The 231,684-nt window shown below is 42.2% G+C and overlaps 3 protein-coding genes across 15 annotated transcripts in view; 2 read left to right on the forward strand and 1 right to left on the reverse strand.

Moving 5' to 3' along the window:
* ppargc1a (peroxisome proliferator-activated receptor gamma, coactivator 1 alpha) overlaps positions 1-74,889 on the forward strand; it is a 256,071-nt gene extending 181,182 nt beyond the window's left edge. The window contains exons 1-13 of one of the 10 annotated variants that reach the window (XM_027275097.1): positions 38,487-38,856; positions 41,712-41,891; positions 55,281-55,472; positions 56,480-56,605; positions 57,727-59,083; positions 59,995-60,040; positions 60,247-60,320; positions 63,884-65,117; positions 66,852-66,944; positions 67,930-68,050; positions 69,913-70,034; positions 70,348-70,499; positions 72,675-74,889. In XM_027275097.1, the coding sequence (XP_027130898.1) occupies positions 38,809-38,856; positions 41,712-41,891; positions 55,281-55,472; positions 56,480-56,605; positions 57,727-59,083; positions 59,995-60,040; positions 60,247-60,320; positions 63,884-65,117; positions 66,852-66,944; positions 67,930-68,050; positions 69,913-70,034; positions 70,348-70,499; positions 72,675-72,778 (3,849 nt within the window). In that variant the 5' untranslated portion in view covers positions 38,487-38,808 and the 3' untranslated portion in view covers positions 72,779-74,889. Of the gene's footprint in view, positions 1-38,486; positions 38,857-38,879; positions 39,306-41,711; positions 41,892-55,280; positions 55,473-56,479; positions 56,606-57,726; positions 59,084-59,994; positions 60,041-60,246; positions 60,321-63,883; positions 65,118-66,851; positions 66,945-67,929; positions 68,051-69,912; positions 70,035-70,347; positions 70,500-72,674 lie in introns of those variants that run through there. The other 9 variants (XM_027275100.1, XM_019276327.2, XM_019276326.2 and 6 more) reach the window with 9 other exon arrangements.
* Positions 74,890-83,185: 8,296 nt separating this feature from the next.
* Positions 83,186-207,760, forward strand: adgra3 (adhesion G protein-coupled receptor A3). 4 transcript variants are annotated; one of them, XM_027277600.1, is made up of 20 exons: positions 83,186-83,314; positions 83,816-84,031; positions 189,211-189,282; positions 194,394-194,465; positions 198,930-199,001; positions 199,121-199,192; positions 199,394-199,554; positions 200,115-200,328; positions 200,429-200,593; positions 201,082-201,283; positions 201,393-201,542; positions 202,017-202,175; positions 202,307-202,474; positions 202,631-202,838; positions 202,943-203,151; positions 203,323-203,447; positions 204,021-204,144; positions 204,644-204,789; positions 205,398-205,493; positions 206,214-207,760. In XM_027277600.1, the coding sequence occupies exons 2-20, from the start codon at positions 83,862-83,864 to the stop codon at positions 207,661-207,663; spliced, it is 4,035 nt and encodes a 1,344-aa protein (XP_027133401.1). In that variant the 5' UTR covers positions 83,186-83,314; positions 83,816-83,861; the 3' UTR covers positions 207,664-207,760. The 4 variants fall into 4 exon arrangements, with proteins under 4 accessions (XP_027133401.1, XP_027133402.1, XP_027133398.1 ...); XM_027277601.1 differs by lacking the exon at positions 83,186-83,314 and adding an exon at positions 172,920-172,971 and having other exon boundaries at positions 83,908-84,031; XM_027277597.1 differs by lacking the exons at positions 83,186-83,314; positions 83,816-84,031 and adding exons at positions 179,954-180,647; positions 180,753-180,987 and having other exon boundaries at positions 206,214-207,663.
* Positions 173,132-178,788, reverse strand: gba3 (glucosidase, beta, acid 3). The gene is made up of 5 exons (XM_010733803.3): positions 178,597-178,788; positions 177,214-177,438; positions 176,286-177,088; positions 175,674-175,797; positions 173,132-174,708 (listed from the first exon to the last, which is right to left on the reverse strand). Exons 1-5 carry the CDS (start codon positions 178,649-178,651, stop codon positions 174,503-174,505), a joined length of 1,413 nt encoding a protein of 470 aa, XP_010732105.3. The 5' UTR covers positions 178,652-178,788; the 3' UTR covers positions 173,132-174,502.
* Positions 207,761-231,684: the final 23,924 nt, after the last annotated feature.

A 231,684-nucleotide genomic window follows, 5' to 3' on the forward strand; every position in this document is an offset into this window, starting at 1 on the left:
GCTGGGTCCCTTGGTATCAAAGGAAGACTATATTTGTCCCCTTGGGCTGTTTTTCTGTGCTGTGCAGCAATCAAGGGCCAGAGAACTGGGTGTTAGTCCAGGATTAAAGCTAGCCCTCTCCACATCCATCAGGGGATAAGGCTACACAGCCCTGCTACTCAGGGGAAGACTGACTCTAGCTCCATCTTCGGACCCAGATTGATCCTCCCTAGCAATTTTATAGATTGTAGGCAGTGGAGAACCGTCTTTTTGAAGGAATGCTACCATTGCTACTCAGTTAGCCACTGACAGATTCCCTGACAGAAGCGCAGGCCATTTGCAAGTCCAGAGGGGTTTTGGGGCATGATAACTTGTTGTTTCTGAGGGTTTCAATAGTTGTTTTATTAGAGTATCACATGAATTTGAGATTTACATAGATGCCTTAATATAGTTCCTGCAAATGAGATGTTCACCAAGTTAATTTGACCCTTTTGCCTCTTTAACAAGAAGTTTTTGTTTGAAATGCATCCCCTCAACTCAGATATTCATGAGGAAAATATTGCTTGCACCTGGTCAGCCCACATATCTGCTGCTGTCTTTCTTTGGCAGACTTTTTTTTTGCTTCTTTTACCAGCTTTCTTCACGCTATCGCTCTGTCCCCTCCAGGCCTGGAAAAGAGGGATTACCGCTTGTTGTCACTGAGCGCCCTTCGCTAACCTGAAACAAGCTTCCTTTATGATAGACCTCCCCTTTTTCCCTTCCTTCTCTGCATACTGCCACATTGCCCCTTTCAAATGGAGGGCAAGCCAAGCAGATAGCCTGGCCTTATCCTCATTCCCTCTCTCCATCTGACAAGATGAAAAAAAAGAACAAGGGGTTGTGGTGGGGGAGGGAAAGGGGGAGTGTCTGATGCCTTAACACTGTCCTATAGTAGCTGAGGCTCAAAGCATGGACCGGTTGCGTGTAAGCACTGCTAATTGCACACTGGGTTGAATGTCCGATGCATTATGCATTGTGTGCATAGATTGCTGGAGTCCTTAAATATAGGAACCGTATATACAAACTTGCACGCGCGTGGCGCATCATGACCATTCCATGTAACATCTCTCCCACATGCAAGAATGTGCTCCAATTGAGGGATCTACGCCTCAGGGTGCTCAAAGCTGAGAAGACCTCGCTTCCCCCCTCTGCTCCTCTTTCTGTTATCCCACTCTTCCCCTGACTTTCTTGTGATACATGATTGATCTATGTGCTGCTGGACTCAGGTGGGCTGTTTTTATGCGAAGCATTTCTCAGAGAAGACTTGAGCTTTAAATGATTTATGGCTGCGTGCTCTTTGAGTGTGGGTATGGCTGTGTGCATTTGTGTGTCTTGGCATGGCTGCATGCGTGTTAACTTGCATGTTTGCAGCACTTTTGCATCATGAAACATCTGAAATATATAACAAAGACCAACACGAACACACCAAGCTTGAGGGGCAAAGATTGTTTTTGGAAACAAATATGCAAACAATGTGGACCAAGGTAACAATGGAGACTAGTTTGGATTTCAAATTGCAAGTAAAAGGTCTCTAGTTCAAGAGAAGGGCTTGAAAAAGAGACATAATATATGGAGTTCCCCAAGGCTCAATTCTAGGCCCAATCACAACCACACGGATCCAATCTCAGAATAATAATAGAAATTTCCTTCATCTTGACAAGCAATGTCCGCCAAGTTAAAGGTTCAGAGAGCTGCTTCAATATAGTGCAAAGGTCCCGATCCACATAGAACACTCCTATCCATTAAAGGCCTTGTCAAAAGACCACTTGGTTCCCAACAGAGCTCGCCAAAGTAGGGCATGATTCTCACTTATACTGACCACCCGCTTTTTGACAATCTGCCAGGGAGAGAGTGAGAGACCCTTTAATGTAGCCCCTCAAGCCCTGTGAATGAGGTCAGTCCATTTCCTAGGTGTGTATTCTGTGTGTGATCATGTGAGGAGTGATGGAGGGAGGAGTATATGTGGGAGGGTTTCCCCATAAGTGCCAATTAGTGGCTAAAGGTATAAGCATCTGTCACCGGAGAACAGGTGGAGGGTTTTTTTTTGAGATGCCTCTGTGAGATTTGTGATTCATATCTTCAGCATTTCAGTGAATTCTGAGCTTATGAGGATCCATAACTATTTGATGATCTTTTTTAAGATTATTTTTATGACATGTCAGCTTTATTGGGCAGTAGCGTAAAGGAGTAGCAAATAGGGGTGAGCCTGGGAATGACTTACTGCAGAGAGTGATAGCTAGGCTTTAACTTAAGATGCCAAACTCAGACTCATAACTACACTATATTAGCATTATTATCCATTGCGGCATGAAGCTCTCCTTGTGTGCTGATGTTTTCCTTGAACCTTCAGTACCTCAATGCTTTTTTTCGAACTCCATCATCTCAGCGACTCCCTTCTCTTTCTGTCTGTTCACGTCTGTCTATACATGCTATGTGGAACATGGAGTCTCGCTGAGCATTCAATCCTTCATGACACCGCTACACTTCAGTCTTGTTTTGACACTCCACTCACTCAGCATGAGAGAATAGCCACTCCCTCTCACTCTGTCATTCTTTCTTTGTTCTTTATTTCCTTTGCTTCCTCTCGTTCTGTTCCCCCCATCTCTCCCTGTCACTGCGAATCTAACACCTGCAAACACAGGCAGCTCAAAATGCACCACAAATAGGTGTGTTGGTGCTGTGTTTGTTGGTGTGTTAAAGGAAAGAGGGAGAGGAAGAAACAGGAGTGAAAAAATAGAGAACACTATGATCAACTAGACACTAAAGACACACACACACGCACACAACTACATTCCAAGTAAATGTCAGCCTCTTTGATATTCTGATGGTTCACCCTGATTTCTCTAAGCAGATGATGCGTGGCCACTGCAAATGAGAATATGTAGCGAAAACCTACTGTTTTTTTTTCTTGTGTGTCCTGCTATGAGGGAATACAGAGTCAGTTGGACCACTTAGCAGGCAGACTTGTGGGACCTGCATGAAGTTTAAAGAGAAACACAACGCAATACATCATCCACATAACCGTGGGAAGTGCAGATGTAAGGTGCAAGGTACACAGTGTATGTGAGAAACTTGTACGCATGATAATTTAATGCCGCCTTCTTTCACGTTTTCATCAGTTGATTTTTATTGTTTTTTGCTCGGAGCATATTGATATTCGCATTGTACATAAATAATTCAAATTGTGTCATGACAGTCTTTGGTTTCACACACTTTTTTTTTGGATTATAACATGATGACACTTTATGTTTTCTCATTAATAGTTAATAATCAGAGTTAATATTCTGTGGTCATCAATTTTTAAGTGTTTTGGTTCAGATTTTATGTCAACTTATTCATTTGTTTTTGTTGCTTTCTTTTTTTTGTCTTAAACATACAGAAAACACTGATGGGCTCCTTGCTTTATTTGTTTGTATGTTTGTTGAGTAATATCATTTTGGATCACAACATTATATGCGGAGACGTGTCCACATCCATTTCCAGAAGAAAATTACAAGTAATTAGAGGCTCATACATTGGATCAACATTATTTACCAGGCATTTTATCAAGATTTATATCTTGATAAAATGTCGCTCTTTTAAGAAGGTTGGACTCAAGTTAGTTAAAATTCCGATGAAATCCCAATGACCATCTTAAGAAAAATATTATTTTATGAGTAAAAACAGAAGAATCACAGCAGGCAGCTGATAATGCCATTGAACCACTGCTTCCCTTGGCCTTGGTAGACGCTGCCAGACTGCTCTCTGTACCCCCCGTATGCCTGTCCCCTGCCAAAGTGTCACATCACTCATTCCGTATGTTGCCAAATATTTGTGTGCGCGTGTGTGAGTGCATGGGGAGGGGTATCGGGGTATTAATTCCACCACTGTGAGACAGTCCTTTCGCTGCCTTTTTCTTTCTCCCTCTCTCCCCACCTCTCATCTCTGTCTGGCCCGGCTCAAGTGAGCCAAAGTTCAGCTGAAGGGCAAACTGACTTTACAGTAGTAGGCAAGAGAGTCATGTGTCTCACTGGGGCTGGTCGGGCTACACTCCTAATTGACCCCCCCCCCTCTTCTTGCACACACACATACGCACTCAGTGATTTTTTTTTTTTTTTTTTTTTTTTTATCTGATTCCATTCCACCAAAGCTGGTGTTGACAGCACAGAGCGGTTTATGGGAACAGCACGTCCATTCTTTCTAACGCCTCCTAATCACTGGCACTCCTCCTCTCTGCTAAACCTGAGAGGGGGAGAAATGAAGAGAGACAGAGGGAGAGAATCAAGGAGTATGGAATGAGATAAAAAAAGGGGAAGAAAAAAAATCGAGGGCTGAGTGGCAGGGAGTACCTGCGAAGGAGAGACAGGAGATTGCTAGAGACAGAGGAGATAAAGAGGAAAGGAAATGAACTATTTGTTTTTGGTTTTATTTTGGGGCGGAGTGGGAGTGGAGTAATATGTAAGTGGGGGATAGAGTGGGTGATCAGGACCCTGACTGTTTCTGTTATCTACCCCCTTCTCTGCTACCCCATTCCCCATTCTGAAGCCAAGAGGTAAAGCCAAACCACCAGTCAATCTAAACAGATACAATAGCTGCAGGCCAAAACAATGCACAGAGGGGAAAAAAAGAAAAAGAAAAAAAAAAAGAGCAGTGTAAGTAGGCAGAGATTGGGACAATGCGCGAGGGAGGCTGCTGTGAATTGCAAATGTGGTTTGGATGCTGATACGCACGTGCATCTCTCAAACACACAGGCACACACACATACACGACAGTGATGATAGGCCTGAGCTACACATGTCGATGCCAAGCTGTGTGTGTGTGTGTGTGTTTGTGTACGTGTTCAGGCACATGTGAATATGCTTCCTGTCACTCAACACATAGATAAAGACTTGCTCTTCACGTTCACATGTTTTCCACATCTTTGCATATAAATGTATTTTTAGTGCTGAAAAAATAGTTGTCAAGTCAATAGACGGACTTGTTTTTAACAGTTTTGATAAATGAAGTTATCGTTTACAGGAATAGTTTTGCATTTTAGGAAAATACCGGCAATACGTGAGAAGACTGATACCACTCTCATGTATGTAAATACTGCATGAAGCTGCAGCCAGCAGCCAATTAGCTTCGATCTGCAAGTGCAATATGACAAGTTGTAGTTTCAGTGACTTTGTCATCACCGGGTCAAGACATAGTCCAGTACAACCTGACCCAGCCTATAGATTAAACAGGGTGTCTGTAGTAAGGCTTTTTTCATGTATGATGGATCGATGGATACTTTATTGATTACCTATCTTTATTATAAGCTAATCAGCTGCTGGCTGTAGCTTTATATTTGTTCTTTTGAGTCATTTACATCCTGAAATTTCAAATGTGAGCAATCACATTTAAATATCTTAAGCAGCATGAAGATGTCATCTTCTAGGAATTTATGATTTTCACTTTTTGACATTTGTTGTCTGAAGAAATTAGTCAATGTAATATCTTATATAAAATATGTATATTGAAAATAGTCATTAGTTGCAGTGCTAACCACTGTGCTTCCTAGTTCTATAACCAGTTTGGAACTCATTTATTCATTTATCCTCAGTCGATCCCCATGGAACATCATCTGAAAAACAGATGGGAGAATGGTGTCTGCAGCTGGTAGCATTACGAGCAGTTTTGAAATCACGATTCAAACATTTGACCCAGTCTATGAGCATACAATATATTCTTTCCAATCTAAACAGTGTGCCTTTAGGGTGAACATATGTGATCTCATATTGCATTGCACTGTGTAGATTATTATATCTTGAATCTTATATAGTACATAAATGCAAAGTGGCATATGACCTTAAATACAGACTCGTGATTTCATTTCCAGAACATTCCCACCCACTTCAAACTTAGTGACAGATTCATTAGGCTGTATACATGCACACTGATCTCATGCTGATGCCGTGGCTCACAATACAATGGTTTGCCATCACTAAGCTGGCATTAGAAGCCAGGCAGCATATTTTGCAGTCCTGCAACGCAGCTTATGTTCTCTCAACAGGGAGTCATGGGGTTCTGGCTGTGTTTCCTCTCTCTCTCTCTCCTTTTCTGTATCTTTCTGTCCCTCTCTCTCCTCTCGTCTCTCTCTGTCTGTCTCTCCTACTCTCTGAATCACACCAAAACAAACCAAGGCCAAAAATACTGCAGTCTTGCATTGTTCCTCCAACTAATTACAAGGCAATGCATGCTCAACCTTCATTTATTAGCAGGCAAAAAATAACACCAAGATCGAGAATCACAGCACTCATTTGGAAAACATGGCGAGACAAAAGGGAGTTAATTAGGACATGAGGAAAAAGGAAAAAAAAAGAAGTGGGGAAAAAAGTGAATGAAACAAAAGACACTCATCAAAACTATCCCTTCTCTTGACTGTGCAGCATGAAAAGGGCATGTCAACGAATGAAGGGTTGTGGAGAAAAAACGGACTGATTTCAACATTTTGACAGTTTTGACTGGCTGATCATCCTTTGCTAAATAGGAAAGTTGTTTTTTTTTTTGTATTTTTTTTTTCCATGGCTTATGATTTTCAAAGAGTGACAGTATGAAAAGTGAGCTATTAATGAAGCCTGTATTAACAAGAAAACGGCAGACAAGAATCTCATCTTCTCCTCCCTAACAAGCAGCAGTTAATTTGACTGGCTATCTCCTCAATTTAATCTCCATTTGCTTGTATCTTTACTCATTTCTATACGTCTCATAATTGATTAGTTGGGACTAATGGTACATGGGTCTGTGTTTTTTTTTTTTTAGATGTTAATCTGAATGAAACTGAATACATAATTCATAACATCGCGTGGAATCACACATGAAAATGATGTCCGTAGAGCTGGGAAAAAAAAAAAAAAAAAAGCCTGCATATAAATGTGAGCTAAAGAGCCAGTGTGTTTGCTGGTGTGACCATTCCCTGTATCAATTATTCAAACTGACAAATGGCCACAGGCCGCCTGGTGTTTTGGCCAATTACAAACGGGCATACTGCGGGGCTAAACAGGGCCAGTTTTTGCCTTGGGCTTTTCTCCTGACGCCTCTCACAGTGTGACAAGTCAGGACCCAAAGCAGAGTCATCGCCACAGGTGGGGTTGCCGCCTGAAGTCGACCAAAACAAACAATCCCCAAATGTCAAAAGTAGTGTGTGTGTGTGTGTGTGTGTGTGTGTGTGTGTGTCTGTGTGTGTGTCACACGTATGAACAAAAAGCCTCAGTTTCTCTGTTTGTGCGTGACTCTGCATGAGTGTCTGCGTGAGATTGTGAGTCACGCTACGGTGCTAAGAAAACTATGGGCCATTTCCAGGCGATTTAGTTTGTGCGCGCGTGTGCGCGTCTACCATGCTGGTGTTTTGCGACAGACAGAAGCGCTGCTTTTCTTCTTTTCTTTCATAACTGATATTTTCGCCATATCATGACATTTTCGCCAGCAATACCTCAAGGCCTGTATTTATGTTACAGAGCAGCTGCTTTGTATGGGTAACAAGACATAGGCACATTGACATTCTAATACAAATAACAAAACACAACTGGGCAAACAGTTCAAGTTTCATCCAGGGGAAGGGAGGAAATATGCCTTTTCTTGAGCGGATAGTCCCAATCTAATCTCATTGGCTGGTCACGTTTGAAGCTGTTGTAAAAATGTCGAATAAATGCACACCTTTGACCGCATAATAGTTGATTTAAATATTAATGCACTAACCAGAAATGATCTCTTATGCCAGTACTATATTGCTCTGTGGGGTAATAATAGTTCATCCAAATATTGCAGATCAAAAATAAAAGATTATGTTCTTTTTATATTACATCACATTACCTTTGTTACTTTTGTTTTATAGAAGCTGTAAGCCGCAAGAGGCCATGCCATTTATTTTAGGACTGTTTCTCGTGGCTTATTGCTTCATTTTGATGTAAACTCTTTACCAAGCTGGGGAAAAAAAAAACTCTCGGAGTGTCTTCACTCCGTCTGAATTAAGCACCTCTTTCCAGCCCACCAGCTCTGGTCAGGTATCGCAGTTGGTCCCGTCTATCCATAACGCATGGATTTGCAAATGAGCGGGGGATGCGGGAGGGGGATCGCTGATCTCATTTACATAAAGACCCCTTCTGTGCAGTGTCATTCTCATCACCTCGGAGAGGAAGAGGGGTAGACAGAGACAGAGACAGAGAGAGAGAGAGGGGATGGAGGGAGTGGGGAAGGGGAGGGGTGTGTGAGGAATGGAGGGATGGGAAGAAGAAGGAGAGGAATCCATCAGTCGTTCTGTGAGGCGTGGGAGTGGGGAAAGCGTGGCCTGTCATGAATCACCTCACATTCGGCATCACAATGGAGTGATAGGTCCAAAACAGCTGGCCCTATGATCAGTATTGATTTTTCTGTCCTCCTCACAGTATGTGTGTGTGTTTGTGTGTGTGTGTCAAAGGTTTGTGCAAGATGAAATTTCTGGTGTGTGTGTGTGTGTAGAGAGAGAGAGACGGTTAAGTGAGAGAGTAGGCGGGGAGGAGCGAGTGTGAATGATTTTCTTCCCTCTCACGTCTAGTGCTGTGTGATTGTGTAATTGGCTAGTATTACTCCACCTCCGTGTATGAGTGCACTGTACGTATGTGTGTTCATCACTCCACTATAATGTTTGCATAAGCCGGGGACCGGTGACGTCTGTGGGAGGTTAGTCCTTAGAGCCAAACAGCCGGTTAGCCAATAATTCAGATGGACTAAGGCCACTGTGGACTTTTACCACAGAGACGCTCAACCCCTGACCATCCACTGGCTCGCACACATGACTGTGCATAAATAAGGGTAACGACTCCCAAACTTCAACTGCACTGCATAGAGCTTCTTCTTTTTTCCCCCCTCTCTCTCTCTCTGTCATTTGTCTATTTTCTTTTGGATTTGATTAGAGTGTGGAGAATTATCTTGGGATTTTAAAAAAAATAAATAGTATCACCTATTTTGGGTTTGTGAATATTCAAGCTTTTTATGTCCTGCAGTGCCTCAAACTGCTACAAACTCCTCCAAATCAGCTTCAATTATATGTATTTTATAGTCTCAAGCTTTCATTAACTTTCTTTTTTTAGCTGAAGCTGATATAATTTAACATTGCATGGGTGCACACTATGGGTAAATGTGCGTAAATGATAAATGACTAATTGCTAATTCTCTTCTCGGTCCACTCAATGGCTTTCAATGGAGCTGATGGACTCGACTAGTTTCAGTCTGCTGGCTGGTGGAGAGACATTCCCTTCCTGACGCACGCACACACACACAAACACACACACACACACATATGTGGTAATGAATAACTCCTGGTGGTCAAGGGGTCAAGAACCTTGTGTGTGGAAGATAAACTCAACATGAGGGTTAATGACTGTTGGAAAGACAGGAGACGAGAGGACAGACGTGCATATGCCACTGACAAAAACAAACTCAGGCAGGAGAATGTGTGTGTGTGTGTTTGAAGTGTCAAAATAGTTGCCTTCACAGCTGTTTAAGAAAACAGCTCTGCTTGTCTTTCGGCTCATGATAAATTAATAAAACAGACTAATTTATCATGATCTTCTGCGAGTGAGACTAGCACAAATAGAGTTTAGTTTTTTTTTTTGCAAGCCACACACACACACACACACACACACATAAACAAACCTTTTGGCAGGTCCCTGGGACACAGCAGGCCTGGCGTAAAGAATAGCTGTCTTAATTATGGCCGAGGTGGGATGTGAAGTGTGTGTTTTGGCCAGAACAGATCAGAGCTGACTGTGTTTTTTCAGGAAGCAGAGAGAGAGAGAGGGAGACAGAGAGAGAGAGACGAGGGGGAAGGGAGGGACCAGGTGAAGTGAACATCAGTACAGAGCCCGGAAATAAGGCTGAGACCACCTGCCCTCCCTCAGGCGACAGATGAACCAACATTGCAAAGAAAATGTCTCCACTGCGCTCAGAAAACAGTCCCAGATTCCGGCGGCAGCCCTTTTTGCTTTTCCTCGGCGTTGCAGAATTATCAGTGTGATGCTGATGCGAAATTCTGCCCTTAAAAGTTCAAACATATAAACCATATATAATAGGATTACACCGTGTAGGTTCTTAAATCATTCTCCATGCCCAAGCATGAGGGTATACTGTACATTCCCTTAATACATCAAACAGAGGAATATGTATTCTTTGGGACTACAAAGAGAACAAAGCTATCCCTGCCACATCTAATAATAGCTCAATTACCATATCCTTCAGGGCTGTATCTATGGGGAGATGTGTGCTGGCGTGTGCAGTGAGATATAGCATGAAGTATTGCTTAGCGTCATTTTGAAAAGCAGTCATCTAAATAGCACCAGTACAAACAGACCTATGATACTTAAGCAGTCCCAGCACAAACACCAGTGGAACATTCCCTTCCCAGCCTCCTCACAGGGGTTGCGTGCACTTTCTGTTACAATGGATGTGCTGTTAACCCGAAGCGCCTGACTAAAGGTTGTAGCCAACGCAGTCAAGAAAGAAGAAAAAAAAAAAAAAAGCCATTGATGTGGCCGGCACCATGTTGGAGTACAGACTGGTTTGAGACAGAAAGCACAGAAAGAACACCACTGTTTGTGAGTCTTGTCAACTCGGGTTTGATGAGTTTGTCTTTGTTTTGCTCTCTCGGAGCAAACTGTGCAGCGTTTATCGGATAAAATGGGCTCAATCTGAGCTTATCTCCACAGCCGCTGAACAGCTTTGTCACATTTCAAGATGCCCCGTCCTGATGGAGTACTTTTCTCACCCGCTCCACCATTTTTTTTCCCCCTTCTTCAAACAAATCAATAGCCCCATAGTTTAGCCTTTCATAGGAAAGATTACAGAGAAATGGCTATTAAGGGCTTAGCCTCTATCACTTCTACCATCTCAAAGCCACTTAAAGACTCTGACAGTCTTGGGTTGGGATCCGGTACCCAGTGCCCCATCACACTACAAGGGTAGTGAGAGAACCCGTGAGGATCGCACTGACTTGAGAGATGCATTTCATCCTGTGGGTGTACGACCAACTTCCCCTCAGGCAAAGAACTCTGATGGGACAAGGACAGACAAAACAGACAAAGGCAGGAAAAGAAAAGAAATATGACAGAAATTGGCTTTTTACTGTTATTGAAGTTTTTTTTTTTTTCCTGAGTCACCACACACTTTTCATTCCCCTGAGATTGACCACTCCTTCAAAATGGCTTCCTGCTCTCTGGATGAGTGTGTGTGACCGGAATAAACAGTAGGTTGTCTGTGCCTAAGCAACCAAGGAATCAAAATAGCCACAACAATCAGTGCAAATATGAAAGGCAGGTCACTGCTGGCCTTTTTAAAAGGAAGGGTCCCAGGAGATTTAAACAAACAGGCACCCTATGCATATAGATACTGAAGTGCTACAGAGCAACCCGCTGAAAAGCCACAGAGGCACTAATGCTAAATGTCGTCCGGGCCTTCTCAGACCTTGTGCTGAGTTTTTATTTTTATTTTTTCGACACGCAGCAATAGCCTCTGAGAGTTACTCATGCATTGGCAGCGAACGCTGTTGCTCACACAATTAGCTCTCCGCAAAACAGCTACATCAGCTCTCGTTTTCTTGCAAAGTGATGAGAGAGAACATGAATAGCATATAATTAGGGATGTTGGCATTGCTTCCTTGTCTTCTAAACTGTGTTTGTTCTATAGCCCCTTTTTCACGAGCCTGAAAACCACAACGTTCATTTGAACAAAAAGAACAAGATTTGTGTTGTTTTGGAATAAATTGCTGTGGCTTATTTGCTCAGTATTTCTGGCACTTGTGATTGGAATAGTATTGTGCGCTCTCTCTCTCTTTCTCTCTCTCTCTCTCTGTCTCTGTCTTACTCTCTCACTCACTTACACACTTAATCCTCATGATTTAAAGTGCAGCAAATAGGTTTTTCTCCCTCTTTTTCTCATTTTCTCACATAGAAAATGTGTTGTCAGAAATGAAGCATAAATGATCACCACCAGAAAGCAGCGAGGGGTAAAATGAAGCTACTGAACCACACTCATGGGCGGTATTAGCATGCAGTCAATCATTCACTGATATAGTCCAATGAGCACTCCTCAATCAATAAATGGCCCCGCTCCCACCAGGTGAAAACTTTTAGGGCTACTGCCTTCAGTGACCTCAGCACCCATTTAAACGACTAACCTTCTCTGAAACCAGCACGTTTGAAACTTAATGCAGGATTATTTATGCTCAAAAGAAGGTTCAAGTGGTCCAGCACAGGCCTCACAGATACATGTGCCAATGAGATTTAGCTTGTACTCTTATTTTGAAATTCTAAGAAATAAATCCACAGATATTTTATCGAATGACCCTTGTCGTTCTGCTTATTCTGTCTGTGAATACACAACAGTATGTGAGTGTGAATCTACCAAATATGTGTGCACACTGTGTTTTACAGCAGCCTGGGGTGACCAAAATGCCAATAAAAAAAGTGATGTGAATATTCTCGATGAAGGTTGGCTGGATGGACCGCTATTGATTTGTGTACCACCTTTAAGTGACGCACGGGTGAGATGTTCTTGTTGATGCATCTGATTGTCCCTTTGAATTCTGTTATCTTATCAAGCTTGATTGATTTGATCAACAGTATTCTACGTGCTCGTACACAGCACCAAAAAAAAAAGTGTTATTGTAGATTTAAAGGAATAGTTTAACATTTTGACTGATTGACTTTTTTGCTGAGTTAGATGAAAAGAATAGTACCCCTCTTGTGGCTGTATGTTAAACATTAGCTTAGCTTAGCACAAAGACTGTAAACAGGGGGAAACAGCTAGCCTGGCTCTGTCCAAAGGTAACTTTTAAAGCTCAGTAAATGTTAATTAGTTATATCTTACAGTATATGGTAATTGGTGGAGTCGTGCATCAACATGAAGATTTGGTATGGACCAATTTTTGTGCTAATCTAAGCTATTGGATTCCTCGTGGCAACTTCACATTTAGGCATCGGATGCAACAGCAGCATTTATCTTCTCATTGAACTTGTGACGAGGAATCGAAAAAACACATTTCCCCAAATTTTAATCCATCCCCTCAAGCCTTAAAAGTAAAATTAAACAGATTTTTTTTTTTAATGTTTCCTCATTGATAGATTTCTGCCTTCTGTAGGCATATTTTTGAAAGCATTAACACACAAATTCCCCAACAATCTTGAAGGATATGCATTTTGAAAATGATACTCTTGCATGCAGCACTGTATCTCAATTGAAATAACAGCTTGGTTAGTGACCTTTTTTTGGTAATCACATGCTAATCAGCTCATTGTCTTTCCAATCTTGTCAGTGGCATTTTAGATATAAGAAAGTGGCTGCAGATGTGTGAGATTTAAAGGTATAAATGTACCAACACTGTGACATGAATACAATAGCTGGCTGAAGCTCCTGCTATGATTGTTTCTACAATAATATTCCAACTTCCCAGCTGAAACCATACCATTTTGATCCAGCTCTCTCAGATGGCAATATAGAGCAAATCTATGGAAAATTGTGCCCTAGAGCAGTACACCACACTAGTGTTATGGCACCCGCATTTAAGATTGGTGTTTGGGTGAGGGTGGGGGAGAGCTTTATGGGCAGTTTCACAGAGAAAGTGAAAGGATATCTTACTTTGGACAGTTTTCTGAGTGAGGGCAATATCACCAGAGTTGCAAGCTGGGCCTGAATTGTTGTGATCCATGATATTGCCAGATTTAACGCTATTTCCAGGATGCTTAGGTCACTGTTTCTCCGGCAATTTTGCAGTCCTGGCTCATCTCGACTTGTGTGTCGATGTAAGGGAGAGGGCAAGCAAGAGAGTCTGATTTTCATGACTCAGTGAGGTGACTTGGCTGCAATTTTTTTGCGTGCACATATGTAAACGTTACAAATATCCACATAGTTTCAGAGAGGTTTTGTTGTACCAGGCAACATCCAGTTGGTTAGCTCTTTTCACTCTTTTTTTTCTCTTGGCTCTACCTCTTCGTCTTTTTCTCTCTCACTTCATATCCCCCTCTCTGGCTGCCTGTGGCTCTCTCTGGCCGGGGGTAGCCAGGAACACGGGTGCTGTGATATGGACAGCTGGTCGCTCCATCTCTCAGGGCCCCAGAAGGTGTGAAATCTGGGATACCTTTCATAGCACATTACCCTCATTTTGGCAAAAAGAGAGAGACAGCACAAAGCCAGGAGAGCAAAACAGAAGGGAGGCAGTTATTTATACTGGAGTGAAATCTCTGACTTCTTTAAAGGAACCTGGATCATGGATCCTGTCATCGATAGTCCCTCATTGACTAGTTTTCTTAATTGATTGAGGGAAAGGAGAGCTAATATTTGTCATTTTGACACATCCATTATGGCGGTGGAGCCTTGTCCACTGGAGCTTCAGATGTGTCAATAAGATGAGAACGAATTGCAAGTGATAGTGAGCTTTGGGCTGACAAGCATCTGAGGACTCAGTGTAATAGGGTCATTTGGAAATACAAACACAATACTGCTCTCTGCAATTGCGGTTGATGTTGAAATTACATGGCTGATTTTGAATTCACAGCTTTGAAATTGTTATGTGAGTTGTACACAGCGATATAAACTGTAATCTCTTTTTTTCGCAGCTTTTTTTGTTCCTGTTTTTATTTTTGACCTTCTGGACGTTAAAGTTGAAAACAGTCACTCACCTCATGTCAAAGATGATAGAAAGGTGAAGATATTTATTGGGCCGCCACCCTTTGAAGGCCGGTTGAGAATGGCATTTGTATGAGCTCAACAAGTGCCCAGGTCATGTTCTATTTCAAATGTTCAAATTCTGAACTTTACTGGCTGTCATAGTTTAGTTGCACTGACAAATCTGGACAATGAAAGATGCAGTAGCTCGTGCCGTTTTTCGAAAACATGATATCTCTTTGCGTGTGTTCACACTTCACTTTTTTATAATGAAGGAATTTGCTTCTTGTATTTGCAAACCCAGATCAAATCTTTATTTCAACATATCTGGCACCACAAGTGTGTCAGCTTCCCTGCTGGGAAAGAGAAATATACGGTCTCACACACCAGAGCCAGTGGAGAGGAAAAATGCAATCCCATTGTGAGCAAATAGATGAAGATGACTTATTCCTCAACCCTAAGCCCTCAGAGCTCACTCATTACAAAAAAAAGATATCTGAGACAATGTCAGTAGCAGAGAATGCCAAAAGGGGAAAGAAAAAAGGGCCAAAGTTTGCTGATGTGTGAAAGCAGATAAAGTCAGGAGTCGCGTTGCAACTTTCTCTTATCTGATCGGACCTTTCTAAATGTATCGGGAGCCTCCTCGGCTCAGTGGTCGTCCGGCTTGAGAGAAACCGCACAAAGATTCTCACGTCGATACGGTCAGTCCTCATTCGATTAGCGCACCCCTCATCCTCCTTCTGTATTCGGATTAGTGGCCGGACCGAAGCGGGTGTCACACATGTAACAGGGCTTCTCCGTGTTCCATCTGCAGCTTGTCAGTATGCGCAGGACACCGTGGATCAGTGTTTATTGAATCATTTTCCAAATAGGGGAAACGATAATTACAAGAAGTGGCGGCTCTGCACATTATGCAAGTGCTGTGCCATGACTTTGGAGCCAAACGGGCCTTCTTATTAAAGGCGGCTGGGCCAGCGAAGCTCCTAATCTATTTCCAGGATTTCCGAAGCTTCAGCAATCCAGGGATTAGACGTTTTCTCACAGATTTAGACCCCTCCCCTCCACCCCACCTCTTCCTCCACCCTTTCTGCTCAGGGCCCCCCACTCTCTCTCTCTCTCTCTCTCTCTCTTGCTCTCTCACTTCTCGTAGTGTTGGCGTCTGCAGTTTGTCAACTTGAACCCTTTCTATTCTAACACATTCACACACACACGCAGACATATCCTGTAAATATGGAACACACACACACACACTCTCACATGCCTGCCTCGGTTTGTGTGTGGAGTCATGTGGGCCAACGAATATGGACTTTGCGATAGCGGTATCAAAGTCACAGAATGCTAACCCGCCTCATGACATGGATGCATGTTGATAGTCAAACACAGCACGTGATCACTGGAAAAAAAAGCTTCTGTGGTTAGTGTAGTGTTAACCTGCCGCACAGTCACACAGTATTTTCTTTACATCCCACCAACGTATGCAGTCACAAATCTGGAGGAAGCCACAGCAGCAAGCCAAGAACAACATAACCTTTCATAAAATGACACTTTGGTAGATTAAATAAATGAGATATCATGTGTTATAGTGGTATTGATTTTCTCGTCTAACCTCAGCAAAATGTCAAATTATTTCTTTAACACAGTCAAGCTCACAATTCAGCTGATCTACTTTACATAATTTTTGTTTCTGTTGTCAGACAACTGAACAACCAGTCAAACAGCACTTTTGAGTTTTCGATCAAATCAGTATTTTATGCCGGACATAATAGAGGTGAAGAGACTGAAGGGGAAAGAAAAGAGAGAAATGTCAAAGTCATCTAACCTCAGTTCCATCCAGCCATTCAAATAAATACATTTATCTCAAATTAAAAGGAGTGTCTTGCGTCAAGTAAGCCTTGAAAGTTAGCAACCATGTGAACCTATCTCAGCTGACTTGTAATAAATGACACTCTCCAATGTGTATTATGTGCAATTTAGCTTCTACCATGTCGCCAACAACATATTTTGTTCAATGACAACACCGGCAGCAAAAAGTGCATGCAGGATTTAGTGGCATCTAGTGGTATAGTTGTGGATTGCAACCCACTTGTTTGACCCTCTTCCTAGCTTTCAGGAAAAACCTATTGTGGGCTACTGTAGAAACATGGTGGGCTCGAAAAGGACTGTGTCCCTCTTAAAGTAAATGTAAATAGAAGCCCTTAATTCTGACACGCAGGACCTTTTAAGGGGGTCTTGAGGTCTTTTGTTTTCAAATGACTCTCTTGAATGTTTCTCTACATCTAAAGCTATCGCCATCATCTGTGTTTTAATATCAAACACTAAAAAAGAAAAAAGAAAAAAAGGAATGTGAAAATGTATCTGGAAATATGGAAGGAAATAAAAACAAATTTACACTGTAAAGGTTAGAAAACAAATGATTCAAAAGCCCTGTACTGTTGTTTAGAGATAGTGAATAAATTTGATTATTATGTTATCACGCTAACACTTAAATTCCTTTTTATGGTGACATTTTATTGGTCTTTATGGCCACCATTTTGCTGACTGAGCATTGCTGTTTGTTAGACAATGCATTCAGAAGTTGGTTTGGGTTTTGTTTTTTTAAAAATAAGTTTCCCAAAAGAAAGATCACTCCGCAACAACAGCGCTGCTCTGGAAAAATAGTTTATGAAGCAGACAGCTGTACACAGAGCACAGAGGTCAAACCAGAGGGGTCACGGAATGCGTGAGGGACAACCAGCCTTGTGTTGGTTACTAAGGTGGGATAGAGGTTTAGCACCGGCTGTAATAATTTGCACTCAAGCTGTGGTCCGGATGTCACAGTGAGAGACGCGAATATAAATACGAACAAAGACGTAAATATGAGCACATGTGCTGACATGTAGGCGCACACATGCACGTAGAGGTCTGACAAAGATAGATACATGTACACTGACAGGCATGCCTGCTGGTACACATGTGATACATGTTCGTCAGAGGCGATGTAAAGCAATGCAAATCAGAGTGATGGCTGTCACATTCACATGCATGAATCGTCACACCACAGACTTATCTTTGCTCTCTCTCTCTTTAATAGGATGCAGCTTCACCCACTCCTCTTGTCTTTTGTTCCCCTCCCTGTGACTATCTTACAAACGCACAGACAAAAACTCCTCAACTTGCAGACAGCAAGTTGCAATGCCGAGCAGATTTCCTTTTTTTCACTTGGGGGTCTTGAGTCATTACTGTCAGCATGGTCGGGGTGTTCAAAGCGCTCTCACGCCTCACAAGCTTGGGGGATGTGGGGTTGCAGAGATGGACATTTCCACCACCTACTGCTCTCAGAGCTAATCATGGAACAGCCAACCCATGCGGCTTCCCTGCTTGAATCACAGACACGGCTTCAGTGGATGTTGGAGGACTCAAGCAAATGAGATATTGGCTGTCTTAAAGGTTCTGCTTAAGTTAACATATTCACATTCTAGGCTATAAAGAGGTTGGATGTTTCTAAATGGGGAAGGTACACAGTTTATTAAATGGAGAGTGGAGAACAGAAAAAAAAAAGTTGAATAAAGATGAGAAAATGTGGCAATAGGAGGAATACGGGAAATTGAGCTGCAGCTGTAAGCCCTCAGGGTGATAAGCTTATCTTAGTTTGAACCATTTTAATTTAGCAGTCAAAGCAAACAAAAAGAATGTTTGATAAAATATTGCAGAGGTAGGCTGACCACTTAAAAAAGAAGGCTTCGGCACAGTCAGACTATATAACAAGCTACTCCAGGGATGCAAACTGAATGTGACCAGATGAGACAGTTATACACACTCTTCCCCTTCGCAGAGTCAACCCCCTGCACGGCGCTCAGGTGGGACATGGCCTCAGACGAGACATGTCATGACTCGCCTGATGGGATCCACGGAGCGGAATAACCAGGTCCGACAAACCGTCCCCCACCTCCGCCTGCCAGTTTTTCCTGTTCCCCCTCTGTTCTCCCGAGCAGCCCAGACTTGACCAGAAATGGGACGTTGGTGAGGGCCCAGGGAGGGGGAAGTTTGGATTAGACCTGATCCCTTCAAGCTTTCAGCACGAGCTGTAGGAAGGATGGAAAAAGAGGCATTCTATCAGCGAATTAAACTAAGATTCATCCAGGGCTTATGTGATTAAAAGGGGAAGAGGACAGCATCAATTAACAAAATCCCTCCCCAACATTTTCGCCAATATTTGTTTGAGGACGTGCTGTCTGCGATGTAAGCCCCTTTGATGCCATGTGCAAATATTTGGAGTTTATTTCACTGGGGCTTCTCATAGAAAATGAGCCTGTGGCTTTTAATGAGCTATGAATTTAAAAGAACAAATTACTTCTGCATGTTGAGAAACTGACATGTTTACGCCTAGATTATACTAGACTGGAAATAGCAACATAACGGACATATTGTGTCAGTAGACTTGACAATGTTATTTTCCTGTCTGGGTAACATTCAGAATTCCGTCTGTAGCGTTTGCTTCAAAAGAGAATCCTGTCTTACATTCTTCAGGAGGCAGGTTAACTCAAAAAACCTTGTCTTTGTGTGTCACCTCAATATGACCCCTGCTGAAATGTCACAGCGAGCAGGCTGAGCCATCACAGAGAGAGGATTTTACAACACCTTTGTGTACAGTGTGTCGCCATCTCATTAGCCCTACAATATGGTGATCTGACGTCCCCAAGGGCTCTTGCCGCTCCGCGAGACGTTTGTAATCTTGGCTGACACCGCTCCCCCGTTCATTGTTTCTGGCACCATTGTTCACCCGCCACATCATCGACTAGATAAACCACGGACATGTCAGTTACAATTGGCTCCTCTTGATTAGCTGAGCCGACAAACGTACAAATAATAACCGAGCTTGCACACAAGCATTAATAAAGAAACACATTCAGAAGTCACATGCAAACAAGTGGCAGCTCATAATTGTGCCCTTATTGCTGTACAAGTGCATCCTTAAAAGTTGCTTCTTCGACTATTAAGCCTAATTAATGGGCCTGGTGTAGAGGGGCGATAACCGCTAAACAGCGATTATCGGCCAGCGTGACACTCAATAAAGAGCCACTCTGCACACAAAAGCCTTGGCCACAGTCAACGGCTAGTGGCACAGAGGAAAAGAAGAATAGAAATGAGAAGAGGAGGAGGAGCAGTAAAGGAAGGAGTTAAAAATGAGTGATGGAGGCAGGCAGTTGTTAAAACAGACGTGGCTGGGGTGATGCTGGGAAGGGAAGAGAGGAGAGGAAAAAGCAAGGTTGAGAAGAGAAAAAGGTCCTTTATCCGTGATCCCCAGAGTGTGGACTAGAGTGAGAGCAACCAGATCAGAGGGCTCTGCCAGCCATCAGGGGGTTCACGCTAGTGTGGCTGCAAAGCACAGCCTTCTAAGACACATGGAAGTGGCCCCTGGGTACATGCTGGAAATAAGATGTTACAAACAGGTTTGGGGTATGGCTGTGAAAGCCCTGAGCTTCAGCCAGTGACCACTTTGTCAATCCATCTTGTTTGCTGACCCGCCCCCAGCCTCTGTTTCTTCCACTGTGTATTAAAGTACAGACAGTTTCTATTTAATGGTTCTGTTTTTATCACTTTTTGTCTCCTGTACACGTTCGCCCCTCATAACTGGGCTAGATTTTCAAAGACAAATCCCGCTGCGGCTGCAGCAATTCCAAATTCATTTGGGTTCGATCAGTCTGTCCATTTGTTGCAGTGGAGGAGGTGTCAATATTGTCTGTTTTTAGTAACGCCTTTGTGAGGGTGTTTGCCATGATAGAGGATAACAAAGCAACAAGAAATCACTGTAAGAATTTAATTTTCACCTATAGGTTACTGTTTTTCTCGTACCGTCTGTACTGTCTGATTCATTCTGTTGAATCAAGTAATAATACACAAGCTTTTTTAATAGTGCTAAATTATACCACTGATTGAGACCCCACAACAGAAACTCAATTTCAAAACAGTTTATGAATATATAAATGTTTCTCTACTCCTCAGGAAGGAGTTTATTTTTTTATTTTTTTGTGATCAATTGTTTATTTAGGTAATGAAAACACAATTATAGATTACCAAGCAGAGAGGGAACTCTGCTCTAGGTCAATCAACATGAGAGAAAAATGAATTAGTTGAAACAATTAAAACCAAAATAAAAAATGCAAATAAGGGAAAGGATGAAATAAAGATGAAATGATAATTCACAGACAGAAAAATGGCCAAATGGATTAGAGCACAATCAAACAAAACACCCTAGACACAGTACAGTACAGCGCACAACAGTAAATCCATGGTGACAAGCAGCCACAACAATGACAGAGACAACAAGCGATATGCTAATCATACAATAATTAGCATTACTTACTCAAATAAACATGCACAGACATGTAAATGGACCATAGCACAACATAAAGAGGATTAAGTCAAAGGATATGAGGTCAAGGGAAGGCTAAAGGTTGGGTTTAATTATCCCCCCAGCCGATATGAATAGATTTTGACCAGTTCATCACACTATCAACTCTAGCCCTGTTCAATCTGGCAGTGGACCTTTTTAAAGTAAGTAAACATTAGAAGACGGTTAAAGTCTGTGTAAAGGCAATTCTGAGATTTCTTTCAAAATACATTAAATATGTTGTATATACTAGCTGAAAACATGTGAAAAGACTTTAAACAATATATAACTGAACTCTGGAGTTAGAGGTTAAAACAGTTTTTCACCAGTTTCCAGTCCAGGATTTTGTGGGCGGTCCTTAAAGGGTGGCTCGATGACACGCTGAGGGCACCCTGAGCATACCCCTGCACCCCAAGCAGAGAGACAGAGATGAATTCATCTCGTTTAGTGTTTCAAAGTTAGTCATGTTGTTTTCTGAACTCATTTGACACGTTTCAGTCACTTCAAAATGGCTACTTGACTGCTCCCACAAATGGCCGTGGCCTCTGCACATTCAGTGGACACGCCCCCACGGCCCTGGAGCTGAGAATACTGCTTTTTATTTTTAGACTTTATGGTGGATTTTTTCCAACAATCTTATTAATGAATTCCCCAAAAGGTTTTATAGAGAGCAATACCAGAAAATATGTAAGTAGTCTCCTCTAACACAGCCAGGACATTTTGGTGCATAAGTCATCAGTTTTAGTTATTTATAGTGGATTATGATATGAGCAAAATTTTTAAGTGAGGAGAAGAGTTACACATTTATGACAGCATAGATTAGCATGGATTACCCGTAGACATTAAGACCAAAAATAATGTAAGGGATTGTGTTAGCCGGATGTATTTCTACTGATACTAGCAAGAAGATGAAATACGATATGGGAAGTCCAGTATGAGTAACATATCCGTTAATATTACAGCACATCAGATGGAAAAACAGCAAGCCTTTCATATTACTTGCAGTGATGTCATTGAAATGAATGGGTAAGCCACATTTTCTTTTCATGCAGTGCAAATGTCAATTTGAACACAGCATTATACAGGCAACTAACAATGCAGACATGGCTCTGTATTTTGAGGGCAGTGTTATGATTATTATGATCTATGTTAAGTCTTTATTATTATATTACATTACCTGACTGATTTTCAATTCAGCAAATATTAGGAAAACTGATTTCCATGTGCCACTGGTAATTCTAATAGTTTTTGTTTAATGATAGCTTCGTTAGCTTTTTATTTCTATTCTATTTTTTAATTAGATCCCTAGCAGTCACCATGATTGCAAAAGCAATAGCTAAGGCTATTGATAGGACCCCAGAGGGTTAAGTACAAACATAGATCCAATTCCTACCATTGTTACTGGAAGCAGTCTGACATTCCTGTTGTTATCAGCTGAGTAGTTGTTCCCCTGTATTTTCAGAAACAATGTAACTCCACAGTTATAACATAATTAAAAATAAACCCACGTCTGATCTATTTATACAGCGTTGATATACACAGTTACTTTTGACACGGTCACTCATAGGCACCAAAAGAAAGCCTGTTGTTTTGTCATTCGTGGTCGATTCACAAGTCTCAGCAGATCATCACCCGGCTTGTTTGTGGAGGATGTGGGAGTTGCTGTCAGTTCATTGATGTCAAAGAACTGGCAACACTGTTATAAAGTAATCACTGGCAGATGCCGTGCTCAACACAGTGGCAATAGCTGCTCATTACCAAGGGTGTTACTGGAAAACAAGTCTCATGGATTATCATTAACTGCAACAACATACTATACACATAACAGATCATCCTCTGTGTATATCACTGTATATACACACAGTAGATCTCAACATACTGTGTGAGCTATCTGATTTATACAGTGGAATGTTGAATGTTGAATGAGTTTGAGTGACAAATGTAAGGCTGCTTATGTTGTTTTCGGAAACTTCTCTTCCTCTGCTCCACCTGTCCATGAAAACACAGCTGAATGTGAACCACCAAAAGCAAACTCTTTTGAAGCATATAGATTTAGAAGTGTCAGGCTTGTGTGGTAGTGTGAATAGGGAAAACCGAGCTTTTCTCAAAAATGCTGATGCATAGTTGTCATGTGATCTAGCGTGAAGCTGCTAACTCAAGTGGCCAATGCCTCCAGATATCAACACCTTTCAATTGTTTTGGCATCTCAAGATAGCAAACTTTTGGGAAACAATCAGTAGATGCCTGTGTGGACAAGAACTTTGCATGTATCGGCATTACTGTGGACGCGGCATTAAGCTACCTAATGTGTGAAAACTGAGGGCAGTGGGTGATCCTGCAAATGAGCTTGATGATACAGACTAGTTTGCATATGAGAGGGTCATTAGGAAAAAAGGAGGTTCATTCCGTGCAGGATGTCACACTCCATCAACAAGCTGAGGTGTTGCCTGGCCAAGGCATTCATTTTTAACAGGAGCTTCTCAAACCACATTCATCCCGTGAAGGTGTTTGCCTGAGACATATGGACCTTTCATCACCCTCATTCCCCCTGTTTTAGAGGGTTTTCCACAGCTCAGTGTGAGACCACCTTGAAATCTGATTCAGGAAGGGTGAAGCTGTTACTTTGAGGTACTCTGTTCCTTTCTATGTTGCTTTAATTTAATAAACAGAGCCTGGGACATGCAGGATAGACTGGCTGCATGGTTGTGTGTGTGTGTGTGTGTTTAACCATATTTCCAATGGTTGAACCCACGCACACAGACATGCAGCCATGTTTGATCAGTGAACTGAGAGGAGTGAGATGGATTATTATGAATGAAAGAAAACGTGTTCTTTCATGTCAAGTGAAGCCAGCATATAATGCTAACTAAATAGAGCCATAACAAAAAGACTTGCTCATCTATTATTTAAAAAGAACATCAAGATGACATTTTCTGGTTATGGGTCTGTGGCTCCGTGCGCTTTGAGTGTATGTGTGTGTGAGTATTTGCTGTTGGGTTGTGGGGGTTGTTGGGATGATGTTGAACAAGCCCAGTGGTTCATAACCCCAAGAATCATGTCCCAGTTTGTGATAGCATGTTCATCACAGTCCAAAGCAACGCTTACTTGCACGTGATGTGCTCTTTGACTCCCGGTTGCCAGTTGGGCAGATACCTCCAGCCTTCCCGCGCCAAACGAAGCCAGTTTCCTCAGGCTTCATATTTATTAGCCTTGATGTGTGTGAGCTGGCGTGCAGCACGAGCAGCCGAGCGAAAGCGCAGCGGACGCAAACCATGCTTGACGTGGCCATCTCATGTGGAAGGCGAGAGTAAATAAGATTCCAGCAGGGAGGAAAATGCACAATCATTGCCTGGGAACTGGGGCCTCCTATCATGAGGTTCATGCAAATCTAAGCAGGTTCCTGCGTAGACTCTTCACTGAGACTGAGTTAAAGTTCTCACCCAGTTAACCATTCTTCAGTGGTTAAGAATTGACTTGAGGAATGTGCCTGCTGCCCTGCAGCAGCATGCATAGGTTAGTCCTACATAAGTTAGCTTACACCACCGTAGGTTGTGCTTGAGAAATCCAGCACTTTCCTCCCCCTCCATTTCTAAATGTCAATCTCTACAATATACCCCATACAGAAATGCTGCCCTTCAGCATGACTGAATTCTCTCAGGGAGATATGTGAAAAGACACAAGGAAATTCATTGCTATCAATAGAAAAGTGTCCTGTGTTATTACAACACTGTGTGCACTCAAGTACAGGCTATAACTTAATCTTCGTGAGGAAATGGTGTTTGGGGCCTGGGAAAGAAGGGTAATTTGCAAGTCAGAATAGTCGCTTTAATAGAGGACTTGAAACGAGGTTACTTGATATCGAACAAGTCTGAAAATCTGGTTTCCCAGCTATCTTGTATGAAGACCACGCATTACTTAAAATAGCTACCAGAAGGGCCAATCATAATACTTTATTTTGAGAATGTAATTTTCTCATGCTTTGCCAGTAATTAACCTCTACACAATAAGGTATTGGAAGCACCACAGACACAATTCCAGCCCTACAGTTTGTTTAAAAGCCTAGGCTATATGATAGGCTGTGTGTGACAGGGGAATGGAGGAAGGAAGGAAAAAAGGAGCCAAGATTCGACTTTATCTTCTGCAGGGAGCCTTTTCTTTTGCATTCTCTGCCTGGTTTTATTCAAAACTGCTGTTTCTTCACTTCTGCTGAATTGGGTTTTGTTCCTGGCTAATTCCAGCCCATCTCAGTCCAGGGCTCGTGGGAACTGCCGCGATCGCTTACAATCACTTCAGTCAAACACCTGGGAGATAATTGACTGGGCTTCGGTCAAACTTGTTTTTTTTTCCCCGTCTCTCTCTCTCTCTCTCTCTCTCTTTCCCTGAGTCTTCACAATGGAGACAAAGAGCATAGGCACAAAAAAAAGATCAGAATCACTAAATCCATTCCCAGACAAGGCACTGTATAGATGGTCCGAGAGCCAAATTGCCTTGCCCCAGTCTGGGCCAACTGAATGTGAAAATGGTTGAGGAACGGTTGTGGTTGGAACTTGGCAGTCCCAAAGGAGATGTAGTGTTGGAGAACATAACAGTGAAAAACACATAGACAAATGTATTATCTTTTTCATACCTCAACAAATGCTTACAGACCTCAATTCCCAAACCCAGAACCTGTAACAGAACAGAATCGTGTCCAATAATTTCTCATTTGTGCGAAATTTTGCAAACTGGCAGGATGATGCTACAGCTGGCCAAGATGAGAACATTTAAGGGTTGCCCTCTTTGTTATCGACTGTGGCTTATAATACGGTGGGTGCTAGTCAATTTATGTTGGATGACGACCAACTCTCTGCCTGCATCTTGCACTGAAAAGCTGTTGAAGTGCAATTGCTGAAAGTGTTTGAAAGTTCGAATCCGCTAGCTTCAAGTTTAAGCCCTGTAGGCAGTTAAATTGTCCAGTTTTATGAGAGCACTTAAAGTAGTTTAAGAGCTGAAAGCAGATGAACTGTCAGTTGATAATAAGTTGGCGGCTGTATGAGTATCAACAGTATCTTCTCGAATATCTCTAACATCGGTGCTAGTCAGCCACTTCAATTATCCCACAGTACTATCACGCTCACTGCCCCCAGATTTGATGGCACACATTTCTATTCAAGAAAGAAAGGGAACTAACTAATCATTTTTGAATTAGTGCATGGCAGCAGCGGGAGCAGCCATTAAAATCATGCTGCTATTAGTCATTATACAGTATCTAGACTTTACACTTTCACTGTTAAACATAATCATGTCCTAGTTTCATTATCCATGGGAAGTATTTATTATGAAACAATATTGCAGTGTGTTCTTATCGGTGAATGCAACTTAGTGAATGTGTTATTGACTTGCTAATCTTATTCAAGGTCATGATCCACTATAAATAAAATCCATAAAAGGGAACATGTAAACAACAGTGGACTTGAGTTGACTTCTTATCTTCCACTTGGCAGTCTCATACATATAGAAAATGATTTATCTTCCATACCATGTGGCCACGTCCTGATGAGAAATCACATTTTAGCATGGAGGTGGTTATATGTTTGGCCTGTTTACTCCAGCTGCCTGTGGGGCAGAGGGTAAATTGAGGCTAATTATTATTAGGGTATGGTAATGTTAACAGCGTTACATAGCCGAGCCTGCCTTACTTGCAAAATGACGCGCAAAGAACACACAGTGACACAGTAACTCACACCTGTTTATATGGTAGACACTCCGGCATGGAATGAAGTCTCTGGAGTGATCTCACTTTGTTTGGGGGATCTGTCTTCCTGATACATCTGTTCCTTCTCATCGTTGGACTCTAATGCTGCTTTGTGGACGGTGTATCCTTTTATTATAAGCGTGGCCTCATTATCCATTTATGTTGTTATCCCTTGTGGCTTGGCATGCACATGAAAAAAATAATTGCACATAAGTGATTCTGAGATGACCACTGCTACCGCTATAACAATGCTCTGCCAGTATTGATTCCCACCCACATGGATCACTGCTTTAGGAAAGTATTCCTAGGAAAGGTGTGTGTACCAAAAAACGTGTGTTTTGTCCTCAAAAACAATCATATCTTTGTCATATATGTTTTCTTGAGTAATTCTGTATACAATGAGCATTTATACGTTTGTGCCAGCTTTAGATCTGAGTAGAAAAAATAAAAAAGTTGTTGCTATGGGATGATGTGAGCTATTTAGTCCATCCCTTTGAGCAACCATCAAAGTCTTAAAGAGTGCCGCTCATGTGATCTCTCCATGTTGTAACCTACTCAGGTTGCATTTGAAAGCATGCATCAATGGCTCGCATCTTAGCACTTCTCCTTGAACCCCCCGCTGTAAGAAGTTCATACAGCAATAATGATGTCATGACAGACGCGGTTATCAAATGTCCCGCACTTTGCACTACACCAACAATGCAACATAAATAATCTGCATCTCATGTTCGGGTCATGCATGTGGAATTTATATTATCTCAGTGGCAAGTGTCCCCACATATTAGTATGACATTTGGTTTCTATCATGATTTCCTCGCACCTCATTTTCTAGTCTATATAAGATGTCTTGAAATAAGAATTGATACCTCAACGATGATTATCTGAAACACTGTAGATGGAACATTAGCAGATTTTCTTTCCGTTATCAGCCAGGAGCAAGATTAAATCATGCATCTTCCAGTTCTATATCTATCTTAGTGCTATGGACCACATCCTGGCTGTTCTCACATAGGGCTTTGGCTGCTGGAGGAATTTTTCACATTTCTGGCCCATTACGCTCGGGTGGGCCTTGATGAAGCCAAAAGTACCTGCTTTAATTGCTGTGTTTTATAGACTGTACACAAGGCTACCCTCGCTAAATACAGCATGCTTAGATTAATGGGAGCGTTCAGCGTTAGTGCATTTTTAATGAGGACTGGAGGCTGCCAGACTACTTTTCTATATGATGAGGCACACTTTCCCCTTCGTTTGTGACACTGGCACGATACGTTGTGGCGCCCCAGTGCCCGCCAGCTGGTATCCAGTGTGAAGCCAGGAGAAAGCTGGTGTGCCTGGTAAACTACATCCCACCCAGCAATGACAAGCAAACAAACAAGGCTCTCTGTTTGGTACATTTTTTTAGGCAAGCAGAGCAGCTTGAAATGCGCTGTCTGAGATGTAAATACCCACATTCACCGACACACCCACCCACACAAATACACACACACACACAAAAAAGGCTATGCACACGGACGGTTTGGTATTTTTCCACGTGCACCTGTTGTCGCTGCAAACACACACACACACACACACACACACATAGAGCTTATCAAAGAAAAGCAAGAGTTTACAGCCTGATATGTTACAGGATACAGGGTGCGACCCTGATTTACATTTGCATGTGGAGTGCAATGAAGTACAGAGAGTAGAAACAGCAGTCAGCAGAGAAGATAACCCCAAACATTCACTCTAAATTTATGCCAGGATCCTATTCCCTCTCACTGAATTAATGCTTTAATCTCTCCCTCTTTGTTGCATGTGTACTTGGGCTCAGAGAGTGTGTGTGTGTGTGCGTGCACGCACATGTGTGTGTTGGGCATTGGGTAGGTCGGGGGTGGGGGATTATATTTCTCAGCAGCCACTGTTTTAGTAGTTCTTTTGGAATGAAAGAATTTACCACCGAAGTCCGGAGCCTAAAAAATTGCACCTTTTGCCTTTTCAGTCTTTCCTCTATTCAAAGTCACACCAACAGTCACCATCAGTTCTGCTGTCTTTGCATTTCTCCTCCACAAAGAAATAGCAAGTATTCTTGAATGGAAGATTACCTTCAAATGCAAGCTTAAAAGATTATGCGCTTTCATATATGTCTTTGAGGTCCATTATTCGATGTCGTTTCTTGAACATTCAGTGTTCTCCCGCACTTTCCCATCTCCCCTTCTCTTTTGGTTGTTCTTTCATTTATCTGCGTATCTTTAATTCACCACTTAATCTATTCAAATAATACTCAACTGATCATATTATGCACTAAAACTTTCTCTCTTTCTTTGTCTTTTTTTTTTTTAAACCAGGCACCTGTATCAAATCTGTGACTTAACGTATTGCATGTTTGAATCCACGGCTCACTCTGCATGCGGTACCACCAACATGTCTGCTGACAGACCATATTCATAATTTATTCCATTCTAAAATGAAAAATCAAACGTATGCTGGGGAATATTCATTTTTCCCACCGCCTTCCTGCCACCTGACTCCTTGGTTTATGAATTATTTTGACTATTGGTAATGATGTCCTGTGTTGGTAGGCCATTACAGGAGAGGATCTTAATTCGCCCATTGTTAATTAATTGCTTCATTCTTAGCGGGAGTAATAAAAATGCTATTAAGTAAAATACCTCTATCATTAACCTAACTTTGTTAATATGGGTATCAGTGGGGCTCAATAAACAAAAGCTGTAGTGCCTACCGCCACACAGGGGTAATTAAAAATGCACTATCATTAATTATATTGGATGGAAGATTGTCCAATGAGTTGGAGTCTTGTTGACTATTCCCTTCCCAAGCAAGAGCTCCATCAGGCGCTCGGTGAGAACAATGAGTTTTTATCAGGCCTGGGCTTCCTGCTGTTTATCTGCAGTGTAAGAGTCTATACATAAAAACTAAATATATCCTGCCGTTTCATAAACTTAAGTACATTCTGTGCTTTTTGAGCTGTTTTTTCACTGCTCTACCGCATTTGTTTGTATAATTATACAACCCACACTTGGATGCTTCACTCCTGAGTCATAACACTGCTTAGCACATAGTTTGTCGCAAATTCTAATAGATGAAAGACGGCAATTATGCAAACTGCTATAAAATGTGTCAAGAAACCATAAAGCAATTGTCCGGTTAAATATCAGCTATCTAAGTCCGTGTAAACAGACATGATTGCACCATAGATAAAAACCCAGTGATAAGGTAAAGACCTTTCAGAGTTTAGTGGAAGTTTTCCTTCGTGGATTGGGTACTTTTCCTCAGAGATGCATACACAGTAGTCTCAAGAGTGTTCCCGTAGAGGTACAAGCAACTGATTCACAGCGGAAAAATATCTTCATCAGTAAAAATTCCAACAGTTATTACATTAATTATGTGTAGACTGTAATAGAGCTCACCGGTGACATACAAAACCATGACCGGAAGCTGCAGTAAAAGGATAAGTAAGGTCAACTTGACATTTGTTCATTCATACTTCTTGCAAATGACTTCCTTTAAGTTTCTGCAAACATGCCAGAAAGAGTGAACTGAATTGCCGGAAGAACTTCTGTGTTGCGTCAGTGAATTAACAAGTGGGTGTGCAATTTCGGCAGTGAAGATATTAGCTTTGTAGATATTCCTATTTGTTTGTTCACAAGACGGCTATGACCGCAATCACTCGCTGCGGGAACAAGCCTTGAGATTAACATTGCCAGTTTCATGTATATCCAAGCTCGTTGTTGTTGTCTTCCTCTTCACTATCTCCGCCATCCCCTTACTTTTTCTTTTTTTTCCCCCTCTCGGTCTCCATCTTGTCATATTTCTGAAAAACTGGTGGCACAGGCGTGAAATTGATGTGATGAAAAACAACTGGGATATCTCTATGAGCCCATTTGCTTTGCCGTTATGGCCTCCCTCGCTCTCCTCAGCATGGCTCTAGGCTTTCTGTTGCGATTGGGGGCATACTGCAAATTAGCCAGCAGCTATCTGAGGTTACCAGCCAAGTGCATCGCTGACCTCACTCCCTGCCAAGCTCACCCCTCCTGGAACCAGCTCCACGCTCAGCTTCAGCCCAGACTTTGTGTCAGTGATGCTGGGCTTTCTTTAGTTTGTTTGGCATGTTTAAAATCCTATGCCTATGCTACGTGCTCACAGAGAGAGCATCATTCTAAAGCCCGGTGGTGAATTTCTTTCATATTACTGACTTCCCTAACAACCGAGACAATATAAGGTGTAAGGGCAAAGAAGAAAACTCTCCCCTCGGTTATATTCATCCTAACATCTCCCACATGAGCCATGAAATCAGGCTCTGACTTATCCCGGAGCTTCACGTTTACAAGGAGAGATAAGGGCAGTTCAGACCTATTGTTGCAGCCGGCATGACCCTAAACATGAAAGAGCATCTTGGCCATCTCCCATTGTGTGCAGCTACAGTATATATTGAGCTGCATAAACCCGTCCTATTGTGTGAAGTGAAAAGAGAGGGGCCCTCTTAATTAAGCGAGCAAGAACGTAAGTGACTTCCTACGTGCATAAATGAATACTCAAGAAACTAACTGTGTCATCCCGGATGTAGATAAATGAATAAGTTGCTGAATGCAAGCGGCAGTAAGTGGGTTAGCATGTAAATAAATGAATAAGTTAGCAAATTAGTGTTTAAGTGTGTTAGCATGTAAATAAATGAATAAGCGCGTGAATTGCAATGTGGGGGGGGTTTGCGGGGTGAGTAAAGACGTTAAGGAAGTGAGAGTGTCAGCAGTGCAAAGGAAGTTATCTCTGGAAAAAAAAACAAAAAAAAAGCCTTTGAGGACACAGTTGTTCTTGTTGCGAGCCGGCACAGCGACTGCATCTGGCTTGTGCATGTCATATTTCCTCATGTACAGATGACATGCCAATTACTTCTTAATTACATGCGTCATCTGGACCAAAGAGCCCAATGCCAGCACTGATTAATCCTGTTTATTGTGGCCGTGATGACAGTCCCGGTGGACACAGAGCGAGCACCACAAAACACAACAACAAGGGATTATAGGATGGACTTTGAGAAGGCTGCAGGGGACAGGATAGGCAGGGCAAGGGTTGACTGATTGAATGACTGCCCTGACAGTTCCTCTTGCTCCTGATTTCCACCACTGATGATCGGATATTGTGAAAAAGAAATGTGATGGGAAACCATTTTGTTTCCAGAAAGTGGAAACAGCTTGAGGCATAACAGCATTTGACTGGAAAAAACGAAACACGCAAAAAAAAGCTGATGTTGCCTACTCCCAAGGAAAAGCCAACATTATTGCTCAGCACAATGTGCAATATGCTTACACACATTTTCTCGTTGATGGATGGCTGCCAAGTCATTTGAATATCATGTCCAGTTAAAATCATGATTTTACACACATCAAGACCAATTACTTTCTGTCATCTTCACATCGGCATCTTGTTATTTCTTCCAATTTAATATTTGTTAACAAGGGAGAGAGTGCATCCGCGACACAGTTTTATTTCCAAAACGTGATAGTCATGAGGGGGCAATGAGGTCATGTTAGCAGTGGAAGAATCTGGGTGCGCGTGCGTGCGTGTGTGTGAAAATCTAGACCTTCCTGTAAATGAATACGTAGCACATGTGAGCCAGATACCCATCGTAAGCAGGAAGATTTCAGACCGTGACCGGAAAATGCGGGGGGGGGGAGGGGAAGGTGGTAACCATTAGATTAACACACAGATAGTGGACGTGGTAGGACCAGCACTGGGAGGCCAGCGGAGACGGGGGGTCAACCCCAAGCGAAGGGGGCAGCGGTGGTTTATCTTCAGATGAGAGATGGAACGGCTCCGGAGCATAGTGAGGTGGTTACCAGCCGCCCGTTGGTCTGACCCTTTGTTAAAGTCCACGCTTCCTGTCCCCAATCACTCCTCCTTGTACATAGCTTCCATCTTCCTTCCCCTCCTTCCATATCTTCCTCTAATTCATGCCCCGTCTTTGTCCAAATCTTTCTATCATTCACAGCGGCTCACTCCCTCTTGCTTTTGTTACTCCCTGTCACACTCTCTTTCACCATTAGCTCCATCTCCATCCATCTGCTCCTTTTGTCTCTTTGCTCTTTTTCACTAGGATGCCTTGGCAAAAATGGGTATTGACTGTGTCTTCTCTTTCCTCACATCCCTGCTCCGCTTTCCTTTCTTTTCTCTCCTTTTTTTTTTTTTTTGCTCCCATCACAGTGTACTCCAGCAGTACATGCTCCTTTTAGGAGGTGGTGTGAAGAGTAGTAGAAATGCACCCTGTAAGGGGAAAAAAAAAAAGGTGATGATACAATCAGTTTTATTGTGCCGTAAGGATTTTTTCAGGCTTGTGGTTATACACCCCGTATGCAGGCTGTATGAAAGAATTGCGATTCGCATGCATTTTTCTCTCTCTCATTCCCCCTTTTACTTCTTTTTTTCATTGCTCAAAATAATTAGACTGCAGTCCGGACTCAGGGGTGTTACGTTTGTGCTCACGTTTCCATGATACAAGAGTAAAAGAAAAAAGAAAAGAAAAAAAAAAAAACTGGTTGTGCTGCTCCAGAAATTTCTACCTGTGTGTCACCAACTCCCCCCCCCCTCCACACCTCCACCCTCTCCTCTTCTCCCCTGGTGCTGTTTTAACGTGGAGTTCCACAAGGCACAATGCACTTCAGCTGACCTAATTCTTCCCTGGCGCTCTTCCAGTGCTAAGAGTACATAAGGACTGCGCTGTCAAGGTATTCAGCTCAGCCTCTCTATTATTTTAGAAATCAAGCAACATCTGTTGTGCTCTGGGCCCTCCTCGTGATTCACAGGAGGTTTTTTCTTTTTTGCAGTTTGCAGAAAGATGCACCTAAATTCGCCCGTAGCCAGTGATGAGATCTCATTAATGTATTTTTCACATTGCAGAGTTCATTTTGACTCCTGCTGCTGTTTGGTTTTTTTAAATTTATTTTTTTTAGTCCAAACATGATTTTTGTTTTAGATATTTAAACATGCAGTACACAATCCAAAAAGGATCCAGTAAGAGGTAATTCCTTTAATGCCTGTCTATTACCTAAATTACAGTAGCGATGGTGTTTGACTCACTTAAGTTTAAGGTTTATATTAAACTTCCAAAACTGGCCCACTGGATATTCAGCATAACGAACAAGCACTGTGCACTTTCAGTAGAAAAAGATTTAACTGCATCTCCTCCACATAAGCATGTCTCATTTCCTCTAGTTACATTTCCGGGCATGTGGCATCTGTTGGAATTTTACAGCAATTTCAAAGTTTGGGTTCGTAGCATTTTAAGCACACAGGGAGTGTGCAAGTCTTGTTTATGTATGTATATTTGCAACCCAAACCCTCATGGTCCATAAATTTTAATATTCCTTGTGAGTGCTATACCCAAGCAAAACACAAAGTGCCTCACAAAGAAGTCCCTGCCCAGAGCACTGGTTTAGCACAGTTCTCCACCAAGACGCATTACACACCAGGCTTGTGCTCACAGCTTCACCCTCTTTCTGCCACCACTTTCCACATGCATCTTGCATGACTCGCTGGTGATTTTAAACAAGCCCAGTAACAGCCCTACAACACACAGCTCTGACGGGGAGACTCGCATCGCCATGTGACCGTGATATTATTCATCTGCTGTGGCGGGGGAGGGAAGGGGGGTGGAACTGTCCTGTGTTGCGCCCCAGGCTCCTTTTTGTGTTTACCTGCCCCTGCATGGGACTGATGCTATTTTCAGTTTCTAAGGCTCAGCTCTGGCTAACTGGCCTTAGCCTCTTGATGCCATTTGCCTTTAATAACGTGGGCTGGACTCTCCGTGGGGAAAGTAGCCGCCATCCTGAGAGTGTCTAAATGACACAGTGGAGTTCATTGATGGAAAGGATTACACGCTTGCACGCGGCGACGGGTTCTCTGAAGGGCGCTACAAAGAGAGGCGATGTAAAATCTTCACAGGGGGAGAATGCACGGGCTTTACTGTATGTCAGAGGGCGAGCGTTGGCTTAATTTGTGGCGTCACACTGTTTATCTTGTTGTTGTAATGCATGAGTTAGGACGCTATGGAGGCCTAGTAAACGTATGGACACTGCGAGAGCTCTTCATGTGGCACTGAAATGCAATGGATGGAAATGATAAAGATAAATATTTCAAATATATGAACCAGTTTTATGATGTTATCTTAGTTTACGAAAGGATACTTTTAACGCTGACCTGTGTGACCATTTGACACCATACTAGAACCTTATATTTGCACTGTGTATCCATTTACATTTCCTGTAGCCACTTTTGTATGGTATTACATCCTATGTTATTGTAGAGCATTTGACTGTTGTGAAATGCGACCGCTTCCTCCACTGTCCCTTAATAAGGAGAAAACAATATGACTCGTCAAGGGGAAAAATCACCCAAGCACCCAAGATCTGAAGGCACATCAAATGACAAGCGGGCGAACAAAGCATCGTCTGTCTTTTAACAGTCCCAAACAATAAATGAATAGATGTAGCACTCTGTTTTACCTCTGCCCTCAATTAATTCCTATGAATCCAGCCGCCATGTATTAAAATGGCCAGATGCTAGGATAGATTCTGTTGGGAGCAATGACATGCAACAAAGTGATATGAATCATCCCCCCACACTGTGCAGCAGCACACTCTCAGAGGGCCAGTGACACAATTTATGGAAAAAGGAAAACAAGACACAGCCACTTGAGTATGGATGGGCTGTCAAAAACGACACTGTTTAAAAAAAAAAAAAAAGACTGTCAGACTGTATTAGAATTAAACACGGAGGCGTAATTTCCACTGCAGGATCGATACACGTTCAGCTCTCTAACGGAAATGTTAATATCAGATACAGTCTGAGGGCCAGAAATGCAAATAGTAGACTCTGTACCATTAGTCAGGCCACGTTGAATATTCAAACAAAGATAATTATCTGAGGATTAGCCTCATTTTGGCTTCGAGAGCTCCACTTGTCAGCTGACTCTGAGGAGAAATAGTTTAATCATTAAGACATTTTGCTTTCTGAGAATTACCAGCAGCACAAACCCGATTCAAATAAATCTGACTGTAGTCTCCACACGTGGAACTGGACACGTTGTCCGTGCGTTCAGGAAAGTTGTCACATTGGATTATTTTTGACTCGTGAGCCATTTAGCAATTAACCAACAGTCGCTTTCAATTAATTTTGGTTTTAATGGTTCCTTATGAAGCATATTTGTCCGCGAGGTTATGCTCCGCATGTCGCAATATTCAAAAACCTTTAGAGAGGTTCTCAAGAAGTCAGGTGCATCTTATGACAACATGCTATGCATCAGTGGGTGTGAACAACTTTTCACACCCCGTCCTATAGATTCAGTCCCCCTTGAGCTGTGATATCTATAAGAGCTGTTAAATGCGAGGGCAGTGTGAAAGCAAGACCCAAGGTCATTCTTGGGAAGCAGAATGATCGAACGCGCTAGTGATGTTGGCCCACGTAGCTGGCCCAAATATCTCCTCTGATGTGGGCGACTAAACATTGCCTTTTTTCTCATTCTGCACCAGTCTGTGACAATCTCCCAATACTTACTCATGCATTAGCAAGCCCTCTGTTATTGAAACAAAAGCTGTGGCATTTCAAAGATTACCTGTGTTTGAGTTGGGCTGTAGAACCACCCCACCACCCCCACCTCCCTGTTTTATTCCTCTTTTGAAATGATTCCCATTCCCATATCTACAAATCTCTGCCACCGCATGCATAAATATCCAGCCCTTAGCAAGAATGTGTTTTGTAGGGGGGGGGTAAAAAAAAAAAAAGAATCAAAGGCCATTCAAGAAAGGAAATCATAACATTATATCTATATTTAGCTCCGTTGTCTTAATTGGCATGAAGAGTACAATCAGATAAGCCTTTTGACTGTGACTCACATGCTGCTTCAGGAGAGGGAGAAATATCATTTACCAGCATATATCTGCTGCCAAGATATTTTTTTCTTTCTTTCTTCTTTTTTTTTTCCATGTTTATTATGGTGCCACAGCCCAAGTTGTAATCTACCTCAGAAGTGTGCCTACATCTGTTGGACATCATGTAGAGACCGATGATTTGAAATCCACTTTTTCCTCCCTTAAATCCCTCTCGCATGAGCGTTTTTATCTATCTACCACAAAAAAAACAAAAAAAAGCCAGCAACCATCGAGCTCCATGTCACTCCCGTGTTGCCCCTATATTATGGTCTCTGTGGTACTGGTCCATCTGGGCTCTGTGAGGTCACTGCACACACCACCTGCTCCGATCTGGGGTTTTTTCGCCGTGGCTTCTGGGTAGTATTGCTGGGCACGCGTGGTGAGGCAGATGTATAGATTTAGTGGTACAAATGCCCTCAGATACCCATAAGCCTAACACGGACACACGTATATAACGTCTTACGACACACACAGGGCGTTCGCTGGCACGCTCGCACACAATCTGCACGATTTACATTTCCAGCCGCGGAACCTTTTTACAGGTTTCTGTGCAATTTTGTGCTTAATGAGACTTAATATATGTGCTTCACTCATTTAGGGAGACAATTGCTCCTTGCATGCTCAGGTGGACTTAATAGGCTTACAAGACTAAAAATCGGATTGGGGTTAGCATGTTCCATGGAGTGAGTTTCTTATTACAGAAATGTATTGTCAGACGGTAACTTCAGAAACACAGTCTGTAGCATCTTCCTGTTTTATACAAGCACTATTTAAAGATCTCATGATCCCTCTTGATCATTTACATACAGACTGATGTTTTCCACAATCAGAGGAAGACAATAACGCCGAGGACTAAAGAGAGAATTCCTTCAGCCTCTCTGCTGGCCAACAGAAAACCCACTTTGTTTGAAATGTCCACAAAGCTATTGTTTTTATTTAACCGAGGTCGTGTTGCCTATACACGTCCTGTTGACACTGTATACACGGTTGATACTGCCACCTGTCCTTTTTATTGCCTCTGAATGGACAAAGAAATACTTTCCAAAAGACTGAATTACCTTCTTTGATACTCTACACGCCAGACACACACATTTTAGGTTACACTCCTGTCTCTCACTCTTGTTTATTCAGGAATGGAGCAATGTAAACTACATTTCTTGTGAACCGAATTAAACATAAATATGGGATATTTATATTTTCTTTGCTGTGTGACTATTGCGCGATTCTTGCAGAGGAATCCTGGTAGGTGCAGGGATATTTTTACAGGAGCAGCTTTGTAAAACATTTACTGTCACCTCTTTTTTTTTCTTTTCTTTTTTTTTGGGGGGGGGTGAACTAGATAAGACGTCAGTTCACTGAACTCCTCGATGTGCTGCAAAGTCCCGTCTGCTTCCACAAGATCCAAACCGAAGAGGGTACAAGAAGGGGGAGCTCACCAACATTGATGTTGAGTGTTTATAAAGAATCCTGACACGGATTCAGTCTGCATTTGCGTCCACACTGAAAAAAAAAAAAGAAAAAAAGTTGAACATGTTTTATTTTGTTTCTTTATTATTTGAACGAGCTCGAGTTAAATAATTTAATTTAGAATATATTTAAGTTAAATATAAACCATAAATCATTTTCTTGTTGTGTCAAATTCCAGGAACATATACAAAGTGGACTGACTATCTATCTATCTATCTATCTATCTATCTATCTATCTATCTATCTATCTATTATTATATTTATATATATATATATATATATATATACACATATACACACTTTGTGTATGGCTATAGATAGATCATGATATGGTTTGGAGATGGACATTTTTTGCAGTGCACGGAGAGATTTTACTATGTGCGCAGCCAGACCCCGCCTGCACTGCGCGTCACTGGCGAGTAGTGTGGACGCGGAGTCACTCCCCTGCCTACTTTTAATAGCTTTGTCATGTGATGGAAAGCAGTTGTAAGACAGGTGCCCTCGGTTCATTCTCGGCGAGGGGCAGCAGTTGCCTGTGTGAGAGCGAGTGGGAAGCGTGTGTGGATTTCTTTTTTACTTGATTTCTTTCTTTTTTTTTTCTTTTTTTTTTCTTTTTTTTCTTTTTTTTTAATTCTCCGGGACCGTCATTCAGTGGCTGGATGGCGTGGGACAGGTGTAACCAGGACTCGGTGTGGAGAGAATTAGAGGTGAGCGCATCTAAAAAAAAAAAAAAAATCGACTTCTTTCATCTTTCTAGCCCCTCTGGACTTTTTTTTTTCCTGGGACCGATGGACAACACTGACTATCCGTGGCAGTGATTTGCACATAAGTCTCTTCTCCTCTGCTGGTGCTGGTGCTGGTGGTGGCATGCCGGTGTAGTGCGCGTCTGGACACAGTTGAGGATGCGGGGGATATACAACACGGGAATATATGACAAGTGGAGGGAATGTGCGGAATCTCCCTTTTCGCCTCAGTTAAAGATGTAGTTTGTTGTAATGCGTGCACAGGCTCGGGACCATTCCTTTCCACATAGGATCTCTGCTCAATCGGAGCGAGTGCTTGCGAGCTGGTGGATATCTTTCCAACCTCGGACTGCACGCGTTCCGGTGCCCGAGAAGGTTTTCATGGCGAAATGACTGAAATGTCTCAAAGTCAGGTATTTCGCTGACGCATGAAATCCCTTTTCTTTTCTTGTTTTGATGTGCTGTGTCGGGGTAGCGCTTGTTCTTTTTCAAAAAGAAAAAAAAAAAAGGCAAGAGCAAAGGTTGTCCACACTGACGGACCCGCTATCTGGCATTGCGCAGGAGCATCATAATAATACAAACGGTAACGTTACCGGGCACGTCTGGAGGAGCGTTGCACTGGCTTGAAGAGCTGCGTCGCATCCAGACAGACTTGATCATTCTACGTTTGGGCGCATTTCATTTCATCTTCTGCGTATATATTTTTATTTCTTTACGCAAATAACTAGCTCCCATTCTGCCCCTTCGTCTTTTAATGCAGTTTACTGTCATCATTAAAGTGCACACAGATTATAAAGAATACTTATTACCGAGTCCGTCCTGCTTGTTTTTGGACATTTGGCTCTACCTGCTTATACTTCGTTTACTTGTCTGTATGCAGGAGCTCAGAGATGCTTCAGAGAAGGTTTCACAGCAACTACATGATGTGACTGCAGCCTGGCTGCATATTTGTGGTGATCTGTGAGAATAATGAGAGAGAAACATTTACTTAGTAAAAGTAAAGATCTGTCTTTTTCAGACCGATGTAGAGAGTGCTTTTCATTCTGTGCACTTTAATCCCCCGGAGCATACACGCACTCTTGTCACATTTGGTCAGGTAGGCTCCAGGAGAGCGTCTTCCTCATCTTTTAGACTGCGATTGCGTTTAGTTATCTGTCCAAAGCTCCCTCATCGACTCATTTTTCTGAAATGTATGCACATGGACTCAGTAAAAACGTTGATCTTTCAATAGAAGAACTGTCATTCAGGACCCTCCTGTAATAATCTTCCCCTCGCAGGTGCGTTTATGTGCGATGCGTGCGTAAATCACCGGAGCGCTGTGGTGATTGTCTGTCTGGCGGCGCTATTTCATTAGTTCACCAAGAAGTCCAAAAGATAATTGAGCAGAGGATGTCCAGTTAGAATATCCGAACATCTTTGTTGCTGTTTTTATTATTATTATTATTATTATTATTATTATTATTATTATTATTATTATTCCGTGTGTTGTCACACTGAATGATCTCAGCCTTTACGCAGTCAATCCCTGTTGCGGTTGTATCATAACGGATTTGTCTCATCACAGTCATCGTGTATTCATGCTGGTGCGAATCCGACGACAAATGAACTGTGACACCGGTGTCTGGACGGTTTTTCCTACTTGGCACAAGCACCCGTCTCTCAGCTTTGCCTTGTGCCGAACCTGACTCCAATCCTTCCACACTCTGCGGGCCAAATACCTCTCGGCTCCGCCCGGGGGGTGGGGGGGTGAAATCTATCATATATCTGTCTTAAGGCCACCGTGTAACGTTCATCCAACGGGTGACGTGGTGTCAACAAAATTAAGAATGCGTGGAGCCTGTTAGAGAGTTAGACATTCAGCTGTTTTCTCAGGCTTGGATTTGCATGTGCATAGCCACAGAGTGTAAACACACCTCCACTCTGCTGTGTGTTTTTTTGGTCTTTTAATGATCTCTGACTGGAGGTCTCACAAGTTTGCATGGAGCACAGACAAAGCTTTGCTTTATGGTTGCTCATTTTCAGCTGTTGGTTTCCTGCCTGGGGGGGGGATGCATATTGTAATGAGTACATTATCTGTAATGATGAGTGTAATTCTGCTGGGCAAAAGCAATTAATATTGAGCAACATCAGGAAATAGGTATTCTGCATATGGTTAATATCTTCATTTAAAATGAAATTGCAAAATCAGCTTGTAAACTAAACTGCCTCCGCCTTCCTCTCCACTAAAACACTTTTTTTTTTTCTCCACGTCACAAAATCGCTGTTTATTTCCAGTCACTTGCAGCCAGAACAGAGGTGATGATCTGTGTGGGGAGGAAGCGGGAACAGCTGCCACATGCGGTACACATTCGCTAGATTACATAAAAGTGGCTGGCGAATAACAAAATGTCAACAGGCAGCGTTTAGTAAGCACGGACGCCAGCACCAGTCTCAGAGCTCGGGGATGGTGGAGGTGACGGTGGGAGGACACGGTGTACTGCAGGTTGGGTAGAAGCGGAGTGGTAACAGGTTGCAGGTTTGCGCGCTGACCTGGAGCCTGCCAAAAAGAGCTGCTCTGAAGATAATCAGTGACATGAAAGTAGCAGACGTATTCAATATAATCAAATGAGTGTGTTTAGAACTTAACCACTTTGTATGTTTCACAAACGCACAGATTTCCTTTGTTTAGGATTCAACAGCAGGTTTTAACGTTTGACTCCCGTCCAGATTCGTATCCTGCCGTTGTTGTTGAACTTGGCACGACAAATTTAGTGATTTGCATATGAAAGCAATTTTCTTTTTTCTTTGGTCTGACTAATCTTTGTTCTTTTTTTCTCCAGTGTGCTGCCTTGGTTGGTGAAGACCAGCCCCTCTGCCCAGACCTCCCTGAACTCGACCTCTCAGAGCTGGATGTCAGTGACTTAGATGCAGACAGCTTCCTGGGCGGCCTCAAATGGTACAGTGACCAATCAGAGATCATTTCTGCTCAGTATGGCAACGAGGCATCCAATCTCTTTGAGGTAAGTAAGCTTTTTTCTTTTCCACCTGCTGTCATCTTTGTGTTTTCGTGTTCATCAATAACTGTTCTTTAGTAGTATCTGTTTCTAAGCATTATGCTGCTATGGAACAATTTTGCATCCACTGTGATTTCATTATATGCTCTCCCAGGGGTCAGGAAGGAGCTGGAATAATAACATGCCCTCACAAACACAACGCGTTATCACACCCTTGAAAGCGAGCCAAACAAAATGTACAACTGTTCCCAGTTTACAAACATGCTTTTACATTGCTCCCAAGTACAAAAGCTGAGATAACGTGAAGAACGATAAGCCCAGGAAGACCTTTGTCTCCTTGTTTGGATCCTGGCCATGACGGTAGGCTCCCTTATCAAAACTCTGAGTATTTATTTCTGCTCAGAGTCAGTAATGCGGCACACATCTAAAAGAAGGCTCCGGTAGTAAACTCTGGACATGGAGGCTGTATTGCAAAACCCTTCTCAAAGGTTGCGGTGTAAAACTTTAATCTTTGCTTCCCCCTCTCTCTCTCTCTCCCCTTTTCTCTCCGTCTGACTCTCTCTTTCTCTTCTCACCCGGTGACAAACGAAGTCCACAGAGGGTGATGATCTGGCCAGGGCCATAAAGCCATCGGTCTTGGGACCGACTTCCAGTCCCCAGTTCATTATAAGCCTTTATCAGTGCCAGAGATAGACAAGAAAGACTGAGATTGGATGCTTTAGCCTTGCCTCAGGAGGAAAAACCCTGTCTGAGGGTGTGTGTTTGTGTGTTTGTGTGCCTATGGCCCTGTCATGTAGTCACGTTTTCAGGGTGTCTGTTGTGTATTCTATGTGTTGTTTGTGTTGTTTGTGTGTGCCTCCTCAGTTGTCTTGGAGGAAAAATTGATAACAGACTAAATTCTTTCCACGTTTGACCTCCTCCCCACCACCACCTTTTTCTTTATATCACCACACATTCTACCTCCGTGGACCACCCCAACACACACACACACACACACACACAAACAGGAAAGGGGGGCCTTAAGTACTAGCCGGTGCGACCGTGGCTCCTCTGTCGTCTGAGAGTGATATGGCTTGCAGCCACCAAGTGGCTCAGGGGATGGATAAAAATACCAATGAGAGTGTATGCATGTGCTTGTGTGTGTGTGTGTGTGTGTGTGTGTGTGTGTCATTTTAAAAGACAATGGAACTTAGCACCCACTAAGGAACCTGACGAGGGAGCGAGCCCTGAGCAAGAAGCCGTACGTGACTTCCAGTGTTGGAAAGAGCTTGTTTTCTCGTGCTCACGGGTGCACGTGTTTGCATCCACATAAATACTGTGCTTTGCACTAAGCGGGTGATGTTTTCACACGCTCAACAAGCCAGCAGCTATTGTATTGTGCTAAGCATATGCTCCTAATCAAGCAGTGAAAACTGGCGTTGTGAAAGCAAGTAATACATTTCCCACCCGACCAACATGATTTTTTTTTTTTTTTCCCCCTTCTTTGGAAAGTTTCAAGTCACCATATGAAGTGCTCAGTTCATCATACAGCAGGACCCAGCTAATCCTACTTAATCTGACAGGGGAAAGTTTGCCGCTCGGCAAGGATCAGAAAGTTAGGGCTGCGGCTGTACTTCCTGTGGGCCCCTCTGATTGGCCTCAACACAGGGCAGAGAAGTGTCCAACCAAAGCTGGAGATTAAAGGACATGTTAATTAATGTTAACTGGACAGATTAAAAAAAAAAAAAAACCCTGCAAGTGGATTCTTTGTTTTCTTGCACATCCGCATTGTAAATCAGCACGAAGAAAAAAAGCAGGTAGCGGATTATCAAGGCTGCCTTGAGGAACATGTGTAACAGCTGCGTGCAGCTGTCACACAGAGGCCCCTCTTTTAAAAGACTCCATCAAAGAACATGCTCCCTGGAAGTCTAAACCAGATTTCATTAGTTCAAGTAAGTCAACTGTTGAAATGATTTCCAGTGCCGACACACAAAGACAAACATCTACTGCTTTTCTTGCACTGGGGCTTTTTATTCAGGTTACAGACAGTAGCAAATGAGTAATCAAACATGAGTTTGGCTTGGTTTTACAGTGCAGCTGGGACCAGAAACATTTGTCAGTTGTCACATCAGAGAAAGTCTAAATTATATAATTAAAAGGACAGTGGAAAGTGTTTACACCCCCTGTATAAGCAGTGTAAATGTGTGTATGAATACAAATAAGCCCATGTTGCTATCCGTGTATGTGTGTGTTCTGTTCCGTAAGCAGCATACGGTCACAAGCTGTCCCCTGGCTGGCCTTTTGCTCCATTCCCTGCCACTGTCCCAACTGTCCCTGACACGAAATGTGGAGAATGATACACCACAACACACACACACTCACATAACAGCTATCGGTCCTGGCACAGCGTGTTTGACACCTCTTCAAAACGGGCCGACCGTGAAAGTCCACAGTCTATTTTGGGCTGCAGTTGTTAAGGGGTGGCTACTCCAATAAGTTCCCAATGTACTGCCAAAGATAACAGCATAGATGCGTGACTCAATGTCTTTTTAACTGCAGGTCTCCACTTATATTTCATGTCAAGCTTCGGCCGTTTGATCGATGGGAAATGCGTCTCGCTGAGTTTTGGTTTGATTCGCATTCCGATGTTGTTCGCAGCGAGGATGCAGCGAGGCCTCATCACACCTATACAGATCAGGGAATTAACAGTTGTTGTCGGTCTACGTGACCACAGAATAAAAAATTGACACCGAATTTACCTTCCAGCATGTCGCTGCTGCCGTTTCTGTCCCGTTGTGAGATGCACCGATGATAGATGGACAGGTGTGACAAAGGGACAAGGGCAGATAGAGAAAAGTGAAACAAAGGGACGTGCGGAGATAGACTGAAAAGGCCAATAGATGACAAGATAGACAGATGTGGTGACAGATGGGGCGAGAAAGAGGAAAACTTATAGATCAACTGAAGCTTCAACCTGTCCCAGTCCAAATCAAACACAACGGATTAGATGTTTAAAGGCTGTTGGCTTTGCAGGTTGTAAAATAAGATGCCAAGGCTTTAGAGCATTACTCGGATATCGTATAGGGAAATGCTGCGAGTGAGTGCACATATGTGGGCCGTGCCACTCCTGCAAACTCTTTATGTCACTCCAGCAGGATGCAGCGTGCGATGGCATGGGTCTTTGCAAAGCATTATTGTGCTTTGGCTTGCTTTGTTTCTCCATTGTTGGACAGATGCTCAGGCGCTTATTCTTAAGTAAAGGCAGATTAGATTGATTGGGTCATCTTTAGCCGGCTTTGAGAAAACATGCTGTGGTGAAATGTTTTCCTCAAGCAGCCCCTTCCTTCGCTGCAAACACGCGTAAGCACAGATTAGCTCATACACTTGTTGGCGCTCCTGTGAGCTGAAACAGGAGTGCGCACAGTCATAGACCCTCTGAGAGGAATTGTCACGCCCACACACACACACGCACGCACACACACACACACAAATACACACAGCAGAGACCCTTATTGTCACTGTTCCTACTCCCTGCTGAATGCCGGTTGCGTTTATTTTGCAAATTTATGCTGACATTTCAGAGTACACCACCCGCACCAGTTCACCGCTCCAGCAAAGGGTGTATGAATTATCATATTTCCGCTGTATAATATGATTTTCTCAAGTGAGTCTTATTAGAATACACCATACTTACCTCATCTCGAGTTCCCTTCAGTTTTTACTGTGCTGATACATTGTTTGCACTGTCTGATGGAGGAAAAAAAAAAAACCCTCCATCACTGTCGAACTGAAGGCAAACCACGCTTTCAGACCCGCGGCTATGCTGTTTCAAGATTCTCAAATGAGACGGAGCGCAGACGTATAGTAGAGAGATGCAGACTTAGGCTGTCCAAGCCTGTGTCATCTTGGAGCGTCTGTCAAATCCACTCCACAACAAGAGCTCTCAACCCGCCGCCCCGCAACACTGTGGGCTCTGCCATCCCTTCTCTCCCTCTCTCTTTCCTCCCTCTGTCTTTTTTTTTTTTCACTCCCAAGGCAAAGAATTTGTTCCTGGCTGATGGGAAGTTGAAGCTGCAGTGGCTAAACAAATATATTCTGGCCTCCAACAACCGCTTCTGGAAAGTAAGGCTGGAGTAAGGAGAAAGAGAGCGAGGTGGAAAAAAAAAATAAAGGGATAGGGAACAGGAGAGGTGGATATGGCCAAAGAAAAAAAAAAGTCCCTTCAGGGAATGTTTGGAAAAAGAGCAAGGGAACATCCTTTAGTCTGGTGGTAGCTGCTTGGCTGCCTGTCTACCTCTCTCTCTCACACACACACACACACACAACTCATGTTCCCAGTGGGCCGCTGCTGCTGATTGAGGCATGGTTTGGTGTTCCTGCCCCAGCTGATCCCCAGCCCCCAGTGGATACCCATCTCTCTCATCACACAGGAGCCAACGATGTGTACGTGTGCATGTGTGTGTGTGTGTGTCTCTGTGTAATTGAGACACCCTATACAAAGATCAGATAGTGGTCTTTTCTGGCTAGACACAACACTTTCATTGCTTTCTGTTTTGTGAGTTTGTGTGTGTGTATATTGGGTGGGAAGGACTATTTTTAGTACCTGGGGTAATCTCCACTAAGAGCCTTTCAGGGCTGTTTCACTTAAACCTGGCCAAAACACTAAGCCAATAACCCTCCACCCCATTCAACTCTCACACACACACAATGCAACATGTTGCAATGATGCCACGATAAGACCAACCTTCCTTGTATTATTTAATAGTATACACTTTAAAGTGGGAGGAAGGTTCAAAACAGTAGATTCCTAGAATGCTTTTACACTCGTCACCTTATGCAACGGAAAGAAACAGGATGTGCAAGACGATGTTTGCATAGAGCTGAAATGAATTGATCAAAAAGAGGTGCCAGGCAGCAGGGCGGGTATAAAGAAAAAGAGTGAAAGCGATAGCCGGTAGTGAGAAAACGGTATGAATAACAGACGAAAAGGGGAAACCTCGACAGAGACAGAGGGGGGGAAGAGGATGGAGGCCTTCAATCAGTAAGTGCCGTGATTCATGGTGAAGTCTTGGGCGATAGGCTGCTTCCACTCTCCAGGAAAGGCCAATCGATCCCAGGTGTGTGTGTGTGTGTGTGTGTGTGTGTTCAGTGCCAGAGTGCCCAGCAGTAGCAGTAGCCTTGGCCAGCCAGTCTGCTCTGGTAGTTTGCCATATTCTAGTCATTTTTTTGTGTGTGTTTATAACACAGCTTCCAGAGAAGCTTTATTGATTCTCGACAATAATTTGTTCGACTTTAGCAATGAATTAAAAAAATAAAATGCAGTTATGGGAGGAGATGGGAAGAGTTTCACTGCCCTCTCTGGTTGACAGTGGAGTTGAAGTGATGGTGCCGGAGTTGAACAACTAGAAGCCAGTGAAAACAAGATGAGCTGGCGTAAACTAATCAGAAACCATGTTAGTCTGGAACAGGCAAGTTGAGAAAGTCGTGACTCTTCTCTCGGATGAGTATGTTATTTGTTTCATTTTCAGATTTTTCATAATTTCATAAATTGATTCAAACACATCTTTGGCCGTGTGCACCACTACCATCTTTTACTGTACATGTAAAGGACCGTTTTTCCCCGGTCCTCTTTTTTTAAGAGCTTTGTCATCCATGCAGAAAAAACCCTTCCCGTTCTAACTAAGCTTTATGATGTGCACTGCATGCTTATAGCTTCAGCTTATTTCCCCTCTGAAGCATTTAAGTCTCTGCACAGGCCTCAAATAGTTCAAGAGGCTCTCCGAAGCTCTGCTGATGCATGAGTGACTGGATGCTTGGATGACTCACTTGCTGCCCAATCAGTAGCTCCCGAGTCTAAACTGAAAGCAGAAGCGTTTACAGACATTTGGTCAGTGCAGATAGAAAACATTCCCTCCAGTCTACATTTGCAAAACAAAAACTTGTATAAATATATATTATTTAGCCTGAAATATGACTTGAATAAAAGTACATCTCAAGGGAATTACTTTTGCAAGTACTTACTCTTATAAATCTGAAGTACTAACACACAAACATGGTCATGTGGCGTAGGAACATCTAAACCGAGCATGTTTTTATCAGGTGAATTGTCAAAAATGTTGTGAAATTGTGAATTGGTGTATCTGGGCTGTATCTGCTGCATTTATCTGCCATGACTGAGCCGTTGACCCCAGGAAGTCAACAGCTCTAAAATTGTCTGCTCGGTAATCAGCTCTTTCCAGCACACCATTTTCAGGCTGTTCTGTGGCCAGCCAAACCTCTTTTCATACCGCTGCGGGCTGTGTTGTATAATAACTTGATGGGCAGATCGTGGAAGGGATTTTCGAGTGTTGGACGCTTGTCATCAAGTGGTCAGTGACCATTGATCATGAGATCATGATGGTGCGTGCAGGTGTGGTGGGTCTGCTCGAGAAATGTAAGCTGTGAAGGCGAGCATATCCAAACTAAAGCAAACATGATCGGTATTCCACAGGGAATAGATCCTAGATTAAGATAAAACACAGCTCGATGTTGACGCTACAGAGAAAGACTCTGAGAGCTTTCATGCCCCCCTCATCTTTTCTCATAGTATCCCTGAATCACATCACCAGTTGGATTGCATTGACTTAAGCGTACAAATCCTTTGATGTGTTTTCGCTTCTCTACTTGTAAAGATAGGTGCATCCCGACATCGCTGCAACATGCAAAGGCTTGTGAGGTCCACTGTGTTTGACCACGGCTGCTACACGTGCAGCCCATACACATACGGCACTTGAAAGCGCGCGAGAAAGAAAGAAAAAAAAAAAAACGCTCAGATAACATGCTCACAAAGTCACGGCACGGATAAGAGGCATGCATACCGCAGCGGCAGCCTCCTACCTGGATCCAGGAGCGACAAGGCACACACTCGCACAGAAGTCAAGGTAAAAGATAATGCGTTTATTTAGTAATCAGCAAATAGCTTTTATGCAGCGGGTAAGTGGTGAAGCCTGTGAGGCCCCGATAAGATCGTTTGCTTTCAGGTGTTTCCCTGTCGCAGCTCGTATGGCATTGAGTGCAAATTGAATAGGGTGACCTTTTTTGTCGCAGAATCAAATTGACTGCATTTCCCCCCAAAAGATTCTGCCATTTCAATTACCATAAATTTGTGATATTGCACTCGCCCGTCATGCGCACAAACACATGCACGCAGAGGTGTAGGATAGGACAATAAACACACAAACACACCTTTTGTAGACCACTACATCTTGGCCACTGTACCCTTGCTCTCCTTGCGCTGGCATGTTTCCGAGGAAGACATTACTGTGACAAATGAAACACCACGAACCCTCGATGGGCTTGGCAGGACCTGAAAGGTCAGGTGCTGCATTGGTGTGCAGGTGTATGCATGCATGCACGCGTGTGTGTGTGTGTGTGTGTGGTTGTGTAAGTGCGTAAAGGCGGTGTCAGCAGCGGATAATAACACTGAGTCCTCTGTGCAAAAAACAAGAAGTTCTGGTCCATTCTGCTCCCCTCGCAAATCTATGTAAATGTCAAAACCAAAGTGACCAGCCGTCTTTGTTTTATGGATAGCCACGCTTGACTGCTGATGGCAGACTTACATTCCAGCCAGGAAATGTGGCAGCATCCATTTAGCAAGATGGACACTAGAAACAGTCCCTATGCAACTTTTTTTTCTTTTTTTTTCTGTCTGTCTCTGCACTCGCTCTGTTCCTCTCCCTGTGTTCCTCCACATTATCAACAGTGTAACAGTATGTTCAAAGGCCCCTTGCTTAGTGGTGCACATTCAGAGCTGCCGACTTAAGCAAATAGCTATTTGCATGCCATTAAGTGGGGGGGGAGAAAAAAAAGGGAAGCACCATCCTTCATCCCATCTCTGCATCTAGCTGAATATTCCTTATTCCAGGCTCCAAATGTCTGTTTTGTCTCCCCCCCCTCCCGCTGTGACCGTCAAAGCAAGTCAAAGTCAGAGCAATCACGGCAATCAGTGCTTCCTCGTGCCAAGCCGATTGGGAAGTAGCTGCCAAAACAAAAGAGTGAGTGTCCAATCATTATGATGGTGTGTGATTCCGTGGTGTTAGCAAACGGTTGCTTGGACCATCTGTTGGACGGCTGGAGTAGGAAAACAACAGCAGCTTGGGGCAGGAGTGTAGATGGGGAGGCTCCACCAGGACTCGCCGAACCCCCCCCGCCCATGCGATCCTATCGGTTGTTTGGATAGCTGTGTGAGAATGCGTGCGAGTTGATATGAACACAAGTATTTCATGCTGTGTTTGGATGGAAGTTGTGTTTTTTTTTTTCATAGATCTGGCATAAATCTAAGGATGCTGTTTCTTTGGTGGTTAAGGTTGTCTCCCCGGCTGTTTGATCTCTGGGGGTGCGTTGCTTTTGCGGAAAGGTACACAGCTCAACTGCGTGATTTTTGACCCCGATGTTAGACAGAAAGGACCTGGCAAAGGCATGTGACAGCCTCAGCTGATCTCAGCAGATGTGTGACAGAGTTCAGGTGGTTAGTTTTAGCAGCAGCAGCAGCAGCAGCAGGGTTACCGGTCAAAGGATTTTTCCACAGAGAACTAAAAAGAACAGCGCTGCTAATATTCCCTTGGGTATCTGTCTCAATCGGATCTGGCCTGTGTCAGGATGTATAACAACAGTTCTCTTTCTCTCTTTGGCTCACTCCCTCTCTAACACACATACACACAGATATCTCGTCTTCTCACTTTCTCTTTTCCTCTCTCTTTCCCCCCCATCAGCTCATCTGATAGTGCTCTAACAGTCTCAAATGGTTCCCAGGAGATGCATCATCTCTGCGCACACACACACACACACATTTCCTGGCCATCATTGATGGGTCCAACCGTTTCCTCATTGATGTAAAACTCACGTAGCCTTCTGAACTGAGACAGACATCTGGTATGTAAACAGTCAGCTTCCGCAAGAGCACTTCTTTTTTTTTTTAATGCAGAGAGCTGCCATTTTTTGTTTCAATAGAGGCACAAAATAGTGAATTCCTGCCAGAGCGAAGGGATTGTCGCAAGGGCAGTGGTGGCATTATAGCTAAGCAGGATGGAGAAGTCTAAAATCAGCCGCATGGTACTTGGAATGGACAATCTGCATTTAGAGGGTACAAGATTTAGTAACTTACACCTCAAAACATCATGAGCGAGAATACATAGTAGTGTCAGTAGAATACAGAAACATACTGCGGACCACCTCGATGTCTAGTCCATAAGATTTGCTTGGGGAATTCAGTTTTGAGGATAACAAGTCGCTCTGGAGACTCTGCAGACAGGAGCCTTCAGTTGGCTGCTGTGTGTTAGAGAGCCAATCACAGCCCCTGACCACAATAGTGGTTTAACATTTAGTTTTATGATTTGGAACACCGTCAGACTGTGTCACCGCCGCCTCACACACACACAGACACACACAGAGGGACTTAACAGTGTTATGTATGGTTTCATTGCTCCGTATAGGCCATAATCACCCTCTCTCCATCTCAGTAAGCTCATGCTAAATGACCAGACGTCTCCGGCGCCTGCCATGATTTGTCTCTCCGCCGCGCCTCGTGCCTTACCTTACCCTCCCTGCCTCTCTTTTCCTCCCTCCTTCCCTGCTCCCATATGTTGTGCCTGTGTGACCGGCCGACGTGTCAGGCCTGACTAACGCCTTAACGGCGAGGCTGACGTTGATTTATTTCCTCTGAAATCTGGGGGCCGGGGGTAATAACACAGAATGACATTATTTGTTTATCAAATCCAAGGCTGCTTTTCTTGGCAGAGTCTAGATGTGATGACTTGATACAAACCCCCCTCACACTCTCTCGACACACACACACACACACGCACACATACCCCCCACAATTTCTGATTGTGCCATGATTAGAAGGTCTGGCTAGTCGCTTAACCTCATCCAAGGGAATGTTTTTGAAATCTGACAGAGCAGAGAGCAGAGGGAGAAAAAAATAAAGATTGAGATGAAGCAATGCAATTAAATTGTCAAGGCACAGATTTAACCCCGCCACACAATTTAGGGACCAATTTATTAAGAACGTTTTTTTCTGTCTGAACCGACTGGATGCCATTCCTCTATCTGCAGAAAGTGAGAAGGAAAGAGTGAGCAGTGAAAGAGACAGTGAGAATAAACAGTACTTTAAATACCAGATGACCCATTTAATGGGAGATATTTTATCTTCCCACATCCAGAGTGTCTGCCACATGTTCTGCCTCTCATTTGAAGATAACGGCGGGCCTGTTTTTAAAACTGCATCTCGCTGTTATTCAGTGATCAGTTCTGTCATTCTGGCGCTTTCACAACACATTTGGTTCCTTTTTAACATGTAAATGATGCATTGCCCTCCCCCCGAAAAAAGCTCGTTAAAATTTGATCCCTGGCATATTTGCTCAGGAGTTTGGAAATCCTCAAGAAGCAATTAACAGATTTAATTTGGCTATTTGCCCCAGTGTTCAGAAGTAAGTGTTTGTTTAAAACAGCACCTTCACCTTCCGTTATCAGCTGTGTGAATAGTATCTCCTGGAACACAATGCTGTGCTGTGGAACTCAATAAAAGAGTTAAAGGCAAGGACAACCTCAAAGACAGTCTGCCTGATAACAAAAGGGCCTCACCTAATAATGAACAACTGGAGTTGGCTTTCTTTTCACCGACGTGGGGAAGCTGGGGTGAAGGAGGGGGGGGAGAAGAGCTCTGCCAGCACTTGCCAGCATGTTTTATGGCTAATTGAAGCATTTGGAATAAAACAGCCACAAAATGGCACCCTTTAGAATTGGAGCGGGGTTAATATATTGTGATCCCACAATTAGCCCAGGATTGTTAAGATCTCTTTAATTCGGTGAGGTCCATTAAGCGGGATGGGCGAGGAAGTGCTCCCGCAGAGACAATTTCTCTCTTCTCTCTTTGTTCTTGCTGCCCTCTTTTCCTCTCAGCAGCTGCTGTTGTAATCAATATAAGTGGACATGGCCGTCAGCAGGTTGCCAGGTTAGCCTGGCGTCACCCCCCCTTTGGGTGCCGTAGCGCTCGAAGTCCACCCACGCAGAGATTCTGTTTATAAATATACAAGGGGCAAGTGAGCCTTCGGTACAAGATTGACTTTGGTGCGGAAACTCTGCAAAGGTGTGGTCCTTAAGCTGGCACTGAACAGCTCGTCGTCCTGGACAGGGGAATTAGATCATGCTCTCTCCAGGGTAGAAATGATCACTGAGGTTTGCTCTTTACCCCAGTTTCTCAAATCCCCACTTGTCCTGTGAGTGCCTCCACTAGAGCCGCAGCAGTGGCTGCAGTATGATCGTCACGACTCAGGGTTTTACAAGTGTCTCTTTCAGAATATGAGAGTCCCTTCTGGGTTATCTTCGGGGATACAGTGTGCCTGTGGGAGCTTGCCAATTGGTTGGAGTTTTTTTTTTTAAACGGGATTGAAATCGCTACATTTGAGCCTGCCACAGCTTCAGAAATTCTCCAATCCTTTCCATACCATGACATAATGAAGCTTGCACAGCCCTCTCAACTTTTAATGTAACTAGTATCACAGAGTGGCATAGACCGCAATTTCTACAGGACGTATAGTTTTGAGCTTAGTCTGGAGAGGAGAATACAGCCCCACGTAAATACAGCATTGCTCGGATAGTTGGTGAGGTTGGACCTAAACAGATGGCTGACTCATTAAAGGCTCATTTGTGATAATCTAAAATGATCCTGCTTTCAATTTCTCATGCAAGGAGGTATGTTTGGGCTAAGAAAAGGCTCCGGATTTATCAGCGGTAAATACCCACCCCGCTTAGTGCTCAGGTAATAACTTGGGATGCTGGAAAAATGGTGAACATTTCAGGAGTGGAGGGTTTCCAGCACAGTGGATTTGAAGCTCCTTGCAAGTAATTAAACAGCATGCCACCTCATACAGAGCAATTTCCTGCAAGGCATTTGCTTGCCTATGCTGTATGGCCCCCAGTCTACGTCGTGTTATCTCTGTGAAATATGTCCCCTTTATCATTTTTTAATAATGACTGAGCGCTCGTGTTGTTAGGAGAAAATCTACTCAATGAACATCAGATTAACGTTTCTCTCACTGTTATTTAGCTAACTGAATGTCCAAGATATCAGTGTCATGAGGAGGAGGGGGGGCTGCTATCTCGTTGGTAAATCTCAACCGGCTTCAAAAGTGCCATCCGTGGTGCGTGTGTAATTGTGTAAAATCAGCGGGGTAGACAGAAACAAGTGGGTGGGTAAAATTTGCTCATCTTCTGAGGTATAGTGCTGGTATCTGAGAGGTTGGTGGCCCCCTTGGCATAATGATGGCCACACACCGTCGCCAAGCGATGATAATCCTGCCATGTGCATAAAGGGATTTGTTCTTGTTGGGATGGCCACAGAACATCCCGGGGTGACGACGCTGTTCATCTTTCCGCTGTCTTAAATTCCCCTGAGCTTTCATGGCCCTGGAACTTACAGTTCCTGTTGTCACTCGTCACAGCACAAAGGCACAGCCGTGCACACACACACACACACACACACAAACACAAACACACCACCTCTTTGTCAAGCGAGCTGCATTCTCACTCTTATATACACGTATATACATCCTCTCTATTCGTGTTTTTTCTCTACATGCATAGTTATTAAGCACAGCGAATCTCCCTCGTTGATAGTTGGCAGCTCTTTTCCCCCCTCACTATCGATCTCTGTATTCGTCTCTTTGTCTCTTTACTTCTCACACACACAGTTATAATCTCTACTAGAACAGCCAGCTGCAGAAAACACACAACTCCTCTGCTACATCAAAGAGGAGCTGAGTGGCAAGAACAAGCTTTATTTTGCATGAAACGTTGATGGTAACTTCCCGCCCCAAGCGAACATCAGCTGTCGTACCAACATTTTAAATATATCACATTTATTTAGCGTTAGCGGGTGGTGAGGATTGGTTTGCGGACATTCTGTCGGCAAGCTGATCGTCTCTCAATTCTGCGGGCGAAGATTGAGGAGAGTCAGCTTCTACTTATTGTTTCCTTTACCCCCACAAACCCCCCCCATACCACAACACACCCCGACCCAATCCTGTCCTCCCTAGATACTTTCTACTTGTCAGCCCTGGTAATGGGTTTCTTGGGAGAGATATTAATTTGGTCCAGTAAGCTGCGTGCTTAAAATATGAGTGACAGGCTTGACTCACTTGCACAGGGAGGGAATTTTGTTTTTAAAAAGCCTGCCAGAATAGAGCCAGCTCTGCTGCAAAAAGAAAAAAAATCTTCCCACTCTATTAACAATGAAAGCCTGCATGCAACCACCCACCACCTTTACTTCCCTGGAAGAAAAAAAAAAGAGAGATGCAACTTCTCCTGACTAAAATGTCCTATTTTTCCCATCTCTCTGTTTTTTTCTGTCTCTGTCTTCCCTCCTTTCCCTCTCCTAAGAAGATAGATGAAGAAAATGAGGCCAACTTGCTGGCAGTGCTTACAGAGACCCTGGACAGCATCCCGGTGGATGAGGACGGATTGCCTTCGTTTGAGGCCCTGGCAGATGGGGACGTGACCAATGCCAGTGACCGGAGCTGTCCCTCCTCCCCTGACGGCTCGCCACGCACCCCAGAGCCTGAGGAGTCCTTGGTAAGACCAACAGCACGTCCTTTTGCAAGATTCTCCCATCATCACCACGACTCCAGGGTCAAAACATATGTTATCTCTGAGACATGACCTCCAACCTCGCGCACACTGCCGCTTTTCTGCCAGTCCATGGCAGACAGCAGATAAGACTCTTCAACGAGACTGGGCACCAAAAGTGGCCATTTGTCTGTGAGATTTCTGTATTTGGCAGTGCCCAACTCACTCTGTGCCACGTTTGCCACAATGTGTTCACTGTATGCGTCGTGAGAGCGTTCAGAGATGCAGATGCGGGGATGAGGGGAGTACATGCAACGGATCAGTGTATTTGCCGCTCAGTGCTAATTACATAACAGTGCTATTGTGGCGCCAATTCAATGATAGGAACACTGTGGTGGGGCCAACTACGTTTGACACGGTGCCACGGGCCCTGAAATCAAGCCGGCACACAATGAAAGTAACGGGAAAAAAGAAATCCATCTCATCTCGTCTGCTCTCAGTGGGTCTCAACTAATCTCCCTGTGCCCAAGTCATCTTTTTTGGCACAAAGACCTGCCTCTCGATGAGAAGTCAGCTTACCTTTGTGCTGTTATTTTTTACACGTAACCATACCATCTGGGCATTTCTCTAGCCTAAAGGCTTTGACCTAAAATGTTATGTTTTGTTCGGTTATAGTCCATTTTATTCCATGCCGGTCTCTTCCAAATGACCTTTAGCCACATGCCTCAGAGTGTTTATTCAATCACATTAGAAAAGCCTGACTCTGTGTACACAAAAACACCTGCACAGGGAGAAAGACTTGCCCTGTCACATACGATAAACTGCTTAAAAAATCTCTTATCTTTTAAATATGTCAGTGATTTCATCTTTTCTAACCGCAGTATTGGCCTCTTTTGGTTCTACATTTGCAAAGCACAGGCTGTCTAATTGAAATAAAACGTTCATTTGCATAACCCACATTCACTTTCCCCTCCTTCACCACTTCCTCTTGTTCTGTTTGGGTCCATTCGCAGCTGAAGAAGCTCCTTCTGGCACCCGCAAACTCCCAGCTCAGCTATAATCAATACACAGGTGGCAAGGCACAGAACCATGCAGCCAGCAGCAACCACCGGATCAGACCACCACCTGCCGTCGTCAAGGTAGGGACACGCGCACATACACACACACACACACACAAATGCACACACTGCCTTTCTGCTTATTTCAGTCCTGTACACACATTTTTTTTTTTGTTAGTGTTTGTTTATCTCTCTCACTCTGCTCTCGCTCTGTCTTGTTTCTTACTCTTTCTCCCTCCCGCTCACATTTTTCTTGTTTTGGTGGCCGCCTTTAGAAGATGTTAGACTACTGCTCTAGTCTACTATCCCAGGGGGCCATCTCGTAATGAAAACAGGCTGATTGCTGTTGGGCTTTCCAGGCGAGGCATCGGCACCGTTGTCTCATTAGCTCCACCACTTATCCGCCTTGGTATGGTGCCTGTTGAGAGGGGGGAAAAAAACAAAAAAAAACAAAACAGAGACAGGCACTCTTGCGGCGAGATTGATGCCTTGAGACAACAAGATCAAAATATCAGACTTGATGTTCTCATTAGATGGCTATCAAAAGGACCATTTTAGTCAGTGTAAGAATCATATGTTTATGAACGTGATTTCAGTTTGCATTTCATGTCAGAATGTTCAGTCTCACATATAACTCACAGCATCTGATCAAAATGTCTGCAATCTCTTATTATGCTTTCCCTACCCGCTTAAAATCTACTAAATAAAAAAATATGCGTGTGTGATCATATTGTGCGGTAAACAACACACACACACACACTCAGATTTATGTGTTCTGTGCGTACTATGTTTGCACATGGTGTGCGTCAACCTTCCTCACAGATTCTATTTTCATACTGTGCCTTTGAGTCATCCATTTCTGGAGCACAGCGAATGAGGACTCCCGGAGGACATGGTGTGCATACAGAGTGGCGCGGTGGTGCTCGGAGGGCCACGCAATTAAGATGATGGGCGGACCGCACTTCCACCATTGCCTCCCAGACAGTTGGGCAACCACTGTGCTCAGGCTGTCTGAGTCGCTCTTTCAGTTTCTCTATGGCTCTGTCTCCTTCTACTTTTATTTCTGTACCAAATAAAGCACTTAAGATTTCTCACAACTGGTTCAACTGCACTATACTAACAACAGTGAGCAAAACTTTTTATTGAAGCAAACTAAATAATGTTTCTCTCTCTCTCGCTCTCTATTTTACTGTGTTGCACAGACGGAGAGCCCCTGGAATGGCAAAGCAAGAGGGGGCTCCAGCCAACAGAACCGCCCGGTGAGGCGGCCTTGCACTGAGCTGCTGAAGTACCTAACGGCCACTGATGACATTCTGCTCCACACCAAAGCCAGTGAAGCCAAGAGCACCTGGGGGGGTGCTGGTAGCAGGGACAAGAGTGGCTTGGGTCTTGGCGCGTCTTCCTCCTCCTCTTCGCCATCCTCGTCATCCACGTCCTCGTTCTCCTCCCTCTCCTCCACCTCTTCTTCCTCTTCCTCCACCACCTCCAAGAAGAAGTCAGCTGTACCATCTCAACAACATCAACAACAACAACAACAACAGCAGCAGCAGCAGCAGCAGCCGCCGCAGCAGCATCACCAGCGAGGTGAGAGCCGGGCTGCAGGCGAGTGTAGTGTGGCTGGTGTTGGGGCTGGGAAGTGGCAGCGTTGCAGTCACGATGACGGGGTTGAGGAGTCGGAGGGTGCTTCTATCCCTGCCGGCCACAGAACCTCCAGCTGCGGTCATGCCCGCCCCAAACTGGAGCACGGGCCGCCCAGTGAAGAAGGAAGGCCGCCAGGCGATGTGGGCCGCCTGGCTGCCGCTAGGTTTATTAGGTATATGCATTCTTATTCCCTCCCTCCCCGAGAGGTGAGTCACAGCTGTGAGCATTGCCGAGAGGCTGCGGGCGCCACTCAGGCTAGTGAGGGCTTTGGCAGGCAAGGCCGTAGAAGTAGTAATGGTGCCAGCCGTGCACCACGTAGGCACATCACAGTGACTATTAGGAAAAGAGATGAGAAGCCGGGGCACCCCTTACTAAGCCAGCTGCTCACCTCCAAACAGAGGCCTGCTCAGTATCGAGCTGACTTACTCCCACATAAGATCACCCCTTTACCCAGCACTCTGAGCAAATCAGCAGGTAAGAGGTCTGAGAGCCCAGCCCAGGCTGTTTCAAAGCTGGAGGAGGAAAAGTTGGAAGGGACCACTGATTGTAGAAACCGGGCAGTACGTCAGGTTGAAGCGCCTGACTCAGGGTCCCTGTTGTCACCTCTTGCCTTTGACCTCGAGAGCTGGGTTAGCCAGCCAGACTCGGGGCTAGACTTGGGCTTTGGACTAGAGCTGGGGTGGCTAAACCATGGGGAGGATGTTGACCATGATGATGATGATGATGGTGTTGATGATGATGATGATGACCATGTCACGGGCAGCCCTGCAGCGGTGCTCTCACAGGGCCCACCGAGCCCACTCTTCCCAGATACTAGAATTGCAGAGCCCGCCCCTCCCTGCATCATACAAGGGCATGGGCACCCACACAGGCAGGCACTCAGCGAGCACCCCGACGACCAGGGCCACCCGTTGTTAGGTAATCATGACTGCATCCCCCCCACTGGCCTTATCTCTGCTCTCTCTTCTCCCTCTCCTGCTCTAACCACTTCCCAGTTTGACTTCACAACTAACCCCTATTCTAATACGAACCTAACAGTCATTCTGAGGGCATAAACAACAATGACAACAACAGCCTGCTAGCCAATGCTTTTTGCTAGACCCGGAGGCATTCTTTTACATTTGAATAGAATGAAATTTAAAAAAAAATAAAAAAAGGAGGGGTGGAAAAAAGGGGTGAGCCTTGTCTTGCTACTGTACGTCTTGTATTCATTAAGTCGACCCTTGAACCATCTTTGGCTGATTGAGCTGAGTGTGCTGAACATGTACATTTAGACTCAGAGTCCGGGTGTTGCTCTTTAGCGTCATGCTACTAAAGCCACGTTCCCTTAGCTGGAGCACAAGTCGACCAGAGCCTCGGGCAACTGCACAAGCTTCCTTGACTCTCCTTTCTTCCTCCTTTTTTTCCCCTCCTCTGCTGTTGGTGCATGCGATTATGACCTTGTTGTCCAGGGAGGGGCTCACCCACTGTCATGTGTCTTGTTTGTGGCATCGTCTCTGTATGTCTTGATTCCATTCTCAATCTGTTTGTTGTCTTGAGCAGGGTATGTCTGTGTCTAGACACCTGTGAAATACGCACCATCACTTCATCCTGCCTCACAGAGTGAACAGTCTATCCTAAGAGAATAAATTGTTAAAACGGGGTCAATCTAAAAAGCTATGCTTTGTACAATAGTGTCCATAGAAAAAAAACTTTCTAATGGGTGTTTTTGTAGTAATAATTGCATTTAATAAGCCAATTTGAGATTAATTGTTGCAGAATGTGGACCTGTTCTGCCATGAGTGTTATACCTAGATCAATAATTACCCATGCTCCTTTGTGTTCTGCAGCCAAACCAACCACCTTGCCACTTCCTTTGACCCCAGAGTCTCCAAAGTAAGTGTGAGAAGTTTTTCCACATTATTCCAGGCAAAAAGCAACAACAAACTACAGAAAAAAAAAAGCCAAAGCCAAAGAAAACTATATAGACTAGAATCCAAATTGAGGCATTTTTGTGACTCATTTCCATTTCTTAAGTCACATCCAAAGACTTATTTTTCACCGGAGAAGTCAAATGTGCAATGTTTGTTTTTGTCTTCCAGTGACCACAAGGGATCACCGTTTGAGAACAAAACCATTGAACGCACATTAAGTGTGGAGATTGCTGGAACCCCAGGTAGGCTCACGTTTCTGATTATTTCAAAGTTATTATAAAAAAAAATGCAAGCCAGTGGAAATTCCCACCTCTCTGTTGTAGCTAGTAATGGGTTAACTCTGACTGATGGTCTGATAGTTCCATCACAGTTCAGAGTTCAAGGTGAAGGCATAGGAGAACATTTTTATGTGCCTGGGTATTGATTAGGCTTTCCAATCTCTCCAACGTTTATTAGCAAACCCCTCCCGTCCTCAGCCACCTCCCCCCCATTACGGAAGAGTTAATATGCTTTTCCCTCATCCTCTATCAGATCCTAATGCTCTCTGACTGACAGCTTACTTAGCCTACACATCATAAGAAAATTGAAATGGCAGTGTTATTGTTTTAATTGGTTTTGCAGTGTAATCCAGTTTTGCCCATATGATCTGGGCCTTCCTTTTCCTTAGGTCCCTATACATACAGGCAATTAGATCAGCTGACATCAGCATAATTTTCCAACGTTGAGACTTCTGTGTAAAAAGGTTTTGTAAAAGGAGTCAGTGTGTGGGCTTTTCCGTATCATTATTGACATTACCCTTTTGTGTTTTTGTGTTATAATTAACTGTATCAGATGAATGCTTTATAGGCAAAAGTTAATTATTAGACAGAAATGAAGAGGATGTCAGTGAGAACTGCAGCATTGGGGGTTATATCTCTCTTTCTCTCTCTCTCTGTGCAAATGAAGTCAGTAATTACCCCCCCTAGATTAATCATCTAAGGTCAATAAAAACAAAATGGCTGCCCTTTAGCCCCTTGCACTGTGCACCAGCCCCTTTGGGTATTCATTTACAGGCAAGGGAAATGGTCCTGATACATACCTTCTACTTAGCTCTCATGGGGGATGGAAATTTGTGGAAGATCAGACTGCATGAGGTCTCCCTCTGTCCCTCTGACCTTGGTCGAAGTGCTGTTTAACCCTTTTTGTGTAGATAAGCTTTCGGGGTCAAAGGGGATGCCTGTTGAGACCAAAAGAAGGGAAAGAAGTAGAGCTGCTTAAGCTCTCAGGCAATCAAGCACAGTTAATATTTCTTCCTGTTTTACTGCACGTGGGTGAGCCTTTTGACCCGCGGCCAAATCTGTGCGTCCGTTCTGTTCCACCGCATCCATTTTCGCTAGTCCTTCACCTGACTTCTGACGTCTTGTGAAAATTTAGGACTGAATATTAGCAGGAAAGTCATTAGCCCAGAAAGCTCCTGGTTACTGAGCCCATTTCCCACTTAGGGATTAGCTTCAGAGTCTCGTGCTGTATTAAACAGATGGATATACAGTAGATCCTAGTAAGCCGTGGTGAAAGCTTTAGGTCCGGAGTTACATGTCCTTTGCAGATTTGGAGTAACATTCCACTACAGGAAAGATTATGCTGGTGTTACTGATGGAAGTTATCCCAATGGGCAGCTCCAACCTGTACCTTGAAGGCAGGTCAACAACTCCGTGATGAAACTTTCCATGAACTGCTGCCAGCAACAAATTATTTTATGCCTTTATGATGAGTTGTAGTAGTAGTGGTGGTCACATTTAATTATGGTTTGAACATTGACCCATACTTATTGTACTGATCCAAATGATGTTTAATGATAAATGATAGCAACTTTCGTGGCTGCATGTTTTCTTGACACTGCTCAGTGAGGTACAGTAAGAGCTACAACAGGCAGTGCGTCCCCCTGGGATCTGACTGTTCTGGCCTAATCTCTGCCAAGCTAATAGATTTACCCTGTGCTGCCGTGTTGTCTTTAATTACTGTATCTCATGACACTGGGGTGGTCTGTGTGTTGCTATTTGCATGGCTTACCGCCGGATCAACTCTTTAAGCACTGAGTTGTTATTCGCTTCGAGGTCTCCTCTCAATTTACAGCTGTACGAGGAGGAAAAAAAAAAAAAAAGATTATAAAACCCTCCTCTTTCTTTCTGTCTTGCTCCATCGTTTTCTCTCCGGTGGTCACATGATTGGTGTTTGTGTCTGCGGATCATCTATCACTCGCAAGTTTGACTGAGAGGCACAAATTTATCTAATTCTGATTTATTTCACCCCCATCGCTAATGGCTCCTAGTTTATGACCCCACGCGCACATTGTTTTCTCTCTCCTCTTCTCCCTTTGGTTACTCACGTCATTGGTATAATGCGTGCATATATCTGTCTATACTGCATCACTATCGGAACTGAGAAAAAGGGGGACCAGAGGGGGAGCGGGGGCCCGCAGACCTACTTACAGGCACATCCAGATAATAAGTAGGATCATAAGCCGTTGGATCAGTTATTCCAAAAACAGCAAGTGATTTCAGAAACTTGCATATTTATGTATCAGGCTCCCACACTTTCTTTGCCAAGCTGTCTTCCCCATGCATACTCCAACACTGGATTTGATACTAATAGCTGTCATTTGGTGCAATTCAACAGCAAGGGAAGAATGATGTGCATTATAAGAAAGGCAAAGAAGAGGGGAGAGCGTAGGTGTTTCAAAGTGCCTGAGTTTGACTCCAGTGAGAGACTGTTAGTGACGAGTGTGTGTGTGTGTGTGTGTGTGTGTGTGTGTGTGTGTGGGCATATTTGTTCTGTGCGAGACAGAAACAGGATAGGATGCCTAGAGATGGAAAGAGAGAAATAGAGATTGATCCAGGGAAGATGGCAGACAGGAAGAGATAGAGAGAGAAGGGGAGAATACAAGACTAAAGGAGAGGAGGAAAGCGAGAATGAGAGTAATGGTGGCGGCTGTTTGTGTGAGTGCATTAACAATGCTATAAAGTGGGCTCATCTCAGGACTTCCCATATAACTGCCATCTGTCTGGTTGTAAATCTGTAGGAGGCGGGGGTGTGGTGGGGGGGGACATGCATTGGGGACATGCCATCTGAGAAGAATGACAACCCATTCGCCAGTACTTCCTGTGCTTCTATGACATAGCAGACATCTCGCCAGGGCAACATCACCCGGCATAATAATATGTATATTAAGAGTAGTGACATATCTTGCGACATTATTCCACAGAAAAGGGGCGATGGTGCCGGATAATCTTGAAACATGCATGGCGTCATGTCAGTGATTTTTTTTCTTCTTTCAGACCGCTAAAAAAAGGTCTTCTGTTTTATTCAGATAAATTGGCTGCCGTCCAGCGCAGACATTTATGTGAGGTAGGCAGAGATATGATACATGTACTTTAATTTTTTTCATCGGATGCATTACGTTTGTCCTCTACGAGGTTTTGTGTTGTGGTTTTTTTCTTTTTCCTTTTTTTCATGAAAAGGGATCTTTCCAAGGTCAGAGAGGAAGGGGATGGCAAGTCATCCATATTACAGCACCACCATATTAAGTTACACCAAGCATTACATTAATCTGTCAAGATCGCAATAAAATAGAGATCAGGATTAGGCCAAGTGAAAGTGAATATTTTAATCAGGCATGTATCTGTGTCCATTGTCCATAAACTGACCTGGAAGTTTATAGATGAGTGAGGGGAGGAGGGAGAGGGGGATATTTGGGAGGGGTTTGCATTATGATTCCATTTTCATTTTATTGCCCCCCACCAACCTCTGGTTTCTCCTCCCTCTGCAGGTCTGACACCACCTACCACGCCCCCACACAAAGCCAGTCAAGAGAATCCTTTCAAAGCATCGCTCAAAACCAAGTTGTCTTCATGTTCCTCCTCAGTCTTGGCATGCAAAAGAGCCAGGCTGAGCGAGTTGGGCCCCGGCGCTCTGGCCCCGGCCCCAGGTGCCTCAGGCGGGGGCCCCACAAGGAAGGGTCCCGAACAGACTGAGCTCTATGCCCAGCTGAGCAAAGCGTCCACCGCCCTCCCTTACTCCGTCACCCAACACACTGTGGGGGGTGGCCCTGAGGAGCATCGCAGCACTAGCAACAATAAACGGGTGGCGCCCCGTGGCTTCAGTGACCATGACTATTGCCAGGCATCGGCTAGCACTAAGACGGATGGCGGCACAGCCACTGTTACCATGACTACAGCAGTGATGACAGTCACCTCAGGTGCCACTGCTGCTCCCATGCCTACTGCAGGCAAAGTGGAGGACAGGCATGTCGAATGTAAGGACTCAGCCATGCCACGGTCCTCTTCATCATCTTCATCTTCTTGTTCTCCATTATCAGCTTCATCTGGTCCTTTAGCTAAGCAGCAGCATTTTGCCTCTGTGGATGGAGAAGCAGCCTGGGTCCAGGGGTTAGGGAAGCAAACCCTGACACAAACCACCCAGATCGCATTGCAAGAGGCCAGTACTGACGGGGACCAACAGCACCCTTCTGCCACCAGCCGGAAGCTCCTGTGTGACAAGGAAATCAGAGCAGAACTCAACAAGCACTTTGGCCACCCCATAAAAGCCCTTTATAGCCAGGGTGGCCAGGAGAGAGAACCAGTCAGCAAACCGAATAAGGCTGCAGTCCCTCAGTCCCTTGAAGAGGGAAAGGATGGCTGCTACTCCCAAAGGCCACCTGGTTCCAGTTACCTGCACCCTGGGTTCCTGCCTTTCCATGAAGAGCTAGAGCTGGGTGAGGGCCGTGAAAGTCGCTTCCTCTATCCGTGGGAGGGCACCCCTCTGGATCTGCTCTTTGACTGCCCCCCATGCTCTCCCTCCTGTTCCCCACCATCCAGTTGCTCCCCTTCGCGAGGCTCTGTCTCCCCACCTTCCTCCCTCCTCCTTTCTCCCAGCAGGCCTTTCTGCTGGACCAGCAGCGGGTCCCGCTCCCGTTCTCGTTCCCACTCCGGCTCCCGCAGCTCCTCCTCACACTACAGGAGGCGATCCCTCTCCAGCTCACCTGACAGACGCCCCTCCTCTTGGTAAGTATATCTCTCACACCCACCCACCCACACACAGACCCACACACACATCTCCCACCTTTTTTGTCTGAGCCTTGGTTGCTCCCCACCCATGCAGTTTAAACAGGGCTTGGGGCTGGCAGGGGATCTGGCTTATGGGTGTAAAACAGGCCTGATCAGTCGTCAGAGCTGGTGTCAGACAGGATAGACCCTGGAGACGCTTACCATGGGTTCTCGAATTCCTTCTAGTCTTTTCCTTGCCTGGACTAAATGCAGGATAAATGTGGCAAGTCTTTCACAAAGAGATTTAACAGGTGTAGGAGAGGTGCGATGAATTTTCATCATGGCTAAATTCTGCATATTAAACCAGGTGGCACTTCATTTCTTTTTTAATTTACAAAGAGTAAAAAAAGATCGGTTGACTGGTGCGATCTTTTTAAAACAATAAAAACGACAGGACATGAAACGTGGCGCTGGACTTTTGAACAGTACGAGTCTTTATTCTCTAGACGGGGGGTTTCATGTGCGAGTCTTCCGCTCACCCCCCCTCTCCTCACTCGCTCCCTTGCATGCTCCTGTTTCTTGTTTGATGCCGGGGCTATTGTTTTAAGCGGCAGCTGTTGTTTTTTTTTTTTTTAACAGAGTGGCAAACCCTCTTCTTTTCTACATCCCCAGAGATGAAAGCCAAATCCAGACTGTGGGAATGTAGTCTCAAAACCCCTTCTCTCAAAAGAGACTCATATCATAGCTCTGTGCGAGAACTACATTTCCCATGCTTCCCCTTTGATCAGAGCTGAGGGGTTCTCTGTTGTTTCTTTTTTTGGAGAAGAACAGAGGAAGCATAGTGACTGAGAGAGGATGTGAGGAAATTCAGTTTGTCAGTGTTGAGTGCCTCGCAGTGCTGGACTCCACTGCAGAGACTCAGTTTGTTTGCCTGATTACTTAAAGGTCAGTTTACTCCACAGAGCCAATAGAATCACTTCATTCAGTTTGGGTTCTTGTTCTTTACTCTACCTCAACTCGCTCACAAATTATACAGTAATAGTCTTAAGGCATTCCATCAGGCTCTGACACTGACAAGTTTTCTGAAAACACTGCCTAGGGATTGGAGTTTTGAAAGCAGCAGAACAAGAAGCTTGATATTTTCATGCGGGGAAAAGAGAAATCGAATTTCAGAGAAATAATTCACAAAATCCCTCCTCTCTGTTTCAAGGTTTGCGGCATAAGATCCGGATCTCTCCAAACTGGCATTCTTTTGCTTCTCTGAGCTTCCCAAACTTCTCTCCCCTCCATTATTCAGGCCCTCCTCCTTCAGCAACACGTCAATAATTAAGCATTAGAAGTTTAAGGTGCGCAGGGTTACAAGCTCTGCAGTCAGGCCACTAGGACATACAGTATTGACCATTTCCTCATGCAACATAGATAGGCAGGCGCATGTGTATGCCGGCTCGGGTCGGTGCAAAAGTTCTGCAGAAAAATCATGCACACTTTCTGTGGTTGTGGGTTGGACGAGGGAAATAGATTCCTTTTATCTGAAATTAACCCAGTTTCTATCATTTAAATGGGTCTTTAAATATCAAAGAAGTTAATTTGGTTCTCAAAGTCAAGAACAAATTAACCAGGGGGTCACAAGTTTGCAGGAGACAACAGTATGTCTTAAAAATAAAACGTGAAACGAACAGCATTCCTGTGTGTTACTAAAAATAATCTTTTCATATTTAACATTTTTTTTCCCCTGCATTTGTTTCCCCACAGGTCTCGTCACAACACAGATTCAAGCACTTTTCGTTCCAGGACTCACAAGAGCCCCCACCCTCAGTCTCGATCTCCTCTCAGCCGCAGGCCAAGGTGATTATATTAAATGAATTATTTAACCTCCAATTTTATATGTCATTAACCTTTGTTTAGTCGCATACTTCAGGTTAGGACAAATGTTTATTCTTAGCAACTGACCTTATTATGGTATGCAAGGAAGGATGGCTGAAATAAAATTTTTTAAAAAAGTCACATGCAGCGAGAGTAACTTTTCACTGTCACCACTCACAGAAATACTGATTTCTGTCTGAGACTAAAGCTGTCCCATCTACAGGGGAGCCCTGTGACAAACATTCAGGGCAAATATGTTTAATTGATCATGTTTTATTGGACGAGAGACAAAAGAATCACAAATCAGAGTGCTGCACACTCGTATTTTACTCATGAGTTGACGCTCCCAGCTGTATAATGATGCTTCAACTTAGTGCCTCTGTAGTTTTCCATGAGGCACTGCAGAGGGGACCATTTCATATGCAGAGAAGTACTGACACAGTGCAGAGAGGGATCGAGAGAGAGAGACAGAGAGAGAGAGAGGGAGACTGACACCATCTCAGCGCTCCGAGCTGATTTGGCACCCACGGGCCTAATGACACCCGACAAGCCCAAGAGTCGCTCATCAGTCGAAAACTTAACGGACACGTCTTGTGCTAGTCTGGGGTGCGGGAGAAAGTTGCACTTTCCTTCTTGATGAAGCCCTAACTAAGCAGAAAGTAATGACATGTGAAGTTGTGCTGACAGTTGCAGCTGCCTGGCTCCCCAACCGCGCCGCTCGCCGGCACTCCCGCGGGTCTTTCCTGCGGGCTCCGTAATCATAGCGACGGCGAAGAGACATCTTATTAACATGTTCCTTTCCTTTACAACAACCCCACCCCCCCTCCTCAAGCATCAGTGCTGAGAAAACAGTGGTCCTGGTCCTTGGTGAATACTCGCAGTTGTTCTTCTTCAGACATGGACAGGAAGGGTAAATTTTAAAGGACGAGCTAGGACAGTGATGTCATACATATCCTTTCCTCTGCAGGTATGACAGCTACGAGGAGTACCAGCACGAGAGGCTGAAGAGGGAGGAGTACCGCCGGGACTACGAGAAGCGGGAGTTTGAAAGGGCCGAGCAGAGAGAGAGGCAAAGGCAAAAAGCAATAGTGAGTCAACCGACACATGCCATCTAATTGCCTCTGTCCTCTTTTTTTTTTTTCTATGCTTCAATCTACGTCTCTCCTGCCGGCGCTGATAAAAGACCACATGCAAACCACTGCTGTGGCACATGTACCAAATCCTGCAAACACACAGAAGCCTCCCTCATACATACACACACACACATTACTGAGGATAAGACAGCCTCCAGCCCAGTGCCATGTGCCACAGTGTCTCCCTACCCAAAGAATACACACACATAAAGTGAGTTCGTGAATGATTCAGGCGACAGGCCCTTCCTCTTCTATCTCCGGGTTGTGTATTTTTAACGTCTCTGTCGTCTGGAAACACTGTCGACTCTTATTAATCACACCACAGGGGTAAAATGCTAAAATAGTGGAAAACAGAAACTAGGAGAGCAAGACCGGGAAAAGGAAAAAAAAAAAAAAAAAAAAAAGGGAATGGTCACTGATTCTCTTGAGCTCTTTTCCTTTTTCAGTATCTGTTTTCAAAAATTCAGCCTGATGCAGTGAAACATTTCAGATCACATTTCTCCCATATCTCCGCTCTCCATGTCTCAGTGTGAAATTACTCAGGTTTCCAGCGGGGTAGCGCTACTACCGCCCGTTGATAAAGCACACATTAAATGATGCAGTAATGCAAACCCGGCTTGGCATGCAGATATTTTCAGAGGTGGAAAGACAAACAATTACGAGTAGTATAGCTCAAGCTGTCAAACCAGGTTTGGGAGTCCAGGGATGTGAAAGTGTCTCCTTCTGTCTGTCTGTCTGTCTGTCTGTCTGTCTCACTCTGCTTTTGTCTCAGTCTTTCACCCACCCACACACACACACACACACACACACACACACACAGTCAGCCCTCAGGGTGCCATCAAGAAAAGGCCGCCTATTTATCAGTTGTCAGCAACTAAACCTCTAATTCAGCAGATACTTTTTTTTTTTGGTCTCAAAGAGTGTGTGAGCATTAAAGAGAGGGGAAAAGGCATAAAAACACTCATCTGTAGTTAATTTGTATTTTTCTCGGCTACTTTATACAAGCCCTGACGGGGCAAAGGTGAACTTTGAGTTTAGCACCAGGCAACTGATTTACATACGTGTTACTACTACCCTCCAGACACCATTCAACATTTCAACAGGCCTCAATGGACTTGCCCCAGTAATGGCAAGTAAATGAATGAATAAATAAATAATACTAGTGATACACTATAGCCCCAGGCTTGTGCTGTATTATATGATTAGCAGATGCAATTAAATTAGTCAAAAGCTGTAATTGCAGCCTGGTGCAGTTTGTTCCTAAATTATTCTACTATGACCCCCACGTCCTCTGAGGTTCAAGAAAATCCATGTTTTTTTGCCCTGTGGCTCACCGCTGCTGCTCTTAATGCTCCCTCTCTCTTACAAGTGAATATCTTTACAATATAAACAGGCCTCTCATTTAGCAGCCATGCCTACTTTGCTGTGTGTTCTGAGTTTGACTCCCCCAAGTTTAGATTCCACAAAAGAAGAAGCAGCCCCCCAAAACATCATTTGATAAAAATCACTCTGCCTCCGGTTGATGAGTTGCAGAGAGAAAAAAAGAAATTGTAGTGCCAAGGCAGACTGAGGGCACTCTATCTGCAACTCTATCAGATAACAGGAAGCAAGCTGAACCAATCACAGAAGGAACACAACAGACAGACAGAGGAGAGGGACAGAAAAACGGAGGGGCTTAAAGTCAGCTCAAGTATCCACAGGAGTGATCAAGACCAATTCATTAGGGCCTCGGTGAAGATGGAGAGGGGGGGAGAGGAAAAAACAGACTCCCCCTTTTAATCTCCTTTCTCCACTCTGTCTTTCCCCATAACGAGCAGGAGGAGAGACGGGTGGTGTACGTGGGGCGACTGAGGTCCGACTGCACCCGGACAGAGTTGAAGCGCCGCTTTGAAGTCTTTGGCGAAATTGAAGAATGTGCAGTGAACTTGAGGGACGATGGGTAAGACCCCCAGGACGTTCTGTGCATGCGTGTGCATCTATATGTCACCCTGGCGTTAGTGTAGCTGGATATGAAACAGGCTGAACTTCAAGCAAAGGCAAGTGTTGAAGGTCTAAGACAAAGACAGAGCTTTTGCAGTCTGGGAGCATCTCCGATCCATCTAGTTCTAGCCCTATGGAGCCCCAAAGATACACTTTTATTGATTCTCTTTTGCATATAAATAGCATGATCGTCATCTTAGACAAGGCCCCCTGTTCAGTTATTATTGCCCCACAGCACCACTCTGACGTATTATTTTTCTATTCTTGACCAGGGACAATTTTGGCTTCATCACGTACCGCTACACTTGTGACGCCTTTGCCGCCCTTGAGAACGGACACACCTTACGCGGGTCAAACGAGCCTCAGTTCGAGCTGTGCTTTGGCGGGCAAAAGCAGTTCTGCAAATCACATTACACAGACTTGGGTAAGTGCAGCTTTGTTGTTCTCTCCGTCAGCTCCCTGCAGTCATGCAGTATATTTGTGTAGCTGGGAAGACTGTCAGTGAAAAGAGAGGGGAGGGAGGGGTGTGGGGGCGAGGGATCAGACAGCAAATCAGGCGGCTGCGAGTGATGCTTCCGGATCAAAAGAGAACCATATCTGTGCTCGAAACAATTCCTATGGCACTGAATGTGTCCACCAGGCATTTGTGGCTCAAAAGGGCAAAGACAGTTCAGAGGTCAACCTGTGAACATAACACAAATAGAGCCCTATTCCCTCCCTGCTAGTAGCTGTATCTTAAGGAAAACAAGGGGGACTCCATTACTCATGTGGGCGTGTGATGCTCGTTTCTACTTTGTTCAAATGAAATGCAGGACGGTAGGCAGAAAGATAGCGCTTCAAAGCGTGCGCGCAGCTGTACACGAGATGAGTTTTCATCTGCCGTCGCGTGGGTGCGAGAATCACTTTTTAAGGGCGCGCGGTTAAGGAGGTACAGATGAAATCACGAGGAGAAAGACGCGGTCGGAGAAAGACAAGAAAAGAGAAGAGGTGGGGAAGAGGAAGGTGGGAGCAAGGTTAAGTCCCAGCATCCCCTCCTCCCTCTAGAGTGAGGTTCCATCTGTTGCCAGCTGTTGCAGCGCCGAAAGGAGGTAGAGACTCGATGTGGCACGTAGGGAACAGTCATTTACATAGAAGGAGGGGCCACTCTGGGGGCTATACCTACTTATGTCTACTTATGCACACTTAGAGCCTTTGTTAGGAGTCAGGAGGCCGCTCTGTCAAAGTGATTCCTCGGACTAAACATGCTCGTATGGAGCCGATGTAAGTACATAGCTTCTACATTGATCAGATACATAAATCTTAGATAGAAATCTTGGATCCAGCTGGATGACGCATTTGATAAATAATGCAAGATATCAATGAAAAGCAAGCTCCCCTCTTTTTTTTGACATGTGATGGGGAAAAAAAATCTCCTACTCCGTCAGTTGCAGTTGTTAGGCAGCAGTAATTCAGCAGCCGTATTGAAGCTGAAGTGCATCAAGCGTTGTGGACACCCACAAAAAGATCACCTGTTCCATTTGATGATGGCACATAAGATAGTTATTGACTCTTGCGTCTGCAGTCAGTTTCCCTCCTGATGTTTATTTACCAGCACAACGTGAGGTCAGGGATGTATAATGCGCTGCTGCAAGAGGGTCATCGGGTCACCGTGGAGAAAAAGAGCACTTCCCTCAGTAAATGCAGTGGTTACTATACATTTTCAAAGCATGTGCTCGAAGCCATCAGCTTTCAAAGAGAGGACATGATGAGAAATTGACACACAGAGAAACAGTTGCTAATCCCAAAGCCTTGAGGATAGACATTATGCCGAGATTGACTAATCAGTCTACTGAAATGGAAAGGCCTTCATTCGACCGCCTCTTTGTCAGGAACAGGCTATTTTGGTCGTCCCCATACTGATAGCACAGGATAAAGAGATTGAGAGGAAGGGAGAATCTTATAATAGTGTGGTATCCAAACCTCTCCCCGTCTTCTCAATCTTTTTTTTGGAGACACTGTCCATTAGTTTTAAGTAGAGCACCGGGGTATTTTTCATGCCTCAAGGTGCGCAGCGTGACACAATCCAGCCCTTGGCCATTGCATTAGATCACAACTGGCGTCTTCTAGCTGCCACGGCCATTCCCATTTCTCAAAGCTCTCGGAGTATGCCGCTGAGCCCTTTGGGGGCCCCATTTGTGAAGCTGTCTGTTGGCAGAGATAAGATACTCTTTATGTATTATCGGGTTGATCAGGAAAAATAGGACGTATGAGACATGGACAGACAGAAGGATATGCTTTCACATCTGTTGCCTCTGTATATAAAAAAAAGGGTATATTTTTACTCTCACTATTTGACTTCTTTGGTGGTAGTTAATATGTAAGCATGCAGTTATAGATTGAACATTTTTTTTGGAAGACTGGGAACAAACTTCTTCTTCAGGGATATGCAGATCAGATTAACACCGAGCTACACATGATTGAGCAATGACGGTTTAAAGGCAGAACATTCTGTGAACGTTTCCAGAGAGGACCAAAGTGAACCTCTTGTTTTATGTGCATTTTTTCAAAGAAACCCTGCCCTGCTCACAACTGACCCGCGATCCTTTCTCGTTGTTTTCAGACTCCCATTCGGATGACTTTGATCCAGCCTCCACAAAAAGCAAGTATGACTCCATGGATTTTGACAGCTTGCTGAGGGAGGCCCAGCGCAGCCTGAGAAGGTAACCAGTTCAGTGGCACCTGCTGTCTGTCACAAAGAGGGACTTCTGATACCTCACTGTTGTTTCTCGCTCCTTTGATGACGAGACTACCAGAAGTTTTACACTCTATGTCATAGAGTATATAAGAATAAGTCTATAGACCTATATCAATATAAATGAATATATCAAAAATAAAGTTTACATGAACATAGCTGCTGAAGAGCTGGGAAGAGACAATGCATTCTGGGAAAGCCAGTGAACCCTCAGAACCTGGTGCACAGGTTTGGTGCACTCTACTGCTGTACAACCATCAGTGAAAGAAGAAAAGAAAAAACTTTCATGATTTTTTTTTTCTCTCCAAGCACTACAATGCCCACAATTCTTTGGGAGTGAAAACATGCAGCTTGTTCAGCCAGATTTGTTTCCTTTTGCTGTTGATTTTTCTTTCTTTTCCTCTTTTGAATCTGATGTTTGGAACTAGTGTTACATTACAAACAAGAGTATAAGGAATTGTATCTTGGAGGTAAAATTCTCAAGGTAACATTGTTGTCTACATTTTAAGGAGGAATGTAGCCGTGTATTTACAAATACTATAAAAAGGAATATTTTTATTTTATGTACATATCGGATAAAGTTCTTTATTTGTTACAGCTATGCACTGTAAAATGCAGCCTTTTTTAAAAATGAGGAGAAAATTTCTTAATTCAGAATGTCGATCTGTAGTAATTACAATACTGTAAAACATATTGTACACCTACATGATGTTTAGAAGACATGATATGATTGTAAAAAAAAAAACAAGAAAAAAAGATGTGTCCGATTGCTCATTTTGAGGGAGCATGTGAACAAACGTCCTTTTTTAAGTTATTTTGTTGGGGGAAAAACAGTCAACCATGTATAGTTTTATCTGTTTATAAAGTTTCTCAATCAGTGTTTTTGCTTATACAACCAGTGTAAAATGCATTTTTAACGTGTTTTTCATGATTGTAAAAACAGGTACCCCATTTTTTATTAATTATTTCTGAAGAAATCAGTATATATACATATATATACTGGATATATATATATAACTTGGTTTGATTTCATTGCTTTATATGGTTCTCGTTTTGATTACCTTCAGTGAAAGAGAATACTGCATTCAAATCTTTTCAATCACCACAAACCATATTTATCTATTTATTTTAATATTTGAATCAAGAAATATTTATGGGCTCCATTTTACATGGCGTACCTCATGAAATTTATTTACTGTTTATGTTGTCCTATGATTTGTGTTATTTAACTTACAATCACTAGACAGGGTGTACAATAAATGGTTTGGTGGGGATAATATTACCTTCTATGCCTTTCCAAAACAATCAGAACATTCAGCTAATCACTCCTGCAGTCAGCCCCTCATCATTTCAGTGATTTCCTTCTCCACTACCAGTCAGATCTGCAGCACGTCGCTGGTTTTTCTTTCCACACAGACGCAGAACATGAAGCAATAAAAATGATTTTGCAGGAATTTTGTTGTACCACTGTAAACACTTGTTGTCATCGCTCCACTCACGCTTGATTATGTGAATGCCAAACAAAAGTTTACAATTTTCCTTTTCCTGAATTTTTTAAAGATCTTGTATTTGATGTACAATATACATATATATATGTATGTATATATATGTATATATGTATGTATATATATACATACACATATATATGAAATGATGATACTACTAATATTATTCACAATAATTACAAGATGATTAATAATAATAATGATAATATAAATGAAAGAAAAAACTATATAAAAAGCAATAAATTATTTTTCAGAGTTGTATTTTAGCTCCTACTGTTGTGTGATTTTTGGACGTGACCCATTACCCAGTCGCTGGTAGCTAGGATGACTCCATTCCAGTATCTTGGCATTTCATCACCGTGACATCACCCTGTGCGGTAAACACTTAATTGTCCCCCACGCCCACCGTCCTGCTCTTCCCTTTAAGATGTAATTGAGTCTATGTGATTGTAATGCACGCATTACCTTGTGACATCTGTGCAAACGTGACTGACTCTTAACTCCACCCTGTGTGTAAAAAAATGTGTCGAGTTGAAACTGTTTGTTGTGTAGTGCATGGCTATTACAGGATGACAGTTGGATATCTGCCTCTCAGCTGTCTCTAACTGGCAGATTTTAAATGACATTCTATAAGCCTAGAGAAAACTACTCAACAATGTATCGCATGCCGCACCACTCTCCCTCACCACCCCCAACACCACACCACCCCCACCACCCCTTCCCCCCCCACCACCCCGCCCCCCCCGCCCTACACTCACAGTCCAGATATCACAGCGCCGTCGTCGACATGACATAAAAGGTAACCTTGCGGTTTCTGGTTCAATTAATATCCCGTTTCGAGCGCGAGCCAAGTAATGAGAGAACCGGCTTCCATCACAGGAAGGGAAAATCTTTTGTATGAAAGCTTTGCTGATCACAGGCTTCCTTTCATGGAGTTTGACTGTGGAGACAAGAAACGGCTAATTTTTCTGATGCAAAGAAGCAAAAATTGGCCGAGGGAAGGATCAAAAAAACCCCTTTACCTGTGTTTTAACATAGTTTTACGTTTTTTGCTGTCTGTATAGCGTTTGGGTAATGGTGTCGTGTCCCATTTGATAGATGTGGCTTTAATCATTGTAATAAAAAAAATGCTTTGTAAATTGCCTAGAGTAGCAATATATTATAATACCTTATGGTTCAAATTTCAACTGTGGCAGACTTTTTAATAATGTGACCTACTGAGGACTTTGCCACTGCTTAAACGTTTGTTGGGTAATCATGTTTCTTTTGGAAGGACAATATGTGTATGAGCAAATGTATGTATGTATGTGTGAATTTGTGATTTTAGGCAGGTATGTGTGTGTGTTTCTGGAGGTGTATGTGTGTGTGTGTTTCTGGGAGGGGGGGGGAGTGTCGCTGTGGGTTGTTACCTGTTTGTGTCCTATCCACGTTGCCTTCTGCCAAGTCCTTACCAATGCCTTTGTGGTTCTACCTATTGTACGACTTTCTTGTGAATTTCATTTTTTATGTGCAATTCTCATCAGCCTCACCATGCCAATAAAGGGAAATGTGTTTGAAAAAAAAAACAAAAACAAAAAAACCTTTGCTTTCTTGTGGCGGCTTCCCTATTATCTTCCTTTCCCTGTGATGAATGTCCCTTCATCAAGCACTGTTGTACCACTTTCACTCATGATTATGATTTGTGTTCTCCCTGATTACTATCAAGGAGACATCTTTGAAGTTTTTAAAGAGGGAGATATTTAAGAGTCGAGAAAACAATGCATGCCGCAAATGTGGATTCACAATAAATTCATCAGCCCTCCCCTCCTGCGCTTATATATCAAAGTGTTGAATGAAAGCTGACTGACGCAGGAGAAATGACACAAGCCCATCCTCAGCACATCTGTCTCCCTCTGAAGTTTCTCCCCTAATAAAGAAACTCGGCTTAATTCAGAGCAACTTCCCTCTTTGATATTCATATCACCTGGGAGAGAACACTGTAGTCTTTGTCTGTGTCCACAACTTGACTCCACACCATGAGTCTGCAAGTTAATTAAAAAGTTGGGGGGAACAATTTCATTAACACGATGGAGAGCTATAGTGAGTTGATGGTGTGCTTGATATTCAATGGGGGCTTCATTATGATTAAAATAGCCCCCTCCTTTTTCTTTAACACGCACACATCTTAGCCTGGGAGGTGGGATCACACTGGGAGCTTCCACCATGTCCTTTTTTTAAACTGGTGCAAAGAGAAATATGGGAAGAATGTGCATTAAACTTTAAGGTTGGGGGTCTGATTGTGTTTTTTATTAAGGCCGCTGTTTAGCCCCGGAGAAGAGAGCGGCTGGCTTTCATTTCGGCTTGGCTGCCGCATTACAGCGGGAGGTCTCCTTCTGCTTGCCCTTTCTACAGAATGAAACTGTCCCTGGAAATCTCTCTGCTCCCTGTCGGCTTTTTCTCTCCCACCTCTCTCTTTTCTATCACGATAGGATGGCTTTTTTTTTTTTTTTTTTTTATCTGTTATGTGTCTTTTTTATTATTAACCAGTAGATAAGCAGCTATCTCTACTCCAGTTGGAAGTAAGTGGTAGCCTTGGAGATAATGGGGTTTGATGGGCCCGGGCTCTCTGTGGGACAAACACTGAGATGTTGCCGCTGAGTTGTGTAGCTCTGTATTTTATTTGGCATCTAGCTGTGGCTGCCGTGTCGGATGCTGTTGAAATCCTGCAAATGGCACTCACCATTCAGCCTTTGTTTCCAGCTATGTGACGAGAATGTGTAAATGGTTAGTGTTTTTGTGGCCAAAGCGGTAGAGAGCAACTTGAAAATGAAAAGCCTGCACAATTTTGGCAGCTCTTTTATGAGGATATCATCCTTCGATTGCCTGTCTCTGTATCATGTAAGCAGGTTAGAGTGTGGAGAAAAAAAAGCAGTCTTCGATAATAAGATTAGACTACCTGAGACTAGTTAATTAAAGCCTGTGGGGTGGAACATGAGCAGTCCTACCGGTAATTTACCGTCAAGAACTCTTTCTTAATTCTCAGCCTAGCACAAGATACACCAGGAGTACAAATTTCCTTTCTGTATCAATAGAGAATAACTGACATTGAAGCAACAACATTTATCTTAAATTCTATCACAATAATTAAAGTTAGTTGACACTGATTATCTCTGACTGCCAAAGAGAATAAAAACAAGATTATAGGGTGCCGGGTGGTGATGACAAAATAACATCAAAGATGCTGCTGAGCCTCTAGTGTCTGTTCAGGGTTTGCTTTGCTAAGTCCCTGTCTCCTTTTTACTTTCCGTCTCCCTCCAGCCCTCTGTCTCTCCGTCCCTCTTGCCTTTTTATTTTTAGAAAAATTTCATATAAGATGAGCGCGTGATGCTAATCTGTTGCCAGGCAGAATAATTCTGCGCTCGCTGACCGCTCAAGTGACACAAACCCAACAGGACTTTCCAAGAACTGTTGGAAGAAGCGAAATCTCGAAACATCATGATATCATGTCTGCCGTAGCTGCAGGCGAGAGGCTGCTGTTTCAATCATGTTGCATGTACAAAATGAGGATGGCTGCTTCAGTCACATGCAGTGGTCACGTGACATGCTGATGCTCATTTGATCATAAGGAGAATAAACATTTCCTGCAGGGGTTTCTGGACCAATCATCCCTCCATCTTGAATGAAACTGTGCCCATCATCTTTGAAAGTGGTCTTTGATGAATCAGAATAAACCACGAGATGTTGCTTGGCATCAATTTATTGAAACACTTCTTTGTTAGCGCCATTTTTCCTCCGACAAGCCTTCCATCGTATGCCACCTTATGGGAGGAGATAATGACTGTGCTATTAAAATCGCAATCTCCCTATTCGGCATTCTAGTTTCAGCAGTTTCTGCTGTTAAAGAGTAATGAGGAACAGAAGGACAGTATTCTTCTTCCCCCCAAACTATCAACTTTGGGGACTGAATGTATTCTTCGCTAGATAATTAATGGCTACAGACAAATGGTGGTTGATTGAGCGACTCATCCCTCTATTTTCAATCACCATCTGCTGTGTGTTGCTGGCAAAAAACAATGTTAATTACCTCAAGTGTGCCCAAGACGTGGCGTATTAATTAGAACAACAAAAAAGGGAAACCTAAAAGATTCCAGTGTTTTAGTAAGTGTAATGTTATGTGTGTGTGTGTGCATGTTCATTTAGATTTTGTTGATGGATTAGCATAGGAATTAGATCCAGAAGGCAATCATTTGGTGAGTTGGTCTTTTGATCATTTGCTAACAGATCAGTGTTTCCTTGACGTGCATTTACCTGCATCCTGTGCCTCGAGGCCACTGCAGGCCTTTAAGAATGCTGGGGCTGGCAACTCTGTGCCACACAGAAGGGACATCAGCAGAAAGACGAATCTCCACTGTGACCGCAGGGACAGCCAGCTGACAGAGAGCGTTAGGGCTCCGGATGCAGACGGCCGGGACTTTTTCTGTACGCACATCACCTGACCGAAAAAGGAAGACTTTGAGAGGAAAGAGACGAAGTGCGACTGACTCGACGTGACAAGGCTGTGACGGAGCTCTTTGGGCCAAAGCAGTGATGGCACCCTGAAGACCCTCTGTCCCCTCGCTTCCTAGACTTCCAAGTGTGCAGGTGGTGAGAGTGGATCCAGATCGTCCCCGGCATCATGGCGCCGTCGCTAACGAGCTGATGTGGAGAGCAACATGTAAATGTGATGATGAGAGCAGCATATCATCGGTTATTATTTAGCAATCAAGGGGTAGCATCAATAACAATTAGCATAATTTCCATGACTTCAGTACTTAATGGCTTCATTGAAAATACTGACAAATCAAATATGCTTATTTCCTTCATACAAATGGGTCATTTACAGTCTGTTAGAGACTGGATTAAGAACATCAAGTACTGCAAATACAAAGTAGCACGAGACCTGAATTACAAAGTGACTTCAGCTCCAGTCTACACAGGCTTAAACACCTCTTAAACAGATCAGTAGGCCTACATCTCTTTTTATTTAGTTTTTGGATTGTGGCCTCTTTAAATAAAGCAATGTCTGAGTTGTGAGCAGATTAATCAAAGTGCTATTCCTTCTTCTTGGACACATATTTTTATAGGCCAGAGGAAGTACCACCATACAGTATTTCACTTGGAAAAAGCAAAAGATTATAGAAAAGTCTAAAAATCATGTTGGGTCCCAACCACCAGTTTGAAAACCACTGCCTCAAAAAGCATAATGCTAGCTGTCTAGTTTCAATTCTTGTTATTTAAACTGTCCCATACCAGTTGGATCTAGGCTTCATAATGGCTCCATTCAAGCATTCTTGACAAGATGGCTTGGAAAGAAAGAAAAGCTGAGTGCTCTCTCCCTCTCTGTGTTCTCTACTACAGTCTCTCTCCGTCTCTCTTATCTGCTCCTTGTATTTTTTGCAGAGTGGTCCTGGCGGATCATGGAGTTGTGTCTAAATCCAGTTCCCAGCTACTTAGCCCCCACCCACCCCTCTCACTCCCACACAAGGCCCCAGCACAAGCATCTCTCCCTCTCTCTCAGACCCCAGCTTGAACCCATGTATCACACAGCAAGCCATCACAATACAGTAGAATGGGGAGCACGGACAGTTATTGTTTGTTTGCACTATTTATGTCAATGTACAGTCTGTGGTAAATGGCTCCGTAATGCAATCATTCATTCTTGCCATCCTGTGCTCCCGTCCATTAGGCTAATGATATTCTGTAACAGTCCTGGGTTCCCTGGCTGTTGAAATCATGAATGTGAGAAGTACAAGGAAGCAGGGAGACCACTGCTTAATTGGGGGACGGTGATCAAATTCTAGTGGAAACATCTGCCCTTCAGCAATGGGCAGTTTTCCCAGCAGCTCTAGTGAGGCTGTTGTTCTTGTGTTCTGACCAACATATGGAGTGCAGAAAGTGGATAGCAACAGGAGATCAATAAAGTATCAAAAGAAGGTTTGATGCTGTCTGTGCTCCTTATCATTTCAAAGCACAGATACAGCTTCGGTGAAATTAACTCTCCATTTAAGGGCCTCAGCTTCTCTGAAAACAGTCCATATAAAAATAATAACCATTCTTCACCAGTCACGACGACGGCAAAAGGTTCATTTGTTCAGCCACAGAAATAAGGCAGAAAGGTGATTTTGTCAGTGAACAACAGTTTAAAGCTGTTATAGTGGCTCTGTAAGGCTGTACTTTTGTTCTTCAGGTATTAAGTACTAGAAAGCATGGACAGAGCATGAGTGAGGTCACCCATAGCTGTGCTGGTTCTTCTACCTCCTGGCTAAGGTTGGCTGAATGGTGCCTAGTTGCTCTAATTAGCCATTTGTAATGGCACTTACCTGTCAATCAAAGTGGCCACATTGTTAATAATGCACAACCTTAATATCATTTAGTTTTACTGTTTTCATGAAGGGGTTAATTACCTAGAAGAAAACCAAAACCCCTTTTTGTGAAGTTACAAAGATTGATTCATTTCTGCAGCCTGCCTCAAGTGGCCGCTTGAGGAATTACAGATTGTAGCGCCTCCACATTGGCTTCATTTCCTTGCCACAGTGGTTGCTGTTTGTATAATGTTTACTATATTTACCATCAAGCATGTTAGCATGCTAACATTTGCTAATTAGTGACTGTTTCTTGTTGTTTAGTATTATATCAGAACTGGAGAATATTCATTAAAAGAACTGCAATGGCATTGAAGACTCATTATTTCTTCCACTAAAACTGGTGAAATAAATACGAAAAAGAGTTTGATTACATTCTATGGTGTTCATCCATGATGGACAGTTATAGACAAATGATTCATCCAATTACCAGCCAGGTTTTCTTTGAAACCGTTTCCAATGACAGCTTCCCAGATGGTTACCACTAGCATGGCTCATCTTATAACCTATATTTGGCTGCTGAGGACTGGATGAAGATTTAAATACATTTAGAGGTGGCGTGATAATAAGATGTAAATGTTGCAAAAGTATCCATGGCTGACTAATGACCACAGTAGGCTATATTCAGTCTGTTTGATTTGGAATCCTCTGATACATAAATAACATCAAATCAAGGCGATGTTTTGTCAAATTAATTAGTCATTATCACCATATATCCTTTTAATCCTTATTTTGTTGGCACCATTACAACTGAAAATCCCAGTGTTATCCCAAAGCATTACAGACACATTTTGTAATGGAACGTTCCTATGTTTGGATTGTCAAAAATCTCAGCCCAAATCATCCTGACTAAAAGTGCATTAAAATGCATGGACAGTCAAGCTATAATTACTGGGCAAAAATACCCCATGCCTTAATCCACATGGTAATAACTCAATTAAAGTGGTGTTTCTTGGACTTGGTAATCTTCTGTGACAAGGCTTACAATTCAATTAACCCTGTTTTAACACTTTGTTTCAACTTCCTGTGAGGCTAATTTGCTTTAAACTTACTTCACTTGCTATAATTATGCCTTAAGAAATGTCCAATTTCTGAAATATCAGCTGTTTATGTCAGTGAAGCACTGATTTTCCTTGGATGGGATCTGCTCTTATCCGGCAGGATGCCGAAAAGCGTCTAGAGTCTGGCTCCGAACAGAATGATAGTTTTATGTCTATTATTATAATGTTAGGCTGGCTTTGTTGAGCTTTACTGGTGTGTTAGACTTGTTGCGCTCATACAAATTAAACTGAACTCCAGAGCTGAATACAGAAAATAATGCTCAATCAGTGCTAAAATCTGGAGGGAAATATTTTTGGAATTAGAAATAGTCTGTTATTCTTTTTTCTCCTTTGTAAAGTTGGATGCATCCATGATGAGAGAGAGAGTCTGATACAATTTCCGATAATCTCATAGTACAACCAGAGCTGCACTCCACCTGACATCTACCAAAGCCAGCCACAGATCTAACCCATTTAATCACTCCTTTTCTTGTTCTCTTTCTAAGCTCATGCCGGCTGTGACATATTGAGCCAGCAAACTTTCTATGTTCTCTCAGAGAAGGTCATTGGGCCAGGCCCAATCTAGCCTCTGAAACTGAGCCAAGATTTCCAATGCTGTCGTTCAGATTAGTATTAGACGTGAGCGCCTTTCCTAAGCAAATCAGACAGTGTGAAGGACAGAACCATTCTTCCATTCAAGCACGCCTGCTTCTTGTTAAAGAGAGACAGGGCAATAAGTTGTAGGACAAAGGGAAGTTTGTGGGAAGTCTTCACATTTCATGAATGCTTATTTTTAAATGTGACAAGCCGGTTTGTAATCATACTTGAGAAGCAATTACATTACACTGGCTCGAACTATGGATATAATGTTTGTCAGTATGTGAAAAGTATCAATACAGATACACTAGATCATTCTTCTAGTTGTAATTTGTCTTGTGACTGTGTTAAAGAACCTGTTAATGTTTAATCAATTCAAAAAACGTCTGATGACGTCTTCCAAGAAATGCTTAAGATTTGCTGATTTTTACTTTTAGGACAATTTCATTTCATAAGACTCGCCGGTTCCAGGAAGCATAATCGCATGCAGGGTCACACTGGTGCAGCCAAGCACACACTCTATTGAATGCCGACACATGATACAAGGACAACAAGATCTAACATTCACTGCTAAAGGACAACGCAGGACACACAGTGTACGGTGCAGATATGTGAGCGCAGCACACGATGTCTGCATTGTGAATTTGACACCATTTGAATATAAAACGCGCTATAACTGTAATCCAAGTGAGCTTTTTTGTTGCGAGCGTGAAACAAATTTGGTCGGTGAATTGGTATCGATTCAGCTCAGTCGCACTTGGAAGGACAAACTTGCACCTGGACTCAATCAACGTTGATTGGGGAGTGGCAACATGCCCACATGCACACAACACAGCTGATAGGACACACTATCCAGTTCTTCACAGGAGAAGTTAATAATCAAAATTAACTCTTCCAGTCTTGGAACTAACATGTCCCCTTCATAATTTCATATGTCGCTTGCAAATATCCAGAAGCACGAAGCATCTTATCTCACACATCACATGGTGAGGACCTTTAAGTGAGCTACGTTTATGTGATTTTCCCACAGTGGGTAGCCTCACACAGAGAGAGATACTGTTTAGCAGATTTGTGTGGCTTAATTGGAAGTCTTGTGTCAGTTCTTCAAGTCCCGCTATTGTTTGTTTGGTCCCGAATTACTGCTTACTGTGATTTCACTGAGGGGTTCTATTCAAAATGTTGCTTTTTATTTTTGTTCAGAGTCCTCCTTGTGTGTTTTCTCTTGCATTATTATGAGTCTAAAAATGCTACGGAGTACAGAGACAAACATTTGGGTTGCAGTGTTGGTTTTAGCCCTGTTGGGTAAACACAAGTCAAGATTTATATACTGTCACTACAAAAGTACAAGAAGATCAAGTTTGGAGCAGTCTGGTTATTTAGCATAAATGTTTTTGCATACTTTTCCCACAATGTGAAGGCTCGCTGAACTAACAGCCTTTAGCCAATAATGATCTTTCTTTCTTTGCTTGTTTGTATTCTCAATTTAGATCACTTGTCTGTTGGCATGCGACCAGGTGGCTCAGTTTTGGGATTATGTCAACGCTTTCAGCAGATGTTATTGCATTATATAAAGAGAGATGCCATGCTGGAGAGCCTCCACTCACTCCTAATGTGTGCATTCTGGCCACGGGCAACAACTTCACATCCAGTCCTCGCTGGATTCTTGGAGCATTCCCAAAGCTGCGTTTCATCACTTGTCAAAGGTAAATTCTGACTGAGTTACTTGAAGTTTGTATTCAGTAATCTGTGACAACTGGGGGCAGAAAAACAAACTCAAGAGAACAAGCTTTGATAGACATCACCTTATCAGGTGCTTGGAGCTAGCATGTTAACAAGAAGATATCGTGAATGTTATTATTACCCGTCACATTTTGTGAAGTTTCTTCTTCTAAGTTAAAGCTCCGTTATCCATTATGCATGCTCTTACTGCAGATCCCACTGACAATCTGACTGTGAACTCACAGTTCTGCAGCTTTGTAAACTTTCGACTTGCTGTGTCCCAACAACCCCCTAAAATAACTTGGAGGGCCAGTTTCTGACTTATTGAGTGGATATCAATATCAGAGCGGGATGTTTAACTGTGCATTGTGCCTGTATTAAGGGATAGATTTGTATTTTTTTTTAAGTCTATAGCAATTCAATACTCAATATTCTCTTCCTCGTGTGATTTCAGTTCTTGTTCTGTGCAAAAACACATTCTACAGTACATGTGCATTAATTAAACTCAAACTTCCTCTTTGTATTTCCCTGGAATCTGAGTTACATTGTAGGAATAGTAGCAAAAAGGGAGAATTTTATTCTACAAAGACCATAACTTTGAAAGATGCCCACTTAATTTGACCAGTTCAGACTGTTGAAGCTTCACATTAGCCCTGCATGAACTCTGGAAAGCATTTGCATTGACCAATAACTCTTTCAAAATGCATGTGAGAATTGTTCTTAGACAGAACTGAACAGAATGTGAACCTAGAGAATAAGAACAAAAGCTATAGTGAGCTGAAATGTTGTGTATTTGCAGTTGTAGTTTCACCTGGCTATCACAAAAGTATGCATAGCATAGATCTACCATAAACTACATTGTAGAGTTGAAGTCCTGTTCATTTGCAACAAGGTAACATTATTATGAGGCAGTAGCATTTTACAAAGTTAACAAACAGCCTTACCTTTTGTCCTTTTCCATGGTTTTGAATCCAAAATGCTACCTGGTGTTATGATTATCTGCGCAGCACGGCTCGCTTGCTTCCTCCATTTGGGGTTGGCAAAGACAACCGTGGCCTTGTAGGTGAAATAAGGCACATACACACTGAGTTATGAATTCTAACAGTTCATTATAAATTGAATATTTTCTTTCTCCCGTGTTTGAACAGTATATTTGTAATAAAAAAGTGACAGTTCTAATGTATGCACAGTCCTAAAACAAAATCCTCTAGTGCGTTGTATTTTATGACACATGCTCTCTCAATAAAAATCAATTTCGCCCAGGACTGATATCCCAGTGGAGGCACAGCAGGTTGTGTGACGGCAGAGAGGAACAGGGTGGAGCGGCTATTTTTACCTGAAGCCCAGGAGTGAGCTCAACACAGAAGGTGAAGCGGGAGGAGAGTGGAATTTGGGCAACGTTTGGGAATGTGAATCGGGTAACGTTAATCATCTGGACAGCAGAGACATTAACTGTGCATGAAGCACGGTCTCTGGACATTGCATGTACTGTTCAAATACTGACAGAGGGCGTGTGTGTGTGTGTGTGTGTGTGTGTGTGTGTGTGAGGAAAATTGGAGGCAAAGAGAGGAAGGGCATGGTGTATTTCTCTGTGAATCAGGGAGTGAGAGAGGACATGGTGTAGTGTGTTTGTGTGTAAGGACAGTGTGCCTGTGCTGAGGTGATATACAGTGCCCTGACTTACTCTTGTAGATGAAGTGCACTTTGCTCAAAGCTACACCCCCCCCCCCAAAGGAATAGACTGTGTTTTCCAACTCACTTTTCGGGTTGGGAAAACACACTGATGAAAAAGGATGAGGCCACAGCGGCACACTCAGTCTTCGCGGCAGCCCCCTCCCCCCCCGTCACACACTAACATCATTACAATTTCAACTCCAGTGCCTTCTAACAAAACTCTGCATATTTACAATGTGTGTGTGTGTTTGTAGCCACTATTGTCTTGTTAAAATTTTTACAATGGCCGCTGAGCGTCTTTTGCATACCGAATGCAATATTGTGCCTCAGTATGCCCCAGTATAATGCCTACAGATTTGGAGAGCGCTGATACGGCACATTTTGCAGTGGAAGCATCTGAGTCGCACGCAAAAGCAAGCGCGTTCACCCCTGAGAGAGCGAGGGGGCTCACCTTTTGTTATTATTTTCAGAGGCGACGATTCGTGCTGACCTACTTTGGGTGAGGGGATTGTTGAGGCGCAGGAACACCAATGCAAATGAAATCTGTTGCTTTCTGCCTGTTGGATTTTCAAGGGTTTCCAAACACATGATGCAATTGGGGAAATGACTAGATGTCATATTCTTACTGCAGGTTCATGGATACTGTCGTCTTTTTATTTGCTGTTCAGAAGCTTATCTGGATTGGAATGATTCTCCATCTTCTGCGACTGGAAAATCTTTTTTTTCTTTTTTTTTTTTTGAAAGATTATTGAATCGGCGGACTTACATCAGTTTGAATTCCTGACAGCAGCCTGCTCGGTTTACCTACAAGACTTGCATAAACCTGTTCAGCATTGCAAATGACAGTGATCACACTGTGACTCGAGTGTGACACTGCACCTGTTTGACAGGTAGCTGTCAAAAATACCTGTCATTCTGTCAGCCTAGCCACTGCCATATTTTATTATTTTTTTTGTTTGTTTCTGTAAAGCATTTGGTTTTGCTGGATAGGGGTAGTGTTGCTCATCAAAATTTTAAGAGAAAGTGCCATCATGTACTACTAAACAGACTGTGACCAAAACTATCAATATGATTCCAAACATAAAATTGGAAAGACCCTGTACTTGGATGGCTGTGTTCAGTTTTTATTCAACTCTATACGGTGCATTTTATGATTTCACACTAAAGTATAGTGTTTCTGCAAAGGGAAAAGTAGGTAAAACTCGAAGTTCAAGTGGGTTTGTCCCTGCAGTGTGTATAACATGGACTATTCAGACTTTAAAACCTTTTTTATCATCTTTTATACACATGCAAATGCACTTCCTTTTTGAACCAGTGACAGCACCCACATTCAAAACTAGCTGTAGCTTGACAATGTCTTTTATTACACACTGTAAATGTAGACACACGGTTAGCAACTGGTCATTTTTTTTTTTTGGTAGGAAGGAGAATCAGAATCCAGAGTGCCGTTGCCGTCCCTGCAGGGGATGGACAGCTCTAAATGTGGTGTGGCCTTTGTAGCCACGTGTGAAATATGATTTGGTGAAGGATGTCATTTGAAGGGGCCCAGTTCTGCAGTTATGACAGCCCCCGAGCACTCTCTCACATAGTCTCACTGTCTTTTCCGCTGCCTCTGTATCGCTGCATCTCTCTCCGCTATCTTATCTATCCTTCACACATTCTCTCACACCTTTTCTCTCGCTCCCTCCTCGCCTCCCAGTGGCTTTTTTTTTTTTTATTGGGCTGCTTTAAAGCCAGATGTTCCTGCGTGGCGAGGGCGAGGAGGGAGACGGGAGACGGCGGCGAAGGGGAGGGGCAACAAAATGACTTGTAGCTTCAGAGTAGCTCATTCCCTCCACAATAGACTCGCTTTCTCTCCAACCTCTCTCCCTTTTTTTTTTTTCATATCTCCATTTTTCATATCCTCGTTTTATTTTCCTATTTCTTTCCCCCGCAAACTAACTTTCTCTACCTTTCCTCTGCCTGTCACGTAATGCAAGCGACCTAGTTCTAAGTTGAACCAACCATTTGATTTGAATTGGGGAAAAAAGGCTGTAGCTGTGAATCAGGCTGTCTTCAATACCGCCGCGCCGCACGCAGGAGATAAGAGGTGTGATCTCAGTGGCCTGGCCCTGTTTTCAAACCCAGATAATACTCTCTCAAAATCAGATTCCCACAACGGCACACTGGCCCCTGTAATTGTCTGCACTTGAGCTGCAGTGGATTTCTCCAGTACTGAACTTTTGCACAGTGTAAGGGAATGAATAATTCTATTCTTATAACTGAGAACTGTCTCAGGCGCAATGTGCTTTCTTATTCAACAGAATTTCTAAGTTGGAAATGTCAATTTGCCCAGTCCTTTCTCTCTCCTCGGCTATAATCAACGACAGCTCCTATTTTTGCAGATTATACAGACATCGGTATAAAGAGAGGAATAAAAATTGCCGCCATGCTGAGTTTACGCCTGACAAACAACATCCACGCGGGGATCTGACACTGCAATTTGCACTTACACACAGAGGCAAATCCTAGCCTTATTCAGATACATTTCCAGTACAGGCCTATTTTGCAAATCAATCATGCAGCACAAAATAGTGGCACAGAGACTTATATTTTCCAACTGCCCAGAGTCGGAAAGCAGAAAAAAAAAAAAAGCTGAGATGTGGCAGGGTGTTTATGGAGAATATGAATGAAGGTAGCATGCAGCTTTTATGCCTCCTAATAAGCCCCCAAGGCTGAGGAACATTACGACTCTACAGTTTTACAACCACTGATGGTCTGCTCAGAGATGTACATTGTGCCTCTCTTGGGTGTGTGTGCGTGCATGTGTGGGTTGGGTGGTGGATCAGACCCATAGCTGTCTACTAAAACGATCCCCATGAATATCTGGCCATGAATCAGGCTGCCAGACTTCCTATCACATGATACTCCTCACAAATGATATGCTTGATAAATACAGGAGAGTGTGTGTGTGTGTGTGTGTGTGTGTGTGTGTGTGTGCACGCATTTGGGGTTCATCACTGCAAATGGATTGGGATCTGACAGGCATTCCAATGAGCTGCTACGATGGCGTGATGAAATCATTACCTCTCACTAAAATTGTGTTCACATTAAGAAGATGTCTTGCAGTTGAGGTGTGTGTGTGTGTGTGTGTGTTTGTGCGAGAGAGGTTCCATGCGAATGTGCGCCTTAATCGCGTCACGTCCAACAATCGCATGACGTTTTTGTTGTGGGTGTGTTTCTGCAAATGTGTGCGTGCCTGGCATGGTGAAGGCGCAGTCCATCAGCAAACCAACGACGGAGAACTGACGCGAGCGCATGAGAAAAGGTGGAGAAGTGATTTCTCCGACGCAGATCCTGAGATGAGGTTTGCAGCAATAACCAGGCGGCACTGTAGGAGCTAATTCAAAGTTATTGACGTATGCTCGGCCTTATCTTGTGCTGCGTCTTCATATGCAGTGCTCAGCTTCCAGATTTTTATATCTGTTTATTTTTCTGCCTTCCTTGAATTGCAGCTCAAACTGCTGGGTTTGTTTGTATATTGTATTGAACCTACATGAAATTAAATTAATTCAGACCCTAGCCAGGGAATTTGTGTTTTTTTGCCAGGTCGCACCACAAAGTGCTACAGAAAATTCCGTTTGTCATCTGTGTGAAACAGGTAGTGCTGGTAGCTTGGTGACATAGTGACTACCTGTGGGTCCTGCAGTGGCTACTGTTGTTTGTGGATTTGTTTTTCACAAGATGGATATGAAATGCACTGAGCAAGCTGCAACCTCTGCAACTGCAGTTCTTCGAATGGCCAATTGACTCTGGCTACAGAGCAAGTCAATCACCATAAGGCACCACTTCACAGCAGAAATAAACATGTTTACAGCCTGGTATAAAAACAGTTTTGGCCTCTATATCTAATTTTCCCATTTATGACAACTGTACTGGGGCAGAATTTCTATTAAAGTCACCTGTTCAAATTATATTAAGCTTTAAAGTTATGTATAATTAACAGCCAGGCCACTTTGATTGACAGTTTGGTGCCATTACAGGTGACCTGTTTGAGTACCTAGGATTCATTCAGCCCCCCTCAGGTGCACTGACGATCCACATCTTTGTCTATTTTAAGATTAGCCGGAAGGCAGCAAAGGCAGGACTGCCAAGATGGCGGCGGCCAGAGCCACTGCATTCTGAGCTTCGAAACGTCTCTTCAGAAACGTAATGGGTGACGTCACGGACACGCAATGTTTTATGCTGTCTTTGGTACTCGCGTCCCCATTGGGTTCAGTTTAAAGATTTGTTTGTGCATGTACTGAACATTAATTGTAATGCTCCAAATCTCTCCAAGCCTTCAAGGATCAGTGCTGTAAAGACATGACAGTCACATGACAGTTGAACTTTGCAGCTCCACTCAAATGAACTGGTTTGGCCATTATAAATAACAGCGTGGATTAGCCATTATAGAGTTATCGTCTGTATGAGGCCAGCCAGCTAAGCCCATAAATTAAAAAAGGAAACTCATCTCCTTAACAGATCATCACCCTGGCTTCGTCATATTCATCCAAAACCATGCTTGGGAATATATCAGACCCCAGACTATTTGGTATGCACAACATTTTAAAATGGTCTGGGATGACTAATTGTAATTTTTCATCCCTCTCTTGTTTTTGTTGTGTTGTGTATCGTCATCAGTCTCCAAAGTCTCATGCAGCTCTTGTTCAAGAAATGCTGAAGCCATGGGCTTTTTTCACCAAGACGAGGCTAAATAGTCTGAGTGCACTGTCAAACCATTTTATGCTGGCTACATTTTTTTTTTTACATTTTTGTGAGGACAGAAGTGTAAGGACAGCATTATCTTTGGTATATTGATGAAGTAAGCAGACAGAGGAGAAGAAGCAACAAAGCAGGCATTAGAAATACTTCGGAAAAATCCTTATCTAAACAGCTTTGTATAGCTAGCACACTTCAAAGATGCTGAATACATTAGTTTTAGGGGGTGTTATTCAAATTTGTTGATCCCTTTTGGCCCTTCATAAGCATATTAATAGTATTTTGTCACACAAATGGCTTCTGGTCATTGACGCATAATCAAACAATGAGTTGCAGTGTGCCACCATAAATGGTTTAAAGCCAGGACAAAACAATGTAATATTTATGTTTTAGAGCCATTGTTCTGTATTGCATTATACGACATGCCCAGTTTTTACTGTGTTGAGCTTATAAATGCATAACTGTGGCTGTTAATGACAGTTCTAAGGCTTTAATTTGTGAGATATATGCAATCTGTATCACAAAATGGAAAATATAAAAGTTTGTATTAACAATTGTCCCATTTGCTTCACATAAGAGCTTTTTTTATCCTTCAAAGTAAATACTTTGATGTTTTTAAAAACATACAGAATATGAACCACTTTGATTTTACGTACTAAACTCTAAGTAAGTGCCTGCAGTATACGCTTAGCCGTGGCAATGCATATCTCCAAGGATATCTGCCAAATCGGCACCCAGCAATTTTCCAGAAAGATTACACACAACAACACATGCTATGCTATCAGTTAAATCTGTGTAATTAGAACCTGAGCATTGCCTCTTTTGGTGGATTCCAGAAGTGAATCCATTATTTCTGCATTTTAATGTTGGGTAGTGCTAATTTGCAATAGTTTCATTAAAAAAGCAACAATAGATTAACTGCGCAGAGAGATCAATTTTTAAAGCATCCATTTGCACACTGCAGAAAAACTGGAGGGTGTTGTTAATTCTCTTTGTGTGTGTGTGTGTGTGTGTGTATTCACATTTGTCTGCATGGTTTCATGTGTACAGTGTGAAAAAGACCTACTATCTGAGTGTATTCTGTCTGATAATGGGCAGTTCTTGCGGGGTCTACAAATATGGACTCGGTGTGTGCTGGCTTAGCTGCTGTGACACCACCTAAAGGACCAGTAGGCCACCACCATAGAAACCAATGGCCAATCAGAGAATGATGTAACCTTGCAAAATACACAGGTACTGGTATATTTTGAAGGATTCAATAAGAATGCATGTACAGGGGGCAGATCAATACAGGGTCACGACAATGCTCTATATATTTAGCTTTGTTGAGAGCTATGATCTGATTTATTCAACTGTCACTGTTTATCCACATACTGCAGTCTGACACACAGACATTTATTGTATATTTTCACTAATGTATAAACACTCAGACAGTCACATTTCACTGTTAATGCTTCCCAGAACAAAGCGGCCAATATAATCGATAGCTTTCTAAAAATATTTAGACTAGAGAGGATCAATGTGAGAGATCATTCCCATTCTACTCCGATATGTATACACAAATAGACCATTGATGGTATTGAGTGCCCTTAGGGCTCTATAGTTATGTTGCCTTGCTGTCGAGGTGATGCTGCTGCAAGCATCCGAACGTGTAGCCACTACTACTATATCTGGCCTCTCCTCTTCCCTCGCGCACACGGAGCTTTTTACATTTCATAATGCAAGGTTGAGCTTGTCTCACAGAATATAAAACCTCAGGCTTAGAATAATGCCTGTGAAAGGCTGCGCGTGCCCTGTCAGAGACGCTTTACTTTGCAATGTGATTATGTTGCTAGATTTTTCTCCGCTGCAACTTTCGTCAGAGGATGTGTTTTTCTTTTTTCTATCTATACACTCTCATGCCAAACTTTCTAACCCAGCTGTTGTCAAGTCGTTTGCGTTAGGCTTTCTCTATTTGCTTTTTCTCTACTTGTCATTTGATCACTATCTGACTATCGCTGCACACGGGGACATCAAAGCAGTCTGGAAGTGTCAGATGGAGTAGAATGGCAGAACAGTAAATCACCCGATTTTCAACTTGTAATAGATTGCTCTTCTCCCTTTTTCATAGGCCCTGTTGCTCAACATTATCAGTGTTTTTTGTTATTAAGTTTCAGTTTATCTAATAAATTCTCAATCAGTTTATATAAATAACACAAGCTTGTTTCATTTGTTTTGGTTTCACAGGGTTATGATCGGTTGAAAGGGGTATACCCTGCCATGTGTGTGGTGTGTTTTTGTTTGTTTTTCTTTTTCCTGTTGTTGTTGTTGTTGTTGTTGTGTTGGGGTAGATCAGCTGCTCAGTCAGGGATAGTGAAAACAGATTTGCATCATTATGTCCTGTTAGCAGCGAGGGACTGGGCACTGTTGAGATGTAGGAGGATAAATAACTGACATTTAAATTTGGTGCGCTCATCAGTATTTGTGCATGTGTGTGTGCCCATCAATAAATCCTTGTCAGCAGTAACTAAGAAATGTTACGTTCATGTTTTGTGAATGATTTTGTATGATTTCTAATGCTCGATCATTGTTTAGCTCACCCTATACTACCTGGGCAGGTGGTAGGTTCCAATTAGGGGAGGATAAGAAGGTAAAATGCCATTGACTGGAGTAAGGGGAGTGAGGAGGCAGCAGCTTGGTGTGAGGCTGCAGCTTCCATTAGTGTTTTTCTTTGTTTTCGCTTCAGCTTAAGTTATTTTTGTAAATTTACAAGGGTTCATTTTTGCTAATAAACTGCCCATGAATCAGGCCGTGACTGACCAGGCTCAGTAAAGGTCAGCCTTTACATTTATTGCACTAACCAAACTTAAGCCTGGTCTCAGCAATAGATCCATGTGAATGTCTACATCACTATGGCTGTTGTCCAGCAGCATACGTTGCTAGGATGCATTTCTAATCTTCTGCTTTCTATCATGTTATTTTCTTGTCTTGTTTCCTGATTTATTTTGTAATTCTCCCTTTACCTTGGGGCTTTAACTTTACTTCCTGCCTTTGTTGCGTTTCCCAACAGTTTTGATTTGTTCCACCCTGATTAGTTTTTACCTGTGTCTGTCTTCACTTGTGTATTTAGTCTGTGAGCTCCTTTGTTTCAGTGTCAGTTCATCGTCTTACCAAAGCTGTTTTGTCCTTGTGCTTTGGAAACTTTGCCTTTTCTTTTTGGATTTCTTTTGGACCCTGATCTGCCTCGTCATGCTGTGGGTTTTGTGTTAATAAATCATTTTGGACGACACTAACTCTGCCTCCTGTGGCATCTGCATTTGGGCCTTTCCTCAAGTTACCTAGCTTGCCTGACTGTGACACGTCCTTGCTTATTTGTACCTAACCTTTATGCAGCAATGTTTTGGAGGATCAAAGGAATTTCACAGAGACTGAGATAAGGAAATTAATGGTTTTACAGCCAGCACAAGAGAGTGCTGAGTGCTAATGTAATAACAAATATAAAGCACACAACTTGGAGAGAAATGATAAAGGCCATTAATGATTTGACTTGAGCAGCCTTTAGTCAGAAAATCATGAATACCCCTTGAAACTAACCTCATTCTTGCTCACTGGGAACGACTGAATATCCCTCACCTCACCTTACCAAACGCCTCCAAGCTTTTAGAACAGATGGTGGCCTTACGCGGTACCTCAAGCCTATTCTGGCCTACTGCAGAAACATGGCTGTGTAACATAACAGACTCCATGGGAGATGACCTGCTCCCTCAGTCAATATAAAAGCCAAGAAACATAACAATTCTTATTTTCAGGTGACTGTACACTCTTGAAAACATAGTTATGAATAGTATACTCCATTTCTTCAGATTCTGCCAATAAATCCCACTAAATCTTACATATTGGACCTTAAAGCCTAGATAATGCAACCAGTGTAGATATTAGATCTTACTTAGAAGGCCCAGTTACAGCCAGCTTAGCCTAAGACCGGCTGTAAGCCCTGTTGCAACCATCCCCAGATTCTTAAATATCCGGCATTGAAGTTTTCCAGTGCAATGTCCAGAATCTTCCATGCTTTATATGTGGTTGAAACGTTTAGTTGTTTTTGTGGTTACAAGTCCTTCTGAGAAAAGTTAAGTATTTCTTAATAGGCTTAATAACATAATGGGAACTGCTGTTCCTTTCTACCACTATTTTTATGTTGGACTTTCCACTCACTCTGTCACGCGTACACACACTTGTGCGTCATTACTACCTGTGTGACATATCCACTAACCCACCAGGACTCATTATTCCATTAATGGTATATTAAATAATCGTGAAAAGACCAGTGTCTTTGTGAATGTTCAGTATGTGCTGAAATGGCTACCATGCATCCTTCAACAAAGATGAATGGACAAATGCAATTGGTAAATTTTACTAAATCTCTGAGATAGAAATGAAATGACAGCCAATCACCTGTTTTTACATTACCACCAACATTCACATTGACACAGTGTTGAAGTTCTTGCTAAATGACATTGGCACCATCTCATTGGTTATGTTGCTCCGCTCATGTAACAATTTGGATCAAATCTGAGCAAAGTTGGCCTCTCCTGTGCTCACGAACCCAACCCCCCGGCAGAGATACATTTGAAGGAATGGGAACAGATACTGGAAATAAACATTCTAAATTCACATAAATCTAAATACTGATGCAGGAGGAGGTGGATGAGGTAAAATCTTCAGAGGAAAGGAGTAAGGACGCATGCATTTGTGCATTTGTGTTTTGCACATGAAATGAGTGCCAAATTGTTTATATTCTATGGACCTCCTGGTTGTTTTGAGGGGTTACGGCCATATATGATTTAACAGTATATAGAACATGTGACCATAAAACTTCCATGCCTGCCTGAACTTGGACAGGGCTCCATTGATCTCCTTCATCTTCATCATTTCACTTTCATCCCATCACTCGTGTCCCTCTAAACGGGATTTATCCAGCAGGACATTGCAGTGTTACTCAAATGTGCTCTCATCAGCAGGTTGGGAACTTAAAGATCATGTCTGTTGACAGGGGATATATGGAGGGTATTACAGTGTGGAATTAACCAGCTCCACAACATTGCTTATGACTTGGCTTTCCATCAGGGTGCATTGGTCTGGCAGAGGCATCCTTCCTGTGAAGCTCCTTAAGCCAACTGGCAGTTTGGGCAGAGAGGCCCTTTTTATTCCTTGATGCCCTCCCGACCCCCTTCTTCCTCCCATTTTCCCTCCTAAAGGGAATGCTGCAGTTACTAGGCAACAAGAAGGGGAGGGGCTGGAGCCATTATAGAGGCCAGTTACAATGAAAAGCTATATACATGATGTAAATATGCTTAAGCCCGTAATGTCCCATCTACAGCTTTAGTCTAAGTCTAGGAATAATGTCATTCTGTAACTTCCATGTTAATATTTTTGTAATATCATTTATAGATAACACTAGTCAACCATTTCTTGAGTGGAGGGTTATCCCAAAGTGCATGTTGTTGTGAAAAAAGCATTAAATAAAAATTATGTTTTGGCACACCCCATTGCTCCATTTGCTTCCCCCATTAAATTCACTCAAATTCACTCATGTAGGACAAGATTTCTAATTGCCGTATTTAATGTGTTAATGATTTAATTATTCTTTTAATTAATTTGTTACGACTAAATGATTGACTTAATTCAAGGGCTCTTGGCTTGTCTTTGGGGAGGGTAGGGGGGCATAGGGCTCCGCAGATGACTTACTAATGCTTTTCTATATCAAATATCAGAAGGAAGAAAAAAAAAACAGGGGGAGTGAGAGAGTGATGCAACAAATGCACACATGCTTTTTCTCCAGCAACAAAATTAATTGGCCACATATTTTTCTTTGTAAGATGGAGTCTTTCGTAGTAAGTTTGCAAAACAACCCTGTTTATCACGAGACTGACAGAGAAAGCAACTCTATTTTTCCCTCCCCAGTGAGAAATGACTGTGGGCCTAATCTGAAGTGAACAGGCTCTCGTGGCCTCTTGGGGGGGGCGTTGTGGCTTCTCAAACACATCAACCACCCAGGCCTCAGCATCAAAGGGATCACCATTTTTTAATTGAAATGCCTTTTAATGTATAATGTAGTTCATTTATTTAATTTAGATTCGATAGCCACAGAAAAGCAATTGAGCTGGAAAGGTCAGACAAAATATAAGCATTCCAGAGCACACCAGCTCTATTAGTTTTTTCAAACAAATCTACCTTCGCAGACTATGAAAATGTGGCGTGAACTTTTTTTAGGCGGCTGCACATTGCCTCAAAGTTTTATTGATGAGAGAGTAAAAACCTCGGTTGATGGATAAAGAGACTGCTATTCAGTATGCGGGGGATACAGTGTACTGTTGAAGAGATGCTTTTATCTTTCCCTATGCAGCTCAGACCCTACATTTTCTTTATATGTGCCATGTGCAGCTTGTCAGCAGGTGTAAATCATTGTTTTACTGTCAATCCACAACACATCATGCCTCATCTTTTAGGATAACAGTGCATGTCATTTGCATGGTATTTGATGGACGTTGACTATGATCACCAGTGTCATTGTCTTTGTGGTAGTGTGATGGCTAGAAAGAAATTGTTTATATTTTGGGAAATATGCTTATTTGATTTCTTTCCAAGAGTGAAATGAGATGATTAGTCGTATGTTTGTAAGTATGGAGCTGGAGTTGGGTGGCGATTAGCTTAGCACAAAGACTGGAATCAGAGGGAACAGCTAGCTTGGCTTTCTCAAGGCAGGACTGCCTCATCTGTTTGATCCAAACACAAAAATATCTAAATAAATAATGCAAATGTTTTAGTGTTTAGGTTTAGTATTAGATAATGTAGCTATTTCTTGATGCATAACTGTTTATCTATCTAAGAATGGTTACAGTCATGTTTAAATCGCATCCTCTAATTGCCTGGATCAAACTGCTTCTAGTCTTTATGCTAAGCTAGGGTAATTGTCTCCCGTGATTGATAGGTGTTGATTTGTTTAGATGGCAATGTCTAGGAAGAATAGTTCTGTTGAGTTTTAGTGCTTTAGGGCTCAGCTAATTGGGATCCTAACAAATAAACAAATATCAATTTTCTTTGTCATTCAACCCTTGTAAACAGAGTACATAACTGTATTTCCATCAGCAATGATTAGTTAAAGGAACTCCTGCCTCTTGATTTAACGATGATTTAATTGTGAAGTTGTATTTTTCTGTGTTCTCAAAGTATTTGTGACTCTTGAGTTGTTTGTTACTTTGTTGTAGGATCCCTTACAGTTCATTACTTGCAAAACAATTACTTGTAAAACTTCCTTGCAACCCAGGACCACTCAAGTGTGCCCATACCGGCCTTCTATTTCTGCATTTGTCACAACCTAGTGAGCCTTGCTGCACACTGTAGCTAACTGGCTTGATGGAGAGGCACAGGATGTAATCTGGGATTAATTACTGGAATTCACTGCACGGCACTTCTCCTGGCGGCTCCGAGGCATCTGGTGGTGTCCAGGCTAATCTCGATGACAGTGGATTTGGATGGCAGCTGGAGGACGCAGGTATCGCTTAGTATATGCAGCACCACTCTGAACTGAAGAACGTGAAGCTTTGGAGCGTAATTGCAGAAGGTATTGTAAAAGTATATTAGAAATGTGCGCAGGTGTTTTTATGCATGTGTGGTTTTGTATTCATGCAAACATGTTTTTTGGGCATGCAAGAGAGTAGGTGAGTAAGTAGCAAGTGGAAAAGCCTGACAGGAGGCCCACGCAGGCTGTCGAGCCACGGGTGTTTACAGTTAAAATATTTGCCTGTCTCGGGGATCTGAGAGGTAAGAGATAAGGCAGAGACAGGCCCTGTCATGAACAGAACTGTCTGCCTCCCTCCCACCTAAGTCCTCTTTATTAAAAGAACATTGATTTCTCTTAGCCTTTGATAATCCCCCCCCCAACCGTAGTCTAATCAAAACACATCAAATGTTTGCCACCAAGGACAAGCATGTCAAAAAAATTCCTCGCTCACCGGCTGCCTTGTTTCGCAGCGTTGCTTTACTGCAGCGCGTGTCGATGCGATATGAGGAAGAGTGCGAGAAAGTAGTTTTTCAAACAGCCTAAAGTGACAGTCAGATCAGCAATCCTGTGTTTAAACTCGCCTATTTTATTTTATTTTTTAAGTAATTGCATTTCTACAAAAACTTTATCTTATAGCTGCCATCATTCCTGCACAAAACACTGCTGTATGGAGCTCCTCAACTTAAGATGTGTCTTTTACACTTTATGTCTGTGTATGAGCTTGTGCGTGCTCGTTCTCGCTTCCAACCTCCGCAGATTTTATTATTTTGTTGCGTTCCCATGGTGACAAGGTGGTCCACATCAGGGGTGCGAGGTGGGTTAGAGCTGTAGCCTAAGCAGACATCTGGGCTTGTCTCCCAGTTGCTGGGTTGGGCCCCTCCTGGGCCTGGCGATGAGCGAAATTATTTTTAATGGATCTTCATAAAACCATCTGTATGAGCGCACCTGCACACTGGAAGGCTATCGACAAAATGATTATGACCGCGGGACCCAGAAATTGCTCTAAAATGTGTAATCATTTTGTTTGCTGTATCCACAGCCTCCCTTCTCTTTCATGTATCTGTATTCTTTGGGCCCGGTTCAACAAAGCAAGGTTATTTGCTTCCTCTTAGGTCTATGGCCTGCACAATTTCCATTTAAATTTCAGGCGCTGTTTTTTAACGTATATAACAGGAACCCTGCTCAGCATGCAAGGATGCTTTATATTAAATGTCATGCAAATGGGTTGCCTGACCTGGCCAGAGGTGCATTGTCTGCAATAAATAAAGGTTAATTGTGGATGTTAATTTCCACAGATTGTGGATATAATGAAGCTGATTTGCCATCCAAGTTCCATAATGTCCCACTATCTTTCAAAACAGTGTTGACAGTGGTTGGCAGGCATTTTGGCAGCCTGACGAATTCTCCACTGCTAAGTGTGCATACTGTTGAACAAAGAAATATACTTTGCCCAGTTTATTGTTATATCTGGCACTGCTGGGATAGAGAAAAAAATGTTCATTAGCATGTCTTAGATTCAATCATGCATTTTTGAATATCTTTTTCATCTCCTATCCAAATCATAGATCAATCCTACCGCTGTGCCCTTTTTTTTTTTTACAGCATAATTTGAAATGCTGAAGGGACCCAACACAATCTTTGCTGACAGGTTCAACTGTTTCTACCACACAATCCCCTGTTACTTCTCATCAAATTTGATTTGTATGAAGATATAGCTGATGTTTTATTTATTCCTGCCCTCTGAGGCAACCCGCAGCTACCCTCTCGGTGTCATGATTTATACGTACTGAACAAAAACTTAAAGGAAAAAAAAAAACACAAAAAAAAAGAAAAAAGACAGCCACTGTCCTTGTACCTGCTGGCATATACTTTAATGAAATTCAATGAGATGAAATTTAGCCCAACCTCTATTGGGGTTGGCCATATCATTTTGAAGTGCTTCATTACAGCAGTGGTGGTGGCCTGTGGGACATCTTCATTTGGGACGTGCTACGCCTCATTCATCACTATAAGATAAAGAAGCAAAGGCCACGGTATCTGCGACAGCAGTGGCAACTTTTTTGTTTTATTTAGTTGCACTAGTTGCATTACTCCTTGAGCTCTGAACTCAACTCTACAAAGTGATTTGATTTGAAAGTATTGAACAAAATTAAATGTTGTGTCACAAGCTCATTTCAAACACCATCACTGATACTCAGTCAGTAAAGTCAGTAACTGCTGTGTTTGGAAAAAAAAACAATGCTTTGCCATTACAGCTGCGCACGCCTCTATGCACTGACTCCCATGGGTCCCTTTTAGATAACACATAGAGGTGTGTATGTGTGTGTGTGCTCATATGTGTGTCAGATCTATGAATGCCCCACCAGATTATTATTCTTTAGAGCCAGATGTTCCTCTGATTGGAGGATGAGGAAGGAGCAAAGCAGAGGAGAGACAACCAAATAATGAGGTTCGCTACATCAGTCGCCCCTTTCTACTGCTGTTTCACTAACTCTACAGAGCAGTTTGCCACTCTACTGAGGTTTTTTTTTCTGTTACTCTACTGTGTCTCTTATCTCCCTCCCAGATTTGTCCGTTTTCCCTCTTTTCTGTCTCCCTGCATACTCTCTCTGTCTCCATCTTCTTCCACTCAGTGTGTCTCACTCTTACTGATGTGGAGGCAGATGCTCCGGGCCCCCAGAAGGAGAGCGTCTCTGATATAAAAAGGCCTAATGAATGGGAGCCGCCTGTTTGTGTGCCTGCCGCCAAGTAGTGCAGCTGCACAGGCGCTGGATGGCACAAACAAAAGCCCCCCCCCCGACCACCACCACCACCACCCCGTACCCTTTTCTGCAGATCCACTGCAAAAGCCAGGATGTTGCACGTGTGCGGCGTAAGATTGAGGCAAATGAGTTAATCCATAACAAGACCTAACACAAAAACAAACAAGTGGGCTTTACTCATTTGTAACTCCAGTCCAAAGGGCTTTGTTCCAACATAAGGCGAATTTATTGATGAGGCAAGGCCACTAGATTATTTCCACAGCCTCGGTGACTGCGCGTTGTAACCTCACGCTGGGGTAGCGTCTCCGTGCTGAATTCTCTCACTATTTCCCGCCTGTGTTCGGTAGCTATTTTCGGTTAATTACTCCTAATGAATTTGTGTATCCTTATTGTCCTCTAGAGCAATGAAGAGTGGTCTCTTGTCAGAGAATGGAGGAAAAAAAAAATCCAAAAGGTGTTTTGTCAGTTTCTAATCAATCTCCCAGGTTTTGATTGATGTCTGTCTGGTCTCTCTTTTTTTGCATGTGGCAAGGGAAGTATTGTTTTTTTCCCCCTTTTGTTTATTCCATTATCTTAAAGCTTTGTTGGGGGTGTAATGGAAGCTTAGAGGAACAGGTGATGGGGCTAATTAGTCATTAGCGAAGAGATTAGGGTCCCAAATGACAAGTGCATGCTTTACAAGGTCATAATTTGATTAAAGTCACTGCCAGTTGATGGGAGAAGCTACTCTGAGATGATTAACTTGTCCCCCCATCCCTCTGCCTCTTCCTCTCCACATGCCACCAGGATGATCTCTAATTTTATCATACATATAGAAGCGGTACATGTTTGCCAGCTCATGTGTGACAGACTGATGTACCCCAGACCGGGCTCAGTCTATTTAGCTGGCTAAATATTCTAGGGCCCTTTTTTCATTTCAGATGATGAGTCTACACTATAAACACCAGTTGATCCATGTCTACGTGTTGGATTGTTTTCCTAAACATACTGTATCTAGCACAATAATGGCTTCCTCGAGGCTGTTGGACTTTTGTGTTGCCGTTCTTGTTGTATTTGTGCTTCTGAGATGATGGACTGAAAAGAATTTAATTCATTTTTCGCACAAAAAATAATAATTTAACAAATGTTGACCTACCTATTGCTACAGCAAGGGTCTCTGTTTACAGCTAAACAGAAGCTGCTTCTTTGCCTCAATTACTAGTTACCTCCAGGACTACAGGAAGCTGTAGCACCTGACCAAGAAATAGTTTGAGCATGTAGCTCCACATGAAACCACATTTTGAATCAGATAACATGTTTATTGGTTAGCTGTAGAACTGACATAGCTGGATGTTTCCCATCTTTATGTTAACCTAGGTTAATCACATCCTGTCCTAGATTCATACCTGATGGACAGAGATGAGTCTTGAAATCTAGTATGTTTAGCAGTTGTTTTTTTGTGTGTGTGATAAATGCTGATTACTCGAGTAAATACTTTCATATCAAACTTAATTTGGCTGGAGATCAGTCACCATCTCTTGCTCCTGTTATCTTTCTACTGTCTAATTAAGGGTGTAAAATTCGCCCCAAATTCCATTGCCACATAGTTGTGCGTCAGTGTTGGGGGGGGATAATAAATAAGATATACTGTAGAACAATAAACATGACCGCCTGCATCGAGACACACAGCTGTCCACAATGACATGGGTTTTGATGCAGTGGAGGATGAGGGTTTACACTGAAAACAATGGAGTGCTTTGACAGGCATTCCTTTGAAGACGTGTGTTTTTTGACATGTGGATGAAGTTAACTGCAACTAATATGGTAAGCCAGGGTACAATTTAATGCATTGAAGCAAATGGCTTTTGCATTTGCTCATAAAAAAAATGCAACATCACCAATTATACTTGGGCCATGGGGTCAGAGCAGCCCTGAGGCACTATACTCTCCTCGAGAGAGATGCCTTCAGTTGATGCCTTTCAAATAAAGCTCTCAGACAACAAGCAAACCACAATCCTGACTGAGCTGAAGACATGTTCAACATCTTTTTTGATTTTTCTTAAAAGGGCCCAAAAACAAGTCTGTGACACATGTCTGATCGATTTGCTGATGAACAGATGAGTTTGTATGAAAGGTTCTCTCTTCGGTGACCCCCTCTCATTTTTATTTCATGTCAACCAATACTGAGCTCTAAACTGTCAAAAGGTGGATCACGCTTGACTGGCATGCAGTGGAGGATCTAGCACAAAGATTTTCCAAGTGTGCAGTTCTTTAGGCTTCATTCCCGTGCCTTGCCCTTCACCTTTCCCCTGAATCACCTTCTTTCTCTCTCCATTGTTTACTAGTTGCTGTTCTCTGCAATCAAATATTGATAGAGGTCAGTAGCAGAGCAAAGTCACCCCATCTCAATTTTTAATGTATAATATAGTACCGCAAATGGTGTTCCCTTCACTTTAATGCTTTCGAAGGCAAATACTTCTCTACTGGTCCCATTGGTTCAAGATTCAGTTTATAAATATGTCCCCCTCAGGTCCATTGAAAGCCACACTGCAGCTTCATATGTAGTGAACCATGCCACCAGTGAATTAGAAATACACTCAAACCCCTTCAAAAATCGAAGAGAGTCAACACATTTCCACTGCGCATCCTAAGTGGCCTTTTGGAGAAAGTAATAACCTTGAATACTCTTTGAAAAGAATGGAGGGGGGAAAAAATGGAGTGGGGCTGAAATAGGCTACGGAGGCTCAGAAAGGCACGTTGTTGTGGTGGTGAAGTGAAGTGTCAAAGAAGCCATGAGTGAGATATTGAGTCCATCTCATTTATGTTTAATGCACACATGAATGAGGAGTCAAATTGGAGATGTGGGGTCAATTTAGGTGAGTCACTGAGCACTGGAGACTGAAAGAAAAACCATGAAAAGATAGGCAGTGTGTATGTATGTTTACTGTGTGTTTGCATACACGCGTGAGTAAAGGTTTATGGGTTCATCTGCCCTCTCCTGCAGTTGTACCCTGCATCTCCATATGCTGCTCACTGACCACAATTTCTCCATTTCCTCTTCTTCCATTATGACAGCAGTGTATTTTTAGGAATACACCAGTGAAAGGGGTCTGTATGTCTGCTTTTTTGCTGCTTCTCTCCATCCTCTGCCATGGCCTCATTTATTTTGCTGCCCCCTTGGTGAAGAAGCAATGGCTCCTTGAGGGTGTTAGTCGCCACAGCTTTAACAAATGAGTGTATATGGAATGAGCTATGGGGCCAGGGCCAATCCGACAGATGTGGCTTAAGTATTTTAATTCCCCAGCACCCCCCACACCCCTTGCTCATACTGTATGTAGACGCACATGTTCAAACATTCATACAATCTCGTCAGGCAAGCACACTGATATTGACCAGTTCTGCAAAACCCTGGATTACACCACCAATGTTATTTTTACACCCAATGCCAACATTTGATTAGAGAAAACGTCTTTATGGCAAACAGAGATATTTTTTTTTTAGGCTTGTCTTGCATTGTGCAAGCGGAGATACAGGGAACACAAGAGGAAGAGCCCAAATGTAGACACTAGAGGAGAAGAGTGTAGTGCAGGTCAGTGATTTATTAACAGAAAGCTTACAGGATCATGAGGTGGGCAAGGGTCAGTACCAAGAAGCAATTTAAAACAGGCAAACAAAACTAAAAGAGCAGACAGAATCCAAATATCAAGCAAAATCCAAGAAAACACAGGCAACCCCAAAAAACAGAGTAAAACACTGGGGATTGGCTGAAACGACAAACGAATTGACCCTGAAACAACTAAATATGTGGACTAAATACACAAGAGAGGGAAGGATAACAAGACATGAGACCAAAAAAAATCAGGGCGGAACAGAAAATCAAAACTGGCGCGAAACACAAAGGCGGGAAGTAAAGTTAGAGACTATGGTTATATCTGATAGTTTTTCCACAAAAATAGTCAATTATCTCATTCAATTCTTAAATATACAATATGTCTTATCAAAATGTTTTGAACTTCACTAAAAAGTCAGTTCTCAATTCTCCCTCAGTGAACTCTGTGATAGAGTATCAATGTGAAGAGATCACAAAGGGGGACTCAGGTCTCCTGTGGCTTTCTGAAGGCAGTACCACAATTGCTTATTTTAGATGCAGCTTGCCTCTAAAGCAACAACGCGGGGTCACTTTACATGCAGGACCAAGCCATGAAACTCTATCCAGCACTCATGAAATAAGAATGCAGTTAAGTGAATTGACAGTCTCTTGCCTCTTTTGCCTGAAAGTGGCCTTTCAAAGGGTTAGTGATTCTGCCCTCGGAGAAAGCACTTGACATGGTGTACTGTAGAGGGGAACGGTTAAACACAACACAAGCATTTAGAGTTTTTAGATAAGGGTCATAGCGCGGCGCCAAATGCAGCATGAACATCTCTTGGATCATGCATGCCTCAATGCATTTTTTTTTTCTTCATGTAAGTGTATTTTCTTTTTTTCTGACTTAACGTCATAGGAAAGACAATACTTTTCTTTTTCTAAAATTATTTTTTGGGCCTTTTATGCCTTTATTTGATAGTACAGCTGAAGATAGACAGGAAGCAGAGAGAGGGGGAGTGACACGCAGTAAATTAGCCGTCCGATGCGGGATTCGAACCGGGGCCAGCTGCAGCGAGGACTATAGCCTCCACACACGGGGCGGCCACTTAACCCACCACACTACCGACCACCCCAGGAAAGACAATACTTAACAAATAGATGTATTGCTATTGGCTCTAACATGTCTTGTACTCTATTTCATTGAAACATAAAAAAAAAAGGTGCTTTCAGAGCTTCCTTTGATACTTACATTAGATTTGGAAGAGGGCTAAATGTAGAAGGCATGTATATGCCAGTACAGCAATTGATAGTTAAAATGCCTTATTTTGTACCATGGTTAAGAAGTTACTTAATCTCTTAAATTGACACTTGATGAGCTCTTTTCTAATCGGCTGCTAAATGCTTCATTAAATGGAAAAGGCAGCACAATGCAAAACAAGCTGATGAGCATTACCAATGAAGTGAGAGAATCTGTTTTTGTTGTTTGTTACAAAAACAACATAATGTGATAAAAAAGGTTTAAGCCGACGGAACAAACCCCCCCTGGATTTGGAACTGCAGAGAAATCACGTAACGCTTTAAGATCTGGGTCCTCATGTTGAGAAATAAACAAAGAGCTGCATTGAAAGATGACAGGAAAATGAAGAAAGAACAACTGAAATAGTTAGACACTCCCAATTTCAACCATTTCTCGTGAGAAAATAGAATAGGAAAAAACAGCCTCTATTTCTATCTATTGGACCAGCCAAAGGCACATCAACTATTTTCTCTCCCCTCTCCCCATCGTCACTGAAAGCAATCATTTTAGAATTGATTTTCATGGCTCAGAGAGAAATAATGGGAATTCTTTCTAATGTAGAAATGTATGTGTTCCTTTTGGTTAACCAGAATAGACCATATTTCAAGCTTGTCAGTTAGAAGTAAAAATACCTCTCATATTTTGCTCAACTTTTTCTCTCCTCCTATTCCCACTGTCTAAAGTGACAACTCATCATCTCTAAAAATCAATCATATAATTCTATATTCTTCAGACTTCTGAAACGATGGAAGAAGTTTGGGTCTTTTTAACACCTCAGGTCCACATTTGTCTAGCTTTTGAAGAGATAAAATGGCACGCCAACCAGCAAATCATCACTGTGGAGAGACAGGGGGGGGTAACAATTGCCTTAACATGCCCCAGTTAGCACTCAACCAGTACATTCTCATTCATCCCCGTACACACTTGTGTCTCGTCGCTCTGCAGCTGAAGTGAAATCTACATGTCTGTCCACGGTGCCCACTGATGCCCTACTGTCCAATTTGAAAAGCTCTCTTCCACATGCCCTCTTTCATTCTCTAGGAATTGTACAGGGCCCCTTTCACCCACTACAGCTTACAAAAACAGAGTCAATCCGAAAGCAGCAGCTCCTCTCCCCTGGATGAGCCCAAATCCATTTACCTAGGGTTTATCCATCAGCAGCTGTCGAGTGCGTAACACCCTACCCAGGTGCCATTACTGTACCATTACATACCAGATTCCCCAGTTTATTACCACTATAGGAGCGTGTCAGCTATTATTAATGATAGCTCAACCCCTGCCGATGAAAGAGACTATTGATTGACAGAGGAGGTGTGTTGGTTGAGGATTGCCCAGACATTACCTGTATTTTTTTTGTTCTTGATTTTTAAGATACTGTAGCTCTTCAGCAGTGTTTTGCAAACTGGGACAAAGTGTGCTCTATAACTTACACAGCTGCTGCTATTTCAAAAGTAGATTTGCAGCTGAGATTCAGGTCAGCAACATCTGACGCAAGGCGCCTTGCATCTCTGAAAAATAAGACATTACAGATGTGGAAGCAGATTGTAAAACCTGATCTAGTGGAACCGTAAAAGTGGTGAATTTGATCAGATACGTACATAAACACAGAGCAGGCTGACAGTCATTTAATCTGTTGCTGCAACAGCGTACAATCAACTACTAATCTTCATTTCATTTTAAAGGGCCATTCCAGTGATTTAGTATTGATCCTCCATAAACTTGGCAGTCTTACAAGAGACAGATTTTTAAAAGAACTGCCAAAATCGAAGCAGCAGAAGAGAACACTGGATCCTACATTTCCCATGATGCAACTCAATAGTGTATTAAATCCTCTCTTCATAGGAAAAGCTCAATTCTTTCATTTCTTTTTCTCTTGGTAGGAAATAAACTTTCTGCTAATTTGTTTCTTTCACAGTCTGAATAATAATCTTGACTCATAAACTGTGTCCCTTTTTTAATTTTCCACTAGATGGCCCTTGCCAAGTTGTTATTTATTGTTGTTAACATGATTGTATACGTGTTTATGGTAATGCTACATTTTGATCAATGTCAATCTCAAAGCAAAGACGGAGATAAAGGGGGTTTGAACTGATACCAAGCATCCATGACACTTGCACAATAAACCAAGATGTCAAAAGCAATTAGTGTCGGACATGATCTGAGAGGAGGGCAGAAACTCATCCCAACTCATAAGCCTTTTCATCAGTGCCATGCTTTGTTAAATTATCATCAGCCAGTGTCAGGAGCAATCTGCAAGTGGCCACTCCCGAATCCTGATGGGGGGGAAAAAAAAGTCTATTGGTCCTCATGTTGACCAACAGAATATCAATGAGCATTTAACTACCCAAAGTGGATGAAAGAGAAACGGAGAGTAAATGGGGTACAGAGATGAGCAAAGAAAATGCTCAGGAGGTTTCTATAGAGCGTTTGCATTTCCTTTCCCTGACAGAGAAGAGAGATGAGTGAAAAAGTAAACAGACTTTGTCTCACAGCAGAGAGAGAAGTTTGGTGACAACCCTGGCCTTTATCTGACAAGCAACCCCTAAAAAGAAAAAAGGAAAAAAAAAATCCTTTTCGATAAGAAATAGAGGTAGTTATTAAATTGTAAGAGCAGGAGAAGGCATTGCGCTGAGGACAGCAAAGTGGAAAAAGTACCATTTCTCCATTAAAAGGACACAAGAGATGGAAACTGTGCTGTTTCTATCCCATTGTCTCCATTTTCCGTATTTGCTGTTGTGGTGGATCAATGATAGTGTACAGACGTAACCTGGCAAGGTTATTTCCTCAGTATTACTGTCTTATCAAACTGAGTGAAAACTTGTTGGTTCTGTCTGCAAGCTCAGCCAAGCACTGGGCTTATGAATGCTGACGACTGTGATTGCTCGTATGTCGAGGGGTCATCTTGCAACACAGGGAACATTTGGTCCGTGAATAGAAGACATCTCTTGCAGGCAATATTGTCGCCGACAACTTTAGCGGATACACAGAAATTTGAAAAAAAACCCATCAGCATTATGTTTATACCACTGCCGTAAAGAGCTTCTTTTAAAATCGGCAACACACAGTCATGAGCAGATTAGTGAGCAGCCCTCTCAGTCATTTTCGAAGTAATAAGTAACTATGGGCAAGTTTCAGTTTTTAAATTGAACGTGCAGACAATTTCTAAGATGTTTTTCATTTACATAAACAAATCCATCCAGTTAAAAAGATTCCGAAACAGAAATGGGAACTTGATCAAATTAGACTTTAAATGGAGCTTTGAGACACAAGAAATTCCAAAAACATAGCATCTAGATACAGTCGATGGATTGTGAGTGTACCCTTTTTATCACTGGATGGACTCTAGATACAATATGGAATGTATGGATAAGATGCATAGTTTAACCTTAATGGGTGTACATCATTAAGTTCAAAGTATTCATAATAAACATGAATACATTGTGCACTCTACCATTTTGTAAACTGAGTTTTGTATTGGTCTTGTACGTCGACCCTTGATTTATATTGTTATGAAAAGGAGTAGCTGCGTTTTTCTGCAGCACCGTTTTATAGAGACAGCTCCCATTGGTTTCCAAAGGCTAATCCTGATTGAATGAGCAAGTACGATGATAAATGTCTGCACTACATTGAACTCTGTTAGAGTGACGCCTGGGCAAAACAAGACTTCAGTTCTTTAAAAAGCATTTCTCGTTGATCATTGAAAACATTGCAGCAGCCTGCCAAAAGGTACAGGGTACTTGGCTGCTGTGCTGACATGGAGTGGTACTATATCGGTCTCTGCTGAGGTCGTGTTGAGGCTTCCTGTTGTGTTACTTAAACATACATCTTTGCCCTGACAGGCTTTCTGTTGTGCCAATGCCTCCAATTGGGAATATGCTGGCGGCCTGATCTGAATTACAAATCTGAATCAATTATTCATTTATGACTAATGCTGACTAATTATGGCCCTTTTTCTCCTTCATACTAAAAAAGTGTGAAAGGATGAGAAAGGCCAAAAACATTCAACTTCTGTATATATAAAGGTGCCACTTTAAACTGGCTCCATGTCGAACTTGATCATACTTTTCATTCTGTGAATCTGTGGATTATCCATTGCATTAGAAAATGATTTGCTTCACTGTCACACAGGTTTTGGCTTGTGGTGCTTTGTACCTGTCAGTGCACCCTAATTTGAATTGAGTCTTAACTTTCCTGTTCATCAGCTGATCTCAAATCTTGACATTTTCCACAGAAAGTAGAACAGGTGTTTTACTAATGGCCTGTCATTCCACAGTTGGCTTCTATGGCATCAGCTTCCCATTGAGTTAAATGCCACTCATTGTGCTCGGTATTTTCGGGCGCTTCTTGTCTTCAACACATCCAACTGTGGAACCTGCCAAATCTGGATGTAATAACAAGGAACACGATATAGGTATCTATTTAGACATTCACAAAAAGCCACCAGACATTATGCTTATCTATGATTCAAGATGTGACTATAATGGGCTTGAATGTGTTATTTTCATATAAATAGATTCAGTTAATTGGTAGTTCTGTCTGTGGCCATTAAGTTTCCAAATGTTCCCATGATTCAAATACTTCAAGCTGTTCAAGTCATTTTAAAGTGTGTGTCATTTAAAATGCTTGAGTCACATTTTGAACTGCATGACAGATGTTTGAACGGCATGCTCCTGCCCGAATGGAAGGATTAAAGCAGTTGTTTTTGGAGGAGTGCCATTCAAGACCCAGTTGGGATGCATTAACTGGAGGAAATCTGTAAAAGTATGTGAACTGAATGCAATTGGACAGAGTTAGTTGAAATCCAAGACTTCAAACTATGAAACTTTTGTCTGTCCTCTCAGTAAACATCTTTTGTGTGGTGACAGTCCTCATTGGTAAACAGATGGCTGAGGGAGATCCAGAGAGATGCCTGAGCGGGGGGAAGGTATTGGTGAGGGGCCACTTGTGTTGCACAGGGGGAACAGAGGGCAAGACTCTAAGGACCACAGCCATTACTTCATAGCTAATGAGGAAAGAGGTGGCCATCTCCCTGTGGCATGTGTGCCCCATGTGGATGGAAGCATGAGCTATGTAAGGTAATGACACAGTAGGACAGTGGCCTTAGGCAGTCCCATTGTGTTCTTGTGGTCACAGTCCAGGAAGCAAGTGTATCTGAGAGAAACATAAAAAGGGAGTAAGTTCCTAACTGCAACCTTGTGACTGCCAAGTTTCCAAGAAATGGATGACTTAGTAACTGGACAAAGTCTTTCAGCTGACAACTTCGGCCTGCCCTTCAGGATGCATGCTGACCCGAGTATACACATGCTGTATGTCTGGCAGTATAGGCTGTGTGTGTGCTTGTGTGTGTGGTTGCATGCCGCCTCCGTGCGTCAAACAGCTCTATTTGAGGTGGCAGGCACAGGTGCGCTAACGGCATGGCAGGCTCCAGCAGGTTATTGGCCGACAGATGGAGCGGAAGGCGAGGTGTGCTGGGGGGACAGGGGCGACTGTAGGGTGGAGGGGTGGGAGTTGGAGGAAGGCGGGAGGGGGAGTTGGAGGAAGGCGGGGGGGCATGGCCACTGTTGGGTGGGGATCTGCCAGGAGTGGCAACTGGCACCGTCTAAGCTTTTCATACAGTCTGCACGACCTGAGCTTTGTCACACCCAATAAGAAACAGATCTGTTTGTCAGAGATGGGCAGCAAACAAAGCTAAATACATTTCCACTGTCTGTAAAACTCAATGAAGCGTACCTGATAATAATTTTTACTTTTATTAATTCAGAATTGCAACATTACTTACTAAACACATGAAAAGAAGCCAGTCAGTACCTTGAACTTTAGAGTTTTTACACTTTTAAAAGCTGCAATAGTTTTACTGTCGGCAGAGGTGGAAAAGTTGGCATATCAGAAAAACAAAGACAGGTGAGAGACTGAAAGGAACTTTTTTATTTTTTTTCAAATACATCTTAATGTTGTGGGAGCAGCTTCTGCATCATCTAGAAAAAGTGTTAAGCATGTTACAGTACAGCCACAGAAAATCACACACACCATCGTTGGTTAGAGGTAGCAATTAAATAAGAGACTGGTGCTTTATTTCTTAGTTATTCATGTCACGTTAGCTGGAACATTGTCATGGAAACATAGTCAACGCGTTGGTTATTACCAATCATCATCGATATTAAGCAATTTGTATTGCATATAATCAAGCCATATTGTATTCATATACCCCACAGTTAAGATACTGTGGTGCTAGCTTTGTAAGATTTGTATTTCTGTAATAGAGCTGATTGCTAAGCCTTTCTTCAACACGTTCATGTAGTCTTGAACAATTTTTACTGGCACTGGAAACCTGCACGCTAAACTATAAAACCACCTTCACTGGGATACTGATTTTAATACAACATACCAACTCTACTACGCTTGTAGGAGATTAGCAGGAGAAACATCACTTTTAAGACGCTATCATGAAGCATCATCACCATTTAAGGATATTAAGTTGCATGATTACCATTTGCTTCACTGGCAGCGTTCTGCATGACTAGCAATGTTTGGTCCCCTGACTGACAATTAATCACATCTTTGCCAATCATAGCAGTGGCAGCTGGGTGAGTCACAAAACCCAGCAATCTGACAGCATTGCGCCTTCAAATGAAAAAAAAAAAAATATGATCATTAATATTAATACAGAAAAGAGTAGAAATAGGGTGTGGGAAAACAGGGATGTCGGAGGTTGGGCAAATCAGCTCTTATCGAGTTTAATACTATGGCCCCTCTGTAGGGCTCATATTTTCCATTAATCTGCACCGCATGAATACTAATAGCCCCGGTGGCTTAATGGCCCTGCCCAAATCCCTGTATTTGATTTCCACTCCTCAAAGTGACCTTTTCCCCATGCTAATGGGCTTACCTGTGCTACATCATGTTGGAGCATGAGAAGGGATGGGTCGACTTTGCCATTTCAGCTCATTCTGTTTAAAGGAGACGTCCACATTTTATGCCTGACACTCAAGTGATCAGACAGACAAACACACACACACACAGACACACAAACACAGGTCTGACACTGAGTCACTGAGCGCCCCACCTTTTCATCTCATTTAGCAGTATATTATGAAAAGCCAGGAAGCAGCCAAGCCATAATGACCTGCTATATTCCATTTCTGGCGAGCTGGCCAGGAAAGGCATTGGGTAGCTTTCACTCCCTTAGTTGGAAATTATCACCTTGTCAGGAAAGGTTTCAGTTCATTTCAAGTTTGAGTTTGTAAACACAACAAATATTTCAAAAAGACACTCCAAAACACATTATTAAACCTTAATTGTTCCATAGCCATAGAAATTTTTCAGAAACATTTGGTGTAATGATATCATAAATCCTCTTTTCCTATTTTTGTGAACCAGCTTTTCTTTATGGTCTTTTTGCAGACTGCTCTTAACACAGTACCAGTCAAAGGTTTGGACACACCTTTTCATTCAATGTCTTTTCTTTATTTTTTATTACTTTCTACATCGTAGATTAACACTGAAGACAACAACATTGAAATATCATATGGAAAGTGTTAATAAACCAACATTTTTTTTCCATTTTCATCTTCAAAGTAGCCAACCTTTGCTTTGATGACAGCTCTGCGCACTCTTTGCATTCTCTCAGTCTGTTTCATGAGGTAGTCACCAGGAATGCTTTTGCAATGGTCTTGAAGGATTTCCCAAATATACTGAGCACTCATTGGCTGTTTTTCCTGCACTCTGTGGTCCCACTCATCCCAAACCATCTTATTTGGGTTTTGGTCAGCTGATTGTGGAGACCAGATCATCACTCTTCTTCTTGGTCAAATAGCCTTTAGTCTTGAAAATGTGTTTGCCGTCATTGTCCTGTTGATGAAACAAATGATGGTTATACTTATTAAGTACGCCATGGGTTTTGAATAAATTTCCAATGCTGTCAGCAAAGAACCCCCACACCATCACACCTCCTACTGCATGCTTTATGGTGGGAACCATACATGCAGATGCCATCTGTTCTCAAATATGGACTCATCAGACCATAGTACAGATTTCCAATGGTTGAATAGCAATTGCCTTTTTCATGTTGATCACCATCAGTAGAGGTTTCTTTGTAATTATTTGACCCAACGGTCCTCATGAGAGCCAGTTTTGAGATTCATTGACCTACATGTATTGATGGACTGTCATTTATCTTAGTTGGGCGGTTCTTGACATAATATCAGTAGTGGGTATTGGAACAGGGCTACACTATGAAAGGATGCCAAGAGTATGCAAAGCTGTCATCAAAGGTAGGTCAAAGGTTTTAACTTTCTTTTGTTTGCCATTTAATTAGATTAGAATTATACTTTATTCATCACACAATGGGGAAAATTCAGTTATTACGGCAGCAGAGTGTAATATACACTACAGAATTAAAGTAGAAAGGGCAAAACACAACAGATAGAAGTATCTTACTGTATAACGTACACATTAAACAAACAAACAAAACAATGTGCAAAAAACAAGTACTGAAGGTAAAAGTGGTATGATATAAATAATATTGCAAGGTAAAGTAACGATATAAAAATATTGCAATGTAAAGTGACCATGATATAAATAATAATGCAAAAGTGAGTGAATATGTGTTAACCCATAGTTTTGAAGTTTAGTATTTAACTACAGTAGAGAGTGACAAAAAAAAGCATTGAATGAAAAGGTGTCTAAACTTTTGACAGGTACAGTACATATGTATGGCATGTTGGCTCAGTGCTTCCCACTGACATTGTTTATCGTCTGGTTTTAATAAATAGCTCACGATGCGTCCTACTTTGTTTCTTGTTGTGTTTGTTTGCCACTGATATACCGCTGTTCTTTGCATATTCAATTAGTGGATTTATTTGTGTAGCACACAGACATGCAATGCCTTACAAGGTTATGCGCAAACAAGCTTGAGATGCACTTTACAATGCTAATTAGCTTTTTCTCATCTAAAACTTAGACAATACATTGAGTTAACAGCTTGCACTTTTGACCCACATCATAATTGATACAGTATCTGCTAGAGTCTTCTGTCAATACATGGATCATGAGAAGAATTTATATTCTGGCTAAAAAAATAAGACCCATTGGCCATTGATCAATTTAAACGCAAAACAATTTGTGAAACATTGTCATCTTAAAACACATTCAATGTTGCCCAAAGACAGAACAAACAATAGCTCAACAGGAATAGTTGAGAATGCTCATTACTTTATCCTTTATTTCTTTATCTTATCTGACTATATACAGTCAGTCAGTTTACTGTATCATCTAAAACTTCAGAAACAAAACAACCTTCAAGCCATTACTAGTGTGGGCTAGATGGGATTATCCACAGATTAAGGTTGGCAGTTAGCAGATGATGGGAGGAGGTTGGGGGGAAAGGGGGCTGTTGGGGAAACCTCTGAGATGAAGGCAAACAGGGCTCTCGGGGTCCGGATAAGATTGGACAGGTCAGCTCCAGTTGGGTGCTGGAGTGAAAGCCCAGGGGAAGAGCCCTGTCGCCACTGATAGATGTTTGTTCAGAGCTAAGGCAACGTGGACTTTAGTGAGAGCTGAAGGGAATGGCAACATGCACAGGCACACAAACACGCTTGGATGTCTCAGCTAGACTGTCCTACTGGTTAAATGGCACAAAATAACTGTATTTAACTGTAACTGTTGTAAGAGATTTAAAGAGGGAGACAAACTGCAATTTTGGTATGCAATCAGTTTTGACAAGAATATATTAAGTTATACACCCACAAGTTATACTATTGTTTCTCCTTCATTAGTTGTTAGTTCAGCTTGTCTTGTTAATACAGAGAAAAAATATATCATCCGTAGTTTTAATCACTTTTGAGTATCTTAAAATGGTAATAGAATTTAATGTTCTCATCCTTGCTGAAAGTGTGCGTATGAAGTTTAATAAAGGACTACAGTTCTACACTGCTTGACAAATACATGTCCTAAACTAATTCTCTATCTGCTGAATTGTTTCAACCATTTTTGGCATTTCCTTACCTATTGTCAACCCTTTTCACCTGTCTTGGAGCTGTGAGACTCTGTGGAGGTTTGTCATCAGGAACCTACTCTTGGCCTCCTGTCTCTCGTTGTCACATCGCAGAACTGTGCAGGTGTCGGGACCCCAGGGCCCTGTCAGTGACAGAGCTATGCACGCCCCTGCAGTCCCCACAGGCTCAAGGCGGGTGAAAGAGGTCAAAAATCTTTCAGTGCACCACTCCCCTCCTCTCTAAATGGATCCCCTTTAGGGTCTCTCAAGGGATCTTTCATTTCCTTGCCTGGTAATAGAATGTAAGTAGGAGGTTGGATGGATGGGCTACGTCGTTGACGGGATGGGATGTGGCGTATTTATGATGCTAGTAGAAAATCATGGGCCTTTACAATTCGGCTATCATCTCAAGATCCCTGCATTTATGTGTAGAATGCAATGGGATGTAAAGATATATGGCTGAGTCAAACAGATTTGCTCATTCAATATTAAAGCATTCTTCTCAGTTATTGTGCGTTGTACAACTCCGATGATATCCTTTTATTCTGGATATCTCTAGTTGTTGGAGAAGCTCAGCCACACAAAGAAAGGTATATATGTGTCTTTCTGTACATGTTTCCTTTTTGTGCATTTCTGATTTTAATCCACATGTATGATGTAACATTTGATATTTTAATCAGATTTTTCTGTCCCAGACATAGTTTTTTTTTAGATTTGAGACACTGTGTTCACCATGATGGTTCACAATTATGTGGTCACAAGAGAAGGATTTACTTCATCCTGCGCTCTTTAATGATACTTGCCGCAATCAAAACGGCCATGCTATTAATTATGCATAAGCCTTAATATCATTTGAATGGGTGAGTAAAAAAAAAAAATCACCCTCTGTACAGTTGTCATGAATGGGGAAAATTAGCTATAGTAATATATGTATAATACATAATTTAGTAAAATAGAAACTAGGCTGTGAACATGTTTATTTCTGCTGTGAAGTGGGCATTTTAATATGGGTGCTTATGGAAATTGACTCACTTCTGCAGCCAGCCTCAAGTGGCCGTTTGAGGAATTACAGTTTTTAGCACTTACGCACTAGCTTTATTTCCCAGCCAAGGAGGCTGACGCTTGGAATACATCCATGAATGCAATCAATTAATAGGGCTCAGAATTATTGGTTCTTTAACTAAACAAAGATTAAAGAATAAAGAGTTTGTAATTTTTTTATGTTTCGAGTTTAAAATCTAGTAAACTAATTGGGAGAAAAGACAAAATGTAACTCCTGTGATGATTCTCATAATTGCATAATTTGTAATCAGTACACGTCTTCTAAAATTATGTGTAGATTGTTTAACTCATTATGCTGTCCTAGATAAAAAATTTAAAAAAGTATCTTTTGTAAAATCTTGTCGACTTGTAGAAGTCCACACAGCTTTGTCTTTGCAGGATATGTAGCCATCCCAATTCCATCTAACCTCATCACCTGGTGTTAGATCAGCCTAGGACTTGATCTAAGGCACAGCCCCAGGCACAGGGCAGGGTCAGTACACCAATCTAACCTTAACAGCAAAGCCCTCAGGCATACACCCGTCATCATCTTCATCCACTTCTCCTTCACTCATCATCCTATTATCTCCCGCTTTCTTTGTCTGCTCCACCTCTCACTGCTTTTCTCAGTCTCTGTCCTTCTTTCTGCATACCCTACTTTTCCCTTTATTTCATGTTGCCCCCCCACACACACACACACCTCTCACTCTCACTTTCTCCCTTCCAAGGCCAGTCTTCATCACGGCCCCTCTCACAACCCACTCATCCATAGGGCCCATCCATCATCATCATGCAGAAAGAAGAAAGAGGGGAGGGGAGTAGACATATGAGCAAAGACAAGAGAAGAAGGAAAAGAGATGCACAACAGCCACAAAGGTGAAAAGTCAGATGTTGGCATCAGACAGGAAGACGCTGTGAGTGGGGAAAACAAATGGAGAGATCATCGCAGAGGAGGAGAACAGAATATAGGAGATGACAGAGAGCATATATGAAACTGGGACACTGGGTGAAAAGGGTATAGAGAGGTAAAGATGCACTTTTGGCAAGACAAAAATGCAAATCAGAAGAATACCCAATAGAATCTGATGTATTAAACCGGCGATCTCAATCTTTGCAGGCTCCAAGAGCTTAAAAATAGCAAATAGTTTGGTCTAAAAAAAAAAAAAAAAAAAGAAATCACTGCCCAGTGTTGAAGATTTTGACTTGTATGTCTTGCTTTGTCTCCTTGTTTGTGCTCGGGGGTTGACCTTTTGACAGGGTGCTCCCTCTTTTGTCGAACACGCCATAGGCAAGGCAAGCAAAAATCTGCCTGACACCAAGAGTGATAAAGATGTTACACACACTGGCAGACACTTTATGAAAGACGTACGGTTATTTTTGAAGTACTCCTACCTTGAGACAAAAATGCAACAAAGTCGGTCGATGGGCAAAGGGAAAAAAAAGAAGAAAAAAACGCCTGGGAAGACAGAGCAAGTTGGTTGAGGTGGAATCAAAGCCAAGCAATGGGTCCCAGCACCATCTTCCAGCGATGCCTGGAGGCCTAAATGTCTAGCTGACAATGTCTATATCCGTCAGTCAGAAAATAATGGGCTTAAGAAATCGACCCCTGTGCCTTGAAACCTCAATCAGCAGAATAGGAATTTATGCAATCTGACAAAAATTGATCAGTAATAGAGGAGTCAGCCTTGGTTTTTGAGTCGGAGCATAGTATGTGCTGCATGTTATGCTATTTTATGTATTGCATATTTCATTATGCAACATGCATATTACAGGTCTCACTGTTTTTACATTCAGGTAGGATGATACCTTTTATACCTTTTTTGTAAAATGACAGTGATCACAGATTCATCTCCCTGTGCTCATAAAAATATGTCAATAACACAAAGCCATCTTGATCTTGTGATGAATTAGAGCGTAATCAGTATGTTTATTAAAAATGGCATACGCCTTTTGGTCTGTGGCCGCCTCTCTATCTCGTGTATCCCTCATTTTCTTTTCTTTTTTTTATCTCTCTGTTTTCAATCTCTTCTTCTTTTCAGCACCACAAATATAATTAATGGCAGAGCGCAAGGAAGCATGTTACTGGTTTATGGATTTTTGATGGTAATCTTCTGGATTAATTATGTGATATATGTGCCTTGTTAAGGTAATCGGGCTCGGGTAAATACAATGCATGAACTTTGATAGCGAACTGGCAGGCGTTTCTCCCCTGCCTCCCTAAATCAATTTGCGCCGTTCCCCGAGTCATTCCTGCATCGCTTCACACAGAGATACTGCCAGGTATGAAGGTTGCACGTTTACTGAAATGGCCAAAAGAGGGTCAAATGATTACGGTGATTACAATGATAATGGTGTGGTGAAACCCGTGCAATCACTCATCAGCTGTATTATAATAGGCACTTGGCACACCAGTATGTTTAGATGCATTTATACTGTAAATTCACAGTTTCATCAACATGGAAATTGGATCCAGGGGTAGGATAGATATCGTGGATGTGTGGAACAGCCAATTCATTTGGGTGAAAATGGGCTAGAGTGAGTGTATGTGTGTGTGTGGGCGCATGATTATTTGCATATGCGTATGTAAGCTCACAGATGAGTACACAAATGGCATCTGTGTGTTTCTGCCTGTGAGGTGAGCTGGTATGTAATGGGAGGCAAGCAAGCTGGCAGAGATAGTAAAGAATGCATGGACACCCGACCAGTGCCGGCAGACAGTCAATCTTCCTCGCTGCATCACTGAAAATGCCACTCAGCTACCAAGGTTGTTTAGCAAGTAAACAAGCCTCTGGCCACCATGCATCCAAAGGCGTATATTTCCCCAGGAATAATGGCCATGCAGAGGGAGAGAAGGTGAATCGGGCAGACTGCCGGTCTCCCACATAGCCATCTTTTCACACATTTCTCACACACGCGCAAACAGATATATGCACTCACACCAACTCGTCTCCACACACAGGTCATGGTGAGGAGGAAAAGCGAGGAGATATTTTTTGATTCCTCCCTTCCTCCAGGGTCCCTGTTGACAGCTTTGATTTGAGTGCTGTGGTGGCAGAGGTACTCCCAGGGCCTCATCTGTACTAGTAAATCACTAAACCACGTGGGTGTGTGAGTCGCTGTGTGTCTGGAAGCATACACGAGACAGGACATTTTAACTGTGTGCCTGTACGCGTGTTCATGGTTTAGAGTGTCACTTGTGGTTTAGTGTGTCAGTGGTCTGGCGTGTGTTGCTTTGCATAATTTCCGTGTGTATTCTAATATTATCTTCCAGGAAAAAAGAAACACAAAGCTTACATAAACTCACCAGTGACTGAGATTTTCACAATATGCAGATTTCACAGAATTTGCCCGGCCCATGTAATAAAAATGATTTACTCCCTTCCTTTTAACCAAATTAAGCAAGTACAAAAGTGACACAGTAACACGTTTCTGTCTAATAGCAACACAGTGATGTAAAAACACAAAATGGATTGAACTGACTGAGCTTATTTAGGTTAAAGCAAGCTCTTGCTGATGACTGAACATGGCTGCATGGTCTTTCTCAACTGGGTACGACAGGCCCATAAATAACACACACATACAAAGTTAAAAACGGCACGGACTCAGGAGATTAGTCATGTTTTGTGTTTTAAGGGTGCTCCTTTGAAAATGGCTTTAATTTTGTGGGTTATTTTTAATCTTAGTTCTTTTTTTTTTATATGAGTCAAGAGGAAAAGAGGAACAAAAACGTTGTGGTGCTTAAGCTGGTTTTGGGTGACAGCATTTTGATTTTAGTACCAAATGTACCTTTTGAAAATGTGTTTTTTAATTTAATTTCTAGTTTCAGTTTTTTGCTAGCCCGAAAAAAAAGCGAAAACACTTTTTGTATGTACCAGTAACAAACTGCGAATAGGTTCTCTGTTGCATGTCTTTCCAGTCATGTTCCAGCCAAGCGCATTGTTAGCGATGGACCTTGTTTCTCTCCCTTGTTCCTTCTCTCTCTTTGGTCTGCTAGTCACTTATTAGGACTTCTGTGGTTTGAAAACCATCCTTACCTCAGACACACACACAACGATGCACATGAACAAGAAGCATCCACTTCCCCAGTGGAGCTCAAGGCCATTCACACAGCCATTGGGCGTGCTAGAGACTCCGATATGGCCTAGTGGTGTGAGCCACACGTGGCCAACACCATTGTCCCATATTAATACACTATCGACCCGCCCAGACATGCTTTGTCAATGGAAGGTGCCGCCACACCAGATTTTCTCTGGGCCGTATTGATGCGGGGGCACCAGAGGAAAGCAGTAATGGATACATAGTCGGCAATAAGAACCCCAGCCAAGCTTGGAGAACAGACGAAGAGGGTATTTTTTTCTCATCTTGTAATCTTTGAGCAGCTCGAGGGTCCTATAGAAAGCATCCGTGCAGTCCTGTTCTTAGGCCAGAAGACACAGCCTGGAATGTCCACAGAGGTTTAGGGTTGCTATTTCAGTTTCTTGGCATGATGGATTATTTCTTGTGTCTCCTCCTGTCGCCAGCCATGCATCTCAGTCGCCAGCCATGCATCTTAGCATCCATACAGATTTGGCAAATATGAATGTATATGTTTATATTTATGGGTTCAGATATAAAAATGGGTAGGGGGGGTTGAGGAGAGGTTTATCTCAGCACTTTGCCGTCCCCTGACGACTTCTCTATCTGTAAATATCTCCAGACAGCCATGTCAGGGATTTATGTGAAGGTGACAATGCCACAGCTAGCTGTTCCAGTCATATTAGACCTGTGTTGGAAATAAATGGATATCACGCAAATTCCGAATTTAGAGAAATAGATGCTAACCATGTTAATCGAATAATGTATGTGCTTTATATTAAATCAGCGTGACATTATCGTCGTCATTAAAGCTCTGATCAATATTTCGTATGTCAGGGATGAATAGAATTATTGTGTATCATGGTATAATGTTGATTTTACTGAATATCACATTGTAAACACTCATTACTTAAGAACACAATTACATTACTGTAACAGGCTGCACAATAACCCCTTGATTCCACTGGGCACGGCTCTCTGATGTCAAGCTTAACACGGTTTTGGACCATTCCTTTTGCAGCTTCATATCCAACCATGAGTGATTTAGAAGCAGAACTTTTTGCCTGCCCGACTTTGCTAACTTGCTTAGGTTTTCCTTGTGTCTGTTTTTACGATTGGGAATTTGCATAAGGTGCTTTTATTTTGAAAATTGACCAGATTCTCTATGCCTTCCCTGTGTCTGACTTAAGGCTAGCTTGATCTCTGTGCTGCTTGACGTTGATGCATAACTATAAAAAGAGAATTATGCAGAGAATTATTCCTAAAATTCAAAACCCAAATTCAGCTCTACAGCCTTTTAGCCTCTTTAATCTTATTGTTTTGGTTTTACAGCCCATAGATTTAGCTCTCGTCAGCCATCAGCAGGCAGCTGTTTTAACTAAAAAGCTGAGGCCAACGCCAAATGATGAAAAAGTTTGTGATAAGATGAAGCTACAGATTACAGAGTATTGAGGATTCAGGAACAAAACAGAGCAAAAAGAGATGGAGATGGAGATAGAAACAGGTCTACAAATTAGTGGCAATTTCGCTTTATTTGTGCTGGATATGTAATGAGTACATTGTTTGCAAACACATTCACCATAATAACTCTGTTCCTCGTCTCCCATATGGCCAAAAATTCAATTAACCCATATTTAACCACAACTGTCTCAATATAAACTATTTGTTTTTGTTATCGTGCACACCATCTAATTAGAATAAAAGTGCCAATATGACTCATTTGCCAACAGCTTGCCTGGTGTTTTGTAGCATTTTCATTTTTACAACCATTTGTTACTTCCTCAGTCACCCATAATGTCTATTTTATTGACCCCGAGCAAAACACAGGAGGAGAAATGAGAACAACAGCTTTACCAGGTTAGCATGCAGCTCTGAGAGACAAGCACCCATGTTTCTCCACAGTTACAAGTATCAGAGGGTTGCTTAATGCATACACAAGCAGAGACATGGCTGTCCAGCGTATGACAAACCCTCGGTGTTGCACTGTGCGCAGCACGCTGACAGAGAGAGGTCAGCGGTTCTGCCGCTGGTTGGGACTGGAGTCACAGTCTTCGGGGATGCAGGGTGAAGTCCCATGAGAGCTGACCTAAAAGCTTCAGGTGGCTTGCATTTCCAGCCGGGCCTTTTCTGCTGCTGGAGGATAGATCACTAGATGGATGGATCGTTGAACAGATAGAGGGACACAGCAGAAAGAGCTCGACAATTTCATTTCCCATCTGCCATGTTAGTGCAGCATCAGCAAGCGTTTCATTCCCTAACCTATTTTGGTCTGTATTAAAACTTTTTTTTTTCCACTGGGTGTCTCCCATATCAGCATGTTTCAATCAGTGTAAACTGAGGTTAGGTAGGTTTTCAGATCGGGCAGTTGGCATTTAGCCCCCATGTGGCGTCACCCAACAGACCTTTCTCTTAATCTGAAAGGCCGAGTGATGACTCAGCGTGAGTAGTGTGAGGTGCTGGAGTGAGAGGTCTGGCTTATCAGGGTGTCAGCCAGCAGCTGGAGCCTCCATGCTGAGAGAGGCCCTCACTGGCATCGGGGAAAAAGGATTGGCTTCATTAAAACATCCTAGGATTGGGTGACATCACTGGTTTGGCTGATAAACCAGCTGAGGCCAACTGTGGAGATGTGATAAATGTCCCATATAACAACTCTAGAGTAAAGAGGGACTCTTTTAAAGATTGTAGGTGAGGGGGTGGTATGCAGGAAATGTGAAATTTTGTCTTCGCCGTGCAAAACAGTTGAGAGGAAAACGGTCTGTGTGCGGTTTATTCCAGAGAGAATTGAATAGTTCTGGTCGTACACTTACACAGTGCCCAGAAGAACTCTCGTTTTTCACAACCAAAATGAATCCAATCACTTTTAATGCAATAATTTCCACCACTGAAGCATCATTACCGTAAAGGCAGATTGATACACTGTCCAGGCAAAATGGTGGAGATACAAGGGGAATAAAGTCACACAAACAGACAGCTCATTAATTTCCCCCGCCTGTGCTCGGGCCTAGCGACCTGAGTTTTTCACGCGGTGCAGGGAAATTTACTGCTTTGACAGACTAACCAAGCGCGCTCCTCCTAATTTGTATCAGCTCAGATTTGTTTTTGTTTTGGCGTCATCTTTATTTTTTATTGCAAATTACAGAGTGCCCCGAGTAATCTGGTGTGTCCGCTGAATGCTAATGAGCTCCGCATAGGACTTTTTGTTCTGGGAATACAAGCCGGATGTTTATGATTATTGGAACTTTTCTTCTTCGTCAATGTTTTCTTCTTCTTCTTTTTTTTCTGCCTCTCCCCCTTCCCCATCTCTTCCTCTGATGAGCTTCCTGATGATCATAAATCTTGAGAAGGTAGTGTCCCCCGAGCGGAGTTACTGATCTTGTAATCTACTATACCTCCCATGCAACCGGTTTTTAGTGTAAAAGGGGGAATGCTTCTGTGGAGAGTGTCAGAGAAAGGTCAGGATATTTTCAGCAGAAATAAATCTGCCACAAAAATAGCAAAGGGAAATTAAATATATTTTGCTGCACAATATAGTTGACTGGAGCTAAATAATAACTACGGCGTCCTTCCAATGCTGTCAGGTTGTGATGAAATGGTATTGGCTGGTTGTACAAGCTTTGAAAATCTACCTTATCTGGGATTTGTTGTATAAACTAACTTCCCTGAAGCCTGTACAGTTAGTCTAACAGTCCCTCCTTAAGCACTTATCCTCCTACATATGCGTGATCACACAGGCAATAGTGTAGGTAAGGCTGTTTCTTAAAAACGAACACTAATGTCATTAAATCAGTAGACCAATTTTAAGTGGCAGGGTCTAATCCAATGATTCCAAAAACTTGTCAAGGTTACGCGGACAGATGCAACGCTAAATTAAATTTCACACTGTGGTTGCTTAAAGCAAGATTGAAAAGCACTAAATGGCGAACTTTCGTATGCAGCTGCTATAATCATGTCAGTTAATGCCTTCAAGAAGTGCCTCACACCTGCCTTATAGCCCTTCCCTAATATTGTCCATCCCTACTTAAAATAAATGTTCCAACTTAATTTTTATTTCTTCACATGGCACTAGAGGTGTGTGTCTTTGCCTGTCAGACAATTAGATGGTTCATGATCCAATAGAAACATCTATAATGATACATCGTACAGTTTAACACTAGTTGCAATTTAGATTCAGCTCAGATTTGATGTTTTTTACCTGTCCATGATAGTTTTTAGTAACTAAACTTAAAATTTTGAAATGTCCCAGATATGTCTACCGCCACACGAACAACAGTATACATGGGAAGTGATGCACTGCAGGGTAAAACTCGATCCAATCCCCAAGGAGGATAAAGTTTTCACTTGAGTTCTGCAGATGGGGTGTTTTTTAGCTTGATTCCCAGGGCATTCATCTACAGTGCCTTTATGGCTGAAACCTTCATAAATAAAACCTACTTATGGTGTCAGTCATTTTCATTTGACCCAGACTTAGCCTTCAGTGTGCTTTTTACGTAGCACTTGCAACTAAGACTAGCTTTGCTTGGTTATGTCGGTTGCTATCTGTCACATGTACCGTTACCACCCAGGTCACCTTCTGAAATGAGTAGAGAGGCGTGTGGTGCAGACAGCAATGAACACAAAATCTGACATTTCTCTGACTTAGACGGAGACGTAAACACACACAGAGAAACGGGAGCAAGGGAGATTGTAAAGATTGGTTTATGACAACTGTATTGATTTTTGCCAAACTTCACAGAGAATTTGGGTCGGAGCCCCGGTTGTGTATCAATGTAGTTGTATCTCTGATGCTTTATTGACATCAGCACATGGCTGAAGGCTGGTGGTGTTGCTGCATTTAAGACAGAGGACAAATGAAATAAAAACTCATTCTAAATGTGACAATAACATCACCAAACTGACAACATTAAGAGGCTTGCATAGTGATTTCCATCCATCCATTCCCTTCCACTAATCTGGGGTTGGGTTGTGGGTGACAGCAGGATTAACAGGGTGTTCCAGACATCCCTCTTCCCAGCAACACATACTAGCTCCTCCTATCCCAAAGTGTTCCCAGGGGCCAGATAGGCTATGTAGTCCCTCCAGGAGGTCTCCTCCAGGTCTCCTACCAGATGGACATGGCCAGAACACCTCAAGTAAGGTGGCCAGCTGAGATGCTTCCCCTGAACTCTCTCAGGATTTCTGAGTCCCTAACCCTATTTCTAAGGCTAAACCCCACCACCCGACGGATCCACAATCTCAGTCTTTTGGCCTCTACCCAAAGCACATGACGATAGATAAGGGTTGGAATGTAGATGGACTGGAAAATCGAGTGTGTTGCCTTCCAGCTCAGCTCCCTCTTCCTCACAACTGTCTGGTACAGTGGATTGGCATAGAGTACAATGTTCATGTCATGGCTTACTGGGAAACTTGAACATAATGGAGCCATTGTTAATGTTATTAGAAACAACTGTGCTTTTTTAAACTATGACAAAATGTCAAAATATAAAAAGAAGAGCCTAGTTTTGTTCAACTACACCCCTAAATAGCAGTACGGTCAGAATAGTACTAAAACTTTACTTTAAACAGGAAGGTAGGTATGAGACTTCAATTCCCTGACCTGCCTGAGGCTTGACATAGCCATAAACTCTGTATATGTTGTGCTCAAAGAGTGAAAAAAAGGTGCAGCTTATCACACACTAGGTGACATCACAAAAGGAAGCAGGTGACAGATTCGTCTGTGAGATTACGCGTTTCTGAAAAAGTTAATCTGTGGAAAGACAAACAGAGAGTGGCCCGGTTGGTAATGTGGGGGAAAGGAATCACGCTGCAAGTTTGTTTGAATGAGATACAAAAGTCCTCGGGTTATTTTACATGACGGGCATGCGTGTGTGAATGTGCACGTGTGAGATTTTGTGTCATTGCACTTTCACACGTCATTAGTATGCATGGGGATGTGACTGATGACTTTCATTAACGGGAGTGAACAAGGATTAGGCCCCCTTCAGTGTTGCCTGCTTTCACCTTTACTTTCCTCTAATGATTTTCTTCCTATAGCCTTTCCTCAAGGTTGACCCTGTCACTCCAGTGGCCTACTCTTCTCTCTTTCCTTCTTTCTTTTCTATCCCGTCCTTCCTTTCTTGCTTCGTCGTTCATGCACACTCGCTCACACAACTTCCTTAACTCTCACCTACATAGATGTACACACATACACCATTCATACACATTTAGCAGGGATCCAAATAAGGCATGCTGTATGTGTGTGTGCGTATGTACGTGTGTGTTTTGTTAGGTAAACAAAGCCTGGCTCCTTTTTTATTATCAATGAAGCATAACCAAATCAATTTATAAACAGCCTTATCTGCTCACAGGAACGCGGGTAGCCCAGGAGCGATTAACTCCAACAGCGGTTAACTCTTTGCATACAAAACTAGCATCACTAAGCTATTTAAGCGATAGGGAGAGGTGGGATGGAGAACGGAGGAGGTGGAGGGGGGAGGTGGGCGAGAGCTGAACTTCATTTGTCCTCTCAAGTGTATGTGTGTATACATCTGCATGATTATCTCCATTTGGGTGGGTGTGTGTGTGTGCAGCTGTTAGGGATAATTCTCTGTGATGACATGTAGGTAAATGCAAAGAGGTATATATGCTTTAAAGGAGAGGGAGGGGAGAGGAAGGGTGAGCAAGAAGGAGGGAGGTGTTGGGGGTGGGGGGGTGGCGTGGGGGAGAATTTCGACATGTCATTTCTGAAATTGAGTTTTGATAACTGACAATTTGTTCAGCTAGTGAAATGTCAAGAGTCCAAAAAGATTGATGAAGTGCATAATAGATGTCTCAGATTGACTCTCCGCTGTGGGCTTGAGTCCCACGCACGCATCAGACCACCGAAACGATACAGAAATGAGATCTCGCACATACACACAAACACACAAGGAGATACACACACACACACACACACACACATACTTGACTGCTGGAGAGCACCTCTGATATGGAAAACTGGTCCACGTCAATTTAGTTGGGGTAGATGTGATTTCTGCCTGAACACAGAAGTGTCATTCAAATGATGGTGGCCACTGACTGAGGGCTTGTGGATTTATTAAGAAGCTGAGCTGTTGTAATGGTGCATCTCGCTATATAAATGAGATCACATTAAGGTAAGCTGTATTTTACCACTGGAGTGTTGTGCATAATGTTCCTGCACCCAAAACACTGATCTGCCCCTGTTTTACAGCTGCGTACCTGTGCACAAGCCGGAGCATTGGGATTCTCTTTCGCCCGCAGATATTGCAGTTTTTTGAGCAGAAAACGGACATCCGTGATTTCCCCCCACCCAGACGTTTGCTGTATCAACACGCACAGGCTCTGTGTGTACAGTATGCCTGTTTATGTGTGACAGCTCAGACAGATTGATCTCCAAACTCAAACAAACTCCCGTGGTTTCTCCTCTTCGTCCTGTTTTCTGTCTGCGCATCATGAAGTGGAGGCATACACGCAGGAGTAAGTGCGTTCTTTTTCTCATTTTAAAACGGATACATCAACCAAACGCCGCTTCACTTTCAGTTTGAGCGGCCTGTACACTGAATCTGTTTGCCAGCATTCAAATCTTATTACAGGCTTTGTATGCATTCTTGCAGCATATGCTATAATCCAAAAGTAGAGTGCATATATAGTCTCTACTTCTGGCAAAACATTTCTTGTGGCAGAAAGATAAGACAAGCTAAGAGAGATAAGCTGCAAAGCTGTAAAGGAGTGATGCAGTCATAAATAAATACATTTTTTAAAAAAGTGTTAGATAAACTTAACTCATTCAATGCTTTAAATTGAAATCAGGGGTAGTCTCTTTTGAAAAGACAATGTTTAGTGGTCTCTCAAGTAGGCTGTGAGGGTAGTTGAAGTTGCATTGTATTGAAAAGAATAGCTGTGTATCATTATTGAGTCAGCACATGTATTAAGACTGAGGTGCTGAAACGTCTAACATGTGCTCCAACAGAACTTCGCAGGATACATAATGCAATACTACAATGTGCAATGAGACAGACACTGAGCACAAGAAGTTTTGAACCATCTGTAGTTTTGCATCTACATTAATAAAAGTACAATATTTGCACATATCTTATTTCAGACTTGAACGTGGGTTTTGTTTAATTAAAATGGAGGCAAGCCATATCTGAATTAAACTGAGCTGGGAGACCTTAATCACATTATCCACTATCCAAAGACGTATATAATATATAATACAAGGTAACTAAAAACAATTATGACACATTTGTCAGATAAAGGAACTTTGTAAAGATCTGAGCCAATTGAAGCTTTTGAATCCAATTTTGAATTTACAAGGTGTTGTCAATGGATAAAATTCATGTGTCGGCAGACAGACAAAAGAAGACTAATAACTCACATAAAATTGCGGCGATGTATTCTTGTGTGATAAATTCACCCTTTATGAGTGTATGAGTAGCACATTGAATGCCTTTTCATGTATTTATTTAGAGGTAGATTACTAAAAATGAATGAAAGGCTTCAATTGCGATAAGTTCAGTTGTTTTCACACAGTTTGCTGATATTTCGAGTTTCTCTCCTGATTTTAAGATTTTAAGACACATCACTAACTCACTTATTTTTTGCAGTGCTCAGGCCTCTAATATGTTTTAAGTATAATTTGTTGCCTTCAGCCACACATCCAATCCCTTAGGCCACTTTCTTTTTTCTTTTTTTTTTTATGGTGACAACTACCCATCATATTAAAAGCCTCTCATGCTTATGCATAGACATACTGTGTGTTGGAGGAATATAAGCCTTGTGATAATAAACACAAATGATGCTGCATAGGATAAGCATCACTACTGGAGTGCTCTCTTCACATATTTATGACTTTTGACGACAGCATATTTCACAATAATCCACAACTGATAATTCAGATAGGCACTCAATTACTTAATTTAAATTTTCTGAAACTTGGATGTAGACGGACTGCTAAAAAACTTAGAAACAAAAAGGCACTGTAGGAGGTTTTCCAAATGTACCATCCCTGAGCTCACAGGAACATCTCCCTTCTGTATTTGTCTAGCTCAAGGGTGTGACTCACAAAGGTCAGGCGTGTCATTAAAATTAAGGCGTCAATAGATGAGATATTTTCACAAAGGTGACACTCTCCCATTCCAGCGTAATTAGCCTCATTTTTATAGCGAGCGGGTCACTTAAAAGTCAATTCCAATGATCACGCCTATGAATCTTTACACCAGGTGATATAAACCTGTTATGCTGTGGGTACGAATCCCCAGTGCACAACACAGCTAGCCTGAGTAATACCTGACTTTAGGAAGAGGTCCAACTTTTCCTGTTATCTTTGGGTGTCCTCTGCAAGTTGTGTGGATGCAGCGCTCCAATAAGCCTTAAGGATATTGGGAGCCATCCAGGAAAATATATCTGACATAACAAAGGAGTTTTGAAGAGCAAAGGCAAATGGCCTTGACGGTATTGAAGACATAACTTTATTTGGTGAATTCTTTCCATTAGTTATAGTCATACTGCATGGACACAAGTCATTTTAGCTGCTGTTACTGTGTTATGGCACATCACCACAAGATGTAAATTGTACATTATTTTCACACTATAAGACAGACACTAAATTTAGTCTCATATAGTCATTGTCATGTAGTCAGACTTTTGCCTTAATCATTTAGGACAGTGAGCATGTGGGGGCTGTACCAGCTCTCTGCAGTCTTTGCAACTGCTTCTCAAGTGTGTAACATGATACAAAATTCACCTGATTTACACAGATTAACCCCTTAAAACCTTTGAAAAAGAGTGCCTGGATATTTCATCTATGACAGCAACTCTCAAGCTCTCAACCTCTTTAAATGAATAGTTAAATAATCTTATCTGGTTGCCTGGTAACCTCACAGTGATGATAAGAGATTTTCTGGCACATAAGCACTAGTATAACCACAATGTGTCGGTTTTACACTGCTGGTTTTGTACAACTATGTGATCTAATGCGTTAACAGTCTTTTCTCAGCAAGAAAACAAATATATTTCCCTGAATAATTGATTTCAGATGTATGTTTTGAGCTTTCATAGTCTGAGTTATGAGAGAAACTTTAATGCTTTTACAAGAAAGAAGCAAATATAATGGTATTCCACATTGGCTGGGACTGGACTGACGTATTTGCCCATAGCTTAACCTCATAACCCCTTGTCAGGGGGTTCTCATGGTTGGGAACTGATCTTTGCGGAACTTTATGATAGTTACGTGTATCTGACAGAGCCAAATTGTATCAAATAAAATATGAGTAATGCTCAAAATATCACTTATATTAGTCACTGTTAAGTGTTCATTCTTAACTGTTTAAACATTAAACATGACACAAGTTTTACTTTTGATTCAAATATAGGCCAGAGCTTTTGTGTAAGGCCTCAGAGTATACCCCGATTTGTTCTACTGTATGCCGAGTGTATCTCCTATCGGAGTTTATAGCACAGGGGCTTGTGCAGCTCCTCTTATCTGCCAAGGATGCCTCTGATGGCTCCTGATTGAAATGCCAGCTCTGAAGTTCTGTGCTCAGCCACACGTGTAAACGCCGCAACAGAATGTAACTTATTCCCTCAAAGCGCTTGTTTTCTCTCCCCAGGCAACTGGAGATTAGTTAGTTCAAATTCCGGACGGGTGCTTTTTGAAGAAAGCCGTTTTTCGGGGAGATGCGCATGGAAAAATTGGCAAGCAAGCATTAATATGTATAATTAATTTTGTTGTTATCCACATATTTGAGCAACGGAGGGAGAGGAGCAGACTGAATTCTGAGCCTATACTCATAGAAACCCAGGGACAGCATGTGGATCATTTTTAACATTTACATTCCAATTCAATTTGCTCAACTGGAATTATCTTGCTCCCCTTCTTGCTGGAGATTAATTCAGTTTCCTTGTTGTTCATTTCTAAGTTTAATAACATAACCCAGAGGTATTTCTTTTTTTTTTCAGTGAACACAGAAAAATTCGTGAGCCGTCTCTGCATTCTGTTATTTTTGTCTCCTTGTAGATTTCAAATTTTGCCTTCCCTATACACGAATATGATACATTTTAACAAGACAGTCAGCCTCAGAAATACTTGTTCTAAGGGTTCATCATCGCTGTTCCTTAAGTGCACATATGGATAAAAGAACCCATACTGTAGACACACACAGACACAAATCATACAAAGAAATATTATACCAACAACAACTAATGCATCTGCTCTTCCTTGTCTTTCTCAGTCAGGATCAATTTGACACCTGCTTGTTGCACCGCGTTACCTCAGAGGAATTCACAGACACATGCACAGAAGCCAGCTTCCAGGTGTCTTGAGGCTTCAACGTCCGCCGTCGTTTGTCTCATGGGTGGCTTGAAGCGTGCCAGGGTTGCCGGGTCCCTTCTCTGCCACCCCCTCATCAGGATAATTAAGCTTTCTCAGCCTGCTGCACACAAATGGGGAATTTCGCCAGCCCCTCCAAGTTGTAGAGATAGTTTGCAAATTGCCTCTGATTCGCCACCTGATTGTGCTATGATTATGTTGTCACTGGATGCTGTGATTATGATGGCCCATAATTGCTGGTGTGCATTAGCTGCTGCACAACGCCCCCCGATCTCTCTGTCTACCTGTCTATGTATCTATCGACCTCCTCTCTGTCTGTACGTCTTGCTTTTTTTTTTCCCTTTCTGTGTCACAACTCGGCCTCAATTGCTTTTTTTTCTTTTCACTAATTCAGCCAAATGCACAGTTGTGAAACACTTTAATGTTCTTTGATGTGAGCTTGTACACTTTTTTTTTTTCTTATCATCTTTGAATGTGATTAAACCACTCCGCCGTCATTTCATCCATATATTTATTCTCGAAAATGGATTTGTCAATTAGAATCGGTGCCGGCTGACTCTGTCAGGGCCACCTTGAGAGTGCAAGCACCTGAGAAAATTGAACTCACTCACTAGGAGCATCTTCCCGGGACATCTGGGTTATTTAACGATTCAGCCAAAGACGTGTATTTGTGTGTGTTGTTGGGATGAGATGGCAGTGTGGGGGTATTGTTTTACAAGATGTACAAACATGCTTGTCCAACATGCATGCACACGACGCGTCTCGTGGCACAGGATTCTCATTTTCATGAATGGCATCAAGTCACCTGCGGCAAGACGGCAGAATGTGCCACATCTTGGCGCAGGGGAAGCCATTTGTTTGGGTGGTTGAAACAGATAGGTGTTTATTTGGGCTCATTGGACTGACCGTGTCCCCTGTCAAAGCGATGCTTCAGCTGTCAGCATTTGAACAAATGGGGACTAATTTGCATCTCATTAATCCCACCTCTCCTTCCAGCTCCTCTTGAAGAATTCTACTTTCTTTCTCCTCCTGCTCCTCTCTGAATTCCCTCGCTGTTTCATGCCACGTTACTGTCTTAAGTCTGGCTCATTAAAAGACAGCACTTTTCTTGAAGTCCAGAAACACTCTCGCTGTTCTCGCTGAATGACTGATAGACATGTGTTTTTTGCTCTTTTCAGGTCTGGAGTGCTTGATTAAAAAGGCATGACTTGGACCCTTGATGAGCATATGGATTAAAAGCGCTCAGTGATTGCCTGGCCATTCCCCCCACTTTAATTGAAAGCCTAATGTGCACCCACCGCATATTAATTAAAACCAGAGGTTATAGGCCCTTGGGGCACACCATTTAGGGCTCTCATTAAAAATTAATAACCTCAATTAATTATTATTATCATGTTGTGAATCATGTCAGCAAATAAATAAGACAATGGAATCCCCCCAACAAAATGATCATTTGGTGGGAGGGGGGTAAACCCAATCCAGACCAGTCAATCCGAACAACCAATGTATGTTTACCTCATTCTACAGCAGTGGTCATGAAGCATTCAGCTCGTAATCAATTACACAAACTACAGGATGAATAGGGATGTCAGTGTTGAAAAGTAGACCACTCAGAATGTCAACCTGTTCTCTGTGTACAGGGGAAAATACAGTTATATAAGAGGTTTGCAACCTTTCAGGTACCTGGAAATGACAAACTCTTTGTACGCTGTGCAAAATATTATGCAGAGACGCTCTATTTCAGATATAATTTGTAGGTCAGAACATCAGGCCCTCATGAAAACATTTTCTATTTTAATAATCGGCTCAACAGGAGGCATGGCAAACTCAATTGAAATGTGATGACACAGATAGATTACATTTGGTCTTTTTCTTTTTTTTCTCCCTTTCTTTTTTTTTTTTTTACAAAGAAGAAAGTCTTGAATTGTATTTTGCATATCACTGTAGACTGTAAAATTACTACTGTTTATAAACCGATAAGGGTAAGTTCACTGAACTAATCTTATAATAGCCAAGAACAAAGCCTGAAACCAGAGTAAACAGTTGTTTGCGCTGTAATTGTGGCAGTTGTAGTAGTGGCCAAGTGCTTTTGAAGCCATGCTGAAAACAATGTTTTGGAACAACTCTCTGAACATGAACAATGGAGAAATTATGCACAATTTTAGATGCTTTATTCAACCTTTATTTAACCATTAGAGCCCCAATGAGATTCAAAGAGGCTTGGACAGTCAGAAGCATACATATATATTTTTATATTTTTAAAGTGTGGCTTGACATACAGGTCCCAGAATTTTGAAGCCAGACTCATGTTGTTTTAGAACGTAGTCAGTCACTGACTGAACTTTTCCCATCAAGCCATGCTATGCCATAGTTGCTCCTTCTTGTTCCATTACTTTACTGCCTTACAAAAATGAAAAGGGATCATCTGTCATCTGTTTTGATGAACAGTTAGGACTGACCTATGTGACGAATACATTGTTTCCTGTGGATTCAGCAGTAGGTCTGTTTGCATTACCAGTAACTTTATACTGGAAAATTATGCTGGATTTTGTGCATGCATCATTTCCTGTGAATCCCTCGTGCGTGTAAAGCCAATTAAAATGCCGGATTCCACCATGAGAACTACCTTATAGTGAGATAATTACTAAATGTAAATAAGCTGAAGGGCTACTGCTGAAAAAAATGCAGACTTTAAATGATACAAAAAATGGGGTATGATTTCATGAAAATCTTGGGGATTATAACTTGAAATGCCTGAAGAGGTTGCTACTCTGCTGCTACCGCTTTTTTGCAAACACGCTTTGAGCTCCTCAGATTAGTTGTGTGTCGACTCAATTTCTTTTTTTTAAACTTTTGAGTATTTACTGAAAACACTAAAATGTGACGTTTTCATTAAGTTATTAATCATGTTTAGCTTTGAAATAGCTTCTGGGAGGCTGTTCAAGAGTTAGACTATCATTTCCAAGGCTGTTTGTGGTTGTGTGCTGTAAACTTTCCTCAAAAACTAATTTATCCATTTCTTACAAGTTATATACCAGAAGAACAAGGCCCATAAAAGGGTCAAACAAACCAAATGTTTGACCCTTAAAAGTCCAATGAGGGTAGTATTGGGTTGTATTTCTCTGTTGTTTATAACAGAACTGTGGTATGCGGGTTTTCTCAGGAAACATCTTAAATGTGTCAGTGTCACTGAGCTCGTCATACCTTATCTTGAATTACATTATCAATGGTTCAGTGCGTGTTAACCGTAGACTGTGGGGGTGTAGCTGCACCCTCTGCTCCAAATATAGTCACTTCTGGCTCCAAACAACAACAAAAACAAGATGGTGACAGCTAAACTGTCAAATCTGAGGCTTTAGAACAGCAGATCACAAACCAATGAGTGACACAGTGTCACAGTGGATATGTCCACTTTTTTTATACAGTCTACAATACTGACACAGCACCCACACATGGAACGTGACCAAAACCTGGTCGCCGTCTTTCAGAAGACACCCTCCAAATATGTCCATAACTTGAGGAGCTTCTTAAATTGCCATGACTCTGCATTGTAATTCTGAGAACCAACTCAAATAGATCAATTTTCCCATATCACTGAGCATTGATATTTTATTAATGTAGTCTCTGGATTTATGTTGGAGCGAGCCTTCTTTTTTTTAATTCTGTGGGAACTGTATTGAATCTTCCTGGAAAAAGCCTCTTTTCACCTCAGTTATTTTATTCCTTGCCACCTGAGCGTAACCTATGGCGTGGCGCCTAGATGATTTCCATGCATATATATTTGATTAATGACATGCCAGCATCACTGTCAAGTCCAATGCCATTCAGCACTACCAGCTACAAAAGAGTGCTATCACCTTGCAACAGATAATGGAACAGAGGAAAAGAGGTAGGCTCTTAGTTGTGCTCCGTATAGTGATTTCTGCATTGTTTTTTTATAGTTGTTAATTTCCTCTTTTCAAGTGAGTAATGATCGCCTTACTTCACAGCATTATCATCATCATACCTGTCAGCCTTTTTGCAGCCTAAGATGTTCAGAATGAGCAAACACAAAGCATCTGTTTACATTGTTTCCGTCTGGAGATCAAAGACGTCTGCGAGTGCAAACAGGTTCAGCAGATGACACGAGGTGCCAAATGTTTCCTCAACATCAGATGGCTTCTCCTGCGATCCATATTGCATTCTAGGCCAAACCTCCCAAACACCATCACAAGTATTTCCCCTGAGGGGGCCCTCCCTCTCCATTCATAGTCGAGAAACATCCCCGGGCAGAGGGCGCACCGCATGAAGTTAAATGATTTTGAAGAATTCCAATCATAACATCGGAGTTTTGTGCGACAGCAATCGAAGAAACAAGATAGAAGAATGGGCAAGAGCGGGATGAAGTTTAAAAAAAGAAAAGAAACAGGATATGATGGCGGGAATCGAGGCGAAGATACAAATAACGGCACAAAGGTGGAGCTGCTTGTTGGATTCCTCATAAGAATTATTCAAGAAGAAATGGCACCTGGCCTCAGGGAAATCAGCGTCGCCCTCAGCCGGATTACTCCTGGCACAATCCGGACACAGTCTTGTTTGATGTCCCCCACCCATCCGTCTTGTATGTAGTCTTTTATCTCACTCTAAAGTAATATAGTCTTCACTGCAATTCAATAATGGCCCAGCCGAGTCTGTCAGGCTGCGTTTGCCCGTTATCTCACAAAGGCCTGTCCACTCCAGCAACGAGCCACCCGATATTTGTGCGTGTTTGTGTGTGTGTGTGTAAGTGATTTCATCCCCAAGGGATGAACTTCATGTGTGTGTGTTTGTATGAAATAGAGAGAGAGAGAGAAAGAGGGAGACGGGAAGAGAGATGCCGAATCAATTGATGTGTGTCTGCACCATGTGGCAGACAGAGGGGGGAAGTGGGGAGACAGACGGTCTATTTATCCCTCAGTGTGTTTGTATGTGTGTTTTGACCGGTTATCCTACTTGAGATCTAAATTAAGAAATAGTGTGGGTGATGGGGCAGATGCTGTGGCCAGCACCTCTGTGTGTGTGTGTGTGTGTGTGCGTGCACATGTCTGTGTCTGTCAGCTTGCAGCACAAGTGAAGGGTTTTAACTCGTTTCCTAATTGGATGAAAGGGGCAGATACGGCCCAGTATGACCTGGGCCTTGCAGCAGGACAGTGGGAACCTCAGTAATTTACCCACAGAGTGACAGCCACAACGATGCATTCAGGGTTCCTAAGTTAGAATCGGGACAACAGTAGGTCAGGTCTTCTGCATATCCCAAATTAGATGGATGCTAGATAGAAGGATTTACACACTGGGTCCACACACATATACACACACAAAAAGACTTTAAGAAGATCGTTGTACAGACTGATAGGTAAGGATGTGTCGTTACAGAAGATGGATGGAGGGAAGGATTGATGGATCAATCATAAATATACCAAATATATGGATATCTACACAGCACTACATCTCTGCATAATGTTCAAGGCTATTTTCAGTTCATGTCGGGCTGTAAATGCATCTGCATAAGCAAGCAGCTTTCACTTACCTCAGTCACGGGGCATCACGTCCCACAGCTCATTCAGCGCATGCTAATATATGGCTGCACAGGCCTCCCCATCATAATCACCCATAACACTAAAATGAGACGCATGACAGTAAATAGCAGTCAAGCCTTACAAAGACTATTTGGCATGGGAATGATTTTTGTTGCTAGCAAACACTTCAGATGCCAATAAATCAGCCAGATTTTTGATATATTAAGCTGCTTCTTTTATTGTCATGCCCCAGTGCAGTCTGTGCATGCAAATAAAGAGATATATTTACTGTACATATGGACAAGGAGAAAGAAAGAGAGAGAGAGATGCTATTCCAGGAGTCAGACTGCAAATGATGAATGATTTGTTTTTTCAATCAAAAAAGCAAATTTGATTTAGGGGCTGTAAGTGAACAAAGCACCTTTTGCATAGCCAATCAAACAACAGAAGAATGAACATGCACAATGTTTTTCAGCTATGTCTTTGTAATACATTTTAGTACTGTCTATATTCTCATGCACAATGCAAAGCCCGAACACCAACAGCCTAACAGCTTTATTTGTTATACGGATGGTCAATTTAGTCTAGGTCTCCTGCTGCCTTTAATGTTGTCTCCTAAAACATGTCAGCATTATTAAACATGCTGAACACGGAGCAGCCATATGTGCACAGTTTGACACGCGTGGCGAGGGTTTGCACATAGAACACGCTGGTGCTAGCATCTGCATAGAGGAACGCGACGGAAACACCCCGCTGATGCAGGGGGCTCTGAGGGGTCAGCTAGACTTAATTGCACTGAGGAAACATGTGTGCTAGCCCAAGCTGGTGGAGCCACTCTGTGAGGGGAGTCGGCCATCTGCCACCCTGTACCTCTAAAGCCTATTTGGCTTTAGTAAAGGAAGCGACAACACTGTCAAAGGACACTATTTCAAACACATGGCTGATCCTCAGAGGCTGTGGTGCTCATGCAGGCAACAAGGTATATTACTTTATGCATCCAGAATGCAGTTTGCTACTTACTACTAAGTGAGATTTTACCAATTGGCCTGCGTTCAGACATGCATATGGTTTTGCAGTTAAACTTTAAGGCACAGCAGGGCTATATGTATATACAACTTATTAATGCACAGATATTTAAAGTAGTTTTTGGCTTCCTGCTGAGATAATCAAATACCAGGACTTGAATGAATGAATTAAGACCTTTGCTGTTCTTTGAGTTTCATCTTTGTAACTAAGAGATGTCAGCTTTGTCTTTACCTGGGTTAAAGTGCTGTTTGATTTTCTTAATTGCCAACAAAAATGGACATCATTGACTGTTTCGATTGGAGACTTTGTCTGATTCCTCTGTGCTGTCATGTGGTGTCCTACAGGGCTCCGTTGTAGGGCCCCTATTTTTTTCTTTTACATTTCCCGCCTTGGCATAGATCACAAACAGATTAATTACTGCATATTGTCTGCAGATGATATCCAACTCCACCTCTCATTCTAGCCCAGTCAGGCTTTTAAGTTATCTAGACTCCTGGACTGTCTTAACACTATCAGGGACTGATTGGCAGAACATTTCTTACACCTAAATGGAGGTTTTAGTTGCTCCAGAAAAGGTTGCCTCTCTGTTTTAAGACTGCGCTTTTGAGGTTAACTGTAACTATAGGCAACTATAGAATGCTCTGCCTGGAACCTCACAGTCAGAAACACACCACTAAAACAGGCATAAAACCATGTGCACACATGTTGCCTACAAGCACTTATACATATCCATACATGTACTAGAAATACTGTAGATGGTCAGAGAGCTTTTTCTTGCTCCATGTGTCAGGTATGTTTGCTCTCACGTGGTTATGTTAGCTATGGTATGTGTCATGTATCTTGAGTGTCACTACACAAGAGATAAGAATAGAACTGATTGTAAAATTGACTTGTAAGTAAAGCAGACCAAGCCTTCATCAATAACTTCGGGTCTTTCAAAAGAAAAACTTTGTCAGGATGGATGAATATATTACGTCCAAACTGTAAACTCTCCTGAATAGAACACAGTTCCAAACTGTATTGTGTCCTGTTACTATGTCCTAGGCTGGTTTTTGTTATTCTGCATGCAGCAAAGGATGGTTACTAAAATAACCATCAACAAACTAAAGATAACTGTTTCGGACATGAGCAGACACAGCTATGTGCACTGATAATAAGGGGTGCAAGTTGCCAAGTGTCAATGCCACTGTTGCCTGTGAAAGCTTGCATTCTGACTGCGTGTCTTTGTATCTATTTTTACACTGCACCCTATTCATTAAGGCTGATGACTGATAGGCTACTTTGTTGGCAGCCAGCGTCCATAGTGTGATGCAATGACCTTGGGTCTGAACCAGGGAGACGGGACTCTAAATAAAGAGCAGGTTGCCACTGAGTCGAAGTGCCTGTTCCACAGGCCTGAAGTAACAGCATTTAAGCAGTGGCAATACACAGATCAAGTACATGAACACTTTTCAGGTGTTCATGTGGAGAGGTGACATGCATGATTGATGTGAGTTAAACTGCTGTGACTTTAAAAACTCACCAAAGTGCTGAGGTAGGACATGTCATTAGTACATACAAACAGGAAACCAGCTGCCAAGCGAAATACTGATCTGAGATTGTAGATGACAAAGGCGTGTGAAACTGAAAGAGCCTTCTTGCAGTCATATGAATTATGAATCTTGTCTGTCAAAAAAATGATATTGTTGTTATATAGACGTGAAGTCTACAAAAAAAGATGGTTTCTTGTGTCAACATATTCTGGGACTGTGACACAGGAAACCACTGTTCACATCCAATTTCCTATCAGGACTCTACGTTGTTTTATTGAATCTATGGCCATGATTGCTCCTGAAACAATCATTTTAACTGTGGTGACAAAGGACTAACCCCTTATGAAGCAGTTATTTTAACCTAAATCACAATGTTTCCCAACCCTAACCAAGCAATTATTTCAACCCAAATCATGATGTTTCCCTAACCCTTAGATCAGACCTATGATCGGTTTTATTTTTGCAACTCTGATTTGTATTGATCTTAACACTTATGTAAGTATCATTCTACAGGACAATTTGGACATTTCATGGAGGATTTATTGATTTTTAACAGACGAGCTCTTTAGACTTCTTCGTTTTTTTTAACCTGATTGTTTACTTTTAAACCAAATTAAAAGGCTGGCTTAATTAACCAGCTTATGATTTTTACACAAAAATTCTGTCTTAAAGGTCTAGTGTGTAAGATTTAGGGGGCTCTATTTACAAAATATTACAGAAATTGTTCACTAATCACCTTTTTACTTACCCCAGAATGAAGAGATGTCATGGGTCATCATCGTGTGTCATTATCTCCTCCATGTTGCACCACCATGTTTCTACAGTATCCCAAAATAGACAAACAAAACATTGGCTCTACATAGAACTTTTCACATTTTTCATGATTCACAGCCATCATAGTTTGTCTGTCATTCATGGGTGGAGACAGAAAGGTGATGGGGTTGCAATCGGCAACTACACTGCTACTAAATCCTACACACTGATCCTTCAAATGAACATTTCAAACGTTTTGACAGCATTGCCTTAAATACTATTGCTTTGTTATGCCAAATACTGCCACGTTGGCAAAACTGGAATGCTGAGATGAAAGTACATATTGGCAATATGTCAGTTATGTCAGTAATTAGTCGAAAGATTGCATCAGAGTTGTAAGTTGTTCTCCTCCATGCCTTTGGTCACCCTGAGCCCTCTTTCTGATTTTTCCTATTGTAAGCCAGCACCATTTTATTTCTTCATATGGTGTTTACACCAGCTGCAGTGATCTGATTATAATCACATTATAAGCTTGCTTGTAAATGTTCTGAAAACCACTTATACTCAACTTCGTGAACTCTTTTTTTTTGTGATTTTATGTTCGGTAATCAGGTACAAAATCTTGCACGACTGCACACAATGGACTTAGAGGGGAGTTTTAACCAATGGGACCCTTCGTGTTAATGCCTGTTTTGAACCAGGAGGCAAGACTCTGAATGAAGGCCTTCACTTATATCACATCACTGCCCTCCCGCTTCTCCATTTCCACTCATATTTCCCTGACGGTCCATAAAGAGACAGCCATTTGAGAGGGTGCATTGATTTCTGGGCATATCTGGTGATAAAATGCGCTTCTCCACCCGCAGCTCCTTTAACTACCCAATTTGAAGGCCCCTGATTTGGCAGGGCCATGCAGGAACTGTAAATAGAGCTGTGAATCAGAGGGGAGTACGTAGGAAGTGGGGGAAGCGTCTTTATTAAAGACACATTCAGACAGTAGGGGCACAGATCAAGCCAAAGAGGGTTCCCCTTATGGATTTCAAGCCATTCTGCTGTTGGGGGAGGAAGATAAAATGTCCACAAAAAAAGACAAATACAAAGCAGTAGACTGTCCTGCAGTGATCAGCCACATATAAGCTCTTTCATATCCTTCCAAGCAGAACTGTACCTCTGCAGATACTTTGTGTTCTTTCTCCAATGTACGTAAAAAGTTTGCCATTTCTGTTTAAAGTGTGCCCTTCACCTTGTGTTTGCTTGAAATTTCTGCCAAGTTGAAGACGGCCTTATTTTACAGCCTTATTGAGCTGCAGATGAGAAAAAAGGGTGTTACTTCAGAAACACTCCCAAGGCTGTGTCCCTTTCTGGCCATTAATGGAGCATTGTCCCGGTCGCACCACTTTATCATGATCTATGAATCTCTGATTTTGATGCAATAGAAAACCAATCACTTGCAGCAAGTCTCCAGGCAAAGCATTAGTCATCATGTCTTTGACACCACCTAAGAATTGGGTCATTCTTTTAAATTAAAAGCGCTCATTTGTAAATATACACTTGGAGACAAAGAAAGCCACACTCTCTTCTTATTTTGATGTATGAAAGAATAAAGCAACAGTGCTCAGGTGAATTAATACTTGCCCACAATGCCGGGACACTCTCACACTGCACCTGCGCAAGGAAAGTGGGGGTGATTGAGCGCTTTTACTTGAATCTGGCATTTGTAAATTTGTATTCTTTATTAGGATTATTTGTCTAAACCAGTGCATCCTATTCAATCAACGCACACATTAATGGCAACGCGCTGTGAGATGCCAATAAGATGCCAATACATCCTCTCTCTTCATTCTTCTCTATTTTATTTTTCATTAAATCTCTCTCCTCAACATTATTCAGGTATATATCTTTGTTCTCAGCTGGAGAGGCTTAAGTCAAGAAACTTAATCTGTGTTGCTCAATACAGGGCTTCTGTTGTCTGATGGGGTCTGGCGGTTATTGAACACCTGGGGTGTATTCAATAAACCTAAAGTTTGTTCCTGCTTTAGTTCAATAAAGGAGCACTCCGTATCAATTTGCCCATGAGATATATGTCTCGCATAACTGACAGTGAATTGCCACATGCTCAAGAAATGAAGTCCTAGAGGATGAATGCACTTTTCCCACAAAGAGCTGCATTCAAGTCAAACCGGAAGGAGTCTGACAGTTCAGTTTTGTCATTGGCATCAAAATAATAATAATATACATTTATTAATATGAATAATAATCCATTAAGCATCTATTTGGTGCACTACAATGCAAATATTTCACTCAGATTTCAGGTGTATTTATCCAAGGGTTTCCTCTGCAGATTCATTCCCTCTTATTTCTTTGCTTTTTGTTGGCAGCATTCAAAACTCCATCTGAAACTCTGAGCTGTCATTTATCTTTTAATATCTTGTCCAATTCATCTTGACATCGAGGTCTGCAGCTTATCCGTAGTCCCAGACCCAATGAGGGACTAATCTGGTTATTTTTTCCCAATCAATGTCACTGCGCCACCTCGGCACACCTATCATTAGGGCTTGTCTCATTGAGTGAGAGGAAAAGCACCAAACCTCGTGAGGCACACCCGTAGGGCCTCAATGCCAACAAGCTTGGCAAGTGTTTCAAGACAAGTAAAGCCCCTGTCTGAGCTTGTTGTCCCAGGGGTGAGCCAACAGTCTCCACACAGTCACAAAAAAGAAGGGTGGATGGGAAAAGAGAGCGACTCTTCCTGCTGACAATTATTCCATACTGGCAAAACACTTCTGCTCGATCCAATAGGGCTGCTCCGGGATATCTATGAGTGAGTGTAACAGCGATATTTGTAGAGCTCATTATTGGCATGTGGGATGGCTGCAATGAGACTTGGAGTTGAAATGGCGAAGTGAGAAAGAAAGGGGAGGCCGGCAGAGGCAGACGTTTACAGCTGTGCCGGGCGTACGGTATAAGGGAGTTGGGGAGTTAGCGGAAGAATGCTAATCGGCCTCTTGGGTGCTGAGCCGCAGCAAATCAACTCCTCTGAGCAGATCATGACCTGGGCTGACATTAGACCCCCCTCTACCCCTCTGCCCCTTCAAACACACATTCTCATCTTACTACGATGGATAGGATGTGGTGAAGGAGAGAGGGAAAGCGAGTGGAGGTCAATGTGTGATTATGACATGTGTGTCGGAGGGATTCAGAGAGGAACAGAGGAAGGATAAGGCAGGACAGCCACGCAGAGATGCAGAATAAAAGAACTACAGAAACAAGAAAAGGCAGACTTGGTGTGATTTTAAGGCGGAAAGGAAGGAAAGTTGTGAGAAACTTTTTGGACATCTTTCCAATGGCCTATTACAACCCAATTGACCGTGAGCTAAGCCCTGCACCCTTTATTACTGTTACTACTCCTGGAAAGTTTTCCATGCCCTGCACCCTTTATTACTGTTACTACTCCTGGAAAGTTTTCCATTTTTGCACAGCACATATGCAGTTTACAGTAATAACTGTGTCAGATTTACCAATTGAAATTTTAAAAAATGGCTCCTTCATTTCAGATAATGGTAGGCATCAGGACACTCCTGATTTCTAACTGGTGACACTTAGTTTTGTCAGTTTGAAATGACAACTGACACTAGCAGATTTTATTTCTGGCTGTCTTTTTAATGTTTAAAGTGTTTTGTTTAAAAATAACCACTAGTTAATTATCAATGTAGAATTGAGAAAAGGCATTGTTATCGTATTGCAGTGTGGAGTTGGTCAGTCTTCAACCTAATGACCAGGACCTAGTAGTTTGAGCTGCATCTTAGTCTACTTGGACAACCAAGAAGTTAGATTTATTCCTCAGAATTTTAAAATGTTTTATTTTTTATTTTATTTTACTTTAAAACATTACAGGATAATTCTTGATAAATGAAAATTGCCTTTTCATCAGTAGTGGTAGTCGTCTTTCTTTGTAACTTGTAATCTATAAACCCACAAAATAATTCTGAAATGCTGCCGGCTTTGAAAATAACACTTAGTGTAGGTAGCAAGTTAGTCTGATATATTGTGCTGTGGCATACAAACACATTGTTTAATCTATTCTTTACACTTTTGCTTCAGTATTTTAGACTTAAATTAAAGCAAGCACCTTCCAAACTCTTTATAGAGTATTACTCTTAGTACAGCCCTCTGCACCAATGCCAAGTCACGGTCACTAAGCTATGACTGGACAATTGTTGTTCAGGGACAGGGTTGAGCCAGCGGTCAATTACCTAATGGCTTTCTCCATAATTGTTGTATACCTTGTCTAGAATTTTATTTGTGCCCAAAACAGGATTGTGGGGCATCCACTCAATTTAAAAAAAAGTTTTAGGCAAAGTAAAAGTAGTTAGAGGAACAAACGAGAGGACACAGGAACAAAACCGTTGGATCGGCGATTGGATCCAAGGTTGGTGGGAACGCAATTGGGACTCAAGAGACGTCGTTCTGAACATTTGATCTTCTCTGAGCATCCGTGTTTACAATTTTAATCCATTGTCATCTTGTTCAATCGCTTGATGTTAAATGCTCAACGGGACAATTTTAATTCTCCTAACGTCCACCGGCATTTTAGTGGGGAAAGGTGATTCCTGTCGAAACGCCAAATCCTTGTGACTAAAGTGATTTGGAGAAAGTGCGGCTGCTTGATCAATTAGAGTGATTGCAGTGCTTTGTGTTTTTGCCCGCCATGACACTGTCTGCCTATAAAGGCCTCTGGAATAGAAATGGTAGGAAAGCCTGTACTTTTGAAACGCATACACAAAAAACGCACACGCAGTTGCCAACAATCAAAGACAATGACACACAAACAAATTACTTTGCTCTGCTCTGGTCTTTTAGGAGACGTGCTTGCATCAGCATGCTGAGCCCACAGCATCCCTTCTCACCTGGGAGCTGTGTTGGACCACTGAGGTGTGGTAAGATACTACACGCTCCAGGGCGTCCATGACCTTTGTGTTATGGCCGTCAGAAACTGTATGTGTTTATGAGCGTGTGTGTGTGTGAGAGAGAGACGCAGACAAAGGGGCAGAAAGACGATGGGAAGAACAGAAGGTGTATGTGCTTTTGTGATTCCACTGACAATGTAATATTGCAAATGACTTTTCTTCTAACTAGCATGAAAATCAGTTTTTGTTTATAGCTGCATCAACAGTATGACTGCCCTTACCTGTACGGAGGATGGTGCCCTTTTCGGAACCATAATCATATTCATACACTGTGTACTGTTCGCATTTACATTCAGGCCTCTGAGGAATACGCAATTGTGGTGGCGGAGCATCTCTTTGTAGCATTCAAGTACTTTACAAGTGGGGTTACTTTAAGAACAATGACATAAGGGCATTATTATGTTCAGCATGCAGAAAGTCTGTTTGAACAGTTATGTTCACCATGCAATAAACACACGATCCAGTTTTTTTGGTTTGTTTGTTTTTTTTCCATTTCATTGTTCATACATTGTACTCACCAAGTGAATTGCTGGTTAGCCTAATGTATTTGTATCAGTAAAATTCATATGCAAACTGTCACTTTAACATCAGTACAGCTTACAGACAGACTTCTTGGTTCAACCTTGACCTGACATACCATATTGTTGTGGTTAAGAAAATAAACATAGGTCATTTAGTGGTTTGGTAAATGTTCAAATTTCCATTTTTTTCCAAAAATTTAAAGAATTAAATTTTTTTTTACCTTGGAAACAGCTGTTGTGAAAATTCTTACCACAAGAACCATTTAGTAGCAGTCTTCTTCAGCAGATTGCCCTTTATTATATTGTATTACATACATTTACTAAGTCATTCACACAAATAGTTTCCCGGTGCAATACGAGCAGTATTGACATTCCTGTGCACTCACTTTTGGTTCATATCCAAATAAAGCGGTTTAGATAGTCTGGCTTTAGAGGACTTGTTGGGGTGATGTTGCCGTGCTCCCAGATTTGACAAATTAACTTGGTGAAGTTGTAGTAAAGAGAGATGACTACTACCTTTATTTGAGGACGCATAGCTGCCTGTCCTCATAAAAACTTGAGGTATTTTTATACCTTTAAAACCGTGCTCCTTTGACACATTTGCTTGCTTGCGAGCATTCACCTCGACAAGAAAATGAACCTGAATAATATCTTTGCCAAGTCTTCGGTTTGTTGTGAGTGTATGAACAAGGTAAATAAATTTCTTCAGCGCAGCATCATCAGTATGCCTTTGACTACTCTGAAAACATGAATCTGTCTTATTCCTTTGATTTTCTGTTTGGTGTTAAGAGGCAGTGTAGTAAGGCTCCACAGGCTCCCTGAAAATAGTTTATGTTTTGTTACTCCACGCACACAAGAGCCGCGACCGTCTCCCATAAGATGGAAAGCAATCTGATATCTCTGCAAGCCTGCTTCATTTAAAGTATGGTAAAGCCTTCTACTTTACTTCTGAGAGATGCTCTGTCTTGTGTGTGTGTGTGAGTTTGTGTATGTGCGTGTGTGTGTGTGTGTGAGCGCTCCTAAGACTCAGGGATGATGCATAGACTCTGACACTTTGACAGATGAACAGATTTAGAGCGCTTGAAGGACCCAGCCTGTTCAATAGAGGCAGGAGTGAAAGTGCGGGTATGTTCGTGTGTTTGTGTGTGTGTGTGTGACTGCTTGTTTATGTGACTGCTAGAATTTGCTAAATGTACAGTTCATGCCACTTTTATTTCTCCTCATTGATACATAAAGTCGTGTAATGGGTAGGAATATATGGTCATGTCAGTCACATTTACTGCCACGGTTGAGCCAAAGTAAACATTCTTGTGAGTGGCAAGGCCATCTGCAAGCCGATGGAGCATGTGTAGAGGGTAACCTCTCAATATTGCAACCAAGATGCCCAAACTCACACCCGGTCATGACTGCTGTTCTCTCCACATGCCTACTTTATCTCATTAGTGTTTTTTTTATGGCCTTATTCAAGGCAGTAACTTCTCCGAAAACCAAGGAAGCTTTTCCAGGAACTTGACCTCCCTTTCAGCCAGTCCAGTATCCCTAGAAATTATGTCCATGTTGGATAATTTCCACACTTCACAATTTATATCCATTGCCAGTCTTTAGTGTCCATGCAAGAAATATTGTGCCCTTGTAGCGGGCTGGAAAATAGGCGGTGGATAGATGTGCAGTACTTTCATGCAAGAGACTGTGGTTTGTGTCACAAAGTCATTACAGTTCACCTTTTTATTAACTGTAACCATAGTCCTTTTCGCCTTTTTAAAATGAGTCTCACTTGCCATACTTAAAGGACCAGTGTCTAGGTTTTAGTGGCATCTAAATCCTAGACACCCTCACTCCTTCCTCACAATGGCAATGATAGGGTTGATCTAGAATTGTTTCATTTGTCCATTCTTGCCGACAAACTCTAACCAAATGGCGATATAACATGGTGGATTCTATAGAAGAGGACCTATGACATATAAAAAACGAATTCTAATTCTAGGGTAACAAAAACACAATTGTTTTTGTTCAGATGTTTACACACAAATGCAGTGGTTCTCAAACTTTTTCTGGCATGCCCCATTTCAGATATTTTATATATATATTTTTTATAAACTATTAAAAAGGAAAGGAATCCAAGTTGAATTTTAGTGGAAAGATAAGGTCAGCAGGATAGCATTAAAAAATAACTTGTAAGTGAAATTCATTCAACTTAGCATCACTCCATATTTTAATATTTATAAAAAAAACCTTCATAAAACTTTTCTCAGCTCCCCAAAAGGATCCTGCTCCCAAGGATGAAAAATTGGAACTGGTACAAAAGCTGTAATTTTCTTTTTAACCTTTATCAGTATAATGTGGGTCTGGAAGTGTGATGCAGTGCTTTACTGTGAACATGATTCACTATCTGTTTTGTGTATTTCAACATGTTTTGGGTCCCAAATGCTTGAAAGATACTACTTAAATTATCAATGGAAAGAACCTCAGTATTGTGTTCTGTTCTTGCCATTGTCAGTGCAGTGGTAATAGGATACAATCACTGTCTAGGTCAACGTTTCCCAGATTCTAAAAAGTCATATTTTCTTTGAACATTTCCATATGAAACTTAATCAGTCCAGAACAATCACTGAGCTCAAATTGCAGCCTCAGTGAAGCTGACTACAAATCAAGACATGGTTAATTAGTGTCTTCCCAAAGACTACAAGACTTCCCTGCCTCCAAATTCCCAAATCCTAGCAAAGGTGCTCCAGCACACATGCACACACACAAACACGCAAGCACCAAAATAAGAATTATTATTAAAAAAGCACCTGCATCACCGAGTCGTCATGCCTACTCTTCTCCCCCGGCTATCGTGCTCCAGTCCCCGTGCCCTCATCCGGACACAATGTTCTCCTGTCGAAAACTGCCGAACACAGACAAAACGCGCACTTTGTCTGCCTAAGCAAATAATTACTCCGATTAATTAGCCATGGTGCGGATAGCTGGAGGCAAACATTCCATTAAAAAGAGCTAAAACACAGCAGAAAATAGCTTTAACGTCACCACTGGAGGGTGCTACTCCAGTGACCTTCTCTGACAAGGTCTGGGAAGGTGGGTGATATATAGGATGAGCTACATTTGGACATGAGGCACTTTACATCCTCTTTCATTTGACTTGTTGCCTCTTCTATTTCTGAACAGAGCTAACTTCGGCTGTAGGACCTGAATGGATGCCAAAGGATAGTTGTTAAGTTCTACAACCTGTTTTTTTTCAATGAATAGCACACTATCCATGTAAAGGAAATTGGTATACTGCCAGAAAGGCCATTTCAACCTATTTTAGAGGACACAAAACCTGAGGTTTATCTCTTAGGTTTTGTGTGTATATATATTGATTGATTGATTTATTTTTATATATATTATATTATTAATTATATTTATAATTAGATATATTATAATATATATATTAGATAATATATATATATATATATATATATATAAATATATAGATAATATAATATATATATATAATAATATATATATATATATATATATAGATATGATCAACTCAATCAGTTTATTTTTGCAGGGGAATCAATGACAATGTATAATGTGAATAGTTTCGCTTATAGTAACAAATCCAGAGAATTACCATCCAAATCTAGCTATAACATTACTCTTTTGGTTCTGTTTCATCCTCCTTGTTTCCAGTTGCAGCAGTTAGTTTTGGATTTTTATCCAAAAATCCAACAGTACAGTTCCTATCTATAGCACCAAATGACAAAGTTAGTTGCTAGTTGCTAAACATAGTGGAGTTGCATTTAGCAGACATTCCCCTCAGAAGTGGCTGGAGACCAAAAATAGAGCTAAAAACAGTGAATATTGAACTCAGTTGAACCAGGTGGCCAGATAAATATTTACAAGTGAATGCTAATGTATGTTTGGTAACGTCCTTGCTGCACAGCTTGTTTCAATGTCCCCAAGTGGCCAAAAAATGTTTAATAAATGCAGGTCTAATGTAAAAAAAGAAGCTGAACCAAAAGTCAAAATCTAAAGTTCACCACAATAAAGTGAGTTTCTAAGGCCTACAGTATGTGTGCTTATCATAAATATAAAAATATATTCCAGGGTGCATGCTAATTCCCTTTATGATAGCTACTCCCAGTTTCAGTATGATGTATTCAGAGCACATTGTCCTGTCCAAAGAGAATACTTAAGTTATTTACCCAGTAGATTGGTAGCATATAAACACACAGTTTTGCAGCTCCAGCATTATCATTCTATGCCTTCTGTCCTTTAACAACTGGCAAGGTTGCTTTTTGCATGTTATCGTGCATAAATCTGTCAGCGAGTGTGTGTGTGTGGCATCTGCAACGCGCACACTTCTGTAGAGTTCTGCGTGTCCACTTGTTTGTGTGTGTGTGTAAAAAGTTAAGACTCTAATCTCTCCCATTCTTTTTACCTGCCCTTGTGGTTTTTCCGGCGCCGTCTGGCACCATTACCCACTGAGTGACTAATGAGTCTTACAAATGTGTATTATTTGCATGAAAAGACGGGGACAGATTTCAGTGGCGCGACGCATCGATACCTTAGCAATGAGGAGCAGTTACAGGTAGGGCCTGTTGATCTGCCAACATAGAGGAGGGATGAGGAAAGAAAGAATAGCGATGATATTTGTTCTGTTCAGCACCAATCATTTATATAGGAAAGTTTTCTTGTGACTCTGTGCGCTGAATGCCACTGTGCAAACATTGATCTTCTACCAGCCTTCGCTGTAGCACACTAGAATATAGATCTGCAAAATGTGTATTTAGTTCCTCATGCTTCATGCATCTGCTTGAATCTATGCGCACAGAACATTCATTCTTGTATTTGCATGTGCTTTCCAGCACTTTTCTTCCTGTTGTCCTCCATTCTTTCCCCTCATGTTCTGTCCTATTAATTTTAGAGGTGGATTAGGATTGACTAATGATATTTACATCTTACTAACTGCATTTATTCATCAAAGTTGCTGCAATGGTACGAACTAGGGGTCCTAACTCATCATTATTCCTGCAAAAAGAAGATTCACATTGAGTAGACCTGGAACAAGCTCTTTGGAATTGAAAACGACCACTCCCCCTAGTGGATCTTACAGAAACATCACCCGATTTCACCAACCTGGGAAGCACAATTGTGTTTTTGTACATTAATGATTTCTAACATCGGGTGAGAGGCCCTTAAGTCATATGTGCCAAAAATAGGTGAAAATGTCTCTGCGTCTCTGTATCTTTGTGCAAACTTTTGTCCCTGCGCATTCACTTCAACAAGTCTTTACTTTCCGATTCAATCTGTGTACATTGCCGTGTTCCTGCGATGCACGTCATCGTGAGTCAACAGCCAATTCCGCGCAGAAGTTCTTCACAAATGATATTTTCTCCTTTTGTGTAGCAGAATAGGAAAAAAAACGGTTCCATTTGAACAAGTGACTGTAGTAATTTCATTTCTATTTTCAAACGAGCTTTCTCTTGTGTTTCATTTTGCCTCATTTCTAAGTGCTTTGTTACCGCTTCATTTTCTTATTATTGTTAAACTAAAATGACTTCAACATTTCCACATGCAACGTGCTGCATTCTGTCCCCTCGATTTCATGTTTTTTTTGCACATCACTGATTGTCCAGGAGAAATGAGAATTTCATTTGTATCTTCTGGTGAAGTGATGATATTTTGGACTTCCCATACACAGTATTTACTAGATAGTCATGGACTTTAATAGTAATGGAGTTTCTATGTCAATTATTCTGATGGTGGACACACATGGCTGGAGCCATCACATCACAGGAGGTCAAATACCTTCATTTGATGAAATCACGTATCTGGGAGTCCAGTGGGAACACATCACCTTCTTGGTGCAACACCATGGGTGGTTGGGTAATGTAACCAAATATATTCGCTACAGTGAGATGCTTGGCAACACTTGCCATGGTTGTGGCAAAGGTAATTTAGAGCTCTAACAGGTATGACAGAGCAAGGAGAGTATGTGTGTGTATGTGTGTGCCGGTGTGTATTAAGAAGGGAAAGGTTAGACTTCTCTGATATAATGAACCATGGGCCAACATCTGGGTTTGTATAGGTCAGCTATTCCATATAATCGAAGCACAGGTGTCCATTTCTCCTATCTTGCTGTGTATCTTTGATTTTAAAGACACATGTGACATGACAGACTGGAATGCACCTGATGACTGGCTCTCCAAGTTTGGATTGCGGCAGTGGGGCAAACCAAGGATAGGATTACTCTCTCAGCCCATGTGAAGAAGGGACCTTGTGAAAAGTAGATATGGCCAACCCAACACCCATCCCTATGCCCTCTCCCTTTCCCTCCCCTCCTCCCCTCGATCCATTAGATGGAGCGCTCCTTGCACCCGCAGGAAGCAGCAGAGGCCGTCTCGATAGCATCCGCCATCTATTTTATTTTTTCTTATTCTTATTTTTCAATTTGGTGGCTGGGGAAAGGTCAGGATTAGTTATCGACGTGGCTGTGTCTAAGCCAGAGACAGGGAACCACAGCCGCTGCCATGGGTCCCCTAAAGCCATTTTCCTCAGTCCCAGCAGTGGCCTAATCTGTGTGTAGGTGTGTGACACGTGTGCACATGACTGCAAAAGCACCTGTATGTGTGTGTGTGTACATTGCGTGGGCTTCATGGGTACTTGGATTTGTGCGCGTGTATGCGTTTGTGCAGGTGTATATATTTTTTCCCTGCATTATGTTTCTTGGAGGATAAGTCCTTACATTGTGTACAATGTATATGCATGCCCTCACAGAGTTGTATTTGCATGTATTTGCACAGAAATTGAGGAAAGCCGCCTGGCGTCACACTGCAACTTAGCATCCCAAATACATTTCCATTCAAGTGGCTTTCAAATGCCGTTGTGTACAATTTCAATCAATCTGTCAACTCACTCACTGGCGGTCGGTGGTTTTTTAAGTGGAGGAGTCTAGTCCACCGAACTGATTGCATTCTGCCTTCCTATAGCATCCTACTTTTCTTCTTTTACCATCTCCCATCCATTCCCAAACCAGCAGTGATTCCCACTGTGAGAGGCTGCTGTCTCACAGTCCCAGACCTGTGAAATGATGATAGAGGAGCACGGGTCCTTTACCCATCAGTCTTTATCGCTCGCTTTTGCCCTCCCCCACTTCCACCACCACCGCCTCCCGTATGGTAGACTGAGCTTTGGTTGTGGTCACTCTGACGGTGACGGATGTTCCTGATCGGACAGGGCTGGAGACCCCCTCCCAAAGTCATCTCAGTGTTGGCCTCAACCTGCTGGCCGGGTCTCTTAGCAAGGCCTCCACAGGTTAGAGGTCAGGGAGTGATGGAAGGATCTGTTAAGAGTAGGAAATGTAGAAAAGGAAGAGGAAAGTTTCCTAAATCCTCCTTCACTGCTTTCAAACGGCTTTGTTTCCTCTGTGCTCCTCTTCTCTGGCAGAGTTTAAGCTGCTGGAGTGGTGCGATTTGTTTCATGTCATCAATTTATTTTGAGTAGTGCATTGCATTATTTAGATGATGCTTATCCCACCCTCAAAATCATTATCTTGTCCAGACTGGCACAGAACAGCATCCGTATCTCTTGTGCTCATCAAGGCATCTCATTTATTAACCAAAAGGAATTCTGAGGAGAGGAAGATATGCAAGAATGATTAGATGCTCCAAAAAAAATTGATGCTATCTGTCAGCAATTGGTTTTCCTTAATCTCTCTGTAGCTGCTAGATCTTTAAAAGACATTATCCACATACTGTAAGAAATAAATCAAACAAATGGATTAGCAGAGCTAAATAGTTGTCAGGAGCCTCACAAGGCCTTATGAAGACAGATCTGCCTCTTATGGAGGCAATCAGGTATGGAACTTATCATAACAGAAATTAGGAGTGAGACCCATTTTTTATTCCACAACCCAAGGCTATATTTCCATAAAAACTAATGGCCAAGTATATTATTCAACTATACTGACTTATGTGCTGGCTCCCCTGTATTTTAAATACACACATACACACACACACACACACACACACACACACACACACACACATATATATTTAGAAAATTGTTACAATTGCCAAGATTAATGTGGTGCTGCATGTTGAGATAAGGTGGAGCAGGGTAATATGAACAGTATGTCATTAATGTGCAATGCCCTTCCCACCCCTTGGCACAGGAAAAGAGAAAGCACTGGGAGACGCGACTGGTATGCGATGCTGGGTGTCTATGAACAGAGATACTGTACATCTCATAACAGATGTGTTTCCTCTGCCTCTGATCATCTGATAGATGTACTGTACACCGTGTATCCACTATAGTCTGTCCCTGATATATAGAACACATGTTTCCAATTTAGCCTGTCATCACTTCCTGAAACTTAAGTCCATCGACCATCTGCTATTTTTCATGAAGGGCAACATTTCACAGGGTAACATCTCGGCCGTCCAGTTTATCCTGCAGGCAAAGGTAAGCTGAGGTAAACGTTAATTGATTGGGCATTTGAGAACCTTTTCTGAAAAGTAAATTTCTTTTTTACTATAACTAATAATAATGTTGATGTGTTTTTTGTTTGTTTTTTTTGCCATGCAACAAGCTGAAACCACGCTATGACATGACCTCCTTTAAAATGTTGCAATTACAACATATCAGCATAGTCTCTGCGATCCCAATTCAAAAACTAAAAAGTTGAGACACTGTGTAAAATGTAAATTAAAAACAGAATACATTCAACAATTCAGAATGATTATCAGTTTGAACATTAAATGTTATTTATAGGTCTAGGATATAGGTTAAAAAAAATGTTTTTTTAAAGAATGCAAATCATCCTGTTTCCATTTTTGTTTTAAAGAGCGTCCCAAATTTTGGGGAACAGGGTTGTAACAGACAGAGCATAGCATTAGCATTAATTTCAAGTTACATTTTTTATATGTTCACTCTCTTTTTTAACTCTGTTTTGGTCTCCACCATGCCCAGAGTAAAATATCTATCTCTTTACTTTGCTTGGGGGTGAATGATCCGTGATTATCTCCCAGTCTGATCTCTGTCTTATTTTCTTCTAATTAGTCTTTAATTCACATGTATTCAGGAATTATGAGACATGTTCCTTAGTAACTACACATTTTTACTCCCTTCCATACGACTACATTTTTGGGTACCATATTGTAAAGCATCACCAAATAATTAAGCACCAGTGGTCACGTGATCATAGTCTAGCTAAATCAACACAGTAAACCAGGACCCTGAACTGTTTCCTGTAAACATACATCGCGGTTTAATGGCCAACTTTCTGGTACTTTTCTAACCTGGTTGTGCACACACGTTTTTCCTATGCAACAACAGATTTTTAGCAACCCTTCAGGTGCCCTCACTTTTAGTTTTTTTCTGTCTAACTTAATACTTTGAGAGGGTTTCAAAGAAAAAGGCTCGCCTCAATAAACCAATATTGCACAGATCAGGGTGTGCTGATGCTTTTCCTGACATTAGTTTATTGTATCTTGGCTGCAGCACCAAATAGAGTTGTGCTGCTTCAGTTTCATGCCCTGTCGGACTTTGTTGTGACCACTGCTCTTACTTTAATAAATATCAACTCAGCCTAAGACAACATAACATAGAAATTATGTCTAAAACTACAAAAAAAGACCCAGAATTTAGTTTTAAAGAGGTTCACCTGTTCAAATTCAGAACACTTAACTATACCTGTGCCACTGTCTGTGTGTTCTAGTAAAGGATAAAGGAAATTTTACACCCTTCTCATACTGTATAGTGACCTCTGAATGGAAAGAGAGAGTGGGTAGATGTTGTACGAACATCCTGCTTTGTATAGGTCACCTATTCTACATGTAACTCTAGCTCAGGTGTCCATTTCCCCTATCTCGCCATGCATCTGTAACTGGAAGACAGACACGCTTCCTCCGACACATTCCCTCGACCCCTGTGCTACCAGTGAACACCACGATGATTGTTTTTGAGAGTTAAACTGCAAAAGGTAGACAGTTGGCATGTGAAAATGTCATCACTATAAAACTCCCCCTACTCAGAAATAGGAAAGTAGGGGAGAGGGGGGGGCGCAGCAAGCCAAAAGGCCATTAAAATCTGCGATCATTTATTTCCACTCCCTCGTCTAATCCATCTCTCTGGGGAATGGTTCTGTCCTTATCCACCCAAGGCTACCAATCTATTCTCCTGTCTGTCTCCATGCATCAGAATGAACCTGTGAAACAGTCAGACATGCTCTCTTTCTTTTTTTACCCCTTACTTTTCTTCTGTCTCTCGCCGGCTCACCCCCTTTTCTGATTTGTTTCTTTTTATCTCTCCCCCTCTGTCTCTGATTGCTCCCGCGTCTCTCTCTCTCTCTCTCTCTCTGTTCTCACCTTTCCTCTCCCCCCTAGCGCCCGTTCCTTCCTCCCCTCTCTTCCTCTCTCCATTTCACTGTGTCAGAAAACTGTCTACATGAATCCAATTCAAATCATATCCAGAAAAGAGAGAGCAACAACAAGACTTTGTCAATGGCAATTTAATCCATGGAGAGCAAGGTGTATGTAATGCTGTGCATGTTCCAGGAAGCTGTCTGATTGCATTTGGATTTGTGCAGATCTGGTTGCTGCTCACTTGAAGAGAGAGGGAAAATTATACAGAAAGAGACAGCAGACTCATTTTTCACAATGTACATTAATTTTCTTTGATTTTTTTTTTCTTCTTTTTTTTTTTTGGTATTTGCGTAGATTCTTTTCAGAGAGGGATGTTTATTTAAGTTGTGATGGATTTGTTTTGCTCAAAGAATGGGTGTATTTGTATGGACGGGGAAAGGAGAGGGACAGTCCATCCCTCCCTCCCTAACCTTGTATTTTGGGAAGATAAGAATGAGGGGTCTGAAGCATGCAGCTCATCATTCACAGCCTCACTAGTCATGAAAAGCAAGAGAATAAAAGTAGTGCCTCAAACCAAGGTCCAATACCCCATCAGGCCAGATCTCCAAGGTTAGCCACACCATTGCACTGTCACGTCAAGAAATAAAAAACTCCTGTCTGCCTCCCCACCCGACACAAACGCCTTTTGCTAATGGCCGCCACAAAGTCCCACTAAACATCGAGTGAATATTTATAGACCATTAATAAACTATGTGTAAACCGCTAGTGTCACCAACCAGCTAAAGCAGATGATAGGGAATCATGACCAGGGCATTAATATTGGCTCAGACTTCCCCAAAGATAGATAAATGGACCTTAGTATCTCAGACTCGTGTACACATGGGATTGGCTGCCAGGAATCCCAGACGGAGAGGTCTGTGATCTGAGCCAGTCCAAATTCCAGTGACATAATTGGTGTAATCATGTGATGAATTGCAGCCGTTTAGCTTTTTTTTTTCACTATCTGCAAGCTTCAGCAATTTTCCTTATAAAGGTATATCCAGCTAAGTTCATTGGGCATCTTCTCATAGTCGAGTTGGGAGAGGCCGGGGCGATGTTAAATATGTACAATTGGGCAAGTAATTAGATTAATAAGGCCTAAATGAGCTCCAGGCTAGGAACTGAGACCCAAAATCCCTCATCCTTTGAGAGTCTGAAGTGAAACACATTACAGTATCTGTTCAAAGTTTAAATGGAGCCTGAAAAAAGTTTCTACACTGTGGTTCCTCCTCTCGTTTCTCCACCCCCAACAGACTTTAATTCCCCCCCTGCTCATCTCTCTGTTCACCAGACTAAAAAAGAGATGTTCAGCAGAAGTAATAATGAAGCAAAACTTGTGAAGCTCTGCAAGGATTGGGGAAAAAAAAAAAAGTGAGATAAGAAAAGGCCCTTTAGGATTATTTAACTCTATTCAATCTTTGGCTGTACAAACTTCATGTCAGATTTTCTTTGATTTTGGTAGTTACAGCATGATATAGATTCCTTTGGTTCCTGAAGCTTTTATTGATTAAAATATATGACCCAACCATAGTGAATGCACAAACCAAATAAAATTACAGACAAGGAAAGACGAAATAAGCTGCAGAATTCTCCTCACAGGATACTCATGAACAAGAGCAAAGCCAGCCTGGCTGCACAATGTCAATGCCAGCATGCTGATGTTTAGCAGGTATAATGTTTACCATGTTCAACATCGTATTTTAGCTTGTTCGCACTATATACAAAGAAACAGCTGTGGCGGATAGGTGTGTCATAGTTTTGCGGGTATTCTGTGATCATCTAAAGTATCGAAAATTTGACATAATGATGGTTCTAGGTGGAGTTATTACAGTTTTCTAACTCTAACTCCCCTGAGGGGGACATGAACTTCTGTACCAAATTATAGCTGTATGGAAATTTAACTCCACCACTAGAAACGTCAATCACAGAGGCACACAAATGTCTCAGATGTGGTGGTGATACAGGAAAAGTGAAGGGAAAGTCAAAAGGATTCGTCCCCTGGATGACCATGAAGGTCCGCACAAGATTTCACGGCAATAAAACCAATAGAGGTTTGAGAGATTTTGGTTTTTCTATTTGGGATTAGCATTCTTCCCTCCTCAAATATAAATGTTTGTCAACACGATGATTGACAGCGGCACTTCTGATCGGGCTTATTCAAAAAACCTCGCTATTGAATTAGGTGAACTATCATTATATCACCGAAGGTGGGAGTATAATGAACCTTTTCACCTCCATTAAACTCGAAAATTGGTTGTAGAGCCTTTTATTCTCCGAACATCATAACTTATTAGAACTTTTTGTAGCAGGGGAGAGGGTTTTTATATCGCTTTATATATATTATATGGATCACACATTTTAATTTCAGTTATTTCTACACTGCTGATTTGATGGTGCAAGTTGAAATTGGGGTTATACTCTGGTCACATATATGAGCCCAGCATGAATTGTCTTTTGAAGATATATATTATTTGTTCCGCCCCCGCTAGAAGGCTGCCTCTGTCCTATAGTGGAGGAAGAGTACAATGGGACAAATAGAGCTTTAGCTGGCATTAGAAACATGAAAGTACTGTAGGAGGGCCCCAGCTCCTTGGGGGTCCCAGATTTCCTTCATGAATGCAAAACAATATAGCACAGACATTTTGTGTGTCTGTGTGTGTGTGTGTGTGGAGTGGAGTGCAGTTGGGTGGGGGTGCTATAATCAAAGGCACCTCGTACTTCAGCTCGTTTCCCCTTCGTTTTTTTCCCTCCTTCTTCTTCTTCTCTGACCTGACATGGATTAATTACAGCCCCGCACAATTTACACCCTGCTGGAACTGTGGCAGAGAATAAAGAATGGTTGAAATGTGAGCCCAGTGACAGGGCGTTAGAATGCTGAATTGCTTTGTGCTGCACGTGCTGCGCCTCTATTGCCTTTGCCGGGGACCATGTTTACGAGGCCCGACTCAGAGGTGAGCTCCCAGGCCTTAAAGTGACAAAATGCCCTCACTTAGATCAAGACAGCCACAATGTTTTATGGACTACACAGGATTTGTTCCATTTTTGTCTTTCACACGCTGCGTCTTGATCATATCGACCTTATCTTGAAATTACAGCACGCCACTTACAGTCTGTCACTGCTGTAATACTATGCAACTTGTTTCTGAAAATCCAGCAGGGGACCGACATCACATGTAATACATACCCTGATGAGAGCATGCATAATTTCTGCTTATAAAACATGCACTATGAGGCAAATGCCTATAGGGAAAGCAGCATCAGTAGACACCTCAACCATTCAGCCTAACCCTGCCAAGGAGGTGTCAGCAACAACTGGCAAAGCAGGCGCCCTGCCAGCCCGCCTGGCTGCCCTGCCTATGAATGGTGCTTTTGTCAAAGGTGGCAGCGAGGACACTTGAGAGGGCCGCAATTAACACCACCTAAAATTAGAACGCATGACCCTGTGCATCTGGTCCTGAAATAAAAGCTCTGCTCGCTTTTTTCCTGAATACATTATGATTTTAGATATTTGGGAAAAAAAAGCAATCATTTGACGTTGTTTGTGCACAGAACCGTTTATATGGAGGGGCAACCGCAAGTCAGAGGCCAGTTGCCGAGTCCACTCAGGTTAACTGGCTTGGAGCAAGTGCAACAACGGAAGCCATCTTGGCTCAAAGTGACCGGTGGATCAATGCACTAAAAGGCAGAGGCAAAGGTCAGGCTGCTCAGTGGCAGCTCTGGGATTCACTGTGACAGCCACCAGGATGGTGGGAGAGCCACCACCTGACCAAACACTCTATAGCTACTCTATTTAGTGTTTTTTGAAAAAGGTTCCCAAAAAAGTGTTCCAAAGAGCTTTCAATCCCCCTTTCATTTTAAAGACATACTCATAAAGTATTATCATTTTGTCACGGATAAAATGCGTGAAAGCAACATCATTGTCTCTCTCCTCAGCACTCATCCCTCCCACAAAGGCTATGTTGGCTCGAGGACAGAGCAGTTGACATACTCGTCTGGACACCTGCTTTGAATACCACTTCTGTTGAGTGGCATACTTGGCAGACCACACCCCGAGGCTGCCATTTTTATAGCGGACAAACTGACAAAGGAACATCCTGTCCACAAGACCTAAACCTTCAACTCTTTGAGTTGAGTTGTGTTTGGCACATTTTGCTCGAATCTTTTATCTGATGCATTTTGTTATATACAGTATTTCAAACACACTTGAGACGTGACTTCCTTTCATAATTTTCTCCTCCATTCCTTTGTGTCTCTTTCATTGCCTCCCTCCCCCCCTTTTCTTTCTGCCTCCCCCTTTTATTTTCCTACTTTAGCAGGCTATAATATCAAACTGTTGTACAAATCCAACCCAGTTATAGATTTTTCTGAGGGGGTATGTTGGTGTGTTTGGCAGTGAGATGCTGTCGTGGCAGGAAATAAACAAGATGCCCACCAAATTGAAAAGAGAGAAGTTCCCCCTGCTGTGCATTCAAATTGGTCTGCGCAATTTGACAGGCCACTGTCGTGCACGTCTGTGGGATTAGAAGGCCCCGAGACGCTGCTTATTTGTGTCCGCTCATTCGCCGGATATTTTCATTTTTGTCCACAGCTTATCATCCTCTTCCTCAAACACCGCTGTCACTCAGCTACACCATTAGTAGCTGCAGAACTTGTGTCAGGAAGCGCTGACTTCTAAATCATTCCCTCTTTTGATGCGTTCCTTCGCCATCGTTTACGCTTCAAAACAATCAGGCTGGGAACTTATCGCTAGGATTATCCATACTGCTTGGCATTGAAAAGTTGGATAAAGTTGAAATATTTAATGTGACCCTGAGGCCATTCCAGATTTATTCACCAGTAATGTGAAGGGTCAGCTTGCATTTTTCTAGGAGACGCTGTGTCTTCACTGATCAGCATTAAAATAAGCCTGGTGTTCTGTTGTTTTTTTTGTGTGTTTTTTTTTTCCCCCAAATCGGTTAAATGCACTGAAAAATATCAAAAAGCATTACTCTCACACAATCTACTGTTCATTCCTCCAGTTGTGAATAGTGTTGCACAAACACAGAAACACCCCCTGCCTCCATGCAGCCTCTATTTTCCCCAGGATTGCTGGACGCCAAACAGGCAAGAAAAATGACCAGCATGCTCTCTTTACTCCCCAGAGAAGTGAGTCCTACACATAGGGATGTGGCTATTACTTATCATCATCAAAAAGTGCTTGTTTGGTGATAATAAGGGCCTGGGATAGAAATCTCAGCTAAAGGGAGGGAGGGGACTACCTGAAGTAGCAACGGAGGAATCCTTCCTCTGCTTACCCAAGCATTTTCTGCCTCTCTGTAAAACGGAAGGCCAGCACTAAGACCCGGCTTAGCCCAGAAATAGAGGAAGATAGGAAAAACTGTTATTAGGCATGGTTAGAGGAATGAAATAAGATAAAGAACAACAGACAACAACTTCAAATGTGCTTACTGGGCAAGAGACAATCGTCAGGGAATACAGGAGGAGGGTAGAATAAAACATTACGTCCTGGCATCTTGTTTTTATCCAATATTCTACTGTCTGCAGTGGTAAACATGAAAGTAATATCGCTTCTGACAGGAAAGCTGTCAATTTGTGAGGCCCACCTTGAAGGACTAAGAGTAAAAGGCTTTTGAGTGAACAAGCTTTCTTTTGTATCACTGTTCACTCTATCTCCACAATACTCAACCCGAAGCATGGTCACATTGCTAATAGCAACATTGAGCCCAAAAGCGAAAGGCGCAGCTCATAAATTTTCATCTACGCTTTTTTTTTTTTATTCTTTTGCACTGGGTCAGGAGGACCCATGTACCCTGGGGGAATGCAGGACAGCTCACAATTCAACATGAAACATAACTCATGTCATGCTACGTGGGGAGAAAGTTCATGCAATACATAAATTTAGGGTCATATGTTACAGTTCCAGCAGGGGTCACGCTCGATAATAGCCCAATTGCTATGCAGGGCGAGCAGGCCTTATCTGTAAAAAGTTCTCAACAGCGTAGCTCGCATCTCCATGTCTCCCTCTGCAAGCAGTTCACGTTCCTTGTTTGTTTTATCTATCGCCATTCAGCTATTTGAATTTGACACTAGGTTCATGACCACTTCAATTCACCTCCTGGTATCTGATGATTCCGTCGCTCACACTCCTCTAATGTATTCTGAAGAGAGAAGGGATACGTGTTGGAGGAAAAGGCACAAGTCCCATCTGATTGCAAGGTCTTCCCTGATGAATCATGCTGCAATGGACATCTGGGCTTTATCAAAGGATGCTTTCCATCTCACTAGAGTGATTAATCAGAAAGGGCCCTTTACTGTTAACACCAAAAGTCACTGCAGATCACCGGAAGACTCATAAAACGAAGCATTAATTCACTCTCAGTCCGTTGATGAGACGAGACCCTGGTATAATGGGGTGATGTGCCAAAGCATATTTTTTATCTTTTGTTTATAGTCTTTTGGTGAAGTTGATCTGTTTGTAACAAGAGAAGAAAGAAATACAAAACAAGATAGATTTCCCTTTTTAAAAAAAACAAATGGAAAATGGAAGACTCATAGATTTGTGTTGACAGAAATACCCGCCTTGCCACAAGCATTTGTCCGTTCTGTGCAGATTTCTCCACTGGTCACAAGCGGTAAAGCTATACCTGTAGGACAAAGGGGGGAGAGAGAGAGAGAGGAAGAAAAATTGAGAGAATGAAATAAATATCTATTTAAAAATAGCCTCTCAGCATGGCAAGGAGAGATTTGAAGATATTATCCTCAAAGGCTGCTGTGAGTGAGGCCGGGAGAAGGGAAGGCTGTCTACAGTGAAATATGAAAGGCACATACTCCCTGACAGCCTATGGCTTTTCCTGATACTGCCAACACCAGCCCACTGGAGTGATCCATAGACTCTTTGTGGAGACTTGTGATATAAATGCTGAGGGCTAGATGTTGAAGATCCTCAGCTGCCTCCCCGCCCTCCCTCGTCATCCTTCGCCATCGCCTTGCCTGCCGCATGGGGGGAATTTGTTATGTTCCCCTTCGTACGCCTGCCTCGGAAATATCAGGACGACAGACGGGGGGGCAAGTCGACTGACTTGTCCTTGTCCCTTTTCAATTTGACAAGGCAAGCAGCCTTAGGGACTATCCAGTCTATTTTCAAATTGACCATTTATAATCAGTTTTCTAAAGGAGAAAGAGAAAGGGTGGAGGAGTTGAGCCAGCCCTGTGTTGTTGTGGAAGGTATAGAGCTGGGGGTTGGGAGATGATAATACAGCAGCGTGTTGTCAGATGTGTCAGCAGGTAAGATGAATGAAGAATAGGGAGTGGGTGCATAAAAGGGAATGCACGGTGGGGAATTGACCTCTATTCAGAAAAGGAGAAAAAAGGGAAGAAATCTATATCCTCAAGCAAATAAACAGCCTTTTGTTTGAAGCATGCACCACCTCCCTATGAACCCAAATGAGAGGGAAAAGTTGTGTTGGCGGTGGTAGAAACCTTCCAGAAAGAAGAGGCACCCGTTGTCCATTTTGTGACACCGATGTGGCTGCATATATCAGCACCTGCAAGGTCAGGCCGACTCGGGCGTGGCAAGCGTGGCGAGGGCCCCCAGCCCGGGAGGCGTTACAGCATTCTGTCACACTGCTTGCTCCACCGGCACCACGCGATGACATTTCCACAAGATGGCTCTTCTGAATTATGCGGCCCAGCGGAAGGGTAAGAAGGGAAAGAGGGAAAAAAAGCTCATTTTCTGGGTGTCTGCTTCCGACCTGAAACCGCCACTTGTTTTCATCAGCGCCTTTTGCCGCTTATGCAAAACGCTGTGCAGGGGTAATAGGGGAACAATCAAGCCGGCCTGCTTGCCTCTGTTCTCTATTCCACAGCCACCTCTCTCTCTTTGGGGTGGAACGACACGGTGTCACCTCTACACTGGCCCCCATCCTCCCTAAATTAATCCCAATTTGGCCATCAAGCACAGGGCCGTCCAAAGGGGGCAGGCGGCAAGTAATTGACATTCTCAGGTGCATGAGTTTTGTTTATGTAGTAACGCTGAGCCAAGGCCTTTCACCGTGGATGACAGCAGACCCGGTTTGCATACACCACTTGATTCAGGAGCCGTGCATGAGTGACTGCTCAGCAGCCCGTGGCCCTGTGGCATTTCAGCAGAGGACATTTCAGTAAAGATCGCCTCAGGTGTCAAGCGGCTTGGAAGGTGCGTGCAGCAGCGGGAGGTCGTTTGTCCACTGCATCGATTCCACCATGACCCCATCGCTCTCTCTAACTATTGATCCATCCCCCAAGACCCCTATACAATGCCCATGCCACACTGGGGAATTAGAGCTTAGGCGTCAATGTGGCCTACCCTTAAACAAATGAATGACAAATTCTCGATAGGACGTCACACATCACTATATGAAATAGGCATTGCGCTGGCCACTTACCTCCGAGGTCATACCAAACATGGAGTCCATTTTGGTTATTGGGATTCCATGAATGTGGGGGAGTGGGGAGTTTATAAAAATAAGAGCATGCTGGGAGCAGGGAATGTCCGTAAGTCATTACAGGTGGGGGTTATGTGTGTGTGTGTGTGTGTGTGTGGGTTGAAGTGGGGGTGCTGGTGCTCGTACATGGAATACCCTTACCTAAATGCTTTCCTAGGCAGATCTCCCATGCCTTTTAGTATGTCACCCAGGGCCATGAATCACCATTACAGAACCTACATTTTTACCTGGGCACCTCTAAGGCTTTTTCATTAGGGTAAAAGGGACTCTAGGCAAGCACGGACAGGGTTGTTGAGGGGGTTGGCTGTGTTTGTGAAAGGGAGGGTCAGGGATTTGGGTTGGGTGGGTTAATTACAATAACAATGGGGGCGGCCAAAAAAAAAAAAAAAACCACCATGGCAGGGCTGAGCTGCTCTCATTTGTTTCAATAAGGTAAATTGATTCCGATGTCCTCTGGTGCCATTTGCATCGCATCCATTTAGTGCGCACCTCCCATCCCACTCTCCTCCCACCCTTCACCACCTCCTCCTCCTCCTCCTCCCCCTCCATTCACTTCACGTGCAGAGGGCAAGACAACATCGATGCAGACGCATTGATCTTCCTGGACAGCAGACACATGAAAACACTCATGCGTACGTCCACACGGATTCATATATTCCACCTGTGCGTGGAGGTGCATTTATGTACATACATGGAACACACACACACACACACACGGCCACTAATGAAGATGTTTGACATTCAGGATTCCAGACTTCTTCAAATAATTACCTGTGAAAAAAACTGATTGCTCTTTTTGATGACATGATTTTTATGTTTTCAGAATAGTATATGAGCTCTATAGCCTTCCTTTCCAAAGAAACAGTGCCCATTTGGGAAGCAATAGCACAGTCCTTTTTGAAGTTTAACAAAATGACCCTAAGAGAAGAATCTGTGTCACTGTAGAGCAGTGATATTTAAAATGACTTTTCCTGTAAGCAGGAAAAAAAATGTAGGTGAACCTATTTCATTTTTATTAGGTAAAGTTGAAGTTTACCCAAGCTCCCTTCGTATTTGGATTGGAAAGACTGAAGGCCCCCCCACTACTACAGTGAACCTGAAAGAAAGGTAGACTTTGTCACATTTTTTCAACTTCAGTTTTCTCTGATGTGTTTGCTTGATGAGCACCGCCTGTTTTTTCTTGTCTTACCTGTCAAAAAAGAGGCTGTCCATTCTACAGTGAGCCCGTTTTAACATTTCATTGTGCTCTCTGAAAAAAATCTTGTTGATTAATTCAGCTTCAGTTGCACTTCACATTCTCCTCCTGCAATGCCTCAATACTCCCCAGTGGACATCCACACTGTAGTTTGACAACCACTATTTAATGAAGCCATGTTTGACAATTCTCTCAAGTCTACTGGTGAATTTGAACCACGCCACATCTTTCTGTTAGTCCTCTGTGCTATCCGACTACACTGTGCCAACCTGCCGGCTCCAACTTTCTTTTTTAGTGTCATGCTGTCAACTGATCCATCTCACCAACACTGTTGTCCTTGCTTGGTTGCTGTGCCGAATAACCCCTGTATTGCTCACAGGCACGGTCAGTGAATGCAGCGCCTGCCCACTGGCCTCTAACCCAGCCAGCAGTCAGGGTGGTATCCATCTCGCCTCCCTCACTGCCTGCCTACCTGCCACAGACCTCCTTTTGGTACAACACACTGTCTGGTGTTAACACATACACACTCCCATCCCGCACTGCCATCATCAGTCACCGTCAGGGCAGATAGCAGCGGCCGTCAGGCAGATGAGTGACGACTCGGCCTGTTACCTGAGCGACTGCATGACAATGGGCCTGTGGGCTGAGATAGAGAGACAAAAGCTGCAAACTCTGCCACACACACACACACACACGCACATGACACAACACACTGATCTTTATTGTCTTCTGTACAATTAGCTGTCAACCAGCGACATGTAAAGATGTGCTATACAATGTACCCGACTTAGTAACACCTAATTGAATACTGTGTGTGTGAGTGTCTCTGCGCAAGTCATCGCAAACCAAACTTTTCACCTGCCATAATTAGAGCAATATTCTGACACTGGGTTTGATCACACATGCAGAGCAGTCAAAATACTGTCTGCATTGATCCAAACTCGTTGAATTCTCTGTACTGTATATCCACATAGCGGGGAACAAAAAGGAGCAGCATAATAATGTATCTAATCCATTCATTATTGCAGTTTCAGCATAATATCTTCAAGATGACAACACTCCAAAGAGCTTACTCCTCAGTTAATACTATAACTTAGAAATATACATTGCAGGGTGAAATTGCTACCAAAGGTATCACAACCACCTCCTTGAATCAGCAATAAGCAAATCCTATTAAATCTCTTTTAATTGGGCCTCGTTCGGGCAAATCCTGTCTGCTTGTGAACAATATAAAAATATAGATTCTAATGACTTCAGGGGAGTTGGAAAGACCTTGCATATTAGGCTCATCAATAGTTTTTTTCCCCCCTCCTTCCTATCCTGACACACTTCTGCATGCTGTAAGTGTGGATGGGTTGCATGCCAGAGGGGGTGCACTTGCCTTCTAACCCTGCATAAACCTTGCAGGTTTACATAAGCAGATATTAAGCTTGCGTTGGACTCGTACACAAACACAGTCGCTTGAACGTACGCGCTTAGAGCACGCCACAAGATTTATAACAATAAAAGTCTCCCCAAAAGACATTGAAACGCACCAACCATTTTCGCGAGCAGCCTTGAACTCTGGCTGATCTGCTATTTGTTACCTCGAGCACTTGGCAAAACAAAAATGACTACAGCCCAAACACTTGAAAGGGCTTATTGCTCATGTTGCCCACAAGTTCAGTGCTGTCTGGCTGAAACAAACCATCACAGTTAAGCTCGCGAGACAACAAACTGAAAATACCTTGATCCAATTTGAAACACAGGCTTATTTACTGAAGTATAAATGCTTAAATTGGTAATACCAGCAGGTAATTATTAAATTCTCTGAACCAGCCCCCTGCAGAACATTTGTATTGCATCTGGAAACACTGTGAGCACAACAATTGAGTCACAGGTTTGGGCACCAAAGTATGATGATTATGGTAATCCAACAATGCCAAAGCTCTATTGTATGTCACAGATTTTTGTTGCAAACTCATGACCTTATTAACCTTCTTAATCCTCAACTGGGTTCTCATGATAAGGGGCTTACACGCACACACAAGCATGCACACGCACCCAAACACTTTCACTTTGATGCCCGGCAAAACACTTTGGAAGCCATATCCACCTGTTTTATCCTGCACACCTGAGGGTCTCTGCATAATATCAACAGAAGCCCTTGAGTCATCCAAGACAATTAACACTCTCCCTTAGATCAACAGTGGAAGGAGAAAAAAAAGTGGATGGCGGCGTTCGGAGCAGAGGGCTCTCCTTGTATAGGCACATGAGAAAGCAGGTCTGATTGGTATTAAGTGGTGAGATTAAAAAGCCATCTCATAAGTCAGGTCAGCTGGTGTTCATTTGAATGCATTACCAGGGTCCGAGGCTAGATAATTCTCTCATTAGCGCCACTCAAACCCTGAGTGACAACACGGGTGAGAAGGGAGCATGTCGTACAACACTTAGAGTTAATTAGTCCGCGCGCACTGTTGCTCTGCGCCCTATGCATCCGCACTCTCTTGAAATGGCCTGAACCTAAAGGGTTTGCAGTTAATCAAAGATGAGCTACAGAGTTTTCCGAATGAACCACTTGTTGTTATAGGAAATACCTTCTAAAAAATACTCCACAAAAAAAGCTCACACTGTAAATGTGTTAAGGTCGTGCGGCGTGTACAGTACTATCTGCTTTTCTCTTTGAATGAGATTTTATTGGTGAAAAGAAACTCAGGTTTGAACAGCTACTACTCGACTAGAGTTCAACTGAGCTACAAACTGGGGGAAGATAACAGCTTAGCTAGAATATCAATAAAAATAGATAAAACAGCAATGCCTTGAGTAATATAACACACACCTTACACCTTTTTATTTTCCTGACCTGGACCGAAGAAACACCACAGTGCTTCTAACAAGCTCTAAATGTTCGGGTTTTCCTCATGTTAGTTAGCTCGTTGATAACATGGAGTCGCTGAGTGGGCGATGACTGATTGAAGGATGGCCTACTTCAATACAACTCTGCGGACATGACAGGGGGTGATGAAGAAAAATGCAGGACAGAAAGGCCGTGACAGTTTCAAGGTGACTGCTACACGAGTAGCCTATATTGAAGCTATTAGCGAGAGTTTCAGGAGCGCGGGAGCACATCTCAACCGTGCTACTTCCGACATTCCTAGGAATACCCTCCTAACCCTCTCGTGTGATTCCGAACCAAAATTGCACAACACTTCTTCGAGCGCACTCAGAAAAGTGAGCGACCCCATCCACCCACTTCCCTCATCATAAACATGGACTTCGTCTCACTATCCCCATCGGACAATGAATTATTCGGACAAAATCAGGATGATCGCGTTCAAAGTTTCCATCAACCCATGCCAGCAGATCCAGTGACAGAAGATGAAAATTTCTCCACTGCCTTCGTGCCTGAGGCCTTGCTTTCCGTAATCCAAAAGCTGTCCAGCAAGGGAGTGACTCCAGCAAGCCTCTTCTCCATGTTCTATGTCCCACTCAGTTCATCTGTCCTCCGAATGCAAGACAACTTTAATTTACCTTTCAAGTACCTGATCACCTGAATCTATCATGTCTCCCAGCTGACCTCCGTCTTCAGAAAGAGAGAAGAGACAAATCAAGGACAGTCAATTGTCATTGCTCCAGTTCTCCGATTCCATCGCCACCAAGGACAAACGTATGCCTCCCGCCACCGCTACTCTAGCCCCACAACACCGAACGTTAGCTGGTCGTTGCATATAGGTTGTGTGGTCAGGCAGTGGTCTATGTCCTGGCAGTTGGAGATGAATGATTTAAACCACGTGGGCAGCTATAGGATGTGCAGTGGGCCAATTTTATTTTTATTTTTAAGATTTTTTTTTTTTTTGGCCTTTTATGCCTTTAATGATAGAACAGCTGAAGATAGACAGGAAGCAGAGCGAGGGGGAGTGACACGCAGTAAATGGCCGTCCGATACGGGATTCGAACCGGGGCCAGCTGCAGCGAGGACTGAAGCCTCTACACACGGGGCGGCCGCTTAACCCACTACGCTACTGACCGCCCCAGTGGGCCAAATTTAAAGCAGGAAGTTTTTCTGTGATGGATATTTACAACTGGCAGATGGGTGATCATTTTCTGCTCGCCTCCATTTGGCTAACCTGGGTCATCATAATAACATATCTGATTTCTTTTTAATGATGCGCTTCCAGATCTCAGCAATTATCTTGCTGAGTATTATTATTATTATTACCAACGATGGCCAAAATTACGAAAATAAGAATCAGGTTATACGAAAGTTTATTTATTTATTTTCAATTACATTTTTGATTGAAGTAGGACATGAGACCAAGGTAAATGTGGGAAGAAGTTTAGAGAAGAAGTTGCCCCCTGTGTTCCCTTCATTATTTTCAGCCACTTAAGACCCACAGGTAACCATTTTCTGTCTCTAAAGTTTCAGAGAAGATTTAGAGCAGATGAATTTTTCACTCTTTCTTTGTTGATGACATTGTGTTTGCATATTGGGTGCATGAGGTTATATCCACGTCATTAGTCTCTCTGCTTGGATCCAGGCCCGATAACTCGGTTCTAAAGGTTCCATAAATTGTCTCTTTCTCACTTACGTTCACTCGCACTCCTACCACTGTTCCCATGAGACACGGCGCTCGGCTCATTGGCCACCGCACACACGCACACGGAGGGGGGTTCTCTTTTGCCACCACCGCTGGGCTTACCCACCACACACACACACACACACACACACACACACACACACACACCCTGAATACCAATCTCTGCATATGCCCCCCTATCACCATCCCCTACTGAGCGCACAGGGTTAGCTGAATATTCTAGGAGCTTTCAATTTTTCAGGCAGGTCTGCGAACCCCCTCCCATCACGCGGCGCCATCACACTCAAGGGAGTTAGAATTTCAACAGTCGTTAGCAGGGTCATCTGCAGTCCCTCAGGGAGGGACTTAAAAGAAAAAGATTTGAATTGCCTTTCTCTCTTTTTATTCTCTTCTCGTCTGCCCGCTTTAGTTCTCTGTATGGGTCTGTCATAATTCCGCTTCCTGTCTTCAAGGCCTAGCAATATTCATCCCCCTCAATCTTGTCTCTGCCGCCAAATTCATCAATCAAAGACGAGGTCTTTTCAAAGCACTTTTTATAGCTCCGATGTCACGCTTCTTACGCCACTGTCAAAAAGTGGTGACAGAGCCCGATACCGCTGGTTATGCCACGGTAAGGCGTTTATCCACTTGTATAATGTACTGTAGTGCTCATGCAGGATCAAATACGTGATATGTGAGGAAAATGGCTTCCAGCTGAAAGAGAAAGAGAAGGAGGGGGGGTTGTGAGGAAGATGGGAGGAGGTTGGGGAGGGGGAGAAAACATTTCTTCTAACTCTTTTGCACTAATATGAATTCCCAGTGAAATGTCTGGCGAAGTAGGTCAATGGGATTTAGAAAGTTTGTGCTGTTTTTTTTTTTTTCTTCCTCTCCTCCCTCTCTCCTCATACTCTCTTGTCAATGGAAAATGAGCAATGCGATTAGGAGAGGGGAAGATGATGAGCTACGGAGAGTGAGCGAAAAAGAGCAAGAGAAAGTAAGAAAGAAAAAAAAAAAAGACGGGCCGAGTGGTGTTTGGGGCCTCTCTCTGGTCCCTTACCAGCTGACTGAGAGAGACCCAGACAAAGAGAGTGAGAGGAAAGGAAAGAGAGAGAGAGAGAGATTTGTATCTGTACTCCAGAGGATGGGAGTGGCTGATGTCTCTTCATCTTGATATTGAAGCAACAATCTAATTATACAATTTCTCCAGGGAATATGCATATGAGGGTAATCAGTAAATAGAAAAAGGTAATTATATGCCAGAAGTCATACCCTTTGCAACCTGTAAGCACTGCACCGATGCACGAGATTGCGCTTTTCCTATAATTCACAATGAAGAGAGTTTATCAGCAGCTAAATGATTTCGTTAATTCATAATAAGTAAATGAATTTCCCCAGTTATTGAATATTTCATAGTGCCTGTCAAAATATAATGACTAAAGTTTGGTCAAATATAAATGGGCCTCTCTTGGTAATTTGCCAGAATGTTCCTCGGGGTAAATCTCTGCCAGTGAATGTGATTGAATGTTACAATTAAACGTACTAATTCATTGTCAAAAGCAACTTATCTATACACATGATATATTTGGCGCTTAATTGGAAAGCACATTTAGAAATGGTTTCTTCTGTGACTTTCTACATCACGGCCTAATCAGAATAAATTCTGCCCGCTGTAATGAACTGAAGTTGAATATTCGTACTTGGGCTATTAAAGAGACTTGAGGAGTGAATTATTTAAATGCTAATTAATGTTTTAAGCTTTCCAACCTGCAATAGGCACATATTATTCCTCAGTTCCCCACAAATGGCTAATTTCAACTAAGTGGAGAGTAACTTCTTGCTCATATTTCATTCAATCAATTCAGCAGCAGTGGTGTTTCTTTTATTTTTTCTTTTCTCCATCCATGCAGCTACCTCCTGCCAGTGATAGAGGGAGATGGAATGCATCAATACTTAGAGCCGGTCAGTGGAATTACTAATCATCTCTTAGCTGGGAATTCAGTTGCCCATTGATTGAATGATGAATGACGATGAATCACGGGAAACTTGATTCTCTGCTTTAGTCATGATTTTATCGCAACTGTTCAGTGTTTTGTGGTGTGTTGCCATCATCCTGCAGAGATTTAAAGATCACTAGCGGTTCCTGACAGAGCCGCAGATATTAGACGAACTTCATCAGCGTTGAAAAAGTGCGAGATGTGGCTCAACTTGTGTGTACAAAGCAGCCTGCAAAGAAGTTCTAATGCGAGAGGCAGTGGGATTATTCATGTTTCCACAATAGCTTGTTATTCATCATAAGACAAAGGAGAATCTCACTCGGCTTGACATAGATGGAGGAGGGCCACGAGGGTATTACTCACATCTGCTGAAAACAGTATGCACAGCCAACTGGATGTCACGATACACCATCCTTATTAATGCAAACAAAGTCACCCAACACAGAATATAAATGACACTTTCCTTAACATCAGAGCATAAATATTAATTGTGTTAAATCTATGATGTATTGTGGTTAGGGAGCTGCTTTAGTTGTTTATTGTTAAACCAACCGGATGGATTTTATTAATCAAAGCAGTACATCATGTGACACCATCATGTGCTGCACACACTGAGATGTTGAAATTCAAAACTGTAGTTCCCTTTAATACCACAAGGTGGCACTGCAGGCCTACAAACAGGTGTCACCAAATTGCTCATCCAAGCCTTTCGGTTCTCTGATTACTGATAAGCGCAAAGGGCCAAGTTCATTTTAAGTGGCATTTCCTTAAACTTGAACCCACAACATCCCACATTCCTTTGGACACACCTGTACACACTCACATGTCAAAGTCTATTATGCAGTACGGCTCTCTCAGCTCTGTTGATCTACTGTGCATTGTTCAGCACTCCATATAAATAATCCTACCTTAACCACAGCATGCACAAAGACTCAACAGAAGGCTTTTCGCCTTGTTCCCCCCCTTTTCTTTCTTTAAGTAGAGAGTTTGCACAGCTGTCCATGGGACACAAATGGCATTACACTCTCTTCCTGTGGCAGGACATCTGTTGCTTTCAGCTGGCATCCCGTCTGAGTCTACTGAAGTGTGCTTTATGCAGCCTCACAGCATTAGAATAACTCTGTTGACTATTTTTGCACCCCAATGTGATAGTTGGTGGTTCTTTCCAATGTGTTTTGTGTCAAATAAATTAATCATGACCCCAATGGATTGTAAAATGTGTGATTTATTTGCCTTGTATTTCAGGGGGATCTTTAACTTGAAACTTGCAGAGCACAATGTCAAGTGTTACACTGTATTTTCAGGTTCATCTGGGTAGCTGGCATATCAAAGACACACTCACCTGACTCTCACAGGTAGATAAGTGCATGTACATGTACGCAGGCATACAACAATGCAGTCAAGATGATTCCACCGTTAATGTTTCTATTAATCACTTCTTGTACAGGTTGATTGGTAACTGAGTAGGACAGATTAATAATTTACACTCCACTGAATCAACTTAACACTTTCTGTCGTTTGTATTCTGAGATCATCTTTGCATACTCCCGTCCAGAATGGTACATCCTTTGTCTTCGATTAGCGTCCACAAAGTCCACGTGGAACAATCCAAAACGAACACTGAATCCATCAGCCCATTCAAAGTTGTCCAGCAGCGACCATGCAAAATATCCACGGACATTGACCCCATCTTCTTGGATAGCTATACGTGATAACAAAGAGTTGAAACACAGAAAAGACTTCAGGCCAAATTCATACAGTACATTGTATTGTTAAGACAAGGTAAGCATCATTATCAAAAATGCATGAATAACAACTAGTAGAAAAAGCACAGTAACCTACTTTACTGCTCATCAACTGCAAGTAACTTGGCAGGTCATCATTAGCTATTGTCAGTGACGATCATGGAAGGCAACATCTCTAATCTCATGCCAACTCCATGTACAGTCTTTGATATTGTATTGTACATCTAATCTAGCCAAACAGGCTAAAACTATTCTCTATTATTACCTTTATCTTAAATGCATTCCACAGAAACCACGAGTGCTGCAGCTTTTGAACTTAGATAACTTTTAATATTCCTTGCAATAAAAATAAAATAGAATTTGCACAGATTGGCCAGATGGTGGTGCCAAAGCAAACAACTTTACTTGTGTGGACGGATTCTTTAGCCTTTAAAGTCTGGAAATGAAATAATATTCATAAAGATGTTTTCATGAATCAAGAAAACTCTGTTATACATCCAACATTTTGTTTAGACCGTCAAGGTTTTTCCATCATTTTGAATTCAATATGATTTGCATAAATATCCCCCCAAAATATCAGGGATTCTGAATATTATAAGACTTTGCCCACAGTGTAATGATGGTCTGTGAGAGGTATTATTTAAAAAAACACTTGATGCTTCATCAACCAACATTTGCTTCCCAGATTGGTGATGAATTAAGTCTAATTTTAGACAAATTAAGACATTTGGTCCTCCTGAATAGCATTCATTTTCCTCGGGACATTCTGTCATGCAGTTATTGGGTAGCATCTGCCATACTGACAAAACCAAAATGTCCAAATGCTGAATTAAGATGATATTTTCATAGTCATTTGTCCCATTGGCTTGGACCCTAATAGCTATTTGCTTAGCTCCAATGTAGATATCAAGGGCAAATTTACCTTTAGCCACTTCCAAGATGGTGTCCTTGTAAAACTCTGAGCGCTGGATGTCCTCAATTTGCAGTGGTCCCACCTGAGAGAAGCCATTCTCTGTAATGTATACTGCCGGGTTGTTGAAAGTGTACTGGAAAGTCATGGGGCAAATATTATTGTCAAACAAGGCATCTCAGCTGTCAGACATTACAGAGAGAGACAGATTGGTCTACACTGTGCCGTTTAGCTGCATTTCAACGGCGCTGAGCTCAAACTAATGGCCTGTGACAAGTCACAACAGCAGGAAATTGCAATTGCAAACAGTTTCAGCAAAGTAACTGTTTCATTCAATGTGACAGCACTAATGAAGCATCAATGTGTTTCTGGAGGTGTTAAAAGGAGATTACTGCATACAAAATCGATGGCGAGACACTAAACAAATGTCACAGTGTTCTTTTCGTTTGGTTGAAGGTGATTCGTCTTCTTGTTGGTCAATTCAGTTTGATGTCGAGAGAAAAATGACTTCATATTTCAACTGATTCAAGTCAAAGTAAGTAACAAGTCAAATAAAAGATGTGTTTGAGGTGTTTTGGATAATTTTTAGTACCACAAAAGATGAGGCAGTATTAGTAATTTTACCTTGATGTGCTTGAGAAGTTTCCTCAAGCCGTAGGGCACTACAGCGAGCCAGGACACACCACAAATAGGCCAGGATGGATCCAGAACTTGTCCTGCATCTCGATCGGTCTTTATACTCAACACCTTTCCACAACCTCCTCCTGGCTCCACTTTACGAGACGTATAGTAGTTCAACGCAAAGAAGTCAGCAGTGCCCAAAATGGCAGGCTCTTCCTTTGAGAAACTCGGCAGTCTTGAGCTGCCATTGTATCCCAGCTTCTTACTTTGAGCGTCAATGGCAGACCTCATTATTTCTGGATAATCTCCAGTTACAAACACAGGCCAGGCAAACCACCCTAGTGTGAACGCAAAACAGCGTTCAGTGGCAGCGATATCTTCTGCGCAACCTGCTCGCAATGGCTCAAACCAGTCGCTGTTGATGGCCAGAGACACTGCACCCTTTTGTGTCGTCCTGTAGGTGGAGTTGTAGCTGTGCCATGCCATGGCGTGAGCGCGCAGCATGTTGTGTCCTGCCAGGTAGGCAGCAATCCCTGGTTCTTTAAACCCCGGGGCATGGATGCCATCTTCATGGCCCAGTTTGGCACACACATATGGCTCGTTGATCGTGAGCCAAAGTTTGACACGGTCACCAAATGTCTGGAAGCAAAACTTGGCATAGTTGTCAAACAGGGTCGCTATACCCGGTGATTTCCAGCCACCCTGATCTTGCAGGGCTTGAGGCAGGTCAAAGTGGTAAAGTGTGACCATTGGTGAAACATCACAGGCCAGCAAATCATCAATCACTTTGTTGTAGTACTGCACACCTGTAGGACAAATATACACAGTACTGTAGTTGTAATGAGATAAAGCAGCAGTGCAACCATCAAACGAGCATTGTGTTCTTTTGGATTTAAATACGGCAGAAGTCTAACAGGGATATAGAAAATACCTTTCTGATTGACATGTCGTATGGTCCCATCAGGCAAGAGGCGGGCCCAGGAGAGAGACAGGCGATAGTGCGTCAGTCCAAGCTGCTGGATACACTCCAGGTCCTTCTCCCACAGCTCGTAGCTGTTACAGCCCACATCTCCATTCTGATCCCCAAACACTCTGCCTTTTTCGTGACAAAATGTGTCCCAGATACTCGGTCCCTTGCCGTCTGCTTGCCAGCCACCTCAGTGCACACAAATAGGTTGTCTCATTTCATAAAAGTTTGTAGGATGTTGACATTAAAAACAAAAAAAGTAATGTTTCTGTTGGGACTTTTAGTGTGTCTGTGGATTTGACTAAATTCATCACCGTGACTACATCTTCTGCTGTAATCTGACTTCTATTATAAGCGACTGTGTGTTGATTTTTGTAAGTTTGACATTAGGGTGACCTGCAGTGAGCGAGTTCAGGCTGATCTGACCGTGCATAAGTTAGACCAGTGGTTCTTAACCTGGGTTCGATCGAACCCTAGGGATTCGGTGAGTCGGTCTCAGGGGTTCGGTGGAGCCTCCGCCCTGGAATTTTTTATACCATTTGTTACAACATATCTTTGTGAGCAATCGTTTTTTGAGGATGCTGGACATAAAAACTAAGAAAAGGAACAGACTTTGCTGTGAAAATGACATGAGACTGGCACTTGCCAAGGTGAAGCCACGCATATCTGAACTGGTCTCTCAAAGGCAACAGCAGAAGTCACACTGAGGTAAGTTGTTGTGAGTTCATGCACTGTGTTGGTTTTGTTATTTGAACAAGGTGATGTTAATGCACGGTTCATTTTGTGCACCAGTTAAAAAATTATATTTTATTTTTTACTAGAGAAGGGTTCGGTGAATGTGCATATGAAACTGGTGGGGTTCGGTACCTCCAACAAGGTTTAGAACCACTGAGTTAGACTGTGTGGTTTATTATTGAACATCACGTGACACTTAGGCATTATTCAACCTCAGGTCTGAATCAAACTGCCCTTGTACTTTGTGTCTTTAATCTGTGCCATCTTAAGGAAGTGGACACAATATCATGAACACATGTGCAGTCTAGTGCAATCTAACACAAAGGTTCTGCAATAAAAACAACCTTTGAAGCCCGTTGTGTTCAGTTTGTCTTGACAACATTGGAAAATATACAGTATATAGCTCGTGCTATGTAATAATTACAATACAAGGTCACCACAAACGAGTTCACTGCAGAACAATTCATTGATAAAGTGTCAAAGGCTCAACCAACGCAGTATTTAACGTAGTGACTTTGTTGTTACATCAGACTACACGAGTGTTTGTGGCGTTGTGTCCACTTCACCCACTATAGTCAACAATCCAGAAACCTCGTGCTTGTGTTTACATACCTTCTATTTGATACGCAGCAGTTCCCGCTCCCCACGCAAAGTCACATGGAAACATTTTTTGTTTCTTTTTACCCTCAGGGTTGTATCTGCAGGTTTCTTACTGTGCTGTGTTTATTTAATGCGTATGTCTCATAGAAATCTCACATTTAATGTAATAACGCAGCCGTAAAAAATAAACATCCTACGACCAGGAACGACTCCCTGGGTGTGACGTTCAGGAGGCGTGACGTAAAGTTTGTTTTTACAAGCCAAAGTAAACTCCAAACACAATCACCCAATGTGTTTCTCTTGTCTTTATTCTAGCCTCGGTGTATTATTTCCAATAATAATAATAAGCCCAAACTATTTTTTTACTCTTTCGATTTATCCTTTAAAAGTCGTGTTCATGACCCGGATCTACAAATTTACCAAACCGTGCTTGAAAGCATCACACCAGTCTGCAAAACTTGTGACTTTTTAGTGTCATTTTTTTTTTCCGTGAACGAGTTCATATGACAATAGTTGTGAGTGTTTATTAAAGATAATCACAAGAAATGTTTAATTGAAAAATGACATTAGAATTATCTTTGAGTTTGTCGTTAAAAGCAAACAGCTACACGGTTTAGTCTTGCCAGCATAACAAATGATATCTAATGTAACTTAGATTAGCAATATATAATAACACCCATAATTTATAGTTACTTTATAGGCTTTAGTTGAGTTATTTAGCTGGGCATCATGTACAGACAAAACGGGGTTAAAGGTGCTTGTTAAAGTATGTTAAGCCTCACAGGGCCTGAAAACAAATAGACTAGTCGTGGTGAAAAGTATTATAGCCTGCAGGCGTATGTTCCCTGGCCTGTGATCAGTATGAATGCTATCCTCTGGTCCAGTTTTCTTTTGAATAAAGTGACTCACTCGACCTGATCATAACAAAGAAAATGGATTGTTTGCCAAAGGGCAAACAAATCCCTATCAGCTGCAGCTGTTCCTCATGTGACTTAATCTTTCATGGCTATTATGCACAGCAAACAGAGGAGGACAAAATCAAGGGTGGGAGAATTATTCAGATCCTTTTTACTTAAGTGAAAGTAGCAAAACAAAAACATGTAAAAAATACTCCTGTATTTAGAATTATACTTAAATAAAATGACAGAAGTGTTGAAAGTATTTAAAAGACAAAGTAGGCTACTAATGTGTTGATATAGATAGATAGATAGATAGATAGATAGATAGATAGATAGATAGAGAAATATAGAGATATAGATATATATTCTTTTCTATTGATTAATAAAGCAGCATCAAGTCCCATAAAGTCATAGCATTTCAATGCCTCTGCTGAGCGCTTTATTTTGAAAAGCGGACCGGATGTGGTTTGAATTGCATCGGACTTGACAATAGTGGCTCCTGGGGCAGGACCATGGGAAGAGGACCTCTCAATGGACCGAGAACTGGCTTTGAATACTTTCTAAAGACGCAGCGGAGCTAAAAAAGAGACCCAGCAACCACTTTGGATACTTTTCTTTAAACGACGTACCTTTTTTATTTCAGTTTTTTGAGCATTCGCGGTACATTTTTTTTCTTTTAAAGCTGGAAAAGGTGTTGCTGTAGCGCTTTTGTGTGTTTTTTCTTCTCTCCCCTCAGTAATTTCCTGTCGGTGCCTGGAAAAGAAGAGACGAGGGAAGTTGTACTTTTTTTTTTTATGTTGGGAGTATATCTCCCCAACTTAAAGTGGGTGTTTTACAAAGTCTGGCCTTGTTTCCTGAAGTTAGTGCGGGATAACCTGGATTCACTTGCAGGCAAACACTTTATGGACCCCCACGCTATGGGCAACAAAGAAAAGCTCTCAACAACTGGACAACTTCTTTAGTAAGAAGCGAGAGGACACACACAAAAAAAAAACTGTTGGAGGAAATGAACACTGCGCCGACATGGAAAGGGGATTGTAAATGAGTCGTTTGGCAAACAAAGAAGGACACCTCCGTGGGACTGAACACCGCCGAGCAAAGGGAAAGCCTTTGCGAGAAATGGAGGAGGAAGGCTCGGTTGAGCCAAACAAGATACTGGCGAAGGTCTCATTTTTGTCTTTAACGGGGTCTGGCTTCCAGGTCACCTTTTCATAACAAAGATTTACTCAATAAACTAGCGTCAAAACAGTGGTTCCTTCCTTTGCACAGTGCTGCGGATGCGTGTGAAAATGAGGGTGGATCTGTTGCAGTTGTTTGTGATCCTGCTGCTCGGTGGTAGTGGTGGTGGTAGTGAATCGGTGCAATCGTCCGATTGCAAGCAATATGATGAACGCTCGAAAGGCGGTGGGAAAAGCCCGTCGACCGACAGGAGAGTGGTGTGCAGCAACATGGAGCTCCATCAGGTGTTACCCCCGGACTCCTTCCCCAACAGGACGGTCACACTGTGAGTACACAGGAAGCACTGATTTCACTAACCCTAACCCAAAACACATGACCCCCACATCCCCCAAACTTTGAATCTTTAAGGTTTGCCACTTGATATTAACTGTGTTGTCTACTTCTAAACAACATTTAATGTTATAACAGGGACATAAACATATATTTATGTTCTTAAATGCCACTAAAACTGCAGCTGAGTTTCCAAAAGTGTAATAACTGTGTGCTTAACTTTCATATTGCCTACCTTTTTAAACAATATAATGCAAAATAAAGTCCAAACATAGACAAAGATGGGTTGAAAAATGCTACACTACCATCCATTCAATGCATACTATAATGGTGTTAAATGTAAACTCAACGTGCAACAACAAGAGCCGCCCGTCTTAGTGTAACGTGGTGATTCACACACAGGGAAATATTTTTGGCTATGAAATCAGTGCCCACACAAAGACATTTACCATATCCCCAAGGCCTTTTTTTAAACAGACTGAAGGAGCTCATTCGCTGTTGGGTAAATCCAAGTGGTGTTTTAATGAACTTTGGCTGAAAAATACACTGTCTAAATGGGGTCAGAGCTAGTTTGTGAAGTGCTTTCTTTCCTGACGGCACACCTCGGTAAGCCTGACCAAGAACCACACTCACTCACTTCTTAGCAGTTGGAATTGTATATCCCCCACAACACAAGTTCAGCCATCAGTCTTATTGATACAATTGTTAGTCTTTGTGAGGCTACCCGAAAGGATGAAACACACACACACACACACACACTAACAACTGACCGAGCACAAACCCATTCATGACCTCTTGAGTTAAGGTCATAAAATGTTACTTTTTGCACATCCGACCGACAGAAATTCTCAGCTTTGCGTCCACTGCACTTGTGCTTTGTGGTGGTGGTGAGCGATGGGGGGGAAATATGAGAATACCAGGGCAGGGTGCAGGAGTAGAAAGCAAATAATAGACTTCAGGGAAGGAAAGAAAGGGAGAAGATTGGGTTGTAAGTTAAGTGAGTGTGCATGTTTTAACCTGTTTACCACAAATCACAAGTGCATTTCTTTGAAGAACTTTCCAAAGTCTGTCGATTTTTAGAGTTGTGAATCTGCCTGCCGTGCATATTGATTGGTTGTTATTTCAGGACAGTATTAAAGTACAAAAGATTTAAAACGTGCAAGCAAGATGTAGATTTATGTCGACTATAGAAAAACAGGCACAAGTTGGTTTGAAAAATGTTGTTTGCCTTGTCCCGCTTCAGCAGGGACGTTAAACTTGGAGATTGGGCTTATGTTTGCACAGTCAACTTATCAGTTACTGGAGCCACAAAATCCAAATTAGGCCAACGTGGCGTAGCCTGGGTGGAGCGGAACACCTGGCAACTCTCAAATCAGCGTTATAGCCCAAGAGACATGTCAGTAAAATAGACTACATGCCATTCTTTTAAACTAAATATCTCTTTAAACAACTCCTTGTGATTCAGTATTCTCAGTCAGTAGTTTTGAATACATACCTGTTGTGATGCTGCTTGTATTTGGGATAGGGTTAGGTTGGGATGTTAACATTTTCCAAATTAGCTAAATAAAATGTGCCATATTGCATAAAAACATTGGCCAACCCTGATTTGGGAGGTGAAATCTCACACGTTGGAGCTTCCCATAGATGCATAAATGCGCCACACTGGCAACATTTTAAAGAAATCAGTCCAACTGATTAACTGCACTACCACCAAAATAAACAAATGTTCACTTTGTTGAATTATCTGGCTCATGGTCCACATTTCCTTCCTCTTCACGATCATGAATTTTTCTAGTGTCCCCTCACATATTTATAGCGTTTGAGATGCTGATCTTTTTCAGCTATGGTCTGCTCTTAAGTACACTTTCCATCTAGTACTGGGGTTTGCTTTGTCTGCATGTCTTCCGTGATCTTGGATCTTGTTCTGACAGTGATGGATAGGAGGTTGAGCCAGGCTCTTGTGATTTATCACTAACCTTAAGCACTGTATCGTTGAGGACGACCTCCAGAGAACAAAGAATATATAATTAAAGAGCACGGGCTGAAAGTGGTGTAATGCTAAGGAATTTCTTCCCGTCTCCCACTTTTGTATTTCTGGACATTTGTTTTCATCCATTGTAGGAAAACAACGGAGCTCCGTTCAAGTGGAACTCTTTCCCAATTCTCTGTGGTCATGAGTGGCAATGATACATCGATGTAGGTCGGCTGCACAGTTTTTGGGCGATAATTTATGACCTGTAAAATTGGCGAACCCTCTCAGTAGATGTGGTGGTCCTGCTTTTTACGGCTCACCCACTCACCTTGTGGTGGGATTGACCGAAACACAGCTGGTCTGGACTGCTTTGACCTGAAGCAGGGGTCTCAGCTGCTACAAGAAACCTCTCTCAAACTTGAACATTACTAGCCATTATTTCTCCTTGTTAAGCCAAATCAGATCCTCCCCCCCCGGTTAGGGTTTCTCACGGTTCTCGAAGTCAGTCCACTAGATCGTGTTGCGTGTGAAGAGGCAGCAGCTATTTTTATTGAATATTTAATTATGCGACGCTTTAAAGATCCTATTTAGTTCAAGGAACTTCCACGGAACTAGCATCTAACTCAGTGTTTCTTTGACCTTGGGTTTTCGACAAATGTGCTCAGATAGCGTGTGCACTTTGTGTCAGCAGGCAGACGTTTTTACTTAGTTTGGAACTGTAAGTAACAATTTTCACGACTCTCGTAAGACAAATGTACAAATTCCCAATTTCAAAACATTACACAAAAATGTCACGCCTATCCTTTGAAGCCCCTCAGTTTTTAGGATGTTTTCCTGCTAACCGGTGGCAATATAGTTCTCTTATTATATGAATGCTTTTTTAATTTGTGTGTTGACATGACATGCTGTGTGTGTTAATTAAAGGCCTTGCCAGAAACTGCAGTATAAGCTTAGGTGTGATTAAAGACCCGCTCCATTCATCATACTTGCCCCCCCTCCTTTGTGCTTCGGATTTCCTGTTTTCCTCTTCAGGGGTCTGGATTTTAATCAAATTTAAAAAAAGAGTCTTGCTTTTCAGGGAACCACGAGCACGCTTCTATTGAGAAATATCTCAACTACTCTTTAGGCTATGGTGAACTCATTCAACCACTGGGATAATTACTTTGACTCCACACCAGAAAATATACCCCAGATACTCTCACACGATTGGTTAGTTTTACCTCGTCCTATTTTAACTAAGCCTGTCTATACATGAGGAGTTGCACGGTTAAGCAGCTATTATTTTGTCAGAATGAAATGATTACAGGTTTTAGTTTACCCCGAGATACACTTGCATGTAGATGCAGTGAATCTCTGCTCTGAATGCCTCTCTGTAGCGAACAAATGAGTGATGCATTCCCTGGCATTTGTGCTCTCCAAATGATACCGCATGCCGAAGTAATCCGAGAGGAAATGACACAAATGTGTTTACAGCTGGCCTGTTCTCCCGTGCCAGTGTAGGCCTCGGTTAAAATACGAGGGCTTGAATTTAACCTTTTGCCTCATGTGGAGGGATAAATCGGGTTATGTGAGTCAGCTATGTAGGTGTGTACATGAACATTTATTTCTGTGTACCTGTTTAAGTTTCAGCCTACATACCCACGCAGAAAGGAACTGGCTATATTTAAGCTTTCTGTATTCACACAGCTCATATTACTTTACAGGTCTTGTTTAGTGTAATCAGGATCCATTCACAGGAGCACCTGGGTAGCACAGTGCAAATAAGCGCACCTGGTTTGGGCCTCCACAGTGCAGTGTAGGATTAATGTCAGGAAGAAAGCAGGGATTTCCTCCCTCGCTGCAGGAAAAGCGCCCTCGGTTTGATGACACATTGGAGTGTAGTAAACTCGTCGTGTTTCAGGGCAGAGCAAAACTGGAAGCTAGGGTTACACTCAATCTGTTTTCCTTGAGACTTCACTTCCTTCAGGCTCGAGGAGAAGCTTCCCTTTGTGTTTTGGATCTTAAAAAAAACCCAAGATGCATCAGTTTGGAATGCGTTATGAGTCCATACATCAATCATCTCTTGTGTTTATCCTACCCAACATTAAAAGGCTACTATGCTGTGAGCCTTTTTGAAGCGTTTGTGTAACTAGACCACAGGTGGCTGCTGTCATGCATGTCCTAAGAGGATTTATTTTTGTTGCTTTCCGGGCCAACCACTGGTCTAAAGGAATGCCCCTGTGCTTTCCATAGCACTTCTCCAGTGTTTGCAGAAGAAAGCAAAATCCCAAAAGCGAGGCACTGACAGCTGCACATTTAGTCAATTCGCAGCCTTTCATTTCACAGACCTGTCGGGCTTTGACTTTGCCAGGTTGCCTCAAGTCTCGTTTAATCCCAGACAAGCACTTCAGTTTAGTGCGTAGACATGAGCTAAGGCTGCGCATTGCCTTCTCGTCTGTGTTAATTTTACTGCTTTATCTGCTTTTATCCTGGTGTTTGCATGGTGGATCAATTTTCCATTCAGGCAGAGCGCTATAAGGTGAATACCTCGCTGTAATGTCTTGGCGTATCCATTGCGGAAAGCAGATATTGCAAAGCCCTTCTGTATGACTTACAAGAACGAAGGGGCAAAAGCAGCTTGTATGACAAATTCTCTAACACAAGTCAATCCCCTTAAATGACTTGATATTAGCTTAGTTACATGTATAACAGAAATCCTAGCCTTTGGTACCCATTCTCAAAATAAATCCAAAAACTGGAGTGCAATCTTCATACTTGGATCGTTTATGGAACAAGAAAGTGTTGGATAACCGCAAAGAATTACCTTGGCAAGTCATAGCACCTCAGCCATTGGACCAATTCCCTTTTCCACCTGAGCTGAGGCCCACTTTTCCATCCACTACATTCAGGGGAAGTCACTCTAGAAGGGTTTTTATGAGCTCAATTGCAGACTGAAACCTATTTGAAAACCCGTTGAAGAGTTACAGTCCTCCGCTCATGGGAGTTCTTTGTTTAAAAGCCTCCTGAGCATAAAGAAAGTGTTGAGAGACCATCAGTCGGCTTTGTCCTTAAAACACTACATGCCTGTGAGGGGAGTGCGTAATGGCTGGCCAGTTTTAGCCCTTCTCTGGATCTGCCTACAGCCAGAGGTGTATTCTTTCCAAGGTGTGTTTTCTCAAGTAAAAAAAGAGCCCAGGACTACCTTCAATAGTGTCATATTTATACACTTAGAAGGCAAGATGAAATCTAGGCCAATGTATTTGATATCACTTTTACTTGGAGTAGAAAATCTGGTTTCAGAGAAATTTTCCGCAAATGTTGTTTAGATTTATAGCATCCGTATCAGCAGACAGGATGTGAGATTTGGTCGGATCCCCCTGGAGCTTGTTCCTGGCTTGAGCTCAATCAGGTGTTATCTATGCATCGTGATAAGGGTGACTCCCCTCCTCCATCGTTTGAGGCCTAGCCTGAAGAAATTCCACAGACACTTCTTTCGTCTGAAGACCTCAGGCCGATGTCCAGAGACAGACAGCAAGGAAGCAGACGGCGTAGTTACAGACGTCTTGAGGCCGGTGGAGATGCTGGTGGTTAAATGGCCATAATTACCATACAGATTTGAGGCTTTGCTATGTGTTTACTGCTTGTACAGTCAGCAGTGGTATTTCTTTTTTTTCACCAGCGCAAGTGTAAAGAAGACACAATTCTGCAGTGGAGGAGTTTCCAACATACCAAAATCACACTCCTGTCATGAGGAAATAGGAGGGACAAAGCTAGTGAAGGAAGGAGGGTAAAACGTGCAAAGAAGGGAGGGATGGAAACAGGGCTCATGACTCTCAGGAGAACTCTCTTTGACAGATTTATTTTGACGACCTGTAGAGTCACAAGGCTAGAAATGTGTATTTATGCAGCCAGACTTGATTAATTCGCATGACGTGTTGTTCATTCATTCAATTCATAAACTATTCTGTAAATCTAATTACGCAACTTTCCGTGAACATAAAAGGCCTGCTACTTAGTGTCAGTGTTGTTGAGGATTTACGCGTGACCACTGGCAAACGTCTTAATGATTTTCCTTTCACCATATTACAAAATGTATCCGTGTTCTCCCCGCTGTGTGCATCATATCAAAAGAAAGGGCGATTGTCTGAATTAAAGTTGACAATTATGAAGGTTGTATGCTTGGCAGCACCTAAAAGTTATTCAGTGTCGTCCTGGATCATATTCTTTATTTGTGTTAATTTACTTAAATTACAATATAGTGGTGTCATCCATAGATTATGGCTATTTTAATTCTTTACACATGACATCTGTTGCATGTCTTTCTAGATTCCTCCTCTCTTGCTCCACCAATATTTTCCCCCGTTAAAGGGTTTTTGTGGAGAGTTTTTCTCATCTGAATCGAGGGCTGTATGCCGTAGAGATCGTAAAGCCCCTCGAGGCAAATTTTCGATTTGCGTTAATGGACTACATAAATAAAATGTACTTGACTTGATTCGACTACAAATTGGCACCCGAGCGAAAGAGTCACTAACTCAGACGAACATTATGAGCTTCCCCAAACTGCCATTAACTGCAGTTGTATTGTTTTGTAAAGTGTTTTTCTGCTCTCCCTCTAAATTATGTGGATTGAGTGCCACATTCCTAAATTCACACAGGCCTCATGTTAAATGCATCCCATTGGTATGCTAACTATTCTTCTATATAAATGAGGCTTTTGTGACCACAATCTTGGGAGGCCCGGCATCTCTGCCTATATCATCAAATCATGTGTACACAGGCAGTGATAGAATTCGCAGCCTTTTTTACATCACCGTGTTTTAACATCTGCCATTTCAGCATTCGGAGGCCTGCGAAACACAGGAACTGTTTGTGTGCGCACTCTCTCTGAGCGGCAGGGAGCCAAGTAGCAAATCTCCAATGAGTCTCCACTGTCCAACCCTGTAATAAAACAACCCCTCAACACCCCATAATGACTCCAATCTGGCCTTGGGTTGTGGGTGCCACTAGCATGTATGTCACCCACCACATCCCCTCCTTGCTGGCCAGAAACATATGCTAACCACAAGTCCCTGCTTGGGTTTTCTGCTGGGAGTTAACAGTGCTATTGATTTTCGCAGTCCCTGTGGGAGTAGTTTGGGAGAAAGACTGGAACTCTCTGAGACTTGGGCAAAGAAAGTGGAGCTTAACTTTGCAGGTTTTAATGCAGTGAATCAGCCTGTGGTATGCATGGGGAATAAACTAGGTTAATAAAAACGGGTTTATTGCCCAGGGAGGAAGCAATCAAGAATTCACACTTGGACTTGAACATTTTCTCAAGCTCACTTTTATTTCTGTGGTGATAAAAGTTAAAAACGATGACAGATTGTCTCATATAACAGAACGTGTACCTGTTGCATAGATATGTAGAGAATACCTCAGATCACTACTTATTACTTGCTTTTTTTGGCCTCATGTCACTTTGCAGTTAATCCAGTGTTAACTGCCGGTAGGATTGGTCGTTTCTCTTCACGTGACACGGCTTTTTTCTACTATGTAGGCTAAAATGTTGCATTATTTGCATGACATTTGAAGGCACCGTTTCTGGATACAGACGTGTGCATTTCACCGTAACATTTTTGATACCTTCATAGTATTATATAGAACCTAAACCTGCTTTATAATGAAAAATGGAAATCTGACTTTTCACAGTATGGGATCTTTAAATGTGCTGGTGACTGGAAAACATCTGTGAGTGTATCACCAGTGAGTCATTGCTGCTGCAGATCGTATTATGATGTGTTTACCTGTTAAACTTAAATGAAATATGACTCTTGGTCTCATGTTGGTGACCTGCCTGCCTCAACAACACTCTGATGCTACCAATTTAGCACGAAAGACACGACTGAAGTTTACGTTGTTTTCTTCAGATCTCTTCATGGCTGCAGGGAACGTTCTGTGACTGGAAGCTCAGAGTGTCTAGAGGACAGAGTGAGACTTAATATTGTTATCTGTCAACAAGTAGTACTGTTCCACTCTTGAGACCAAAAGACACCAGATCTCTTGGAATCCACTCTCACAATTTCATTAACAAATTTCGTGTTGATCTTTTGAGTGCCGTGGCTTGGTGCCGACAGGAACTATTTAGCTTCAATAACATGAATTTCGGAACATTTCCTTGTGTAATAAAAGACAGAGATTGTACCATTGTGGCCGTTATTCATAATGTACAGTCAGTTTCAATTGTACTTTTCTGTTTCTTTGCATTTATACGTATTCTTCTCTCCACAGAATTTTGAACAACAACAAGATTCAAGAACTCAGAAATGGATCATTCTTTGGATTGTCAACTTTGGAAAAATTGTAAGTATTATTGTTATTTTCATTTCTGCTGATGATTTGCATGGGAATTAATGTATATGTGTTTACAACCATGTATAAACATTGTCTTTTCTAGTGTCTACTGTACATTTCGAGATAAAACATACCTAGTGTTACCTCAATAAAAGAAACACTAAAATGTTAGTAAGAGCTTTAAAAATAATGTCTTCCATCTTGCAGAGCATAGATATTGTATCTGTATATATCTTCACAATGGTGGCGCCTCACAATATTTCACATTATATCTACCAGTGCATTAGCAGGAACCATCCATCACTCCACAAGTGAAGCTTGGGTTTGTGGAGTCAGAGGTTTGTAAAACTCACATTGGCCTCGTGCCAGTGGAACATCCAGGTCATAGAAAATGAGTAGGCGTCCGCACAGCACTTAGTCTCAGTCAAGAATATCAGTCAATGGTGGAGGACTGGAGATGGTACTAGAAAAGGCTAATTATAGGTATAGCCCCAAGGGTTGGTTGTTGTCTGCCTGGTGACATACTCTCGACATACAGCTGCTGTGGTATTCTGGGGACGGGGCCCATTTTAGAGGAGTAACATGCAACCTTGTTGCTTCCCCCAAGATACAGTAATTCTAGAATATAACAGAGGCTGTAAAGTCTGTGTGCTTTATCTTGAAGGAGAATCTTTTTGAGAGAAGAAACTGTGGCAAAGCAATGAACGTAGAAGGAAATTGGTTCGGGGGTTGGAATGAAGACATTTATTGGTATAGTCGTGTATGTTCTCTGAGATTCATTGGACAACGGAGACACGGTGTTCATCCCATGTGACTCTGACTTTGGAGATTGGAATGTCATCACCCGTGTTTCCTTCCTACAAAGATTTCAAGAAAATGGCTCTGGGCCTGCACATACGGGCCACGGGTGATTTATCACTCCGGAATGGTTTCATGCAGATAAAATAACCAGACCATTAATGGCCGTGCTTTTACCCAGGGCTACAATAACACATGACTGCATTGATAAAGAATTCTAAGGCCATGTTTCCCCTGTCGCTCTCCTCGGTCTGGGACCAGAAATATAGAAGGTATATGAGGCCATATGGACGCCATTAATCCTAGTGATCGCTTTAGAAAGAAGGTTAAGTTCATATATGCCCCCACTTGTCTGATATAATTGATCTTTGATTGACAGAAAACCAACAGACGTCCTGTTTTCTGGACCTTACATCTATATTTTTGCAAAAGTCTCCAGGCTTAAAGACATGTTTTGCCATGCAACTTTCGTTCTCCTTGGACCCAGCTTGCAGCTACGCTTGTAAAGTGTGATTTTGTACATTACCAGTATAAAGAACCTGCGGTATTTCCCCCTCCTTTTCATCTCCTGGTCGTAATTTGTTGTGTGAAATTGTCTGGCACAATTTTTCTCAAGTTGACTCCCATTTTAAAGAGACATTTATCTGCTAAGATTGTTTATAGATTTGCAGGAATCTTCTCTGTGGGCTCGTGAATTGGGTCAGATGTTTTTAGTGCTCAGGCCTTGAGGATAAACAGGAGGCTGTGTACTGAATGTGTAAAAAAAAAAAAAGAAGGAAGCTTTGATCTTTCTTCACCAAGGAAGCCTTAAAGGCACTTATGTGCTTTGTCTGTGAATGGCTAGTCGATTTGGTTGTAAAGTCTGTTCTGCCTGTCGTTGCATCAATCCGCAGGCAAGTTTACCTCCAAAAGCAGCTCCCATTGTGCCTCGCAGAGCCCAGCCCACTCCTGTCCACCCTCGACCAGTGAAGCGAGATCACTAGATGGCTTGCTTGCTTTTGTCATTGTAATGAGGCCAAGCCAAGGCCAGAGGTGTCAGCAGTACGATTCCCAAACACGCTCTGCATGCTGAAGCCTCTCCCTCCGTGAAATGTCCCTATACACCCCCGCCCCTCCTACCGCCAATCCCACTCCCTTTTCCTCCCCAAACTCCTCAAAGTGGGTCTGAATCCATCTTGCCTTCTACCCCCTCCCTCCTCCTGCCTTCACAGCTTCTTTTTTTATGTCCACAAAGAAACTCTCCCTCATTTGGACTGCCTATATGCAGTCGTGAAGACTGAGACAGCAGCTGGCTGTGAGTGCCAGAGGAGGGGTAGAGAATCGATTACGCCTATCCCGGCTCTCTGTGTGAAATTGCAAAGTAACTGTGGAGACCACTGTGTTTTGTCAGGGCCAAAGGTGCCCCTACTTGGAAATAAGCCACACAGAACCCCATTATCACTCTCCTCATAGACATAGGAGCCAAGCTAGGCGACCGTCACATGCTAATTCCTGACTAAATCCGCTGCTGTGGAGGAATGCTTATTGTGGAAAAACAGAGCGAGGATAACAGCTCTAGTGTGCAGTGTTTTTCTGAAGAATCCATTGTTGTCCATTCAGGAATGGCACAATGCTTGTGGAAATAGGTATGTAAGCTAAGATACGCCTAAATATAAAGTTAGTTTGAAGTGCATATTGCAATACTCTTTTGTTTAGTGCACACAAAGCTTTCATTTGCAAGACTATGTAACTTTTTTAAACACAGTATTTTTTTATTTTTTTAAACAAATGAAATGTTGAAGTTTATTTTGAAACAAATCAAAATGCACCCTCGCTCAGTTCAATACACTCAGTAATTTTGTCGGTACAACCTTACTTGGACTGGTATGACCAGAAGCCTATTTACAAACTTTATATCCAGCAAATATTGCTGTGTAAGTGACTTTAATGAGTTACTTATTGGACTTAATGCCTCTTTTATACTAGTGCTACGGTTACACTGTGTTAAATAACATTTTAAAAACATTCAAGTGTTTTTTTGTTGTTTTTTTTGCAAATGAATGAATATACCATACCTCACCAGGAGACATATTTGTTTGTAGTTTTCTGCTTGTAGTCCCATTCTGTTCTTAATCAGGTCACAGGTGACATTACTTTTAATTAATTAAATTTAATTCAATTGCTACTCTTAGTACTTTGGCATGCTGCTATTTTTTTTATAATACTTCATGCATCTAGCTCAGGTTTACTAACATGATCTAATATTAGACACCGACAGCTCGCAGGCTGTAGCAGCGAAATCACTCAATGTATTGAACTATGTAAGGGTGCTTCTGAAACGAGTGTTTTGTTTTGGACAGGAAGAGGATAGTACTTCTTTATTAGAAGTTACATGGTTCATGCATGAAGCTCATCATCATTTGTTTCTAACTGGAGGCTTTCTAACACATCGTTGTTCTCTGCTCAGAAGAAATCTCAGTGTCATGCCAGGAAGCCTTCATATGTATATAGTGTACAGAAAATTACGCCAAAAACAAACTTCAGTTAATCTTTACTCCATGTCACATGAGTTTTCATATTATTATAAATAACACCATTGGAAGGCTGTGTGTGTGTGTGTGCCCCCTTGAAATGGCCGCAGCTACAAAACCACCCTTTTGGTTTGGGACCGGTTCAAGAACAGTGCTGGAACACATTAAGAAATATTCAGCCAGCTATTTCAATTTGAGCATGTCGAGGAAAAACCTGGCATTTTTTTCTCTGCAAATAGATTTCAAAGGTGCCAGATCATGTGTGGTCAGCGGCCTTGGGAATCTGAAGTGCAGTTATGGGTGGTTAAGCATGGGCTGGTTCCCTCTGACTCCCCATATTTTATCCACCAGTATTAGAATATCAGAGAGCTGCAGTGTTCTTTCTCTGTCATTAGTATTAGTGGTTACCCAACATGACTGATAACCTGTGCTGTGAAGACCACCTGGAGATATCGAAAGAAGCATCTTCAGATATTTATCCTAATATCAGAACCTTAAAACAACAAAACTTACTAACTGCATTCAAACTTTGAATACAAGGGATGTAATATACAGTGTCAGAACACCAACATATTAGTGACATTGCTTTCTGTTATTTGTTTAAACCTGATTTTTGTGACTTGCACATCTGACCAGTGAGTCAAACTTTTTTTTTTCTTGAGTCATCATTCTGAACTTGGCTGACGATGTTTGTGTTTCCTGCTTTACCTCAGCTGTAACAACTGCAACTACAAGCCGAGTTTACATGAAAAATAAATTAGCTCCAGCAACAAGCAAATTAGTAGACTCAACACGGACGTTTTTAAACACCTAACACACACACTCCCAAAACTGCTTGGAAGAATATTTTTCAGTTCTTTGTCCTGCAGTCTCATTTTTCTTTCAACACTCCTGCGCAGAGAAGCCGAGTCTGCAAGCTCACATCAAAAGCTTTAACAAGCAATAGATTTTTTTGTCTGTGACTTATCTATGACCACCTACCCACCTTCAGATGACAGGCCCCTCAACATCAAACGGGCAGAGTTAGCCAGAGGCCCTTTGTGTGGGTTCAGGTGGCGACTAGTCCCGGCCCTCCACTGCACTGTAATGAGTGACTCGGCAGTGCCAGTGCAGGTGAGCACCGCAGGAATTCCGTGACCGCAAGTCTTTGAACCTCAGGAGAGAGGGAGGGAGGGAGGTGGGGAGTCTAAATGTGTGTGTGTGTGTCAGCATCGGTGTGTGTGTGAAAGCAAGAGAGCAACTGTGAGGGTCAGTTTACCGCTACTGTGTTGTAACGATCAGTGGGCGAGGCTGGCAGAGGTCTGGGTGTTCCAGTTGGGTAGAAAAAGAAATGCACGCTTGTGCAAAATCTGGTCGGCTCTGCGTATTGTAACCATATTATTATGGGCGTGAGTGAATTTGTATCATTATGTTCTAAGGATGGTAATCCAAGTCCTTTTCTTGCCACACTTACCTCCTTGCCATGTTGACGCTTGCATAACTGAAATTTTCATTTCAAGTCCAGCGACTTTAAGTGGTTTTCTCGTAATGAGAATATTTACAGATCAGCAGAACAGAATCACATCGTTTGTATCCTATAACATGCTATTTTGCATGGTTGCCAAAATACAAAATACAAAATATCATTAAACATCTCAAAATACAAAGATATCGAATGAAGTATCCTAGAAGAAAAACACAAACACTCACATTTGGCCAGTTGGAACAAGTTAAATCTTTGACATTTTTGTGTCTAAAAATTATTTTTATTGCTGTTTTGAATTGCTCGTGACTTTAAATTCTCAACTTTTTTTCTTCTTTTTATTTCTACAGGGAGCTGCGGAGTAACATGATCAGTCGCATTGAACCAGGCGCTTTCCTCGGATTGCCAGCGCTCAAAAGACTGTGAGTAGTGGAGCTTCTGCAGCCTCGCTGTCTCTTTTAATGTGGTTTCTGCACGTGTGTGTGTGTGTGTGTGTGTGTGTGTGTGTGTGTGTGTGTGTGTGTGTGTGTGTGTGTGTGTGTGTGTGTGTACTCTACATTCACACATTTAGCCCCTCTGGGATTTCACTGAGGTGTTCTTTTATAATTGCAACCAAAAGATTTTTTTTTCTTTTTTTTAAAAGCAGTTTGCAGTGTTGGCTTTAATTATTTGCCATGTGCGAATAGTGGTTGAATGAATAGTCACAGTTCTTGTTCAATGTGTCTTCTGTTAAACCTTTTGTCATTTTGAAGTGTGGTTGAAGCCATTTCTTTTTGATATTTTATGTTGCTAGGATGGTTTGTGTTTTTGAAAGATTTTATAAATTCCGTAACGGTCTGGGCTGTGTTATTTTTCATTACGTTCAGTCAAAGACTGCTTCACTTGCTTTTCAGCTTTGACTCTCATCACATATATTGTGTTTTAAAGCAGCTGCTGTTTTGTATGTCTATGCAATGTACTGTGCGTGTTCTAGCAGGTCTAGAGTGTATCCAGTGTCCATAAGGGAGCATGGTCAGGCAGCAGTCTATTTCTACAGTCTTGTTTTGTCTGGCCCGCTGCCAGAGACCACCGCAGACAGCATGAGGCTTTATACGCTTTCACAAACTTTACAAAAAAAAAAAAAGGAGGCTATCTAAATGTGTGTGGGTGGTGTCCACGGATATCTTGATGATCATTTCTGATATGCAGAAAACACATAAAGCTAGAGCCCATCTGGGATATGTGGTGTGTGCGTGTGGGAGGTCGGAAACTATGTGCTTAACCGTATAGTTGTGTGTTTCCCTTTGTGTGTGTGTGTGTGTGTGTGTGTGTGTGAGAGCAAGAACACAGCGTGAATTGGAATCATCAGACAGTACCTGTCCGTTGCCAACACAAACTTGAGCTTGGCTGCCGCTGCGGAGCAATAAGAGCGAGACAGGAAGGCAGTCAGCTCCTTGGCTCAGACCTGGCCTTCCCCCCACCCTCCCCCGAACCCCCTCCCCCCCCTTCATCATCAATGCATATTCATGCCACACTCAGATGGATCCATGTTCGTCTATATGTCTTGTGCATTTCAAAATCTCTACCCCACACACACACAAGCTATTCATAAAGACTTTCCTCATCTCCGCAGAGAGATCTAAAAACCTCACGCGGGTTGTTCCAGAGTACAGTTTGGTTTTTGCCCGAGGGCAACAAAGTTTAATTGGCCCCCACCACCCGTCTCACGTAATTTCAAAGGGTTAGTTGTCACTCACTCGACTGTGAAAGGGAGGGAGCGCAGAAAAAGGAGAGGACAAGCAAAGGAGATGACGAGGTAGTTCTGGACCCTGGGAATGTAAACACAGAAGCCCTACATCAAGAGTTGGATCCACTGCTACACATCCACCCTACTTTTCCCCCCTAGTCTTTGGAAAATTGGAGTGAAGTTACTTTACACAAAGAAGTAGTTTTTACAAGCAATTATGTCATATTTATTTGGCAAATCTTTGGCACGGCTTTCTCTACCTTTCACTTTGACTCTGCTCTAGCCAGCCTTTTGATTTCCCTCCATCTGTGTGCCTACCTCCCACGTATCGCCTAATTAGATTTTTTCTTATTTCAAGGCGTGCCGTTTGGAGGGGCCTAATTATCTTATGTGTCTTGTCACAAAGTAGTGACTGGATATTTAAAAAGAAGAGAAAAGTTTGGATAATAAAGGTTCTACACATGAGACTTTAGTCAAAGGGTTGTCGTACTTACAGCTGTAATAAGTTTGTGAGTCAGATGTTTATTCCAGCTTGGAAAATATGGATTTGTTAGTGTTTGGGAAACAATTTCACTTTTTACGTTACCTCTGTGTTACGCAATAGCTGTTGTTTCCTCTTAAGTTTCTGGTGTCAGCCGAGACTGTTAAGAATAACGACAACATGAAGCGAGCTACGAAAAAGCTCAGTTTTCTTTTTAGTAGCACACATCTCCTAAAGCAATCTCCACTGTAAATGTTCTGCTCACACTGACCCCCCCCAACCACGATCACAGTGCATGGAACCATGTGACCTCATGGAATAATCTCATATCCACTAATGAAACAAGTCAGACTAGATGGAAGAATGTAAACACAGATGCCATGGGGGAATATAATTAAAGCACGATACAGCCTGATCATGTGTAATACATTCGCGTCACATCGCGGTCGGTGGCGCATCAAAGGGAGAAGTCAAACACTGAAACCGTAAATCAAAACCTACATCCTAAGGCCCCCGTTAACCCCTTTGTGTCGACCATAAATCCAGCTGTTCTCAGTCCTTTTTAAGTAGCTGTTGAACAAGGCACTCGCATCATGTCCGTACTTTAAGTGGATACATTTGAAAATGTCAGTTTCAGCATCTAAGGATTTCCACTGTGGGGTTTAAAGTTCACCGTCTAAACTGAAACAAAACGAACAAGAAAAATCTAAAAACCCTGCCTTCCCTGTCAAAATGTCAGTTTTCAGTGGTCAAAGTTGTTGATAGAAATTGAAAACTGAGAAAAAACATACACCTATTTATGGTCCACGAGGTTGGGAATAGGCTTGGCATTAAAGCATTGTAAAAGAAACCCAACTATTCCATGGATTTCTAGAATAGCGTGTCAAGTTAAAACCGGGGTGTGCAGATGAGAAGACTGGCAAATAAAAACTCTCAATTACACCCCTTACAGCAGAACTAACATCTGATCTAGAAATAGTCAGCTGGTCCCACTTGTCTGTCTTTCTTTTATACGTGGTGGGAGTTCGGGTTTAGGGGCGCACTGGTGGTTACTCCCTCGAGGGGAAAGATAAGTGTATCCCTTACTTCACTTTCCACAGAGTTCACACACATTTTCCACAGTTTGACACTTAACAAATATATTCAAAACACAGTCCTCGAAAACCCTGTGGATGTCTCCGGACTCAGCTCTTTTTACTCTGCATTCCACCAACAGCTGAACAGTCCCTGTTCGAGCCTAATCACATCAGGCTATTTTTTGCCTGTGCCATTCTCAACAACTGAAGCACTGCAAACTGAAACAGTGCTCCGTGCTGTTAATGTGCTACATGCCTGTGGTTGACATTAGTCTGTGGTAATGAATACTAGTCGACTAGTTCTAGCAGGCGGAGAATAGAGATGTTAGTCAGTTATAGCTACATAGCCAGAGCAGGAGGTGTTGGGTGTAATGATTCCTAACGCACTTAATGTCAGTTGTCTTCAGTCCCTTGATGTAGCTGTAGCTTTAGTATTTGAATCTAGGTGATAAAGTGAGATGAAAGTTTGCCTTTCGCCCCCTACACTTCCACTGTTATCCTTCCCCTGACACACAATACCCACACAAATTGGCAAGCCTGTGAAAGGCATCTTTTTTTTTTTTTCTCCTCTTTCAAGTGGAACTAATAACCTCACGCAGTAAATTCCCCCAGCTGGTACCTTAAGGACCAACACCAATAATTACATAAACGCTCGGATGTTAGCATATGCCTGACAGTCATTTTCCAGGTATCACTATGTGTCGGTATCACATTCTTCGAGCACCCCAGGATACAGTTTAGCTCGCGGGTTGAGGTAATGATCCGTCTTCCTCTCCCAGGCTCTTGTTTCTTTACTTGGCACTTTTCAGTGATTGGATCATTCACAGCGAGCGAGAGTATGCGTTACAGCCATTGTCGAAGGTGCTGCGACTGTGAACTTTGCTTGGTTTTAAATGTTATCTCTCTGGTAAGTTGTCAAACACGCTTATTATCAATCAATCCCACTTTACACTCGTCACATTCCAAAAGCGATTAAGGTTTAGCTTCCAGCAATGGAAACCTTGTTTCCTACTGCATCCGAGGATGGAGCCTCGAGTGAATATTTCTTTCTTTGCAGTTGTTTCTAAACGTTTGCACATTGGGTGTAATTTACGGAGGTAGGATCAGTCTTTTCCATGTTTCGGTCCTGGTCCTTCTGAAAGGCGTCAAGAGTCTCAGACATTTCCTTCTGATGTTTGCCAGAGACATCATGTCAGGTCACATCCAGAGGAGAAACAACATTTTTGACGTGTTTGACATTAATCACGGGCGATTAATCATCATCTCCCAGAGTGTACACCGCCTTTGATGTGTTCCCTTTGGAAGCCCACACAGACATTATCTAAAATCACCTTGAAAGTTGTAAACCTGTCAGCTGAATTTTTTTTTTTGCGCTCTCTTGCCTCAACCTGTCTCTGTTGAACTTAATCTCGGCGACTTAAACATTTCTCTGTTTATCAGTTTTCCTTGATACGATCTGATTTTCAGGACTTATCTTGTTCATTCCCACCCAGCTTTAATGCAGCTTTACTACTTGATGGCCGTTGTAGTTGTCATGTTGTGTTATGTCTAAAACGAGAAATAAACCCGAAACTTTCTTTTTCCTGTGTGTTTTTTTTTACAGAGACTTGTCCAACAACAGCATCGGCTGTCTCAATGTAGACATCTTCAAGGGCCTCACCAGTCTGATCAAACTGTAAGTTATTGGTATTTTTATGAATATATTGATTGTGTGCCAAAATATGATAGACTCATGTAACAGGCTGGGACAAATGATTGTTATTTCTCATCATGTATTTGTTGATTTTCTTCCAGAAACCTTTCAGGGAACATGTTCTCTTCATTGGCTCAGGGGACCTTTGACAGCTTGGTGTCTCTGAAGTCTTTGTAAGTGTTACGGAGCATGTTACTGTCAATGTATGATTGTGATGAATATTTACAATGAAAATGAATGCAAACAAATTGTGTTTAAATCAAAATATAGAAGCAAACTGTCGGTTTCCATCTTCGTTTAACTTGATATTTGGTGCTTCCCGACCACTTAACCTGTCTTCCTTCCCCCCCCTGGTTTTGTCCAAACATCCAAAGGGAGTTTCAGTCACCTTACCTGCTTTGTGACTGCAACCTCCTGTGGCTGCTGCGTTGGATCACCGACAGGAAAATCGTGGTCAAGAACACCAAGTGCTCCTACCCCCAGTCTCTCCAGGGTCAGCTCATTAGCTCCATCAAGCCAGAGCTCCTTACCTGTGGTATGGACACACACACACACACACACACACACACACACACACACACAGACTACACAGAGACAAAAATCTGTGCAAAGGCACGCCTAAAAATAGTATAGTCACATGATTCATCGTTACAGAGACACTATCCGACGTGTCACTTGACAGTTTGAAAGGCCGGAATAAGTCACGTTGAGTTGTGACACCGATTGTAGCGTCGAAACGACGCACCCTCTCTTTAATTTAGCCGTTGGTATCAGCTGTTGGCTGCCGGTGTTTGGGGAAATGGGGGCTTGTGCAATGACACGGGAGATAAGAGAAGGGCTGCCCGGGCCAGTGCTGCCTTTGTTTGTACTTGCTCACGTCTTATCAGTTTGGCAGTCATCACAGTGAGGGATTATGAAATACATGGTACAGATCTAGCAGGAGCCGTGGCCTGACATGAATGACAAACAGCACTAATGTATCCAGAATTCAAAGCACTTTTTTTTTTTTTGTTTCCTTGTGTGTCCAACAAGTGCTAAGAACAAAAAGGCGCTGAGTAAATTGCATATGAACTATTATTTTTCTGGTTTCCTCAGATGCCCCACTTGAGCTGCCCTCCTTCCAGCTGACTCCGTCCCAGCGTCAGGTCGTCTTTCAGGGCGACAGCCTGCCGTTCCAGTGTCAGGCCTCTTTCGTGGCCGAGGACATGCAGGTGCTGTGGTACCAGAACGGCCGCATGGTCAAGCCCGACGCCGCCCAAGGCATCTTCATTGAGAAGCACATGGTGCAGAACTGCTCTCTAATTGCTAGGTAGGGCAGCGTTCATGTTAATGCTAATGTTCATTAAAAGCTTGTCCAGCTCTTTGTGTTCAACATCAAGGCTGATCTCTCCTTCATCTTTCTCCTTCAGCGCACTGACAATCTCAAATATCCAGCCCGGTTTTACCGGGAATTGGGAGTGCCGGGTCAGAACGAGCAGGGGCAACAACACTAGGACCGTCCACATTGTGGTATTGGAGAGTTCTGCAAAGTATTGTGATCCCGAACGCGTCGCCAACAACAAAGGGGAGTTTAAGTAAGTGCACACACACATAAACAGACACACAGATACTCAGTTAAGTGCAGTTCTCTAATGTAAAAGCCTGAATGTTATGTTCGATTTGTTGTTTGGCGTCTGTTAATGAAATTAAAGCGCTGCTTTCCCTGGGTCTGATCATTTCACAGTTCAGACTGTTTACATTTCCACAAGTAAATAAGTAAATTACATCAGCAAACATAATGTTTATTCATAAAAAGTAACTTAAAATTGTAGTTCCATTCTAAAAAGTGAAAATAAAGGTATAAACCAGTATTAAAAATATGACATGTACTGCAGGCTCTCATGTCAAGCACTGTGGCCCCCCCTTGTGGTTAAACATCTAAATTATTTCATGGTCATATTGCTGTTGATTGTCACAGACATTATGGCTCACATGACACAACGTTAGGAGAAAATAAAGACATGGTTTGTGTTACTAAGCCGAATGGAAACAGCAAAACTGAGATCTCTTTGGCTCATTCCAGGTGGCCGCGCACCCTGGCGGGCTTCAGAGCCTACCTCCCCTGCAACAGACTGATATCAAGCGCGGGCACATACTCGGGCAGCCCGGGTGAAGAACAGCAGGCGTGGCGCTACTGTGACCGGAAGGGGGTGTGGGCCGAGGACGACTACACCCGCTGCCAGTTCCAGAAAGACGTCACAAGATTTCTACACGTCATCAACCAGGTTTGTAATCTTTTGAGTTCCTCTCATCTTGTCCTGCTTGTCCCTCTTCACTCAAACCACGTCAAGACAGACACACACTGATTTTTCTCTCTTTCCATCCTTCCGTTAGATGGCTCTGAACGAGAGCAACGTGGTGGCCAGGGCTCGGCGCCTGTTGGTCTGCACGATCGACGCTGCCAACTTCTCGGACAAGATGGACATCATCTTCGTGGCCGAGATGATTGAGAAGATTGGCAAGTTTGTCGAGAAGTTCAAAGATGTGAGTTACTGTAGCGGCTGCGCTGATTTGTTCACAATTCCAACAGAACCAAGTGCTTTTTTACAAACTTTTACAATCGAACGTGATTCATGCACTTGGTGTATTTCCCTTTCAAGGACAACTAGATGAATGCTCAACATCTGTTTGTTGTCATGTTGTTTAATGAGAAAAGATGTCTTGTCACGACTATCGGCACAGCTGTAGGCCAACAAAAAGGAAAGTTCTCAAAGTAAAGTGTGTTGTAACTGCTGTAGGCAAAAATCGCTATGATATTAAAGCATATTAAAGTTGAGTTAGGCGACACCATGCTTGAAATGTGCTTCCAATAATCACTTAGCTACGAGTCAAGTATCTCCCTCGAGCATGCGTTTAATGCTGTTGGCTCACAGAAGCCATATTGACAAGTTTTCTAAGTCTGTGCCATGAATTCCTCCAACTGTGTTTATTCACTCATGTCCAAAATGTGTCTCCCAGCTGGGTGAGGTGATGGTGAGCATGTCGAGTAACTTGATGTTGGCTGATGAGAGGGTGCTCTGGATGGCTCAGCGTGAAGCCATGGCCTGCTCCCGCATCATCAACTGCCTCCAGAAGATTGCTGTCTACCGTCTGGCCACGGCACAGGCCTTCTCACTGGTTAGTGCCATCAACAAACTCGAGCAAAAAGCAGCACTCTCATTGTATTTTTATTGAGACTGTCCTGTCTCTATGATATATTGCACTTTGTTCTGGGATTAATTGAGTCACTGTTCCTCTTGTCACTCCAGACATCCCCCAACATAGCACTGGAGGCTCATTCTGTCAGGGTCAACGACTGGAACGGTATGACCTGCATGTTGTTCCAAAGGCCCAGCCCCGAACGCACACCCGGCCAGGACCGCCAGCTCACCTTCAAATGCAACACGACCAGCTCCTTCTCCAGCATCTTTCACAAGGTCGAGAGATCATTCCAATTTGTTAGTGGCTTGTTTTTCTTGCACACACAGCACATAAAAACAAATCCCCCTAAATACTTAGCTTAAACAAAACCAAGTATTTCATGTGAATATATGAAATGGTTGGATTTTTTATTGTATATTTTGTCCCTGTAGAGCACCATTGTAGAGGCTTCCCTGCAGCTTCCTCAGTCTCTGTTCACCCAGGCTGCAGTCCCTGGGCAGCAGGAGGACACGGTCTACAAGCTCCATCTACTGGGCTTCCGCAATGGCAAGTTTTTCCCCTCAACTGGCAACTCGTCCCAACTGGCTGATGGCGGGAAGAGGAGGAGTGTGGCGACTCCTGTCATCATGGCAAAGATAGGTGAGTCACAAGTCGTTTTGGTATAGCCGTAATGTTTTTAAATCTGAAAATATTCTGACCAAATAGCCACAATAAAACTAAAACCTGTCTATGTTTTCAATCAGAGGGGATGTCCCAGCATGTCCTGAGGACCCCCGTTAACATCACCCTACGTCGGTTTGCCCGAGGCTCCGATGCCGTGTCCGCCTCCTGGAACTTAAGCCTGGTGGGAGGCCACGGAGGATGGCAGAGCGACGGCTGCCACATCCTCGGCCATCACGACAACTTCACCACCATATCCTGTAACTCTCTGGGAAACTACGGCCTGCTGATGGTAGGTTGAGTTATTCCACATGTTCAGTGCGTGATATGTATCATGAATTTGAATGACGGTGCTTTGCATCTGGCACCTCTCTGTGTTATAATTCTTGGGTTACGACACGTAGCGACGTGCCATAACAATATCACCTAAAACCGAGGATTGATCACCTAATCTGTCACGCAGGACCTCAGCAGTGTGGAGTTTTTCTCTCCCAGCATCCAGCCCCTGCACCCCGTCATCTACGCCACCACTATCATACTCCTCCTCTGCCTGTTCACCATCATCATCAGCTACATCTACCACCACAGGTAAAGGATTACTTTTAATGTTGTTTTATTTTTCTCATTGGAAGTCAACATGAATGTTTTCCTGGATCTTTGTCTTAACCACTTGGCAGGATTTATTTTTGCCCTGAGCTCCTATTAAGTCTTGCTCAATAGACAATTATCTGTTTTGTTTTTTCATGTTTTTGGTAATTATGATTCATCTTGCTGATGTTATTTTTCCAAATCATTTTTTTTATTTTAGTTGCTGTACAACTTTTCCATTTCCATTATTTTCCAAAGCACACTGGAGGCATTCTAAAGAGCAACACAATCATGAGTCCAGTTTATTTAATTTGATCGGAGAAACCTGCAAGATATTTATTTTATGTTTGCCTGGGACAATTATTACCATCATATAATGTATTACTAAGGACAGCGTCTCAAAATATTCTTTCAGTATCTATCAGTGGTCCTCCCAAAAGTCTTGTCAGTATTACCCAGCCCTGGAGGGGTACAGATAACTTGCATAACAGCATTTTTACATCTTAATTCTATTTATTCTATTCTATTACATCTTATTTTTTATTTATTTTTATTTTTTCCCTGTGACTCCAGGTCTGTCCGTGTGAGCCGCAAGTTTTGGCACATGCTGGTCAACCTCTGCTTCCACATCTCCCTCACCTGCGGGGTCTTCGTAGGCGGCATAAATCAGACGCGATACGCAAGCGCCTGCCAAGCGGTGAGTACACGCCCGCACGCACACCTCCGCCTCCTCCTCGCCGCAAACGCCTTCCACCAAACTGAATAGTCAGCAGTCATGAAGACGAACAAGTTGTTTTTGTGTTTTCACAGGAAGAAAAAAAACACTGAAAAAGTTGCCTTTGGCTGAGTTCAATCCACTCAAATCGTTTCCATCATGATGTTTTGTACCAAGACACATTACTTATTCATTTTTTCGGTGTACCTGATTTTGGCAGAAAACTTTTTGCTCATTTCTTTAATCCCCCTTGGCATAAGAATATTTCTTAACTCAGGCCGATGATGACACACGCAATACAAAAATTGCAAGGATCATCATTCCATTTAAAATACTTCTATGCACTGGAGTCCATCACTTTTATTTTTCTTGCTGAAACTTAACAATGGAGGCGTTCTATCATTCTGACATGGGAGATTGATCGCATTTCTTTCTTGCCATATATACATATATATCAATAAAATGGTGCAATCTCTTCCAGGTGGGCATCTTGCTGCATTATTCAACTCTGGCTACCACTCTGTGGGTGGGTGTGACCGCGCGCAACATTTACAAACAGGTGACACGCAAGGCCAAGCGCTACGAAGAGCTGGACGAACCTCCGCCACCACCACGGCCCATGCTAAGGTATGATACCGCTTTTACATTACATTAAAGACACGTGTTATGTAAGTAATGCAACTTTATATGTTAGCACCCCCCAAACGGCAGCACTGGGTAACCGCATGAAGATTTTCGGCTGCTATTCGGCCGTCCTGTAACCTGTCAGTCTACTGCAGGAACTTTTAGGTTGACGTGCCTCACTGTGATATCAGCAAATCTGTTTTTAAATCTTAAAAATTCCCATTTAGTCTTTTTATTTTTGTTGGGAGGATGTTTTAGTATACTCTTTCTTCATATATGTACATAACTGTTTTTATTAGCAGCCAACATTCACACTGTGACCCATGCTTAATGTATTTTCACACAGATAACGTTCCTAATAACTGAACTGATGTTATAATTGAGGTTTTTACATACTTTGAATGTTTTTAAAATTGATTTTCTAAAGAGAGAATGGATTTTTGGGGCTTTCTCTTGTTCTCAGTGGTCGTGTTTGTTTGTCAAACTGCCACATGGTGTCAGTATCGAGACCTGAAGTACCCCAGGACCTCTGTGACAAGCTCAGGCCCGTTAGTCGTCCTACAAACACAAAGACTAAAGCAGAATCCACCTCTCTGTGCTTCCCTCAAAAGGTTCTACTTAATTGGCGGAGGGATCCCCATCATTGTCTGTGGGATCACTGCAGCAGCAAACATCAAAAACTACGGAAGCCGGACCAACGCACCATAGTAAGTAGTCCCCGTACACAAAGTAATTAAAGTTTCCATCCCTCAGGATGTGCTCATAGAAACGCTACGTCTTTTCATCTGGACAACAGCGTTTAATAAAGAAGCATCCAGGCCCAAGAGATCCTTTACGTTCCATCCTCGGGAGGTGTTGGCTTTAGTTATCGACCGGCCAGTCTGCATTGCTTTCGTAAATAATGGATATTTTTATGAGGGTAGAAAAAGTTTATTCCCTGAAGTTGTGATTATAGAGGCCTTTTAATGGTGTGTGCATCCAAGCAAGAAGCAAACTGCTGCCAGTTTACAGCCCTCCCCCCCTCTCTACAGTGGCAGCTGTTTAGATTGTGCAACGTGGCTGACTAATTGAGAAATCTGGACCCGTATCTGTCTGAAGTCTTTGGAGTTTAATTAATTTCTTGCAAGCGAGAGATGAATCCAGCCTGTGTTATTAAATGTAATGGGACAGTTGCTGTAAAAAGGGGATGCAAAAGTTTCTCAAAGAGTCAATTTAACTTTGTGAAGTAAACAATGATGGTGACAGATTAAGACGAGGAGATGGGGTATTGTTTTAATGAGCCCTGTTGGCAAATTTCCTTTTAGGAAGTATTATATAACTTAAGTTATTGCTAAAAGATGGTCTTGATATGCAGTAATTGGGGGGGAAAAATCACACATCATTATCTTACTGTGTATGAAATGTTGATCTTCTGTCTCTCCCTGTAGTTGCTGGATGGCATGGGAGCCCAGTATAGGGGCTTTTTATGGCCCGGTGGGATTCATCATCTTCGTGGACTGCATGTACTTCCTCAGCATTCTGCTCCAGTTGCGGCGCCACCCCGAACGCCGTTACGAGCTCAAGGAGCCGACCGAAGAGCAGCAGCATCTGGCTTCAGCCAACACAGAGGTCGGGGCAGATGGTCCCATCAGCCATTGCCACCCCCTCACTCTCCAGCTCCAGCCTCACGAGGCGTCGTCATCCATCGTGTCTGCTCCCCACGCCGTGCCGCTGATGGCCCTGGAGAACGAGCACACCTTCGCCGCTCAGCTGATGGGTGCAGCGGGAGCTCTGGGGCTGTACGCGGCCCTCTGGGTGTTCGGCGCCATGGCCGTATCACAGGACCACCCCTTTGACTTAGCTTTCACCTGCCTGTTTGGGGTGGCCGCGCTGGCATTAGGGGCGTTTATGGTGGCGCATCACTGTGTCAACAGGCAGGATATGAGGCGCTATTGGTCTCAGGCTTGTTGCTCAGGGAGACGAGCCTACTCTGCACAGGAGGATGTCCTTCTGCCTCAGCCAGGCGTGGCAATGACATCCACAACGGGATCTGCTGACAAGGCAGATGGGGAGTCAACAAAGTGTGGCCAGAGCAGTGCAGACTCTTCTTACACAAACAAGAGCGCCCCGAGCGTGCGCAACTCTGCCCACGGCAGCAAGCTGACCAACCTGCACGCAGAGGCAGCTCAGTGCAAGTCCGTCTCGGCGCCGGTGACGGCCAACGGTGCAGCTGTTCTGGACAACAGCCTGACGGAACATTCACTAGACAATGAAATTAAAATGCACGTGGCACCAGTCGAGGTGCAGTTCCGCCCGATGAACAACATCAACAATCCAACAGCTGCCACCAACGGACACGCGAGCAGGCATCACAAGAACAGAGCCAGGGCGCACAGGGCGAGCCGGCTCACCGTGTTGCGAGAGTACGCCTACGACGTCCCCACCAGCGTCGACGGCAGCGTGCAGAGCGCCCCGCACAGGCGGCACCACCATTACGACATGGCGGCACGCAACAGCAGGAGGGCGGCCTACATGGCTTACAGAGAGCGGCACCAGAGCCAGCTGCAGCAGGACAGCAGCGACAGCGCGAGCCTGCCGCGCCGCTCCCGCTATGCGGACAAAGGAGGCGGCAGCGCCCTTGGGAACGGGTCGGTGGTAACAATAGAGACTGAGCGGGTAACCGCCGCCGCCACGTCGACCTCAAGTAAAGACTCTGGTCCTGCAAAGCAACAACCCGGCAGCACAGAACTAGAAAACGAACCCAAATCATACGGGCTCAACCTGGTCACTCAAAATGGCGACACACTCAAAGAAAATGGACAGACAGTGCCTTTAATCAGCACAGAGAGTGCAGCCAGCGTAAAGACCGGCTTGTGGAAACATGAAACTACTGTGTAGCAACAGTTTCCGTCCCAAAGACTGCATCGTGACACAAACACTCTCGACTTTTTAAACTGTGAAATGTCTTCTTTTTTTTTTTTTCGATTGGACTTTTTCTTTTTCTTTCAAATGTACAATCAAATAATTACTGCCACTGAACTGTCTCTGTAGATATGTTTTTGTAAATGGTCTATTTTTATAACTTTTAATCCAAAACCATTTTTATTCCATTTAAGAGTTGTACATGAAACTGCATGGTCTGAGCTGTGGCCCTGTGCGTACCCTTACCCCAGGGATTTTTTTCCTCCCCACCCCGTTCTCTAGTTTGTCTCAACAATAATAAAACAAAAAAGTTCTGTTTACTTAATTGTGCCTTTTTTTTATTATTATTTTTGTGATAACTCTCACAATCTCCTCTTGGGTCCCTGCAGCAAGTGCAAAGGTGAGTCAGAGCTGTTTTGTTTCCAAGAATTACTCTTGCTGACAATATATGACAAGCTGGTAATTGGGTTTTTCACTGACCTTCAGGTGGCCTCGGGTTCCTTTCTCCGCAGTGGAGCAGCACTTTAATTGCAACTGGCTGTGGCTTTGGGCTCTATAGGTGCTTTCTCCTTGCCTGCTGGCAGATTTGATGAGTGCACTGTACATTCTGGTCTCCCGCTGACTTGATGCCCGCGCTGTGATTGACAGCTGACTCACAGGGCAAGCAAAGCTGCCATGAGAAGAAAAGATAATGAGAGGAGTGTATGTTCTTCCTCTTCCACCTTCCCTCCATTCTGTGCCTCCTCCACAGCCGACAGCTGAACTGGAGTCCCAACTCACAGCTTGACACCGCTGTTGAGGAGACGGCATATAACGGACACAGTGTATGATTTGACTGCCGAGTACCCTGAAAATGGATTAGTATGACTTTTTGCTGGGTGAATGCCATGTTTCTGACTCGATGCTTGTGTCAACAGCCACAGACCGTTAAAGTCTGACAGTGAATCTGTTCTGTGCATATGTACGGTGTAAAGGTAGTTGAACAACAACACAGCAAGTAAAAATACCAATACAGCAATGTAGAAACACTATTACCAATAAATCCCACTACAAATGGATAAATCAATACAAATTTGTGTCATCCAACTGTTTTTTACATTGATTAACCGTCTCACAACCCCTCATGACCCATTGGAAGGAGGCCTGATCTCTAGGTTGGGAATGGGGTAGCAAAATTAGAAACTTTCCCTGGGAATTAACAAAATTGAAGGTTGGTCCTTAACATGGAACTGTTATGTTATTATATATATAGTTGGGGAAAATGGATTTTAGCATATTCTTGACTAAAACAACCAGATTTATGCAAGTACACTCAATCACATGCACATAGAACGCTGCTTACTGCAGGGCTACATGCACAGATGACTTCTACAACCCTGGACCACACTTTGGAGCCCAGAGCACAAGACTATTGAAGCCACATGTTTGAGCCAGTGGACTACATGAAGTGAAGTAAGTACATGGAAATGTATTTGCACAGTTGATAACTAGCATCATTTCATTTACCGTTTATGAGGCTATCTTATGGTGCTAGTTTACCCCCAATTTCCAATTGATTCCCATAAATTTCCATAATTCCCATGGAAAGTTTCTGACTTGGAATATTTCCAAAATTCCCCAGCGTAACTTTCCATGGGAAGTTTCCACGCCTTTGCAACCCTAGTTGGGATATCACTGGACTAAGAAGTAGTTTACCACCTCAGCTATCTACAACCATAAAATTCTGCTGCTGTTGCATCAGTATTAACAATTTATAAAGTAATATAATCTATAGAGTGAGTAGTTTTATTTTGTAAGTGTATAGTCGGCTATATTTTACTGGTAATACTTGTGTACTTTTACTTTAATGTGGCAGCTCTCAGATTAATATAGTGGAGTAAAAAGTATGTTTAGTACAGTAAATGTACAATGAGCACGCATGTAGCATTGTAGTTAAATACATTGTCACTCTTTGAGCTTGAGGAATCCTCTCCATTGTGTTGATATTATTAAATAATGTAAGTAGGTGATGTCATATTCATGTTGTTTTTTTTTTGTAGCATGTCATGAACTAACCATCTCACATGTTTTGAAGATCATGCTGCAAAATTTCCCTGCAATTTTCCATGTGTAAGAAATAAAAGTAATCGTCGTCCACTGCTCATCCTGGTCACACAGGAAGCCTGTGAGAGACAGCACAGCTCCAAAAGCTCCATTTTTTTTTTTCATTAATAGCATATTAATAAAACACATATTTCACTCAGGCAAAGATATATTGCCCAGCCATCTTGGATGTGACAAATTATAATAAGACTTTTGAATTATGTAGAGAGCGGTTACGCCTTGATTAGAGGCAGCCTCGCTGATTCCTTCCAGGCACGAAAGAGTGATCTTCATATAATTGCAGAGGTTCTTTAGCACTGCCATCTGTTATTAAGTTCATCTAAGGTTGTCAACGAGGCAGGAATGACAATCGGATGTTTGTGTGGTGTGTGTGTCTGTGTGTGTGCGTGCGTGCTCATCAAGGAAAATAAAGTGATAGTATCTCTGCTTAAAGATCACAGGGACACCTTGGGCAGAAATCGATACTAAATTAAGATAAAACAAAAGTTATTTAGATCTTTTCTTGGTCTCGTCCTGAAGTCTTGAGGTCAGATCAAACATCTCAGGAATAATAAATCAAGAGATGAGAGAATCATACTCTGTTTATCAGGAATTGACGCTTCAGGCTTCAGTCTATTTTCAGATAGAGTGATGATCCAATCCATGACGCCTCTTATACTTCTCCAACCGGTTTCCACTTAGTGCGCTCCGTGGAGCATATCTGAGCACAATTCCTTACCAGGAGGCTCAGGGACGACCAACGTCAGACAAGTGATGTGTTGTTTACATTTTCCAATCGTTGCTCTTGAGCTCCGATTGGATTGCTCCGCCTGGAGGAAGCATCTGGCTCTGTTGTGGAAACTTGCCACTGGAATGAAGATTGATACCATATAGAAAGTGAAGCCATCTGACTGGGCTGATTGTAATTAGGTGGCTGTGGCTGTCCAGGGGAGCTAAACTATTTTTACCTGTGGTGTTGCTAATCATCCAAAAAACCTCTAAGGCCTGACATATACTGTAGATTAAAGCATTAATTAGCACCCAGAGTTTTTAATGATCGGCTTTCGCTGTCAAGCACCTGTCCGCGATAGATAATTAGTGAATTTATGTGGTTTTGTAGTTTATATGTGGAGTTTTATGTAGATGCTTGCAAATGAGGCAAAGTCACATCGGCATGCACTTTGCGTTCAAGCGAAGGTCAGGGTTTCTGTAAACATTTGCATTTAACTTCTTTGACATTCAACACCTCAACACAGTTACATCACACTGCACTTACGACAGATTGCTCAGCAAAAACTGTCAATTGTCTTTCACAGCGCAGAGATCCTCGGGCGTATTAATATTAATTGCCGTTTTCTTCATCAGACATTTTTCATGTTTGTAGAATATTCTATCCGCGCATAATTTCCATCCAAAATGGCTTACTCACATCATGCATTCTGCGATGCCAACTTGTTTTTTTATGCTGATGATGCTAAAGAGGAACTTTGGGGAAAGTAAATCAGAAACAGAGAAACTTCTCTCTGCAGGTTATGTATCTGATTCAAATAAGTGAGAGAAGAAAGCCTAAAAATAAGAAATAAATGATGCAGGTTATCCTAAAGAGAAGGGGCGGTGTTTTTTTAAATGTTTGAGTCAACCCAGTCCTGAGGTGTTGTTTTCAGAGGGAAGCATTTAACACTGTGACCTCAGCTTTGCATTTTAATGGTCAGAGCTGATGGCCACCTCAATGTCAAAGGCATGTTAAAAACTTGTTTGCTCTGGGGCTGCGTTTTAATTATCAAATGCTCCCTCCTCCCCCTATCACTTTTGTTGGTCACGCTGTGTCCTTCAAGTTCAAGCTCACATTTGACAGGCCCACGACTTCTCAAAGACAAAAACCAGTAAGAGGCAGAGCCTGTTAGCTCTTTGTATTCCACTCCTTGGTAAAAGTGCAGTAATGGGTTCTGAGATTGCCCTTGTGACATTCAGTCTTGTGTCTGAATAAGATGAATGCTTTACCTTTCTGTCTTATTTCATTCAAACTGATTAAGGAGTCCAAAAGATTTCGTGGCAGAAGAGCTGGCTGTAAGTGCCATCTTAAATAATGGTGTCGCGAATGGAGAATCTGCCTGTCATCGGTTGGAGATTGCATTTTTATTCATGTTGAATTACGGAGGGCTGCAAAATCAGCTACAATTTCCACCTCATAATTGACTCGTCTCTTATATTATGGAGTGCCGAAAAAATTCAGCCCTCACCCTGCAGTTGTTTCCATATGACCTAATGTGTTCGATGAAGATATTATGTTCTTTTTTTTTCAATGTGTTTACATGAATCGAAGTAATCAAATTGTAATTTCAGCACAGTCTCATTAAGCACAGAGCAGAGACCTTGTGTGAACTAAAATATAGTATGATTAATCTTTGGGCGCCATCAGAGAGGAGGACAGAAATAGATGCTATTTGGTGGTGGGGGGGCTGTCTGAGCACAGAAGGTATCGGCTATTGGTTTAATATCATTCGAATTAGTGTGTATATATTGAATTATTATTTTCCAAAGTGAGACAAAGAAACCTGGACATCAATTAATTCATGTTAAATTCATATATTTATTGCATACAAGAGTCAAATCATAGTTTCCTGTGAATCCATGCAGCTGTTTTACAAGAGTCAAATCATAGTTTCCTGTGAATCCATGCAGCTGTTTTTTAATATTTTAGTTCAATTTTTCTCCAAATCCTTCCTAAATTATTAGAAAAAATGAGGTTCAGTCACCCTCCAATGCCATTTCCCATCTTCTTTTTTTTCTCTCACAAAGTTTCACAAACACATACTGTCATATAACGATGACATCAAGCCATCTGCAGAGTTCTCATCCCCATGTGTTGGCGGACCTGTGCTCTCATTAATGCCCTCACATTGCCATCCATCTACCTGTGCCAGTCTGTCTGAAGGCAGGTTTTGGCTTCATCTTTCTGTCCAGGTGCTCCGTTATTTATAGCCGCCTCGGAAAACTGTATCAGTCATTCTTCACGGTGACAGTTGCAGACAGTAGCCCTCCCCTCACGCACATCTAGGAACTTGAAGGTTGTCTATTGGAATGCATTTGTCTTGTCTGTACACTAGAGGGCTTAGGATGAGGGTTTACACATATGTGGATGGAGGTTTCTAAATATGGAGCAAATGTGAAGAGATGTTCTCTGACTTATTTGTGTTAGGGAGGTTATTTTGTGCCTTTTTTAAATATATATTTATATGACAAGTTGAGATTTTTGGTGGTCCACAAATACAGTTTGACAATAAATCCTTAAAAAAAAGTTTAATATTATTTTAAAAGTTGGACATTTTTGGGGGGAATATATTTTCTATAGTTGGAGATTCTCGATAAAACATATCTGACAGCTAGCCGGTTAGCTTAGCGTAGCACAAAGAAAGGTGGAAACAGCTAGCACATAAGCGCTAATTATTACTTTAGCACTTCAGTTTTTGTGTAGAATTAAACAAATGTGTCTTTGTTGTTTGTATGTATCATCAAAAGCACATTTTCTTCCAGTCTTACAGAGCCACACTGATTGTTTTACCCCATTTTCTGCCATTTTCTGCTAAGCTAACCTGCTGCCTGGATATACACATTTAACTGATATGACAGCGATATCGATCTGCTGCTAACTTTCCAGCTAAAAGCAAATTTGTATACTTCCCAAAAAAGTCAAACCTTTGCTTTAAATGACAAATTGATACTGTATGTAAATTAATTTAACTGCCGCAAAAACCCTTTTAGCTCTAAAGAGGATGCTACTACTAAAACTGTCCTGCAAACAGCTAAAATATGGACTTTAGAGTAAAAAATTTAAAAAAGAAAGAAAGAAACACCACATTCTTCCTGAGAAGTTTAATTCATAAACAGCAAAACTCTTGATGAATTCAATTCAGTTTTGCTGCCTCAGTCTTATTCTAGTCTGGTATGTGCAGTAGCTTAGGAGCTATTTTTTATTAACATTAACAAACTTTACATCGATATTGCAATATCATAATATATTATAAAACACTGAAATTAGTGAGTCAGTCCAATGACATCAAACATCAGACAAACTACAGTTTATAGGCCTATGCACCTTTCACCTTGACCATCATACATTGGCGTCGGTGTCATGCAGGATATACAGTTTTGGCTTTGGATATTATATATATTTCTGAATCCCGTCTGATGAGCATTTTTCTTAGGGTGGCAAAACTCAAATAGTTTTGAGCGGAGGGAATAAGGAATTCATTATTTAGAGTGCATAATTATGTAGTTCCCTCATGTCTATGGGTGTTTATTGAACACCCTTTTTTGTGGCTTTCATAATGATCCTCACTCCCTGAAGTCGAGCAGCAGAAGTTAAATGACAAAGTGCAAATACCACTGACCCATTTTTGGCTGTGCTAAATATGCAAGAGTAGTCTTGCGTGTCACTGTTTATAACGGAGGGCATTTATCCTCTGCTGGATGGGCTGCTTTCATAAAATAATAATAATAATTGGGGCATAAATTAAGAGTATGGCCATTTCTCCAGGCACCACTACACCACTGTCAACATCTGTTTTGATGAATCACTGGAGGTCCTGGATTCTGTTTTATTCTCATAAATCTGCTGAAATCCATGTCAGCTAGGTGGAATCTGTAACAACCATGTCCATACTTTTTGTCCCTTTTTTTTCTACCTTACTTTTTTTTAACCTTTCATCGGCTCCATAATGATTATATTCCAGAAATAAACGTGTCTTAAAATATTCATTTCATCACGGTTCAAAGTAGCCTACTTGCTCTAACACACATCAAAATAGTTTAAGGGAGAAGCTCCTGCTTTTTGAGAAGTGTCAGCAATTTCCCATTATGTAGCTGAGTAAATGGCCTCTTGTTTCATGATTTGTCTAAATCTGTCTATTGCTGAACTGAACTGAGTGCGTGTGTTTTATAGTGAGACAGAAAACTCTGTCCTTTGTGGTATTCTTGGGAGACAGTTAAACAATCCTTTGCAAAGTCTCCTTCATGAAACAGATATGCGATGTTGTTAAAAATGTTCCACTCTTTAAAATAGCTGACAGTTGGCTTGCTAAGACGAAGTCTGGGTTTATCTTCATCGTGGGCTTTATTGTTGGCTATAGTCGACTTGTTTCAGGGTGTAGCTATAGTTTGTATAGGCATAATGTTTGTTCAACAGCTGATATATTGTGTATATGGAAGTTTGTTTGTATGTAAGATAGATCACATTTGTGAGGTAGAGGGATGCTGTGCATTGAATGTTGTTCCAAGCACTGTGCACATTTGTCTGCATACTTTTATGAGGCAGTGTCCCAAAGTGTTTTGACTCATTGCAGAATTATATAACTGTCTAAACCGTTTGTTGGGAAGGTGGAAGTATTTATGATAAAAACACCATTAAAGTCCCCTGCTGGTCCCTGAACCACACTTTGACAACCACTACTTTGTTGTTTATTAACTTATGTTTAATGCCGCCTATGGGCGAGCCAAACAAACCGCACTGGACAGAGGCAACATAAATTCAGTTTATGCCACTGAATGGAAATTCTACATTGCAAAGGTGGAATTGTTGTATGTGTGGAGTCCAGTTCTTTGACGCTTAAGGACAATAATTTGACCATTATGATCAAATATGTGGACAAATTTGTGCCAGAACACTACCCGTCACTATGCTTGTTGAACTATTGGGAGTTATTATTTGACTCCTTTACTCTTCTAGGAAGGATGGGTTTTTGGAACTTGGCTGCAGGGATTTGCCTCCCACTAAGCAACATAAGGTTTAGCACTGTTGGGGTTGAGATTAGGGGTGAGGGTTCTGTGAAGGTCAGCCAGGTTCTTCTACCCCAAACTGGAAAACCATGTTGAAACAGGAAAGGACCTTTCCCAAACAGAAATGAAACCCCACCCTTGTTTAAAGACATCGCTGTATACTCTTACATTTTTTGAATGATATAGCTGATTACTTACTGTGTGTTTAATGTAATGATAATCTATGAGAGCACACAAACTGGAGGTTGGCCCTAATATAGAAAAAGATCCCTGGTGCAAGTGCACAAAAAGATGTCCACACAAATCATGAAAGATGTGCACAGTGTATTTCAAATGGTAAATTAACCCTAGAAACTCATAAAGTAATAAAAAAGTCAAACATATACTTAAGGCTAATAACATTTCATTATTATTATTATTATTGTTATTATTATTATTATTATTATATATTATGATATTTTAGTGTGTTGTTTGTTGTTGTTTGTTGTTGTTGTTGTATTATTATTATTATTATTATTATGTATATTCTATTAGTATTAGATTATGTTTCAGATTGGCTTATTAATCATTTAACATTAACATTTGGTGAGTCGGAAATATATTTGACATTTTAATTCAGAAATTATTAACAATTTATTTTCTTATATAACTCCCGGTTAATCAGTCATTTACCGACCAATCAATATATATCATGAAATATTAACAATTAATGCATTTCTTTAATCTCCAGACACTGAGACCACACAGACGATGCAATCACCACCACCCATTTGTGCGCGCCCCCGACAATTACCGCGCGCACGTGCCGCGTTCCAGCGCGCTCCCCCCCCTCCGTCGCTCGCTCCCTCGCTCGCTGCGAAACTTGCGGGAGTTGAATGAGCAGCAACTAGTACGAGAACAAGTGAGAGCCGACAAGCTGCTGTGACTGAATCCGAGAAAGAAACAAAAAGAAACTATGGATGCAAAGAGAGTGGAGACCATTTCTGGACGGGTGGATGCTGCTGTTTCGTCACCTGGTAGGACAGTGGTCGCATGTGTGTTTTTTATTTATTTTTTATTTTATGGCGACAATTTGGGGGATTTGTGTGTTGCTGTGCTGCTCGGTCTTGCATGGAGAAAACGTCGGGCAAAACTCCTTGACATAAGAATGACAATTTAATATTGCCTTGCTTATGAAATAAATAAAATAAAAAAAATGTCAACCTGACAACTTACATTTCGTGACTTTTGAAAATGTTTACACCACTAAATTCCACCACTGTTGATGGCGAAATCTAGAAAATGAATTAAGCTGTAAAAAAAAGTTCAAATGTTATGTAAGTTGTTATGGATTTGATAGTAGCTAACAGGTCATGTAGTCTCATTATAGTTGTATTTATTGAAAGGCAACATTAAATTGATAACTTGGAGTTTGTATTTTTGTTCTCATGCCAAAGTTTGCATGCTTCTGCTGTGTAAACGAGTCATGTGTGGACTTTTGCCTTCTCTTGAAAACACGGTTGCTTAATGACTTAATTTGTCTCACATTCGACCATTTTTGTTCATTGTTGTCTGCTGAATGGTTTTACCTACAGGATGTCACGTTTTAACTTGAGTTGGTAAGGTTTAGGAATCCCTGTTGCAAAGAAGAGAGTTCATGTTTATCAGCCACACCAAACTTTTGAACCCCCTTATGATAATTGAATGTGAATGTATGAGCACAGGAGGCATCAGTGAAAAGAAAAACCCACCGTAATGGATTCAGTTGCACAACTCCTATTCCCCCTCTCCACTGTGCTTGGCTGGCATCCAGAATAATGATCACTCAGTTATAGTCCATAGGTTTCCCCTCAGGCTCCTCACCACTACCTTCTCTCAGAGCCAGAGGAGCAGTTAACTGTTCATCATTCCTGGCTCAGGTTAATGTTTGTTTGCACACCTAATTGACTTCAAATGATCGCTTGTTAAGGGTACGAGTCATACCTTGAAGCTTTTAAACAGATTTCAGCTCTTGAAATGTATCCCTCTCACTTTAATACTCCCCTCAGCAAATGTTTTATTCAGTCATGTCTCTGGAAATTTGACTTGCCGCTAATAGCCCTTTTCCACAGCATGAAAAATGGGAATGCATCTGCCAAATATCTGCTATTAAGTAGTAAAATGCGTGCAAACTAATGAGGACGTGCAGATTCTGAATGCTTCTAAAGGAACTGAGTAATCCAGATCATAGATATGGGCACAGGGAACATATTGTTCAGTGTTTGACCAGAATAAGTCATGAGCTGCAGTGAAGATATCTGACTGATACGGTCCCAGCGGTCTTTAATTTCTTAGTAACAGGATCCTGCAGTATTAGAATGTGAACTCTCAGGGCATCGAAGGATATTGAACGCTGTTTTCTGCACAAAAGTTGCTCATTTTAAATCATGGATGATTGTTAGCTTTCGGGTTCACCAGTTTGCCCCTGGCAGTGGGCAACTTGGTCTCTCTTGGTGCCACTCCTGACCCAAGTTTCTCATTCGATAGGTGGTTTGAATTTAAGTTGTAGTTTTGCAATCTTATGTCAATTACCAGTTTAGTCTAGGGAGCTAGAGATACAGTATGTACAGTGTTTGTTTCAAGCTCATATTCTAAGTAGTCAGATTCTAGCAGAGGAAGCAAATTATGTCACTAACGCGGTATTTTTTTCTCTCTCAGCTCTTCATCCTTTCTTTTTCTTCGCTCTCTAAAGCCCCCACTGCTTTGTCCCTGCTAGACTACCGCAACATTGTTTCCCCGGGGAAATCTTGAAACGTAACAATCGCCCACAAAAATGCTACAGCCACCCAGCCATGAGTAGACCTTCCCAAGAGCTTCTTCCTTGGTGCAGTGATTCTTTGCATCAGTGCCTTGGAGCTCTCTCAGATCACCATTGCGACTTCTGACGGTGCCTGCCAAAGGCTCCCCTAGACATTTCTTCTCTTTTAATACCGTATCCCTGAGTTCCAGAAAGGCGCTGTATGAAACGTAGCCTCATAAGGTTTATTAAGGAGCTCATTTCAGCACCATGGCTAGCTCCATCTCTTGCAGTGAAATATTTGAAACCGAGCCGTGTCTTTTGTTGGCTTTTGGTGATGAGTGTCCTCTTTTCCTTTGCCTCAGTATGAATTATCATTGCTAATTATGCCTCATGTTGTATATCTAGGCCCTCGAACTGTGCTAAACACCATTAAGTGAAAATGAGGCATTAGCTTATAGCTGATGAATCAATATTTCATTTACTATGATTTGCATTTAATTACTTCGGCTTATGTTTAGCCCGCTGCATACATAGTTTCTCCAATAGAACTAGTTGAACTAAAAACTTAGAAGATTACTGTCAGTAAAGAGTAAGACAAATGCAATGTTGGTACACCAGTAGGGATGAGTGCAAGCGTAAGGCAGAGAGTTCAAGGCTGAGAAGGTCAATCACAGTCCTAATCTGCATAAGAACAAGCAGACCCTTCTGAAATGATCAATATTCAGGACATCACTACTGAGTCAGGATTTTAATGTTTGCGCCAGTGACTTATGTACTTTGGCTTTGATGCAACCCATTTGCAACATTTATCAATGTTACCACTGAGTCATTGAGGATTCAGGACGGTGTGCACAGTGTTTGACAGTGAGTGCACAAAAAACAGCCTCTGTCTTTGTTGAACGCTGGTTTGGAGACATGATTGTGCCAAGATAAAGCTAAAAACTTTTTCATAATGTAGGAGGTGGTTATTTGCATGTGGGATGTTTCGGTTAAGAATTTCCTTGAAGGTGTGCAGTCCTTGTGTGTATTTGTTCATGTAGAATGGAACATAGTTACTTTGTCTGCTCTTAAATATCAGGGTTTGTGACGTCACTTCGTAAAGATGACCACATGCTGTTTCGTGTGTGTTTTTCTCAGCATCTGTCAGCCAGGGGTTCTGCGATCTGAAACTGCTCCAGATCTGTCAGACGGCGGAACGGCATGCTTTAGTTTTTCAGAGGAGAGTTTTGACAGTACGCAGCAACGGGAACACGCAACATTTTTCCCGTCTTTGTTGCTGCGAAAGATGTGCCGTTTGATTTGTTATCGGAAAGAAATGACAGTGTGCCTGATGTGACAGAGAGACTACTTTCATATTTTACCTCATTATCATAAAAGGAAAATTGAGGACACTCAGAGTTGGACCACATTATTATTTTAAGTATATTTTTAGCAAGAGACAGCTTCATAAAAGACCCATTTTGACAGCATATTCAGGTGCTATTGGATTTCTTTTTAATTCTGGAAATTGCAGACCTAATTATGACTTAATCTAGTCTTCTTAATGAAGTGAAAGCAATAAAGAAATGCCTGATTTTTGGGGATATTTTTGCCTTCTTTTATATTGACTTTACTCTATAGATAGATTCAAAAGTTGGACAGTTTGACTTCTTAAACAGTCAGATCTGGCACATCAGATGGTCTCAATAGCATACCAACTGCTGTGATGTCAAATGCGCTCCTTAGCATTATGATGGGACCCAGAAAGAAGTCTTTGTCCTTTGGTAGATTTTTTTCTCTGACCACCTGTGCACATACTCTCCACCTGTCAATAAAAAGCTTGTCCTTGGTCAGATCCAGGATTAATTGTACCGTGAACTTCCCTGTTCGTCTCTTTGGGCACCCTCCAGCAGATTTTGTTTGCTTTGGATCCAGCTTTTGTTTTTCCCTCTGAGAGACTGGGTGGGGAGCATCTGCTTGCATGGACCATCTGCCTTGGGATTCAGGCCAGAGAAGAATGTGGGAAGGAAAAATGGAGGGAAAGAAAATAGGGTGAGGTGAGGATACAAGGGACAGTGAGGGAGATGGTGATAGATAAACAGAGTGTGACTGATTGGGATGTAGAAGGGAAACTCGTGGAAGGAGAGTCACTGTTGATGTGGCTATAACTATAGGGACAGCGGAACATAAGGTGCGTGTTTATGATCGCTGAAGTCATCTTTCATGTTTATATTTCCACCCGCAGGCTTGTTTATGCCACAGACTCACTCCATTTGACTTCCCCGGATAGAGTGCCAAACAGCTGATGCCAACCGGGTGGCAACGCTTGGCCTTGGCTTGCAAACGTGTCTTTCTTTGTTTGTGCCAAGGTCATATTGAGGATAAACCGCATTCTTTGGTGGCCAGAAAAATAACAGAAAACTTTGCATCTCATCTTTCTGTCCAGAAACTCAAGTGCCTTTTCAGAAGCTCCTATTTCTATAAACTGCCATGTCGTACACAAAGTACCTCCGAAGAACATTTTTTTCTTTGTGAGTCAAGGATTGTGTTTCAAGGCTGCATTTCTTCACAACATTTGCACTAACTATGCCTCATTAACATTTCATTTGTTGTTTTGTACGTCTTTATGATGTTCTTTTAATGATGTTCTTGGCTGTCATTGTGACAGTCAAAAAGTTTCAGTGAAAGGAAAGTCTGCTACACCGGATTTGCTTCTTGTTTTGTGTGCTAATATGTTTTTTGTTGCATAGATCTGCAGAAAAATGACTAACCTGTCAAGAGGTTTCTTGCATAATTAAACAGCAAAACTTTAAAAGATTGGAACGAAAACAAAGGAACTATGGGGTTAAGTAAGCTATTGTCAGACATTTCAGCATCAACGGTTGTTGATATTGATTGTTATTTTACAGTCCAATAAAGGTCAAAGTTCTACTATATAAGTACCTTTTTTTAAAGTTGTTGATTACCTCCTTAATAGCATTTTGAATTATGGCATAGCGTGCTACTCTCTCCCACAATCAGAAAGTTACAGGTTTGATTCCAACAGATCCCGTCTTTTTTTTTTTGCTTGTGACCCTTTAAATTCATGTGAGCTCTCTTTACTGTAGATTTGGGTAGTTTATCTGAGTGTTCGATAAATTGTTAAAGGCATCAAGAGGTAAAACTGCAGTCAATTTGTCCTTTAGCAGAACACTGAACTCCGATACACTCATTGTTTCCAAGCTTTTTCTGAAAAGCGTAGACTAGATTACAAAAAAATGATATATATGAGAACAAAAACTGAACCCAGGGAGTGTATTTGTGTATTTACCCTCTGGTGCTCCATTGTGTCTGGCCTGTCCAGGGTGTAACCGGCCTCTTTGCAAGTGCATGCTGGGTTAGGCTCCAGCACAAATAGAAATCCGTTGGATAGCCAGCAATAGAAAATGAGTGGATGTTGGTGATTCCACTATGCTCTGTTCTGTTGACCGCTTCAGATAATTTTTTTGTTTCTTTGACATTAAGTATCCTGGGATCCAAATTAGCAGCATTTATCACTGCCTGTCTGATTTACTATCATTCTACAAATAAATCCAAAGAACGCAGTACAATGTGCTTTTGAAAATAGGTCCAAACTGTGTCAACTTTGACACATCTGACTCCCTCAGCTCTTACCTTCCACTGCGCCTCATAAAAAAAGTATAATGGAACTGACATTAAAAGAATCAGCCATATGTCTGGTAGGATAGATTCTTCCAAGGAGTCCTTGATGAAATGGTGTCAGAGCTGAACATCATACAGGCCATATGTGGAGGCAGGCTTGGCAAGAGTGGCCAACTGGAGGGTCCGTCTGTCTTTCTTCTCGTCCCAAATGGGGGGCTCCAGAGCCTATTCTGGGCTTTAGTCCCTGCAAAAGTCTATGTCTTACAGGGTACTGCCAACACTTAATATAGACTATGCGATACTAAACATGTCTGTCATTCCAATGGGAGATTATGACATGTAAAGCATACAGTAATGAGCCATATGCCAGCCTCTTATTAGATCTGAAAATAGATTGGAAATATAACCGCAGTTTGCACAGACTGGCAACGGGCTTATCTACAGTGGCTTAAGTAATTATCAGTTGTTGTTTTCCAGTGTTATCACGAGTCACATTCAACCTTGGAAATCATGGAAAGAATGTGTCTGCTGTATGGTGGCTGTGGCATCCATGAAATGTGCAAGGCTGACACCAAGTGGTTGTACAGAGAAAATAACGTCTCTCTAGTCTGTGTCTAGTCTAAGGTCTGTGCATATGTCTGTTGCACTAGTCTAATGTGGCCAGATGTGAAAACACACAGACCACTTTGGGGTTATCTAATTGGCGATGAAGCCATTTATTATTAATCAATCTGTCTCATTGTTTTGAATTTGACATATCTAGATTGCTTGTTTTACTAAACCAACGATCTAAACCCCAAATCTCTGCAATTTATGATCATAGAAAACAAATAAATAAGAAGCATTCACAATCTAGAAGCTGTATGTTGAAGTATTACTTAAAATGATATCATTAAAATAGATTAATTTAGTAAAATAATCAACTAATTGTGTTAGCTCTGGCTGCCTTGTTAGATTGAGCACATTTTCTTTAGATGAAACATAATGTTTGTACACAGTTTAATGCCAATCAAGTAATTATATTTGATTAAGAGAGGCTGATTGCTTGTCAGTATTTTTTTAAAAATCTAATAAATAGGAATAACACTTCAAACAGGTATAGATGGCAGGTAACTTTCCTGATATTTAGCCTACATCAATCATGTGGTAGCATTTTTTGATGAGCTGAAAATGAGAGTATCCTCTGAGAAAATGAAAGTGACCTTACAACATAAACCTCCAGATAGGCTATATTCCTTTTGTATGCTTCACTGCCACAATGACACGCATCCTTACACAGAAGGTGCCCCAAATCCCTCGAGGTGCTTGTATAGTCACCGGCGCAGTGTCTCTGTACACGCTGACCGATAAAGAGCCACTGTTATCTTCAGATAGCAGGCGCTGCGGCTGAATAATTTATGGAGGCATTCCAACACATTGACTCCCGAAAACGACACACACCCACAGAGGGCAGCGACGTGGTAAAATGTTCTGTGTGTGTCTTCTTCTGGGTTTTTTTTTTGCTTGTTTGAAAGATGTGTGCAAGTGTCTGCACATACATCTCTCTCTCAGCTGTGTGTCCTGCGTGTTGGATTTCTCATACTTTTTTTCCCATAAAAATGCCTTCATGCCACAGTCCATTTAACAAGCGGAAATGGGAGCACGCGTGAGGGAAAGCAGGGAAATGTGAACTGATGGACTGTCCGCACTATTCATTTTAATTATGCTGAGTTGCCTTCTCCCAAGAGCTTTGTCAATTACCCGTTTAAAAAGTGCTGAACTCGTATTCACGCAATAATTAATACTGGTGCATAATTGAAGAATGATAATGAACAAATGCTGTGATTGACACAAAACTGTATCAGCGAGATTGTTACATATCGCAGCCTGTTCCTTCTTGTCTTGTGTGACCTGACTGAAGCTATGAATACTTGTATTTTGAATAAACCATTGCATTCTGTGGCTGCGGGACATAAAAACAGACTCCTCTTCGTGGAAGGTTATATAAAGAAGTTATGGACACCTTTGTTCTTCTGTAAATCGGACACTGATCTTGGCTTTCTCATTAACAATACGTTCACCCTCCTATCCGATTACTCGGACATGGTTCAAGAAGCAATTGTATCGATTTCAGGTCATCTTAAGTAAATAAGCGAGCAACCTCTGTTTCCGCAAGGACGCCATTATGGAGTGCTCGTGTTTCAAAACGAGAACGAAAACATATCCGGGATATAGGGATAACATGGTGTGACTTTACTGAGATGAGCCTACGTCTCTCATCTTTAAGTACTGCATTGCAGTTTATTTAATCCACAGGGTTGTTACCCTTCATGAATTCATGAACTCTGCTAATTTTAGCCGGCACTTTGGAGGACAAGGTTGCGGTGGGTGCGTAAGAAATTGGGATAGGGAACTATGTGTGTGTATGTGTGTGTGTGTGTGGCAGAAAGATAGATGCGCAGAGCTCAACGCTTCGTCTGTCTGGCACTGCTGTGACTACCAACTGACCTGCTAACACTGAGCCACAGGGTTTCTGACCACCATGACATTGGAGCCGGGGAGGATAGATGGCATCGAAAGCAGGAGCTCATTTCAAGCTATTGCAACAGAGAATAATGAGCATTCTGATTTATGGTTCTGTGGTTCTAACTTGTGACAGCATCTTTAACAGGGTGTGTGTGTGTGTGTGTGTGTGTGTGTGTGTGTGTGTGTTTCAATGGGGCTGAGATGAGGCAATCATTTGAAAAAGTTTGGAAATCCTGAAATGTAATGTTTCCCTTCTTTGTCTTGGAACACTTCATTTATACAATTTTGACAAGAAAGTCTGAACAAAACAAAACAAAACCGACAAGTGGAGCTTGAGCATACACCCTATTCATACACATATCAAAAGCAGAATGATGTTATTGCTCTAACTGGGACATTGAATAAACAGTAACCACCTGTATTATAGCAAATACACAGGTGTACAGTAGGTTTACTGCAAAAAAACAAATATAAGTCACACAAACAACAGAAAAAGTCTTTTTTTTTCTATCTAGACATTTAAAAATCCATCCAGTAAATATTAAGGTTTAACTTCTTTCTGGCTTCAGTCTTCTTCTTTCATCTCAGCTCTTACAAAGGAATTCAAAAAGTCAGATTCTCGTGTTCAGTCGATTTTCATTAAAAAACCTCTTGCACCGCAGTGATTACACATCGGCCTAAATTGATGTTTTCATTTCCAAAAGATTGAACATGTACAGCAGGAGGCTCTACTCGACTGCTGCATCCCTAAGCACTAACATTACACTCGAGTAGTAAAGGCAATTAGCGAGTTGCGCGCAGTAATGTGGTGGAGAACATTCGAAAAAAAAGAAAAGCTGAATTCATGTTATGTTGCTGATGCTGCTGGGCGGCAACCTCCTTCGCTACGGGTAATGGGTTCTGTAATGGGCTATTGCATTATCCTTGTAAGGTTTTATGGAAATGCAGGGCTCGGTTCAAATGAGCCTGTTGTCTTTTAAATATGTGCATTCCATCACTTTATACTGAGACAGCAGGGTTGTTAATATTCCTTAAGCTTTTCCAAAATCACCCGAAACACTGAGATGAGAAGACTAAAGTCAGCTTTAAAGGGACAGAGGGTGAATGTGTGGGGGAAGTTCTGCCAGGTTAGTTATTCCTATGGGTTTTTAAGACACTTGAAAACACAGCTGATAAGGCAGGACATATTGGAACTAGCAATTTAGAAAATTAAGAAAATAAGATCCAAGTTGTAAAAGAAACTCCAGAGAACTAACATTTAACCCAGTTGGATTGAGTGTCCACAGAAACATTGCTTACAGCAGAACTTGAAATCCTGTAAAAGTCTTTTGGGGATGTCAATTATTCAATGTGTTTATTGCTTTTGAAAGAGCAATATATTTTAATGCAAAAACACAGTTGGGGATGTAAATCCACCTAATCCAGGGACATACACACACTCTTACTCAGAAATGACCTGTGGCAAAATAAAAGTGGCATGATAACACTCTCAATTATTCAGTTAAAGTTGATGTTTTTTGTGTGCGAGCCTTCAGGCTGTAGCAGTGCCTTTTTGTTTATATGTGTATGATGAAATAATGCATGCATTGTGTTGTTTTTTTAACATATTTATGTCTTCATGCACAGCAGCCATCCAAGCCGAATCAATAATAATCTCAAACATTTCTCGCCCAGGAAAAGAACTGCACAACAGCAAATGGCTTGATCAATAGATGTCTTTAATACAAAAACAATTAAAACTAGATACACAAGTTGTCCATACGTGCACTTAAACATCTAAAACTTCATATTCAGCTGTCTACTTTAAAAAAAAAAAAAAGTTTTAGCCAACCTGCCAACACTTGTACCATCACTTCAGGACAGTTATGAGAAGGAATATAATCAATTTTGTGCACTGCTTCTCGCTGCTGCTGCCTCAAATGCCACTTCAAGCGAGCTTTCCTGTCTGTGCTGTCAGCCCGGCACCTCAACAACTCTACCAAACGTGTCCAAAGCTCGCTGAGATGTTCAGGGATCGATTCTTTGCTTCTGGAAGCAGAAGCGTTTGCTGCTTGTGCTCATCTCTGCGAAAAGCTAAAAACTCAAAGTGTCATGTGTGTTATGTGTAGAAGGTGCAATGGTGTTGTGAATTATTTTCTTTCTTGCTGACCATAGTGTTTTGACTCAGGATGTTTTTAGACTGTTGATTTACTCATTGTGGTGAAATATAACTCATGTTTGAGTATTACGAGAGTTTTCGGCTGAATTGGATTTCACATATTGTGTTTCTCCTCACGATGTTTCCTCTTTTTGGGTGGTTTCCTGTTGCCTCATTGCAAATTCATCTCTCTAGTGGAAGTAATATTGTCTGTTGGCTTTATGGTTGGAAGCCAGCTGGAAGCTGGATATGGAAATATCTGTCCATCCATCCACTCTCCCTGCATTCTCTGTAGGGCCGGGTCATGGTGGCAGCACACTAAGCGAGGTAGTCAGACTGTCCTCTCCCCGACAACATTTTCCACCTCCTCCTTGGGGTGTTTCCAAGCCAATTTCAAGATGATAATCTCTCCAACATGTTCTGGGTCTACCCAGGGGTTCCCTACCGGTTGGACGAGCCCAGAAAACCTCCAAATGAAGGAGCCCAGGAGGCATCCTGATCAGATGCCTGAACCACCTCAACTGCAGAGCTTTCCATAAGTACTGGCTCCCAGCCAAACAGACAACCACTCCATTCCAGCCAGCTAAGTTTTATTATGCATTTACATTTTACAACCATTATTCTCTGCTTTAAAACATTGAATTGTTTCCAGCTGTCTGTATCAATCCTATCCCCACATGCTCTATATGAATGTACGCAGCTGAGACTTTGTGTCCTACCGAGTAGGAAGGATCGTCTTGGCAAATATTAGCAAAACACAAAGAATTGCACTGATTGCACAGACAGCGGTCTACCACTAGTGGTTGCAACTTGTTGATTAGTGCACAGTTAACACTGAGAAGTCCACTGAAAGCTCTGCATTTTCCATATACATTGCACAGGCGTATGTTGACAACAGGCCTGTGTCATTCGAGGAAAATGTACACTATGCCAACAATGACAGCGGTTAACCGTTAATCTGTTAACCGCTGAGAATATTTTGGACCGGTTAGGCATATAGATCAATTTGCATACACACTCTGCTCATGGCTTCCCTAGCAGCCTGGGGTAAATTAGTTGTGCTAAAGGTCATGTTGCAATATGAGTGTACATTTGTACATTCTTAAATGTTCATTCTTAAGTCTTAGCTGCTTATTGCACATAGCTGTGGAGTACAGTGGTCCCTCGTTTATCGTGGGGGATACGTTCTAAAAATAACCCGCAATAAACAAAATCCGCGAAGTAAGTTTTACAATTATTATACATGTTTTAAGGATGTAAAACCCCTAACCACACACTTTTATACACTTTTCTCAGACAGGCATTAACATTTTCTCACATTTCTCTCTTATTTAAACACTCTCAAAGTTCAAACTCTTGCAGATTTAACAAAAATAAGTACAATACTGCATTAGTAAATGACACCAAAGATCAAAACCTGTTTTCAAGGTCAAACATTTTTCACAAATTTAATTTTAATGATCAATCTACAAGGTTTGACAGATAAGAAATTATTACCAGTAACTTGCGCGTATTTCACAGTTCCTCTGACGGTGCTGAACACAATGTGCGTTCATACTGTAAAAAAAAAAAGCATGCAAAATTACACACAAAAAAATCTGCGAGTCCGCGAAAAGTGAACCGCGTTATAGCGAGGGACAACTGTATATCAATAAAGAAGAGAATAGGTGCTAGTGCTGGTTTTGGTCTGATGGGTCCTCTGCCTGTCACTGCTACATTTCATCGGAAGAGATCATTTTGTTCATGAGTTAACACAAAGCCATTGGTGCCCCGTCCCACAAATCATAGTCTGACTGTGTCCAATGCAATTTTTTTTTAGAGGGGGAATTTAGTGTTGCCCAGTCTTTTCCACGGTACGCGGCGTTTCAGGTGACAAGGTTAGAGCCTCCGTGCCAAATACTAACTCTGTACATACTTATAATATAATCTAATATGACTCTTGATCCATTCCACATGAGCAAGCTGCCCCAATTGATTACAGAATACATTACTGAATATTTCTTCTGACATAATCGATAGGTGTCTGTATTAGAGGAACAATGAAGATTTAAGTGTGCAGGGGATCCACAAGCTCAGTCATAATAAACCACACAGCATCTAAAAGTCCACATTCAGCAGCTAATGTATGTGGATTGTATTTCAGTAATTTGTCATGGATTGACTCGAGCTAGACAGATAAATAACTGAGAGCGATTGGATAGGAAGACTAATCCCGCCAACACCAAACAACATTGATATTTGTTGAACAAATGTTACAAGTCATGTCATTTCTATCAGCTCTATACACTTAAATATACATCATCGATTACAACCCACTGTCATGGAAAACATGACAGGTTTTGTGTGAATTTGCTGACCATTCTCGGTCTTGAAACTTGAAACTATTTTGCTGGTATTTCTGGACATGGACTACACTTTGTGCATGTGTGTTCACTTTTTGGGGTCATTTTTCACTGCAGACATTTTGATGGTATAGCAGGAAAAAAAGACAGATGTAATCAATAACACTGATAACAACCGCTGCCTCACTGTCATGGCTCACTGTGTCTTTCCTGCTATAAGAAGTAAAATGAGTTGCTATGAAACAGGCACTGTCCTGAGCATGATACTCAGGTTCAAGATTTGTATAAAGATTGTCCAATGTCTAATTATCAATGAAGTCTAATTGTATGCATTCACATAATAGAGTCATTTAACCCACTGTCTTTAGGAACCTGGTCTTGACTCAGAGGTACACTGTATCCAGTCTTGGAGTTAATAAGTTAGTACTCGGATAAGGTGGTCTTGAATATCAATGGGCACGTCTTCTAAATTATTCAGTGTATTGGGGACAAACCTTTCAAGCCCTCTCCCACAGGATATGCATGTACCTAGGGCTGTGCTCACCCAACTAGTGTCACCACAGAATCCATATCATACCGTAACACCGCAACCAATCTGTTCACTCGTTTCAATCAGGCGTATGTCTCGGCCTGCTGGGAAAGAGATGGCTCTATTCCCAGCTCTCTGTCCAGGACCCCCCTTTGTCTTCTCAGGTACAGAATATGCCTTGCTCATCTCAGGGGAAGCAATTAAATTTAGCTTCTCTGTCTCCCCTTAAGCATAACCATCTATCACTGCACGGTAGTTAATGTTATACACATTTAAAAGTAAGCTCATGCCCATTTGGCTGATGACCAGGGACAAATCATTTGCATATGATGTACTGTATGTAAATTTATGACACTGACTGTATTTCGATGCATAAATGAAAAGATTGCTTTAAGCAGAGCTGACAAAACTTCTACTGGCAACATATTCTAGAAGGCATTAACACCGTGGTAATAAATTCAGGGTAGTAAAGTCTGTGTGGTAATGGCTGTGCTCTGGTATGCATCATCTTAATCTAAACACAAAAGTGCAGAGTCTAAAAATCCACCCACATATGCCCTGCAGTGAGACTGATCTGCCACGGCATTTCTCATCTGTAATAACATCGTAAGTATCTGACATTAATGGCTGTCTTGTTAATTAAAGTGATAAAAACAATTTAGCGCACACAGAGATCAGAGGGCAGATACGGGACATAGCTTGTGGAGCTGAGAGTTTTTAGGGATAGTTCAGATTCACACCCCAGCAGAGTGTCACTCATGCTGATATGGCGCTTGGACTTTTAACACCTCCGTTGGTCTTTTTAACGGCTGCCGTCATGAAACCTGTTGAGGCCGAAAACATATCTTTTATCTTTTTAAAAGTAGTAGTAGTGGTGTTTGAAGGAGGACATATCTCATTTTTAAAAACTTATTTAGCTGGTCAAATATTGGCCAAAATGATTGGTCCCTAAAACGTGGCAGAAGATAATTCTTACAGAGGAGCTGGGTATCATGATTTTGCTACAGTTGGTCCATCCACCAGTTTTGTTCAGCCTGAAATACATCAACTTTACGTCAACTTTCATTCAGGAATCCAAGAGGATTAAGTCTACTGACTTTGATGTCTTTTCCTCCACCAGGAGGTCAAATATATAATTTATCCAGTAAAATATCTCAACACCCATTGTAACGGACCATGTATACACTGTGGCTGTATGGGTTGTGTTCAGTTAGGTTGTACTGCAGTGTATGGGGTTGCAGAACGTCTGGGGGGGTGGCGATATCAGAGGCTGCGAAGCCTGTCAGTCATGGCAGTTGCCATGGTAATGATGGGCGCAAAATAGTAGCATGTTTTATTGTTTTGTCGTTGGCTACGGCCTACAGTAGCCTGCGTTCTAAAGAATAAAGACCAGCAAAATCAGTTCATGCTTCGATATGCCTTTATTCTGGGTCACTACAGTATACTAGCCCCAAATCTTTGCTTTAACATTGGTTGCGTTGAATAAAATATCTATATATTGGATATTGCCCCCCTCAAGATGAATTGTAATAAGCTGTGAAGGTGAATTTTCTTTGTCAATTCTTTGTCAGATACCAACAAAACTAATGACATTCCCGTTAGCCTTAGCTTTACTTTGCGTTTCATGTTAACAGACCTTTATCACAGCAGCCATTTTGAGATGGAATAGTAGAATAAACACAGGTGTTGTCAATGATGCTAATAAAGGTTCACTTGGTGCATGTTGGCAATAAACGGAACCTTAATTAGTGTCATTGCAAACACCTGCGTTGACCCGACATGTTTCATGTCAAAATGGCTGCTAACACACAATTTAACACGCTAAGCTAAGATGGTGAACAAAGTGAACACAGGATGTGAGAATACGGACGTTAGCTCAAAGGTAAGTTCAGTTCAGTTTATTTAACATAGCAGCTTTCACAGAGCAAGGTCAGACAGCGCTTCATAAAAGTAAAGTTGTTAAAAAAGAATAGTACAGCCCAACAAAACTGCTAGCATGTCCTTTGTGAGTTTCAGTATGGATACATACTGTATTTTTTTTAAACCTTACTGAAATAAAACATGTTTTCTTCTCACATATGAAACATGGGGACAAAATAGTCTTCAATTATGATTCAAATTTAATTTAAATAAGGAATTATGTAATTAAAGAATAAGTTAACAATACTGTGACTCTGACTAGACTTTCAATGTCAACCTTTAGTACTTTAGTCTGTACCAAAAAAAGTATTATGTTTAGCATAGTAGT

Source organism: Larimichthys crocea, chromosome III (assembly GCF_000972845.2).
Source record: "Larimichthys crocea isolate SSNF chromosome III, L_crocea_2.0, whole genome shotgun sequence".
In the NCBI taxonomy this organism is placed as follows: domain Eukaryota; kingdom Metazoa; phylum Chordata; class Actinopteri; family Sciaenidae; genus Larimichthys; species Larimichthys crocea.

What these genes read in the sequence shown, in the direction of transcription:
- gba3 (XM_010733803.3), bottom strand. Translation starts at nt 178,651, where the DNA reads ATGTTTCCATGTGACTTTGCGTGGGGAGCGGGAACTGCTGCGTATCAA. An exon ending in TGCTGCGTATCAAATAGAAG is followed by an intron (nt 177,439 to 178,596) that starts GTATGTAAACAC and finishes GTGTGCACTGAG; the next exon opens with GTGGCTGGCAAGCAGACGGC. An exon ending in AACTTCTCAAGCACATCAAG is followed by an intron (nt 175,798 to 176,285) that starts GTAAAATTACTA and finishes ATGACTTTCCAG; the next exon opens with TACACTTTCAACAACCCGGC.
- adgra3 (XM_027277598.1), top strand. Translation starts at nt 180,761, where the DNA reads ATGCGTGTGAAAATGAGGGTGGATCTGTTGCAGTTGTTTGTGATCCTG. An exon ending in AACAACAAAGGGGAGTTTAA is followed by an intron (nt 200,594 to 201,081) that starts GTAAGTGCACAC and finishes GGCTCATTCCAG; the next exon opens with GTGGCCGCGCACCCTGGCGG. An exon ending in GAAACTACGGCCTGCTGATG is followed by an intron (nt 203,152 to 203,322) that starts GTAGGTTGAGTT and finishes TCTGTCACGCAG; the next exon opens with GACCTCAGCAGTGTGGAGTT.